General features: G+C 41.5%; 4 protein-coding genes across 12 annotated transcripts; 1 reads left to right on the top strand and 3 right to left on the bottom strand.

The window, feature by feature from the left end:
- Positions 1-7356: 7356 nt before the first annotated feature.
- MCCC1 (methylcrotonyl-CoA carboxylase subunit 1) lies at positions 7357-28506 on the bottom strand. Of its 5 annotated transcripts, XM_075761448.1 has the most exons (20): positions 28368-28506; positions 27050-27096; positions 26431-26570; positions 25898-25993; positions 25626-25747; positions 24468-24615; positions 23517-23638; positions 22249-22360; positions 21848-21929; positions 20904-21031; positions 18961-19144; positions 18375-18484; positions 17200-17416; positions 16023-16109; positions 15395-15444; positions 12969-13106; positions 11512-11619; positions 10404-10475; positions 8841-8972; positions 7357-8496 (listed from the first exon to the last, which is right to left on the bottom strand). In XM_075761448.1, the coding sequence occupies exons 1-19, from the start codon at positions 28424-28426 to the stop codon at positions 8853-8855; spliced, it is 2142 nt and encodes a 713-aa protein (XP_075617563.1). In that variant the 5' UTR covers positions 28427-28506; the 3' UTR covers positions 7357-8496; positions 8841-8852. The 5 variants fall into 5 exon arrangements, with proteins under 5 accessions (XP_075617563.1, XP_075617562.1, XP_075617566.1 ...); XM_075761447.1 differs by having other exon boundaries at positions 7357-8972; XM_075761449.1 differs by lacking the exons at positions 7357-8496; positions 8841-8972; positions 10404-10475; positions 11512-11619; positions 12969-13106 and adding exons at positions 13230-13619; positions 14971-15041.
- An 8565-nt stretch (positions 28507-37071) lies between these two features.
- LAMP3 (lysosomal associated membrane protein 3) lies at positions 37072-54630 on the bottom strand. The gene is made up of 7 exons (XM_010309762.2): positions 54485-54630; positions 53961-54179; positions 48805-49595; positions 47360-47482; positions 43884-43941; positions 42658-42825; positions 37072-39033 (listed from the first exon to the last, which is right to left on the bottom strand). The coding sequence occupies exons 2-7, from the start codon at positions 54004-54006 to the stop codon at positions 38894-38896; spliced, it is 1326 nt and encodes a 441-aa protein (XP_010308064.2). The 5' UTR covers positions 54007-54179; positions 54485-54630; the 3' UTR covers positions 37072-38893.
- Positions 54631-58857: 4227 nt separating this feature from the next.
- MCF2L2 (MCF.2 cell line derived transforming sequence-like 2) lies at positions 58858-233009 on the bottom strand. 2 transcript variants are annotated; one of them, XM_075761445.1, is made up of 34 exons: positions 193797-194056; positions 193550-193633; positions 183062-183176; positions 174006-174096; positions 172666-172785; positions 168726-168842; positions 165416-165565; positions 164266-164390; positions 162592-162706; positions 161796-161915; positions 160347-160538; positions 159340-159531; positions 158791-158968; positions 148731-148834; positions 146207-146295; positions 104524-104590; positions 102844-102959; positions 101479-101548; positions 96531-96623; positions 95930-96022; positions 92211-92336; positions 86700-86921; positions 85241-85333; positions 84749-84827; positions 81436-81508; positions 77595-77704; positions 73523-73618; positions 69543-69632; positions 67291-67362; positions 65448-65534; positions 63137-63255; positions 62454-62566; positions 61190-61293; positions 58858-60021 (listed from the first exon to the last, which is right to left on the bottom strand). In XM_075761445.1, exons 1-34 carry the CDS (start codon positions 193804-193806, stop codon positions 59921-59923), a joined length of 3726 nt encoding a protein of 1241 aa, XP_075617560.1. In that variant the 5' UTR covers positions 193807-194056; the 3' UTR covers positions 58858-59920. The 2 variants fall into 2 exon arrangements, with proteins under 2 accessions (XP_075617560.1, XP_075617561.1); XM_075761446.1 differs by lacking the exons at positions 65448-65534; positions 67291-67362; positions 69543-69632; positions 73523-73618; positions 193797-194056 and adding an exon at positions 232699-233009.
- On the top strand, positions 123557-145027 carry B3GNT5 (UDP-GlcNAc:betaGal beta-1,3-N-acetylglucosaminyltransferase 5). Of its 4 annotated transcripts, none has more exons than XM_075761453.1 (2): positions 123557-123699; positions 140543-145027. In XM_075761453.1, the coding sequence occupies exon 2, from the start codon at positions 140877-140879 to the stop codon at positions 142011-142013; it is 1137 nt and encodes a 378-aa protein (XP_075617568.1). In that variant the 5' UTR covers positions 123557-123699; positions 140543-140876; the 3' UTR covers positions 142014-145027. The 4 variants fall into 4 exon arrangements, with proteins under 4 accessions (XP_075617568.1, XP_075617569.1, XP_075617570.1 ...); XM_075761454.1 differs by having other exon boundaries at positions 123691-123820; XM_075761455.1 differs by lacking the exon at positions 123557-123699 and adding an exon at positions 131011-131161.
- Positions 233010-238390: the final 5381 nt, after the last annotated feature.

Below are 238390 nucleotides of genomic sequence, written 5' to 3'. Positions count from 1 at the left end.
AGGTATTTGCTGTGCAGCCACGGACACCTGGGGAACGTGAAGGCAGCAGCTTTACAGGCATTTTCTTACGGGACCACCTCCACCGCACCTGCGAGGTTTTCCTGGTAGAGGTTGTGATCCCCCTTGGGGAGCTGTTTCTTCCAAGTGGCTGTCAACAGATGCAGCCTTTCCTGCAGCAGCATAGGTGTAGCAAAGGAGGTTGTAAGGGTTAAATCGCAGTTTGTACTAGTATCCCAGGCAGTTGTTTTTTTCCCAGGAAAGCTTACTCCATCTACCGCAGACTTTTGGCAGCGAAAAAGTTTGGGGAAGCAGAGTATTTGCTGCTAAAACTCACAGCGGTGGCAAACAGCTAGTTGTGAAGGACAAAGGTTTGAGATCTGATTCGTGTTCTCTCATCTCCTGCTGAGCTGGGAGCTATTACAGCAAGCTTCTGTATTTATGTTACATGATTCGTGTGATTGCACATACCACAAAGAAATTAAGACTTCAGAAAGCCATCCTTTATGATGGATGTACAGGGGTTACGTATATGTTTTTATAGAAGGGAGTCTGAATCGCTTCTCACTTAGCTCTGATTTTCAAGGAAATAAGCTTAGATGGAGTGTGAGGAGTTAAAGTAGCATTTGGAGAGGAGAATCAGGCCTGTCCCGTGGATGGTCCAATTGCATTGGTGTTCTGAAACAAGAAAATTAAGGGTTGTCTTGACAGTAAGTATACGGAACTATGTGTGAATTCAGCTACCTGAAAGACACTAGTTGCCTGGATACCTTGACTCCTTCTGAAAAGCGTGGTTTTGAAATCAAGGGTGGCTGCAATGCAGCCATCAACATTGCACCCCAGCCCTGTCCATGTGAACCCCGTCAGGGGAGATGAAGCCAAACCTGAAAACCTATTTCATCGAGTTGGCTAATTGTCATCACAACAACATGCTGTGACAGCCCTCCTGCCATCTGGAGACACAAAAGAGACCTTGAGAATTACTGTGACATGAAACAATAATCTGAGAGATGAACTGTGATTGCAGTGGATTCCTCAGGACAGAGACGGGATTTTTAAGTGGCTTGTTTTTCCCTAACATCCATGACTTGCTCATTTTCTATATTGCAGGGTCTGTTGGGGGGGGGGGGTGTTGAGTGTGTGTTTGGGGGCACATTGTGTTTCTGCCTAGTTTTACCTAATCTTTTACCAAGTTGTACATAAGATTCTTTTAACTTTTAAAGAACATTGAAAAAGCATTTATCTTTTTCATTTTGCTTTTGTTCACTGAATAAAGTACTAAACATAAATTAGTTTTAACTTTTTCTTGTTTAGGTCCTAATTAAAAAGGTACTAAAATCACCATGGTCCTTTGCTTTTTCATATTTTTAGATTAAACACATAATAAATTAAGGTCTGATGTTACAAATACTTATGAGCACAAGGAACTTTACATGCAAGAGTGCTCATAAGCTTTAATAAGCTGCTACATATATCAGTAGACTCACCGGTGTTATGTAGAAGACCTGATTTTATGCATTCAAATCATGTTTACTTTAAAAACATTCCTTGAAAAATTCACCATTGCAACAACTTTTAGTTAATATATTATTTTCATCTTCTGTGTGGGTTACAAATTAGCAATTTTTAAATTAGCTGCAGGTCTGGTGGAAGTTTTTCTCTGTGTTTATTGTTTAGAAATTGTTCCTGCTGTACCATCTTTTTTATTTTTTTTTCCTCTGGGAGTCAGGACATTTGGACTCTGCTTCCACCTTTGACTTGTGATTTGATCTAACTTCCTAAATTATTCTACATTATGAATAAATGCATCTTATAAAGTATGGAAAATCAGGTATATACTTAACTACTTCGTAGGGCCTTCTTAGCAGGGCAGATGATAATGTATGATTCAGGTCAAATGCAAGTGAAATATAAAAAATATGTGAAATGCAGATTACTGCTATTCCCAGTGTGATGATACTGTTTTGCAGTCGGGTTTTTTTCAATTTAAGTTCAGTTATAAGGTACACGAGAAAAGGAGTGGTTTCCTACTGCCATTTAAGTGTTACTGATTTTAGTGGAAGCTACAAGACGCTCTTCTGTCTTGACTTTCAGAGTGCTTCCATGGGTCTATGTGAATTACAGACGCTAAGGTAAGTTAGCCTGCCCAGAGCTCTTGGCTACCTGATGCCTCAGCCTCAGGCAGTTTGATTAGACAGAGTTATCTTCCCCTTAGAGGGGACACTGCAGTAGGGATGTCCTGCACAGTGCACACCTCAAGACACAGCCAGATTGCCCCAATTCCACTCACGACCATATGCTTGCTGACTGGCTGTGCATCTGTAGATGTAGATCTGCACTTCAGTGATGTGTGTGCTGAGTCCCACCCTTAACGTTTCTGAGCAAAAACTGATGCTTTGTAAAGCAAGAGGCACCATGAGGCTGCCCAAAAGCCTGTTTGTACACATTCAGAATTAAGTTGTCTAAACTGGGCCTGTTACATGTCAACTTTCATACAATTTCGTCCAGGATGGCACAAGTCAGACCTGTGATAAACAGCTCTGCTATTTGTAAACATGACGCATGCACTCAGCAATACAGAAAGAAGGAAATATTATTCATTGTGCAATCTGCATGCAGTATATCACCGTGACCACAGTAACATAATGACTTCATTTATGGCTAAGGCTGACACGCTTACATTGTTTTGTTGTGTGATCCAATGATGTTTTATCATCTCATGTGAACCCTAGGAGAACCAGTCAGTGATTTTTTTTAAATCCCAGTGTGTCAAATGCATAGTTCTGAATAGAAGAGTGATCTGTGACGCTGACTTGAGCTCTCAAGCAGATAGACAAGCAAGTCTCATGTCAAGTGAATGCAGAATCCATTTAGTGTAATCCCCTCACTGAGAACTTCCACTTGGAGCACTTTCTGAGGAAGTAAGCCCACAGCTTCATGAAGGATAGCAGTAATCTGCCAGAACAGGAACAGCTTAGCCAGAAATGTCTTTCTAACCCCCACATCTTTTTGTCAGCTACTTTATGCTCTAGAAAGTGAGACCACCGATTTATCTTACACTGATGGAATAGCCATAAAGTGGTTACAAGTACAGCTGACCACGTGTTTCTCTAAGAGAACAAAGTCCCATGACCTATCCTGCACAAGGCGATTTAATGCCACTCTAAATGCACGAAGTTCTTGGCATCCAGAGGTACGGACAAAATGGGCTGCTCCTATCCTGCTCTTCAACTGATACAGCTGGAATGTCTCTATCTGCCTATGATTTTTTTCTGTATTGAAAGTAGCACAGAGGAAGTAAACAGTCCGAGTCCTCCTGTAGGTGTCTAAGCAATTTAACCTGCACACTGGCACATCACCAATATCTGAAGATTGTTGTTAACAGCTTGTAGGGAAGGGTGTTCACCTTCTATTAAGTTTTTCATCCTTCCTGCATTACGTAAGAGGTTAACAAGTTACTACACCCAGCTGAAGGCACTGTGAGGAGCTGGGTTCCACATGACAGTAGCTCTGGGAGGGAGCAGGACAGGTTTATGTGACAGAGGAAGAAAAGTCACGTCAGTGAGCCTAAGAGTCTGGAAATTTCTCATGGACCTAACTATACCCTGGCAGGCCTGAATAAACTGAGACTTTCCAGAACACCTAACAGGCAACAGACCTGCGTATTTATTTTGGAACTCATTAGAAGTACTGAGATACATATACTCAAATCAAGGCATTCATAAGTGCTAAGAATTAAGAAATGAGAGGGCAATGAGATGGCTAGTTGGTTTTTATGAGATATGGACATTTCCTTAGTTCAGAAACTTGTGTGAACACAGTATGATCTTTGTAAACAGAATGATTTGAAATTTCCCAAGCTATAAACCAGACAGTGCCATCATCCCTATGATTTCATGACTAAAACCTACACCTTTGAACTGTAAACAGCTTTCCATTCTCACTACAAAGAATTATGGGCGATTTCAAAAATGTAGGAGACTGAGACACAGTATTATTTCCTTATCGCAGGGATTTTCTGTATGTGCCATCTTTAATTGCTCAAGCCATCCAAATTCAGAGCACGCATTTTGCTATTAATATAAGAAACAGTAATTTAAGTTGTATGTATGGAAGGCAGAGCCTTTTGCCTTGAGGTAAGCAGTCTGCAGAGTAATGCAGACATACACAGCGAGGGGAACAAGATGACTCTTACTTCCTGCAATACATGTCACACACATTTAGCCTTTTCCACTCCTCATGCTGTCATAACAGCAGACTGGTTTTTGGGAACATGTCTACACAATCCAGCCAATATTAATTTTCTGATATGTAAGCGGCAGATTGTAACCTCCATGCACATGACTAGCTATCAACATCAATACAGCGGGCGAACTTCAAGGAAAACATGTAGTATCCACATCTGTATGCATCAGTTCCATTTTTAAATTGTTTCTTCTACTTTGTATTTTATCTTATCTTACATCTCTAGAGCAGGAGCTATGTCTTATGTTTCTGGGATTCTTAGCACAAGACACTGAACACGCGTGGGGTCTTTTGCTGTAGCTATCATAACCAGTATTTATCACTGAGTGCTTCTGTGTGTGCCAGTGCATGCTGATGAACGAGCAGAACACTAGAGCCCAGAATAAGATGTCTCCTTCCTTTTCAGAAAGGCAGAAGAGGGATGCAGTTTTCAGCAGCAGGCTTTTTCACCAGACACTACTTAGAGCTTTGCTGGCTTTAGTATGCTAACATCTCCCACTTTCCCTGCTTTTTAAGTGGGTAGATTGGTTGCCATTCACAGAGACCAATTATCTTTTCAAGAGCACCTTTTTGGCACTAGAAGTGTTTATACGGAAAGCAGATTAAAGCTAAAATCCAGCTACCATTATAATTTCAAAACCCAGTAAGACTCTAGACATGTGTTTTACTTGCTTATTACTGCTATAATAAAAAATACAGGGTATTCACCCAGAACATCCATGTTTATTTTAATGTGGATTCATTGTATAATCAACAGGTTTTAAGCTAACATCAAATGTGTCATAAAATACACTGCATTGCTTTTAGAACCCAGGCTCTTTCCTTTCAAGAAATACAATCAGTCCACATAAAAATAAATACCAAGGTTTCAATTATGAACTTCTGCAATATAGATATTTAATGCAATGCTCAGTATATTACTTTCCAAATGGAATTCTTATGCAGGTGGCTATGCCCCAGTATCATAAAGATACTAAGTGATATTTACCTGTGAATCATGTGTAAAGATCTGTCATTTTGAACATAACTGTACAAGCAGTTAAAGTATCCGTTGAGAACATACCTTGTGTAAAAACTTAAGTTCAGACCTTAATCTATTTCCACTGACTGTTCAGTAAACACATTCTACACAGCATTGTGGAGGTTTTTACAAACAGAATAGAGAGAACACAGTCAAATAATTCCTGACCTGACTGAACAGAATAATAATCAACAGAAATGAATATACCTGTGATAAGTGCACTGGTGATATGCCCTTTAAAATAGGCACAAGTTGTTTTCATAAAAGACTAGTGTGCTCAGATCAACTTCATTTTTTTTCCCCTACCATTGACTAAGTTTTAAAGGTCCTACCAATACACTTGAATATTGGGTTTTTAATCATCATGAAGACAGAAGCTAAGATTTTCTGGTAACTAGGTAGTTACAACCGTTACAACAAAGGATTCAATACACATTGGAAACTTCATTTTTACAATTCACTGGTATAGATATTTACTGTATAAGAGATAAAAAAATAACCTTACAAGTAAAAATAAAGTCTACATCTGAAATTACAATTTTACCAGCAAGCATGGAAAATAATTATTTATAAATCAGTGTCCACAAATTTTGAAGTGTTTTGATTACCATCATCCTCATTAAATAGGAGGAAACCCAGGCAAATATCTACTAACTGACTTGCCTGAAGTCACGGTGAGTCAGCGGCTGAAAAGAGAACAGAGTCCTGCTCTCCTGCTTTCCACTCCCTGTGTCCTAATCACTGATTCAGCATGAATTCAGGCTCCATGCCACAGATCTTCACTGGTCATAAGCTATAGTAATTGACAGAAGCTGAAGAGTGCAAGAGACACTGAGATCCCCATGGGTGGATAATAAAGTTGATGAAGGGCTGTCATTTTGGTACGGTAACGTTCACACTACCAAGCAGGATGTTACATACCTGATATAACAAGGTGAGCAGTTACCTTGCCGAGAGTGTCACCCTCTGATCCTGTCTCACAGAAGTCACAGTCTGGAACACTAGCAGCCTCGTTCTTTCCTGTAGACTATCAACTGTGGCTGAACTATATATCCCGTGACCCGGTCCCCTCTCTCCTCTGGCAGCAGAGTAGATCATTACAATTAGAATCAGTTCAGATTCATTGTTTCTATAATATCTATGACTCTTGTATCGGAACTACAGCACTATTAGATAAAGGTATATTGATAATGAGTAACTGGCAGAGATTATCCTTTTCACTCAAATGCTAAATACTGCATTTTAAACAATTACCATTTTTTTTCTTTCTTACTGTTCTACAGACAACAGTTTAGTTACAGCTATGTTACTATCATAAGACTTTTATCAATTCACAACATGAGGACTTATTTGTAATAAGCAGAAAAATTCTGAATATTTTGTAAATTCAAATTCTGGGTTACAGAAACAACCTACCTTTAATAATTCTTCATGCATCTCTAAGTTCAATTAAATCACATTGCAGTAAAACATTCTGAGCGTGCAAATTCTGGCAGTGACTTCTGCAAGAGATTTTATTTGGAAATAAACAAAACCATCACTACTTGAAAAATCAATCTCAGTGAAAACCTACAGAGAAAAACCTAACAGCTAATTTTCAGAAACAAGGGAAAATTAAAACTGGTAAAAATTATTTGTCTCCCTTGGTTCCCAAGGGAGACATTTTGTCAGCTTCAAAGGAACATGTTCTTGTTTCACTGGCTGGCTGAAGCAAGCACTGCAGACTTAGTGGACAGAGAAACTCATGCTGTGAGTCTTAATGTTTTGCTACAGATTCAGTGTTCCAAAGTAGGTCTAGAAACACAGCAATGTCACATAGAAAGGAAAAAATAAATGCCAAGCTGCAGTGTCTCTTCAGGACTGCATTCGTGTTTCTATGTGTAGATTCAATTTTTATAGATAAAGCAAGTCACTAAACTTACCTGCAGGGAAACCCATTATGACTGTTTGGATTACTGCCTCCTAATGTGATCTGCAGATTGTGGTCTGTCAGATATCAGATGATGATACATAAACAGCTGCTTAAAACCCTCTAATGCATAAACATAAGCAACCAAGGAAAGAACAAAATGGAGAAAAATGAAAACAAACAATCAAAGTTAAGCTTAATTTTTATTTGCTCGTACATAAAAATCACTGTGGCAATATTCTACAAGATGATCACTGAAGTGTAATTTTTTGTTATGTGGCTATTGGATTACGAGGAAAATGGAAAAGTATTACGGTAAGCTTGTAATATACAGACCATCCAGAGACATTACTTTTTGACAATTTTTGTCTGCATTGCAGGCAGGGCTGCACAGTTATAGAATCAGATCAGAGAATTCCCTGTGACATTTTACATCGATTCAGAAATAAGATTTCAGGTAAGTGTAAGGATCCATTTGCAGAGATGTAACTGCAAATTTGGGATCACTGCAGCATCTGTGTTTGTTCCTTTTTGCAGTATGAACCATGCTGAAATTTTAAAGTAGTATATCAAAAGTTTGTATGACAGGCAAAACTTCACCTGAACTAAAACAGGTGAAAAGATTTTGCAACTTTGCAACAATTAAAATGTAATTTTTCTTTCCCTTTTCCTGTTTCTCTGAGGCGCTTTTTTAACAAGCTAAAATAAATTTATGGCAAATGATCAGTATGTTTTCTTTGCATACCAAAAACCCTACCAATTTTCCCTTCTGCAACACTGCAGATATAAAAAAATCTGACTATTATTCTTACTCATATTTCATGTTGTTATAAAGACTTTGGTATACTTCATTCCAGCCAATAAGTAATATATCAAAACATGAACAATATGGGAAAAGTAAAGAGGATTTTGAAGTCAGTATTTTATTTTGGCACACTTTCTAAGTATTAAATAAGCTTTCTGTGCTACAACTTCATACTTAAAGATGAAATGATATTTTTGGAAAGCAATAACATTCCAGCTTTGATTAGTGTAGAAAATGCTAATATGTCTTTTAAAAATGCTTTGTATCAGATATTTCAAAGTATATTAAAATAATTTTTACAATGCAAATTTCCACTACTCATTGAGGTAAATGGGAAAAAAGATGCACCAACAATGACTGAGAGGGATCCTGGGCTAACGAACAATCCTGAATTCCCTATTCAGGCAAACGCATAAGCCACAAACAGGAATTTTGCCAGAGAAATTAATTCATAAAACAACTGTCACCTTTCAGATTTCCTTCATATCAATGTTCTCACATCTCAGGGAAAAAAGGCAGCTGTGAATGAAAAAGCAGGCATAAGAACCCTAGCTGTCTGTAACATACAGTCCTTATGAACCTCTCCCATCCAAAAGAGTTCCACATCTTTTTCCAGTCTAATGCCTTTCCCCAGGAAAATACAACCACTTAACAACAATCACAAAGGTCCGCGAGTTATATATATGATATTACAGTATAGTGATATCCATATTTCAGTAAAGTCAGCATAATTTACAGTCAAACTATGCAGGAAGTGCAGAGGAAACCAATTCCCCAATCTATTGTACAAAACAGTTTGCTGAAAATATGAAGAAATCTTCTCCTAAGAGAAAAATCAGCAAAGTAGAAAAAATAAAATGCACCTTCCTTGAATTTTATTTTGACTCGGCCTCTTCATCCACGAATTCAACTAGCGGAGCGTGTCTATTGGCCTGGGCTCCTTCTTGGAAATTAACCTTTTTTATCACTCCTGCCTTTGGAGCCCTTATGGTATGCTGCATACAAACAGATCAATAGTGAATCAGCAGAGTACTTCTTTTTTCTCCTCTCTCTCTCTCCATTAAATGCTAATATTAGTCTTTTGGTGCAATTAGAACAGAACACACTTAATTACTTCCTCTGACACATGTCTATTTATTTTAAGCCTTCTTTTAAAATTATATCCTAATCATTTTCACATTTTATTTTCTCATCAATATTTATTTTGATAAGTATACAGGGGACAAAAATGCTAGATAATGTTATATTTTTAAACTATGAACAGCTGACTTATTTTATTTCACTAATACTTCTTGGGTTTATAATAAATACCAGGCAGAAATAATATAGTTTTAGTCCAAAATGTTAATCATATGGCAGATTTGTTCCATTTAAGAGGAATCTGCAGATTACTAAAGATATTTCTGTTTCCTGGCCAGGAGGGGTCTTTATTGAACAGACATTTGGCAAATCCAGATGAAATACAAATACCATAGTGACCATAAAAGAATAGCATGTTTACCTACAATCCCTCAATTGGTCTACTTGTTACTGCACCAGGTTAATTCTCCAATGAAGTTTTGTTTCTTGGTAATTTTCTGAATAGGGTTAGTCTAATATCAAAACATTTAATATCAGATATTAAATCCTCACATGTAAGCAAGGATTCATTTAAATAATAATTTGCTTTTTAAATTCTACATTTTATATTTCAATAGCACTGGGGAAAAAAAAAGAACAACTCAGGTAATGTCAGTCTGAGCTATCAGCTGGAGAGGCACAAACATTTAGCATCAAATTGCAAATAATTTTGGGTGTAATTTTTTTAGTGCACAGATGTATTTCATGTAATTTTACTGTAATTTATAAAATAGTATGATAAGGGAAAGGCAAATTTTCTCAACAACGTTAATTCTGCTACCACGATCTGAAGTTTAAAATAAGCTAACAGCCAAACCAAACCAGTTCAGGCTACAAAAACTATAGTTCAAGCAATTTGAGCCATGGTCAAGCAATGTGACAAGACGTAATGGCCAAAATACTAGTCCACTGAATGCCACAGGGACAATTACAAAGAATCGTTAGTGTACTCTTGGTAGAACTTTATGTAAATAATAATAAAAATATTATAAAAAAAATCCTGGGCATATTTACAAAGTCACCATTAGCTAAATTTCTGCATGAAATAACTGCAGACATTACATATGCTTATATCACAGACAGCAAGCAAGAGATACACCTAGACAGTTTTCTAGAAAAATGAAAAAATTACTGGCTTCTTGGGAAACGAGAGGATTGTCAAAGCTAACCAAATGAATGTTAAAACATCTGCAGAATACCATGGATTATATCATCAGCAGCAAATATAATCCTCTCAAATTAGTCAGACACTTGTTTTACAGCATATAAAGCAATACTGACATTAAAACCTTTTATATGTCACTCACCTCCATTTTCATAGCTATCATAACCATTAGAGGGTCTCCAATCTGAACCTTATCCCCTGCTTTAACAAACACCTACAATTCAACAGAAAATTGGAAAAAAATCATGCATGTATGTACCATTGAAAATCATCAGCTGGATCTTAGCTAGCACAATCCACTGAGTGAGGCTGCAAAAACTGTTTTGCAAAAACAGCCTCATAGTATCTTTATTACTGTTGAATTGGGTATGTGAGTTCTTTAGATAATACTCAAGGGGAGTCGGAGGCTCTAGAAAGAGGTTCAGTAACAGCTAACAGGATGACCAGAAAGCCATTTATTTATCAAAGAAGAAACATTAGAAGAGACAATGTATGTTCTACCCTTTCTATGCTTAAGAGCTTGTATTTTGAGAGAGAAAGTCCAGAACCTCTTCCTGGAGCCAGTCACTAAAGTTGTTTTTTTAAACAAAATCCAGAAAGAAGATTGCAGGAGCCACTTAGTTTTTCCTGCAAGAACTCTGATTTAGTGTTCACTCAGTATGTGAGAGATCCACATTCAATGTACTCCACCCCGTGAAAGGGTTCATGCCTTTTTATTGCTAGCAGAATCCTTTAACTACTAAACTCTCCTGGAAATCTCTTTTCTGTTGAAACTTTTCCACTGTACAGAAAAATATACAAGACTTGCTCAGCTAAAGAAAAAGAAACAAAACGAGCGAAATAAACAGCTTCACAAAAAAAGGCATTTCTGAATATTTCTTTTTTTGCAAGTGCAACTAGCCTCTCATTCTTTTGGTTAGATGAAACAGATCACACAGCCTTTAACACTTCATGGAACTTTGACTTAGAAAGAAATTAAAAGATGAAGAAAAAAATTATTTAAGCAGTAGGATTAATTAAATAGTCAGATCTTCCAGAACTCTAGAAAAACAAGACCAGAAGCCTGAAAAACTCTTGGGTGGCTGCTGAAAAGTCAGCATAAACAGGGCTTTTTCCAACTGGGAGAAGCCACATAGCACTGACTTTTCTGGCTGATTCTTTCCTGTCAGTACAGAAGCAAGCACCATTTCTCAAAGAGTGGACTTGGATATATTGGAGAGATCATTTCCTACCCATATCATTATAATTACCTTTTCAACTGTGCCTGTCATGGGCGCTACAGCACCACTTTGCATTCCCACTGAGCTCACTGCAGATAAGTACTTGGGTACAGGAAGGCCAACCTGAGCACTACCTTCCTACAGAAATAAAATCAATAACATATGAGTTAACAACGTAAAATAATACCACTAGTACACATGCTGACATAGAGGAAAAGAACAGATCCAGCTTTAGGCAAATCAATCAACTGTTTAGGGTAGCAGACTACTGGGGCCAGGGCAGCAAAAGCACTCTCAGCATGCTCACTACTTTGCCAATGTCCAAGTCCTTAAAAGCCGCACTGGCTCCTGCTAAGGATCAGCAAGGAAGGAACTACCCCTGTGAAAAAAAGGCTCCGCACGGACCTTTGTACCAAACAGACCCCTTCCCAATTCATGCAGCAACAGCACAGAAGGTTTTAGAACAGGCATAAAGGCTGTTTGCACAAGGGGTAGGCAGGTTGCTGCAACAAGTAAGAAAGACATTGGCATCTTCGTTGTCAAGATTGTCAATGTAAGTGTTTCACAATTTACAAATGGATTCAGTGCTAAATTTAGTGAAAAATTCTCACCTAACCCCCTAATTTCTCTCAGACTTGCTATGCAGACTTTCCTGAAGACTCATTCTCCCTCACATCCTACCCACACCATAAAACTCCTGTAATTTCTTCTAGATCCCTGAACCCCAGACACCGCTCTGATACCACAGGGAAACTGAGCTTTGCCATTCCGGCATGAGTTATTTTGTCCTCATCATTGCAGCAGCAAAGTTCTCACTGCATTCTGCTCAAAGTCTTGAGGGGCTCAGAGCTGGAGGTTAATTATTCAAACTAATACACAATAATATACTTATTTAGATTACATTTTTGAGTTACTTTAAGGCCCCGCAATCTTTTTGGCTGCAAATAAAAAACTACCAGTCTAATCATGCAAATTAGGGTACCTCCTCTTTCAATTGTCATTATTCATGCAATGCAAATAATGCCATGGTAACTCATAATTTCAATCTTTTAATATTAGCTGAAGTTACCCCTCCTTAGATCAGTATCAATTATTATCATTTAATTTTAAAAATGAAATACATTAAAATAAAAATATCAGTTACAAGCATTTTCAAATAATTGTCAGTTTGAAGTAATTGCTACTGTTCTATGACAAACTTACTTAACCATTTTAATATTTTGTGCCCCCCCAAAACCATCATTTGCAACTCCTTTGATTCAACTAATTGCATTTTATCTTTCCAAAATTAATTTTCTCACTCACTGACCATAAGCTACTAACTTCAAATTATAGCTATAAATCCAACAAGTATCAAAACATTATGGACCAATGTAAGAACTTCAAATTATGATTCTCTTTCACATTCTCTTGCAATTTATATTGTTCATTTACGTGGATAAAACTCTGAAATTTTATACTTGTGATAATAAAGAAAGGAACTTTACCGGAAAGAAGAGATAAATGGTGTTGTCCAAAATGACCAACTTGGACTTACACACTGTTCCATTTACTGAAGACCTCAAGTAAAGGGAATCACCTTCATTGAAGACCTCTCCAGAAATGAGGAATGTTTTATCTTGAATCTGAAAGTTAAATGCTTTTATAAGGACAAAGCCTCACCCTTCATAACAATAAACCAAAACCCAGTGTTTGTAGTATACACGCATAACCTGTGATTCCTCCTGGATAATTCTGGAATCAAAAAAAAAAAAAAAAAAGTCTTTTTAAGTCTTATGTATCCTTTATTTTTCAGTTTGCAGACTGTATTCTGGATCCAATGCAATCAAGCTCAGAAGATCAGCTAATATGGTCTCCCAGACCAATTTTAATCATAAACTATGCAATAGCACTCAGCAAAATACAAAGGTATATTATTTCTCAGGAAAAACAAAAACAAAAAAAAATCAGAATATTCAGTTTAGTGATGGTACTAGAATACAATATTTTTAATTTGTCCTAGCATCTTGACTTTCTTCAAACTGAAAAATGCATACTGTTCAGCTGACATCATAAGATTCCACAATGCTTTCCAAAAGACAGGTAACATCCTCACTCTTGGAAGTTTATAACACAAAACTACAGTATATTCAGTAAACCTACAAAAGAGCGGAGGAGAGCAGTAATGGAGACAGCGGCAATTAGACACCAAAACTGCAGAAGAAAGACCAAATGGAAAGGTCATTTATTTGTAGGTAATCCTTTCATCTGCATCAATGGAAATTACGCCTCTGCCCCAACTTCAGAATACAAAGACAGCAAGAATATGAACATAAGTGCATTACATTTAACTGATATTTTTAGCTTTAAGTCCAACATCACTGAGCAAAGAATCAGAAACTTGCTGTCTTTCAGGATGTTACAAGTAGAGATAAATTTCAGTCTTCAATTATATAGCTGCATACTATTTTTCCACTGAATGAAGACCTTATAACATGCATCGGAAGGATACTGTTGATCTGATACCAATCCCTGAGAAAAAAATATCATTTGATTGATCAATAATCTGAGCAGGGGCACAAATTAGGGCAACACCCTGGGCAGTACTGAGTGCTTGCCAGTTCCATGGCCCAGCAACCTGCTCTAGTTCATTGGCCTCAGGACAGGTTTTGCAGCATTCCAGAGGCACTGTCTTTCTCAGGATCAGGTCCTGATTCTGTTTCTCCATCCCCTGTCTCCAGTTTCTCTCCATTTTCATCTCAACCCCCATTCTTCCTTCTTTCCCAGGAGTCTACATTTTCCTCAGCTGCACTTCTCCTCCCCAAAAGGCTCCACTCTATGTTCCTTCCAGTCTTTTTTTTTTTTCCTGACATTACTTACATGAGATAAGCTTAAAGTATAAAAGCTCTCCTGCATTACGCATGTAATCAATACACTCAAAATAACCCGGGTATTACTTGCGGGATGTGGGTTATCTCAATATTCCTATCAGTAGAAATAAGGGTTTGAGTTACCCAACGTGTGGTTATACACATGAAAGCACAGCAATTTTCTCACTGTTTTTCTAGTACGCTCATCTCTACACAGTCTACATAGTTCATAAATGCTGACTTATTCTCGTAGTTTTCCTTTTCTGAATATTGGAAACAGGAAGCTGAACTACAGAGAGACTGCATTCTCAAGCACACAATCATTCTGGGTGCCAGATTTGAAAGAAAACCCATTCGACTCCAGGGGATGCAAGAAAGATATTCAACACTTGGCAAAACACAACCCCCATAAGCCACACAATTAAAGACTATTACACGTGCACACACAAAAACATCTATGTTTAAAGCATCTTGAGTTGTATCCTCTAGGATCTCTATAGTGTAGACAGAGAAAGAAGCCAATTCTATGGGGCATCATTCAATTATTTAACCAGAAAATTTGCTACTCTCATCATTCCTCATCTTATTTGGTAATCACTTTCCATTTTCCATCTTCAAAATAAAAAAAGCGTTATCTTACAGATAATGCTTTAGAAAGCTTTTATTTATCCCACAGAAGATCCATCTCACGCACAGAATAAAGCAGGAGTTCTGTGGAAAAAAAGTCTTTTAAAATGCAGATTTAAATCTAAATTCCAATGGTTTAGAAAGACAAATTTAAGGAAGAGAAAAATAAAGAGCAAGATCTTTAAATACTGGCAAAAAAATGCTTTTCTTAGCCTTATTTTCAGAAGCATTTTAGTAGTTCTTCCATGCCAATCCAGCATCTAGCAAAGATAATTTCAGGCCAAATAATAGTCTACAATGGCTGCAAGCAAACCAAAAATAGAATCCTGTATCAGTAATTACCAAGCAACTTTAGTAACAGTTAATAGCAAGAGAAGTCTACAAGAAACTCATTCTTTTTTATCTAATAAAATATCTGAAAAAAAATTGACTTGTACCTGCATGTTGTATGACCCTTCTTGATTGTAACTTACAGCTACATCCACAACTGTTCAATAAAACAAAATATGTATGTGAGTAAATTTAATTATAGGAGCTAGAGAATAATGACATATAAACAATATTTAGTCTACCGATATTGATAAAAAAAAAAAAAGAGACCTACCAATACTACAAAAAGAACAAGTATTTTCAGATTAGCTTAGTACCCACTGCAGATTTCATACTGAATTCTAGACAATTTGTTTTTCAAAGATGAACACCTGATGTTATGCTCTGAAATCTATATTATCTGGACAGAAAACAGATTTTTGATGGGAGAAAGTGCTGAGAAATTCACACCAAAGTGATGTAAAGAAAAAAAGTCAACAGCATTCAGCTCTTTTAAAAATTTCACCTATGTTCATTTAAATCATGAAAACTAGTAGTGTCATTTGGATTTGGTTTGTATTTCCATAAGATCTAACAGTGTGGATTAATCATGCAATTCTGTGAATTCCCAGCTTAAATTGCATTAAACTCATACTGCTGCTATTTGCTGTTTCTTAGCCTGAATTTGCAAGCACCAGTTGAAGTAACTTTATCCATAAAGTATCTCCTCTCCCTCCACACACTTTTTTAACTTACTGTTTTCCCCATCCAGCAGAGACAATTTTCTAGTATAACATATATTTAGTCTTCTACCAGTGCTGGATGCAAATGGTGAGAATTTATCTAAAACAGAAAACGTAGAGATACATTACCTTCATTCTACTTTGGCAAAACACAATACTTAGAACTCACACGACACCTACTCTTACTACCATCATACTTAAATATTTATATTGCACATAAAAGACTGGGGAACCACTGTAATAGTGACAATCCCTCACTCAAGTTTCAACACTGAATAAGCTGAGGCTGAGTAACCTACAGAAAACGGGACACTAACAACAGCACTTACTAAGAAGGATATCGACTGTTCTCCGTGAACGCATCCTTGAACAGGACAAGAAAGCATGGGACTTCAGATGCAACATAGCAGATTCAGATTAAGCTTTAGGTGAAGGCTTCAACTGTAATAGTCGAATGTGGCAGCAGATTGCCTGGGAATATTGAGGGGGTTTCTACTTCTTGGTGGTTTTGAGAATGGATCAGATGTACAGCTATCGGGTATTGCCTGATTAGTTCATCATCTCTTGAAGCAAGGGAAGAGTGTATGGGCATCTTTCCAATGCCACTCTCCCATGTTTCCAGGATAGTTAAAGTGGAGGAGGAAGGAAAATTAACAAGGTTGTTGGCAGCACAGATCAGATTTAGATGGAGTTTTTGTTAATGGCAATCACATGACCCACTGGTATAGCCATTAACGGTGTCAGAACTCAAGAATGTTCAGCTCCCAGAGTCATGTTCATTCTATTAAACCCTCCTGTCTCTCCCAATCCTAGCAGAGTCAATTTTATCTCTGAAGACCTTGGGCCAACTGTAGGAATAATAGTGACAGACACTCATTGTTTATGCTTGTAAAGAGCAAAGAGTACACAGTGACACTGATTATGAATTCCAAGGTCTTTCAGATAATGCTTATCTGAAGTGCTGTGGGAAGTAGTCTGTACGTTACAGTGGTGATGTATTCACTATCTGTCCCTTAACAAAAGTTACAGTCTGCTCTGTGCATAAATATACAACAGATGCCAGAATGCAGAACCCTAAGCAGGTACAAAGTAAGGCAAAAAGGGAGCATGCAAATGAAATAATTGCACATGAACTCACAGCACCATCTCACCTGGTCACAAGTAAAGTAAAACGAAAGAATGATCCTTACCATCTGAGTGATCTCTAAAAGCATCTGTTAGCATTTTCTCTTTCAGTATGAGTCCTAGAGCTGCCTGACACATAACTTCAGGTGGGGTTGCCTTTTTGATTGGAAACAGTTCATCATGGTGTTGAGGAATGAAATTAGTATGCACATTTCCAGCCTCAAACTGTGGGTGTCCTGACAGGCTCAGTAAGAAATCAATATTAGTGCTTAATCCTACAATCTGTAAAAAAAAAAAAAAAAAAAAAAAAAAAAAAAAATTAAAAAAGCATATTGCCAAACTCAAATGAAGTTACGAATGAATATACAGCTTTCTGCTCAACTTATGCATAGATGATAAATTTACTAGATACTATCTGTACTGCAAAGTACCTAAGCAAACAACATGAAAATAGAACTGGTTTAGAGAAATCAGTGAAACTGGTAACTATATTGTGCTGGCAACATTAACAGAACTACTGAGAAAAATTCTGAAAAAACACAGGGGAATTCTTTTCTCTCCTTCCCTTGCAGTAATCTTCATTTTTAACTAAAACAATAGTGAGCCAAATACTTTCAGTACCTCAATCAGTTTATGTTGTTTATTTAAAAGTGTAAATTAATTCTGCACAAATAATATTCAGTCTCACCTCAAGTCAAACCTTCAAATTCCGTTTTTGAAAATCGATACAATACCTGTAGTTTTTATAGGCGCAAAAGGGACCACTTCTTAAAAAGAACTGACAGCATTAAAAATTCTCAGTATTTCTTTACCACACATATATTCTAAAAATTTAATTATCTTTATAAATTAGAAATTACAAGCAAACATTGTCTGACATAAATTCCAGCTACAAATTCCTTTAAGTTTGAGTAAGCTGAAAATGTTATTGTTTAGCCTTACTCTTCTACAAAGTCCCAGCTGCATCATCCAACTGAAGATATTGCAAACTTAAAAATCTGTGTGTAAAACTGGACTTCACACTTATCTGTACTCACTCCACCCATGAAAACAGTTTGCAAATTAGGGAAAAATACTGCCTCTGCAAAAAAATGATGAATCTGAAATGGCAGTGGCAATGCAGGCTGCTCCTTAGAAACCATTTTTGGTTTACTGTAGTATTTTATCCATATTTTGTTAGCTCAAGATGCTCACAAAGTTAGTTCAAGATCTGAAATCATACTGGGCTCCTTCTACTTACATTATATTGATGCAAACTGTATCGCAACTTTCTCAGTGCTGCTTGACGATCCTCAGCCCAAACAACCAGCTTTGCAATCATTGGATCATAATGAACAGAAACTTCATCACCTAAAATGTATTAAAAAATGCTGTAACACTAAACCAAGTATTTTCTGAAAGTTGGTAATGCATAGTACTGCACGCCATATGGCATTAAAGTCTGAAACAATTCATAGCCACATTTCTCTATGTCCTTAAAGAACTTGGAATTTCAATTCCAAGGACAACTGCAGTACAGACTTTTGTAGAGGTAACATTACTCAAATTCAGTTTTCTTTGTTGCAATCAAAAGGCAGGATTGATAAATTGCTAATAGAATATAATCAGCATGATCCAATGGACAATGATTTGGATAGAGGTAAATAAAATATTCAGTGATTGACCAAAAGTACATGGACAATCACAAGGAAAAGGAATTCTGCAGAGATTTGTCTTTATAACAACACCCTGCCAAACAAACTTATGTAGGCCAATGAGGGAAATGCTTACAAAGAAAAGCTTTTGATGTTAAATATTTCTGATTACACCACTGCCTTCAGTTTTACCTTGTCTGACTCCAGTTTCTATCCTGGTGAAACTATCAGGTGGTGGAGTGGATAAGTGCAACAATGGCCCAGCCCCTGGCATAAAGTTGTTATTCGGATCTTCAGCATATATTCTAGCTTCAAATGCGTGGCCTCGGAGCTGAATCTCTTCCTGCATTAGAGGAATCTTCTCTCCTGCTGCAACCTAAAAACAATAGGTTTTTTCTTTAAATGCAAGATCAATATTCTGGAGTGCCAATGTATGAAATATTAAATATCTTTCTTCTAAGCATGAACAACTAGAAAGCACATTAAAAAAAAGTGCAAGGAGAAAAAAGTGGTAGGTCATAAAAGGCTAATTCTGAAGTTGCTCCTTCCTTTTCTCTGGGAGTCACTGGTCAAAGGATTTTGTATTATTATAGTGTAAACTACTATTTCCATTATGTTTTAGCTGTGTGAAAAACAGTCTAATTTTTTTCTACTGCTTATGTAAAAAAATAATTAACTGTTTAAGTTAAAGCCTGCTCAACTAAGACAAGATTTTATTAGAGAAAAATTGGTCTAAAAGCAGATGGTAAAATTAATTACTGGCAGCCAGGGCTACTGGAATACTCTGTTGATACTTCTGTATACTATGGGACCTGTACATTTAAGGGAATGTTTCTCTAAAGGGATTTCTAACAATTTAAGAACCTTTAATGGGGAAGGAAATATCGTTTTATTTCTCAAAGGAATTCACATTACAAATATAGGAATACCAACAAACACCAAAACCACATCAGTTTGAGACTAAAAACCAGGGCGTTTAGGGACAAAATAATTAGCAAGAATCCTGCTGCAGTTAAAACACAAAGGAGACCCTTTACCAGGAAGCTACACAATTTCCATCCACATGGAAAAATACAAGTTCCTATTAAAAAAGTTGTAGCAACATTTCATGTTCTTTTGACGTGTCAGAGGTTTTCCGTACCCTGTCTTCTGCCACCATGGATTTCAGCAGAGACAGCAGAATATAACTTAGTCTTCAAAGAAAAAGCAGTACTATAGAGATTCACAAAAACAATCTCTCCAAGAACTGACAGACATTTTCTATCTATTGACTCATTGAGCCACATGCCAAGACCACTGAACCTTTCTACCTTATCTCTTTCCCTTTCTTCCAGTATTGTTTGCTCCTGCTCGAACTCAGCACTCAATGCTTGATTTCCTTTCCCAGATCAGGAAGCCAAAAGTTCCTCCTTCTTGCATCAGCATTTGCCGTTTTAGTTTTCTTTCTGGTTACACTAAACACTCCCCACCTTATCTACTTAAGCTCAATGCGTGCTGCTGTCCTCACTTTCAGATTTATCTAACTAGAATTGTTCTTCACTTCCAGTTCCCTAGGGTCCAAAATTTCCTGTTATCATTCGAATGCCTGAGTAATCTCTCTGCAAATTGGGTGTGTGAGGAAATAGCACATTTCCAGTCCACTCAACTATACCTTTATTTTAGAATGTAACTATACATACTCTATACACTATATGTATCTATACATATACTCTGCTATAACACCAGAGACATGCTTTTGTGAAGAGTTTTCTCCCTACAGCCTGATCCAAGAATGATTTTTGGACCAGAGCTACATTTGAACTAAAGTTTTAAAACATTTTCAGCATGGCAAGGGAAAGATCAGGACCCTACTCCTCCCACTTTCCACATTCTAAATAACCTCTCTAAATATACTTTAACAAAAATGTTTTTTCTCTACACAACTAGAAGATGACTTGGTTGGAATTCAGAGCCTCTACACAATGCTCTACAATCAAATAAAGTAATCTGATCTGTTCCTTTGGAGCAAAGGAAACTCCTATTAGCTGAATAGGAGATGAGCATCTGAAAACCTGTCTGGTCTCTCACAGGCAATATCAAAGAGCACTATTCACCAGACAAGAGGAACTCTACATGTAAAATCAATTAACACTTACCCTAAGTTGCCATTCCACCAAGTCTGTTCCAGTGATCATCTCTGTAACTGGGTGCTCTACTTGCAGTCTGGTATTCATCTCCATGAAGTAAAAATTATGTTGGGAGTCCATAATAAATTCCACTGTTCCTGAAGTATTAAATAAAAGGGCACTTCACCAAAACAAGACTTTTTCAGAAGGGACACCTAAGACACTTAATGGATTTATGTCATGACAAAACTATTATTTCTAAAACAGATACACCGAATTTCATTAAATTCTATACAAATTATCTTAAAGGGTCACACAATTGAGGTCTGAAAACAGAAGGGTTGTTTCCTTGCGCATTTACGTATCCTGTGCTGTTTAGTAGCCATTCTCCTCTACAGTAAGAGCTGCATTTGTTAGAGCTATGAAAAGTGCATCAAGACTCTTTAAAGTATTGTGTATATGTATATGGCATGCAATTATTTTTCAAAAATAAGTATCCAAAGAAAGCAGTCAGAAAAGAAAAGTCACAAATAAATTTAGCAGGTTATTTTTCAAATGGAAATAGCATAGACTTTACAGACAGGGAGCTGTGGTTTTTTTTAAAGGCTTTATTGTATGAATATAAATTTTTATTCTTTGTATGCTGAAAGCAAAATTATTTTACCCTTGCTCTACTCAAACTTACTAACATTCACAACACTCACCTTCCAACAACCATCTAGTTGATTGAATTATCTGTCTGAAATTTTTTCTTTCTATTCTTCAGCTGCGACTGGTCTTGAGCTCAGAAGAGGTATGCCAGTTTAAATTTGTAATTACATCAGAATTAACTAGGTGATTACTTGCTTAAAACTCACAAAAAATTGGGGGATTGTGTCATACTCTAAACCAATCAGATGCCATTTGCCTTGAGGCTTAAAGTCTTATTAAGCTAAAAGCATACCTCTGGAGCAGCCATACCTCCACAGACTTACCTGCTCCCACATAATTCACAGCTTTAGCTGCTTTGACAGCAGCTTCTCCAAGTCTCTGTCGAACTTCAGGATTAATTCCTGGCTGTAAACAATAATACAAATGACAAATTATTGTGAATTTTGGTGATATTAAACCTACTATGCATGAATATTTTGTGGTATTGAGCAACCATAGTGAAATCCTTATCAATGTTATACTTGAAATCTACATAATTTTTCCCTGAGAATAATTTTCTAAAGAAAGTAATTTTTTCAATTAGAACGTTATCTGCAGCAAAATTAAAACAGGTACTGAGAATTACAAATAAATTACTACCTGCTAAACAAATTTGATGGGAGCTAGCAATTACTTTAAAAAATATGTCAGTTCATAAAAAATATTGTAAGAACTTTCTGCTCACCCCTGGTGCCTCTTCAATGATCTTCTGATGTCTTCTCTGCACACTGCAGTCTCTTTCAAACAAATAGACTGCATTGCCATACTGGTCACCAAATACTTGGACTTCAACGTGCCTGTTCCATAATAAGAAATGTTTCAACATATTTCAATAAAGCCCAAATCCTGCGACTGACTTCACCCAAACAGACTTTGAACTTGCACACAGTCCTGTACACTTCAGTAGAACTTCTTATAAGTCGAAGTGTCTGCCCTCAAACAGCCAAAAATGTAGCAATGAGGCTGCTATTATGCAGGATTTCAACTATTTTAGACTTCCTCCATCTCCTAAATGAAATAGGATTCTAAATGCCAGCTATTGCAGTGAGACCTCATAGGCGATAGGATAAACAAGATAAGTATCTAAAGGCTGTTACCTCTTTATTAGTTATTATAATGAAAGTAAAGCCACTTCACTATTATTTGATAATGATGATTTCTCTCATAATATACTGTATAGGAATTCACGAAAGGCAGCAGCCCTGGCTCAGGAATAACTGTTTATTTCAACATGCCATTTCAGAAGACAACTATTAGGTGGCGGAACTTCATTCTACGTATAAAACTAACAAAAACCTGTCCCTTTCTGATAATGGTCTGATGCTGGCAAAAGAAATTCCCCAGGAATTTAATGAGATTTTTCTCATGCCCATCTGATGGCATAAGCAGACCCTCAGTTTCTTCAGAATAAATGCTTTCTTTATAGTGATGCTTCAAGAAAAACAGATGTAAAGTACAAGAGTATCAAATAGACCTCTGTGAGAAGTTCTTTAAAGAAAATAAATTAACTCTGTTTCACAGGTCAGGCATGAGCTAAAAAGTATCACTTCTGTTTTACCTATCAAAATAGAGGGAGGTTAACTAACTAGTTTAGGACACCTGAGGGCAGCACAAACAGCATGACAGCTTGACTCTGGTCTGTAGTTGAAGTATTATAAAGTGGAGGTTTTTTTCTAGATGTAAATTGAGTTTAAAAAGGTCACTCAAGGAGAAATATCAATGTCATTAAATGTCACTGCCACGTCTCTCAAACAATAGTATTTTAATTCTTATCATTCAAAACAAAGTCATTCGCTACAAGAAATTAAATACATTATAAACCATTTTGACTAAATTAACACCTACCATAGTGCAAATAAAACATACCAGACCAATTTTCATCCTACTACTAAAACAGTTACTTAACAGCAGAATGAACATTATACTATTTACATTAAAACATCAATTTCTCACCTTGGATTATCTACAAATTTCTCAATCAGCATTGCATCATCATTGAAAGACTTCTTTGCTTCTCTCCTAGCTGATTCTAGTTGGTCCAGAAACTCCTTTTCTGAGTGAGCAATTCTCATGCCCTAAAATATAGAAAAAAAGCATATCTAAATGTCTAAAAATACAGTACACAATAAAAATCCTTGTTGCACACAAATGGGTACATGACTAAAACAGCAAGAAATGAGCTTAATGATAACACTTTTCCCTTCTTTCTTAAGGTTTAGCAAAATTGTGTACCAACTTCCAGGAACGGAATCCTACCAAGTCGCACTCAACGTGCATAGGAAGTGTAAAAATTAGGTGTCATCATTCCATTGATATGGAAGAGCACAAAAATTATATTCTTAAATATCATAGAAATTTTCCAAGATTGGCAGAGAAAAACTGATTTCATTACAAAATAAATACAGCTATTTTGGAAGTAACTAGAATCCTCTATCACATCATTTTTTTATAGATATTTATTTCAGAGTAAAATCAGATTTAGACAGGGAATTCACCACACATTAAAAAGCATCTACACACCAAACACTTAAATGGTGTTTCTGATCACTTCTTTTGCAACATTTAAAACTGCTGGCAAAAAAGGTCACAGAAGCTATCACAAAGTAACAATTTAAAGTAATCTAATTTCACACAAACAAATCCATATGACTTTTCCACTTATGTGAATATCTGGAGATTCATTTGAATAAACAAAGCTCTTCCAGTTTATACCAGCTACTTATCTTGTGCCTGACTGTACAACAACTGGAAATGAGATTTCATAGTACTGGACATTAATAATAAATTTTAAGTAAAAGTACTTTTCAGTTTCTTTGTTTTCAAAGATTTCTTCTAGAATATTCCGTTACAGATATCAAGACATGACAACTTTACACCATGTGATAAACAGATTAATTCCTTTACCTTTCCTCCACCTCCGCGAACAGCTTTAATCATTACTGGATATCCTATTCTCTTGGCATGTTCCTTTAGACACTCATCTGACTGATCTTCTCCATGATAACCTTCAACAACAGGAACGCCAGCAGCAGACATTATAGCTTTGGAAGTGCTTTGACAGAATAGTTTTATGTTTAGAATGATAATAATATTTTTTCTTTCTTTAAGCTCCAAACCTCTCTATGTTCCCAGTGTTAAGTCTCCTCACAAAAGCAGTTCCACTAACCTCAACAGGATTACTTACATTAAGAGGGTTACATACAATCGTACTGTAATTAATCAAATGTTTGAAACAGGGATTTTTTTTCTCCAAGCCCTCCAGATAAAAGCAGCAGTCAGTATCAGGCTTACTCTTCTTCCCTATCTTTTGGCCCACATTATGGAGGCCAAAATCTAACGTTTTCAAATTACAACACTATATCCTGCCAAAACTATATTTAAAGTTGTACAAAGGCAAAACTCTTTTCATGATACGGGCTGGATTCACACCACACATAAAACACTCAAGTGTAACAACTATAACTTCAAATATGCATGCAAAACTAGTTAAATTACAGAGGCAATTTACTCTCACTGTAGGAAGTAATAAAAAATTAATTCTCTCACATTAATATTACACAGTTCATGTGTTAATAATAACCTTATTTCCATATTCTTGATTTATACCTCAAAGCCTGGAAACATTTCTTTGATCTAAGTAATGAAGAATAAGATCCTCTGTGATGAACAAAACTTATCACCCCATTTTACATGAGCCACAATAACCCCTGATGATACGGTGTTTCTTTTCCACCAATCTTTTGACCGATATACAAGACATCCAATCTGACTGCTGAACCCTTACATATATAACACTGCAATGCCCCAATTCTGAAAAACTAGAATCAGTTAGGTATTTAATTACCAAAATCCTAATAACCAAACAATCTCAATTGTTTCTATGCCTATAGGAATCCCACATCTATAAACCTTGAGCTTGTCCCTTTGAAGAAAGCCATAAAAACAAAAGACAATGAAAAATGTCAGAATAAAACAATTATGGAGCAACTGGTCACTTGTTAACAAAGTTAGCTTTGCCAAACTGTAAACTGCATAACCAAGTAACAAATCAGAAATAGATACCTCTTAATACCCATATCTCTGATAGCAGATGAAGGCGGACCTATGAAGATGATTCCCTCTTGCTTGCACAACTCTGCAAACTCTGTGTTTTCTGAGAGGAAACCATAACCTGGATGAATAGCCTAAAATAGAATAATGTTACCAGCCTATTTTTCTATCAGTTTAGCTTAGAAAACCCTGAAACTTCAGTAGGGTGCTAAGGAAACACGGGTAAAAATAAAGAACTAAAGAGCATGGAAGTAATGGAAGATTTAAGGTCATCATCTACTTACCTGTGCTGCTGAGACCTTGGCCACCTGCATTATTTTCTCCATGGCCAAGTAACTCTGCTGTGAGGGTGCTGGACCAATGCAATATGCTTCATCTGCCTGTTACAGAAAAAATACATACAACACAGACTGTTTATTAGATAATAAAGAGCAAATTTAACTGAATTTCTGAGCTAATTATATTGTTTATCAGACTACTAGCATCCAACAGTTTAAATCACTGCCTCTCTTCAAAGACAGACTCAACTGGGTGAAACAAATTCTGACCTTCTTCCCCAAATCAGAGTCCATTCTCTAACCCCCAGCGGCTACTCTGGAGTTAGAGCGCCAAACCTGAATGTACTTCCTGTAAAGTTGGCAGGTGCTGAGACAGAGACTTGGCAAACTTTTCACTGATTCAAGGAAAACTTGGAAATAACTCTACAGCAGTGAAAATCAACTGTATTTGCACACGCATCTACTTTCCCATTGAACTTATTAATGAGAACTACTGTTGTGAATGAACGTTAATCACAAATTTAATGAATATACTTCACCATTGCTACATGCATGGAATTTCTGTCTGCTTCACTATAAACTGCTACAGACTTCACACCCATTTTCTTTGCTGTTCGCATCACTCTGCATGCAATTTCTCCTCGGTTTGCGATAAGAATCTTCCCTATGTTGTGACCTCCTGTTTAAAAGGATGAAGCATAGTAAGCAATGTTTAAAAGAAATATATCCTTAAAAACATTCCTGGAAATAAAGCTATTTTAAAATTCAGATTTTTCATCATATATAGTGTTTGTGCATTTCTTCCAATAATGAAAAAAACATATGCTTCACCCAAAAGCATTTCCATGCTAGTCTTGGACTTTGCAATGTTTGTATCAGAAAAGGACTCAGAGGAAAACATCACAAAAATAAATAGCTTTCATTAAGTTGAGTATATCTACATATGACAGATAAAACTATTCAAAACTTTTTTACACATTAAAGATGATTTTTATTAAGTATGCTACAGACTGCTGTTTTCAAAAACTATACAAATATTGAATACTTATTTTAAAAAGCCTACAGTTTTTCAGCAACTAATGGTCTAAACCTAATTGTAAAACCATTCAGATTACACAAGCAATTAAACCTAGTAGCAAAAGAAGTTAAATTTCATACCTAGCGTTGAGGCCCATTTCACAAATCTTTGTACTTGGTTCCATTGCCTGTATAATTATAAATGCAAGTGTTACAAAAGCATATGAAGAAGTTGCAACTGAGCTACTTTTATTTTCAGGCGAGAGGAGGACAGCACTAACACAGCTCTGAAGCTTTTGATACAACTATTTATACAGAACATACAACAAGGAAGGTTGTACAAACTTCACCAGATGTCTCCTTAAGTGTTCTCATCTAAACACATCAGAAACAATTAATTGTCCCCTTGCTTTCTGAGCAGCATTCAAATTGAAATAGTCAACGTAGTTTACTATGTTTTAACTCTTTTTTAGTGGACAGAATGGCCAATGTCTGGCATTTATTATGGAAAAGGCAACTTGAAGTATTTGGGAAAGATGACACGAATAACCACAAACCAGAAAAGCTTAAAATGGAAATAGGAGTTGTTTATACACAGAAAAGGTGCAAGAGAGAAGAATGAGAAATACAGCAAGAAAGAATTTCCAAAATTCTTCATCGCTTTTAAGTTAAACCTCAAACTAATAAAAAGTACTAAGGAAGAAACTGTAAAAGTAAATTCTTGGAACTGTTTTAATTAACATATACATCAACTTTGGAATCTTGGATCAAGTCCAGCAATTCTTTAACAACATCACACAAAATGACACGAGAACTCCTTGGCACCACACCACCAAAAGCTCAGCTTCGATCACAGAGGGGAAATACGTGCATTTCCTAAACTTTTAGCAAACAGTTGTCATGGTCACTGATTCCTTCTGCACAGCGTTACAGCCAGCCGAGGGGTGGCTACACCGGGTAGTCAGCGATGGTTACCAAACCCCGAGCACCCGGGGCAGTTTCATGGACTCTGACCAACTGCTAAACCTACGCTCGGAACTCCAGGTGGGGTTTTTCGGCTCTTCCTTTCCGCAGAGGACCCGGGGTACCTGTGTCCCCACACACGCGCCTCCCTCGGCACCGAGCAGCAGGCCCGGGCGGCAGCCCAGCTCCCTCGCTCCTCCCGGGGCGCAGAGCCCCAGCCCCTTCCCCTTCTCCTTCCCTCCCTCGGACAGCCTGGCTCCAGGCTCGGTTTTAGGGTGCCTCCCCTCCGCGCCAGGCCCCCGATCAGCCGCCGCCGGTTCCCCCCCGGGCGCGGTCCCTGCCACCGCCTCTGTCAGCCGCCGTTAACGGGGAGAGGGCAAGGAGGCGAGGAGCGTGTCGGCCACCCCCGGGCAAAGCACAGAGGCAGCGCCTGCCGTCCCCGAGGGACCGCGGGGCCCGGGGCGCCGTGTACCGCCTCCCCCTGCCCCGCACTCACTGACGCCGCAGCGCCCAGAAGCTGCAGCGGCCCCGCTCGGCCGCCAGCACCAGCGCCATGTTCGCGAGCGCGGAGGCCGGCGGGACGGAGGGTGTGCGCGGCAGGGCGGCCGGCAGTGGCTGCCGCGGCAGGGGCGGGCTGAGGCGGGCTGCAGAGAGGAGGAGCCGCCAGGCGGTGAGCGGGGAGAGAAAGCGCCCGGGGAGCCGGGGGGTCTGAGGGGCAGTCCTGAGCGACCTGGGAGGGGGGTGAAATGGCTGTTTGGTGGGGCCAGAGCAGAAGGCGGCGGCGGGGGCCTGATGGCACCGAGGAGCTGGGCAATAAACCGGCAGATCAAATCAAATTCATATAAATGTGAAGTGATGCATGCTGCAGAAGGACTGCTGGCTAGATTTGTGGAAGCTTGGGCTCTGAGCCGACCATCCTTCTTCAGGAAGGAGCAGCAACACAAAGCGTGAGGGTGGTTGGGCAGGACCCGAGGAACCCCACGTACTGTAACATCCCTCTGCCCAGGCCCGGCTCCCCAGCTCAAAACTGTATCATGCCCATGGAAGGTGTTCAGTTCGTGGGGACCAGCACATCCCACTGCCTGGTGAACGGACAGCAGCCACCATGGGTGCCACTCCCTCAGGTTCTCCAGTCACCCTGGTGCGGGGCCTTGCTAAAACACCCTCACAGCTCCGGCTCAGTGCCCGCACTCCGGAGGGGACGGTGCAGGGCAGCTGGGCCTTTGATGAGGCCTTGTCTGGCCGTTCTTATTTTCCATGTTGAGTTGGGTCTCCTAACACAGCGAGAAAAGAAGTGTGAATTACCAAGGTCATCTTGTTTGTCTCACGATTTACTGAACCCAGGTTAACAATAATGTTCAGATAAACTGTGATACTGATAGACTGATACTGATAGACTGATAAAGTGTTTCCAACTTAGTATTTCACATGACCATGATTTTAATATTAATTATATAGAGAAATGAAAAAAAAAAATAGTAGCAGTTACTCAAACTAAGTATTCCAGTTGCTGTTTACAAATACCAAAGCAACCATTCTTCTTCACAAGAGGAATACACAAGCTATCAGTTGTAATAGTGGTAGTATTTAACATATCTTATCTGTACTCTGAAGAATTTACACAGTTTCTTATAAAAAGAGCGTTCTTGGTATGCAGGTAGTGTCTGCTTGTCCCGCTGTTGCTTTATTTAATTTGGCATGGTGACCATTCTCTAAACACAAGATGGCAGCATTTTATTTAGTTTACCGTTAAACACTGGGAAGAGCTACAGATATTTTACAATGCATAAATCAGAAGTGGTGGAGGAGTTTACACTTTGAACAGTAGAACTAATGGCAGTTGCAAACACATTTATATTGCAAATCTGCTCTTGGTGAAGGTATCCTGCAAGCATGGCTGTTGGAGCTTGCTAAGTCAAGTGGGATCACCAGATTGTGTACACAGATGTTTGAAAGTGCAATGTAATAGAACCAAAATGCAGAAAGTTTTTTCACTGACATCAGTAATATGCTTAATGTGTACGTACATAGATGGAGGCACTGTGATGAATCTAGTGACGTACTGGATACATCTAGTGATGTACTGGCAACATTTTAAATTTTATTGTGGCATATTTTGAAAGCTGCTTTAGATTAATAATTTGGATACTTTTCTTATCATTTTTTCCCATGAGCAGATTGTGAACATCATAATTTGTTTGAAATATGAATTCATTTTCCTTGAGGACATGGAAAAAAATGTCATTCCATGGCAAAATGAATGAGGTTAAACATTGGCTGGACTCAATGAATCATATCCATCATATCTTCATCCATCATATCAGTCTCTCCATCATATTTGAGAAGTCCTGGCAGTCTGGCGAAGTTCGCGCTGACTGGAAGAGGGGGAACATAACCCCCATTTTTAAGAAGGGTAAAAAGGAAGACCCCGGGAACTACAGGCCGGTTAGTCTCACCTCCGTGCCTGGCAAGATTATGGAGCAGACCCTCCTGGAGACTATGCTCAGGCACATGGAAAATAAGGAGGTGATTGGTGACAGCCAACACAGCTTCGCTAGTGACAAATTGTGCCTGACAAACTTGGTGGCCTTCTATGATGGGGTTACAGCGTTGGTGGATAAGGGAAGGGCAACTGACGTCATCTACCTGGACTTGTGCAAGGCATTTGACACTGTCCAGCACGCCATCCTTGTCTCTAAATTGGAGAGACATGGATTCGATGGATGGACCACTCAGCGGATAAGGAATTGGCTGGATGGTCGCACTCAAAGAGTTGTGGTCAACAGCTCAATGTCCAAGTGGAGAACGGTGACGAGTGGTGTTCCTCAGGGGTCAGTACTGAGACCGGCACTGTTCAACATCTTTGTTGGCGACATGGACAGTGGGATCGAGTGCATTCTCAGCAAGTTTGCCAACGACACCAAGCTGTGTGGTGTGGTCAACACGCTGGAGGGAAGGGATGCCATCCAGAGGGACCTTGACAGGCTTGAGAGGTGGGCTTGTACAAACCTCATGAAGTTCAACAAGGCCAAGTGCGAGGTCCTACACGTGGGTCGGCGCAATCCCAAGCACAGCTATAGGCTGGGTGAGGAATGGATTGAAAGCAGCCCTGAGAAGAAGGGCTTGGGGGTATTGATTGATGAGAAGCTCATCGTGAGCCGGCAGCGTGCGCTTGCAGCCCAGAAAGCCAACCGTGTCCTGGACTGCATCAAAAGAGGTGTGACCAGCAGGTCGAGGGAGGTGATCCTGCCCCTCTACTCTGCTCTTGTGAGACCCCACCTGGAGTACTGCGTCCAGCTCTGGGGGCCCCAGTACAGGAGAGACATTGAGCTGTTGGAGCAAGTCCAGAGGAGGGCCACGAAGCTGATTGGAGGGATGGAGCACCTCTCCTATGAGGACAGGCTGAGACAGTTGGGATTGTTCAGCCTGGAGAAAAGGCGGCTCCGGGGAGATCTAATTGCGGCTTACCAGTTTCTGAAGGGGCCTACAGGAAAGATGGTGAGGGACTGTTTATCAGGGAGTGTAGTGACAGGACAAGGGGTAATGGGTTTAAGCTGAAGGAGGGTCAATTTAGATTAGATGTTAGGAAGAAATTCTTTACTGTTAGAGTGGTGAGGCACTGGAAGAGGTTGTCCAGGGAGGTTGTGGATGCCCCATCCCTGGAAGTGTTCAAGGCCAGGTTGGATGGGGCTTTGGGCAGCCTGGTCTAGTGGAGGGTGTCCCTGCCTGTGGCAGGGGGGTTGGAACTAGATGATCTTTGAGGTCCCTTCCAACCCTAACCATTCTATGATTCTATGATATTCTTCAGAAATTTCTGGGGTATAAGAAAGTCCCAGCAAAGCTGAGGTTCAAAACCAAGATCTGTGTCTCTAATCTGCACAGATTTTCTGCCTCAGATTGAACACTTCCCTTTTTCCCAAAATCCATTTATTTTGTTTCTGCATGGGACAAATGCACCCTACTCCTTTTTAAAATTTTGAAGAAAGGGTTAAGTAAGAAACTGAGCTAATTAAATTATAATTTAATAAAATACTTGGGATCTACCAACTTCATAGGCAATAGGACTTGCAGAAAAAGGGAAGTGTAGGTTTTGTGACATTTTATGGCTAGCTGGGAAAGCCCAGATGCAGATGAAAGCCCAAGAGTGTGAGTGTTGCTGTGGCTGATAAACTTCAGACAGCATACCCCTGCGTTATCGGCATGCAATGGCCACAGCCACGGTTGTGAGAAAGAAAGTGTAGTCTCCAAGTATCTTGTCACTTTACTAGTGAAGAGTTAACTTCATATAAATCTTTCTCTCCTCACCCTTGTTATTTTCCTCAAATTGATGCTTTAAAAAAATACTCCTTTTTTCTTCTAGACACTGATGTAAAATAATTTCTTCAGTGAATTCCAAACCTTTGTGCTTCTGGAACAGTTCATGGTATGACTTATGGGTGAGGCGTTTTTGCCTTAAAAGGAAAAATAGTTGACTATTCCTCCATCTGCCTTGTCAAGAAAGAGAATTTTGAGACATCCAGCAGCCTTCGAGGGTCTACTTGGCAATGAACATGCAGAAGACCCCATCTAAATCCTAGTTCATCACCTGAAATGCACCTCCCAAGTGAGTATTTACCAGCCTAGCTTCTAAAACTAACATGAACAAGCCAGGAACCTTGTCCACCAAATAGATGTATCACTTAGGCGAACCCGGCACCAAATTTAACATTGTACCAGGCCAAGCAAGCGCAAAAGAGCAGAGCAAACCGACCCTGCTCTCCTGGCAGTCCTGCTTTTCTGCTGAAGGACAAATTAAGGGGCTTGCGCAGTTTTCACCTTATGACCTGTAGTTATTAAATTATCCATCATGCAGTGTCATGCACTGACACTACAAATGGTAACAGCAAGTGGAGCATAATTCTGGTATTTTATCACTGAGGGAAGTTACTTTCTCTCTGCTGCCCTCACTGGCACTTCTCTAACGGATACGTTCCTCAATCAGCTGCTAGCAGAAGAGAGGTTTTTCTCCCCATCTTTACCACGTCTTCTGCTTTCCTGCAATCCATCTAACAACCTTTGCTTCTTTACCCATGAAGAGCATGCCATGTGAGGCTCACCCAGCCATTTCAGAGCCTTATCTTGCTCACCACAGCAAAGGCAATGTCCTGTTCCCCCATCTGTCTGCCCACCCCTGTCTTTCCTAGCCAGCCCAGCTCTATCACACAACCTCCCAACAGCGGCCTTAGAGCCATTTCAGGAGGCTGCACCCAAAACAGGGTCTGGCTGCAGTTATTAGCCAAACATAGATCCAGACAGATTTGGTTTCAAGGGTCTCTGAAAAACCTTTAAAGATGAAGCTGAAGAATTTTTGATTGCCCCCTTTTATTGAGAAGTTCACCTCATGCAGTTCTCCCAGAGTTATGATATTTTGAGCTGGTTGTTGATGTGACAAACAGTAAATCACAGCAAAGTCACATAGAACCATAGACTGATTTGGGTTGGAAAGGACCTTTGAAGATCATCCAGTCCAGCCTTCATCCTTTGGGAAATTCCTTTGACCAACATAGAAGCTGTTAAATTCTCAAGTTTATGTGTAGTATTTTCCAAGCTGTTTATTTCCTCTCGTTTTCATAACTGCACACTGAAAGGATGCATTCTCCTCAAAAGACTCTTATCATAATTCCTAAGATTATTATCTGTGAAAGCAGTTTATGCATGAAGTAACAAGTATCCATCCCATCTGTTGTGAGTTATGGTCTGTGTTTAGTGGACCAATAGGAAACAAAGAGATCTAGTCATATAAAGAAACATAGTGAATTTGGATACTCTGGAAGTTGTGGGGAGATTAACAGAAAACCACACAATATTTTCAATACCTTTTTTTTGTAATGCTGATGAAACAAAGATAGACATGTCAGATGACCTGCCCAAGCCACAGAAGAAATAATCATCAAAGTTATGGTTAGGATATAAGCATATCTGTGTCTGTGGCTTGTGACAGGAGCCAATAGGACCCCGCCTGTTTGTTAGATCGTACTTGTATTTTAAACAGTTTAGGTGAAACAGCTCTCGAGAGAGAAAATAATTGCATGGCAATGCACACTTTAATGACTAAATACAACCTTTATTATAGAAACACCAATAATAGAAAAATAAAGAGCATATCTTCCTTCTCATAGCAAATTATTTTTCAGCAACCATTTATCACAGCAAGCTAGAAGTGATCATCCAAAACATCTTCTTACACCTAAGATGCTGATCTACATCTGTCCTCTTTCAGCCAGAATTAACAGCTATTTTTTTAATTTGGACTTTGTCCATCAGAGAGCAAAAAGGACTGAAAGAAATTAAATCTTGCTTTATAAATTCCTTGGTGATTTGGCTAAATATGATATCATCATGCGCAGGGGATGCCGTTGTGTCTACCCTGGGCGTGCAAGAGACTGTAGTGAATGGTCTGGGGTAAGAGCTACAGCAGAGCATCAAGGAGCTGCATGGACGTGCTCATCTAATTTCTGTGAGTGGCTCAACTATGTCCTGACCAGCACATGCTTGCAAGCAAGTTAAGCATAGCTTCCCTGATGGGATGTATCAGGTCATCATGATCAGTATCTTCTGGTTCAGGGATGGGTTGTTCTGAGTCCACAACTGAGGGAGAAAGTGAGCTGGGGCTGCTGAGACCAACATTGATGGTCGCTCTGAGAGCCAGCCGCAACCTTGCCCCCTCCCCTAGCAGATTGTGCTTGTCTCAGCTCTCTGGGTACATGGGCTCATGCTGACTGTATGAAGGGTTTTATCATGCAGATTTTTAGGGGAGGTTGGTTGGTAAACCTCTGTCCCAAGCAGCGAGCAGGTTGCTGAACAAGGGTCTGACTGTGGCAGAGAGCAGCCCTGGAAGGGAAGCATACTGCCAGGCTTAGAAAATACTGTTGTCATTTACATCCATAGCGACAGGAAGCAAAGAAACTGTGCACTGCTGCCTATGGTATAACTATTATGGCCCACCTAGTGTACAACTAGTTTATCATAAGAGCCTCTTCTTTGTATGGTACTCTTTTAGGGACTTTTTGTTCAAAATGTTTCCTCAGACAAGATGTTTAAAAAAGAAAGTCTGGCAACCAAGACCAATTGCACCTATAGAGTCTTCCCACTGGGAGGAGGACCTCAAAGCAACTCGGTTAGATAAAAAAGTGCCACCCAAATATCTATCTAAATTCTGACAGAAAATAAATACAGGCATCAACTTTAAAAGCTGCACATGGCAACTCAGGGAGCAGCTGAGCTGTCTAATTCTAATTCAGCATTAAACTCAGCGAGGTCACACTCCCTGCTACGCTGGCGTGCTACCATGCATCCCTGCTGCAGGCTGTTGGTGTGTTTTGTGGTCAGAGAAGGAGGGGACAGCATGCAGGCTGGGCTGCAGGTGGGAGAAGGGTTGCACTTAGGGGCTGGGATCTCCTGATTCAGTAAGGAATTCTCCAGTGGATCCTCTGCTACTGTAAAGCACTAAGTCCATTGGATTATTTTGCTGTATGTTGGCAGCATTTCATGGGAGCATCCAATTGTTTCATCAGTTTATACCACGTGCACTTCATCTCTGCCGTTCAGAGCAAGCCCAGAGTATTGTTCATCTAGAAAGGGCAGTATGCAGCTTCATAAAAATAGCAAACAAATAATAGCAATAGAAAGCACAAGAACAAATCAGGTAAACGTGAATTCAAACATTGTTCAATACCAACAGTTTGATTCACTGTAGAGATAAAAAAGTGTAGGGAAAAAAACATTAACCTTGCCAGAGGGTGTCACAAGATTAAACACAGAATTATCAGTCATTGAGAACAGTTTTCTCTCCTCTTGTTGATATCAAACATTAAAAGACTGAATATTAACATAAAGAGATTTTTTCAGTACAGAACATAACAAGAAAATGCTATATCCATATCAGTAGAAGTAACAAACTACAGATCATGCAACCCAACAACACAAAGAACATGTGAAATAGGGCTTAGTTTTGAATGGGAAAGATGTCTACTGATCACTGCCCAGAACACTTAGGGTCAGATCGTGTGCAGTGCTGAGCTTTCTAGGCCATGTTTGTTGTTAAAATGTCCACACGTAACGGTTTGGGACAGTAATATCTCTACTGCGTACATAGGCTCATTTTTGAATGGAAGCTCTTCCATATATTTACCTTTCCTGGTGGACATCTCATCAATTCTCTTGTTTTAAAAAAAGCAAATGCTTTAATTGACTATAAAAAATCTGCTTTCTAAACAGCAGATTAATAGTATTAACTAACCCTGAGAACTAGAGGGATCTTACTAAGCGAAGAGCCTGAACAATGCCCAAGTTCCGTAGGCTGCTTGTCCACTAACCAGGGGCAGAGGAAGAAGGGTGAAAATAAGCTGGATAAAGTTCACTAAGCAATCTTAACAGTGCTGGAGCCTTCTGCAAACCAATAATTGAAATACTCAAGTTTCAATTTGAGGATTCAATTGAATACAGTTCAAATCACTGTATCTGTATTAAAGGTTTGAAGGTTTGGTACTCTGTTTCTTGTGCTACTTTACGTTCTAATCACGTTCAACTGCCTCCCTTGCTCGCAGCTGGTTCTGACTTCTGTTTTATGTTTCTCCAAGTGCAAGAGTGCTTCAAAATTGTCTTTGTCTTTCTTATTTATTGGTTCATTCAGACTCAAAGGGAACATTTCTGGAGATCGTTAATTACTTTCACAGCTATGTATTATGCCAATTATGGAACAGTATGACCGTGTTTCCTGCTTGACACCAGCATCTTCTAGTAATTCAAGGAAAGGAAGGATTTCTTTTCTTTCTTAATTTAAATAAGTATACTCTCGATGGTTAAATAATAGTAAAATATCAGAACTATTTTAAAAATACTTAAGGGAAATTAAACTCACAAGATATTATCATCAGTTTTACCCAGTGAAAATCCAGTGAGGTTCCATCACCATTAATAATGGCTCAGGATTTGAGCCATTATGGCTCAAATTATTAGTGGAAATTAAGTTAGCTCCCAGCATTTCTGTTTTGTTTAGTTCCAGATTAAATGAACAACAAGGAATTTTTGCAGATGACTTCAGTTTTTCTTTTGTTTAATGGGTGCCATTCCTCAGTCCTTTTCCAGGCAAAACTTTTATTGGTAAAATTTAAGCCAGTACCCTAACTCCAAAGGGGGAAGTGTGCTCTTATTTAATATTATTTTCTCTTTTGTAAATGTTTGTATATATAATTTCTTATCATTTTGATGGCATTTGCTGCAGATGGTGTGGTGTGTGCACGTGTGTGTATGTTTGTGCACATTTGTACATATGTTTAGCTTTGTAAATCTTCTGTGACAAGGCGATTTTCCTTGTTACAATAAAGAACATGAGCTGAACTTAATTTCAAAAGCAATTACTACTTTCATGCCTTCATCATTGGCTTAGCAGGAAACAGACTACAGAGTGTATCAATTAGTGTGCTTTAAAGCAAGTCCAAATTATTTCCATATGAAAATCCAGCTGCTCAGCTGTAAACACACTGGATGGAATTCACTTTTGGGCAGAGAGTTTGTCCAAGGCCTGTGCAAGTTTTTATTTCCCACAGAAGCCTTGAGCGTAAAGCGTCAGTGGATTTCCATTCGCTCACGGACCTTGTGCAGGTCTGCCACAATTGTGGCCACTTAGTCCCTGGCATTGTCAGGGGATCTGAGTGTGGTATCTTCCTGGACTAAGAGAGATCACAGTGCTGCCATCTCAGTAGAGGGACAGTTACTGAGTTTGGCAGCAGTTGTGTAACAGATCCGTGTCTGAATAGGAAGTAGGTGATTCATGAACTCTCACAAGACCATGAAATATTAAGGTCCTTGAATTTATCAAGCAAACTCACCCCAGTCCCCATCTATCACACTGCCATCCTTTGCACCAGCCCGTGTGTCACGGTGCTTTCAGACCCTCGTGTTAGCTTTCTCCACGTTGTGTTACAAGCATGTGGCAAAGGGATGCTGTGCCTCAAGCGCCAATTGACAAGTGGGATGGCTTGGACTGGTGTGGCAGCTGCATGGAGTTACTGCCTCCAAACGCCTGCCCAGTTCTGCTGCATAGACAGCTCAGCTGCCTGTCAATCGGCTCCTGAATTGTGCAGTTTGCAGCATAACACTTCAGGATAAACTTACCAATGTAATATTGCTCTAATGTGCTGTGCTTTATGAGGCTGCATTTCAAGAATTATTGGCAAGAAGCTCAGACATCTTTGCAGCAGGGCTGAGACAAGCAATGACAAGTGATCATTTTGGCACATACTGGTCAGGCAGACCCTGTGTGACCTCAGCTGGGTAATCTTCTCTTATTTGCATATACCATCACTGGGAACTAGACAATTTTCTAAAAATACTGCCTCCAGAATGAGACACACATATTACCACTGTGTTCTTCTGAAGGGCCTAGTGGGAAAACCAAGAACTTATGAAATGTAAGCCTGATATTTACAGGACTGGTAAAAACTTGCTTATGAATGGAAGTCACGCTTACACTTCCCTGAGACTTCAGCATACACAGTGTTCCCACAAGGCTTCCACCGAGCTCTGATTTAACAGGGTTTTCTGTAGCTGTGGAACTCTGCTTTATTCACTTGAAAGTCATATCACTGGAATCACCTATTTTAATAGATCTAAATGCCATCTTTAAGAAACCTGTTGGATTTTCTGGCAGAAAGGGATACTGCCCGCTTTAAGCTATTTTTAGACATCTGACTTAGGTGGTCTCAATTGCCTCCTTTGTTGATAATATAAAGAATTTAGGCTCCTCACTTTGGTCCTGTGGACTACATTTAAATTAGATGCTAAGATAACCTAAAGTAGATGGTGTGAGTTCTCTCCTCCCTACCTTAAAGAAATCACTTCCAGAAATATTCATTAACTTTAAACACATGGTGTCATCCCACTTTTAAAAATATGGCTTCAGGGCAGTGAGATTGCCAGGTAGAGGCTAAAACTCCTGTGACTTCTCTACTTGCTATACACATTTGGAAGTTCAAGGGCACCTCAGATACGTTGGTATCCTCTATGCGGCTTTCTTCTGGAAATCAGGAATGTGACAAACACAATGACAAACAATCCCAGGATACTCAGGCCCACCGCGATGGGAGCTACTTTGCCGTTTTTATCAAGAAAACATTCTTCTTCTGAAAATAAAAGGAGATCAGAGAATGTGTTATAGCAGAACACCATACTCCTAGACTATACATCTGTATTGCAGAAAAGTTAGCAAATACAAGCCAGAAGTTCTCAAAACCTTGGGGTTTTGGGGTTTTTTTTCCCCCCTTCTTTTTCCTCAGCTATACTTAAAACATTTTTATCTGTGGTGAATCTTATATCATAAAAACAATACTTGCCCCTTTTGAAATAGCTACGTGCTTCACTGGAGAATGACTCTGCTCTTTCATGTCCACAGGAACTGTTTTACCATCAAGATAAGTACATGCACGGCAGGAGGCTTTCTTGCTGATAGCACGTGTGGAGCATCACACTACAAAGTGCAAGTCTATAAGAGCAATACACACCCTGCATGGACAAAAACTGCTCCTATGTGGTATCTAATTGATTCTGCCCAGTAAAAAGGATCAGGCCAGAGAAGGGAGCCCATAGTCCAGCAAATCATTAGTGCAGCAAGGATCCTAGTTAAGTCAGTGTTTCTTAAGAAAAATCAAATTCTAATTGTCCTCTGGGTTTAATTTGGAATATTTGTGGATATTTGTGGCTAACTCACAGCATCAAGAGATTAGGAAGGCAGATGCCTTGGACTTAGTCCAGGGCATTGCTTTAGCAGTACCATTGTAATTTTATTGTACATACGATGATTTCAGAAAAGGTTTTGACACAAATAATATCTTTTAAGAACCATTCAAAGATACATCATCCCAAACATATCTTTTAGCTACAGAGGGGGCAAATCCTGACTTCCTCAGCTAGTCCCTACCCAAATGAATACCCAAGTCATCCTCTGATTAAATGGAAACTCATTACTTAAAAATGAACTTCCAGACTGGGGTAAATTGGTGGCTTTTCTAAGGAGAGACTGCTCCATCTAGATCACTGACAGAAATGGAATGTTTACCCAAGTAACAATGGCAGGATCATTCTCAAATTCACAATGCAAGGGAGTGAAGGCAGGGTCTGGGAATGATCACTAATGTGTTATCCCAGAACCAGATCAGACCTACATCTTCCATCTGATCTGTAGGAATGGTGCTTCCGTGGGCTTCAGGGAAAGACTGACCTCTAGCACGATGCTTTGAGTGGCACCTGAGTAGCAGGGTATCCTCTAAGCAGGGCAGCTTGATCAGCTAAACCCCACAGTATATCCCAACTCAGCAGTGAATCAATCCAGTTTATACGCAGGGTGTGAGGAAGATCCAACACCCTCTGCCCCTGACTATTCCCAGGCAGATTTCAACAGTAAGACAAAAGCCTCTGTTGTTATTTTCTAATTCTGATGACTATGCTGGCACAGACTGTAGCTTAGCTTGGGCTTTTCCCAGTGGGAATCTTTATGGCAACAGTGGGCAGTTAGCCCAGGGAGCATGTGGAATTCATGACATCATGTCACAGCTCCAGAGCCTCCACATGGCTCTCCCCACAATCTGATCCTCTTCTCCTCTGATCCAGATGGTCATTTCACGTGATGCAATGCCACAAAGCCAAAGGCATCAGCATCCTACTAGATGCTGCCTTTTAAAAGCTTTGCTGGGTTAATGTAATTGCAGTGAGCTGAAAAGTATTTGCATTTGAGTATTGCAAAAGCCAGAGATGTTTGAATTAGCCATTTTGCTTTGACGAAGCCCTGGGTTATGAACTCTGAGAATTGTTTCTGATATACTGAAGTGCAGTTCAGAAGACGCTTTTACAGCTTTCCAGACTCAAACAGGCCAAGCTATTGATGTAGCACTGCTGCAGTCTGTACAAAATTGTAAGGAACTTGAAACCAATGATTATTAGCGTTTTCTTTTTCTTCCCCTTTTAAAGATAAGCAAATCAAGAGCAACAGAAGTGAAACTACCAGTCTCGAGAAACCCAAGGGGAGGAGGCTGGTGATGTGTGTAGAGTCACTCCGTCACTGGGGATTTTATCTTTCAAAATCTGCATACAGAGAGAGGTACGTAACAGTTTCATAACTATCTCATGGCCACTGGGGAATTATTTCAGAGGTGGTAGTTGCTTTCTCAGCCCTTTGATTAAGAGCAAAACTAATTTAATTTTCTATCTGATATTGATTAGCAGAGATAAGCCTGACCTTGACGAGAGACAGATTCTTTCTAAGCTCTGTCTCTGCTAGTGGTGAGGCCATACCAAAAGCCATAACTGAACTCACTCATTGTACAAATTCGAATGGGAATGTGGGGACCAGATGGGATCCCATGAGTTGTTCCAGCTCAGTTTTATCCCATGAAAAAAAAAAACCAAAAAAAAAAACCCCATAGATTGGATTCTCAGTGTGACTTTTAAGAATTTAAAGAAAAATATGCAAAAAAAATTCCATGTCTTAAAAAAGCCCCAAATGTTGTTTCCCATTATATTCCCTTTAGAATAAGAAAGGTAGCCAAAATGGTGAACTAACAAAAGAAGAATCAGTGCCAAACTGAGTCAAAAGACAGATCTAAAGTAAAAGGAAGAATACAGAGGCAATATTTTGTAAGCATGCAGAAAGTCAAATGTCTGAAGAAGGGAATGGTTTCTTAGCACATATGAAGGGCTGGAGAGCTGATGAGCCTATCTGTCCACCTGAGTTCTTGTATGGAAACACCCTGAGAGGAAGTCACAGAAACACACAATTTGAAAGAAACCACAGGGTACCATCTAGTCCACCTCTCTAGTCCACCTCTCTGCTTTTTGTAGGATCTTTCAAGAGGTTAGGCAATAGGCCATGAGGGTGTCCATACTGTGGGACATGAGAGTTTCCTGGTGCACCTAGCAGTCCTGGACCCCACACCCTGGCCAGGTCCTAGCTGCATCACTGGACAAGAAACAAGGATGGTGACATCTCATTTCCCTGTGGAAGGAACCCCAGGTGATGTCCCCAAATACATTCTGCCAGTGTGGGTAATCCAGGGACCAGGGGAGTCAGTACTGGTCTGTTTCTGTCTTTTCCTAAGCTACTTAGTTACCTCTTTGTGGCTGTACTCAAGACAAATTGCAGAGATGAGCATCACATTTAATTTTGAAACTAGGGAGCGTGCCAACTGTGCTCTTCCTCAGGAGTGCATTTCATCATGTCTAGACACAGCTGTTCTGAAAGTATCATCCTGCATTCACAAATATCCCTTATTAGTTGGCAGTTTTGCTGCTGCAGCTGTGGGACATCATGAGTGTCAAGAGCCTTTCAAAATAGTTAAAATCTGACTATATCGAGAACAGTGACCTTGAACTGAACTGTACATATTAGGGCTTTGGGCAATGCAATGGTGGTGAACACACCTCCGCTTGCTCTGGGAGAAAATGGGTGAAGAATAAAATGGTGGCTGCAGAGTTCAATGTTTTTAATGAGAAGGTGAAACAGAAGGTATTGAATGTAGAAGGGAGACATACTTTTCCATCTTCCATAGGTATTAGCGCTGTGTTGACAATGACTCAGAGAAGGGTGAGAATACAGCAGTGGGCAGGTTATGGTGTTTGGCAGCCGTTGCAAAGCTGTGATTGTGCTATGGGTGTAATAGGATCACCATGTGTATAATCTAGCAGAAGGAGATACCTCAGGCTACCAGAGTGCTGACATGTAGATCTCAGAAGGGTGGGAAAAGTATCCTACTTACCTTTTCCAAACTGGTTACCGACAATATCAAATGCCTGCAGCTGTGTATTAACAAAGAGTAGCTGGAAGTTCTTCTCCAAGCCAAAGGTTTGCTTGCTGGCACACTTAAAGGAATTCCCCAGCTTTGTTGTAAACAGCTTCTTATCTATGGCTGCATAGTAAAGCATGCCTGGAGGCCATAAAGAGAGAGACAAATGAGAATCCACACTAACTCTGTTGGCACCAACATCTTTCTGAGATAAAATGGAGGATCCCTGGTGCTCTGGCAGGGCAGCAGTCACAGATGTGACTAAAGCATGAATATTTTCACCATAATGTATCAGTTACATTTCTTCCTTGTTGAAATGAGTGCTTTAATTATCAATGGGCAACTCAGCTGAGCTGGAGTCTGAAAAAGTGGCTAAGATTTCAGATGCTTCTTCAAATCATATTTTAACAACTTGAGTCTGCAAGAGGGGGTTAGGACTCTCACAGGAGCCAGCATGGCTATTGCCAGACAAAACAGAGATACTATCTCTAGCATGGGAATTTCAAATATCTAGTCTGTATTGCTTTATGTATTAAATATGTTTTTAAACATATTTCAGTGTCACAATACTTTACTGGAAGTATGGCTCAAGCTCAAGCACTCCTAGCATCGGGGCAGCTCCTGACTGTTCAAATGGCGAGAAGCAGGGCTATGTAAGAAGAAGAAAATCCAATTGCCTGCGAAGAGCACAGACAAGGTCTAAAGAACCTCCGCCTGGGTCCAGTTCTTATTTTTGCCAAAGGAAAATATCAGACACACCTCCTTTCCGTATTGGTGTATTTGAAATCCAGATCCAGCTCTGCACTTCTGTGATCCAGATACTGTATTCATTTACTTTGCTTATTAGATTGGAAAGATGCATGCAACTGAACTGGAGTCACAGCATTTTTGTATGGTTGCAGATAAAAAACCTTGAGGACTGTTTTGTATCTTAATTTAGGTTTGAAGTGATCTCCTTTCTGAAAGAGTAGTGAAAGGCAGGGAAATATTTTGGGGACGAAATGAGAATTGAACAATTCTGATGAAACTGCAGCCCAGTCCCTTCTCTTCCATTTTCACACCATAAGATTTAGGTGAATGACACATTGAAAACCTGGTGAAATACATAATCTGCAAAATCCAGTGTTTTAAAGATATGAAAGCCTATCCCACCCCTAGAACAGTTTGATATGAAATTAAGACAGTGTAAAATTACTGACCTTCAGAAGATAACTGTAATCTAGCCTCAATTTTGCTGACATAGTACGTTGGAGCTTGCTGCAAAAGCAGATACAACTTTATTTGTAATACATCCTCATATTTGTAAAAAAAAAAAAAACCAGAACAGTTCACCACAGCAAAATGGTCACAAAGAATTCTCAAAAAAACCCCAACCAAACATTTTAAAGCATCACCTTCAAGACCCAAGTACCAACTTGCTTGGATGTATTGCTTTTTCTTTTCCAGATCACTCTTTCCAATAGCTGAGACGCTGGTGCAATGCGGCAATCTCAGCTACATCACAAATTCTACTCAGTTCAGTGAAACCGGACCATGCAGGTGTGATTTTTGCACACACTGCTCAAGCTAGACATTTCTGTGATACTTGTGGTAACCAAAAGTAGGAGGGAGTTAAGCAAATATTATACATTGCACAAATTAACAGGCATGTGATTAGGCGATGTTACTTTTATTCACCTCTTCTGCTTTCACTAAGAGTCCCTACAGTGCTCTCCTGAGTAATCCTGCACTCAATTAACCTGTGCTGACCTGCTGTCTGACTGCTTGCAGGACCTCAGCCGACACCTTTAGAAGTACTCAGGACTTTATGCACAGATGCCCTTTGCGTGAGCGAACTGCAGAAAGCAGCCGTGCTTCTGGGTTCATCATTTTGAACTGGAAGAGGTCAGCAACAAGCTGAGACCTGGGAGCTCATCTCATGCTAGTACCACTCATTTCCTATTTTGTTTGCCAACAGCAGCCACTACGAATGAGGAAACAGCAACCTGGATGTGTCTGCATAGGGGAGAAATAACGTTCTTTCCACCCTTCTGACACCATTGGTGCTGGCTGGCTTTTTTTCGTGTGCCTACAGACTGCTGACATGGATGGTACAACAGCAGAGAGCAAAATTTCCAGCCAAGTGTCCTGCCTCCATGTGCCCTAAACCCCTGGTGCAACCTGAATGCTGTCCTCCCCTGGACTGTCACACAGCGAGAGCCAGCCCTAGGACCTTCTCTGTGAGTCTTTATGTAGCAGCCCTACTATTCATTTTGATTCCAGCAGTGAGTACACAGGGACTGGTGGATAAACAGCAGCAGATGTGAATGTCTCCTGTGCATCCAGCATTAACGTTATGCAGTTTAAAAGCTGGTGGGATGGATTGGGAAAGTTTAATAAAGAAATAAACCAGCAGAGAGGTCTGAGGATTATTCTCACTTAAAGACATAAATAGGCCAAATATTACCATTGTTTTGGTGGCAGCGCTATGTTCTGTTTGGCCACAGTTAATAACTTTGCTTGGGGAAAACACCTGCTCCTACTTTACGTCTTGTGGGTTGGTTACAAAACTTCCTTTTTTCAAGCTCTTTGCAAAAAGCAGCTGGCAGTGGTGAGTACTGAGCCAGCCGCTCACCTCCTGCTACCCTGCACCAGCACTGCAGCCCTGGGGCCTGACCCAGCTCCTTTTTCACCGGTGAAAATCAGAAGTGCCACCGCTGGAGCACTCCTGGTTCGAAGCAGTTAGAGAGGCTGTGGAGGCCAACGATATAAAAAGCAGCGGCAAAATGATTTCTCATTAACTTGAATTTCAAAGAGGTCTAAGCCAAGCCCTGCTATTCTCTTGAGGCTTATCTTTAAGCGAAGGGCAGACTGTCTAATGCTCTGCCAATAACCACCTTTTTCAGTGCAAGATAGGTCAAGTACCTCCTAAAGGTTCACGTCACTCTCCTTAGCACTGCCACAAGCTGGGGCTTTCATGGGTACTTGAATCACCAGACTGTTTCTAAGGATCCTTGTAACACAGAAAAAGCTCCCCTTGTTGCAGGAAGCGTACAGTTAAAGCAAACACTCACGGTCTGAACTGATCCTTTGTTTTAAAACAGCTCCTTGATTTTTTAACTCACTTTTTCTCTATAGCTTTTAGAAAACTTTCTAAAATCAAGATGATTATTAATTGAAATCTTTTCTCTGCTCAAGCATTAATGACTCCAGTGGGGTATAATTTGCCATCCCCTCTTGGACATTCTATGGAAATGTATTGAACTTCCAAGGACCTGCCAGCCCCCAGCTGAATGGAAAATGACAACTGATTTGTACTTTTCTTAATTGTCGCTAATTTGAGCTTTGAACCAGGCTGCAACACTGACATTTTGGCTTGATTACTTGAAGGACACAGATCAGCAGTGATGGCCAGATACAGCTCTGAACTGCTGTGGAGCTCCAGGATATGGCCTTAATGCATCCTACAGCATTTGATGGGATCCAACCCATGCCGTATTCCTCCCTGCCCATTAATGACTTTGTGCACAGCCCTAACTTCTGTCTTTAGCCCTGCTGGCATCACCATCCAGCCCTTACTAGCTTTCAGTTAAATAGTACTGCCTGCTGCCTCCCAAAATGTGTGAATGGTGCAAATGCCTGAGGAAGCGAGAGGATGGCTGCACTCAGCAACTTTCTCCTGTGGTTATAATATCAGCAGCGTTCTTGGTAGCTTATGTTAAAGCCTCGTCCACGTATGATGCGATCCCAGCAGGGAGCATGGTATCAATAGACACAACGTCAAAAAGAAAACGCATTTTTCCACTATGTAAGCATGGGCCTCTCTCTTGCCCAATTTTTTGTGTGTATTTATAAATCTCCCTAGTCTGGTGCATTTTAAGGGCACTTATCTACAGTATTGTTGCAGTTCAGTTGTTTGGAATTTTCCACTCAAAAATTAGATGACATTAGGCACCTTCAGCTGTGGGTGGGCCATGGCTCCGTACAACTGCACAGGCTGCCCTTTGGATTTAACAACTACAGCTGGCTTTTGGCTGGGCAGTTGGGATACTTGGCGTTTACGGGAAACAAATGACTAACCTCACTTGCGTTCACATGGCCCCTGAGACACCATTTCATAAGAGTAACTTGATAGTGTGAGTCAGAGCTCCCGGCACGCACCCCTTGTTCCTGCGCAGGGACACCAGTCCCCAACCCCTTCCCTCTGCCTCATTCCAATGCAAACAGCAGACCCAGCCTTCCCTCCCACTGGATTTTTACCTATGGAAAAGTGAGAGGCAGATTTTGCTTGAGGCTGTTTCTAGACTTTGTGCTGCTAGATTGGCAGCTTTAACACTGTTCTCTAGCACTTTCTTTCAAAGGATGGCAAGGCACTGTACTTACCCTTCATTCTACATATGAACCTTTCCAAATTCAAAGTTCAGATAGACAAGATGTGATTTAACGTTGAAGTTAGCCCTGCTCTGAGCAGGGGATTGGACCAGGTGCCCTCCAAAGGTCTTTTCCAACCTGAATTAATCCATGGTTCTATGGTTCTTGCCTCTTGGGAAGGACAAGGGTAATAGTGCCTTATATACAGGTGGAAAACTAGCATAGAGATGGATGAAATGCCTTTTCTCACAGCACGAGCTGGATCAAAGGCAGCCTAAGTTCCAGCTCCCCAATCTTAAACACTCCTTCCCTCTGTGACAATTACCTTAACAAAGGTGAAGTTTATAAACCCTCCACTGAAAGTTATGTTCAGCTCAGACTGCACCGTCCCACAGCTTCCAGATGTCTCCGTCGCATTGGGGTTGACAGCCATGTACTCCATCTGCTTCTGTGGAGAGAAGAGACATTGCAGGCCTGCTGATGAAGATGAGGGGGGAAACTTGATAAGAAACACACAGAGATTTACGGCTGGTTTTTGGGTGGGGTTTTTTCCAGACAGCTGCTGTGTGGCCAAATGAATAGGCCAGCAGTGGCGGCAGCCTAATTGCTGACTGCCGGGGTCATTCCCTGCTTCTAAACCAGCACTAGCACTTGTCTGGCACAGAACCGAGCTGTTCCTCTGTGTTCAGCTCGCAGAAAATAATCCTTTTCTGCTCATTTGGTGAACTGATATGATTCAGAGCAGGGACAGATGAGCACCAGGGGTAATTTAAAAAGAGGGAGCAGTGGAAACTTGTGCCTGAAGGCAGAGGATCAATCAAGACGGAGGCAGGCAGTGGTTAGATTAGATTGGCTTTGACATGTGTTGCTCCTTGTATGACCCCAACCTCCTCATTCTGTCCTGCGCAGTTCACCCCTGGCATCAGCCAACCTACGCTGTAGTCTGAAAGGAGAGCTCTGCAGCGCAGAATACACAGTTCGGCTCCTTCGGCCTTAACTCAAACACACCTTACTTTTGTAATAAATACCTCACTGGGGTCTGGTGAGGTTGGGGATAACGGTCCCTGCCTGGCTTCTGCCAGGACGAGGGATGAAAATTACTTTCACCAACATGAGATACTCATCCCATGTTAGAAATATTCAGACCCCAGCAAGAATATTTGGATTTGTAATGGGAATGGCTCAAGGTGTATGAGCTCCACAGCCTGAGGATGACACCCCACATATTGTATTAATGGAGGCTACAAAACCTTAATTCTGAGGGATGTAATCACCACTTCAGGTTTTATGACAACAGTGGATCACTGCTAGGAGAGGGTACTAGCTCCCCAGGATCCGCTCTGATCCAGCCTGGCAGTTCCAGTGATCCTAAAATGTCCATGTGTCAGTACCCACCCACCTCTGAATCCAAGCCTGTGATTTGACAATTTCTTGCTTTCATTGCAACTGGCAGTGTTGAGCCCTTCACTGAAGTCAGTTCAGATTTTAACTAGTCTCCTGTTCTGGGAAACACAAACAGCACTGAAGCCTGACCTGCCCTCCCAGCATCACTGAAATAAGGAAGCACCCATACGTCTCACTGACATCATCATATAAGCCAAAATACAGCAGCTGAGATGCTGTGGCACAGAAAAGATCTTAGACTGGTAGCAAACCCCTTATTTTTGCCATACAACCTAACTTATGAAAATTGCTTTGAAAGAAGAATAAATTCCAGCTAATGAAGAAACAGTCATTACAAAGCTCAGCCTTGCAGTGCTTCCACCTCACCTTCTGTGTATTCTGAGCCATCAGCTGCAAGCCCATGACCGCTTTGATGCAGGTCCTGTTCCCATTGGAAACGGTGTATATGCCAGTGGGGATGGGAGACGGCCGCGGGGCAGGAGTGGGCCTCACTGTCATCGTGGTAGATGGGATGGTTGTTGGAGTCCCTGGATGAATGGTTGTTGTGTTGATCATGGCTGTGGTTGTTGGACTTTTAGGCGGTGTTGTTTGATTTCCCCACCCTGTGCTGGGCTTTACAGTTTGCATGGTGGTGGCTGTAGTGGTTATGGCAGTAGCTGTCATTTGTGTGCTTGGTGTCGTATGATTTATGGTTGTGTTTGTGGCTGCTGCTGTCATTTCTGTGCTTACATGTGTTGTGGCTTGCTTGGTTGAGGACATAGGATTTAGGGTTGTGTTCTTCACTGCAGGTGTAACCGTTTCCATTGCCTGGGTTGTAGCCTGACGGGTTGCAGTTGTGCTGTCTGCTGCTGTTGTGGGTACCACCGTGGGAGGTGTCTGGCCAGCCACTTGTGTGGTGGCTGCTCCTGCCTGTGCTGCTGTGTGCTGGCCTGGTGCTGTTGTTACCTGACGCTGGTCTGTTGTCTGCACGGTCGTTCTATGGCTTGTGGGTGTTGTTTTAAGAGAGCCTGTGCTGTTAGAAGGAACTGTGGTGCCTTGATGGGGTGAAGAATGATAAAGGGAAAGTGGCTGAGCAGAAGTAGCTGTATGGTGGAAGGATGTGGTTTCTGGAGACAGTTCGACCCCCAGGGCCACTTCGGCAAAGCAGGAGGAAAATGCTGCAAAAAACCAAGTCAGTCAGTAGTCTAGAAACCTTTATGTTTAACATTTCTGTTAATACCCATGACATAACTGCATTGATTTTGTCATCAAATGGGTGATATGATTTATTCCTCATTTGGCTCCAATCATGATAGGAGAGTGAAAGCAGACATGCTGTAGGACTATCCATAAATTTTTACCACTCCCCCAGTCTTCACACCTCTGGATATCCCCATCGCAGTGGAAGTGCACTGGCTGCTGGCTCCCCACACACTGCTTTTACTGCTGAAGAAGCCAGAGGATGACAGAGGCGTGAGCAGACCTTGCACAATCCCCAGGCAGCACAAGAATTCCCTTGCAGGCAGCAGCACAACAAGTTTTGCTAGAAGAAAACTCTCGAGATCTAAGAAAGATGCAGCGGATGCCGGAGTGTTACAGTGAAGGGGTGGTTGGTTACTTACCAACAAAGCATGGGGAAAGGGAACATTTTTTCTGTGTGAAGGAAGTGAGGCAGCGTAGTGGTCTTAGAGTGATTCAGAATAGTCTGGGAAACAAGTCTGGGAGACAGGGAAATTCCAGGTATTTATTTATAGTGATAATGTGTCCATGCCAGCTTGAACCCTCAAGTTCTTCCTCCTGGGAGGTACCCAAGGGAATGCCCCAAACAAGCCCTGTAGTGATGCCCTTTCAGCAATGAGAAACAAATTTCAGGATGCAGCATCCAGGGGCTTTTTGGACCACATCTAAAAATAGTCAAGCACCAAAATTATGTTTCTATCTTATAACATTTACAGAAACATGTCCCTTGCAGAACTGAAAAGAAAATATCTGGCTCCTAAATGTAAATAACGAAGTGAAGAAAATTGTAAATAATGAAGTGAATAAAAAGTGGAAAAAGTACATTGTAGAATAGGTGAAGGTCACAACTCTTCTGCTTGACTCTTTGATTTTAAGTATGCAACAAGACTCTGTAAAGACAAGGTCAAGATAAAAGAAATCATAAATTACTGACATATATGTGTTCCTTGATGTGCATGAAATTTCTCATTAATTGGTGTCAGAGGTTTGTGGCAGGCAGGTTGCTGAGACTCAGATTTTAGCATCAATTAAGGCGAGAGGTACATTCAGAGTGGAAATGGCTGAAATCTCACAAGCTCATCTTCCTTTCATTTATTTATTTTCACTTAGCATGAACGGCGATCTGCAACAATAGCTGCATTCACAAAATCTCACCATTTTAGGATAAATCATATACACTAAGTAAGAATAATAAAACCTACCGGGTTTTGAATCAAATTCAAGATCAAAACCAAAGAAATGAGAACAGAACTATAGATCTGAACCCACACCACAATTTTCCCTTAAAATTGGCTATGCTAGAGAAGAGCAGAAACGTAGATGTATACGCCCTGTTCCTAAAACCGCCTGGGTTTCACCTCTGTGCTGTGCAGAATACACTTGACTGCCAGCGTAGCTGTTATCATCAAAGAAGTGTACCTTGATACAGTTGAAAAGCCTCAAAAATGACAGCACAGATCCCTCTGTGAATATTATCAGAAGGACTGTAAAAATGTCATAATTAATATGATACTTTAGTTCATTTTCTCACTTTCCCCTAGACTTTACCACATCTCCTGGCGGAACTGAAAAGCAGATAAGTTATCTCCTTCTGCGTGCCAGTGGAAAATCAGAGCGGTTGCCATATATCAGCTATAGGTAATTGCATCTAAGTGTATTGGCATGATAAAAACAAAAAAGAAGAAGTTGCAATTTTCACTCTTTTTTCCCCTATAGGACTGCAAAACAACACATATTTAAATTTACACAAGTCTTAAATAGTCAGTAATTCTTAGTTTTTAGTTAACAGATTGGTCTCAATTAGTGACCAGATAACACTTACAGCTGTGGGAGAAACATGATTTCACTGACACTTGGATGCCACCCATAGCTTTTAAATGAAACTTCATTTCCCCCAAAAGGTCATTTCAATCTATTTTTCATTAGAGAAACATTCAGCCTGACAGGGTCACTGAGGGGTAAAGTCCAAAATGCCTTTGGGGTGGCCCATGGCTCCTGCTCACCAGGTGACCTGCTGGGCCACTCCTCCAGTCTCCCACGGCTCTCCCAAGGATTTTGGAGCCTCTGTCAGGGTATGGCCATGCTGCTAAACTTGTTGGCTTGGGTCGTCTTTTCAAAAGGCATTTGACCACCTGAGCTCCCTGGGATGGGTCAGGATTGCTCTCTGGTTGCACCTGATGATCTTGGCTCTTCTTGGGTGGCTGTTGGAGGTAGTTCAGTACCTCTGCTGTGCCAAAGGGCAGGTGGCCCACGAGATGCCTGACCTACCCTCCAACTAAGGCCTGGAAGGCTTCACCATGGCTCCCTCAGCGTTGCAGCATTGCCTCTCGGGGAGCCTGGCACAGCTCGGCAAAGGAGCCGCCTGCACAGCTCCCCCCGCCAGCCCTTTTCATGGCTCTGCCGGCAAAAGGCGCCACAGAAAAATGAAGAATTGCAGCTCTGCATCCCCCTGTTATCTTTCTTTTTTTATCCATGAGGCCAGCTCAAAACTTCACAGACCATTATGTTGCTTGAGGGATGTGTGCTCCCTGTGGTGTATCCTCCTGGAGCGAGCAGCTGCAATCCCCTCGTCTCACCTTGGCTTCAAAGTTGTGCGTTACAAATGCCGAGGGCTGCGTTTCTGCCCAGCAAGCCTCCATGCACGCAACGCTTCAGAACAAAACTCTCAGAAAAGGATCAGGGCAGCTCTCAGAAATTTGCTGTCCCCAATCTGAGCCCGGAGACCCCAATTTCATGCTTTGGTGATCAGGGAGGTTCAGTCAATGCCAGCAGCGGGACATCACTGCTCTGCTCCCAGGATTACAGCGGGAAGTGGAGCACTCAGTGCCATGATCTGGCTGTGACATTTCTCTGCCTGCCATCCTGTAATGGGGTGGGTGAAAAAAAACCCCCTCGCTGGGGATTTTTTTGCCGTCTCGTCTAACCACACACTCATGCTGCTCGGCCACCCAGCAGGTTTGTTCCGCTTTATGCTGCCCAGAAGAAAAACTCGTATTTAGCTGACTGATTTTGTGTGGACACAAAAACCTGACCCAACTCCTATAATCACTGAAAACACTCTCGCCAGCTCTGCCTGCTTTGGTTTGAGTCCTTGAGGAACTGGAAAAGCACCAAGATTTTCCAAGAGGTTTCGGTACTGTCGTAGTTTCCCTCCAATGCAGGAGCAGTTTCTTAAACCTCCAACCATTAAGACTTTATATCCCTTAAACTTTAATTATTTTTAATTCCCCATCTGCACAGATAGACTTGACTTTGTGCCATTAATAAAACATCACAACAAACTACTAAAGGAACAATCAAAAATGGATAAGGAGCTGAGGAGACAAGTTCTTCCTGGTCAAAAAGATCCGTGCTGACCACTGAGGAGTTAGTGTTACTTCTCTCAGTCTGATGTTGCTCTCCTTTCATGTGCACATTTTGGGGCTACTTCAGCAGCCTCTGGCCACGAAGCGGGAGTGGGACAGCAGAGCAGATACGGCAGGAGCTGCTTGGGGCCAACTCCCTGGGCTGTTTCCCGGCTCACCGCCCTGCCCCAGCAGAGCTGGGAGGGAGACGGGGGTTGTTACCTGTGCAATCCCTGTGTGCCGATGGCAAAACACACCAGAGAAACCCAGCGCCCCCACCAGCGAGCTCAAACCTTTAGCCATTACATGGATTAAATCACGCTCTGTCATTCTTCACCAGGCAGAATTTGTAGTGCTGCGGGTGTTGAGGGATGACTTAACACGCTGGGACTCGTCCTTGACCAGGGTAGCTCCCCAGATTGCCACAGAGCAGCATTAAGGATTGAACGGTGACTTTGATCTGGTTTCTCGTTGGGGCTAAGCCCCAGCCTGCCCCCATCTTCCCCAGGCCCTCCGCCTCACTTTTGCTTTCCTGATCGTGCCCTGCATCTCGCAATGCAGAAAAATGAGTGAGTCAAGCAAGGCTTCCTTGGTTTTTCTACTGCTTATCTCACTCAAGACCCTCAGTCAATTCTGCTGGTCTGGGAATTATTTTTAATTAAGAAAAGCAAGCCCAAAAAAGCCTGCTTCTAGTACTATTTTGAGCTTACTCCATCACACAGTCAGATTTTATGCAAGGGAAAATACACAGGAAAACATCAGACTAAGTCTATACCAGCTGCAATTAAACATAGTTATAGTTATTTCTTAGCAGTGGGACTTTACTAAAAGCACCCTTCATGTTAGCAACAAATCTTTTTAAAGTTTTCAGTCTGTTAGGTACTGTCCGGACTGCAAGGAAACAAAACTAGCATAGTCTATCTCCTTTTTCTGATAGAAATGATGGAGGACATTACTCACCACACGCGAAGGTTAGCAAGATGAACTGCTGTGCACTCCTCCCCATGGCCGGCACAGCTGCAGGTTTGAGAGATGCTGCTTCTCACCGTGGAGGGGGTGGAAAGGAATTCAAGGTTTCCTGGGGACTGAAAAGTTTCACTTGATGGAGGGAGTGCTCAGTCACATGGCTGGAAAGGAGGTGGAGAGACGGGGAGACTGATGCTTCTCGTCTGTGAACCACTACAGAAGGAAATAAGTGATGGTTAGGAAAGAAAGTGAAAACAGAACGGGCTGCTGGGCTAACTGGGGAGAGGACAGGCTCTCGCTCTGCAGCTGACCTGGGGCTCTGCAAGGTCACAGAGAGCTTCATGCATCTCTCTCCAGTTTTGATAACCTGGTGCAGACTGCAGCTGTACCCCAGTGGAGGGTCTCAACCTGTAAATCAGTACTTTCCCTGTGTTCTTTTAAAAAATACTTTCTTTAGGGCCAAACTCTTTCTTTTATGTTAAGGCACAGAAGGGAGAGGTGTGATCTTGAGCCATCACCTGCTAAAAGCGAAACAGGGCTGAGCAGAGCCCCAAACGGGCTCTGGTCCCTGTCTGCTGGCTGGTTCAGTCCCACTCCAAGGACTGAGCTTGTTGAAGGTGGATCAGCCGGGGTGGCTCACCATGAGTGCTGTGTCCTCAGCAAATGGCAACGACCCACCTCCGTCCCGTGAAGTGCCTCCTGCAGACCACGCCAAGCTGGGACAGGCGGTGCACAGGCAGGTCCCGGCACGCGTAGCTGCACGCTGGAGATCTGCAACAGGAGAGCGTTCTGCCCACTCGTGTGTGCGGCTGGATTTCCAGCCCTGGGCCTTTGCCATGGGGCCGGCTTGGGGCGGGGGGCGGGGGGGGGGGGCGGGGGGGGCGCGGAAACAAAGCAAGCCCTGCACTTGGGATCTGGTGTCATCCCAATCCTTCGTTTTCTCATACCAATATTGCATTGCAGTAACATGATACGGTCAATGACTTCAAAACTCAAGTGAGGTGAAGTTTACCCCCAGAAATTTGGATACCGGCTGAAATGACTTCCAATTTATTTTGCTCTCTGTATTTGCATTGTGTTTCTACATTCTCATTTTCAACTCCTTGCCCTTCCACATGATCCACAACATGCATTTTGGTCAATTATTGCTCCCTAATAAACCACTGGCAGCCAAAGGTATGTGGATGTCTTGGGGGTAACTATAATAAAGTTATCCCACAACTTCCTTGCCTTATGGCTGCAGCATTAGCACACGCAACTCTAGACTGTCTCTGTGAACCTGTGCACACTCCGACGAGTCCCAGGGATTCAGGAACATGTCTAAGGGAAATGGGTAAAAGAAAAACCCCCACTTTGTACCTTTTGTGACAAGTGTATTGGACAAATAAAGTTATATTGGACAGACCTGTGGAATTTTTTCAGCTGTGCTGATGTGCCTTTACTGATACTTATGTATTCTGAATAAAAAGAAAGCTCATTTGACTTGTTATTTTATATAGAGACATCAACCACAATGTTTTGTACTAGTTAGAATTTTTATAAATTTCAAATAAAGTGTGGTTCTACACAGGTCAGAATGGCCTAATTACAGAAAGTTCATTTGCACACTTTTTTCTTGTAATAAATTCATACATTCTGTCTCGACTGGAAAAAAAGGACAGGTAATCCTGTGCTCTTTTCCTGTCTGATTATCTCTCATCAGTCACAATATACAAATACATCATTATCAACACCATGGAAAATATGTAAGAAAAAACAAACTGTACCAATTCTCAGCTGGGGAAAGGAAATCTTAGCAGCTATTTCAGCTCCAGCTGCAAGAAGAAATACACAATTTGGCTCTTTTATTCTTATTATTCTTAAATATTTCTAATCAGATATATATATTTGAAGTCAGGCTTTGAGTATTTTTGGAAAGCAAGCCTTACTCATACCCAATCCTGTCTGAAATCTCAGAGTCTAAGAAATTATGGATAATAAAATGGCTTTTCATCACACACACAACCAGAATATAAGACACACGTACAGCTTTGTTGTCCCTGGCAAGAAAAGCCAGCCTTCGGACTTGGTTTGGCCACAGCCGTTTATGATCAAGACAACGACCATGGGTCTGATTCTCCACCCAGTGGGGTTAGATGTGAGAGAGGGAGAGGATCAGGCCTGATTACATTTTGGCCTGGTTTACTAGAAGAGCAAGACTTACGTATCACGGCAACTGCCTGTCTACCTGTTGTCATCGCCGCCAGTCAGGAAGGAGTCTGGTGCCCAGCTACACCCGACTGCGCAGAGGGCAGAGTCAAGGATGTGAAGTTTCGGCAAGTTTCACAGAAGATGGCAGCAGAGCCAGCAGAGGAGACACAAGTCAAAGCCTCACCCCAAGGGCAGGACTCGCTAGTCCCAACCGGAGAGAACGGCCAGGCAGCTGGCATGGACTCGCCGGGCAAGCAGCAAGGGCACAGCGCTCAACCACGAGTGCTGCTACAGCATAGGTTTACCTTGGACCTTGTCTGTTTACAACTGAAACTTAGTGGCAACCATTCATTTTAAATGACTTTCTGGTCACTAGATCATCTTCAAACAGTACTGAAATGAAATCCGTATTTGGAAAGGATGATTTTTGGGTCCATCTGCCTGAAAATGATGCTGTCAAAGACCGACATGCAGAATAAATTTACCTTAACGTACGCATTGGTCTTGCTGGACATTACCAAGTCATATTCTAGACTGTACATGGAGAGTCATGCCCTTAATTATCACCTTGCTTGAGAGAAATACAATAATGAAAAGACTATCCTGTCTACTATTAAAAAAAAAAAAAAAGGAAAGTCATCAAACCCCATTTTGTCTCGTCAGCAAAGCCAGAAGGTTACTTCTTGTCGGCTGCTCTCAGACTTGTCAGCAGCCTGATCTGTCATTGAACTTCATTCTTTAAAAAAGCAACCCCAGCCATGTGGCATCAGCCAGGCAGAGGCCCCGGTTCCTCCCCAGCAGCAGCTGCCTCAGGAGCAGCGTGGTCTGAGTTTGGAACGTGGAGACAGAAACAGGCAGCTGCCTTTGGCTCGCCAGCGCTGCAGGAAGGTTAAAGACACAATTAATGGCTGTAGGCTCCCTGCTCAGGTTCAGTAGCATCCGAGGATAGCTGTGATACAGCCAGCTCCCAAAGACTGCTGAAATCAGAGTGCTGTGCCGCTGCCGCACACAGCCACGGGACAGTGAGTTACGTGCCACACATGCATGGTGCAGGAGTGACTCAAACTTTGGTCAAACAGGATAAAACATGAGATTTTGCAAAATAAATAAATAAATATTGTTTTCAAAAGCAAAGTAGGGAGGAGAATTGTTATAATCCAGCCCATACCTTTGCAGTTGTCATGACGAGATGGTGAGCTGGGAGAGAGAAGACACTTCTGCAGCAATCCTCTTCCCTGCTCCAGCGCTGGACTGCCCCACAGGATGCCACCACTGACACTCATGGAGGGCACAGAGGGGCATGTGGGGTTGAATGCTTTGCTCTCCCCTGGAGGGTCCCCAATTTTTGCATAGATGCTAAAATTTAGCATCAGAATTCAACACATGGGAAATCCAATAGCTCCTATTTTACATGAAGATATCGAGGCACGAGGGGATATAGGATGAGCACACTGTCACCCTGCACACAGCAGAGGTAGGAAATGGACTGACAGCGCCTGATTTTCCATCTCCAGTTCAGACAGAGACTTCCCACTGCCATTTCACCATTAGAATGAGATTCCTCCAGAGAAGCTCCAAAGTGCAGGTTTACATCTTGCCATCCGTCAGCAATGTCACAAATCCTAGTTTTGGCAGTTTCATATACCCAGGGTAACCCTTCCCCATCTCTCTCTCTCTCACACACACAAGCTTACTATATTTATTAATGTGCAATCAAAGCTCCCTACCCCTTTCCTCTCCTATGCTTAGGGCAGGGGTAGACAGAAGCACTGTTATCAGGCCGTGCAAAAATTACTGAAAGTAATACAGAAATCAAAATTAAGTCATTTTAGAGAGAGGATAAAATAATTGCACTACAAGAAAACATCACTGCATATTCCCTTGAGGGACTGAAAGGAATCAATTCTTCCCTCAAGATGCTCATAACTACAGTAGACTAACAGGATTTGTGGTCCTGAGAGCCTACATGTCATTTTTAAGGTAAATGACAAGCACAAAACAGACAAGCTCTTATCTCTGTAGGACAAAACTAGCGTCCAAAAAGGTACAGAACTCTCAGGTCCTTTAGTCATGAACCGAAAACACCAGAAATCACACAGTTTAGATATTGAGGGTTAGAAGAACCATGGGAATTAACCACCACAATGCAACTCATAATTAACTGATACGCCTTCATAAGCAAACAAAATCTGAATAAGCCTTCACCTACTCCAAGGGTTTTCCTTGAATGGGACTATCTACCTGCTTCACAGCTATCCTGACTCACACACTAAGATATTTGCAATGCCAGCCTCCACTGAGACACAAAGAAAAACATTTGAGTCCCTGCAAAGATGATAGCAGAAATGATACAGACTCCTACTGTTTTGCTCAGAGGCTCAATTCCTGAAGGTTTTGGTTTTGCTTCATCTCCATTTTTAGTGCTTTCGTTCCCTTTGTTATTTACATAGAGCACCACTAGTCTCAAGGTTAAACAAAAAAATCCCTAATAGTGAAAGCAAATCACTCACTCTTGAGCTTCTAGGGTCATTTTTACCAGGGTGATCTTTGCCTGTTCGCAACCCTTAGTGAATACTTATCTTTACTAAAGTATTAGCAGCTTTTGTGGGACCTAAGACCCAATTACCATCAAAATGCCTTCATGCCTTAATAGCTGCTCTGAAGGAGCTAATGGCTTATATAGAAATAATAACATCTGCAATCACTTTATATTATACCTTACATCCTTATGTGGCAGAGATTTGGTACAGTCCTTTAATCAAATGTCCTGGAAAGAAGTATTTAACAACAACACTTTATCCACGCATTAATGCTCACTGCCTATTTGCAATGCTTAAGTATATTCCAAATGGGGGATGAAATGTATCTACTCCATAGCTCAGCACACAAAGAAAGCATGCAGTCTACTCAAACATATGACATTAAATGGCATTCAATTGAATTCTCGGCACCAAATGCAAAGGATTGTGATCCAGCAACCACAGACTGCAGAGGGGGCAGAGGAATGACTTATATTGTAAAAAGAGTTCAAAATGTTCTTTGTCACAGTAGCTGTCACACGTCTTTGCTTCCCTGCTAAGCCCTGCTCCTCCACCTCATAGCCAGGCGTTGCCATCTGCGTCGTTCCAACGTAATGCTGTATGCAGCAGGTCGTTCGCTGTGCCGTTGCAAAAGTAGTCACGCCATTGCTGTGCAAAGCCTCTCTGATGGTCCAAGTCAGAAATTGCCTTTCCACAGCCATCCTAAAATGGGATGGTTTTGGTGTTGACCATCAGCAAAAGGGCACGTTTGTGATGTATCAGCTGGAATTAAGGAGGGGGAAGGCACAGCCAGAGGCAAGCAAATGGAATAACCTCCAGGCGACCCCATGATAGAGCAAGAACTCGTAACCACGCATGTGTCCCTCACTGCAGTAACTCGGTGTTCGAGCAAAGTTGCCAAAAGGTGCGTGCATAGTAACTCTTCAGCTCTGCTGTCGACCTAATTTAGGCCACATCTTCTGAAACAGTTTGATAATCAATGCGAGAAGCATTTTTCTCCTCTAATACTGAAGGTGGGTTTTGATGCTTTCTGGATGTTTAATGCTCTTTTCAAGTTTGTTTTTCCCAGCTTGCCAGGTAGACAGCACAGTTTTCATCTGTTCATGCTGATAAAGTTTTAGTGAATTATGAACCTTAGAGCTTGTGAGAAAGGCAACTTTGATCCAGTGTCCACCCAAAATAAACAGAGATGGATGGGGTCCTGAGGAAGGCTGGTCCTGCTGTTCAGCTGCCAGCCCTCTGTTCCGCTGCAAAGCTTTTGGCCACCTCACTCTCCTTGGTGTCTGAATCTACTGAAGCCGTACTGCAGGAATCATTGTACATGTCTGAAAAGGAAGACAAGGGGCATTGTCACTACAATACGTCTAAAGGATTTCCCATCTACAGTCTTGACGTTCTTTGCTAAAAGCCTGAAATAAAATAAAAAATAAATAATCACAATTCTACTGCTCTTCTAATTCCTTCACTGAAGGCAAGACAGGCTCTTTTGGCATGTAACTAACCATAACGTGCATGTGGCTTTATTTTTCTTTTGAAGCGTTAGACATGCCAAAGAAATAGCTAGGCATGGAGGGTGAAGACAGAGCTGACCTCCTGTGGAGGTGAAGGAACAGCAGTTACCAAACTCCCTTTAAACCACAACAAAGAATCCTGGTTAACTTTCAAAAAGGTTTTTCTCCACTTTAACAAACTGACCAAAAAAAAGAGTCAAAAGAAACCAGTAACTCAGAATAAAATCCTGGTAGCTCTCTATCGCAGGTCCCCAGGGAATGACTGAGCCAGATTTCACTTCTGTTACCAGAAGAAAAGCAGGACACATTTTGGTAAATTATATTCAAGGATGGGCAAAAATTAATCTAAAATTGTAAACCTTTGATCTGCAGAGTTGCTGAGATTCAGCTTTTTCAGTGCAGCCTGTTTGGGTGTTAAGTCAGAACCAAAGCTGAAGAAAGGATGACTTTTAGTGCTGGTTTGGCTGAAATCTCGCCAGAGCAGCCCTTCCTCCAGCCTTTGGAGCCAGCAGTGAAATCTGATGAAAGCAGTAAAGGATCATGAGATTTTACTGTTTTCAAACCTAGACCAGAACGCCAGCCCTGATGCTGAACTAAATCCAAATGCTACCCGTGTCACGATGACAGCTACCCTGCAGCTACAACACACCCTGCCATATGACACACTTGGGCTAGCTGTAAAGTAGCCAGCCTGGGGACTGGTAGCCACAGGAGTTTGGTGGGAGATTCAAGTTCTGCCCAGGAAGGGGAAAAAAATTAAACCATGCCAAGGTAAGCTGCTGTGCCTAACTAGCTCTGACACCCACGGCACCAAGTTTCAGGCTAGCTCAGCTGCGTTACCAGAGACTGCAGCACAGACATACACTCAGGCCAAGTACTTTAATACAGAAAGTGCACTGTTTATCACATTTTTTTTTAATCACATCCTTTTGCGGGGAAGGGGGGCGGGAAAGAAACGTCAGTAACACATTTTCTCTATTACCTGCATTGCTGTTCTTTATAATGCTGTTACTGTCCCCCTCTGCTGGCTGCAATATACTGGAAGGAACCCATTCGCTTTTCTCAGAGACTAGTTTCTTCACTAACCTGAAATTCAGAGAAAAGTCAGTGAATTTCCCTACATTCCCTCTCCCTGGGTTGCGTTTCTCAGAGGTGCATGTTGAGCAGCTACTTCCTAAACTAAGGAAAAAGAGAAGTTGTGGATGCCCCCTCCCTGGAAGTGTTCAAGGCCAGGTTGGATGCGGCTTTCGGCAACCTGGGCTAGTGGAAGGTGTCCCTGCCCACAGCAGGGAGGTTGGAACTAGGTGGGCTTTCAGCTCCCTTCCAACCCAAACCATTCTGTGATTCTAAGGCAGAAGACCCAGGGCAGTCCTACAGGCAGCCAGTGACTAAGTTTCAGCAGTCCCAGATGGTGACCCAGTATCCCAAATCAAGCTCACTTGCAAGCGGACCATGTGACAAGGTACCAGTGGCCTTGGCCTGTGTTTGAAACCCTGGGCCAAACTCAGAGCCAAAGAAAACAAGTCTCTCATATTTTCCATGCTCCTTGCTGTAAATACCATCCAGGGTGGATGGGTTTAATTTACTTCCCACCTACTTCACCCTATGGGACTTGCTGCCATCTCAGCTGCATGACAGTTCTGAGTGAAGGGTCTGACTGCACAGACACTTCAAGGAGATCAGATCTTCCTCCTCCAAATTACCCATGGAAGGAGAATTCAGATGTCCAGCCAGGTCTGTTCCTAACACTCGCGTGTCAGCAAGAGAGAATAAATACACCAAAATGTATGCAAGCTCAAGGGGGGCAGATTCATTCCACTTTGTCAGTCATGTCTTATATCTAAGCCTTTGGGGCTAAAGATGCTCTCTGGTTCACTGCTGCAGCTTGGTGGAAGGCATGGGGATTTTACTGATGTATCCTATGGGAAGGTGCTGCCTTTGACAGTTGTCCTTCTGGCTAGAAGGTGTCAAAAGCCAAATATTCCTCTCCATTTCCTTTACACAAACTTCTGTCCTCTTAATCTTCATGTCACGAGACTTGTGGAATGAAAGCCAACCAAGTGGAATTAACCAAAGCTGCTTGTACGATTATGCCTCCCGCTACCTCTTTCACATTGATGGTCAATGGTGTGAGTGGATTTGGATTGATTTTGAAGAGGCTTTGACATTCTTCTGAATATTTTCCATCTTTTCCAGGAGGTTATGGCTGTTCTACCTGTTAAATTCTGTCTCTCTGTTGTACTCACCATTGACCGTTCTCTCCTTCCTGCACAAACTGCACTAAATCTCCATCCTCAAGCGTAAGAGAATCTGGGAAACAGCTGTCAAAACTGCCTTCTACCCGAAAAAGATTGGTCCCCTAAAAAAAATAAAACAATGCACCAGAAATACAGTTACTATGGATGAAAGAACACTGTACAAGAGAGAGTGAGTTTAGTTAAACACTGAATTAGGGATTTCAAGCTGGCAGAGATTTCTTCTGTAGGGAATTGTGTCGCTTTTGATTCCTTTTATCGTGCCCGGGTTAAATATTATTCAAACTTAGGACAGAACTGTGGTGTGCATTCAGGCTTTAGAATTAACCAGCCAGCCATTATTCTGATAAAGAAACTGAGTTTCTGACACCAGGTTAAGTTATCTGGAAAAGTCTGAAATTACTTTTTTAAAGGGTCAGAATTTTCCATCATTTTTGTAACTGGTAAAGCTACAGCTTACAAGTAAGGGTGACTTTTTATGGTCCTGATCCTGATCAACAAAATAGTACTGGAATAATCTCCCAACACGCCACATCAAATTCCCATCTTCTGTATTCCCCCACATCCATGAGTTTAAGGCTGGTATGAACCCAAACTTTGCAGGTTAAATCGTGATCTTCAGAGAAGAGGAGGTTGCACTGGGAAAGGGCAGCGTAGTTTGAAAAAGGAATTACATTGTTAGGGTTGGTCTCTTCCTCCAAGTCAGAAGAGTTGGAGAGTTCATCTGTGCTGGAAGGGATGGCTTCGAAATCTTCAAATGTGTCTAGAGATGGCATTTGCCTGCTGGGCCAACCTTTTCAAAGGAGATAAACCAAAAAGAGTTAGCTATCAGTCATTAGCCTCTTTCAGACTCAGTCTTTTAAAATTAAATGTCACAGGTTCACTTCCCAGTATTCCACTTACTGAATTGCTTGTACCTTTTTACAACTTGTTCCCTGATTTTGCCATAAAAATTACATTGCAGCCATTATCCCGTCTCTGAAAACCTGTACCACTTGCGAAAGCAAGATTGTGTGGCCACAGTATGCATGCCCATCAATACCTCGAGTGTTTAGCATTGCTAAATCTCTTTAGTTCAGGAGGTACAAAAAGCAAGGACCAGCAATATTTCTGCAGAGTGAGCGCTGTAGCAAATGATGATAACTTTTGCTGACGTGATTTTCAGAAGGCCATGCTCATTCAGTTTGCAGCTTACCTCAACAAGTTTATCTATAAATTGAAGTCCAAAGCCATTGAATTTTGGTTGACTTCTTATCTCCATCTCACCCCAAGGTGATATTACCACCTGAACAACTTACAAATCTATACCCTGGAGCAGGCTGGAAGTGCAGGGAAGGGATGGAGTAAACAACAAGGCACAAAGACGACCAGACCTTGGTGGTAGGTAGAGAAGATCTCATTAATATTTCTGCTGTTAGCAGAAAATTTATTGCATTTGTTGCATGATTTGCACTCAAAATCACCCCAGCCCAGTGAAAGACACCCAATGAGAGATTTCCAGCCCAAGCACAACAGCAGTCTTTACCTACAAAGGCATGCCCAGAGGATGTGTCCTGAGCGAAATCCAGGCTGAGCCTTATAAGACCTGCCTGCTTGAGGCTCCCATGATGGAAAAGTAACTCAGCCTCTTCTGTACAGATGCCAGTCATGGTCTAACCTTCCTTCACACTTGATGCCCGTCCCTTTTCTGACAGGGATGACTACAGTCCAGCTAGGAGGAAACAGACTTTGCATCTACCAAGGGATTCTGAAGCCCTGACAGATACAAGCTGAATGGAGCCAGTCAAATCACCATGTGCCTTCCTACTTAGTGTACCTGCTCTGCATTAGCTGATTCACAGGGACTTGGGCTGAGCAGATGCTGAATCAAGTGTTTTACAGCCGGTGGGCCATTGCTCTCAACAAGGCAAAGCAGTGCTTTGACAAAAGGCACGGAGACAGATGCTCGTGCAGTGGGATTTGCATAACCCAGCACTCACAACCCACAGCAAAGCCTGGCCCGAGACAATACGGTCAGGGAGTTCAGGCAGTAAACAGAAAAGCAATTTAGTCTGGCAGATATAGGTTTATTAATCGATTTATTTAATCCCTCCCCATTTGCATCCTCCCTGCTACAGACACTGGTTAGTTCAACATGGGGTCATGCAGCTCTGCACCCCTTCTCCTTCCTCCTGTTACACAGGGGCTGTGACCTTCTTCCACCAGAGCAGCATCCCCAGTTATAACCCTGCACGTATGGCTAGGTCATCCATGCTTTTCAATGTGTAAACTAGCCTCTGAAGTGGCAGTCGTGCTGGGTTGTGAGTGTCCCTGCCAAGGCCTATACCAACAGACTTTTGAGATGGAAGAGACAATTTCAATTACAGACCATGCACCATATAGAACTGGACCCCGTATTCTGTATCAGTTGAATCACACCAGCAAAATACTAGCAAAATACTGTCTAAATGTACAAGAATACATTGATGCTAATTAGCTTCAAACTGCTACAGCAATTTTAGTTCATGTTCACAGGGTGGGCTACAAAACCAAAAGAAAAAGATATCCCCCTTAGACAAATCTTGGGTAATCTCTTGCCGTTGTTATTTGTAGAAAACATCCCAGGCAGAAACCTAAACAGCAAAGATTCCTTACAAATACATGCATCAGCCTTCCTCTTCCATACAAATTGCTATTCTAATTTCAGAAAGAAATAGCCTAAGTTTTACATACTTAATTCAAGCTATAAAATAACACAGATCCAATTTTGAGCTCTCTGACGTCAATTAAAAGAATTATTTTCAGCTGTGCCTGACCTACAGAAAACCAGAATCCGGGACATTGTTTCTAAACCTGCTAGTGATCCAAGCTTGTTCTTTCATTGTTTTCACAGGAAATAACGTTCATTAAAAGAGAAAAATCTCTTCAAGTTAAAGAGAGTAAATATTATCATAAATTTATAGTACACTCTCAATTTGAGGTGATGAATGTTTTAATTTTGTTTACCTGTCTGTGAAGCAGATCTAGGTACGGGTCTCGTAGTGGAACCGGTATTACATTTAGTCTGGGCCAATATGGTGTTCTCAAAAGCATCTGTGACAGGAAGTACAATTTGTGTCTTCAAGGGAAAACAGTGACCAGACAACCACTACAAAGTGAATTCCTGTGTCACCTCTGCAACTGGTAGTTTCTTTAACAAGCAGGTGGACTGGGGTCCAACAGTTTAGAAGAGGAGACACGTGACCAGCACAAATGAGTGAAGAGATAACAGCATTCCACAGAAAAACTAAGGCTGAGGACAGAGAACAGCCAAATGAATCAAACAGAAATATTGATGTTAATTAAGGAAAATGATTGCTGGATGAACAGTGCAGTGTTCTATTTCACTACAGCTTCCTTACACATTTTTAACATATTTTCCTTGCAGCATTTCAAATCATTCTGTAGGTGATGGTATATGATTTTGATGCCCATCCATACAGCAATGAAAGGGGACCTGGGAGGCTCTTCTTCCCAGCCAGAAAGGAACGATTTCACTCTTGTTGAATGCAACGCAATTTCGTGGGGGAAGTTTTCATCTATGTACATCAAATCCTTTGTGTTATTAACTCTGTCACAGCCCTGGCAATAGCAGCAATACCTTCTGGTAAAGGGACGATAATGTTCATTAAAGGAACTCCATCTGGTGAGGGATGTTGTCCAGTAGGACCGTGTTTTTAACCAGTGAGGATCAACTGAGGTCTATCCTACAGACAGTACTCGCACCTTGAAATAGCCCCACCTCTGCAGCCACATGGTATGTCACAGATCAGAAGTATCTGTCAGGGAGGAAGGTGAGGTATAAACACCACAGTTAGGGAAACTCAGCTGCTGGGTGCCAGGATGACTCCAAACATAGTACCAGGGGTCACTGGCAAAAGGAAATATTCTGCAAACAGCAAAAGTATTTCCTCTGCCGTGTCTGAATTGTTCCTTCCAGCCTCTCTGTTCCAGTCTCCTCTTCTGCTGGGAGTGACGTAGGAGATAGCTCCGATATGTCCCCAATGCCATCACTCACTTGGCCACCTGCCCTTTCTACCAAGATTTTGTACAGAACAACACAGCCCTGAGACAGGATTCCTCAGCTTACATCTCTCTCCTCCCTGTCCTGCAGCAAGGGTACCCGACTGCTTGTGCCCCGCAAGGCAAATTTGCCAGTGCTCTGGCAAATCCTCTTGTGAAGGGAAAAGCTGACAATGGATCTGGTGATCTTCCAGTAGCTGAGGAATAACTTCCCAGTTTAACTCTTTGGTACTGTTTTAATAAACAGTAATTGATGAATCTGCTGCAACAAACAGGTGGAAATTCTGCTGGGCTGAAATGAAACACTGCACCTTAAATGGATATCAATGCACAGTCTAGCCTCTTCTGTAGTCTTCATGCACATGGCTCCTGCTCCTCTTATTAGGTAGAGACACTAACAAGGGAAGAGGGATGCAAGCGGCCAGACTGCAGGTGAAGGTGAGAAGTAGCCCCTTGGCTCCCTGCTGCTGCACTCTACGGAGTGAGGTAGAAGCCAGGCAGAAAATCCGCATCCAGATCACAGTCTAGAGCATTACTTCCCAAAACAGACAGAGAATCGGGGGTTTAATTTAGGCCCATCCCTAGGTAAAAGTTGGTAAATATAACATGAGTGCAGGGGACAGGCAAGGGGGTGACAAGCTGTGTTTATCACAGTTAAACAGATAAGCCAACACCAAACCCCTAACGGACTCCAATGTTGTCTGCCAGCAGTGATGACATGAGAATTCAGTGAAAAATATCAAAAGATTGCCAAACAGGTTTTCATGCAGGATGGAAATACTCATACCTTCAAACCCCAGAGGAGTTGGGTCACTCTTTATTTCATGTCTCTTGACTTTAACTGCAGGAACAAGGGGACCTGTGTGAAGTTGCAGAGTCACAAGGCTGTAAATATTGTTAAAGTAGAAGCTTGCTTTCCCATTACCTGGAAACACTACCTGCCTAATACTTTCCATTTCACCCAGAAAAATGACCAACCCCTAAATTCTAGGTGGTGAAAACAAACACTTCTGTGATGCGGATAGGAAACAGACCCCTTTTGCAAAAGACATTGTGTCTGCTTCCAGTCAGGTTTCATAGATGTTTTCTCTCACGCTTGTCCAGGAGATGGCACTACCGCAGGCAGACTCACCATCTCAGCTTCCTACCCATGAGGCTGCCAGGGAAGAGCCCACAAAAGCCAACAGTTATGCTCCACAGAAGTGGAGGATATCTGTCACAGGTCCCCATACAGTGCTTCTCCTGCATCCTGACTCCACACATGGTGGACGGGTGATGTGGCGCAGCTGAACTGTTAGCAGTGAGGATCAGCACACAGCAGCATGACATAGCCTTGAATGTGATGATCCAAACACCCTGGCTAGACCTGCATTTGGCTGATGCTAAGACAAGACTCATGCTTCAGTTCTTTTGTCATCTGACATATTTTCTTAAAGCAGATGCTGTAAATAAAACACTTAATTGAAAAGCACTGGTTTTGTTTTCTAGCTTTTAAAATCATTACAAAAGTAGTTCTCTCAGCATTCCAAGAAATTGCCAGCAGTCTTGTGGCAGGCAGGATCCTAGGACAGGATTTTTTGATATGAAATTGTAAAAAAGTTTGAATTTCATTGCAATTCACACATGCTATCTTCAATAAACCACACTAAAGAACAACCCTTGGTTGCCCATTCTCTTTCTATATACGTGCTTCTTTCTGTTTCCCAGCTTAGGAAATCAATATTAGGAAATAATTCAGTCTTCCCACAACCTAGTAACTGATCACGTATTTTGAAGCTGTTGCCAAGGACAGAAAGCTATGAGAACCTCCTCTTCTGTGCTATGCCCATCATTTCCATATAGTGATGTTGTAGTGTTATGGTCTAATGAGGTCGGCAAAAAACCATTGTCGGTAGCAGTAATACCACATCCTTCCTCTGCCGATAAATCCCACTGTGCTCTCATTTCATGACATCCTGGAAGTAGGTCATTTCAGATACCTATTGCTTCATTGCACAGTCGAGGATACGGTTCATATCCTTCACAACAATTTAGAATGCGCTACATCAAGTACTGTGCAACCTTGTTCCTGACAAATATTTAGCAAAGATTGTTATACAAATGAATTCAGCCATTTTTCCTTCTATTTTGGTTTGTGAATTGCCCCACAAATCTTAAACTCACAAATCAGTTCCTCCACTTCATTCCAGAGACTGCCAAAAGACAATATATTCAGAATTTGATGTAAGACCATATGTTCTGTTTTCAAAGTAACTCTGACATGTAGGCATAGGTGACTACAATCCTACTGATTTTCAACACAACCAGCTTGCCCAAATGCATGGGTTGCTTTGGAGTTTAAATGTACGCACTAATGCAATAACTTAAAGTAAATTTTGTAAAAGCACCTTTTCTCAAAATAATTACAGCTTAAAAATAAAACTTCCCTAAGTTCCCACATGAACTGCATAGATTTCAGTGCATTCTGGGCACCTAGCTCCCTTATACGCATCTGAAAATTTCCTTGCAATGACAATTTCTAATCAAAACTGTGATTATGCTAAATAATCTTAAAATTGGCATCTATTGCTACTCCATTTTTGGCTTGCTTTCAGGCTTTCTTACCATCTGATGTCTGTTACACAACGAGGAGATTCTCTCCTCCTTGAAAGCAAAAGTCCTAAACAGCTTTAAGGAAACGGAGAAAGAATTTCTATTTAATTTCAGTTATTCCAAACCAGAGAAAAATTGGAAACGTAACCCCACGTCAGCCAAAAATTGATCCAGTTTCCATGGAAACCAGCACTGCTCTTTGAAGCCTATTGTGGAGAAATTGAGGAGAGTCGCTATATATGCTGGCAGCACACCTTGGTATACGTTCAAAATGCCTTGGCCTGCCTCCCTGCAGGTGTTATACTGGTCCTGACTCTTCTTCTGCTGGAACCTCCTGCATTTATAAAAATTGAGCCTGATGTACTCACTCTGTGAAGAGCATTTGGCAGTAAATGGATCAGTCAGCAGGAAGGGAGAAGGGAAGCTAAGCAAGCAGCATGACGGTACCTTTGGTCACAGCAGAAGCATTAACTGTGGTGCTGATGGAGGAGGCTAGGGAAAAGCGACGGGTAACTTCTCTTTCCTTAGATTCTGGATCTGGGAGAACAGACAGATGCAATGCAGGGCAGGATTAGAGGTTAATAAGCACTGAGGGTAAAAGATGTCCAAAGCAAAGCAGCAGCTGGAAAAGGGTAAATAAAAGGTGGGTTGCTCCTCTAAAACAGCCAGGAAAAATACCCTCAACAAAGTGAATAGCACAGAAAAGAGTTTATATGAACATAGTTTTCCAAAGCAATTCCAATTGCACCAATTTTAATACTTCAGAAGGGAGACTTCTGCCAATTGATATTTGAGCAACCAACTAGTCTCAGTACGGCTACAAAACACAGAGAGATGAGCACGATGGTTAGAATGGGGAGTGTGCCTACAGATGAGGTTTGGATTATTTTAGACACTGAACTGCTTGTTCTGTGGTGACTGACCTGAAATACGCTGATAAACAAACATGAATGGTTTGGAGTTCACATTTGTCATTTCTAGAAGTTAATTGTGCCTATGCCTGAAAATGTTCTCTGAGCCTCCATCCTTACCAGTGCAAATCAGCTTGGAAAAGTGAAGGTGACAGAGCTTTTTTTTGTTTACTCCAGTTAGGATCCTGCCTTTTCTCAAAGTCCACTCGGGAATGAAGACACCACTTCCTCAGATTTCACTGTGAGAGTGAGTAGCATTTTTGACTCAAAATATTTCACAAACAGATCAGAGGTGTAAATGGACTAACTGTCGGCTAGTTTCAGAGAGCACATGACGTTTCAAAACACGTCGAGGTCATTACGCAGCTCTTGAGAGATTGTGTCTACACATCTACGAGCACATCAATACATTTCTTGCACCTACCAACTACAGCAGCACCACTTAGGAGAAAATGTTGCTTGCTTACAAATATTTCAGGATTAACTTTTTAGTCTCTTCTGCTGAAAACACTCTAAGCACATGTGCTGCATTACTCCAGTGAGTGGTTGCCATTGAGACATGAGTAAAGCTGTTCCTATGCTTCATATCTCAGTTTCATAAGACACTTGAACACTTAACTCTACCAGGTCACAACCTCCATTGGAAATGGTAGGAGAAATTGCTTTAAATATTCTGTTGAAAGTTTTCAGATTTGTCAAAAACTATTTGTTATTTTTGTGGTTTCATTTTTTAAATTATCAAAGAAACATTTATGTAAAAATTAAATAGTTGTTTCTATTTTCACTGAAAAACTTCCTGGGATAGGTGAGTTATTTCACATAAAACTCTTTGCAGCACATGCTTATATGCTTTGCTGAATCTTAGCCCAGATGTTCCCAGATGGTACCTGTGATTCAGAAAGACTTTTCTATTCCAATTGCCTCCTTTCTCTTATCATTTTATATTTTATATTTTAAATATCCTGTGCAGAACTATACTACTGTGAAGATTTCCTTGCCAGGGATCTTAAAATTCTCTTTCCCATTCCTCATCTTCACATTTCCTTATTTTAATGTTCAGTCACGCAACATTTCTCTTTACTTTGTTTTTTCCATATTTCTGCCTAGTAAATGTCACATTCACTATATGTTTCAGTGGAGCCGAAATTAGCGTGACTGGTTGAACTGCAATTTCTATAATGTTTTATTATGCCAAAACATCAGGAAACCACGTTACCTCCTTAAAAATCTCAGTGCAATTTTAACTGTAGATTGGCTACTGTAAAAAGACTGTAAATTCTGTATCTGCCAATGTACTTCCTTAACAATTTACTCATAAAAGCACATATATTCAACTACACCCTTATTCACACCTCCTAAAAGGCTGAAGAAAACCGAGAAGTTAAACTCTGCTCTCAGTGATAATTACAATGGAATGGCGCCCCATTGAGGCTGCTGCAACTGCCCTTATTAAAATACAAAGAAAATTTCACTTTATAATTATGATGTTGGGCTACATTTACACCACACAGCTCTTAGAGACCTTGTGCCAACTCCAAGGAATATGAGCTTGGCTCTGCAAATGCTGACCCAAGGGTGGGGGAGATGCAGAGTGCTACAAGTGTGGGCTTTCACACACTTTGGTGCTGGTTCTGGTACGGCTGCCTTGGGGTCTCTGCACTGATGGTGTGCAGGATGGTAAAGTTTCTCCTCTAGACTCCTCCTCCTCCTCCTCAGCATTTCTTTGATCAAAACACCAAGGTGCTTATATACAATGTTTTCTACCCCGTCATATCCAGCCTGGGCAGACAGTTCAGCAATGCTCTGAGCATGCATGCTCCACTGCCAGTTGATATCCATCAGGCAACTTTGTTTTCCCCCTAGTTAGTCTTGTTATTTTATTATTTAAACCTTCCCTTTCCTGTGTCCTGGACATGAAGAGACACAGTGGATCTGAACCAAAGTATGTTCAGCTCAGTATGTCATCTCCTGCCCCGGCCAGTAACAAATCCTTAGACAAAGGGGTCAAGAGCAGGACATGCTTATTGCAGTAACTTCCCTGTTACCTTCTCACTGCTTCCAATCTGCCTTAACGGCCCATCCATACAGTGCTAACACAGCTTTGCGTTGTCACTGCCTGCAGAAATGACCACGCTGCAAACCATCCAGCCTCTTTGCCAAGTGGTTTCCTCTAGGCCAAGACCAGATTAGTAACTGAACAGCACAACAAAGTGAAACGGGACGTTGCGTAAAGGTGTTTCACAGGAATCTCAAGTAACGAGACCCAGCAAGTCTTTGAGCTGAGAGTGCCTACAGCTTAGGAGGTATGAACTCCTCTGAACTCTGCTGTCTGGAACACTGAATACAATGCGAGACATTTCACATGACAAGAAGTCGTCACATAGAAGAACTAAAGAGGCCCAAACCAAAATTGCAGATCCAAACTCACCCGAATTACAGCATTATCCTGCATTTCTGAAATCTGTGTTTTGTAATTGATTTCCCCACGTCACAGGATCTGAAAACCACTCCCCTTTTTGTATTCAGAACATTGAACTGGTTTGTGCATCTTGGATCTTACCACCAAGTGCAGCTTTAACCTTGCAGCCAGAATCTTATGGCTGCACTGGCTCTTGGTGTATTCTCATCCTCTTTATAAAATTGTCATTTAATGCTTCTGTATTTCTCCTTTTACTCTTTCATCTTCCTGCTTTCTCCTTTGATGCTCACCCTCTCCACCATTGCACACTAACCCTCTGTCTCACAGAAGAAATATCATTTATCAGAACAGGAGAAAAGCCATATAATAACAATAAAAACAGTAATTACATTATCTTTTCAGAAAGTGATTGTAAACCATCATTCAGTGTAATTTCTATTCACATTTCTTTCTTTCCTCTAAAGTCTCTTCCTTGTACAGCCATCACAGGAACACGCAAAGACCTCTACTCAGGGATATTAAGCGTCTTCTAAACATTCATGCACAAATACTCAGAACACACCATTTCACAGTGTCATATAACATCATTAAGTAGAAATGACAATAAAGCCCAGATCTTCTGAATTCTGGTTCCCCAGTATAACCACTTGGCCATGGCTGAGCAACATTTGAAAAAACAAAGAGGTCCAACCAATGAACAATTTAACACATGAAAACCTCATGTGGCACAACACAGAGATGACACTCTTCCCTTCAAGCCAGTAAATTGCTGAAAGACATTAGGTTGGTGGTTTAAAACAAGTTCACACTTTGGCCCTTGAGAGAAACTGGAAATAAACAGTATTTGCACTGTGCACCAGTAAAAGACCCAACCAGGCAACTCAAAATTTGCCTTGTCAACACTGCCGTGGGAGCAATTTTTGGTAACAGCGTCTTTGCGAAGAGGAGCCATATGTGTGCATCAGACAGGAGCATTTTGGTGAGATGCGGCAGCACCTTAGGAAATAGTGATGGATGGCACTATGGGATGGAGAGAACATTGTGGGAGTGCGGGAGACAGATGGCCAGAGACCAAATGCTGCGTGGGGTGATTTTACCTTTGGGTGGAGCTCTGCGGTTGGAAAGACCTTGCAATGTGAATCGCTTTCTAGCAAGCGCTGTGCGCTCAAGGTTAAGGCTGGTAGAAGCATCAACTAGGAGAGAGAGGGAGAGGGAAGAGAAATAAGGAAGGAAGGGTCAGCTGTTCAGCTTATGGGAAAGGAAAGGTTAGCACTGGATGACAACTAAAAATAAACAGATAAATAGATTTTGATTCAGTTCAAGCCTGAGCAAGAGCTAATCAATTAGAAAGGTGACATGAGGTCAGGGTGATTAAACCAGCTGAGCCAAACAGAGCCCCTGGGTTGAGTTTGGGTCACTGAGTTTAAATGGAGAACAACAACAAAACAAAACCAGACAAAACCAGGTGAAGGGATGTAGCTCTCATCAAAGGAAAATACAGGTTAGCAGCAAGCTCATTAAAAAGGATCTAGTGCCTTTTACTATGAAAACACATCATTGTGGTTGGAACAGCAAGGTTGTAGAGAGAAGTAAGAGAAGCAGCCTTGCAGAGGCCATGTATGACAGAGTGTTGCAAGCAGTCCCACTTCTGCCACCCAGTACTAGCACTAGGAGTCTGCCATCATCAGCCCAGTGGCTGATACGCTCTCAGCCTTACCTGCTGAAGTCTTTCTAGCAGCCTCCAATGCTGGCATATAGTCATGCATTTGACCTCATGACTTGCTGGGATGTACGGAGTGCCATGCCAGCAAAGCTTACATGCCAGGCTCCTACATGAGTAAGCCACCCATGCCGCCTGACAGTCGCCTTTACAGAGATAAGTCACAGATGGCTCTAGGTCCTAAGACTCTGGGGTTGAAAGATACTCAGTTACTTGTATTGCAGGAAACAGATGGACCTAGATCAAAGCCCCAGATCCATGCACTTGTGCCAAATTCTGCATCTGTCCCTTTCTTTGTGTGGGCAGGTAACACAGAGAAGGTTTACAGCAAAGGAGCAGGAGAAAAGCCGTGTGTTGGCTGCCTGGTTCTGTGCCTTAGGATTTAACCACTAGCTTTTTCCTCCTCTTTATTTCATACACTGCCAAGCAAAAATCATTAGAGGGACAAATGAAGACCAGAAGGTACAAAGGGAACATGAAGAGACAGTGAATCCACGCTGACGGCAAGCAACAGACAGACAAGCTGTGCTTCCAAAGGAAAGCGCATCCCATCACTTCCTGATTTGCAGCCAAGATAATCCAGGATCCAAGGTGCCTGCATGCATAGGTGGGCGTGATGAACAGATTTCAACTACACATTAGTATTATGTCAGAGGGGTTCAGCTCCTCCTACTCAGTGGCCTGATGCCAGCGTTGGGCCAGGCATGTGCATCTGGTGAGGAACCGCTGCCGAGCGGCAGTTTCAGCTGTGGGGCTGCCCCACAGTGCACTGGGAAGCGTTTGGCTTTCAGACTGCCTGCGTTGGCCTAAGAGCCATTCCCTGCCACGGCTGCTCCCACTGCCAGGCAATCTTTTAAAGGTACTGTAGCTTATAAAGAATCCAGAAACTGGTATATAAAATGTACTTACTTTCTGTTTGCGTAGAGCAAGAAAATCCATAGTATTTCATTATCACAGAGTCATGTAGCAAGTATGACAGTGCATGTGTGTAGGGGGTGGGTTTGCATGTTAGTTCTTCAGCTATGCAATTACACCACTTCACAGAGGGACCCCGTAGGATTGCACAAGTCCCCACAGCTTCTCAGCACCAGCCAGTCATTAGACACTGGTCTCTAAAGTTGACTCCACCTGAGTTATTTCAAACCTTTTCCTTCATTCTGCAGGTATTCCAAATAATCCTGGAAACCATTTCCAAACATAATAAGGACTAGGTCCTGATGGGCAACAGGTTGAACATGAGCCTGCAATGCGCAATTGTGGCAAAGAAGGTCACCAGCATCCTGGGCTGCATGAGGCAGAGCCTTGCCAGCAGGTCCAGGGCAGTGATGCTTCCCCTCTACTCCGCACAAGTGAGCACAAGTGGAGTGCTGTGTCCTGTCCTGGGCTCCCCAGTGCCAGGGTGACATGGACATATTTGAGTGAATCCAGTGAAAGGCCATGAAGATGATTAAGGGATTGCAGGAGCTGACTTGAGGAGAGAGTGAGACAGCTGGGATTGTTCAGCCTGGAGAAGAAAAGGCTCAGGGGGATCTTACCAAGTAAAGAAGATGGAGCCAGATGCTTCTCAGTGGAGCCCAGTGACAGGATGAGCGAGACAATGGGCACAAATTGAGATACGAGAAATTCAATTTTTTACTGTGAAGGTGGTTAAAGCCCGGGACAGCGTCCCCAAGGCAGCTGTGGAGTCACCATCCTTGGAGCTGTTCAGAACCCAACTGGACATGGGCCTGAACAATTGCTCCAGCTGACCCTGTGTTGAGCAGGGCAGTTCGACTACGTGGTCTCCAGAGGTTCCTGCAGGACTCAGCTCCCATATGGCTTCAAGTCAGTGAACGTACCACTCAGGTCCACACAAAACACTGGTTTATATGAAGATAACTCAGTCACAGGCACTTGTGCATAAGAATAATGAAACCGAAATAGCTTGCCAATAGTGCCTTCCCCCTCTGTGGAAAAGAAGACTATTTTAAAATAATCTGTGTTCACATTAAGGCCACAGATACTGGGAGCAGTCCAGTCAGTAGGTGGCACAAGAGAGACAGTTTTGGCAGGGCACCAGCCCACGCTGCAGACGGGCACAGCCAGGATTCCTCTGCACCTTTGAAAGCAGGACCTAACCGTACATTTTTAAGACGAGCTCAGCCCTGCAGAGTCCCACCTAGAGGTGCCTCACAGGGACACAAATTACAGTTTCAAGGGGGACATCTAGAGCCGGATAGCTCTTCCACTGGCTCTCTGCAGCCCAGGATGCAGAGGCATGCCCTGAATCCCACAGAGAGGAGCGGCTGACCCACCGCTCAGCTCTGCAGGAGCTGCCTCCGACCCGAGGATGAGGAGGCTCCGGCTGGGCGAGCAGGAACTGCGGCCAGACCCTGAGGAACTGGTCAGGGAAAAGCAGGAGGAGGAAAATCAACATATAGGGTGATGGCAGTTCCCACACACTTGTGTAAGCTGGACCAGCTGAAAAACATCAGTAATTTTCCTGGATTTTTTTTTTTTTAAAGGGGTTTATGAATTTCAAATGAAAAACTGCTTTTCAACTTTTTTCAATTTAAAAAAGTTCATATTTTTTAAAAAGAAATTTTAACTGAAACAGGTTTTTAACATTGGATTTTAAAATGTAGGATCTATAACTTTCTCCCCAGAACAAAAATTTATTGCAATGAAAAATCTTTTGGTAAATAGCCTATTTTTCAAAGAAAAATTATTCCTTTTTTTTTTTTTTTAAACCATCTCTATTTATAAAGGGGTTGGCTGTCATTTTAAGCCTGATTTGGACATTAATCTCTTAAGACCTTGCCATTTTCTTTTTTATATTATTAGAACAGTCTGCTCTAACATTTCAAAATACTACCTAAAAGAGAAACTGCTGTTGAAAGATTTTCTGTTCCTGCTACTGCCAGATGAGATTCAGTTTCTTTTCAGTGTTCACTTTAACCTACATTGTATAGAATATATCTATTGTATTTATGCCCTCAAATAATGGAGGGACTTTCTGTGACCGTAGGTACATTTATTTACTATACACTAGAGGGGAACCTATACACAGAGGAGGCAAAAAAATCTCTTTGACATAAAGCAAGGAAATTAGTTAGCAAAGTCCATAGACAATCTTAAAATCAAATATAGCTAGAAACCAACTTAGCCAGGATACAGAAGGTTAAAATACGCATACTATTGCCCCCCAAATTCTATTTTTAAAAAACACAGGTTGTATAAAGAGCACTGTAATGCATCAAAACACAGACTTAAAAAATCCTAAACTGATGATGCTTTTTGGTGTTCAAGAAAGTTTCATGGTACAGTCACTCAGCTTTGTAGCACTGTTTTTTTGATGCTGGGTTTAAACAACATACGTTTAAAGTATCCTCATCAAACTCCAGAAATGAGTGTGCAAAAATAAAAATACTACCCTTTGGAAGGAAAAAGCTCTGTCTCAGAACTCCTACCTCTCTTTTGTCTGGAGCTGGGACTGGAATTCCTGTTTTTATTGTTAGATGCTTCCACATTTGATGTCTCGGATTTGTTTTCATATATACTTGATGACTTCCTGCTATACCTTTGGACAAAAGAAATACAAAAATAGTTACATTCCCGCTTGATACATATCGGAGCACTGAGCACTAAGCACTCTTTTTCACCCTCAGATATGGAAGCCTAAGGAATAAAGGGCAGGTATTAAAATTCTGCGTGCTATAAAAGTCTGCATCTGTGCAGGTACATATGGTGGAAAAAACCATTCTAGCCCCTGCCTCCTTTCCACACCACACAGCAAGGGACGTGCTTAGTGAGAGCTGAGAATGGAGGGACAAGCTGGTTGTCGGCACAAGCTCTTTTTGCAAGTCCAACAGATTTGGAAGGAAGGAGTGGGAAACCAGGTTAGAAAAGAGGACCCCAGTTTTCCATCCTTTGCAGCATAAGTATATTTGACTCCAGGAGAGAAATGGGTACTGGATGGTCATGTACAGGTCATACCATGCATAGAGGAACATACGGATTCCACTGGCTGCAGCATCCCCCAACTTCTGTTTCTTCTGCTCCTTGAAAACATGAATCCAAGTGGGATATTCCTGTCTACAGCTGAACCACAGATGAGGGGATCCATCTTGCCAGATTTACACAGGTACCCCCCTTGTCATCTGTAGTGGGAATGACCCCCCTGGCCCAGGTTTGTAGGGCATTGAGCTGCGAGGTTTTTTCACGGTTCTTATCCTCATTGTTTTGCAAACGTCTGGTGGTTTAGTTTGACTGTTATCTTTGGCAGACTGCTCCACACATTTCATTGTATCTACACACTTGAAATACTCTTTCCCAAAATGCTCGTTATTAACATGTATCAGCAATTACATTGCTGTTTGCAATTAGATATGAACTGTTATACTTAACGTTCATAGGGTTTGTCTTGCTGTAAGGGAACGTCCAAGATATCATTAAAAAGTTAAAAAAACTTGGAATACTAGAGATTTGTGAATACCTTTTATAACTACAAGGCAGCCTGGGACTCACTGCTTTGTATTTGAACCTCAGACCTGTTTCTGACAGAACCTTAACAGAGGTCTCTGTTACCTCCTGTACTAAATCAAAATGTGATTTTGCAGCCTGATGTCAGGTACAAAGTGAGGCTCAAAGTAAATATGGGAACAAATCCAAAGCACACTCACATTTCCTTATTCTTTTTTCTCTGTTCCTTCCCAGCTAGGCTGAAATAATGTGAAACATGCAGCTGACAGAGTTAAAGATTTACAGCTGTGAGAAAGACACCAAGAAAACACACAAGCTTCTCTGAAACAGCATCTGCAGTAAAACTCCAAGTGTTTGTGCATATCCATGTAAAAATACCCTGAGCACATAGATGTATGACTGAATCAGTCATTTCCAATAAAGCAGATAGTTAGAACAATAGCCTATTTAAGTTGCATATGTTTAAATAGCTTAGAAAACAATACAAATGGATCATTTCATTATCACTGACATGCAGCAGCCATCCCTTGAGAGAGATACAGCAGCAATAGATACCACAGGGCATCTCATTTTAGGATTAAAGAGTGAAACTTTGGGGAAAAATTTACAAGAGAGAATTTGAATAGACTGAACAGGACTTAGGGACATTCAATAACCGTCAGTATTAAGGGCACTGGCTCTAAGTGTCCCTTTTGCTGGCACCTCAGCTCCAAGCCTGAGTCAGAGCAGCCCTGCCTTATCTCATGGAATTGGAGTCCCAAGTGCTGCAGTGGCATATAAAGTGAAAGAGTGGCATATAAAGTGAAGAGGATAGTCTTTGTCATTGAACAGATATGGCTCAGGGAGGGGAGAGCATCCTGCAAACAGATCTCCCCAATGTCACAGTACAGGTTCGACAATTCCCCATAAACAGTAGAGTCGGTGGTACACATGGGCAACCAGGAGAGGGTGTCTATTGGTTAGATGAAAATCTTAATAATTAGCCTCTAACCACTGGCAGAGAACTCTTTGCTCTTTAGCTCTGACTTACGGCGCCTTTCACAACTGGGGCTGCTTAGTCACGTCAGTCATAAACAGACTGTGCCCATGTGGGTGGCTATCACAAAGCCTAGCTCCTTCCTTCCTCTCCTTGCTTCCAAAGTATCCCAAAACAGGCTGCAGAAGGGGCTCCACAGTCTGAGGAATTCTGGATCCACTATTTCACATCAGCTAGTGCAAAGCCACCTTGTGCTGCAAGTCTCCTGTCCTTGCTTCTCTCTAAGACATGTATTACAGAGGATCAAGGTGGCCTCTGCCTAAAACAGCCAACAGGACACTCTGAACTATGTTCATTCATGAAAGCCCAGAGTGTTGTTATTTCATGAAGACTTACCATATTCTTCCTGTCCCTATAATAGCCCAGCATTTGGAGCAGAAGGGTCTAACCTCTCCTCTGGCATAGCTGGCAGAGTGAGGATAACAAGCACTTCATTTTTCCTTTGATTTAATCTACTCTAGTACAAATAGCTAATCACATTGCCTTTCTTCCTGGAGTTAATTAATTTTCTATTGACATATTTTGTCTGTAATTTCTGCTCTGAAAATTCTCACTTTAAGAGCCTTATAAGAGGGACATACATCTGAATCGATTTGAAACATTTTTGTGATTGGATTTCACATTTTAATGGAATAATTTTCTCCTATCCCCAAGGTAATTTGCTGAAAGATTTTCATCCTTAAACCTTTTCAGCTTAAACATTAAAAAAAGCAAATGTAACCAAGCCTAGAGAAAATATGGTGCAGGATTAACACTACTGCATCTGTTTAAAATTTCTTGTATTGAGTTGTACAATGCTCAAAGGCTGGCTGTGTTACCTGGGATGTCTTGGTTTGGTTGATCTTGCTAAAATTTTACAGTGATATCTGTCCTTGTTTTGGCAGGGTAGAGTTAATTTTCTTCCCAGTAGCTGGTATAGTGTTGTGTTTTGGATTTAGTATGAAAATAAGGTTGATAACACACTAATGTTTAGCTGTTGCTAAGCAGTGTTTACAATTAAGTCAAGGACTTTTCAGCTTCCCAGGCCTGGCCAGTGAGGAGACATGACCCTTCCGCAGGAGGTGCACAAGAGGGGACACAGCCAGGACAGCTGACCCAGACTGGCCAGAGGGATATTCCATACCATATGACATACTCAGTATATAGGCTGGGGGGGAGTTGCCCTGGGAGGGTTGCAGCTCAGGAACTAGCTGGGCATCGGTCAGCAGTTGGTGAGCAGTTGTGCTGTGCATCATTTGTTTTGTATATTATTATTAGTAGTATTGTTTTTATTATTATCATCAACATCATCATCTTCCTTTTTGGTCCTATTAAACTGTTTTTATCTCAATCTACAAGTTTTACCTTTCCCCAATTCTCTCCTCCATCTCACTGGGCGGGGGGAGTGAGCAAATGGCTGTGTGGTTGTTTTAGCTGCCTGCCAGGCTAAACCACAACAATATCCTGTGCCAACTTACGTTAAACTTGCCCAGCAATTGGGTCATTACAAAAATTTGCTGACAGCTCCATTTAACGTCCTGGAAATGTTCCAATACATTTTGTCTAAACTTGAGTTAATCTGGAGCATATGGTTCTTTTGCAAAAGCAAATTATCATCTTTGAAATGAATTCTGCATTATGATTTTAGTTTCCCCGTGAGCAAAACCTTTATCTGCATTTACCTGTCTTTAAAGAATTTGAAGACTAAGTTTGTACCCAGGAAGCTAAGCACAGAAAACTAAGAATCTATGTACTGCAAAAGCACAAAGGCAAGACAAAACACAGCCCTGATATGGCATGATAGCTGTGGTTACCTGCTTGCATTGGAGGAATCCATTGGTGCATGGTATACGCTCTCGGTGATTCTTTGGTGCAGTTGACTTGCTTCTGTTAAAGAAAAAGTAAAAAGAAATTGCACCAAATTGTGTAAGTTGCTTCTTTGTTTGCACAGAAGGTGGGAGGGAGAGAAATAGGAAAGGAGAGATTTTGACTGCTGTTGCAATCAAAACAGAATACTCATACTCGAAGAGAAAGGCACAAGGTGATCTTAAAGGCTGAAAACTTAGCTTACCTAAACAGCTCTTCTACCCATACGTTTTCAGTGCAGAAGAGATTTCTTTCCCTACCACCTTCTCTTTTCTCTGTACCTCTTCCTAGCTCACTGCACAAGATGGATCTAGAGAATGGACATATTGGCACTTTTCCCAGAATACAAGTTTTGTGGGTCAGAGCTTGTTCTGGATGTAGCAACGCAGGTACATCAGTCCTTTTGCACACACAGCCATCTAGTAGATTATATCCCTATCCTCTGAAGAATGCTTTTGCTCAGCATCCTGGACAAACAGCAATAATAAAACATTATTCAGATGTCGCTTGTTCACTCTTTTTGCACAGCTGCAAGGCAGCAACAGACTTGTTTGTACCTATGTCCAGTAACTGATGAGTGGAGAAAGATGATAAGAAAGATGCTGGCAACCTGGTTTTGAGGGCCAGGAGAGTCACGCACTGAGAAGTGAGGAAGCAATGGAAGGAGCTGCTTTCAAACTCTCAGATTGCTGAGATCCTAGGGCTATTTCACTCTGGAAATAGATGAAGCTCCTGTCAATGAAAGGAGAACAGACAAAGGGACAGGGGGAGCATTGAAAGATTAAACTTAACAAAGTCTTTTGTGGTTGGGAATGCTGGGGGAAAGGGAGCACTCTGAGTGGAGAGTCAGAAGTAGCTCCATTCCTGGTTTTGGCAACTGATTCACAGCCTTGCACAAATCCCTTAAGCTGCATCTGTAATTCCTTTGCCTGCAAGAGATAATTATGCTCTTTGGGATCGACGGATCAAGGTGTTACCCAAAGCCTTGTTAGCATTCCATGCTCACTGCAGGGGGTGTATATACACAAGTGTTTGGACACTAATGACCCATATGTTAAACTATTTATCACATACCTTTGGCCACCTTCTTTGCCCTTTATTCACTCATTCATCTCAGCTGGTTCCTTCCAACATTCCAACCCTCTGTGCAACTCCTAACAACAGTCATTAAAACCAGCTCAGATAAACAAATGTATCCCTCTTCCTTCTCTCATTACAACGCACAGTTGGAGAAATATCCAGTCCTGGATTAAGCATGAGTTAAGGCTTCTTCTTTCGTGAGTCATTGGAAATAGAAACAACTGTTTAAAACCACAGCACAAAGCATTCGCTTCCTGCCATCAGTATTGTAATAAGGGCTTTGATTCATGTGATCATTTGGGAAAAGGCAATGGGAATAGTTGAAATAGCATACAAAGTACAATTTCTGCCCTCTGACTGCTGTTCTGCTCAATTCACAATGAAGAAAGCTTGAGTTTGCTCACAGAGTAGGATGAAAGTCATCCTTGGATGTTCTCAAGACCAGACTGGATAAAGTCTTGAATAACCTCGTTTGACCAATAACTGACTCTGCTTTAAGCAGGATGTTGGATTATGATGTCCTGAGGTCCCTTGAAACCTGGAATATCCTAGGATCCTATGATCTTAAGACAAAACAATGAAGAATATCCAAATAAAAATGTTTTCAAAATTTTTCAGTCTTGATTCCTGCATAGTCTTCTCTGGAAAATGCATAGTAACTCTAGCATATAGGTCGTGTTTGCAATAAAGATGTCACAAATGCTCATCTGGGTGACATACAAGCTTCATTTTCTTTCCTTAGAAACAGACATGGAGGATTAGCACTCTATCCTGTTAAAAACATATATTTTCTCTGTAAACTACTCTTCTCTTCTGTGGTAACCTACATAAAGCCAGCTTTTATACTTCAGAAGTAAATATTACAAACCATATCAGAGAATCCCTAGATCAAGTCTTGAAACTGCACTGATAAGAATCTTGAGTTCTTTCCTCAGCAGTTCCTGCTGAACTGACCACAGTGAAATTGAGAATAAAAAAGAGCAAGGATGAAGCCAAGAATAGTAACAAAAGACTTGAGTAGTAAGCATTATAAATAAGTATATTGTTATTGGTTGGATTAAATTGCTGAGGCTAATGTGCATAGTTGTTTTCCTCTAGGAGGAAAAGGAGGTTGTAAGAACTCATTGTCTTTGTGAAACAGACAATTAAAATAAAGGTCACCTCTTAAGTTAAAGCGCAGGTACAGGTTTCCACCTAGGACAAAGTCTGCTTAGGAATCTGAAGGATGTGGGTGGACAGGCTTTGCTGGCATTGCTTTAAAGAGAGGTGTGTGTATGAGAGAAGCAGGAAATCACAGGTCAAGGTGAGAAGCAATGCCAGGGCCCAGGAAAAATCTGTGTTGGACACACCTATGGTTTTTTTCGTCCTGAGAGCACCTGAAAAATAGCTTTTAGGACTCTGTATATTCTTGTTCATAAACAGAATAGTATCTCAGATATAGCTTTCATCACTATGTTCTCTTACTATCTGCAATAACCTAACTGAATTTTGTCTGTCTTTGGTTCAATATCCTACATAAAAAAGGATGTCATTATTTTAGGTACTTATGAGGCTTCAATCATTCATGTGTTGAGCATGGCACAAATCAACCCTCATAGTGACATCTCTGTGAGAGAGGGAAATGTCATTAATCATGTTTTACAGGGAGGTCACTAAGATAAAAAGATGGGATAACTAACTGACTGACATTTAAAACATAAGGAGGGCAACTAGATTTAAAATCAAAACCCTCAAAAACACAACAAAACAAACCAAACAGTAGGTGGGAGAGGAACAGTTGCTGTGTCTGGTCATGTATGTAGAAGATCTTTTGTGGCAGGTCTTGTGAGAAGGCACAGAATGAAGTCTGGGACCCCATCTCCTCACATGCTGATGTAAATGGGTGTTTGTAGGGTTGCAGCTTGAGAGGGAAAACAGAGGAAAATTGCGTTCCTTGGACTAACTGTAAATGGAATAATTATTCATGCCATTTCTAAAGTTCTAAGAAATTTTCTTTGATCAGGACAAGGGTTTATATCCCAGCAATGCTGCAACCAGCCAACCGATCCTCGCATAGAAGATCTGTTCTTGCTGATGTCACTGGTGGTACTGGACGGCAGTGTATCTCATCCCAGCTCCATGTGGTCACACACAGCTGCAGAAGGAAGGCCACATTATCAGATCTCGCTCTGTGCGTCCTACCTCTACATGCTTCCAGTTGTCCTGTCAGGACTTTGCGAATCTCTGAAATCCAGGTGTTTTTCAGCTCAACAGAAGATGCCTGAGAACACAAGAGGAAAAGGCAAAGCAGATTTAGCTAAAGCATGCTGCCAGTCGCTTGTCTGCCCTGACCTACATTTGCTCTCAATTTTCCCAAGGAATGGAACACTGTGGCCAGCTTTGAGCAAAGCAGACAACGGAAAAGTTACCATGAATCTAAGGTTCTGTCCTTGCTTTTCTGTTCAGTGTTCCAAGTAATTTTCCACTACTTTGTTTCCTCTTTTACCTAAAATCATGACCATTCTCACAATGATAAATTGGTAATTTCAGTGCCAACACAACAATGAAGCTTCCAATGGCTATTGTTTCGTGAGTGTACAGGACAGTGCAAGTCATAAAACTGAAAACTTTCTTAAAAACAATTCAATTGAAAGGTAGTCCTTGAAAAAAAAAAAAAAAAAAGATTGTTGTTACCTGAATGATATAGACCTCTTCTCTGCCATTGTACCAGATCTCAAACTTCTTGTTATCACCTTTTACATTTTCTGTAATGCCCACAGTGCTCATCTGTTTCAAAATACAAAAGAAGCAGCTGGAATCTGGAAAATGTCAATCATCTTTAAACTCTTTTTCCTCTGAGAAGCATTTTTAAAAGGCTGCATTCACTTCTGCATCTTAGGGAGTCATTAAAAGTAAAATTCAGAACATGTTATTTCTCAGCATCTAATTTTCCTATTGTTATAGGAAGAATAAACAAAACAAATTAAGTGCTCAGAAGTAACACAGGCTAATGCCTGATTGTGAGTTTATCCTTTTTGGGTTTTTTGCTTGAACTGTGGGACAGTTTTCAACCCTATCCTGGCTCTTATCCACCTATACAAATTTTCAGTGTGAGGAAGATGGTATTTTCAACTTGCCATCACTGACCTGTTGAGGTGGGAGAGAAAGAGGGATGGAACAGGACTGTGTGAGATTTAATGACTCATCTGCAAATCCAGACAACACCAAAAAATAGATATAGTTTCAGGAAAATTAAAAAAAGACATGAGCAAGGAGCTAAGTGCCTAACTAGGCAAGATGAACAAGGAACTGAAGAAAATAATTCTAGATTTCTTAAATGATAGATTCTTAACCACAATTTTGAACTCCAGCTGCTACTAGACTTACCAGCTTCCCATCTTCTTCCTGTATTTGTTCATCCCCCTTGTTCTGATTTGCCTCAGCATTAGATTTGAAGATTTAAACAGCTTTGATTATGTCATCATTCCTGCTATGTCCACAGGAAGAAACTTCAAATGAAACTTATATGAACTGGTTCACTTGAACCAGGTTCTATTACAATTCCTGTCTGGTTACCCTGTAATGAGTTTGCAGCATTAAACTTGGCGACCCATGTTAGTTGTCTGAAGTCACAAGTGTCACATCAATGTGCTTGAAGGGAAAATTTCACCTACTTGTGAATCTCATCTTAACAGAAAATGTCCTGATTCATATCTGGAAATGTCACTCTTGCAAATAAAAGGGCACTTCTACTGCACTATGATTCATTCGTAGCTATTACTGTCACAGAATATACCTGCTCTAACTGATGTCAATAGTAAAACTTGGAATAGAACTGAACTTGGAGGATGCTTATAGGCAGAACAATGAGAGATGCAAGTCCATTCAGGCTTGCTTCTCTTTATGGGATGCTAGGCAAGAATGCACAAGGTGCCCATTTATATCAAGTTGCAAAACCAAGGTTCACATCTGGAGTTGCAAGACATATGGCTGGGTCTGTCTCCAGATCAAAACTAAATGGGAGCTTTCATTTACTCAGGGGTGCAAGACAGCTCCAGATAGTGTACCTTCTTCAAGTGTCCCCATGGAAACATCCCCGTGTTGTGAGAACACCAGATTTATTTCTCTCCCTCACCATTACCACATTTATTACCTTTAATGAATTTTTAAAGCTGTATGAAGCTGACTTCTCATGGCCATCTGTGTTCTCCTCCCGTTTCTTGCAGAAAAGTAGCATCTTTGTATAGAGGAAGAGGTGTCTCTGCATCGGTTTGAATCTAGCCAAGTCCTTCACCTTGTTGTGTCCCTTCTTGTGGTCAGTCCACACATTGAAGGAACCTTGCATCAAAAGCTTGCCAAGCTCACTGACGTCCCCCTAGCAAGCAAGGAAAAAAAGAAAGCCTACATCAGGTTCAAACTAGGGTAATCCCAGGCACAGTTCTTTCCTCCAGTGGTGGTTAAGCTTCCAGACAGAGGCATATGCCTAGGCATCCCCTGTGTTGGAGAGCGGACATGTTATAGCTGGAATCCTGTCTGCACATGTCTCCTTGCTAAACTTGTGTGGTTTCTTCATATAACCATTAGCCTGTTGTTTTCCATGTCCATAATTCCCAGTTTGTATCCCCATTCATAGTAAGCATCTAAGGTCTGTCTTAGGACCTCTTTGGATCTGACAAACAGGCTGTTCCCTCTGATGACCTCAGAGGAAGCACCTTCTGACAAGAACTGGGTTTCAAGACTCCTGACTGCAAGGCAGCATGAAGGCCCACTGCAGTCCAGACACCCAAGCAAAGGTGGTGGTTCTAAAAGATCTACGTTCAGTTTCTGCTCTGCTACAAGCTTCTATCCCTGGGCAAAACCTTGAAAGACACTTAGATGTCTGAAGACACAGACTGGTGCCTAGAGGTATGTAGGTGTGTAATTCCCTTCCATTGCAAAATAGTCTTCAAAAGCTTTGTCAATGGTTTCTCAGCTCACCATCTGCAAACGATGCAACGCTGCACAGCCTTCGGCAAAGACGGAGTAAATGCACCAAGGAGCCATAAAAGTACCTGAGGGAGAGTGAAACTAAGACCTTTCTAAGTTAAAGCCCTTGTCTGAGGACCACTGATGGGTAAATACTTCAACTGATATAAATATTTGGCTCAGATGCCACCGGCACAAACATTTATAGCACAGTTCAGTACTAAAGAGTGTACCAATGTGTGGATAAAAGACATGGCAACATCTGTATACTAATGGGCTTCAGCAAATAATGATAAACATAATTATCCTAGCACCAAGTTTTTCTAGGAGTGCTTTGTATAATAAATTGAGAGAATAAGCTCAGGACATTATTAAAGTACTTATTTTCAGCATGTGTACATTCTGTTGATTATAAGGTGATGACGTTGGCTCCAAGTGGGAATGTCTGATTTCTTAACTACAGATTGCAACTTGTTCTCCCTCTCACTCCCAATCCTCTACCCTAGATCCAACTGCAAAACCAGGGTTTGATTAGGTACTTTTCCACTTCATATCAGGGTATTATTAGACACTTCAAAACATTCAAAAAACCTCCATAATTTCTGTAACAGTCTCTCATCTCTAATCTATAGAGTTGGATTTTTTTATTTGTGCATACAGGACTGTTTTTATTTGTATTTATATGTGTATGAAGGTGTAAACTGCCAGCCTGTGAAAAGCATATTGATGAGATGTAAAGCTAAATGAAAAAACCCAAACAGACATATTTTCTACATGGTTCTGACAATGGTGAGAGGCTCCTGTCACTCCAGGCACTGTTCAATACAGCACCGAGATCCAGAAGCTCATTTCAACTCTTGTGATAAGTCTGTCTCTTCAATCTTGGATCTAGGACTGGGATTATAACAAGCGAAAAGGGAGGCTATCACTGCAGAGAAAGAGGATGGACAGGGATGGCAGTCTGTAGCAATCCCACAAAAGACTGTGAATATTAGCCCACAAGCCCTGGACTCTCTCTTCAGTGTGGGCAGCAAATGGAGAGGCGGACGCTTTTTCTGGAAACTTGTGCTAGTAGACAGGAATATTTTGTCCTAAAGGAAGTTTATTTAAAATGGAGGATTTAATCATTATCTCAAACATAATTATTCCCTGTTTGACAATACACTGCGTGTCATGTTTATGGAAGATAAGAGACTTCTACGTATGAATGGCTTAAGCACTACATAACTCATGGACAAACTACCCAGGCCAGATTGTATACAAAGGATGACAGTAGGAAACATCTCTAAAACTTCTGCTTTCCAAGCTTTACTCTACTTTTTTGTGGCTTTGCCTAAAAATAAAAAAAATAAAAATCCTACAAACCCAAAAACCAACCCCAAACTTACACATTAGCAATTTCTTACACAAGAGTTCAGCTCCACAAGTCTCATGTGCACAGGTCCAAGAAGCAGAATATCCTATGCAATTAGGAGCATTCATCAGCTGCCACAAAACCTGCTTTTCTGCTGACATAATATCCTCTGAAAGGTGTTCTAGGCAAGTATTCCTATCATGCCTATGTGGGAAAGACTCCACAAGATGGGGTGCAGTTTCATGAGCTATGGGAGGTGTTCATTTGGCATCACAGCTGAGCACCTGGGACAGGTGGGACAGGGCGAAGAAATTATTGGGTTCATCCTCTTTCACACTTTCACGCCATTTAATAATCATGTAACAAACCATCTCAGGAATGCCGTCAGCATCAGGCTACACAGCAGCCTTGTGCCACTTTGTCATGTCTTTTGCTTCAGCTAACAAAGCTGAGGCAAAAATCTAGTCCTTGGAGCTACTATCTGGCAATTCAGGGAAGGCTGGCAAATTCAAAAGTAGAAGCTGAAAAGGAACAGGAATGCTCTGTTGAATTCCTGAGTACAAAACTACTCTGAGATTTGAAAGTACGGAATAGGCAAAAGGATGACCTCAATGTTTATATGGATAGGAATCTGGATGGATCCTCTCTACTCAGGATAATGTGTTACCTTTCTTGGAGAAGCTCTTCTGCCCATTCCTTACAGAACTGTTTAAAAACAATTTTTTGTAAAATTGCTGTAACTACATACATTTAAACTGGAAAACACAGGAGGAAAGCTACCTTTGTCTCTGAGGATGAATCAGAAACAGTGGAAACTGGGGAAGTAAAAGACAGGCTGTATCCATGAGCTTCTCATGCCCACGTTGACTGATCCAAGTCTACAATAATAACATCCAGGCTTTAAAGAGTCTTTTTAAAATGAAACTCTGAGACACTCATAATTAGCCGTAACCTGAATGGTTTAGAGAAGATTTCACAAGCTATTTCTCCTGACACCTAGAAGGCTGTAAAAGAATCAGTACTGAAACCAAACAGACTCAAACAAAAAAAAAAAAAAAAAAAACCACACAGGAAAAGTTCTGTCTTTCATGTAAATACAAATGAAGACTTGTTTGTTCTAAAAGAGAAACTGTGGAACAAGGTAACACTTTTGGCAATGTGCAGGTTCCAGTTTGTGCAGCAGTTGCTGGAAACCACAGGAGGAGCCAGCAGGTGACTGCAACAAGTGACTCAAAAGTCACATCAAGCAAAACTACTGCTGAGAACAGTGACACCAGGACAAAGACACCTGTCCCTAGGAAGTCCATAAAAGAAAGTTTGAGATACCTGAAAGCAGCAGAGATGTGTCTTGATGTTCATTTACACTGCTCCAGGAAAAACTTTTCACAAAACAAAAGTGCTACACGGGAAAGGTTGTCTACTGAGATGGAAAAGTGAACACAAGCTTTGCCACTGGCTTTGAATAAAACGAACCAGCTTCCCAAGAGTAGAAAACCTAAAAGGAAAACTGACTACTGAAGTGAACCCGGTGTGTTTTAATTTTCAGGAAATACAAATAGGAATAAACCATACAGAATTAAAATTATTTTACTATTCAGCTTTAGAGGTTTTATCAGTAGCAGTTTAAATACATTTGGACAAATCCTCACCTGTAGCGAGTCACTTTAATCTGTTGGCTTCTCTGTCTACATTTAAATAAAATATATAACTGACAATATCCAATTACACCAGTATAAAATATTTCATTTTAAGACCAGTGTTTTCTTTTGTGTTACTGAAATTAAGATTTGTTCAGTGAGGATTCAAAAACATATAGCATTTCTGCTCCATCAGAAGAGATATTTCTAAAGAATTGTGTAAGAACTTTCAATGGCAGAAACAGTCAGACGCTTGATTTGACCTTGTATGTTGGAGAAATTAAAAAGCTAATGAACTATTCCTGTTTAGCCAACAAATCTGAATATAGTAGGCTTCTCCTACCTTGAGAAAACTTGGAAAAAACTGAAAATTACATGGAAATTATATCAAAAAGATACTGGTAATCTAAACTAAGCAGGAAAACAATGCAATATTCTTAATCTAAACCAAACTCTTGGTGCAAAGACATACAGCGCAAGACCCCACTGATGAATTCATAACGGGTGTCACTCATAGCTGTGCAGAAGACTGGGGTAAAGTATACGCTTTACTTAAGTTTGTCAGGTTTGGGAGACCTAAGTTATCCTTAGGACCTGTGGCATTTCTCTGTTCCACAGGCACTACAGCTAGTCTATGTGTTCACTAATTTAACAAGGTGGCCACTGCTTTGCATTCAACCCAGTACAGCTACTGCAGGCTAAGACCTCATATTCTCACAGCAAATGTAATGCACAATCCACAGGAGCATCTCCAACTGTACAGATGTGGGTCTGTGACATACAGCCGAGCAAGCAGTTACATTCATTTATAAAATAATGCTGACAAAGGGCATGGTTTCCTCAGCTACCAGATGGATTTGCACAAGAGAAAGAACTATAGAAATTAAAACTCCTGAAGCCACTCCATCCTACAAAACACAAAATAACTCCTTCCACCCAAACACAGCCAGTATAGACCCCAGCACTTTCTCAGGAAGCCACATGCTGCACAAAATACTGTTTTTCTGGTGTCCAGACTAAACGCTGTTACTCTGATCTAATAATAACTTGAACCCAGCTTCTCAGTACTTTTTTTTTTTCTCTCTTCTCTTGACATTTTCACCCTGCAGCTATTTCAGAATGGACAACTACATCATCCTCAGGCCTCATTTCACCAGACGTGTTTCTCCTTTATGTGTTAACCACTTCTCACTTAAGGGCTCATTTTATGTAGGCAACACAAGTTCTTGAAAGTCATATAACTTCAATGGAGCTTCAGCAGAGAGATATATACATTTGTGGCCTTTCGATTTGTACTGTGGTTATTTTGCATTCCAGATAATGAGTTTGCCAGTCACTGGGATAGAGTCTATTACCTGCTTTAAATGGAAGCCAAATTTTCCTCCCTAAGTGCAAAAAAGATTTGGAAACACTTGAGTTGCACAGCAGTCACAAAGTTTTAGCAAATTTCTTAAGTTACATCTGTCATAGTTGCTACCTCTCATGGTGTGTGTGTTTTGGGTGTGATTACTCAGACCACATTTGTCCCACTTCCTCTCCACACTCACACCCCCGGCTCCAAACGACACGTATGTTGACATGTATTTTTGCCACTGAGTAGCATCCTTCAAGAACGTGGCACAGGCTCCCGGCATGGGCACAGCATACTCAGTGATGAGAGGAACATTGGATGGGTCAAGACCAGAGTAAGAGCAACAGCAAATAATACCTCATATCCTGTGATTGCTATCTGGTGCATGGAGTCATTTACTGATTTGATGATATCAAGCATCGTGGCCAGGGCTTCTTCCAATTCAGCAGTACCCTCTGAATTCTTGCTGCACTTCAGCATTTCCTGATTAAAAAAAAAAAAAAAAAAGAAAACTAGTTGAAAACTTCTTATAGTGGAAATCACCATTAAACAATCCTCCCTGAAATTTGTGCTGCATAGACAAAATAGCAGAACTATAGGAAAAAAAAAAAAAAAGAAAAAATCCAAACACAAAACCAAACAGGACATTCACCAGGATTGTCCTTGAGGATATACATTTTGATCTTTTGGACATTTTCAAATTTTATGGGTTAAGATGAGACAGGACCATTCTGAGATATTTACAACTAACTTTTTGCATGTCAAAGAATTACATCCAGGGTTTTTTTACTGCACATCTCCTAGAAAAGAAACTCAGTCTTAACATAATGATTTGAGGTGTTACAGAATTCACCATTACCATTTGCAATTTGTTCCACAAGGTACTTTTAACCACTGTTAAAAATAGAAATTAATTTCTACTCTGAATTTGGCAGGTGTGATGTTCTTCTCATCAGGTCTTAGCAAGCTCTTGTCAGATAAGAAATTCTGCACGAGAAGTAGCCACTTCCTGTGTAGATGCTTGTAGACCTATGTTGAAATCACCTCACAAATCTCTCTTCCTTAAATTAAATTAAGCTTCTTTAAGACAGGTTTTCAGCTGGCGGTTTTTTTGGGTTTGTTTTTTTCTGGGGGGGCGGGGGGGAGGAATAGGCCAGATTACTATAAATCTTCCCCACCTGTTATTCTCTATGTCTGCATTACAATCTACATTTGCAAATTTGAAAACCTTTTTTTGAGAGATAGTAATTTTGAAGAACAATGCTGACCTCTAGCAAAAATTCATCAAACATTATATTATGCTTGAAATATTCTGCTTCTGCAGAAGTTAAGAAGAATGTGCCCAAAGCAAAGAAACAAACAAACAAAACCTTCTGAGGGCACAATTTCTGTAATCGCTTCACATACTGAGATCCTATTTAGAGTTCCAAATATTTAGGGCCAACTACTTACATAGACCAGTATAGTTCCTTACAGGGATGGCTTTTCTTATTTCTATTGTGTCTTTTCCTTGAAAAGTTCTAGTCATAGCTCAGGAATTAATTCTCTTCTTGTAACCAGCGGTTATAACCCATGCAAATCCTGGAAGACACTAAACTCTTAATTTTAAATGAAATTAACTGCCTTGCCTCTTGCTCTTCTGCCTACAGAGGAGCCCTGAACCTGATTCAGACGCACAGATTGTTTTTTCCCCACCGTATTGTAGAGAAGGAGTTACTGCCAACAAGTACCCACCTGAGATCAGAATCAGACTGTATCTTTGCTAAAAGCATCTAGGGAAGAAAAGATTAACAGATACAAACCCACATATAGTTGGTACAGTCTTGAGAAGACATGAATCTCTGAGCAGCTGGAAGATCCCAAGACTACCCCATAGAATTTGAAACAAAAGCCAATCAGGATTCCTACCATTAAACAGAAAAAGTAAGATGACTGTAACCAAAAGTAGTAAGATAACTGATTATTGTGATTTTGATGCTAGGAATCTACATCCATTAATCAGCTGACAGAACAAGATTATTGGTTGTTAATGAGACAATAGTTCCAGTGACAGAATTCATAACCCAATAACCCTTTAAGTGGTCATTATTGACTTGTCCCTGCCTTATATATCTACCAGTGGAAGGAAAGAAGTGTTTGGTTGGATGCAATTTTCACTTCAGAAATGCAAGCTATGAAGAAACTAAGAAATAAATTCATGTAATAACAGCACCTCACTAAGAATGATACAGTAAGTGACTTTAGTTTTATTTCCTTATGCTGACTACAATGTCAACAGAAACTACACTCCAGAAATACACCTAGGAATGAATCAAGACTCTACAAACTTTAGTAATCTTTATTATAGTAAGAATTAGGTCCCTTCAACAGGGGTGGCCCTTGACATGGTTTTCATTCAGGCATATAATTTTCAGCCACATTTTGAGGTTGGAAATCATTTAATCCAAAAGCTGAGGCACTTGTGTTCCTGTAAAACCGGGCCGCAAAAAGGTAGTTCTTGCAAACCCCAAACAGCAGCAATAGCTCCTCAACTGCTTGGGTGACCAGGGCTTAGAAGGTAAAAGCAGGATGCATTCCTACAGCGCCTGTTGCACAATTTCTAGGACGAGGATGGATCCCTGCTATCTATATAGTGGGCATGGTGCTTTATAATATTAACTAAACTGACTGAAACCAAAGGCTTGCAATAATTGTGACCCAGAATTTAAAACTAGTCTGCCAATTGCTCAAGGCACACAGCTTCTTAGGCACTTGTTTGTTACCAATTTTTCACTGACTCCCATTTTCCTACACTCTTAAATGCTTCTGCTGCCAGGGAAAGAGTGCACCATCTTCACAGATCTCATTCACCCTGACAAAGTAAATGCCAGTGCCAATGTGTTGCTGCTGAGTACAAAACTGGTCTGACCAGCTTCAACCCCAACTGCTGCAACCTGTTTTTCCTGAGAATTTTACTCCTTGATCTAATCTTGGTTTTATTTACAGTCATATTTTAAATTAAAAGTAGAATCTGATTTACTTCTTCTGAACATCTTGACATTTTCTTCACTGTCACAGAATAGTTTCAAGAAATAGAGCCAAATTGACGTCTGGATTACGTTGATGTAAATCTACTGGAATTAGTGGTTGCATCCTCATTAATATCCCCCTTCAATATTTGGATTCTACAGTTTTGTGTAAAGTCATTAAATAGGTCACAGAAATACTGCACAAGTGAATGGCCAGCCACATCCTCACATGGCTTAAACTGGCACAATTTGATCAGTGCCACGGTAGCTATTAGCAAATAAAATTGCAGCCTAAAATCTTCATTGGAAATTTCATGCTAGGTTTCATGACAGTACACAACACTACACTAAGTCCAGAGGCTTGAGAACAGCACATGATTCACCTTCATGACCTTCCCATAAGAAAAGTCAGTAAATGTTAATTTTAAGAAGTGGGGAGATGAAGACAGAAATCTAAGCCACCATCTTCAAAAAATGTCATTAGTTTGAGAGCGTATATTTCCTGTTGCCCAGTTCAGACCAGAATTTCAAGCATGGACCACTCACTGTCCAACCAAATCAAGAGGGAAGTTCACACATTCATCCTGTGGAAAAGTTACAATTTCTTCCTAGCTGGGTCTTTAAAACAGAAGCACCAAAAGGGAGTGGCTCCTTTTGAAAGGTTTAAGTCACAACCATGGGAAAATATTAAGTTCAGAGAGCTGAAGGAGTTTTGTTAAACAGGGACAGATGTCAGAGACAGGATTTAAAGCGTCAGTTCCCATTTTCAAACTGTATGACCGTACAATAAATACTTACTACGTAAAATATTACTTTATGTATAAATAAAATAATATACTGCGATTGCTTAGTATATAAGGACTACTAAGTAATAGCAGTACTTATTCTGAAATAGAAGTCCTTTCTTTGACTGTTTATTACCATTTTACAACTTCGCATTACAAAGTATTTGTTGAAGAAGAAAGGATTTATTTCCAGGTAATCCTTCAGAAAATAATGCTGATATGCAATTCTGTCAGTAAAGCAAGCTATGCATTACAATTCTTCACACTGTCATGGAAAACTTGCCTTTAATAGCAACTGGTACTTGGTGATTCTCTGGACTGGCTTTAAGAGATAAGCATCAAGCGAGAGCTTATGATCCAATTTACGCTGACATTCCTGTAAGAGACAACAAGGAAGAAAAATACTATTCTTTCTTGAAGCTCAGGCAAGACACCAACGTCATTATCATTTGGTAATCTGAAGATTATAAATCTGTGAATTAATTGAGAAAGAAATTTGTTCAATCTGCATAGGAGTTTCCAGGCTACTTATGCCACAGTGAAAATATATCTAAACAAGAGCAAATGTTTAGGTTCAAATTAGTGTCAAAATCTGGCATGCCTTGCTCATAAGATTGCAGTCATCTGGGGTTTGCAAAGAAGCCAGAACTTCTTTGGTTTGGGTATAGCCTGAAGAGTCAGGCTCCCATCCAGGAAAGCTACTTGCTACTCTACCTACTTAGTCTCCTGCAGAGAGCACCTCGACACATCCTGAGCACATGCCATCACTATGAGAAGCATGCAGAAAAGTCTGTATACTTCTCTAAGTTTTTTAAGAGAGAAGAGATACAGAAGGAAAACAAGCTTTGATGGTCTTGCACTGCTAGTCTGCAATAAAATTCCACCTGAAAAAAGATGCTGTCTCCACACTGTCTCCAGAGAGCTTCAGACCTTGGCTTGTTCTGACAGTATTTTTCATATATTTGGAGGTCCTCTTTCTGCAAGAAAAAGAGAGTTTAAGTAAGATGAAAAAAAAGAATCCACAGAGCATCTGCCTTGAGTCATACTTTTTCTTACCTTCCATCCTAACACAGGAACTAACTAACTTATGGTGATAACTCTGTAAAAAATATACTGAAGCTACCAAATTTTACTTCTGTAAAGTTAAATACACCTGAAAGTACTTTTTTTTTTCTCTCACTTTTTGAACAAAGCAAGGAGACTGGAAGGCACATAATCTAATTGCAAAATTGTTATCTTCTAGAGAGGGGAATCCATGGTTTCAAAACAAAACATTAGAAAGGTAAATGTTGTTAACAGTGCTGGCACAGACTAGTAATTGCTAACAATGTTCACTGCTCAGCCAAGGCTTACACATTCAAAACACTTTGACAATAGTGTTGGTTTTCAATAGTAAAAGGATGAATTAAAAAGGAGCAAGTTTGTCTTGTTAGTGTCCTGGGCCAGGCAGAGGGAAGCACTTAAACTCTGTCCTATCCGAATTAGAAGTGGGTGGATTCACCCAACCTCTATTTACCTCTGACTACAGGCCAGGTGTTCTTACTGAAGTCCACAGCTAAATATCTCACTGACTTCAGTGAAAAAAAAGGCAATCTCTATAAAAGCCCAGAGAGATATATTTTAAGCTCCCTAGAATATATGGGTGGGTACAGACAGATGGGTGTTCCTCTGCTATGTTCTGGGCTCACTAACTGCACCAATCAGCACAGAAGCCCTGCACCCATGGGACCATGGAGCAGAGCCGTACCGATTCCTAAGCAGGATTTCCTGGCTGTGTCTGACCAGCTGGGAGCTTCCCATCTGTGTCTGCGCCTATCCTGGGGGACATGACCTCGGCGAATCAAAGACAGCACCAAAAATAAATCTTGGGAATTCCTGGCTCTTGCCTCTGTGCTCTCAGCACACTAGGCAGTGCCTATAGCCTCTTGGTGCAGGGGAAGCATTTCCTTCTGTACAGAGTTACTAGAAGAAATCAGTACTGCTGCTGTCTTCCTTTATAGACCTATACTGGCATCACCTCGATGAATCAGATGTGAAAGCAGAGCTATGCCAGGCAACACCTTACTGTGTTAAGGATTATGCAATATAAAAAGCTCCACTGTGACTCAATATGGCATTAATCGTGCTGTTTCAAAATAAGCTCAGCATTTTCTTCACACAAATAGAATTGTTTGTACGTGTTGCCTTGGAGGAAAGTTAGCAGGGGGTAAAACCCACAAAATTAAAAGTAGTAACAAAGTGTAATCAAGCATTACAATTTGTTCCTGGCCTAGAGGAACCTAATCGGACTGGGCAAGGAAATAGGGACAGCGACAGTCAAGAGCACTATTAGGAGTAAGAGAAAAATACCAATTTAAATTTAAAGCAAATGTAAATTAATTTACAAATTACCAGTAATGTGTCATAGTGGAACCACCCTATGCCAATGCAATCTACTACTGCCTAAATCAGTGACACCTGCTCAGGCAGATACTTAAATCTTTAAACACAGCTTTAAGTTTTATAATAGTGTAAGGAATAAGAAATACCTGATGAAATTACTAGGATCAGACTCTAAAATGCCAAGAAATAATTAACTGCCTAATGACTCAAATCCCAGTCTTAAAATATCCAGAGGTTCTGATTTCTTGCTGGTACTTTTACACCACGCTCATCTCTCCTGTAATGCTTTTCCTTTCCTCGGTGATTTGCATCCCAAGATCTTTTTAAGCTTTCATGCACATGGCATATATACACAGTTCCAATTATCTTTTTGACTGCTGACTTATGAATAAATTTTGTTTCAGATTAGAATTTAGCCCTTTGAATCCAACTCACAGGTTTCTGGTCAGCTGCTACGGTCCTTTCACAGATAACTTCCTTTTCCTAAATGCTGAATAACCAAATGTCCCAAACTTCTGGCTCCTATTAAATGATTCTCTTTTGTCCAAGGTTAGCAATATGAATAAGAAAACAGTAGTAATCCACAGTGAGTCACTCCTGCCAGGCACCTCACCTGGCACATGTTGGTAAGCAGTCTGACTCACCTTTTTTTTCTTCCTAGGCATTCTTGCCTTGGTTTGGTAAGCTTTCCTTCTTCCCAGCCCTGCGGTTAGCAGATCAGCCCAGAGGGTCCCTCTTGTTGCAGATAAAGCACTAGAAGACCCATCCCGCCAGGCATTCAGTACACATCCCTCCCCTCTTTGAGCATCTGCGCAGTCCTTGCCATGCAGAGCTTTAAGCAAGGTCAAGCATCCTGGTATAATAGCTGCAACGTGGGCAAAGTTGAGCTGGCTTACTTGTAATTTAGCTCATACAAAGCTGGTGCCCTAAGAAGGTCAGGCAAAGTGGGAGGGAGAAGAAGAGGGACATTTCTGGCTCATCGTTCACCTGATTCTGCTAACATGTTCCAGGAGAGAAACCAGAGAGGAGAAATAGGCTGGGACTCCACAGACTGTTTCTGCCATCACCTGAGAAGAAGGGTTCACATCCATGGTGACAGCTGATCAGGTGGCACTGGTGGAGGTGGGAGAATGTGTGGGGACATGGCAGAAGAATGACTGTCAGGGGATGGAGGGACTCAGGTACCGGGATGTCCCACCACAGCTCTCGGGACACTTTCAAGCATCTCTGGAATCACGGCTGACAAGTCCCAGTGTGATCAGACAGGGTAATGTTCCTCAAGTATGACTCCAAAAATCAGTCTGTTTCTAATCACAGGCCCAAAACAATGTTGTGGCAGGATGGTAACACCCATATAAAGAAAGAGAAATGGAGAAATGAATCTGCAACAATGTGAGTTTCCTCCCAGAACTCAGCATCACGTTGAACAGCAGCCATTTCAGTTTTCCCATGCCAAAGCAAGCTCGGTCATAACTCACAGGGCAAGCCAGAAGCCTCTGCTCCGCAGGAAGACATTAAAAGCTGCCAGATCATGGAGAACACAAACACACAACCAGACTTTTGTTTGTGCCTCCTAAAGGCAGTCCAACAGAAACAACAAATTTCTGGACTTAATGTGGCTTCTTCTAAAAACAGAACACAAGGGCAAGTTCTTGAATCAAAGGTGCTACTGTGTGAGCAGAGACATCTCAGGAGAGACGCTTTTGCTTTCTTAGCGCGAAATTTGAAGCAGAAACCAAATGCATGATTTAATCTCTTATTCAATAGATTTACTGTTATTTGACTAGGGCATAAAAACTGATATGCAAAGGTGACAGAAAGGCTCATTTTTTTTCACTTCATCATACCCGAACCATAGCTTTAGTGCTGCTGATTTCATATTGGTAGAATAGTGAGCAGAGCTGGGCTCAACAGCTGTTTTTACAGACAGACATAAGCTATAAAATTTAAACATGGAATTTGAACTTTCTGCAGAATTATAGGATCAATTCTGTATCAAGAATTTCTCTTTGTCTTCAAATCCAGGGATATTTGCAACATACAGACTATTTTATGCTTTTTGGATTTCAAAGGTTTTCATTCTTCAAAGACCGTTTATCCTATTTTGCATATTGATTTCGCCACAATATTTTCCTGCTCAGCATCTGAATCTTAGGATAACAACATATTCCTCAGTAGTGTAATTTACTGAAGTTCTAAATATTTCGCTGCTAAACAGAAAATAATACAGCAGATTTATAATCACATTTATACCCGTATGATGCTCTTCAGCCTGACCTTTTTGTAAACTGGGGGCCTACCCTTTGGAAGTATCACATGTTCATAATTCCCATTGAAATCTTAGAGATGTGGCAGTGCTTGACACCTCTGGCAACTGGGGTACCTATGTTTCATCCCAATCTGTCTGTATTTCATACAGCACCTTGTTGAAAAAAGATTCAAAACGTACCCTGGAAAAGCAGATGTAGTACACAGTGGAAGCAGCAGGTACCTCTGACTACAGAGATGAAGACAGATTTTCCCATTTCTCATGCCTCTTCCATTTCCCATGCAAAACACAGGATCTTATGCAAACAGTTTTGTCAGACTATGAAAACGGCAGCAACCCACCCAAACAGGTTTTTTCTGAATGAGCACTATATAAACAAGCACCTTTTGTTAAGTGATAGGAAACAGAACTAACAGCCATGGTAACTGGGGGGGATGGTGGGGGAGCGACATGACTGGGAGATGTCGGAGGAAAGAGTTGCAGATTTTAGGCACCAAAAGTCACAGAAAACAAAGACACATGCATCTGACCAAAGCCACCCACCAGCTTTGGGCTTTCTCACAAACTGAGCTCTCTCAACTTTTAAACAAACAGCTAACCCTCACCACTTCGTACAAGTGGGGAGAATCCCGCTTGGTTGATTAAGTGAGCAAGTACAGGAATCGACTTTACAGAGTCTTATGGAGCTGGTGGGGTTTCACCACGCAAGGAAGGTGGTAGACTCTGCTGGACCAGTTCTAGGGGAGTAAGTCTCCTGAATGGTTCAGAGAAAAGAGATAAGATAAGGCAGGAACAGGATGTACTGTCTGCCCTCAGAACAATCTGCTGTGATACTGTTCTCTGCTTATTTACAGTAAGGTGGTGTCTGGGATACATCGGATTGTTGGTATAGATTTGTCTGATATGAAAAGCATTTAGTCACTGATTTCACTGATTTTTTATTTTTTTTCAACCAAGGCTTAAAATACACTAGTAACAGATCTCTTCCTGTCAGTAAACCAGGTAAAGGTTCAGATTTCAGAATACACACTTGTTAACTGTGGCTTAATTTTGGAATATCTGCTTATGTGAGTTTCCCTCATTCACAAAAGCAATCAGAGTGAAAGGACAGGAGTAAATCTGTAAGTACTGTAGGATAAGACCATAGATATTCTTACAAACCTGCAAAAGGATTTACTCACTCTTTTCAAAAAGCATCGGGCAAGAAGCTCAGGGTTTTCAATGCAATTTTCTATCTCCTTAAGGAAAATCCTGAAAGGGAAAAAGGAAAGCAAACAGTAATGTAACATCACACTCAGACTGTGCTAGCCTCTGTGTAAATCCAGCTTAAAGCCTATGTTTTTGTAGTACGAGGATTCAATGGGGAAGGTAACAATTCTGACACACAAAGAAAAATATATATATTTTAGAAAAATGAGATGTGGTTCATAGCTGATTGCCTGAATCACTAATATTATCATGTTTTCATCTGCTCACAAGCATCTGATACATCTGCTTCCTCTGGCTGTTGAGATTTGTTGCCAATATGAAGCCCAAACACCTCCTTCCTATTTGGTTATGAGGATTTTTTCAGAACAGCTAGAAAAGACAGAAGAGCTCTGTCAGATGCAGTTGCCTAATCAGCAAGCAGTGAAAATATGGGATGTAGTCCAAAGGCTTCAGCAGTGGCAGTCAATGCACTAAGCTTTTAAGGAAAGTAAGGCCAGGCTTGCACCCGGAGGGGAACCTCATCCTCCAAATGGAAGATACATTCTTTCAAAAAAATATGTAAACTGGAAAAGAATTTTTCTACTATGTATCAACTACCCTGGCATATTATTTACACTTGTAAAAGAGTGATTTAGTTAGTTAGTTAGTTAGTTGAATTGTTTGTTACATCTTAGGAGCAATTAGTATCCAAAAGAATTCCTAAATTCTCACTTTGCCTACAGCCAGTTTTACTTAATCAAGGCTAGGAAAAGCAGGACATTTACAGAAGTAGCCCTAAGCTTTGTGTTTTGAAAGAGGATCAAAAAGAGGCTAATCTTGTTCATAATTAGTAGTCTGTAGTTACGGGGAGTAGATCACAAGGCTTCTGGTAAAGTTTATGATCATGTAAAGGATAAAATTCCTTAAGAAAAATGCTATCAAATATATTATGTCTTCTGATGTGATAACAGAAATATATGACAAATAAGCTGAACATTAAGGAAATTTCCTCTTAGAGGAGTTTTGCTGGAGAATGAGCATCAGCATTTAGCCCTGTGACATCTACCAGTGTACCAAGAGAGGTGGTAAAATATTCACCATGAGGGACATTCAAAATGGATAATGCCGGGGAAATCCTAGTAAATGCACAAAAGGGTATAATCTTTCACGAAAAAAGATGAAATAGATGATCTCGGAGGTGTTCTCCACACATGGGTTTTACAGGACACACACAGATGCAAAGTGAGGATGACTTTTCCTGCCTGCATATGTGTGAGTGAGACAAAGCGCCCCACATAAAGGGAGTAGAAATAACAGCAGCACCCGAGGGTGCAGGACAACCACCGGTTCCCACGTGCCTGTTGTGGAATTCATAGATTTCTGGGAGGTTTCCAAAAAGAATTTCCTTCTTGTTCTGGAGTGCAGATGGAATCAGATGTACTAAATTGGGATTGTCCATTTCTGAGGCATACCCCTGCAGAGAAGAGTAGAAAATAAAACCACAGCCTGCTTTTACCAGGGAAGAAGTACTGTGTCTGAGACATGGAAAAGCCCCAAAATCTATGTCCTTTTTGTTCTCAGCAGCACATACAAAGGCTTCTCCTATGCCAGCTTCTTTGTTGTTCCCATGAATTTCAGATGCTTCTAATTTTCCACAGAGCTTTTACCCCTGATAGCTGTGTGAACACATTTTAAACCACAAACGGACAGATCACTGGATCAACACAAAAAGTTAAATTATGTCCCTAGCATTCAAAAGCCATTTTAGTCACATAGGGATGAAAACTGCTAAATTTGATAGAAACATAACTTCATGCTACACTGCTTCATTGCAAAAGGGTTAGTCTGGATTTATGTGTTGAACTGTGGTATTTGGCTTGATTATTTAGTTGTTTCTTATAGAAACTGGATTGCATATCTTCAATAAAAACTTTGAGAGAAGAACATTCTGAGCGCAGATTTTAAACTCAAGAGGAATATATCAATTATCAGACCTGTCAGCTCCCACAGATCAAATCCAATAAAAAAGCAACCACGTGGGTGTAAAAAGAAACTACTCAGTCCTTCAAGTCCCACACAAATACAAGCGTGACTGAGCCCTCCTCAGCCTCCATCCTCCCACAGACTAGGGACCTCAGACTCCACACACACGGAGTGTGCTGGTATCCTACGAGTTTCAAAAGCTCAAGAGTTATATTTGCAGTGTGAGCTGCTCTTTCTGTGTTCAGACACTGCATGGCACAATAAACAAGAGGGAGATGAGGGCCTTCCTTTTCCTCAATCGTTTTCCACACGTAGTTTCACAGAAATTCAGTGCCTGGCCCCATGGAAACCAAGGGTGCTGTTTCTGAGGCCTGTTGGTGATATTTTGAAAAGGTACATTATGAACTATTCCTCTGTGCCTAACTTTGAGAACCATGCAACTTCTATCATTCTGTGGGCTGGGGTCAGAAAAGATGTCTCTTCCTTTAAGCCCTGAGGAAAGATCGTAGAATCATAGAATCATAGAATGGTTTGGGTTGTAAGGGACCTCAAAGCCCATCTAGTTCCAACCCCCTGTCATGGGCAGGGACACCCTCCACTAGACCACATTGCCCAAAGCCCCATCCAGCCTGGTCTTAAACACTTCCAGGGATGCGGCATCCACAACCTCCCTGGACAATCTCTTCCAGTGCCTCACCACTCTAACAGTAAAGAATTTCTTCCTAACATCTAATCTAAATTGACCCTCCTTCAGCTTAAACCCATTACCCCTTGTCCTGTCACTACACTCCCTGACAAACAGTCCCTCACCATCTTTCCTGTAGGCCCCTTCAGGTACCGGAAGGCCACAACTAGATCTTCCTGGAGCCTTCTTTTCTCCAGGCTGAAAAACATCTTCTGGTTTTCCACCTCCAAGGCTGAGCTATCTTGCTAACAGAGGCTGTGTACTTTAAACACGAGGTGGGAGGTGAGAGAGCTCAGCCCACAAAGGATGTGGTCCCGCAGCGATAACTTAGAGGTCAAGCACCAGAAGTCATTTCAAAAGAGTTTCTTACCTCTATTATACTTTGGAGTTCTTCTACATAAACCCGTTCTGTTTCTATCAGCTCATTGATTATGTGGCTGAAAGACAAGAAAGGTGGAGAGTTATAATGTTTACCAACAGTTCAAAAAAGCAAACATGAAAGAAAAAATTGTATACTTGCATATTCCTGTTTATGCCTCTGACAATACAAAAAAAAACCCCAAACCTCTGAAGGTCATTTCTCCATACTTCAATATTGTGCCTTGTTGATAAGCTTAAAAGTCCTAAACATCTCTTGGACTATTATTATTTCAGCACATTTTAAACTTCATCTTGGTTGCTTCTGTCAATTTTATAACTAAAATCTGAATAAAAAGATTAAAAATGCCCCAGAAGGCAAACAAAAAAGGTTTCCTCTTCTAATAATAACTAACAATACACAATAAAAGGAGATTATATTTTCCAAGGCTGTGTTACATTTCTGTTTTGCTTTCTTTTATAAAATAAACAAAATTGCTGATTAAGCTTCCTTTCTTCAATATATTGCAAAAACAGGCAACAGGATTATGTCAGAAGTCTGAAAACATGGAAGTAAATGAGAGTAAAATATTTATACTGTATTTTGGATTTTTCATTTCTGATATTAGTTTAATGCTCCTAGGTAACTGGAACACATATCTTTTGAAGATGCCTGATTTATTTCACAGAAACATGAACATAACCAATTCATTTTTTGACAAATAACTAATTATATTTTGAAATAAAATTGCATTAAATCCCTCAACTTTTTTTATGCATCAGTTGTCCCATATTCTCAAGAAAATATTGTCTTTAATACTCTTATGGACAAAGTTTTCAGGGTGGGTCTTCCAGAGTTTTGAGTAGTTTCTCCAAGTAAAAAAGGACTAATGCCTCAGATATTGAAATATTTATGCACAGGAAAGCTGCATCTAGCAGTAGCGGAAAACTGATATCACCCTTCATAACTAAGCAATACTATTGAAAAACACAGGTGCAAAGAGATTCTACAGTACTATGCATGATCTCATTAGACCAAGCCATGTTGGACTCTAACCCATCTAAGAGCTCTGTCCATGTTTCCCTGAATTTGCACACCTTTGAGCTGGAAAATATGTTTGGTGTATGCTCAGTGCACTAGATTATTCTTCATGAGATAGATATATCTGCCACTTTAAAGTGCCTTCATGAGAATTGCACAGTAAATGGCTTAAGGGGCCACTTGTCCAAAAAATTATTTTACAAACATTAGCACTTGCTTTTACAGCTGACTGAAACAAATAAAACTTTTACAGTTAAATATGCCTTTCCTTTTAACAGCTATTGAAGTTACTGCACAGACCAGATGCAAAGGAGGACAAGCAGATAGCTACTCTTCTAGCATCACTACCACTTGCAGCACTGAAAAGAAATCATAAAGACGGTGCACAATTTGTTTCTGGAGTCAAAAACTCAGGTTGGCTACCAAACTGAACTAACAAACCTCATCAAGCTAAAGCCACTAATGGTTATCAAGCTACAACACAAACTCTAGTTGCAGAAACTTGTTGAATCAGACAGACGTTTGGTGGTCACTAGCTACTTCAAACTAAGTAGTTCAAACTACATTTGTCACTCTGGCTATCAGCTTCAGTAGAGAAAATTGGAGATTCAGTTGTCCAGGTAGGCAGTGAATAGTAGGTACAATAAAACAGACACACACAAGTATAATTTCCTATGCAATCTTCATATTTGCATTGGCAAAACAGTGTGGCCATAGAAACTGTGCATACATCCTACCCGTGCACACAGCTATGGTCTTTGCAATGAGACACTGAAATATTTTAACTTTTAGCACTCTTCAGAGCCAAAGGATGGTTATATTCTTGGTTTCCTTGGTAGACCTAAGAACTACTGCTCCACACTTATTTCATGAATTGGAGAACAGGTTTGACATTGCTTGAAAAGGTTGATCCATCACTTATAAGTTTGGAAATATCATCTTTATTTTCAGCTCTAACCTAAATTTATTTTAAGAACACCTCAAATTCTGTTTATTACTTCTGTTCTCCAGATCCAGAAGACCTAAAATTTCATGTTGCAGCTATTGGAATTTCATGAGGTTTATGCTCATGATTCACACTTCCGAAGAGCTGCTACATTGTTTGAAAAAAAATAACAGAGCAGGTGTGACAAAGTCATCAGAGAAACTTAATGTTTTTAAGTTTTAAATTAATCTTTAAGTTCATCTTACTGTTGAAAGATGCTTATTTACCTGCAAACAAGACATAGATCTTCTAGATGTTACTTAGTCTGTTACCTAGCAGATTATACCAGGACTGACTCTGAAGCAAACTCTTCATTTAGCTGACAATTATACCTAAAAAGCAAATTATTAGTCCATAGGTTTCCTAGTAACTGTCATAAACAACAGTGTGGTGCCTGTCGAAAGCACAATTCAAAGTAATCCAATAAACAGAACAGAGGCCTTTAGGGTAGTTTACTATCCAGCTTTCTATGAAAGATGAAATTAATTATTTTAATCTTTTCTGAATCCTAGTTTAACATAGAGTACCAGCTCTTGAATCTTTTTAAGTGTTATGAAAAACTTGTCTAACTAACCCTTTCACTCCTTGTAAAGGTGGTGTCAGCCATTTTATCATCTTGGTTTCAATGACAATGAAACAGAAACAAAATCATGATGGTATTCCTCCAGCTCCTGGTTAGAGTTCAAGAGCTTCATATCTCTATACCATGAGTCTGTACATAAAGGGTAATAATTTTCCACAGTGAGATAGCAGGATTTGCTGCCTAAATAAGACTTTCACTGCTCAGTTTTTTGATGGCTCTTCCATTGTTGTTGTTGTTGGTTGTTTTTAACGGTGGTCTTTTTCTAACCATAAATTATGTACGTGAAAAAAAAGGAATTTGACCAAACATCCAGCATTCTGTCAGACTCAGCACACATGCTTTAGAGCTGTTTTTACACTTCTCTCTCAGTACCCATGGCCAAGTACATCCCTGGGATTTCCTACTTCATAGAATCATAGAATGGTTTGGGTTGTAAGGGACCTCAAAGCCCATCTAGTTCCAACCCCCTGCCATGGGCAGGGACACCCTCCAGGTTGCCCAAAGCCCCATCCAACCTGGCCTTGAACCCTTCCAGGGATGGGCCATGCACAACTTCTCTGGGCAATCTGTTCCAATGCCTCACCACTCTAACAGTAAAGAATTTCTTCCTTATGCCCAATCTAAATCGACCCTCCTTCAGCTTAAACCCATTACCCCTTGTCCTGTCGCTCCATGCCCTTGGAAACAGTCCCTCTCCAGCTTTCTTTTCAGCCCCTTTAGGTACCGGCAGGTGCTATAAGGTGTCCTTGGAGCCTTCTCTTCTCCAGGCTGAGAACACAGGAGCTGTAGGCTTAAGTCTCTCACTGTCCCCAAAGCAGAACAACTCTTATACTTCTGCAAAGAGCTGGTGGGTGCAAATTCTATTCCCAAGGCTGCCACTGGTTGAAAGTGTTGTATGGTATAATCCATCCATCTATCTGTGCCTACCCCACTGTCTCCAGATATAATTTTACATGATTACAACACTATTGTTCTGAAAGTGTAATTCTGTATTTCTTTTCTGTAACAGGGTCAGCACTACAGCAACCAGCAGGAACACTCAGCACAAGCACCATCAGAAAAGAGCCTTCCCTAGCTCCGGTGCTCCCAGAGTAACTCACCTGAATTGCTCTCCAAATAATATCCACAGCAGCAAAATCTCAAACATTAAAGGTTGTCACACATGAATCACTCTCTTGTCAAACTGTTAACAATATAAAGCTGCACACTTGTTCAAGGGCCTTCCACAGACCTTAGAATCGCCCTGACACAGATGCCATTTAAGAACAGTAAATTAAAGAGCTACGTAAATGTGTCTTGCTGCTGCAGGGAAAGAGTTGAGAGGGTATAAAGGAGATACTTTTACACTCAATGTGTGAGCATGCTAGGTTGGTAAGTGATGTAGTATAGAGCTCACTGCATGGCACAGGGGATTTAATGGCCTTTGAGACAGTCAGCCGAGAAAACCGGTAGCGACATCATCTGATTTACAGCAAGCCCTGAGGGGTGACATATGAAATGTTCATCTCTTCCAGGCTATCATGGGGCAGTGAGGGTAACTCAGCATGCAGCTGCTGCGAGTATCATGTTTAAGGAAAATATGATGCAGCAATTGACAGGACTATTGTCACGGGCAGTTCTTCCAACTCCCTTTCTCCCTTGTATGGTCTCAACAAGCATGACTAGGTTATCTACATGGTAGGTCCTCTTTACATTGTCCAGCATTTCAACTAAGCTAATATTGCAAATGCAAACATACATTGTTTCTAAAGAGAAAGGACATTGGGCCATAGATAGATAAGAAATTAAGACAAATGCAGCTAATCTATTGTCTTTCTAACTGCTAAGAAGAAAGTGCAGGCACCAGGGTTCACCCTAATGTTTCTGTCAATAATATCAGAAATTAAACAAAAAGCAAAAGAGTGAAAGAATGAAAAAGCATATCAGAAAAATGAAAAATGTAAGCTAATCAATGGCAGACCAGAGATACAGGCCCTCACTGTATTTAAAGTTTTAAACTCAGCTCACAGTTCATTCTGTCTCTCTTTTTTCTGTGTCCACATCCAAACTACATAGCAAAGTTTCATGCAGATTTCTACCAGCTTCCGAGAGCTTTTCTCTAGCCTCCAGTGCTGCCCCACACGGTGGTCACCAGCCTAAATCGGCAGACTGCTCCCTTGGAGGTAGCAGCAGATGCAGCACTGAGGTATCTGCCATCCCACCTGCCGCTGTATTTGCCTTCCCCTTCACAGAGGAGCATGAAAACAGGAGATGGGGCCGGGAGGGACCAGTTGAAATCTTGCCCTTGGTGCTAAGGGACTGTTCACAGTTTGGCCAGTAAGTATGAGAACTTGGGTGCTATGAACAGGCTCCTTGCAGTTGGCTGTGTCTGAGAGGATTCGAAGGTGATTTCAGCATAGAAGCAGCTTGCAGTCTCGACTTTGGACTCAGTGTTGTGATTACAGGAAAGACCCAAACACTGCCCTTGGTGACTGGAAAGTGGAGAAAAAAACAAGCGTAACTGGGAGGTGTAAGGTAAAGGCAGGGGGAGATCTTCTGCACTCCATTGTTCCTTCATTTCACAGATATTTTACAAGAATATGAGGTTTGGATGGCAGCAGTCCAAAGTCAACAAAACCCTTGAGCTGGCTGAAGTTTATGGGCAGCTCTCACATGGGTAGTTCCTCATCAGGATCATTCCCAAGTAAGCAGGCTATCTCAGCGCAGATGGTGAAGGATTAGGCATTTGACCTGAAGGTCTAAGGTTTCCATGGAGTCTGAGAAACCCCTAAGATCCTATCTGCAGGCATCCTTGTTGTCAGGAAACCTTCATTCCACTGGAGTATACTCGCTCCTTCCCCAAAGAAACAAAGAGACTCACCGAGTTAGAAGAGTTCCAAAGGTGGAATATTCTGGTCCCAATAGTACCTGACCCACTAACTTTCCTGATGTGGAAATAATGACATGAAACGCTGCTCAGGAGAACAAACCAACTTTCCATCTGTGGAGGGAGTTTACTACGTGTTGTAGCAGAGAGAGCTCAGCCACCACAAACGTGGCAAAGCACTCTGTATGGCAGGGCCTTTGCTGCTACCATAACTCGGCAGAATTAGGATGTGGCTGTGGCAGGGAGATGTCACACATGGACCTGCTGATGTGATCTTGTCAGATGTTCCTCCAGCAAAGGAAACTTCTTGTTATGGAAAACAGTTAAAATGCACAAAGCAGCTCACATTTCTTTGAATTATTGATCTGTGTTTCTAAGGAAAAATCGTGGCCTTGGTTACGCTAAGCCCACATCTCTCAATGGTGTGATTTTACATCAGTTTGCTTTGGGCGGATTATTCTTGCTATGGCAACCACGACATCCCATGGCCCTGCACTACTAAGATCTCACATATTAAGCCAGTTTCCACCTGAAATGACTCCTAGCTTTGAGAGACACTGCAGTGCCAGCACTGTAAGGACAGTAAGAAAGGAGAAAGTAAAAGAAAAAATATTTTTACTTTGTCATTAGTGGTCTCTCTGACCTCTGACAAGTTACTTGTGCCATATCGAAGTGAAGAAAAAAATGATTGTGTAAAGGATTCTCTCTAAAAGGGGTGAGCATGCAGGAGCTGCCAGGACAGCAAAGCATCAAGAAGAGCCTTGGAGAAGGAGAGGGAAACAAGTACGACACAAGCTGAGCAGGAAAGGGTGGTGGCAGAGCCTTACTTCAATTGTTTCTAGCCAAGGTCGTAAGTGAAACCTTGAAACCGAGGTAAATGCTGGTATGAATTAGCACCCTTCACTTGTTGCGGTGCATTTCTCTATCTGTCACTGCCTGTGCTGACATTTAGACCAAACGTAGCTATTTATATTGCTTTGGACTGTGCAGATAGCAACTAGCAATGCTGTTAACCAAGTATAAACTAATCTGCACTGCATTGCCTTGTTACAACAAAACTTTGTCAATAGGTATTTGTTTGTGTTGGCTTCTTCTGGAAACTGAGAGCCCACTACTAGGGAAGGTCCTCACCACAGTGACCATAAAGAAGACATGTACAAGCCCATTATATATTAACAACTCTTCCTCCTTCCTTCTTCCTTAATAACAGAAGAAAAAGGAAACATAATTGAATGGCTGGCCAAGGTCCCCAGGTGTGTCAAGTCATTGTGCAGTTCTGTATCACAATAATTCTGGTAGGAGCAGTATCAGATGGTTTCTCTGCTGTCGTATGTGCTACCTTAAAAAACCCTATCAAATATAATGAAACGCTTAGCAGAAATAATATCTAGAGACTACCACAACCTCTTAATATCTCCTCTGGCTAAATCTCTATGGCTTTTTGTTCATACAGTTACTATTTGTGCATCCTGCTCAGATGGCAGCATAAAACTAATTCAGGATTTTTGTTTCCATAACTGTGCTTTTCTAACAAACCCATATGCTCGCTTCCATTCACAGATCTTGTTTCCATGCCAGGATTTGCTATCACAAGTGCCTGTCCTAATAAGGAGTCTTATCCCAGAAGAGGAATTGGAGCCATCAAATAGAATTAAACCAGTAAGATTTCTGACACACAACACCCTCAATAAATTGGGTGCTCCAGAATTATTATGCTGCAGAAAACCCGTCTGCATGACTGATGTGGAGCCAGCAAAAGTGGCACTCATGCATGTGTACCCCATATCTGTTTTGCAAAAATGCACAGTGTCTGGAAGATGAAAATTCATATTTTCAACAACTGAAACAGTAGAATATCAGTGTGCAAGAGCAAAATACTCAGTGGAATTTATTAAATTAATAAAAATAAAATAAACATCACTTTTATAAATATATCTAATTTAGATAGAGATCTACTTAAATTGAAAATACTGGCTCTTTTAATACCTGAGGCTTGAAAAACAAGAGAAAGGACTGAAAGGAACTGTGTGCAGTGCAACAGATACATATACTTAGAATAAACATCAACATTGGATAGAGTTGGACACAAGAGAAGTGAGAATAAAAAATTTACTGGTTTGGAAAAATGAGCACAGTAGTAAAGACCACCTTGGCCCAGCACTCTGGCTAGCCCTAAGTGTTGTCAAATTTCTATTTCTAAATATAAATAAAATATAGCGAAATTATATTTCTTGCAATGGTATCTCCTTTGTAGGTAATAAATGGTAAAAATCTCACTGTCCCAGTGGAAATAGAATTAGCAATAAATAGCACATCCAGTTTTGAATTAGAAATTGCTACAAGAAATTCTAAGACTGGTCTAATCTTAAAATCTCAGCATTATCTCTGTGCTATGGAGTCAAAAGAAATGACAGCATGTCAACCTCTGCATAGAGGAAACTTCCATTCCACCTACATAATTGCTTTTAAGAGGATTTATTTTTCATTTCTCGCAGCACTAAAAGCACCTTTCCCAGTTGAAAAGTATTCTCAGCTGAGATTGTGCAACAGCTCAAGTGAAATTTAAGTGATGAGTCAGTTGCTGTACTTTACCTCCTAAAGTGGAATAAGAGATCATTCTGGACATAAGAACATTTATTTGAATGGAACTTTGTTAGTTGATACAGAAAACATTTCTGATTTCTCTGATACATATTCTTTTTTTTTTTTTTTTTTTCCAAATGAAAGAGAGCAATACCTTGAAAGAACAATGATTGTTTTTAAAGTACATTTCATGGCTGCAAATGAACCCCAACTAACTAACTTTGAGAAACATAATGGATTTAGGTAGTACGCTCCATCTCATCTGAAAATTAATGCTCCTTAGTGAAGACATTGCAATTGCCTGCCTAGGTGATCCTATTCTGCTGCAATGTCAAGTGGATTTGCTCAAGTTATTATGGAAATTCTTCTGAGCAGAAGGACTGTATCTTTGTTAGAAACGTATTTCACCACCTAAGTCACCATTTATTTTGCTGCTTCTGAAATGATCTGATCTCTTCACATATAAAGAATTGTCCCACATTCATTGTTCCCAAAACAAATGACCTTAGGGAAATATTTTTATATATCTTAATTAGCTGACCTAGATTATAGGAACCAGAACATAGTTGTTAATGGAGAGGCAAATTAATTAAATCACCTACAGAGAGGAATGATATGAATAGAGGACTAAAAGTCAAGCAAGAGTTGTTTCTCATCTCAGCTGTGCATCTACACTGAAATGATGCAGCTCTGTACACAAATTTGAGTGAGCTTTAGACAGCGGGGATGCTGCAGACTCGTTCTCACTGTAGGCCAAAATAACATGCCGAGTAGCTGTGCAAATACCTGTCAGCTACCCATACTTGTGAACTACCCATCAGGCCCACCTTGTGGTTTTGGTCTTTTAACCTTGCAGCTCCACCATTTCTATTTGATGACAAAGATATATTTAGCTCTGTGATATCTCAGCATTGCTGTGGTGGGTTGACCCTGGCTGGACACTGGGTCCCACCAAAGCTGCTCTATCACTGCCCTCCTCAGCTGGGCAGGGGAGAGAAAATATAACAAAAGACTCATGGGTTGAGATAAGGACAGGAAGAGATCACTCATCAACTACTGTCACGGGGAAAACAGATTTGACTTGGGGAAATTAGTTTAATTTATTCAATTTATTAAAGATCATGATCTTTAAATTATTAAATTTATTAAAGACCATGGTCTTCTCCACGGGCTGCAGGGGAATCTCTGCTCCGGCGCCCGGAGCACCTCCTCTCCCTCCTTCCCTGACCTTGGTGTCTGCAAAGTTTCTCTCACATATTCTGTGAGAGAAGCTGCGCAACAGTTTTTCCCCCTTGTTAACTCTGTTACCCCAGAGGCACTATCACCATCACTGATGGACTCGGTCTTGGCCAGCGGTGGGTCCGTCTTGGAGCCGGCTGTCATTGGCTCTGTCGGACATGGGGGAAGCTTCTGGCAGCTTCTCACAGAAGCCACCCCTGCAGCCTCCTTGCTACCAAAACCTGGCCACACAAACCCAATACAATTGAGTAACCCATTAGCTAAAAGCAGGTGAATAATTTATAGATCAAATTCGCTACTAACGTAAGTGCTAAGTGCTATTAGTATTAGGCCATATTTCAGCAGATTGTAGTAGATGCTTGTAGATTGTTATCCATTCAAGCTATTGCACACACATGCTTGTAAAATATCTGCATGTAACTGAGACATTGCAGCTTAACAGGCTGCTCCCATACCCTGGAGACTTCCATGTCATTTCTTAGCATTGCTTGCTTGCTTGAGATTATGAGTATTTACATATAGGCCACAGAATTAATGACTCAAAATTCACTATTCTTCCTTAGAAATATTATCCAATGAAAAGCAGACTACTGATTTCTTAGGGCTGGGCAGATCTAGTACAACTGGATCTTTCATTGACTACAGCAAAGGATATTGCATAAAGGACTTGAGGTGAGGACAGGGGAGAAAGAAAGAATTCTTTGCTATATTTGCCTAAGTACGGATTTGATCTGCTGAACTGAAGTCAACATGGGCACTCAAGTTTAGAAGCCAACAAAAGAAGCTCACTGCTTTTTAAAATATAAAAATATAAATATACACATATATGTATAAAAATTAACTGAAAGGTATTAATATACTCATGTTGAGATTTACCCTTTTACTTGCTTCTAGCTAGAAAGGACTAGAATATACAGTCACAGATTATATCCAAAAGATAAGACCACTAAAATACAGCACTCTAGATTTTGCATGTCCTATTGCTGTGGGAAATTCACAGGCTTCCTGTGACCTGGAAGACATTTCCTTCCTCGATGCTTTTTTCTTAGAAGTTGGAAATGGAGTAGGTAAAAGATTGCTAGATATGTAATAGTTTCTGACTTTTGCAAAAACTATTTAACAGCTTTTTTCTATATTCAACCTGACCTTTAAGACAGAAACTACTTTCGGTTTACATACTATATATTTTTTTCCATTCCTTTGTGGAAACGATATAATGAAATCCAAATACCAGTTCACCTCATTGAGCAAGAAATCTGATAAAGTGTCGTGGATTTTCCCACAGAGAGTGGTAAAGCATGGTATTTGAAAAAGGAGGTTTTTTAATAAAAGCAGAAGTTACAGTGGTAAAACCCCAAAACTTTCAAACAGACAAGACAAAAAAAAATAAAGGCCAAATGTAGGTTAAAGGAAGCTCAATGGGAGCTGTGTATACTGAGAATTCATGTTGACTACTAGAGCTCAGGCTCTGAGTAAACCTGAAATATGCCCACAGCGTCCCTCCAAAGTCAAATGTACTCTCAGGTGGGTATCCTTGCTGAGCTGGGGTGACAGAGAAGGATTTAGGCACATGTGACTGCTCCATACAGAGTCCTACACCACCCTAATCTCTTACTCCAGAGCACCTCTGCTAGGCAGTGCGACTAACATCTCCTACGCCTGTGGTACTCACTTGTCCCCATCCTGACCCTGCAAGGACCTGTTGTGCCGTGCAGAGCCATTTTGGATTGGGATAGAACGCTGAACACAATTCTATCCTTCACTGCATGCAAATGGCAACACGAATACTATCCTCCACTGCCGGAGGAAGAGAAGAGCTCCAGTGGTTTTGATTCTTGTAGCAGGTCTGCTCTTGATAGCTTTGTTCTGCGAGCCTTTGGAAGGCCATTTGGGTAGAATGAGGAATTAGTTTTATTATTAAAATGAATAATTGATTTTACAGACAGCCTTGAGTTTATGTCGGAGAGGGCAGACCAGAGGAGTGCATGTTGCACTTGGAAGGGAGGGGATGGGTTTGATGGAGATTGTTAGTTCCTGTGTGAGTTTGTCTTTCAGTCTGAGATATGACCCTAAGGAAACTCCATTCTGCAAAATCCACTTCTCCCTCTACTAGGACGCAGCATTGTGCCAGACTTAAACCTACGGTCGTCCTGCTCGAGCCTTGGAAGATCTCTTGGATATACCCTGCTTTTAAATGTCCTTGAGAAATCAGTATTCTGCAGGGCTTGGGGAAATAAAACCAGGTGTTAGTTTACAGGACAATAGGAATGGAACAGGAAAGAAAATCCTGGCAAGCTAAAACAGAGTTTATGGGAGCAGCTGGAACACATATTCTGCTTCAGTTAATCTCTTCTTGACACATTAAATCAGTAAGTTTGTGAATTGCCATGGCTGAGGAGCAAACACATCCTTTTTTTGTGTCAGGCTTTCTCTGCAGCAGTCATCTGGGGCAGAGGCTCAGGCAAGGATCAGACCATCTGCAGCTACCACACTCCTCCCAGCAGTGACTGGGAATCACAGCTCTTAGCAACATCCATACCCATTTACTAAGCTATACTTTGGACAACCCTCTCTACCACACGTCTGGAATGCAGCTTGCAGAATTTAAAGATAAACTTAGACAAGGAGGGAGAGACACTGTCTTTTGGAAGGTATTCCAAACTTAGAAAGAAGCTTTAGAGAATTGTAGGATGGATTCCAGCTGGGGAATGAGTTCAAAGGGCCACTTTACAGAAAACTCTCACAATTGCAGATTGCAAGAAACCGGGAGGATGTTACCCAGTATTTGGATAACAGTGTTAGTTTCTTGCTTTTTTCTCTAAGCAGCTGCTAATGGCCAATGTCTGAGATAATACAAGGGGGCAGATGGATTTCTGGGCTCATCCAGGACTGCCGTTCCTCCACTTTTTTCCCTGAAAGAATAGGAAGCTTAGTTTATTAATCTTAGTGGCTGTTACAGGTCTTACACAAGCCTTGCCTAGGTGGGAAATGCCTAGTTTGCCATTTCAGTGTCTGTGGTTAGAACTGGGGCTGGTTGCAGTTGCAATGGTGACTGGAAGAGGAAAGAGCACACCGCACCAGGCAGAGCTATTACAGAGGTTGAAGCTCTTGGTGTCCTCTACCCACGCAGTAAGTCTGGCCTGAGAGTACTAGTGGGAAGCCAGCACAGACAGACAGAACCTAGGCATTTTTACCAACAATAGCATCCTCACTGTCGTGTTATTTAGGTCTAATTCAGGTCAAATGCCATAAAGGCAAGATTGTCCATAGGAGTTTGTCCAACATGGCTATTAACCAGGGAACAGCATATGAACACAGGTTTGCAATAAATAGGAATACAAATAAAGCATCAGTGCCTTCAAACCAGAGGTTACAGAGAAAGATCAGCAACAGTGTACTGAATAATCTGGATATGCACGTGACCTTTGCAGAGTCTGCAGAAGATCTGTTTGATGGACACATGATACTACATAGTATCCTGTTTAGGCCCATGTGGGGAAAGAAGGTTCCTGCTGGATGAAAAAACGTAAGTGAATTTTCAGAAGTAAATATAGCATTCTAAACATGAATATGTCACAAATCTTCCAAACTCAGTTACTATATTCCTGATTAACAAGCAGCTTGTTAAATGCAGGAAGTAAAGTCAGCACTGATTTACTGAACAGTGCAATTGATAAATCACTGCTCCATTGCATCACTAGCTACGCAGGACTGAGCGATCTCCCATCTGCTAAGGCCTGTCTGCTAGTATCCTGCAAACCACGCAATTATTCAGATCAGCCCAGCGTGGGTGCAAGTCATTCACATCCTGATTAGGCAACATGATGTGCTGTTTGTGTAAATGACCATGTGAAGTGCTCAGCACTCCTTCATGAGCTAATTGACAGGAGCTGTGTGGTTTGAACTTTAGTTTAAAAAGATTTCATTGGAACTGGTGTGAACACGTATGGGGAAGACAGGTATGCTTTGGCAGCTCTGTCTGGAGAATTTTACACCCTGAGAGGCCTGATTGCTCCTAGTTTGTTTCAGTAGTCTCTTAGCCTTGTCGCTGTCCTGCCCTTTAAAGAGAACGCAGCACCGTCTGAACTGCGGTGGTATATAATCCTACCAGTGCCTCTCCTTCTCTTTCCCCATCCATCAGCTTGGCAGTGATAACGGGGCTGAGTAACATCCTCTGCTCCTTGGTTTGTGCCTGTGCTACCTGGGATATCCAGGTGTCCTTCATACAAATACAGAAAGGCCAAGGATGGTCAATCCCCTACATCAGAGTAAAGCGAGGTTTTTGTGGAGATGTGATATAGCTACAGTTAGGGGAGAAACCAACATAGAAGCCTTCAGGCCCACATGTGCTTCTTCAGACAAGATGCATCCAGTCTTAGGCCAACACAAGGCAGCCTTTATTTGCATATGCTCTATAAACCGTGAGATGGACCAGGGGGTGGGAGAGTGCAGAACTCCACCAAAGGCCTGGATAGGTGTAGGAAGTAGCCATCCAATAGATGATGCAGATTGCTCCCTGTGGACTACGTGCATACTGAAGTTCCCAATGCTTTTCAAGTGGAGCAAACACTTTCCTGTGACACCGGGCAAGACAGAAGATACCTCTGATCCTAATCTCCCCATATGCCTAAAACAAACCAACCATCCAGTATGTGCTTGTGGCCAGCTCCATTTCCAGGAGCCTGCCCAGATCCAGCAGGCAGCAGAACAACTGCACAGAAAACAAGTTGAGGAATTCCTGGAATTTCTGAAGAGTATTAAAATAACCTTAGTATCCAATAGCAAGCAGGTATGAGAGATAATAGTAGAAGTGGCTGCATATCCCTCTTTGATACCTGATTAAGTGCAAATTTTGTAAGAAAGCATGTGAATATTGAGAGGGTTTATTTCAGCTTCTCCATACCTCCCAGATTCTTTGGGAACAAGGACGCAAGGATGGAAGGACTTCAGAAAGCTTCCAGAAAACTCAGTAAACCACTGTATTGCAACAATAACTTTTTTTTTTTTCCCTGTTCATAATAATTTTCCCATTTCCCAGAACTATTTGGGTCTATAGTAGGAATACATCTCCTCATGCTATTCTACACACATTTCTATCAGCAGCAAGATCTCCCTACATGGCAGCGTACATTTCACTTCAAATATCTTCCCAACCCTTTAGGCTGTAATTACAGTTGTAAGTGCTGGAGCCAATCTGCCCAACAAGGAAACTTCTCTGAAAACAGATTTTGTAAGGGTTGAAAGAGATGATGGCAAACAAGAAATGGCTAGTGGTTTCTTGAAATTTCTCCTGCTGACTGCTCTTTCATGCAGTCTGGTGAAAGAAAACAGTTCTCTGCCTAACAATAAAGCCAAGAACACGTTTCTCTATTAAAATGTAGGCCCCAAGCTCCTCCCTTCTACCAGCTGAAAGTTTTCATGAGTCTGGAAATTAGATTGGAAAGACAACGCTGTTGGTGTTCTACTGTACACTTATGTCTCAACCACTCCCCAAAATCACCTTATCTCAATTGTAATACAAGTCTATATTATATTACATTATATTATAGGGTGAAATTTGTTACATCTTGCATTTGCACACCTTTGCAATGGATCTTATTTATGCCGTATAAAAGGGGAAACTCATTCCCCCCTTTGGGGTTGTTCAGTCTGGAAAAGAGAAGGCTCTGGGGAGACCTTCTTACAGCTTCTCGAAATATAAAGGGGGCTTATAAGAAAGAGACATTTACCAAGGCCTGTAGTGACAGGACAATGGGCAATGGTTTTAAACTGAAAGAGGGTAGATTTAGATTGGATGTAAGGAAGAAATTCTTTACTGTTAGAGTGGTGAGGCACTGGAACAGGTTGCCCAGAGAAGCTGTGGATGCCCCCTCCCTGGAAGTGTTCAAGGCCAGGTTGGATGGGGCTTTGGACAATCTGGTCTAGTGGAGGGTATCCCTGCCTGATCTTTGGGTCCATTCCAACCCAAACCATTCTATGATTTACCTCTGCCTCCTGTAGAAGCTCTGCATCTTTGGCCAACAGCTAATGAAATCAGGGATCTTAGTTTCTCTCCTGTCATATTCAGCTCTGATGATTACAACAAGCACTTGGACACTGAAGCTTTTAGCAGTACTCCCTGAGCTACTAGTATTTTTGACACCAGTCCACACCTAAATTTAGCAATTCCCAGACCTAACGTCAGTGCAACTTTACTATCGCTGATTTAGAATAGGGCTCTGGGACAACATTCTCATTCTGAAAATAGCTTCTAATTCTTCACCCAGGGCAGAAGCACTGTCCTCTTCTACCCACATAATCTGATGATTCAATCATATCTTAGTTATTCTCATGTTCAGAGTGATGCACAGACTGATTTATGAAGCTCCCCAGTTCTTGTTATATCAGTAACACTGAGGGTAGGCCTGACCCAGACTTTAAGATACACTGAATTTAAAGGACTCTTAAGTTTAAATCATATCCAAATCTGCAGTTGGAACCTGTCATTTAAGGGTACAAACACCTTCAGGCATAGATCTGCAAGTAGCACTCTCCAGGATGTGAGTTTGCAAAGTGACATCTGGCTGCTGGTGTGCAGAAGAAGTGATGCCAAATGCTCCACAGATGTCCTCAGCATGTAAAGCAAACTTAATGTGCACGTTCAGAGTCTGGACTGTGTACATGCTTGGAGACTATTTTGTGTGCATACAGAAGTGCCCCATGCATACATGATAGCTAGGGCCGTCCCATATTTTTAAACCTGAATCTTTCATTTAAGTCCCATAAATGATACTTCAGGCTCCAAATGCTAGAGGTGGTCACTCATGAAGTTAATTCTATCTGAATATAAACTCTAGGAGAGCTTACAGTCTGATGAGAATTTAATTCGGAAAGCAGAGATTATGCTGCTTACGTGACATGCCACATCTGAGCAAAAAACCACCAATGTCTTGCAGTTTTCCAGCTTATTATTCAGTAGTAATAGACATGAATGAAAATCAGACACAAGTAACACTACTGTAACTCCTGTCACTGCCGCTGCACACCTATTGCTTCAATATACATTTTGCCATCTTATTGCTGTCAAGGCCATGCTGACGACCTGTTGATAACACCAATGCCATGTGCAAGATCTGGGAGGTCATCTCATGAAAAGGGTTAAGTTGTGGTCAGAAACTCCAGGAACAGATATCATACTGCTGTGTTTTCAACAGGAAGCACTAACACTGACTAACAAGGTCTGCAAGCCCTTGCTGGAAGATGGACTAGAAAAAATGATGGGTGAATCTGATCCAAAGTCAATCAACAAGAAAATATTCCAAATTTACAGGGAAATCAGTGTCATATCTGAGAGGGATCAATATCAACTCTTTGGATGCATTTTCTTGATCAGTTTATCCACTCCATAACTGTGAGGGAATAAATAAGCACCTTTGCATTCTCCCAGTCACTCCATCCTGCCCCTTCCCTTGCATTTGACAGTAATTGTACACCAGCATGGACACTCAGACAAACTGGTGAGCAAGATGAGCTGACGCAACTCAAAATTAACCTCACAAAAAGAAAAAAAAGTCATACCAGCTGCACAGTTGCAGCTCTATAAGGGATATAAATGGACTACATGGAGTGGATATGGGGAGAGAAAGAGGAAGAAAGGACAGCAGTACCAGCCCTGAATGAGCTTAGACTGATTGTGAAACCATCATCAGAACAGAGCTATGAATCATATTTTCTTTCATAAAATGATATCACAGAACATTTGACCAAATAAGGTCCCCATAATAACCCTTGAAAATAAATTGCACAATATCACAGTAATGTAGATAAACACATATAAGATACTAAGGAGTGCAGTAGTTAAGACTCCATGAACTTTAGTCAGCTTGCTACAATAACATCTACACAGCCTGCCTACAGCCACCTGTGTAAATGAACTAGAAAGGGTTGCCCTCCTTGTGATCCTATCAAAAATGCCCAACTATTTCATACTTAGAGTCTAAGCCTAGAGTCATGTGATTATGAAAGACAATCAGATTTCTCATACAAGAAACATCTCATGGATATACAGAAAGATTTGAAAATGCAAACCAAAAAGCTCTTAGAATATGATATAACAAGAGTTTTTTTTTTACAGTTAGTTGTGGAAGGAAGAATGCAGCTGCTAATATTTTCTTCTCTCTGGTTTACCAATTTAAACTGAAAATGAAAAGAGGAAAAACTGGTATCACCAGCCAAATCAGTGCTCTCGTTTTTTAAATATGTCATTGAGAATTTCTCATTCTGAAAGGGACCATTTTATCACTGATAAAATGCTTGAATGGGATGACACCTAAAAGGAAGAAAGAAGAATAAACTGAAAAAACCCAACATTAGTGAACTGGGGAAGGAATCAGCAATTATTGTTTCAATAAGAAAAATGAATGATGCTTTGTTTATAACGTTATTTCTACTCTTATTTAAACACTGCTTAAATACCATGCCAAATTTACACACTGATCTACAAACTTTTCTTGCTAGGGTGAACTGCCAATTATAAAGAATGATATTTTGTCTTACTGCAGAATCAAACAGACAAAGAGAAACCTGGGAAGCCTGCTATGAAGTGTTTAGTCGTATATAAGACATACAACAGGAGAAAGGAGAGATCAAGTGAGAAACTCTTTAGGCCTTTAAGTTTTCTCAGACAAAACCTGTATTACAAAAGCAACACATCCTTCCAAGGGATTGTTAACTGCTCAGGTTTTACCGTTGCTCTACTTTTGCTGGGTGCCCTTGACAACAGTATTCCTATCTCTGATTTTCTCTCTTCTGTGTAAAAAGAAAACAATTCCTCACCTCACAAAGATGTTGTCAGATTTAGGGTTGTAAAGTGACAAGCAGACACTAATTGTCATGATATGCAATAGTTAAATTTCTGTGAAGTCAATGATGAGGTCAGGAGTGATTCAGATCAATCACAGTCGTGTAAAAATGGAAGATACACAATGGGCTTGTGTTTGATATTTATTATGTTCAGTGATTTTCAATAAACCATACAAGGCACAGTGCTATAGTGGCTTTTCAACTTAATTTGGATGAGCTTTTTTTTTAAACCTAGCTTTTCTCTTTACAAAAGTTTTGCAGAAGGGTATTTAAAGAAGGCGTGTTTGCAGTGCTGACCTTGGTTTGGTTTTGAAATACCTCCATCTCAGTGTACCAACCACGGAGACTGGCTTATTTTTGATGTGCCTCAAGGAATCAGGCATTCCCCTCAAGATGATGCAAATAAGTCACCAAGGTTGGTGGGGAAGGTAGAAGAGGAAAAAAAACCCTAAAACCATGTCTTCTTTCCTTCTTTGAAGATTTCCAACAAGAAAGTGAGTAAGTTTTCACTGTCACCTACAAACTAACCACCCAACAATAAGATGTTATGTAGCACCTCGGAGACTTAGAGCTGCAATTAGCTAAACTTTTATCGCGTCCCCTGAAATATTTTTAATATATAAGTCACTTTGAACTTCTAAGAAACATTACTCAGCATTTTGAGCGTCATTGCAGGACGCTGTTTCCCCACATAGCGCACTGCACCCTCACCACCTCCTCGGGAAAGAGGAAGAGGGGAAAAAAAAAAAAAAAGCATAAATCTGGCACACCGGGAGTATGGTTAATCCCAAAGGCACACGGTGTTTATAAACAGTGGGACACCCGAGAGCAGCGGGGGAACCCGGGGCCGAGCCCGGGGAGCGGCAGGGCTGGCGGCGGGGGCGGGCGGGGCGGGGCGGCGCCGATTGGCTCCTCGGCCCGCGGGATCCTTTATGCGGCGAGTCAGGCAGCCGGCCTGGGCGGCCGGGCCGGGCCGGGCCGGGGAGACTCCTCTTCCCTGAGGAAGGCAGGAAGCGGTGGAGGAAAGCAGCTCCCTGTCCAGGCTCGTTGGTGAGATACGCGAAGTTGTGCGGGGTGTCGTCCCATTTCCCCCTCCTGCTTTTTCAGTTTGTTCGCTTGGAAGGAGCAGCCGCGTTGTTCGTTCTTGAGTTATGTGTAAAGCAGGAGCTGGGTAATTAGCGAAAATATTCTGTTTTCCTGAGTGCTTTTTTTCTCTTCTCTGGCTTCAGGGATTGTAAGAGCTGGTCTGTTTGGGGGAGGGGGGTGTCTCGCTTCTCCGCGTTTCTGGAATTGCGGGTCCATGCTTTGGACAAACTTAAGTTTTCCAGGTGCTTTGTTTAAGAGGTTTCGGCCACAGACTGCATCCATTAGCTCTGTACGCGATTGCCTTGCTCCTGCCTTAAAGAAGGGTTTTGTCGGGGGTTTGGCGTTTCAAATTTCTCTGATAAACGAGTCCCAAACTTCAGGGCAGTTTTAATGTCTGTTTTAATCTGCCTTCTAGCAGATTCCTCCCCTCCACCCAATCTCTGGTCACTGCCTGGCAGTCTTTTTATGTTCAAAGCAGATAAACTTCAGAAAGTTTTTGTGGCCCTTTCAGAGTCTTTCTCATCCCCTGAGCCGTGAAGGGAGAACTCGTAGCCACCCGAGCATTACAGTGAAATAACCCATTCAAAGAAGTGCTTTTTCTTCCCGCCCCTTGTTCCGGCAGCCCCTCCCGGGCTCCCATTTCTTCAAACTATTATTTTTTTTCTACATGAAAAGTGTGGGTTTGTTTTTTTGTTGGGTTTTTTTTTCTTCTTCCTCTACTGTTCCCACCCAACTCGCAAATCCGGCTCGGAGTTTCTCTGCTCAGCCCTGAGTTGCAACACGGGGACGCACCCCCGAAAGCGCTGGGACAACCTTTCGCCCTGGCCTCCTTAGCGCCCGGAGTTCCTCCCTCTCCCCGGTGGAAGCAGGCACGGTGCTGGGCGGGTGCAGCCCTTTCCCAAACTATTTTTGGGGACTCTGTAGGAAAAATCAGCTTGAGAAAAACGCATTAGGTGAAAGGGGGAGATACTGAACGCGTTCAGAAAGCGAGTTTGCACTAAGCCTGCTTGTAAAGCTAAAAAAAGACTTTTTTTTTTTTAATGACTGTGCTCTTGGGCGGGCTCCGGACTTTGAAAGTGTGTAGGCTGGAGGCGGCGGACGTACCCGGCTGCTGGCGCGGAGGTGCAAGGGGAAGGGCCGGCGCCTGCCTTTGTTCCCCGAAGGGGCGCCCGCATGGCTGAGAGCTCTTCCCTCTGCTCCTCCATCCCTGCCCTTTTCCCCCTCCCAGGCTGCTCCCGGGGCTCCGCGGATGCCCCGGCGGCTGGGAAAGGGGGGAAGGCGAGGTGGTGTGAAAGCTAACGATCGATTTGCGGTAACTTCGGGGTTCGCGGGGGTGCCGGGAAGCCGCTCCGCAGCCGCTGGGCGAGGCGCGGCGGCAACAATAATCGGCGGAAACCCCGCGGAGGCGGTGGGGGGGGACCTCCAGCCCGAGCCACTGCCAGCTCCCGAGTACTTTCGAGCCTCCCGAGCTTCAAAGGTTTTTGGGAGAGCTGGGATGCTCTGAGCGTGAGGAGGCGAGTGTGGGGTGTGCGGGGCAGAGCCCTGGGGCGGGGGGGGGCGGCCTGGAGCTCCGGCTGGAGAACAGGGCGGCGGGAGCCCGAGCAAAGGGGTGGGTCGTGTTGGCTCACCTCGCTGTAGGGAGCATAAGAAACACCTGAAGTTTTTAGAAGTAGCTTTAACTGCTTCTGAGCAAGGTCTTGGAGTATCTAGCGATGGGAGACTGGCTTTACTCCAATGTAAGCAACTAAATTAAGTGCAAGGAAATGATAAAAAAGCGCCAATAATTCTCTTCTGGCCACACAAAGCAGTGGAGAACTCGATACGTGCTGCTTTCTTGTGCTGCAGCATCCTTGTCTAGTGACTGCCGAGATTATGGATGAGGATCTCTTAGCAGTAGTGATGAAACTACTAGTGCAACTGTTGAAATCTATTTTATATGATGCTGTTTGTTCTCACTTCTCCCCAATTCTTGCTTGTCCCCTAGCTGTTGGAAAGGGAGAAGGACGGGGTTAGTGAAGGGATAGATTATTTTCAAAAAGGGAGAATAATTGTCTTCCAAGAGAGGATAAATGCTAGCGCTTTTTTTTCTCTTTGAGCAGGGTGAGAGACATTGAATCGCTGTTGAGAACAACAGCCATGGAATATTCTAGCAGTATTCCAGAAGGCTGAACCATCCCATAGAGCTAGTTGTAGCTCTGGTATTATGAGAGGTACTAGTTCTACACAGAACTAGTTTTGTAGAAGCCCATGATCTGTTATATACAGAAATGTGGTATCTCAGTGAAAATGCGAGCTTTTTCACTGGTAAGGTTTTGGGGTTTTTTTCTGCTTGCAAATGTAATAGCAGTACCTGCTTCCTAGTTCTCTTCCATTAAGTGAATCAAAATGGTATCACTTTCTGCTTTCTCTAAGAGCCTAAATTATTGAGAAGCAAACTGGTTGCTCGTGCTACCCAAAACAGTAGTTGGGACAGTCTCTCTGATATCTCATCAAACTGGAGTAGTGAGTACTGAAGCTAGGAATGGTAATTTACCTATAGATTAGGAAGAAGCATGTGGAAACCCCTGCAAGTCATTGATAATTTGAAATGCCACTGGCTTATGTGTTCGATGTTATTCTACACCTACCGTGTTATGGCATCTAGGGTGTACTAAGCATTGCCCCATCTACCATGGTTATTGGTCTGTGCCTGAAGAATTGTTTAGGTAATCCTTTAACTTGAAGATGTCACTTACTAAAAGTACAGAAGGACTGAGAGGGTTTTGTTGGGAAAAGTTGCTGTGGTTTTGCTGTTACTGCAGTAGGTCTGCTGGGCCTTGGAACTGGCAGAAAGTGGTGGAGGGAACCAGAAAGTGATGGATTAGCATTGCAACTACTAGCTCTTCCTTTCATATGGTCCCTTGCAGTTTAGTAAAGTACCTTCCTTAGCTTCCTAGGATATGCCACATCTCAGCAGACCTTAGTAATAACTAATCTTTAAATTCCAGCAGACAGCAGCATGGTCCTGCTTCTGTCAGGTTTGGCTGAAAGTGACAGTAGGATTTTCCATACAGGAGACATTGTGTATTTTGGGATCTATTTCACATTTGGAAAAACTGTGATCCAGATCCTGAAATAAGATCTGTACATTCCTGAGTCTTCAAAGACTGAAATAAGTCGTGGACACTTGAGAGGTTTCCCCTCTTTCATAAGTTTTGTGAGTAGGACATTTGCCCTTGGCAGCAAAGGGGTGGGGGGAAGTACTATGAAAGGATCTTTGAAAGATTACACTTAAATTCTATAGTCAATGGAAAAAACCACCACAATGTATGGAAATAGGATGATGAAAGAACTCCTTTGCTTTGGAATTGCAACTTTTTAGCATGAACCTGTACCAATCTTGAAGTTTACCTGTTGCTTGGGTGGTTGCATAGTCTGATCTTCAACTTAAGACCAACTTGTGGCTTGGAGATGCTGCTGCTACATGCCCAGTAACTCAAAATCTAACATCCCAAGACTGCTAAAACAACCTGTGGACAGCTGACCTCAAAAGAAGGGAATGTGTTGTAAGCAAAAGCGACTTTGTTTTGAAGGACTGTTGAAGAGGAACATATGTCTACATATTGCTAAGACCACAAGCTCTAAGAGTTCCTGCCTTGTAGCAAGTTTACTGCAAATCAGTTTTGTGAGGCCAAGCTTGACTGTCTGGTACAGTCTCCAGATTGCTGGATGTAGTTTTAACCTTGAATAAAAAGTGTTTGGTCACTCAGAACTCCCAGGAATGCTGCCATGCTCTGAAGGTACACTGCCACCTTTCAGGTGCAGCAACTCAACCTCACCAACTCGGGTGCAGCAACTGTGAAATAAAGAACTCCTTTTGTCAACACAGATCAGATTGTCGGAGGTGCTTTGGGATGTATTGGCAGAGGAAGAGATTTTAGCTAGTCCTCTGCATTTAGAGCTGAGGAAAGTTGCTTCAAATTGAACTTACTGTTGGCCCAGTAAGTCACTTTCTGCTCACATTTCTTCTGCTGTATCCTGTGACTTTTGTTTCTTCCAGTTTCACTTCTGCTAGGACCTGAAGAGACTTCTACTGATTGATTTTTAAGCTGGTGTTTTGTCTTAGGGCAGGAAACTTACAGCTTTTCTTGTTCTTTAAACTGCTACTCATTGTACACCACTGCAGCCCCCCTGCCCTCAATTAGTTGTGTTTTTCCATGGAATATGAAACAAAGGTGGTAGGATTTTCTTCTACTTGACTTGGTTAACTAAAGGAAGATTAGTCTCACTTTGCACTATATATTGGGGGGTGTAATCCATGTCTTTTATTGTTAAGACTAGACAAAGTGCTTTCACAACTCTTCCTTGCAACTTTCCTGACTTTCCAATAAAATATTTATTCACTGCATTTAGTAGGAAACCCTTATAGTGAGTAATAGGGGTGGCAAAGGCACCGTACTTATGGTATTTCTGAGGTTCTGGCTGCTCTGCAAAGACCCGAAGGAAGTCCTGTGGTAATTACAAGTACTGACTTTCTATTGCAGTGTTCTCAAAGCTCAACTTTCTAGAATGATCAGGCTTCTTTAATGGATGTCTTTGGTTTTGCTTCTACTCCCATCTTTGTAGCTTCCTTCTGGAGTCCACAGACTGGTATTTGTGGTCTGTCTCCCACTGAATTCCATTTGTAGTTTCTACTTGACCCTGTTTCCTTAAACTCTCCTCACAGCAGTTCTTAATCTGGTGCTGTGTGTATGCTGGTGCTGTATGTAGTTCAGTAGGTTCTTGGGCTTATGTTAGTTGTACATAGAAGTGTGGGTATATATACACACATATATACAACAGACACATTTGTATATACATCAAAATATTATTTTTACTGGCTCTTGATAGTGTTAAATAGTGTGACCTACTATCCATTTCTCCTAAGCAGAGACAAGTACTTCAGGTTAAATGCAAATGCACAAGTTCCTTCATTTAATTTACAAAGACTGAAGTCTTAGAGAAATCTCACTGCTTATTAAACATGTTAGGAGTGTTTTGCAGCTCCTTTGTTTAACTTATCTGATTTGACTCTTGAAGCTAGGCCTGAGAATTCTTTTAGTTGTCTGTTCTGTGGCTTGTTATGGCCAGTGAGCAGCTCTTGGTGAGGGTACTACAACTGCAGTAAGGTAGAAACTACAGGATGCTGCTCTCAAGTTGCTCCAGCTCACCGTACTGTCATGGTACGGTACCCCCCACAAGCTGCTTGTGGGGGGTTTTGGTTCTCTTTGCTTTTCTGCCATGAACCTGTGCTGTGCCTGTTCCCCATGTTTTATAACAACAAAGAGCAGCAGTATCTCCTGTTTGATCCCTGGCCTTGCTGCATTGCAGAAAAGGCTGTATAAAAGGCCAAAATTCTCCTTGGTTCCCACAGAAGTAGGAGAGGATTAATGGAATTCATCCCACCCAGCTTGCAGACAGGCTTAAACAAAACCTTGCACCGCTATTATTCCAGCCAATCTGCAGCTCCTTTGTGCATGCTGAGGTGGTTCTTGATCCACTTTATCATAAAATCAGAGATGTTTGTGTCTCTTTCTAACTTGCTTGAAACAAACATGGAGACCGCCAACATGTATGTAGGAGCCTTCTATGTTGAATCTGTTTTTAAATTTACATAGAGCCAACAGCTTTTGATGTGAAATATTTGACTGTCTCAAATTATTTAAAATGTGAAAACTACATTGAAGCCTAGAAACTTGTGTAGTCTTACAAAGCAATTGAAATAGACCTTAGCTTAACATTTCACTACTGACCTAAAGGGAAGGATTAGGTAGCCATATGGATCCAGAAGTGCTAACGGTGGTGACTTCTGTCAGCAGCTGTTGCAAATGTAGAAAACAAGCTCCTCTTTTGTCCTTTTTGGTGCCCAGCTCTTCCAGGACACTTAGTTTTAGCAAAACTCTTTGCTGTTTTCTTTAACCCTCTCCCCAAACTGACAATCACTCGCCATGAAGTGGTGTCTTTTGATATAGATAGCCAGTGGACTGGAGAGCACAAACCTGACAGGTTTGGATGGTATCTGTGTGATGGGAGTTTGACTTTACTTAAACTAGATGTACCTCTTAACACAATGCTTCTAGCATGTTTATTCAGTTTCAGCTTTAAAAGTATTTGGGGCTTGCTTATGCCAGTGGAGACTGTGAATGCTTTCAGAATCAAAGTCTGGAAGTTAGGATTTAGGAGAAGTGGACAGTCTGATGTGTTTGTTCTTTCTAGGTAGTGATTAGCCTAAAGTTAGAGTGACTCTTTAATTGAATTCAAGCTGCTGTTTATGTAACTTTAAATTCATTAAAAATATAAGTTCTTTAACTTCTGTTGGTATATCTTGAATGACTAGTGCTTCATGCTTCTGTGGAAAGTGTGTATATATATATAGACTTCATTTTTACACTGCATTTGCATGTGTTGAAACAGTTTTAGCAAATTAGTGCTGAACTACCCCCAATGGGAATTAGTATCTCAAGAAAATAACTGAACTACAAATGCCAAACAAGAAGTGAACATGTGGTCAGATAGGCTGCTTGCTTGAGTCAGACTAATTTCCTATCAATAAAGGCAACCCACTTGATGAGATTATCCAAGAAGCAGACAGGGTCATTAATAGCTCTCTTATTCTCTCAACCTCGAGTAGAATACATTTCTCTTTCAGCTTAAGAGTTGCTTGCAGCTATGCACATCAGTGAACAGGAGGGGGTGAGAATGAACAAGGATTCTGTTAAGGGCCAAGGGAACAGTGTACGCAGTGACTATCCGTTCTTAAGCACTTGGAGATCTGTGGGTGTAAGGAAAGCTAAAGTAGCTTAAGCAATGTTTGCTCTTGGTGATCTCAAGAGGAGGGCTTTGAAGTATTGTGGCAATGGCAGCTCCTCTACAAACATAGGGGTGATGAGCTGTTATGTGCTCATCTTAAAGAGGTTCTCTTCCTTATGATTTTTCACTTAGCAGAAAGCTCATCTCTTAATTATATATGCAGATGCTTTCTTAGAGATGATAGAAGTATTGTTTTTCTCCATAGAGCTGCTTCTGTTCTAGGCTGATCCTGTAGTTGCTTTAAAAGGACTGCCTTAAATTACTAGGAGGCCTTTGTATATAGGTATATGCTTTGCTTGAGGTGCATCTCTGTGCATGGTGGATTCAGTCTAGTGTTAGACCTTGTGCTTGCTGGCTGTGTTATGTGGAAGGGAAAGCATGGCCTTGAAACTGAAGACCTGGATACTTCCACTGGCAACAGAGAAAATTTGTCTGTACTGTTTAATATCCTTATGCATAGGATTGGGACCTGATCTGCTCCTTGATTCCTGTAACGTGTCTGAGGAACTGAACAGCAGGCTATATTCCTGACTGCATGACTTGGGTTGTCTAACTGCAAGAGTTTCTAACAAAAGTGATGTTGGTTCTTACTGACCAGGTACCATTAAGATGGGAACCAGCACTAGTGTTCTGCTGCAGCCTGGCTTCCTTGAACTCTTGTGTATGTGGTTTGCAGGTAGACAAGTAAACCTGCAGACTTGTCTCCCAGAGCTCTGTGTGTAGGTTTGGGAACATAATCACAGGAGGAAAAGCTTTGATAAAGCGGTGATCTAGGGCTGCTGTCATGCTCAGTTGTGTATAGAGTATAAATGGTGTCTGAATGGTAAGTCAGCATGATGACTAAGTCAGCTAAGATTAATGAGCCATGCTTGAGAAAGAGAGGCAGGTTTATGCAGCAGAACTGATTTGGGAAGTCTAGATGGGATGATACTCTGCTATGTGGACTCATGAGTTAAATCTGGAAAGGAGAGAATTAGTCTAATAGAACACTAAAAAAACCCACCAGTTCCTATACCCTGTAAGTTAACCAGTATTTGACTTTTTAAATTCCAACATGTTTTATCATCACTGATCTAACTGAAAGAAAAAAAAAACACAATGCTTTGGCACAACCTCCCCCCCTGCATTCTAATTTATAGATTAGAACTTCTGATTTGTCTGTCTTCCTGCCTTAGTGCCCACATGCTACTGACGCATGTAACATCCAAATTTTGACTGTAAACTCTTGCTGCAATATGGGAGATCCATCTGGAGTTAGATACTGAATTGGGATTGTACGCTAGAGTAGTGTCTGAGGAAGAGGGAGGGATAGGCTGGAGAGCAGATGAGAGAATATTTACTCTGGAATGAAAAACTTAAAACATGGAATGAGGATAGCAAAATCTAGCATGGTTTAGAAATGGCCATGGTACAACAGTGTTAGCCTTCCGTTTAAATGAGTCCTTCATACACTTTCTAACTGAAACTTTCTTTTGCCTAGTTAAGAATGCTTTCCAAAAAAATGAAAGTGAGGCGCCATAGAAAGGCAGCTTAAATTTGTTTTCTTGCAATTAGTTGTATCAGTCTTAAATTTGACTTCCTCTTTCAGTTTGGCAGCTAGCATGGAAAAAGTCTGCTTCAGATAGTTGTTCAGCTTGATCTTCAGGTATGGCCTCTAGACTGCAACAGAAATTGCTTAAATTTGTGGGGAAATAGGCGGGAAATAACATCTCTAGATCTAGCTGCAAATAAACTTTGAATGGGCTTAGTTAAAGCAGGCAGCAGAAAGATTTACTGATTAGGTGGGGCTGTGGTGTTGTAGGTCTTCAATTTTAATGTGCTCTGAAGCAGGGATTCAGCATTAATGTAAGTAAGAGAATTTGCATTCTCTTGTCTTCCAGTGTTGAGTTTTGGACTGGATCCTTAACTGCTCAGTACTTCACAATTGCTTTCTCTAATATGGGGTTTTCTTCAACTTTTTGTTTCAGCCAACCTTCAGTTCAAAGCTTGCCATGTGTAATGGGTTGTCTGAAACACACTTTTGTAAAGAGGTGAATCCACAAATATGGGGTAGAAAGCAGTGGCGAGCTAGCCCGTTTTCTAATGCCTGTTGTGGTCCTTGCCCACTTTTGCAGGCAAGGTGTATTTATAATATTCTGAGATGAAGTGATATGTAGTCACTAGAAAAGTCTTTACACCACTCATAGAGAAGCTTCCAGGTAAGGTTCCAAATATGAACAGAAATGATCTACTCAAACTGTCGGGGGAGCTTTCTAGAGGCTGTAAAAGTACTGACTGAAGTGTCACTCTGAAGCAGAAAGACTGGTGCTGTGCAAATGGTTTTGATACTTTAAGCTCTGCTCTCTGCATCTGATGGGGTAATGTTAACAGCAGCAGTTGATGTCCTCTCCCCCTTTGCTGCATATTTTTGCCTTGGTACATGGGAGTTGAAAGAAGTGTGTACTGGTCTTGCACTGTAAAAGTGAACTTACATAAATGCAGACTGCTGTTCAGTATAGCATTAGAGCTCATAACTGGCATCTGCCAAAACAGATGTGATGGATTGTACAATAGGTATCACTACGGCCTTTGTAGCTGTGTCTTAGAGCTCTGACTTGCCAGCGTGGAAGTGAAGTACTTAACTTAGGCCCTCATTTTCTGAGAAGAGGGACTAGGGCCTCAGTGTCACTGCCAGACTCCGAAACTTCTGCATATTATTCTTACTGTCCGTACAAAGAACGGGCTCTCTTCACCCAATCTGCTGCATGTGAAGCAAAGAATATCATGTTGGTGCTTGTGTGTTTTGTGCAAAATATCTTGAACTAAATGACTTACGTTTTGGAGGCTTTCATTCTGGAAAATGCGGTTCTCCCTTCTAGCTTGTATGGGGAAGAGTGCAGTAGATACAGCAGGTTAAAATAACTGAAAAGTGCGGTCTAAATGTAGACTGGTGCTTGAAAGATGTGATTCTGCGCTTCCCCTGCTGTCTGCACAGTAGCTGTTTCAGGGAACTGATCGTGATGACAGCAACTTAAGAAGGCAAGTCTTCTGTGCATTCTGGCAGATGTCTCCATTTAGATTTGCTTGTAGGAGCTGGGAAGCTTGCTGCTCCATTTTTAGGGGAAACTGAAGAAATCACTCTCTTCCTTTCCACCCAATAGTTACAGCAAGTGCAAAACCTCTGTAGAAACTAAATCTCTGTTGGCAGTTAGCTGTTTCCTGACAGTGTTAGCACTTACAACCTGTTTCTGCTTCTAGCCCTGAAGGAGTTGAAATGCTTTGCTTCAGTTGCCATCTCATGCTTTGACATCCTTTGAATCTTACTGCCAATGAACACTTCAGAGATTGCCCCAGAACTTCTAAGTGATGTCAGTAAGAAGTAGGAAGGGGTCACAGCTTTCAATGTCTCATTTTGATATGCGCTGCTGTAGTTATTTCTGATACAAAGCTCCCTTGGAGGAAGTGCTGCATTTCAGTGCCCATCTTTTAAAACAAGGGGATTGCTCTTGACTAAGCAACTTCAGAATCATTTAAGGAGTTCATGTTTTGGAAGGTGTTGGATGTTGACCTTCTGAAAATCAAGTGTCTGTTCAATCTGCAAAGTCCTCAGTGCATGCACAAAAAAGCATGAAAGAATGCTGATACTTCCATCCCTGGGAGCTGTACCCTGACTGCAAGTTGCAGGCAAACTGAAGAACTTGTAGGCAAAGCCTGTGTATGAGATTGGAAGTTTTGTTTCAAGAACATTTAACCCATTGTCTGCAAAGCTACTGTCAGTCATCCATGCATTAATGTTCCTTATTGATGCAACATATATGACATAACTCTAAATTTTTCATAGATAACAGTAGACTGGTGTTTTTTTTGTTAATCCCACTGTCATCGTGACCCTATCTTCCTACAGGATACCTGTCCGAATTGGCCAGTTTGGTACAGAACAAGGTGTAACAGTAGAAGTTTTGACATTACTTGAAATTATTTTCTTTGCAGGCTGTGTGCTTGTGCTTTCTTTCCATCTTGGTGCTTGCAAACTACATAGGAAGGCGGGCTGAGCCAAGTACCTTACTGTGTCTTTTTTCCATGAAGTGACCTTCTGTCACTATGGCAGGAAATCCCGAAGTGTCAGGTGTATAACTTGCTCAGTGTTTCTGTTCAGTTCTCTTTTGTGATACAGCTCATATGTAAGAGGAATTTGAAGATTAGTTTCAAAGCTATTTCTTATATTGGGGAGTGAAGAAAGAGGATATAGGCTAGGGTAGAGATGACAGCATGACTTGTGAAGACGTGTCAGCAGTCATAAAAGGGTAAGAGGAACCTGGATTACATAATCTTGTAGCTAAAGCTGTAAGCAGCCATTTCCCTTCAATGTCTGTTCAGGCTTTGCTCTTATTAACTTAGGGACATACTTTGTTATATTAAATTGGTCAGTCAGATGGGAAAGTGTTGATAAACATGTGATTTTGTGTTTTGATGGCTTATCTGATGTGCTAACTTGACTAGATTTCCTTTGGTCTTTACATAAATCAGTACTGCTGGAGATGGAAGAGTTCAATTTCATAGGAGTTATAACTGTTTAAATTGCCCAGAAATCAAACATTGCAAAAAAAGTTTTAAATTCTCCTTAGCAAACAAAACTCTCAAACATGCTAAAACATTGGCTGGACCACCTCTCCTATGAGGACAGGCTGAGAGAGTTGGGGTTCAGCCTGGAGAAAAGAAGGCTCCAGGGAAGATCTAATTGCAGCTTTCCAGTAGCTGAAGGGGCCTACAGGAAAGATGGTGAGGGACTGTTTATCAGGGAGTGTAGTGACAGGACAAGGGGTAATGGGTTTAAGCTGAAGGAGGGTCAATTTAGATTAGATGTTAGGAAGAAATTCTTTACTGTTAGAGTGGTGAGGCACTGGAAGAGGTTGTCCAGAGAAGCTGTGGATGCCCCATCCCTGGAAGTGTTCAAGGCCAGGTTGGATGGGGCTTTGGGCAGCCTGGTCTAGTGGAGGGTGTCCCCCCCCATGGCAGGGGGCTGGGAACTAGATGATCTTTGAGGTCCCTTACAACCCAAACCATTCTATGATTCTATGTGTTCTTTGAACCCTGTAGCTCCTTTCTAAACAGATTGTGAAAGCTTCAAGAAAATCCAACCCACTTTTTTTGGTATTGTCTTATTACACTAGCTTACAAATCTGTCTGAATTTATATCTAGGCAGTGCTAATCTTCATCCCTGTAGCTTTAACTGCAGTGTGTCTGCTTCTTTTGCCTCCGGCTGGGCATGTTCCTTTGGTGCTGTAAAAATGGTGTTGCAGCTTAGGTCCATGTGACATCTGAAGTTTTCCAGCAGGATGGAGCATTTCTGCAATGTGCCTTCTAACCTGGACATCCCATTCCACTATCAAACAAGCTGATCTGGAATAGCTCATGTGACAGGACTATCCTGACTTTAGACCAAAAGCCTGTCCTAGGGTTTCAAGTTTTCAGAGCCCAGTGGTAGCCTTAGAATTGGAAAGACTGAAAGATTTAGAAAAACAGTATGTTACATCTGGTTCTACAAAGGAAGCACCTGAGTCTTCTTGTGCACTTAGGTTAGGCTGTAGATACAACTTGACCTTACCTAGCCACTTACTGAAACACTGAAGGCAGTATCAGAAGGTTGCTTTTTGAGGGGAAGAGGTTGGGAGGAACTGAATTTGGCCTGTTGAGCAACTATATAAGTTCCAGAGCTGTTGCAAGCTGTGGAAGGTCCGTGTGGTGAGGATGAGAGCGCAGGGTCAAGGGAAGAGTGGGTATAAGGCTGTATTCAACTGGCAGCAGTAAGCTCTTGGTTGAGCTCAACCATCACATGGAACTGCACCCTTAAACTAAGTGACTTTTCGGCATAGCCAAGGACAAGACATAGACATAGAGATCAGCAGCTCTTCAGATTACTTCTGTTTGAAACTAGGTAATGTTTTTTGAGGTGTTCTTTCTGTAGATCTTCTGAACTTTCTTTATCCAAGAGTTGTTAAAATGTGAAAGGGACAGTTGCTACAAGCTGATAGTAAAAAATGGTTCTATTAAAATAGTGTCTCCTGGAGTATCCTGTATTGCCTGGGAAAGCCACTTGTGATATAAACTTATCTTCTGTCCTAGACAGAAGGAGCAGAAAATAACTATAGATTATGATCTTTGTCCTAAAATATGTTATGGAGGAATGTGGTATATCAACTCTATTACGAACTAATTGAAGCCTAGCCTGTGCATTGTACCAACATGACAAAATTTGTAGCTGGGAGCTGTGGGATGTTCTCTCTGGGCGGTCTTAGTTGGTCTTTCTTGGGTTTAGGTTTTTATCAGGGTGGTGGTAGTTGGAAAAAAATCTCCATGTTGGAGTGTCTTTTGTGTGAATGTTGTCTTTTCATGGCTCTTCCCATGAGATCTGTCTTCTGTGTTTCTTTAGGATCTCTCTTGTCTGTCTCTCCTCAGTGGACTTCCCAAAACTGTTCTATCCTGAAATTAACTTCATACTGACTTTTTTCAAATATTGACTTCTGTGGACATTTTAAAGTAGCTTCCTAAAGGATCTGCTTTTCCACAGTAGTCACTCTAAAAACTGTCAAGTTTGCATAACAAACTATGCTAGATCCACTTTCATCCCAGAATATATACTGAATGTAAAATACAGAACTATAAACAGTTGCTACATTCAAATGACAGTCATGCTTGTGGTAATACTGAAAGGATAAATAACAAACCCATTTAGGAAAGGTAGGATTGCTACAGGATGAAAACAGCTTGCAGTACTTGCAACTGGGGGAAGACCACATGCAATTATGAATCTTAAATCTACTGGAAAAGGCAGCTACAGGAACTGTGTATGGGTGCTTGGTTCTCCCAGTGTCTCCAATCTCAGAGTGGATCTAAAAGCTTCCAAGCCACAAATAAGAAAATGCACACCAAGAGGCAAAACACCTTAATTATGGTCAGAAAAATAACTGTCAAGCATGGTTTTATCTCTGTTCCACAATGTTTCCTCTTGCTAGGGAGAAAGGTACTGGTGTGTTGTCATCTTTCTTTTCTCAGAATTATGAGAATCGGTTGGCAGTAAATAGCTCCTGTGGTGACACAACCCCTTCTGTTAAGGAAAGGAGGGCATGACTAATCCCAAAGGATGGCTGTTGCAAATGGGCTATAAAAAGTTCTGAAAATGAAAGAGACTTTGCTTGTGGATTGGCACCTTCAATACAAGTCTCCAGGCTTTTTTTTTTTTGGGGGGGGGGGTGTAGGTATAGGCCTCCTTAAATTTCATCAGTATTGCTCCTTATAATTGCATTTTTAAGCTTTATCCAAGAAGTATGTTTCTGAGGAGGGCTCTGAATGCTTTCTGTCTACTAAAGGCTGATCTAATTCTCCTGAACTAGATCAAGGAAATAACAGACTGTTCCAGCTTTTAGTCAATTGATTTTTATGGCTTTTTTCTTCAAGGAAAAGCTTAAGTTTTCTTTCCAGCATCCCTGAACTTCAAGGAAGAGGGGTGCTTGGGAGAAGAAAACTTAGTCTATGGGCATCTCTTGTCCCCTGCTACTTGCTCATATTTAAAGCTGTTTCCATGGTGAATTTTGTGGTGCTTTCTGGTTTTTCTTTCTTTTTCTGGAGGCTTTTAGTTATTGCCACTAGGGAAGAATGTCACATAGGTTAGTTTCACTACTAGTCTTCAGTGACCTCTGTCACTTTGTGGTGTTGACTCTTGTCTCCTTTTACAAGATGACATGAGCAATTGCAGACTGTTGCCAAAACATGTTATCCAAGTGTAATCTAAAAAAAAAAGTTGTATTTGGTGACTAGAATTCCTGTATTTTACCAAGGTAAACTGTTCTTCAAGTAGTTAAATAGATTGCCTTGTGTTCCTTTTACTTTCAGAAAAGTGAGCTGCTTTTAAGATATTGTGATGGCAGTGGGCAACCTGACCACCTAGGCTGAGCCTCTGGGGCTTTTTGTTGTGGGTGCTTTTTTTTTTTCTGACATTGTAAATTTAATTGGGGGAGGTGATGCTGCAGCATTTGTGCTAACTGGCCAGCTTCATGCAGAATACAGATTTTTGGAAAAGAGCATAAATAAGTGCCTAGTTTAGAGAGGAAAACCAGAACTTATCCTCACTCTCAGGAAGTAGTGGGTATCTTCAGACTCATTCCTCCAAAAGGAGCTATCAAATGTCTGGATTTCTGTAACACTCCAGCTTGTCTGCACCTCTGTGCTTCATCTGAAATGAGTAAGCTTTGCAATAGTGTTCTATTGTAAAGTTGCTGAGTTAATAACTGAGGTGCATTGTTTAACGTCATGTTTCCAAAATAAAGAGGGTTTAAACTGATACTATAAAAAGCGCTGACTGACTTTTATTCACCAAACTGCCCATACAGCTTTTCTGTTATGCACTACAGTCTGCAAGCCTGAACTGCACCAATGCAGAGTTTCCATTTTGAACAGCCAGTCTTCTTCCTGCAGCAGATAACTACACCACAAAATTGCTCCAAATTTTCTTATCTCTGTATAGTCTTGTGTGTTCTTATCATGCTATCTAGCTGCAAGACCTTGCATGGGTAAAATAATCTCAAAACATTGGTGTTGCACATAACTTCTAATGTAATAGCGATAGCCTGTGTTCTCTTCTTCAGGGGTTGCATTTCTGCGCAAGAAGTGCTTAGCTTGTGGGGTCCCATTCCTCCTGGCGCTAGTCCTACACTTCTTGCTTGACAGAGAGCTCGTCCTATTCTTGGGTTTTTACAGGATGAACCAAATAGCTGCTACTTCAGGCTGTTCTTGCTTATTAGGTAGAAGAGACAACTCCGGCTAAAACAACTGAATTTTACAAACTGCAGGATGAGAAGGCTGTACTTAGGTGGCTTTTTGTGCTTTGGATTCTTTTCTTCACTGAACTCCTAGTTGGTAGCAGAGCTGGTAGTACTGCAGTGTTAGCTGTCTGGTCTTGATAGGTGTATCTGTGACAGGGGTGCCTGACTGAGGAGTCTGTCTGTGGTCCTGCCTGTGGCTTGTTGCACAACCTGCCTCTAAACTGTAGCTTGGGTTACAAACAATCTCTCTCTGCACTGTTGGCTGAAAAGTAGAGGTCCTAGGCTGATACATGGGATGTTTGGTAATGGGTGCTGCTGGAGCACGGTTGTGCTAATGGTACTTTTCAGCCAACCTCAGGCTGGCTGTGGCAGTCATACAGCTGCTTCCCTCCAACAAGCCTGCCTGTGTGGTCGAGACAGGAGAGCAGCATGGCTGGGGAAAGTGCTGGAAGGGGAAGGTGCTGGGTGAGGCCATTGGTGCCACCAGGGCTGGGGAGTAAGGACCAGTACACCACAGGGAGGTGGTGCCTTCCCTCAGGGCTGAGACCATGGCCCTGTGAGGAGCTGTGGGACTGTGCTGAGGCATGGGGGCCCTGTCTAACCTGCACCTCAGGGCCTTGGGCCGGACTGGAGCGAGGGCTGCCTTGCCTGCTTTCCAGTCAGCTCTGGGCCCTTCTCGCACAGAGCCCGGTTGAGGGGAGGTGGCAGTGCAGGGACCTGTGGTGGCTGTGAGGGAGGCCTGGCTGTCAGGGGGCTGAGGTGGCCCAGAGCCCCCATGTCTGGGATGGTTATTGGTCTAGGCTGCCCAAAGACAACTTGTAAACTTGGTCATTTGTAGAGTGTGGCTTGCCTCCTAGCTTAAAAGAATTTACTCAAGAATATTGTCATCTGTTGGTGAGCGGCAGTGGGTTTTTCTAAGAAAGCTGCTTGTGTCAGAACTGAAGCCTCTGTGTCAGGTTCCCCTTCTCTTTCACTAGACTCCTGCAAGCTTGCTCTGGGCCCCTGATGTTCTCTAATTTGCTCGTGGGGTTTTTTTGGGGGGGTGGGGGTGGGGGGTGTAGGTGGGTGGTGGTGGTGAGTGTCTGAGTAGTCAGCTCACTTCCATGACCAGACCTAAAACCAGCTGTGTTAATGACAGCTCACTGAAACTTTTCTCTTCTCCCTCCCTTACAATTGGTAGGTATTCATCTTCATGAAGGAAAGAAACACGTGAGAAGATCCAGTTAGAACTATAGCGTTCACTTCAAAATGCCCCAAAGGGAAAATACTCATCTGCACGTCTCATCTTTCAAAACTGTCTGCATTCTTTCAATCAAAGAAAAATCTTTTTTGAGAAAGATGACTTGTGAAATCTGTGAACAAAGCTGGCTTTACAAGGATACTGAATGAAAGAAAACATGCCTTACAATGGATGCTTATCTTGAAAGGCTGACAGTGTGCTCTTGAACTAAAACACAGGCACTGTCAAAACACGGATCCTGAACAAGAATAAGGATTATAGAAACTGCATCAGAATGTTTGTTAGTCCCAGAAGAGTCAGAAAATGCCATTTTTTGCAGATATTTGCCACTTGCTTCATACTGTGTCTCATGATTTTTTGGGGACCATTTGATAATCACATTGTGAGTCATATGAAGTCCTATTCATACAGATACCTCATAAATAGCTACCATTTTGTGAATGACAGCCTGTCTATCAACAGGGATAATTTGGACAGAGTATCAAGCTATCAGTACTTGATCAACCACAGAGAAAAATGTTGGCAGCAGGATGTTCTTCTCCTGTTGTTTGTGAAGACTTCTCCTGAAAACCGTCATCGGAGGGATGCAATTAGACAAACTTGGGGTAACGAGAAGTATGTTCGTTCTCACCTTAATGCCAACATTAAAACTCTCTTTGCTTTAGGACAACCAACAGATCATCTGCAGCAATCACAGCTGCAAAGAGAACTTCAGCTGGAAGACCAGAAATACAATGATTTGATTCAGCAAGACTTCTTGGATACTTTTCACAATCTTACTCTTAAATTGCTTTTGCAGTTTAGCTGGGTGAATGCCTACTGTCCTCATGCCAGGTTCATTATGTCTGCAGATGATGATATATTTATCCATATGCCAAATCTTGTTGCTTATCTCCAAAGTCTAGCACAAATGGGTGTTCAAGATCTCTGGATTGGTCGTGTCCATCGCGGGTCCCCTCCCATAAGAGACAAGAGTAGTAAATACTATGTTCCGTATGAAATGTACCAGTGGCCCTCTTATCCTGACTACACAGCAGGAGCTGCATATGTAATATCAAACGATGTAGCAGCTAAAGTCTATGAGGCTTCATTGACTCTCAATACAAGTCTTTATATAGATGATGTTTTCATGGGTCTCTGTGCCAATAAAATGGGAATTGTACCACAATATCATGTATTTTTTTCTGGGGAAGGAAAGGCTCCATATCATCCCTGCATTTATAACAAAATGATGACATCTCATGGACATGTAGATGATCTTCACCAGCTCTGGAAGCAGGCTACAGATCCCAAAGTTAAAAAGTATTCTTCAGGGATTTGGGGTAGAATATACTGCAGACTAGTCAATATTGTGCTCCTCTGTAAACTATACTATGAGGACACATATCCTTGTTCAGCTGCATTTTCTTAATACTTGAATATATCTGTATTGAAGATCCACTGAGCCAAAACAGAGCAACAACTTTTTAGCTGTTTATTCAAAATACATGTAAACATGGAAAGAGGTAAAACTTAAATGTGAATAGCTGGGGGTGGGGGGAAGGAAAGATGTTCCCAAACTCTGTTCAGAAACTCTCATTGGAATGGCTCTCCTATTGTACTGCAACTTTTTATATGTAGCCTGGTTTGTTTATGCTCCTCAAGGGATGCAAGTCTGGATTAAATGAATTACAATGGACTTGACTTCTAGACTCAATGCTTGGTGAAAATGTCTGTTACTTTGAACTTGTCAGGAAGTCTTAAGCTTTTTTTAAAAAGCTATGTGAGCTAAGGACCATGATTTAAAAAAAAAGAAAATCTTCTATATCATAATGGAATAGACCTTTCAAAACATGAGGAAAATAGAACTTCTGACTTGATGAATGAGACTACTGCAGTAGTTTAAGGCAACGTAAGTTGGTTACAAATATTCATAATTTCTCAATGCTTCATAGAAAGTGAGTCTGGACCTGCACAATTGACAAACAGTGAGTACTATAGAAGTGAAGATCTGTTGTGAGCTTTTTCTCAAAGCTCCCTAAATCTTTGTAATAGGAAAACAGTGTCTGAGTGCCCTCTGACTTGGTTGTTTTAAGTAATAAAGGAGCTCCCTTTAGATCAGGACTGAACTTGAAAGGATAAAAATCAATTACTCGTGGAACTGGTTTTGCTAATCTTTCTCTACCTTCTGAAAATTGAAGCAGTATATTTAAACAGTCTAGTCTTTAATAAGCAAATATGCTAAATGAGTTTTCTTTCAACAATGCTTCTGCTTTCTAAAATTCATTGTTCTAAAAGTGAAAAGCAAGCGAAAGTCCCTAAGAGTGTTATTTATAGCTAATTTGAAGCTGTGAAAGACTTTAAAAAGCAAAATGTCATGCTTGTACTAACAGAGAGGGAGGATATTTTCTGCGCAAAGTTTGACTTCACAGTGAAGGGACAGGGAGATGGTGATCCACAGAAACGTGGTACAGAAAATCACTAAAATATTTCCCCTGAAGATCTAAGCACAAGTCTTTAAAATTTCAGGATAGTTTTTGTCCACAAACCCCTGTATCTTGAATATATGTCAATATTAACATCACCTGCAGGAGGAACAAAACACCTGTGCATTGCAAATCAGGATAGAATTAAGCGATGCTCAAACTCCAGCCATTGAGTTGTACTGTGGTGCAATATAAATATCACAGAGAACCAAAGTTCTAGGACATCTGCAGTCTTTTTTTGTTACAGTTCACTAATAGTGTTTTCATAGACTTTCAGGACTGATATTTTAGTTGCCAATTGCCACACTTGTGGTAGCTCTTCCTGGAGTGTGACACACAGCCTGCACAAGGTACAGTCAGATAGTGCTTGTGAACTGATTTGATGGAACAAGTTCTGGTGGGGATGGTGTCAGAAAACTACTTCTGAAAACTTGAATGCATCAAGCTTATCAGCTGAGCAATAACAATGCTTACAAATTATCAAGCATCTGTTGGTGATGTGCTAATTATAGGAATAATGCTACTTGCTTTCTGTCTCAAGACTAGCTTTTTCCTTCTGTGTGGAGCAAGGAGGTACTTTATCTGTGTCTTCTGACTTTACTATAGAACAGCTATACAGGACTTAGAAGTTTTAAGCTGCAAGTAGTAAACTTTGTTTACTTGCTACTGCTCTTGGAGCTGTGCTGCAGGTTGTCATGGTTTGAATGGCTAATGGTATATGTCAGCATAGACAGAATCCAGGAGTGAGCTTGCTGACCTCTAAGCTGCCATTTCAGATGGATGATAGGTAGCTATTGGAATTAAGTGAAATGTGTAACTTTCTATAATTGGTTTTCCAGAATGAAAAGAATAAGAATCCTAACTGGACCCAAATGTTGGGTATATAGAGAGCCCACAAATAAATCACTTATCAGTGTCTGAATGATTGAATAATGTAATGGCTATACTTCAGAAAACCCAGTTGCTGTTCTGCCTAAACAGATTGGTTACAGTACTGAGCATGTGTGTTTTAAAAGAGGAAAAAAAACCAAAAACAAAACATGAGACAACTCTAGATCTATATAACCTGTTGGCTTATAGAAAAATAAATGCATGTATAGAGAAAGTAGCATTCTGTACTGCAGGAAAGCTGTTTCATCAGATCTCTGACCTCTTGTGAGCCATTTAAATCAACAAACTGCACAGCAAAACTGCACTTCTAGAACAAGCCACTATGTTCACTGTAGGGAAAGAGGGTCTTCATACGCAGTATGCAACCAGAATGTACTATTAAGATGACAATTTTCCCAGCATAACTGTTGGGATTTATTTTTTTCACTCATACAAGCAAAGATAAAGTAAGTTTTAAGTAGCTTAAACTTCTATAGGGTAATGACCTAGCTAACATCTAAAGCACTGCTTAAATGTAGTTTACCATTATCTGAAAGTCACTTTTGACCATTGAAATTGTTTTGCAGCTGGTTTGAGTTTTGTTTGGATTGTTTCTTAAAAGGGCTTTAATGGTTGTAGTATGCATTTTCTTTTGCTGCAGTGAAAAGAAGTTGCTTGTTGAATAAAAAGGAAAGCATGAAAGCACTCCATTCAAAAAATGGAGAAGCTAGAAAGCTTCTTATTTTCTGGTTCTAAACACTGACTTAAGATTTGTACACTTTACCTGGAACCTTTTTAACAATAGTCTTGGTGCTCCAATGCAGGGCTGTCAGCTTTTACTTCTGCAAATAAAACTGTATCAGCCTGAATGGTCACTCCTTATTAAGAGTTCGACATTGTTGCACAGCATATTTAATGCTAAAATTGTTTTTACCTGTTTGTTTGGTTTGCATCAGTTTCCCTTTGGTATTACTGATTTTTATACAAAGTATTCAATATTTATTCTTAAACTTTGCTCTGTACCACAAAAAGAAAATTGTTTTGTAAAAATTGTTTTGAATAAACAGACTTATTTCTTTTAAAAAAAAAACCAACACAACAAAAGTGGTAAATACTCTTCTTGCTTTCTTTGTGACTGACAGGCTCAGCTCTGATGCTTTTAAATGCTGTTCTGAGTGCCCTCTTGGAGGAATTCAGACTGCCTCCCCCACTTCCCCTCCTTCCTTTCTATTCTACCTTGAACCTTGTAGAACAACAGGAAAAATCAGTGTTCTCAAGAAAGGGGACAGTTCAGAAATTCATTTACCAAGCTTCTAGGTCTACAGTTGTATTAAACTGCCAAATATTAGAAGCTTAACTTGTTGTTAATATTAACTCTTATATTCTCTTTAGGTGATTATTTCCCCAAGAGATGTGTATCTAAGCAAGTTCTATTTCAGATCACACTTTGCACCTTTTGAAAACTAGCTGATTATGAGAACAGTGACAGTATTTTCATTGAGTATAATTAAAATGAGATATTAATAAGTTGCATTTTTGTATGTTACCAATTTGTCTAGCATAATGTATCAAGCTAGTGTTTTTAGAAATACACTTTTGTATCAAGTAACTTCAGTGTATACCTGCATGACAGCTATAACACAAGTATAAATTGTTTAAGTCCTACTGAAGAACAATGGAAATAAAGTCTGAGGATGGGGGGGGTTGGTTTGTGGGTTTGGTGCAGGGTGGTATATATTGGGTTTTTGTGGTGGTCTTGTTTTTAATTGCTCCCTTAGGCCTAGAAACAGTGCAGTTCAACTAAATTAAATTGGGTTTGCTTGGTATTTTTTGTTAAATTAAGTATTTTATGTTTTAGAATATGTCATTAATAATCTCTTTCTCAAGACTTTGCAGAATAGGAGAAAAGATTATTGCTTGCATTTGAAAAACCAGAAGCTTCTTAGAGGCATATAGTCAAATATGAATTTCCTGAACACAAGCAGATGATCTTTAATACTATTTTTTGTAAACACATGCAAGGCTTATTCTAATGACTTACTTTCTCATGTGATGTAGTTATTGGTTCTAATGCAAAAGAAACTGCCCCCAACCCAAAATAAAAGGTAATCTTACTTTTCCAGTTGATAGGCTGTAAGCATTTCAGTGACTTGATTAGATATTTGAAGTTTAAGATTAATAAATTATAAGTTGTAGAGAATGTACTAAAAATGAATTATCTGTATTCTAAGAACAGAAAAATGATACTGGCTGGTGTGTGCAGCCTTACCTCCTCCTTGTTGACAAGTTCTCATCACTTTCACTCATGACCAGGACTCTGCTAGATCCTCCTTGGCTAGCTTCATGCATCACTTCAATCTGAATAAAAAGGACACATTAAAAGTGGAAACACTTCATTGCTGATGCTTTTATTTGGAGAACTTTAACTTATTAAAAGAATAAAACCCAGATCCAACTTAGTCTAATAAGTCACTAGAGAAGTTAAAATAATCGAATTCTAGCTCTTCAGGTTGTAAATCAAGAATATCTCCTATTTTTCTACTTCCTTGGCTAGTAGTGGCATAGGAGGTATTCTTGACTCCAGGTAAAATCTTCATGTTCTGCCACCATAGAAGGTAAATCATCTCCTTATGTAGATAATTACAGGCATAACAGTCTGTTCCTTAGACTCTCATAGTTTTTTGTTTCTGGCCTGAAGCCAACTCAAAGACTTCACACTCTGAGTTCTTTGTACAGTGCCATATGGGGAAGTCTAGGGAATTTGTCTTGTGCCTCTGAGAAGTGTCTTTGTACTAGTAGCAGTATTACGTATAACAGTGCGTACTTGCAAATACAAGTACCCTTGTGCAAGGACTATCCCCATGTTGAAATGGAGTGGAGCTTTTTACATAATATTTTGATAAGCATTAACCTACTTCCTTGTCCAGTTGTGCAGAGTTGAATCATTTTGAGTGTGCTCCAGGCAAGTTTTAAGCAGGCTTTTCCCCCCTTTTGCCTGCAGCTTTAAAAGTTCCAAGGACTACTTGGGCTTACTCAAAGGCAATCTCTTCAAATTCAGGAAAACAACTCAGCTACTGAGTTTGCAGTTAATCCAAGCCAATATCTAAACTCCAGTAGAGTCTGTAAGTTCTTGAGCACTTTCATTTTTAAGGGCTGATTCTGGGGAGAAAAGCAGTGGCCTGTCTTACACTATATAGATAAATTGTTTAGCTGGTTGGTGATGATGATAGAATCCATTAATAAACTATTTGCACCTGAACTATTATCAGAACAAATAAAATACAAACAAATTTTATAGCAACAATGGGAGGGAAGGAGAGGGGGCATAACTTGCACTGTAGTCTTGGAAAGTAGATTTTAAGAATGAATGAATTTTTTTTTATAAAGCCTCTACCATGTTGTTGCATATACCTAACCTATGTGTGGGGAATGCAACTAATTACATTCATTACTGATGAGAATACCTCTCTTCCCACACTTAACAATTTCTTTTGATATTCTCTTCTGAATAGTGGTTGTATTATTTCTATCAATACAGTCAGGGCCCTCTTTTTTTATTTTCTTTCTCAAAACATACCTTAAATTACATTTTTTACCATTCTAATAATATGGTGCCCTAGAGAGTTGTTAATATGGATCTTAATGCAGGGAAGATTTTATTTAAAAGGTTGTGAGTGAACAGCACTATGTATGTTTTGATTTTTTTTCTTATTTTTGGTAAAATTGTAACTAAAGAGGATATTGGCAAAGTTACAAAACATTTATGCACAGACCATTCTGAGTATAACTTCAGTGGTGCTCCTATCTCTTTCACAGGTATACACGTGGTCTGAACACAAACATTGTAAATAAGACAAATGAGGCATTATTTAAATTTGACAGGAAAAAAGTCTAGTCTCTGAAAGTGGCTATTTCAGCTAGCTTGAGCAAATGAAAAGTTTCAGGATGCAGCCACGCTTCATCTTAGTTGAAAGAATTGCAGATGAATGAAATTTCTAGAGCCTTTTGTTCCCAGTCCTAAAGTACTCCAGGAGGGCCAAAGGGCTGTCTTGATAGCTCTACAGCTCAAGCAGAAGACTGTTTGCTGTAAGGGCAGGGCTCTTAAATGCTGCAAGGCTTGGGAATAGGGCAGAAAGGGCAAGAGCATCCAAAGAACCCTAAACAGAATCTTGCTGCAGAAACAATAATGCAACAAGTCTCATCTTAAAAGACACAAAAGCAAAATACACTTCCCTGAACCTTACTTGCCCATGCAGCAACTGGTGACAGTGGAATTTTTCTTGTTGTTTTTGTTTGTTAGTTTATTTTTAAGTATTAAATGTCTAGTTTTTCTTCCTTTGTGTAGAAACTATCCTTAGAAAATATTTACATGAGGAAAATGTAACTTTGTAAAACTCTGAACATAGTACATTTTAACTTCAGAGGAGCTGGAATAAGATTGTAGTTTTAGAAAAAAAAACACCAGTCTATATGCAGTAAGAAAGGATGGGCACTTTGGATGCAATTTAATGTATTATTGTTAGACATTCCCTCCATGTTTCTTCTGTCCGTTGAAAGTGATTTCTACTTTAATGTAACTTGTTTTTCCATGAACATAACTTTTTTTAACACTGTCATCTGAGTAACTTTCAAACTGCAACATGAAGTGTAAAAAAAAATGCAAACAATTTAGCAGAGAATGAACTTGTAAATGTTTAGTTTTTAATTCCAAGTATAAATATGTAAACCTATATTTATATTGGTTTTGAGTTCTCTCACAATTTGGGATGTCCCCAGAACACAGGCACTCCTACCTTAATTCCACCTTTAGTCTTCTTAATGTTTTTCTTTTTTGATAACTCTACTTCAGAAATGGACTTCGGAGGGCAGGGGATTTCTGTGGACCTCCTGTTGGTAGCTGAAGAATCAAAAAGAAAGTAACATTAGAAAATGTATGCTAAAAGTTGAAATCCTACTTCCTAATAAAGGCAACAAGCAAAGATCCTGTTACAGCAGTGGTAACCAAGACCTGAATTGTGGCTGGAGTGGTGAAGGACCAGCTGGGACAAGGGGTGGGCCACATTGTTCTGTGCTCCACTGCCTCAAATTGGCACCTAGAGCTCCAGGCTGTAATGACTACTTTGGTTTGGTTTCCTCCCTGGCAACCACCTTTAGAGTAGCTGAGGTAAATGTTAGCCAGCTGTATCAACACTTGGGTAATCTTCATTTGCATAGGTGTTGAGCTCAGGTGCTGTTCCTTTTGTGGGTTCCCAAAGAAAAGAAATTTTGGTTCTGGTAGTGCTTTGCTAATGTTGGATAATAAAGGATTGTTGCCTGTAAGGTTTTACCATGTGATTTACTCTTTTGAGACTTGTTCATATGGGTGTTCAATAAGTCACTGTGACCATGTAATGACAGTGAAGCTGAGGAAATGATTTCAGAATGCTCTGTGTCAGGTTTGTTGGGCCTGGCAGGCTCTGTAAACTACAGTTAACTGTGAGCTGTTCAATGCTACTAGAAAATCATCCTTAACAACTTAACGGCTTACCCTGAGACTACTATCCAGAGAAAGAGTTTAGAATGAACTGAGAAGGGGAATCATACATTTGGCTTGAATACAAAATCCCCTCTCCATTACAGTTTGTATCTGTTTTAAATGATAATGAGTTCATAGTGCATGTTATATAAGTACAGGGCAAACAGTGATCTCCTTTTTCTTAGTTGCTGAATTGATACAGCAGCCATCCATGTTATGGTAAAATCAAATATGAATACCAGATGAAATGATGAAAGAATCTGGGTCAGGCAACAAAGAATAAAATTGTTGCAATTCTGAGATTATTAGGTCCTTTTCAGTTTTATTCTGGGGAAACTTTCTAATTGAACAAGAACTTTTATTTTTTTGAAAAGTTGCTGTTTTCCAATGCATCCACTAATGTTCTGTTTAAGATGGTTTCACCAAGGTTAATGTTGGTTGTCACAAATAACTTTCTTCTGTAGGAGAAGTTGAGGGATGTGATAAGGTGCAGACATTGAAGAAGGAGGACATTAACAAATTTTCAAATGCCCTTGTTAACTCCTTTTAATGTAGTAAAAAAAAAGGCAGCATAGAAACAACCCAAATTATATGCAGTTAAAAAAAACAACGTATCTGTCATAGACAATAATAACTAGCTGACATTTCTCCTACCCTGTGTCTTTTCAACTGCTTTATCATGCAGCTGGAAAGAGAATTAATTAAAGCAGCTTCTCTCTAACTCAAGTATTCCTGTTTTTATCCCCTGGGGACTGACATGAAGACTTGGCAGTATCCATTTCACATCTATTATTCCTCCCAATGAGTCCATATTGCATTGAAGAAACTCTAACAGCACAGTCTGGCACCCACCAGCAGCTACAACTGGCCATTAGAAAAGTCTTACAGTTCCCAGAAATGAGCTGAAATGCAAGTGTTGACTCCATTTAGTTCTTCCATCACTCCCTTTCAGATGATACAGCAGGCAATTTGTTTTGATTTTGAGCAGTACTTTCAACAGCTGCATTTTTCCCTGTCCCCAAGAAAGCTTTCCATGAAGTAGTAATTGTTCTCTTAGAGGTATTGTTATTTCACCCAAGAAGTGGTGTACTAACATTTTGAAACCAAGGGAAAAAACAAAGCAAATATAAGGTGGTTGTACTTATGGTCAAGGTTGTTCATACCTATCTAACCTTCAGGGAGGGTGATTTCTAGAATACCAACCTTCATCAACTATTTGATAAATTTCCAAATTAGCCCTTGTATGTTTTTTCCCATGGATCCCTGAGTAAAGTGGTTATAAGCATCAGCAAATTCACTCTTTTCCATATTAATGCATCCTGAAGATTCTGTTGAGCCTTAGATTCTCACCTACTGTGATCTTGTCAAGATACATGCTGTGATTGTACCTATCATACTGAACAGTATCATCTCCTAGAGCTTCTCCCAACTATATCCTATTTGTACCTTTAAAAATCAGCATTAAGACTTGATCACAAAATTTGTGATTAAACCAAGACATTGTTTCATACCCTTCCCTACATACCAGGCACTCCTGAATACCCCAGCTATGCTGCCAATGTCCAGTTACCCTAGCTAAATCTCAGTTCAGCCCACTGGATTGCTCTACAAAGCTAATTCCCAAGTTTTATATATACTGGATGTGTTATTAACAGGAATGGAAGCAAAGGAAATAACTTTAGGAACCATGAGACCTTTTGCTTAGAGCAGCAGTCAGCAATACAAAGTTGTTTGACCTCTTCATTAAACAGAACACTTTCTAGCTGGAAGGGAGGGTTGATACTAGTGTGAAAATCCTGGCTGAAAGCAGTCAGTCAGCAGAAAACAGGAAACTCAGTTATGACTTTGATGTCTGGATCACAACTTGCAAACGCAGACAGGTCCAGGCAATCCAGGAAAAGGAGCACTGGACAGTTGTAGTGAAAGATGAGGCATTTACAGAACACCCAAGTGCAGATGCTCCTTCATCCAGCAGCAAATTACTCAGGTTGCTTTATGAGCTTAGTCTTGGCTTCATCAGTATGACACATTTCAGAAAGGAGGCAGCAGATTCAGGAATCCAACTGTATGTATTCCAAGGGTGAATTTGATTCAGATTGACACAGCAAACTTTCCCCTTCCCATTTGACCCAGAAATTAATTGAAAATGGGAAGCAATCTGTTTTCAGTTATGCTCCAGAGTATTGAGTGAGTTATTGACTGGCCCATATTCAGAGACTGCTGCATGTCACTACATTTAAGTAGTTTCTGGAGTCAATTAGAAACAACCCAAATACCTGTCTATTACTGCACTAATTACTCTGGAACTGGAAATATTTTATAAGGGAAACTCCCTTAAATTCAGTACAGTTGGCCATTTGAAGGTCATTACCATACTGCTGAGGAAGTGTTCAGCTGCCTACTGAAAGAACAAAGGCAGAGGAACAAAGGAAAACTGTAACTATAAACAATCTAAGGTCTGCATGGTTTCAAGGTGATTGAAACAATAAGATGACACAGTACTCCCCTGGATAATAAGTAAGGAAGATTTCATTTTAAACCCCATAATATTATAAATTGCTTGATGCTGCTTTTTAACAATATTTGCTTTAAGGGCAGTGTATGCAGAGGTAAAACTTTTTATTGCAAGCATATTTACCGTAAAGCAGGGTTTGTTACTATCATTTGCATTCATCTGGAGCACCACTGTGCTTCTCCTATGGGGCATGGGCACTGCTTAGTGTTTTATGAACAAGTTCCGTGATAAACATGGAATTACTGTTTTATTACCTAGCCTACAGCAAGTAGGAACGTGGGCTGTACTGTCCCTAAAGCTGTACATAGATTTTGCAGTCTCTCTACTAGCTCTGTGACTGAAATAAATTCAGTGAGGACAACTTGCTGTGCTGCGTGCGAGGAAAGGCTGAGGTTTCATCCATTGCTCCTGCATGACAGGGTACAGGCACCTGCTCTCAGGAGTTCAGCTACAGCACACAAGGAGGTACAAAGGGGACTGTGTGCCACTCCCAGGTGCTCAGGGACAGCTGGATTAGTTTATCTGGGTAACTGGCCTCAAATTTACTCCTGCTACAGTAAGTGTAACTCATTAGCTAGTAAGAGAGACTGACACTGTAGTCAAGGGTTATGATACATACTCAGTGCTTGCAAGACATTCAAAGTCCCCCCTCAAATAAGTACCATGCTTTACATTCAAGTCTTATGTGAATTTCCCAATCACATGCTTCCACATCTGTTTTCTGGGGGACAGTTTGTGCATTCTCACTAATCACCTACAACAGAATCAAAGTCCTTTGATTCTGTTCTTGCCAAAGGACTTTGGCAAGAACAGGCATGGAAACAACTAGTCTGCTAAACTGTTTATTGGGGCTTACAGCTCATGCTGTCCCACAGGAACATGAATTTGAAGATAATTAACAACTTAATAGCATTTTTGAATGCTGGTGATAACAAAACAGCATGCTAAGGCAGCTAAAGAAACACCAGAGCATCTAAGGTTTATCATTTAATGACTTAATACCATCATTTCCATTCTTAGGAAATATAATCTATACTGCTTTGCTCTTGCACAATTGCTGTCAAGCCTCCTGAAAATCTGCCCATATAAGCAGCATAGAGTGAGGCCCCTCTATGTCAAATATTATTCTACAAGGAGACACATTACTGTTTCCTCAGACTCGGGCAAGTACAATAGCAGCCCTACAGCTGCAAAACTGAAAGCATCTTCTTCTCTACTTCATTTATAGAAATATCTTCAACTATAGAAACTACTGATTTCCAAAAACCATTAATGAAAATCACATGCACCATCTTTTCTGAGTCAGCTAATCTCTCTACAGCCTCACTCCTCCTGCACACATCCTCAGACTCTGGCAAGACATTCTTCTTTTATCCTTTCTCCAGATGTTACTAGTTATGACTGTTACACATTAGTTATTGCAAGGAACCCTGGAATGGATCCAACAACCAGTCACACACATTTAACTGAGATGGAACCAGTTTAAATTTTATTAAAGAACTGAAAAGGCTCCAGCTGTGTTCCCCCATATGAATTTCACCTTCCAAGTTGGCTTTCTAAGATGCTTATAGGGCAAGTAATGGATTTTGTATGTATGTGCACTGTGCTGGTAAACATGTTTATCTGCTTAATGAGCTCACAGAAACTGACATTTCTACTCCTGTATTTCACATTTATGTTGCACACAAAGAAATCCCTAGGTCAATATTTTATACCATTTAGAAGACAGGAGATGCCAGAAGCAAAGCTACATGTGCAACCCAAGTTTTGCCCCTTTGCTGCTAAGGACCTTGGTGCACCCCCCTCTAAGAATCCTTGCCTCGTTCAGTGCATGGAATCAAACCCACTTAATACATAAGCAGCTATTCACTATTTTGATTCATCTGTATTTCTCGGGGGGGCGGGGGGGGGAGAGCCTTACTATCCATGTGTTATTTCAATCCCTGCTTTGATAATTATCTTTTTTTCTAATAGTCATTTTTACAATTCAAGTGCTGTTTTCACAACACTTCTCGGAGGTAACAGGCTGTTACCAACCATACTAAGATCTCCAAGTTCCATAGATAAAGATCAAGAGAGAATACACTACTTTGGGAGACCAACTTGACATTTTTAGAACTGAATTTTCAGGTTACTGAGTATTATATGCCACTTCACATGTTCCAGAGCACGTACCTTGCCCACTAATTCTGATTTCAGTCTTTTCACTGCTCTTTCAAGGTAGATTTCTTTAAGTAGTTCACAAGTTATTAAAAAAATAAACTACCAAAATTGCACTAAGTTGAATCACATTAACACCCACATGGATTTTTAACAGGGTCGATGCCTTTAACCTACAGCGCCTGCTTCTCTTATTCCACATCAGCAGGAGTGAAAAACAGCAGTAAGCAGTCACAGTTTCAGGGGTGTCTCCAGAACAATCAAAATCCATCTGATCTGGGTCTGGTACAGTTCTCCCTTTCCTCCCAGCCTCTGGCCCCACACTTCTGTCTCCTTTTTTGTCAGCACTGCTGATCATGGAACTGGATGATGAGGAGCTGAACCAGACAAAACAAAACCACCCTCACACACACTGACAGTTTTCAGTTCCCTCCTTTATTCCCAGTAGTTACGTGGCCATACGTACCAAGGGAATGCAGAGTCACAAACACATTGCTGTGCTGGGCAAAAAGGAGAGGGAAAAGGGAGGCTGTGACAGCCTGGCATTAAGGAGGACTTAAGCTGCTGCAAGATCATACTGTCAGGAAACAAACAGTGCAGGAGATAAGAAACATTTTGTCTCTGGGTTCCAAAGATTTTTGCTGACAGCAAAGGAAATTAGACTATAAGAGCCAAGCTGTAGCAAGTTCATACATAATGAATGCATATGAGATTCCCCCTTCCTTACAAGTGCTTATAATTCTGCCAAATCTGGACACTTTAGGAAGGGACAAAACTATTTTGCACTGCCACATTCCAACTCTTGCCACAAAGGTAACTAAAACAAGACAATTTTCTTAGCCTTGTTCACTGAGATGGCCAAACTATTTTTTTACTGAAGTTTTCCAAGAAAGTGTCAGGCTGAAGAAGATAGCCTTTGGGAAAGTTTTATTTCAAAGAGTTAGAGTTTGGGAGAATTCAAAGCAAATGAAAATAGAGAAATGCTAACTACAATCATCCCTAATAGCTTATATTACCCTTTACGGCTCTGTGGCTTATCCTGCTGTGCCAGACAAGCCTGCAGGCAATGCTAGCCTGTATGGTTTAACTCTATGGACCTATCCCAATTCATTCCAGCTAAGGAGTTTTGTACAGAAACACAGTCCACAAATATGTAGTCAAATCATCAAAATTATGCCCTCAGAAGTAAACTAGAGCAAAAGAATTTCCCCATCAAGTGTCACCTCTTTCCTCCCAACACATACAGGGACAAGTTTAGCCATCAGCAATATTCAAGCAGCTTCCATTGGGAGTAAAGAGTTCTCCTTGAAATAAGGTGTCATATATACTACTTAAAGATTTTCAAGGTATTTATTATAAAAGGGTCAGCAAAGAGTTTTCTGCCTTTTCTGGGTTAATCTGCAAATAATATTTTAGCAGATTCCCACAGCTAAAATATGCACCAAGTCCAGCTGGCATAGACTTTTGAGCATCATGATAATTCTAGTACTAGTTTTTCCAATGTTGAACAGGCCTGTCCCTGCAAAATTTACAAGTTCATTTGTGAAACCAAAAGCTTCAAGCAAAAATGGGATTAATTTAAAATTTTGCTCCAGAATTTCCAGACCCATAGAAAAGCATTGGGTGAGGGAGAGTTTACAGTGCAGCTCTGAGCTGCCTTTCTGGATCTTCACTAAGCTAAGTCTTTGCCAAGACTCACCAGAGACCACAAGGGCGGAGACATAAAAAACCATCACAGTCATTTCCCTGATAGAAATCTGCCCGTTCTCTCATATGTGCATACAGGCAGAACTGATGCGTCCATGTAAATGACAAGAGCCTCACTGTTACAATAATGGAGTATTTAATGCCTGAGCCTTCATATCTATTAAGATTTTTTCCATTAGCACCCTGAATTGGATTGAGTGTTCCCTGCTACTCCTTGTTAGGAAAATGGAGAGTCAGCAAGTAAAAACAAAACAAAACCTATTCTGGAACAAATGCAACTTTTTTCCCTTTCACAGACAACCATTGCAATGCTGCTATGGTATTGTTACATACGCTGCCGGGGACAAAAGCCTGCCTTTCTGGTCTTCTATTTCTGTTTACCACATTTTCTTGCCTTTCCCTAGCTTTGTATTTGCACAGCCTAGGAACATGGTATTTTCCTGTTGTCATATTCTATTTTGTAAGCTTTTAGAAATATTCTGCTATGTCCTGGGCAGCAAGTTACAATGAATTACAATATCTGTTACAAGAAGGTGCTCTTAGCCTCTTTCATTTTTCCAAGATGGTGCTCAATAAATTCTCCCCATAAATAAACGCTGATTCTGCATTGACCCTGTGAGTGTGAAGAAAGGGCACAGAGGAAAGTCCAAAAGAGGGTAGCTTCAAGAACAGAATTTCACAGCCTCATTTTCAAGGCTTGGAATAGGACTGAGTGGCCCTGTTTCTATTCTCAGCCACATTTCAGACTCAGACTGTGAAACCTCTGGATGAATCAGTTTATCTGTGTTTCAGTTTTCTTTCTGAAGTTAAAATACTTACCAGTACTTGCCAAGTGCTTTGGCATTCTGAGGGAAAAGGCACCCAGGAAATTCAAAGTGTAACTCTGGGTATTATCCAATTGTCCACTACAAAAAAGGAGGCCATTACACAGTATACATAAATATAAGTGTACTGTTCATGGCAGTTAAAGTAACTGGGTTTGAGCCTGAGGGTAAGCTGTAGATAGTCAGGGACCTCTGTGTCTTTGTACAGAGGTACTCTAAGTCAATCATCTTCAGGCACAAAGAATCTGAATGAGATACTATAGTCTACTTATCAATGTCTGAACAGGACTGGGTTGCTCTTCGCATCTCCTCAGAGAAAACCAGAGTAACATTTTAAAATAAGTTTCATCTACCTATTAATTTGCAACAGAACATCGGAGGCTAATCCTTGTCATGCAGTTATCCTGTACTGTGTTGTATAGCACTGAACTGACACGCAAGGGTCAGAGCAAGGGACTATCTCATGATTTTCTGTGAAAGAGCTGATAACATTGGATTGGCCGTATGAACAAGAATCAAAACTTAAAGAATTGTCATTTACATACTAATGACTATTTTTTAAGGTTCTATCTATACCAAAAGTTTAATTAAAAAAATCTGCAAGTGCTCCAAAATTACAAGAAAGAAGTTCAAGAAGCACAAACACGGAGACTGCATGCATGATCAAAACACAAGACTAGCTTTTAGCCTGAAGATGCAGTTTCACAATAAGTGGAAGCCATTCTAAAACTGTACTACCGCTATGAAGGACTAAGTAGCTCTGACCTACTGACCCCATAGCTCCATTTTTTTTTAATTTCCTTTGCTTCAGCACTAGTGGCCACGTAGTTAATCTGATCCACTTTAAAGTTAGGGTTGCTTGGAGCAGACCTCCAGAGCTGCCTACATTGTTCTAACTCATGCAATGGAAAACCAACTACTACATTTTTGTAGTCAGTTCATAGAGTTTTCAAGGTAAACCACAACTCATACAGCTTATTGACTGCTAACAACAGTGCAAGAGGGGAACATATTGCTGCCTCCAGCAGCAGTGCGTGGCAGAGAAGAGCCTCAAAGGCATTGGGGTCTCAGCTTGTCTTAAGCCAATAGCAAAGCTGAAACTTGAGGTAGCAACTGAATGTTAAGAACACAGCTAGCATGGCTTGGCAAGGGAAAAGTACAGATGTCAAACCGACACAGTGACTGGAAGAAGGTGATGATCTTCCTTGGGGAGAAAGGAAGAGTGTTGGGGAGCAGAGGAGAGCAGGGACACTTGTGTGACCTTGTGATAGTATGCCTAGAAAGCCAAATAGTCAGGCTGCCAGCCATCCTAATCTACCTGTTGAGAAAGCAAAATTTATTGCATGCTCTTCATGCAGATTAGGGTTTAAGGCTTTTTGCTAAAGGTTCCCCTTTTAAAAAGCCCTAAGGTTCCAGTTTTTAATTTAACCATCTCTGCTAAAAAGAGACAACCTCTTCCTGCCACCAAGTGCAGGGTAGTTGGTTTCCAAGTTAGACTGTTTCAAATTAGCTTAAATCATGTTCTTTTTTGCAGAAAAAAGCTATCTTGGTTAAAGGCACATGCTAACCTCAAATTAGGAAATTTTAGTAAATTCCAAACACAAGCAATGTTCAACTGTTACAGTTAGTAGAGGATGACCCTAGAAAGTGAATAAACAGTTACATAGAGGAGAAAAAGCAAAAATTGCACAAATGAGTCAGTGTTACTAAGGAACCTTTAACCTTTGCAAGTATCTGACTGAAACTTGAGGGATTGTGACCCTTTAAAGCCAAATATTCACTTTATAGCACATGCAATGTAAAAGAGGCTCTCACACTTACCTTGTATGCTTCCACAGTGATTAGCCTGGTTTAGGTTTTCAAGAATTAACAACGTAAGACATACTGAGAAACAGTATAGAAATGTACCCTATAGATTAGACATAGGAAGAGAAGCCCAATTTTTTTTTTTTTTATTCACCCTTGTTTGTATGTTTGCAGTGACAGATATTTCATGTTCTTTTTTAATAGCTGGGCCTACAAGGCTGACACTGAAAACTTGTATTTGATGTTCATTCTGATAACCAAAATTAAATGTGACTATGTGGGACAAAACATTGGTGTATATCTGAAAGCAGTTGTTCACGGCCTACCTACACCTGCTGGTCTGGTAATCTTTGGTGATGCTCGCTTTGGAGAAGATTCAGGATGTGGGGCAACAGGTTGTACTGGCCGGGTCTGTTTCGCTGCCAGCTTCTTCAGACTTACTTGCCTCTTGTCAAACATTTCCTGTACATCTTCTAGTTTTTGTAGAATTCTTTGGGCATTGGCCTAGGCAAAGAAAATGTAAACAACAGATGGTTGCTAGTGCTGGACAACAAGTTAAGGAAGGACTTCTATTACCCAGACTCAGACTAGAGCTGAAGATCATATGGCAGTTTAATGCAACCCAGTCCACACATGTCGTCTTTCACCAAGAAGAATGTGGTGACTCATGGAGTCTTTCTAGCACTACTCTGAAGAAAATCACATGTTCCATGGCTACTTGTCCGAGTAAGATTTATTGCCCCAAGTGCTCATCTCTGTCCTTTTGGAGTAGGGAGAGGGGTGTATCTGAGCAGACTCAAATATATAGCCCAGTACACTTTAATGTACAAGGCAATTGGTAATTTTGAAATTCATGCACATCTGAGGGGTTTTACCTTTATTTCAAGGGTGAGGATCATGTCAAACTGATTGTAGAATTCCTTTGGGTTGGAGAGCTGGTGTTCCTTAGCTGTTACCAGGAACTTCTCAATTTCAACGAGTGCAGTTTCAGCTCCCTCTTGTGACTGGCACTTGTCCACAGCTTGGGAAGCTAAGAGGTAGATTCCAGCTTCACACCATCGGCTTGCCTTTAAAGAAAAATGGGGCAAGAAGGGCTCCACCATCACTGACAGTCCGTGCTGTGAAGTGTTGCTTCTACTCCATGAAATATAGATTTGCCCTAATGTGTCACTAAAGGGAATGAATATTACTTCACCCAACAGTTCCTGGCCACAAGTCACCCCACCTAGATACGTAGAACAGCAGCAAGTTCAGTTCGGCTCTCATGGGCTAGACTGTCCAGTAACATCTAAAATCATAATATTCTGAGCAAAAAGGAGAAAAGTTACTGTAGTTGCTGCAAATTGAATGTCAGCTGTACTACCTCATTTCGGTGTTGTCACAATTATCCAAGAACCGAAACAAGTATTTGGATCGCATCAAAACTCCCCAAAACTTCTTAGGCCTACAAAACTCAGTTAAAAATACTCCAAAGCAGGTTTGCGCCACAAAATTTTGGTAATTCCTGTTTCAGATGAGGCTGGAATAGCATGCAGACATTCTCAAAGCATTTAGCTTGCTATTCTAGCTAGCTCAGAGAAAGTGAAAACAACTGAACAAGTCAGTCAACTGTTCTTTTTTTTTTAAGCACTGAAATACATTTGGTTCTCATTTCAAATTTATGCCTAGCTCAATTTTTTTAGTTTTATTTCCTACTTTTCATCATTTAAAGACCATAATTATGGGAAGCTACTATTCTGTTTTTTATAGTAACTGTTTCTGAATGAAACAGAGAAAAAAAGGAATAAATACTTTTTCTCTTAATCCAAATTACCTGAGCTTATAAAACCATTCATTTTCAGTGGAACCTTACCAGGGCTGTTTCCTGAGAAGGTTCACTCACCTTATCTAACTGCTTATGCAGCTCCAGAGACTTTCCCAAAATATCATACTTTTTCTTGGTCTCATTGGTAAAGTCATCGCAAATACGCCTGAGTTCAACACACTTTGGTCTAATGGAGTCAACTGCATAATGGTTGTTTTGGATGAGCTGTTCTCCATGGAGAGCTAGAGACTGGGCCTTCTCCAAAGGTTCCTGTGAAATTAATGAGAAAAAAAATCTAAAAGATGCATAAAGATAATCCATCTCCATAATCCCTGCCGTAGCCTGGAGGTAAAGGTTTGGGATCTAGCTGATGTGTCTTGTCTTTATATTTACAATGAAGATCAACTTTCTTGTCAGTGAGTACACTGAAACACAAGAGGTTCCCCATATGAACATCAGGAAACACTTTTACTGTGTGGGTGACCGAGCATTGGACCAGGTTGCCCAGAGAGGTTGTGGAGTCTCCATCCTTGAAGATATTAAAAAGTCATCTGGACAACCTGCCCCAGGTGGCCCTGCTTGAGAAGGGGCATTGAACAAGATGATCTCCAAAGGTCCCTTCCGCCCTTAATTATTCTGTGATAACTGATTCTGTGAGCATATGTCACCTTCTTTCTCACATACTGAGGTCATTCACTATAGAAGGTTTCTTCCCCCCTACAAAGTTCCCAATAATAATAAAAATTTTCCTCACTACTTGCCAGGTTTATAATGCTTTAGTTTATTTTTGATTCCAAGATTTATTTTGGAAAACTTCAGATCCTACTAACTGAGTACAATTCATAAGCTTAGTCCAATAGGACGAAATTAGAAGTGGCTGCTGGGAATAGAGCACACATCAATACGTCATGGGATGCAGACAATAGAAGAATGTATGTTACCATAACTTCTATCCCTTTAGTCTTCTGCAGAAGAGCTATGCAAAGATGACAATATTTCTAAATCTTAATCCTACTCTTAAAAAAAAGACAATCATCAGCTTTTCCACATTTGTTCATGTGCATCCTCCTCCAATTCCACTTACTCATTTGTTCAATGCTTTCTAATAATACTGTGATGTATATCACAGCTGACCAACTGATGGAATTACAAAGTCCAAGTGTCTGGAAAAGAAAAGTGTTTATTAGAAGACATGGGTGTTCCTGTAACTGCTATGAGTCTAAATAGAATGGTCTTAAAAGTTTTCTGGCTGAGGTAACCTGTTAAGGATTTTGAGCTTTTCAGATTCCAAAGATGGACCTAACCTTTCCCAGTCTGAAATACCAATTTTTGAACTGGATTCTAGCTTTCCAAATAAGAAACTGGAATTACTGGGTCTGAACAACCCTGGCTTCTGGAAATTAGGATTTGAGTTTTGCAATTTAAAATGACTCATAAGAAGAGAGCAAGTGTGATGTAAGGACAGTGACAGAGAAGTGTCCAGAAGATCATGTCAGTAGCAGCTAGAATCCCATATTGAGTGCACACCTGTCCTTTCTCTTCCAGTTGTTTCTGTTCTCTTAGGAGGTGCTCCACTCGAGTCACACTGTCTCCAATGTCAGCAAAACCTGCTTGTGCTTCCATGAGATTATCCAACACCAGTTTTACCTAAAAAACAACAACAACAAAATATAGATGTATATAAAAATCCCAACAAAATCCTGACCCAAAATCCCATCATGAGACACTTACAAAATTATAACAAACCTATGGCTTCTAAACATTCACCTACATCTTTTAGAAGAATCTGCATCTCAAGTTCAGTCTTTCAGCTCATTCCAAAACAGAAAAGCCAAGGAATAAAGCAACAATCAACTGTTCTTCAAAGAGTTGCCCTGCTTCTCACTATTTATTTAGGCAAACACAGTTTTGAAGACCTGTACTCTGGAATCTATACTACTCCAACATCTGTATTGCTCCAGCCTCTGGGCTGACAGTTGGGCTTTCTGAACTGTATTCCATTGACTCTGGTGGGATTGGCAACTTACCATCACAGAGATGATATTTAATAACATCACATATAAATACAAAATTATTTAATCAAGAAGTTGATGTTTCACATTTTGGCATAGCAGGCTGGCACTTTCTTCACTGTGCCTTATTCAAATGTTGTAAGACGTGATAACTGTCAATAATTTGTCAATAATTGAATAGCCATTTCCTATTTCATAAGGAAGGGCTTCTCTCCCAACCTCCTTTTTAGGTTCCCAGTATACTCTTAAGTATGGGTAAAATTTGACCTTATTTACCAGAAAAGGCTAGACAGAATGAACAAATGAAATACCTCTCTAAAATCATGTTCAAAGTGTCGAAGCTGCAGGCATTGCTCTAGTTTTAGGTGATGCTTGGTCCAAAATTGATCAAAAGCCTTTTCTGTTTCATCCAACTGGGCCAACAACCTGTTAAGAAAGTAGAATGAAAAGAATTTATTTCCTATAGTTCATTTATTTTAAGTTACACCAACTGACGGCAGAAAGCAGAGTAGGGAGATGGTGGGGAGCCTACTCCTACATAAGAAGGTTCTGTGCAAACCTTCCCTTAAGCAAAAGGGAATTAAATTTGCAGTGGGACAGGCAGGAATGTGACTGATGAGTGACAACTGCATGGATCCACTGTGGCAGTTGCAGTCCTGCCTCCTGACCCGCAACAGGAACGCAGAGCTCTTCCATGCGTTGGCAAGCCAAGGGCAACTGTCTCTCCTGAGCTTCCACCCAATTCTTCAAAGATAATTCACCCCAGGCTAATGCAGATTGAATATGATGCAATTATTATTTTAAGGAATGCTTAAAGCAGAACTCTACAACTTGTTCATTTTCTTCACCCATCAGAAATAGACAAGGACTGAATCATTTTTCCCAGTCCATTAAAAACAATAGATTAGAAGCTCATAATGCCTCCCATGGACATTGTTTCACTTTGTGTAAATGATGAAACATTTATTCACAAAGAAATTAGTATCAAGGTGCCATACATCGTGACTAAAATGTCTGACACCAGACTAGTGAGTCATCCTCACAGTCTCTCAATGATCTATTAATTATATTACAAAGCAGGACAGTTTAAACAGGAAAAACCCCAGAAGTCTTCTCTGAAGACCCTATATTTCAATAGAACGGCACTCTTTGGGCAGGGAGGGGACCAGACATGACCTCCTACAAGCCCAGTGAGTGCTGGAATCATCAAGTTATTGGGGCAAACACCAATAGCTCCCTCCTCTTCCTCTCCAATACAAAGTTTTGTTTGCAGTCTATCCCTGAAAAACATGTTTTTAGTCAAAGCTAGTTGTTGAATTCAAGATGAATTCACAAATTCCTTTGGGATGACTGTTTAAAGGATTTTAAAGTATTCAGTGAAAAATATCAGCTCAGCTTTACTTTTGGCAGCTTTGTTCCCAGTGAATGCGGACTCGCTGAAACACTAGCATGACATTTCTCTTTCCACTGCATCACATGTCACAGCAGAAACTTCTACATGGTGACTAAAAGCTTTATGGTAATAACTAGCACTGTAGGAAGAAATAGAGGTTTCTCTCTACGCAGCTGTGAAGGGGTATGTTTCAGAGTATCATCTTCATCTGTTCTTCCCCCTGTGTTTCCACAGGCACACAAACACATACCCTCATCTCACATGGATTCAGATGCCACTTTCTAAGCAGGCATAAAAGTTTGGAGGATGCATACGTTATGAGGAAAATAAGTCCCACATTAAATCTTCAGCCAGGTAGTTAGTTGTCCAACCAAAAATTACCAAGAAATTCAGGACTTGTTTGAATTTGCCTTGAGAGTTTAATTAAGTACCTTCCTCAAAGCTATTCCCTTCTCCACATTACCTGTCCAATAAATCCTGAAGAGCTGAACCAGTGGGAATTTATAAACCACATATTTAAATCATTTAAATTACACTTGCATTTCTTAGGAATAAATTAGCAACTTGCACAAGGTAATCTAGCTTCACTGACCTTTCTACTGTTGCTACATTTTCCAGTTCATCTGGACTGAGTTTGCTGTTGGCGCTTCGGGTGACTGGCTCCCTAATGCATGTCAGGAGGGTGGCCCCCTGCTTCACAGCTAGTTTCAGTTCATCCTGAGGGAAAAGAACCAAGCCAAATAAATCATATGTACTTATTCTAACAATGCTCATCTCTTAGATGGACAAGATCATAATGCTAAAGGAGGATTCTTTTGTAGTATTAGATACTTGGGACAAAATATAACTGCTTACCAAAGATGGTATGTTTATCTAGAAATGCAGAGACTACATTTATTCATTTTGAATAGTAGATATATTTCGGAGAAAAGGAATAGTATAACACTTATGAGCAGATTGCATTTCTGACCAGGCAACTTGCAGAATAAATTATTCTAACACCACCTGAATGCATGCCATAGGTCATTCAGTGAACTGAGAGACCATGCCAAGACATTGCATGCTTAATGAAATCTCCTGAAACATTGTGACACACTGAGCCATAGTACATCAGCTATCAAGGAGTCATCCACAGAAGAAGGTGTCTTCCCAGCATGAAAAATGAGCAATGGAAAGGACAGTAAGGCTCAAACATTAACATGTTGGCTGAGGCATCCCCAAATCACTGTACACTTCTTGCATAAAGCTGTTCTTGTCCTAATAAAGCTTAAGTATTTTTTTGTCTGTTGCGTTTAACCTAAGGTGTTCGACAGCAGTAACATTTTCTTCTGAGTCTTACTCTGCAAAGCTAAACTTGCCCCAACTTTTTTTTTTTTTTTTTAGAGTGAAAGGGCAGTCATCATCTAGTTAGATCATTCTGTCTGGTCCTGGATTATCCTCACAGATGTTCTCTACATCTGCTCCCATGAGTTCATCCTTTCTGATGAACTTCATCAGGAGCCCATGCTATCCCAGATGTGATCCCCTCACACCCTTTCATACCCTAGGAGTCACATCTCCCTGTTCTATCATTCCTGCAGCTGGAAACAATTTTTTTCCATAGTTGAATGGAACTGATCTCCTGGAACCAGGTTTCTCTCCTCTCCAGTAGTTTGCAGACAATGGACTCCCAAGTGATGGCATAAAATTGTGTTAAATCAAAAAAAATCATGCTGATGGAGCTGTCATGAGACAGCATTCACCTTCAGCTTGCTGTGGTGGTCAGTGTGTGCGGAAAGGAGCTCCTCTGTGCACTGCACATCGTTGGGTAGTTCAGTCTCTGCTAGGTCTGTTCCAAAGGTCTGTAGCATCTGTGCTGTTGTTTTCACTGTCATTGCAAAGTTTTCAATAGCCTGGAAAAGCAAGAGCATGAAGTCACAGACAGGTAATTTACCCTCACAGCCCTTTAACAATGCTTAATCCTTCAGGCACACTGCCACAAGTATTGCATGCCTGTAAAGCTGGCAATGTTGCCCTTTTTGGGGTGGATATGCTAGAAGTTACAAATTAAACCCTGTGTCACAAACAATCTTTTCACAGACCTACAAGTATTATCATCTCCATGAACCAGCCGGGGAACTCCCAGATCTTAACAGACAATGAAACCACAGAGGACATCAGCTTCAAGGCCAGGACTGGAACTTCAGATCCTCTGCCTGTGCTTGCTGGGAAATTCTGCTGTGTTTAAAATTTTAATTAAGGCTTTATTTAAGTTGAAGACATTCCAAAAGTACAAGAGCAAAGCCTTTTTACATTTACATTTATACAGCCATTGTTCACTCAGCAGCAATTTGTCTTCCCGACTCCCGAAAACATGCATCTCCATCCCGTCTGTCTATACCAGTCACATGCCAGTCACTCCCTCTCACCTGTTCGGATTAGTACACAGATACAAAAACAACTTACTGCAAGTACAGTTAAAATGCATAAGTTTGTTGGAGCATTGCTGTTTCCTTATCACTTGGGTGCATCAGCACAAAACTAGTCAGAAATCTGTGGGTTTAGTAAAGGGGAAGTGAGGAAGGCTTAAAAAGAATGCTGCCTTTTCAAAGTAGGACTGCTCAGACTTGTGAGATGTGATGGAAGCCTTTGTATCTAGTAGCAAGTAACCACATGGGATGTTTTTTTTTCCATGATCATGCCTCAGTTTCTTTAGGGACTATGTTGTCCTGCATAGCTCTCTATTCTTTAGACTTTTTGATCTAAAGCACCCAATGGTTTGAGTCAGTCAACAGCACTAGGGGTGGGCTTACACCCGCTCAAACACCACATAGTTGTTGCATCTTGCATTCTCTTCTCCAGCAATGATGGGAATTCCTCATTTGCAACTATGACAGCTAAAATTATGCTGTGCGCTCTGTGAAAAACAAACTGGAGGTAGATCATCATTCCAAAGGTGCAGAGAGAATTTACATTCCATATACGTGACCTGAAACACACCCCAGATGAGGCAATGATAGCAGGGTTCATAGCTTTCTTCCCTTTTTTCTGATAAATTCATGCCTGCTTTCAAGATAAGCAGTACAGACCCACATATGCTCTGGCTTAGTGCTTAGCAGCTGTAGCCTGCTGCTCTCAGCACTGAAACTACTGGATTAAAGTTGGCTGAAATATCCCACTTCTGACTGCACCACAGGTAGAGCTATCCACCACCAAAAAGGTACTCTGTGGGCAAGAAATCTCATAGGCTCCAAGCCATTCAAGAAAGCAGAAACAAAGAACAATGCAGTGAGATTGCTGCGTCTCTACCATTTAGCAACAGATTAAAGTTGTTTCAGAAAAAAAAACAACTGACCACTGGCAGGACAAGATATGAGAACACTAAGAGAAGTGGCAAAGCAGAAGACGACAGGAGCTCTGACTGGAAGTCAGGCAGTTTCAAGGTGCCGTGGAGGCTGACACTTCCCTGATGACAACCTCTTCTACAGCAGAGGTTCCTTCCGCACACCATTGAGCTTATCAGTGTTTCACTGAATAGCATGTTTGCCCCAACCCCCTCCTGTGTGTATGAGCAATACATTGTTTCATATACCCAAGTTATGTTTGTGGGGTTTGGGGTTTTTTTTCCAAGTCTCTGTGCTTGGTAAGAGTTTTTCAAACAAATTTAACTGAAAGATCTCAATTACAGCCACACACACTTCAAATCTTGACTCACTTCTATTTGCATATTTTACCAAATTATATATTCATGCTTTATGTAAACCTCTGTCATTAAATAAACAATACAGCCTTTCTTATGCCTCTTTTTACTTCCCTTCCTCATTTTTTCAAGCCTTTAGCTGTTTGAAAGCTCATATAGATGATTCATTCCTTTAGACTTACCTCTCCTGCAAGCACAGTTTCCTATTTTTAACACATAAGTGTGTTCACCTACCTCAATACTAACCTCACTGTAGTCAACACAGCTATAAACATGGCAAATCAGTGTTAGAGAAAATTCACATTCTGTATATGCATATTTAGAAGCCTGAGATATTTGGAGGTTCTCAAGAAGAGTAAAATTTAATTTTATACGGACAGTAAAGCACAGAAAATCATAGAGAGAAAGCAACAAGAGTGATTTAGCTTAGCAAAACTGCCTCAGAAAAGCTTTTCCCGAGCATTAGACCTAACCTGCAGGTTAGCAACACCAGACTCAAACCCCAGGCTGCTCAGAGCACTGCAAAACATTGGGACTACTTAGATGTCAGCTGTAACATATCAATCTTGCAAGTAGACTCAAAGAGATGCAAACCTTGCACACAGTGTCTGGGAAATGAATTAATAATCCAGGATCAGGACCCAGCTTTGCCTGGTTTTGCTTAGATAGGATGAGACAATATTTTGCTGATGTGCCAGAGTTTGGGGTCCATTTTTTGTAAATGGTCACCTTTTCTAGGCACCATAACAAACTGTTTACATTGTTTTGAAACATCCACTGAGACATGTTAACCAACCCAAAAAGGGAACAAGCAAACCCGTAACAAGTTTCCTCAAAGGCAACAGAATAAAAAGTCTTTCTGCCTGCCTACAATTATTAACTGTCCTTTGGTTATTCAAAATAAGACCCAGCTGGAGTGCATGTTTACATAGCACAGGAATGAAAACAAAGGAAAATGAAATCTAGTGTCTTGAATATTTTTCTTCTCTTAAAAAAATGGACATAATTTATCATTAAAGCGAGAATCTTGACCTTTAATTCAGTAAAGTGCTAAAGCATATGTTCAGCTTCAACCACGAGTTGAAGGCCTATGAATCTCAATTATTCAAAAGCTAAGAATGTGCTAAAGGGTTTCACTGAGTAAGAATACTATGACACTGTCAGGCTTCAGTCCAAGTCAAGAGTGAGATACAGATTACTACTTCTGTTACAAACTTTTGGGGACTTTACCTTTCTCTATTTGAGTCAGATTTCTTCTTTCCATGAACCCCTAGCAGATTCTGTAGGCTGACATACAGCTGAAGAGTTGCTCTACATGTGTCATCTGGACAATTCTGGATGTAGACATGTGTAAGAACAATACCACCACTCACAGTTCGGTGATGTATCCACTGACTGTGGCCATACTCCAGGGTTCCTCCCAGCTCCCGGGTCAACTGGCTTTTGTCAATATAGCCATGCAGATCAGAGACAGAATTTAACATGATGATCTGAAACAAATCCAAACACAATGGACCGAGAGAAATAATGAGCTCTTTCAATCATTGTTCCTAGGGTGTGGATTTGCCCTAAACATATATGACCAAACTGCAGTTCCACCATAGGCAGTAAGTTCTCATTATGTATTTGTTCGTGCAATGGCTGCAGGTTATCTCCACTAGATTTTGCCTTCTCAACATGTACATGGCCGTTCTTGAACTAACCATAATTTGACATCACCTTGCTCTTTACTAGACTGAGGATGCAGTCATTTTGCATACGCATCGAGAGTAGAAGTATGGTATTTATAATGTTCACACAAACTTCCATCATATAATTTCTATATTTTCTAGATAACTGTTATTTACAGAGAAATGGAGGGATAAGCAGGTTAAACAGCTTCCGCAACACCAACCACTTGATCCAGGGAAGCGCTGAAATAATACCACTGAGAAGGTTTTCCTTTCAGTTACATCATTTTTCTGACACTGTATGGCTACTGAGTTCACTAGCATTATTCAATTTTAAACCATGATGAAAGAGAAAGAAGATACAAACCTAAATCCATTTTCTTAAAGAGTCTCCTTACCACTAGACCTGCTTAATGAAAACCAAAGATTTGCATTCAGCTTTAGGTAAGCAGTATTACCTTTTGGCTACCACTGTAAATCTGGCAACACAAGTGGTTACACAACTAACATACACATATTCAATTATGCCTTGTTGTTTTAAGAGCTAGAAAATACACCATGATTTCAGCAACAGAAAAACAAGATGTTGAGCATAAATGACTAGAAATTTTAAGCCTTAGACTTTAATATATGTCAAATGTATTACTTCACTCTGCTGTTTAAAGAAAGCATAACTGGCTATGCCTGTTAGCAGGCTCCAAGGGAGCATGGTAAGTACACTTGCAAGCACTGTGGACAATGAGATGAGCACAGATGTATGGAGGCAAGGACTGTATATTCTAGGCTGACAGTGCTCTAAGAAAAGCCTTGAGAATAAACCTGAACAGGTTTTTAGCTGATCTTTGTTACAGAATCATTCTAGAATAATTCAGGTTGGCAGGAGCCTCAAGTCTCTAGTCCAACTTCTTTCTCAAAGCTGGGTCAGCTGTGAGATCAAACCAGGTTGCTCAGGGTTTTATCCACCTGGGTCTTCGAAACCTCCAAGGATTGAGACTGTACAACCTCTTTAGGCAGTCTAGTCCACTGCCTGATTATCACTGTGGTGAAAAAGTTTTTCCTTATATTAAGTCAGAACTGCCCTTGTTTCCCTTTATGTCAGTTATCTCTTGTCCTACAGAGCATGCACAACGTGGCTGCATGCTCTCAGTAACCTGCTTGGAGGGACTGGATAGCTGCTGTTGTGTCATATTAACCCTCCCAAGCCTTCCCTTCTCCAGGCTAGACAAGCCCAGTTCCGCCAGCATATCCTTATAGAGCACATGTTCCAAGCCCTGACCTTCTTGATGGCTCTGTTGTACTTGTATTGGGGGAACAAAACCTGGACAGGGTATTTTCAATATGATCTAGTGAGAGCCAAGTAAAGGGGGATAATCGCTTGCCTCAATCTGCTGCCTATGCTCCTATTAACACTGTAATGATATCTAACCAAACAACTATCCCAATAGGAGCTTTTATTAACCACACTCGTAAGTCAGTATAAATCCTGCATTTCCTTATTGTGTCTGGTTTATTATTTCAGCCTCTATTTCCTGCTCCTGTTTGATCTTCTGGCTTCTACTCAATCCCATGTTGATTTAACCCAGCAAATCTATTTTATGAACATATTTGCAGTCTGATAGCTCAGATAAAGAATTGTTTGTTAAAGATTTTAACAAATGCACACCATATTCCTGAAGTCCTTTTTGAACACTCCTGTCCTGGCCCTGACTCACAGTTGTGACAGGATATGCAAGCCATCCATGGCCCAGTTATGACATTAACATTGTCGTAGTGCCAAATGTGCAACATGAACAAGAAACCTGCAAACAATTTAAAGGCTGACATTGGTATTAAAGATAGGTACTGATAGCTAATTCCTTGAGTAAAGATATCTCCCATGGGACAAGAACTGTCTGGCTCTGTTCTCATGCTTGGCATGTAGGATGCTATTTTCAATGGGGACTAATAGAAGTTGCTCTCAGTAGCCTACTCATTCTGAAATTGGGCTATACAGGTGCATGCCCAGATGATCTTTTTAGGATGGGCTGCAAACATAGCTGAAAGACCACTCCAGAGAGCATAGGACACCTTTAGCACAACCCTAACCAACTTACAATAGCATCTGTAGACAGCCTATATATAAATCTGACAGGCTGTCTACTATCTGGGCAGGAGGCAGGCAGATGTAGCAGCAAGCATATCATGCTCTTAGTTTTTGCAGAACTGCTCTCTCAAAATTCTGTGGACATACCAGAGATGGCTCAAAATTTGAATGTCCAAGACTACCCCAAACTAAACTCATATCTTGATTTTCTTGCCTGTAAGAAAGGTAAGTTACTATTTAATACTTCATGCAGCGCTTGACCCCTGCCTAGAATTAACCTCCCTTCCAACTTTGATAGTTTCATGTTGGATTTGAAATGCAACTCTGGTACCAAATAAATTCCTAAAAGAAGATGCTGAATTGCTAGAAAATGGTAGTCCTTTATGAAGGTGTCTTCCCAGGCTGCAGTTGCTGGTTCAACAGTTGCTATGGTAGCAGATTGTGGCTTATTACATACAGGAACATCCATTTTTCAATGTAAAATAAAATTAAGAGATTTTGGTTTGTAATCAAACATACATTTTTAGATGAATTTTGCATTTTAATTACCAAAAAGCCACCCTTGCCAAACTACAAAGTTACAATTTAATCTAATCTACAATAACCACATGAATATTCATGGTTCCTTTTCTGTATGCATTGCAATAACTGAGCTGCTGTCTCTTACTTCAGCAGAAGCATAAAGGGTCTTAAACACCTGAACTTCAAACTTAGGTATTGACAGAGCTAGAATTCATTGGAGGAGAGCCATGGGTCTTTTGCAAAACAATAAAAAACCACAAGCAAAATCCAAAACAATCGTATGAAATCACTCCAGTAAAGTCATTGTGGAACACTGTATAAGTCTGTTCCACAATGAAACGCCATTAATAACCATCATTCAACTTTATTTATAAAACACTTTGAAATCACATGCAAACATGCAGCTAGGAACAACTCCCAAAAGAGGTCTCAGAATAATCTAAAACTTAAACTCTTTCAGGATTGGTAACCTGCTTCAAGTCACATTCTCATCAACCCACAGCACATGTCAAGTGTGTACAAAAAGAAGTGAAAAACAAATTTTGAATCTTAAGGGCATGGAGGTCACAAAAGGCATTAAGAATAGGCAGTGCTACGCAAGCACTTAACAGGGGCACTGTCGGGTTGTCAGCAGTCCCATGGATAATTCATAAAAGAGTGCAGAATTCAGCCCTAGCCTTTCACTGGTCTGTAGTCCTAAATAATTATGTTAGTCACTGGAGTGAGAAGATCTACCTCTGCCTACATCAGGGGAACAGCTCCACTGAGTTAAGATGTCAATACTTAAAAACCAAGTCACATCTTATAGCTACACTGACCTTCCACATGGGAACATGTCCATTAAATACTGTGACGCATCCACTGGTGATTAACTCTTTGGCATTATTATCATACACACCATACGGATCCAGATCAGAGTCCCCAGTTGCCACTTGCAATCAAATTTCAGTTAGTGGGTTATGAGAAATTGCTGACACTTAAGAACTGCAGACAGAGAGATAAAGAAAACACAGGGACAAAGAAAAAAAGCATGCTTACCGGTACCTTCATTTTAAAGTCATCTCGATAGAGTTTAATGCCAATGTCAGCGATTGTCCTTTGGATAAAGCGGGAGGGTCGCAGGACAAACACCAGCTGCAGGTTTCCTGGAAAAGCTCCCTGCAAGAATTACAGAACTATTAGAAGACAACAGCTCTGCCTTACAGGAAGGGGATTTTCAGCCAAGTGTTTCCTAAAGGGGACAAATCAGGTAGGACTTATTGCACCTTGCTCCATCCAGCTGCTAATAATATCTGCTGGTCCATTCAGCACATGCCCACTGTCACAATCTCCAAAGCCAACAGAAAGACTGACCTATGGATTTCAGTGCCCAGCCATACATTGCTTTCTGACATGGATTTAGCACAGAGCTCTAAAGTTTCTGCATTAGTGCCTCCTCCCCCAGACCTGGACCACACCAAACCCCCTCTACACTACCACACCACAGATTTTCCCATTTTGTTAGGCTGCAGCCACTAGACAACAAAACTGGCTACCCATGTTGGACTTGGTGATAGAAGCTGGTGGCACAGATGACTTCCCCAGGCTGACCTACTTTCTGACTCTGGAAAGGGTTTTTAATCTTTTTAACCTCACATATTTCCCCCCTCCACAGGCACTCACATTCATCAGATACAGCCCTGTCTGCAACACCCAGGCTACATCTCTCATGCACTCCTCTGAGCTCAGGAAGCATAAAAAAGAACAATTTCTAGAAGACAGCAGCTGAAAAGAACTGAGAATGAAAAGCAATTCTGTCTAAATAACTTGAAAGAACTTAAAGTTGCCTTGGTCATCCCTCCATCCTACACCGCTGTGTATAAGCGCTTGCTCCTCACACAACACACGTTCCTGGTAATAGATGTATAAAACCAGCTGCTTTTATTAGCACTTGAAAATCAATGCTTAGCTCTGACTTTTGCAAATGAGATATGAGCTATTAAGAGTTTGTGACAGAGATCACTTACTACCATGCAAACACAAGTCCCTTGGGATCTGTTTCTTTCATAAGCAGGCCACGTCATTGCTCCTCAGCACACAGAAGGGTGCCGCTGTCATACTCTTCTAGGAATCAACCTCAAATTACTGAAATTTATATTGCAGTCAACCCAGCAAATAAGGAATTTGTTCTAATTCAACAGTAAACAAGGCTGTGTAATTTGTTACTGCAGCTTCCTCCCTCTCTTATTGAACACTCATGAGCTTCAGGGCAGGGGAGAATCTGCATCCACAGCCAGAAAATAGGAGCACAACATGAGCACGTGATACTGTACCCTGTGCTGAAGATTCAGCAGAGAATTTTAATTTCTAGAAAATACATAACAAAAGGAAGCACTTACTGCTATCCGTGTCAGGGATGCCTTGACTGCGCTCCATTTGTCCCGTCGTCTGTCTATGATGATGATGAATCCAATGCTGGCAGCCTCCAGACTGCAAAACGGATGAAATAAGTGTGCTGGGTTACACAGAGATACTCCCATTTGAAAGAAATGTACCACAGCAAAACACAGCCTCCGTCAGATCACCCTCTAAGCCGATTATGAAAATGCAGAGTACAGTGGAAAGAATGAATATTTGGCAGAAATTCACATGAAAATGAAAGCTGGCAAATTTTCTCTTTCCAGCGCAAGGCTAGCAGCTTACACAAAACATGAATATTTTATCTGTTAAATCTCTCAGCTACTTTGCCACTCTGCTGCCAAATTTAGGTGATATGACTAGTTCAGGATCACAAATTACACTGTGCTGTAGTGAAGGCAAAAATTTCAGATCTCGTTTTCTCTGCAAAATAATTCCAGTTATTAGACACCCAGCTTCAGTCTTCATTCTCCAAGCACGCTGACATCTGACGGGGCACTTAGCACCAGGGAGTCAGTATGTCCCTACTGTCACCACACCTTGCTGTGTGCACAACGCCCCAGGAACTCTGGTAGACAAAGCAGGAATTGAAGAGTTACATCTTGCCAAATACAAACTGCTTCTAGGGTTACAAGTCATTCAAAAGTGTCCTTTTAACAGTTACTGTTCCTTCTCAGTACTTTTCAAGGAAGATCTACGAGGCACTGACTTAATGCTCCATCCCAGCTAAGTAGACCTCATAAATACCCCATCCTCTTTCTCCCTCAAAAATCCCACTTTGATGTGCAGGGCTTCAGTGGGACTGCCCTACTCTCTGCCTTCCAAGAGCATTCAGAGTTGGAGACAAGTCCTCAGAAGCTAATAAGCACACACTGAGAAAAACTTCCAGAAACTTCATTATAGCAGGATGGCTCAGCCATCTCTGGACAAACCAGAGGCAGGCAGAAAGCATATAAATGCTGTTATAATCAAAGGACATATTACAGTCAAGCATCTAATTACAGATAAAGACCAAAAGAAATTGTATAAAACATTTCCTTGATCCCTTTTCCATTGTTCATACAAGAAGCATCCCAGGAACACCATTTTCCTCGGTCATTTTGTGCAAACTCCTGTCAATAATCCACTGAAGAGCACCAACAATACCAACTCTGAGGTTCTGCTGCAGCTCTGCAGGATCAAGAACAGCAACCTGGAAGCCGAAGTGTTGTGCAAATCAGACACCATGCAAGTGTTCCTAATAGTTCATGCTGGTACTAGGAAAACCACTGAATTTCCCACTTCAATATTTTTTACGACGTTACTCTGAGAATTACAAAAGTCAATGACAATAGATGACCTTTCCTCTTAAGGAGTGCAACATGCAGCTCTATGCAGAGGCCAGAAAGCGTGTTTGCAGCAGTGCCTCCCAAACACAGGGAAGATAATTCACCAGTTTCTCCTTTTACATATATATACAAATATTTGCATATCATTCAATAGCCCAACAAGTATTTCAAGGAAAAAAATTCCCAGCATCGTATCTATGTGTTTGCTCTAGATGTTAGGAAAAAAGGTTCAGAGAAAGGCAACAAAGAAATGGTGTGTATTACAGGTTGTTACAAGAAGGGTGTGAGAAACTAGACACAAAAGTCTCAACCTTGGGGGGCTTCCTAACCTACCCAAAAATCTGCATTGATAAAACTGCTACTGCTGATTGGGACCAAAAATTGCTTTGAAAGTCTGGTAGGCGTGAAAGGCCTGGGCAAATCAGCCTCAGCCTCCAGACCACGAGGCAGCATCTCTATGAACGGGACACCTGTCCTGCCTAATGGAAACATTATGGGTGAGGTGCCAGGAGTTCTGCTTGCATCTCAGAGAAGGTTGGGGTCAACTTGCTGATAGTTCAGGAAATCAAAATGAGCAAAGTGCCACATATCATTTTCCTCCTTTGCTTGCACGATACACATCCCAAAATAGTTTTTTTGTTTGGTAATTTGCCCAGAAAAATTTAGGTCACTGCAAAAAGAAATTGTAGGGTACAAGTGCATTCAGGAGTCACAATGGAAAGGAAAGGAAGGGTGGTTTTTTGCTTCTATATTCCTATTTAAATATCCCCAGCACAGCATCTCATTTCAGGCAAAAGGGTAGGGTGAGATGGTGTCACCCACCAACTCCTCAGCATCATAGCTGCAGCCACCCTGAGCACAGTGGTATGCCCATCCCTGTGCCAACAGCAGCTCCAGTTACTCTGTGTACTGCAGATGAACCCGGAAACTACAAGCCCCCAATCATCCAGTTAATACAACCACCACCCCAAAGGCAAAAAAGCCACTGAGAAGCTGTCAAATAAAAACAGGCTCTAAAAACCAGACTGATGTGGGTTGCACCCAGTTCCCTAACCCAGAACAGGAGACCATCCAGTCAACACTGCTGTCTGCAGACAGGATCCTACTCATTAACAAATACTTGAAAACTCTCCTACATACTATCCACCAGTTCAGACTAATCCAGCATAAAGTTTTTAAACATTTGATACAGATAATACACTAACAGTTGTCACAATCCAGTGCTCCTAAAAAACAATCCCAGCACCTTTGCTGGCCTCTTGTTAAAGCATAGACTCAAGCACACTCTGGCCCCATGCAGGTGGAGGTTAGCTCTTCTATTTGCAGTTCTTCAAATGACCAGAGAAATGAGCAATCACAAGATGCACATCCCACTTAGGTTTCTTTGCTCTTGCAAGGAACAAGTATCTGGTTAGCCAGAACCAATACAAAAAATTGCTTGTTGTGACTAATTATTCCAAGAGAACAACATTACGATTCAACATCCGTGTTGCTTACATTGTGTTATTGAAACTGGTCTATTGTTTACAACAAAGTTATTAGTAATATAGAGAGATATGAAGGGGGAATCAAGTCAATGCAATTCTCCTTTCAAGGGTTACATGTTTAGATGACCTTGGAAAAGGCTGTCTCTAATATGCATTATATATTTTTGATAGCCATGATAATTTGAGAACTATGTTAAAGCAGCAGGAAGATAGGAATAAGAGGACATTATTTGAATCAAACGGATCACCAAAATATGGCTTCTACTCCAAAGAAATAGAGAATATGTATTGTAATCCACATCTAATTGTGTTTTCAGCTCAGACTTGCACAACTAATTTGTAGCTGCTTAATATCTCTCAGACAATAGTTGGACACACAGAATCAGGTTCAAATCTGATGCAGTTTCACTGAAACCGGCTATTTATAACAAAATGACCAAAGTAGGTGTGTCAGCTGAAGTTAACAAAATGCTGATGTTGGTCTAAAATATATCATTCAACTAACATCAGGTTAATAAAAATGAGAAAAATTTGCTCTTTGCAGAATTTATGACATAGCTAAACCACAAGTAACTGTATCCATAAGCACCATATTCACACAAGCTGGCTGCACATAGAAATTGCCTTGTTTTGCCCATCTGCCTGGTGAGAGACTAACTAAAGGGTTTTGAAAGTGAGTGTACACAGAGAATTGGAGGACTAAAAGAATTCAGAATCAGACCCTTTTAATCACACCTTGGTGAGCAAACTGCAATGGAAGTAACTGACAAGACCGCATCTGCCAAAAGCAACAAGTACAACTGATTTAAACAAACAAAAAAGTATTTGTGCCAAGTAAAACTGGCCACTGTGCTCAGACTAACTCTTAAGTCCCATTTTTAGAAGTCCCTCAAACATGTAGAGAAGTCACTTAAAGATACCTTTGCTGTTTTTTCAAGTACATGCCCATGATCGAGCAGTTTTTTCAGATGTTGTTCTGCATGGGGATTTGTAACAGCAGAAAATCATCCAGGCATCAGATGCAACAAGAAAAATTGAATTCATTGATAATAGGAACAAAATCTTATGAAATAAAGATAGAGACAAGAAAATGCAAGAGAAGCAGCAAAGGAATTTTCTTATGAAATTAGACTTGGCAAGAACAGTCATGGGGGTGGGGAGAGCTGGGAATAGCAAACATATGGGAATAAGACATTGCTTATCATTCACCACTGCAAGTCACAGTGTGGCAGACCACTTAAAGAGACAGCCTGAGGAAATTAAAGAAAATATATACTTATTTAGATTGAAGTCATTATATGAGAAAAGAGCAAAGGAGAGCAAAAACACCGAGTGTGCAGTCTAGCTGTGGTGGTGCTACTGGCAGCTCTCTCCCTCCAAGACCAAGTGTAGTAACTGCAGCTGGCTAGCAAAGAGAAAACCTGCCAGTCAGCCATGCCTGGCACACGGGGCTGAGGGGGACGGCACAGCCAGGACACTTCATTACACAAACAGTGCAGGTACAATCCTAGCTGCAGAACAGCATGAACAACAAGCTGAGGCACGAAATTTGAGAGAGATTTGTCAGGGTAAAATAAGGATCAGGCCACTAAGCAAACAATTCTGTTATATATTGCAGTATATCTCTTACAACATTGAAATTATTACATTGCCTGAGATTAAATGGGTAAAAAAAAGAAAATAGAATTATTTTAAATAAAAATTACACTTTCTGAAGAAGGAGGATGAGTGGGGAGAGAAGATGAGAAAGCCACATGCTGCTAAAAAGCAAAGCAGCTGATCAGAGCACAGAATAAAATATGGGAGAATACCTACATTACTCAAAACCACTCCGGCAGACTGCGGAAAGGCAAGCAGCAGAGACGCCATCAGAGATACACCTCTGTAAACCTCGGCTGCTACAGGTTGCTGGATACAACACGACAAGGGTCTAGACAAGAGAGGTACCTTCAGGCAACACAAAACTGTTGTCAAAATGGGCCTGTACCCTGACACAAGGCTAGATGTCAGCCTTCTGCAGTGTTATTCCCTGCTTTTCACCTTGATGTTCAGGACAGCATCAATTGTCTTCAGTGAGATAAGCCAATGAGATTTGTATGTCTTTTTAGTTTTTTTTTCTTTAACTAGATAGGGCTGATTTAAGACCTAAATTTAGCCAGGAAAACAGAGAGTGTCAGCAAACGATCCTATTTCAGTCAGCAACCTGAAAGGAAAGGCCATACCAAGGTCCGAATATCACTTGGCACTAAGAGATGCATGCTGGCAACAGCTGTGGGAAGAGGCCAAGATGGCAGTGTCAGCACAAGTGGACGTACAGCTGAGATACTCCACACATGCAGGCATCCAGAAGAAGGGAGCTTGTTTAAAAACACACACACTCTCACACTCTCTATGTTTTCTCAGTGTTGATACTGTAATATCTCTACCCTCATGATGGAAATGCATTGGGGTTTCTCCAGTTCTCTGAAAAGAGGGATTTGAAGTCAATCCTGCAGAGCAGGTAAACATCAAGCTTACCTCCAAATCAAATTCTGGCATATTTGCCTAGATCTATAGATGTCTGGCAGAGAGGTTCCCTTTCCCTGAGTAAAATCTGTGCAATTAGCAGATCTGTTCCATCCTCAGCTCTGAATTCAGGTTAGCCCTCAAGCAATGATTTGAGGAGGCCAGATGTACAATTTCCTGACCTTTTTGGAGGGAGACAAGGGCACCTGTTTATCAGAGTAGTTGATCTATGTCAATTGGAAGAGAAGGGAATTCCAGCCATGGAATAAAGTGAGTATAAAAGGGCTCTCTGGCCCTATCTATTGTAAGTGTGAATGCATAGAGATCGTGTGTGCATACATCATGTTACTCAATCTTTATGGATGTGTATGTATCTAGACCCCTTTGGTGGGCCATTCTCATGAACAGATGTTGAACTAGAGGGAAAATTAATAAGATTACAAAGGTCTCACTGGGATGATCTTCCATCCTGGAGAGCAGTTAACGTTTTAAAGCCCAAAAATGCAAGGTTACTTACAGCCTACCCCAAAATACTGTGGGTATGCCACAGCTGGTAAAGCAAATTTGCTCAATGTCAAAAGACAAGTGCATGCCTGTGCATCTGAATAACAACATTTGTTATCTTTATCTCATCAATGTTTTGTCATATGGGCACAGAAGAGCAATCATTCTAGAGGAACTCAGAAAGTTATCAACTCACTGAATTATGTCATATGCAATCATAGATCCTATCTCCAAAACTAGCATGAACCTTTCTCTACAGGATATGCAGAAGCAGACACTACAAGAGACAGATATTCACTCTACATTTGCCTCAGAAATGATGCTGATTTCTTTGGTTCACAAAGTGTGCTGGTTTTGGCTGGGCTAGAGTTAATTTTCTTCATAGTAGCTGGTACAGGGCTCTGTTTTGGATTTGTGCTAGAAACAGTGTTGATAAGAGATGTTTTTGTTAGTGCTGAGCAGTGCTTACTCAGAATTGAGGCCTTTTTTGCTTCTCACCCCACCAGGAGCAGGCTGGGGGTGCACAAGGAGTTGGGAGGGGACACAGCTGGGATAGCTGACCAAAGGGATATTCCATACCATATGACATCATGCTCAGCATATAAGGGGCTGGGGGAAGAGGGAGGAAGGAAGGGGAGGGACATTCGGAGTGATGGCATTTATCTTCGAAAGTAACTGTTTACACATGATGGACCCCTGCTGTCCTGGGGATGGCTGAACACCTGCCTGCTGATGGGAAGTGGGGAATGAATTCCTTGTTTCACTTTGCTCGTGTGCACAGCTTTGCTTTACTTATTAAACTGTCTTTATCTCAACCCACAAGTTTTCTCTTTCACTCTTCCAATTCACTCCCCCATCCCACTAGGGGTGGAGGGAGTGAGCAAGTGGCTGCATGGGGCTTCACAGCCAGATAAGGCTAAACCACAACACCAAGCTATGAACAAGGAAGTATTTTCTACGATAAACAGGGTGAACTGCTTTTCAAACTATATTTCATCTTGCCTGATTCATGGCCATAACTCCACAAGAGTTAGAGACTATTGTCTTAGTCACTTTGATACCTGAACATCTTCCTTGAGAATTAAAATAAAAGGTGAGCTAGTAGCAGTGAAATAACACGTACAGGGGTGCTGTTTAATACACACAGTAGTATGCAGTACTGTAGTGCTGATGAAAGTAACAATCCACTCCCTTTATTGCTTGCTGAGCTGTATGACAGACAGTCTCTGTGCACAGAGACTGTCTGTCACAGCCAACTACAAATTAACAAGGCTCTGTTGCACCCAAACTGGTCCACTACTTATGCCACACTAAGAGTGTACTTCATATAATTATGTTATAAATCACACAACCAAAGCTTGTTGCTCAGGTTCTTCCTCTTCTAAATGAATACCTTTGTCCCACACCATCTACATAAAAGGTGGCAAGTTTCAAATAGTGACTCAAATGTGCTTAATCTTTCTAAAAGCACTGCAACAGACTAGCAAACTTCCTGGAAAACTCACATCCCTACAGTGTGATCTATGATGGAACCTAAGAGTCAAACCAATGTGCTGGTATGCAGGAAATGTGAGGCCAAATCCCAGCCTGTCTCTGACCTTGAACAGGTCAGTTAAACTAAAAAGTCACGTACTCATGTTTTGGTGAGCCTGTCTTTAGTGTAAGATACTACTTACACATACCTCATCGTCTCTAAAATAGGCATATTGCAGCTCTCCTGACCTATGAAGTTTTGAAACTTAATTCATCATTCTTTGTGCATTGCTCTGGGATTTCTCAGAAGAGAAAACACCAAACTGATAAACTGAATCAAAGCAAAGGTCCATTTAGCCCAATATGCTTTCTCCAGTGTTGATTGGTAGTGGATACTCAGGCAAAAGCAGAAGGAAAGTGAGAAGGACATTCTTTCTTTTGGTCTATTCTCCCAAGTCCCAGTATTAAGGAATATAGGATTTCTTCAGCCAGAGTTTGTATCTGAGACATTGTGTTTAGCTGCCACTGATGGAGCTATCCTTCATGAATTTGGCTAATTTCTTTTCAATTCATGTGTATTTTCAGCTTTCACACAGGCTGAAGAATCATAAAGCATTTCTGGCTATCGTGTTGACAATGTAAAGTGCTAGTTCCCCAACATGTGACAACATTACTGGGACTCAACTGCCAGCATACAAAATACAAAGAACTGGCAAACTAGTTTTGTGTTTCTCAGCTACTATTGCTGTTTTATTAACCCTGAAGCTGGTCATCCTCCCAGCCCTAAAGCTAGTGAAGAAATACATAAGACAGAGTTTCTCCTGGCAGAACAAAAGCCCTACAGAGCAGAGCGAAACAATGAAGCTGTTAAGTTCACAGTGCGTAGTTTCTCTAAGCTTGCTTTGGCAACTGGGTATAGGGAATACGTGTAGGAGGAGCTGGAAAACTTCTTACTCAGACTTGAAGGAGGCACGTTTTCCCCTCATCATCCTCTAAGCACCTTTATACACAAGACCACAGGAAATAATAAATCGCTGCTGTACTTCTAGCTAGCTCAAGCAGCCATGGTCCAGAGACAGGATCCAGGACTGAAAAAATATTAAGCTCTCTTTCTGGATAAACAAAAAGTAATTCAGCAGCCATGCCTTAGCACATTTCCTCAGAGCAGTGGAAGTGAGTTTGTTTCACTATCCTTGCACAGCTGCAGGCAAACACCAAGGAAAACATCCTAGCTGTGGAGCAATATCCCAAAAAAATGAAGCATCAGAAAGCACATGGTGCTTGCCAGAATCCTGTCAACAGGGCACCTAGCTTGCTTTCTCAGAAAAGAGAAAGCTTACACAGAAAGATGCACTCTGAGAATAAACAGTAATAGGACTTATATAAGTTTGATGGCTTCTAGGTGCAACCTTTTCCTCATTACATCCAGCACCCCTGAAAGTTTTCACAAATGGCCCCTCCTAGCTCCCTTTTGATCTGCTATCTTTCCTGCTGCTCTTCAGATCTACACCCCCTCCCACCCAGTTCAAGCCCTTAACAGCAAACCTGTCCTCGACGAAGCTTTCTTTCCCATGCAAATGATGGAAGTGGTTCCTAGGGTGTCCTATACATAGAAAATTTTTATTCTGACTGGATAGATGTGGAGTCATTGGTACATCCTGGTAGCACCGCTAAAAGCTGTGAGCCACTGAGGAAGCAAAGTGCCCTAATATATCATCAGACATTTGTGCTAAGCCTCACCTGGGAATGCTCGTTAGATACGTGACCACATTCAGAAAATCTTCATCGGGTATGTCACTGAATCCTGCAAATTCTGGAAAGGTAATAATGGGTGCCCCATCCTTCCCTCTTCCTCCTGCAAAAGAGAGGTTAAAAAGATTAGAGGATGATTTTACACCTTTGGACAGACTGGTCAGTCCTGAAATGGGAAACACCAGCACATCCCTCACAGAAAAGCACACAGATCCAGTATGCATGTGATCAGCTTCCCATTTGATATTATGACTCTCTGTCGTTTCGTTACCTCAATTTATTCCAGCTGAGATTCTAGCCTCTGTTTATTCTGCATAACTCTGATTAAGCATTTTCTTTGGTTCTTTGTTTCCTATTTCCAAATAATGGGATATTACTACATTTCCTATGTATAGGTGCAGCACACTGACTCATTCTAGGCATTAAAGGAAATGAAACAATGGAGCATACAAGCTTTGAATGTATACACATAGCCTATGACACAAGCCTAGGACCAATCCAGTCTTAGGTCATTCCTCAACAAAAAAATGCTCAAAGTACATGGAGTATTTAATCAATGAGTTTTGCTCTTGGCTTGTTTATTTGCCTCAAATCTCCATTAAATTGGACAGGAAGGTCATAAGCAGCAAGGTCAAGGAGAGTCCCTGAGGGACTCGCTGATCCAAACAGCGGCATTCAAACTCCAGTAGAGCTATGGGAAGCATGGAGCAGAGTCCCTTATAACCCAGCAGTCTTTACCATTCTCCTGAGACACGGCTCTGCTCTGGATGTTGTAATACACAGCACAAACCCTGTTTACTTGCAGGACCAATCCTAACTTGGTTCTGCTACTAAATCTGGGCATCACTCAAACCACGCAAGTTAACAGGATTTTTCTCACCAACCTGGACTCAGAGCCAAGAGCAGACTAATGAGGCAGTAGCACATAAAGGAATATGATGAAATAAAGCTTTTGTTACAGATACCTTACTGCTTAGTGCTGCTTAGGGTGTTAAGGACATGCTTTTCCCTGAGTCTTTCTCCTTCCTCTGCAATCTCTATGTAAGCCTATTTTTTGCACCAGGCTGAGGAATTCTTTACAAACCCAATATTGAGCCTAGTCCTGCAGCACACAGTTTTTCTAGTCATTAATCACCCACAGAGGATTTTTGTCCAAGGAATAGCCATGCTCTAGGTTCCCCTACAGCAGGGGGAAAGCTGTGAGAGGAAGACAGAAAATCACCTTCAAGGAAAATATCCAATAAACAATCCCATTAGGAGAATAGGAGGAAACAGAGACTCAGGGGAAAAAAATGTGAGTCCTGATTCCTCAAAATTACCCTCTAAATCCCCACAAGTGAACCCTGTTTCCAGGCTGCTCCTACAGACCATTGCCTTTCCCTGCTGATAACCACAGCTGATGCCACAAACCAATTGCTCCTGCTCCTGTTTTCGTAGTCATTGCAAAGAGGTGTTCCAGTAATACCTAGCTATTTCTGTGTAGTGGTCAGTCCCTAGCTAGTCCTGATCCTGCTTCTGCCTAGCCCTCCTCAGCTGGATTATTTAAGGTCCCTTCTGTGCCATCCAGTGACAGAGAGCTGGGATGCTGAGGAACACAATGTTTGCATAAAATAAGAGCGAGAACTCTAGAAAATAGGAATGTTTGAACAAGGAAACCCTTTTCCTTCTTGACATCTGGTGACATGGTGGCTTTGTCAGGACACTACTTTTTAGCCCTTGTTTTCCTTTCTGAAGGTTGATTATTGCTTTAATTACATCTGAAAATAACTCAGTCATGTTAGATTATCCACTAAACTCACACTGCTAAGGAGAAATGAGACCTACAGAGATTCAAAAGGCTTCCAGCCAAAAGCAAAGGCAGCACGCTATCATTCACACTGCACTGAGTGGGATTTCAAATGCTAAGCAGAGCCACGGCTTCCACATTTGACCTCAGGATAAGGCCAAACGCTGATGCATGGAAGTTTGATCTCACAGCACTCTAGCTGCAGTCAGCAGTGACACAGAATATGCTGTCATGCAACGTCAGTCAGACTTTCCCCAGAAAAGTGTTTGCTGCACTCTAGAGACCAGGAACTCCATCCAGCAGGTACCCTGTGAGGATGGTTTGTTACCGATTCCTGCTGACATCTTCTGGACACAAACAGTAATGGCCAGGAAAATGAAATAGGAGGCTTGTCTGCTCTGTCTCTCCTTGCAGAGTTCAATGCATGCCTAGGTGTTTCATAGATAGTACCTGGTACACATTCACATGGAATATTTTAGTTTAAAGCAGCAATATTTGCCCCTGGAGGATAAGAAAAAGATTCCCCTGGATCTTCTTCTTCAACACCCAATAGTTGACCTGCACTTATACTCAAGATCTGTTTAAACCACAAGTTTCACATGGCATATCTAAAGCTCCTGCTGACCAGGGTCTCTCCATGTCCCCTTTATCTTTTCTTTCTCTTGCATCCACATTCATATATATGCTGCTCTTCCTCTGGCCTCTTTTCCCTGAGCTAGATGAGGCAGGCCAATGATGCACTGTATGTGTGTGGGTGTCTATTTTTGTCTCAGGATCTTCTCCTACAAAAAGCCATCCAAGGAATGAATATAAGCAGCCTGAACACTACCTTCTTCCCTTCACCGCTGGCAACAAGTCTAGAAGGATGCTTACAAGGAGCCTCAGACTAAGCATTCAACTAGGAGCAAGGAGCTCATTGCCTCTGACAGGCCACACACCCTTAACAGCTCTGGGGCTCCATCTCATTCTCCAAGGTGAAGGTAGCACTTACTGCTGCAACCAAAACAGAAGAACACTCAGAAGGTTCTTGAATACAGCTGTATTTGAGACAAGGAAATAAACAAGGAAAACCCCAGTTCCTGCCATACAGTGAAATTACAGTGAAGTTTGAGGGAGTTTTGTGATCAGAAATTGTTAAGTATTACAACAAGGAGAAAGCAGGAATGTCTGAAGCATTGAGCAACAAGTAGTAACACAAATGTTAGGAATGGGTTGCTCCTGCCTATATCTGAACCTTGAGCAGTAGTTGGGTTACAACGTAAAACAATCCATATCTGTTTATCCATATATCTAGCAAGGTAACAAGAGTGGATGTTAAGGGATATAAGGGAAGATCCTTATATACCAAAGCTGTCTGGAAAACTCTCTCCTCTGGATGAGAGGGCAGTCCCATACATCTAAATGTTAATGCTGAGGGTTTTTTCCCCTGACACTAAACCAAGATTTGCTGCAGTATGCAAATTTCTGCAGAATGTGAATTGACAAGCTGCAGCCCTTTTTTTCTGGGCCATCAACCTTGCTAGGGAGTTGCCACTAGATTCCTTCCAGTCCTTGAAACACTTTAACTGGCTATTCAATGCCTTAGAAGGGCAGAGAGCACAAACTAAAGCCAACAGGGACATTCTTCAGTCAGTTCCACAGCCATAAGGACTAAGTGCATGGAATTTGGCCCCAAGGATGCACTGTCTACCATCCTTGGACTTGCTGAGACTGTGCATAACCCCCACGCTCCTGGGCATCACTTGTAAAAAAGTAATTGCTAAACAGAAAATTTTACAATCCATCATAAGGTGGACAGGGACAGAACAAGCTCCAGCAGCTGCACGGCCAAAAGAAAAAAAATTGTTCAAGAAAAAAATAAGTCAGAAGAGAGAGAGAGAGAGAGAAAGGAAGTGCTGACCATAGTGAGCCACATGAACAGAGCACAAAGCTGAGAGGGTGACATTATAGCTAGCTGAGGCACATCTGCTGCAGTCAGCAGTGCCTGTGCAGCCAGATAAGGGGGCCCAAGGACTGCCAGGAGCAAAGGAGCTTGAGGAAGAGCCAGAGCAACGTAAGGCACCAGATGAGCTGAAGAGCCCCCCCATGGGAGAAGCAAGCAATGACTTGAGTTTAGTGCAGTCAGGATGAGAAACAGACACTGAAAAACAGCTATCAGGAGCAGCTACGCCTGGCAGCTGTCTTCATGCAATGCACAGCCTTCTGTCTCGCTGAATTGCAGCTCCTTCAGGCACCATTAGATGCCACTCTGCAGTGTGTTTCGAGCCACCCAGCCACATCCAACACCTTCTGGCAGCTCCAAATGGTGGTGCCAGGCCAGGGAAAGAACAGCTGGTGGCAGTGGTGGTCGAAAGCAGCAGCCACAAGCATTGGAGGTTGAGCTGGCAGGAGGGGAGGCTGAGGGCTATCCTCTGGCTGAACTAACGTGGGGCTCACTCCTGACCTGCCTCAGAGGAGCCAGGCCATCTCTGGCAGTCTCCTGGGGGTCACTGCTGCTCAGTCAGACCCCAGGCTGCTCTGTCACAGCTAGCCCCAGAGTTTTGCCTGCAGGGGTAACTCAACCAGATTTTGTCTACCATCTCCTGATGCAGACCTGACCTCCCCTCCCAGATAGCACCCACACACATAACACATGCTGCCACCCTGAAACAGCTCCATCAAGAGGTCCATCTCTTTTCCATCTCTGCAGAGAGCAACCTGCCTTGCATCCAACAAAAACTCATTGCATCAAAGGTGTGGACTCACTGCTGCTTGGGGAAGGGCATTCTGATTAAAGATCTTGATGCATGATCAGAGGTAGATTATCAGCAAGCAGTTAAATTATTTGCATTCAGGGTGACACACAGAGGTGTGGCAAACTCAACAACTTGAAGGACAAATGAGACAGACAGTATCAGCAGGAGTTGGAAGAGGACAAGGCTGGAAAGACATAAGAGGAAAAGATCACAGTCAGCTTGACCTCCTGCCTGGTTTGTCACTCAATGACGGTATCCCTTTCCTTCTCTTCCTGGGCACTTTCCTTATTTTCCACCCCAGCTTCTTGCTGAGCTTCTCCTCCTCTCTTGTGGCCCGAAGGCAAAGGGACAGGAAGAACCTGAGTGACAGGACATAAGTTACAGCATGAATGTGGAAGGGAAAGAAAATTAGGAGAGATGGCAGACAAGCTGTCTCAAGGTAGTACAAGGGATGGTAACGGACCATCACTCACTCACATGTGTGCCAATTCCCCCAGTCCCAGGACACAAAGCAGCATTCATAGTTGCTCCTGTTAGGTAGATTTTCCAGCTGCCAGCACAGCCTGGCTAGCTGTTGCAGTGAAGATGGGGCCAGAATTCAGCTATGGCAAACAAAACAGCTGAAGGATTCTGGGGAGGAATATGCATGGGGGAGAATGGGACATGGCAGCAGAGAAAATTTAGTTTTGCTTTGCAGTGTAAAGGGTGTGCTTGACAAATGAGGTATGAGTGCTGAATTCTGAGAGCTCTCACAGCTGGAGTTGCACGTTGCTGTGACTGATGTAAAAGCAGTAAGACCAAGATTCCTGGACACAACGGGGATCCTAGGAAATCTCCCACTCCCCAGTTCTAGCCCACCTATGACCTCCTGTCGAGGGACCAAAAATATCTGTGGTTCAGACAATCAGGAGCTACACTGAAGTCCTATTCCATAGTCAGCAGCTCTTCTGCTAAGACCAATAGCTAGATTTGTAAAGTAATATCTAATTAGAGGTTACGAAACAGGCTGAATCCCTTGGGAAAAAAAACAACCCAAAAAACCAAACCAGAGTATGGGCAGAAGTTCCAAAAGTTTGTCTGCAAGTTTACAGTGCACACCTCCCCAGCCTGCCAGACACCAACTGATCAGTTAATATTGGAAAGTTTTCTTTCAAATTTTGCTGGCACGTGCAGACTAACCGCCTGGGTCTGCCCACATGCACAGAGCTCCCTTAGTCATGGCAGACCTGAGCACAATTCATCTCCTGGGTCAGACAGCTGAAGTTTCACTGCCTTGGTCAGGTTTTGCTTTTTCCTGCTCTCTCATTTTGCTTTTGCATGTTGATTAAGGGTTGTGAATGTTGAATTTCTCATTGAAGTTAAATCATGCTTCCTGGGTCTAGGTTTTTACACAAACTCCAAACTGTCTTTTCAGCAAGGTCAGGCCAGGTTTTCCAAAAGGCTCAGTTTAAACAGGAAGCAGATGGCCAAATACCCTCCAGGCTTTGGAAATTAAATAAACTGGCTTCAGAGTCAGTTACCATTTTCAGATACAGTCTCCCATCCACTGAACTCCATTGACTTAAGAGCAGAACACAAAGAAAATTAATTCTGCTAATACACTTCATGACAGTTTGTCTAACAAATTTGTGATTTAGTAACAGGATCCATTATTGCTGCAAATGGCAGATTGGGCTCTTTGAGAGAGTAATTACAGACAAGAACAGGTTGTGAAGCTGAAGATAAAAGGGAAGGGGTAGTGGTAGTTCCAAGAGCAGATTGGTACAGCAGGTTACGACAGGAACAGCATTTTACCAGTGCTTCTCCATTCTGCAGTATAACTGGTGTGTGTAGGAGCAGCCAGGTTTTCAGTCCTACCCAACTGTGTGATTTAATTCTCTTTAGAGCTACAGGAAACACAAACATAGCTGTGCACTCCTATGTTGTCACAGCTGTAGTCCCATAATTGGGAGTTCAGTTTTCAGGGAAAGGAAAGAGGCAGTATTGGTTTCAGAACTAGAATTTAACCACAAGAACCAGTACTCCCACCAGATCTCACAAGCTAAGCAGGGCTAGATCAGCACATGGAAAAAGAGATGACCAAAGTAGAACTACATGATTAAGGACATTGTCACGTTACACCACAGCCTTTTCCATGACCACAGCAGGAAAGGCTTTGGAGAGTTTCCCTGTTCTTAGCACAGACAGTACAGTCTTGGTTAGTCTGGCACCTAGAGGGCCCGGACAAACAGGAGGCTGTCAGTATCCAATACATTCATTACAACTAGACCCTGACACAATCAAACACCAAACTCATTAGGCCTGTTACATAATTCCTACTACCTGCTCAGAGACTGCAAGACAGTCAGATCCTCCAAGAATTTTGTACACAGCAGTAGTAGAGTGTTTTAATGAGTCATGTCCAGAGCAAACAAAGAGCCTTTGACTTCAATCATTCTACTCTTTCTGCTTTACTGCAAAGGAATATTGTGGGTTTACTACATCTGCCTCAGCAGCCAGCTGTTAATAAAAAGCTGACATTAACCAAGTAAATATTTATAACAAACTCTGCAACAGTCAACCAGTTACTTTCATTATCACTAGAGAAATGGATTTGGGGTCCATGGGACTGAGCAGGAGAGGTTGATAAAGCTGCAGGCTCTGGAGTAGCACAGAAGAGTCACTGCTAACATCCTCTGAGCTCTGCAAGTGCATGTGTGGAAGAGGTGGCTGCAGCCTACAGAGTGAAAGAAATATCCCCAGCTAGTATAAATCAGCATATAATTTTTTATGAAGTTGTTCAGAAAAAACATATTATATGCTCAAAACACTCTACAAGTTGTGAGTGTCTTTTACTGCCGACCATGATGGGACCAAAGAGCAGAGGGTTTTTTTCCTCAGACAGCAGCTACTGAGCTGGAATGTATCAGCATGGAAAGCCAGGAAACAGGGTAAGTGTCAGGAGGTTTTCAGTCTCCATGCAGGCAAGCACTGAAGCACCAAAATATTTGTGGTAGCTTGTGCCTAATGAAAAGCAGCATGCTTTAAGGAAAAGCTGCAGAGCTGCCTGAGAAAAAAAATAATCAAAATCTAATTGAAATAATTCACACATAGATGACTTCATAAGTGAAATGAGGCAGAAGAGTGCCCAGATCTCCTTTCATTGGATAAAAAACCCCAATCTTTTGCTAGAGGAAAAAGTTACACTTTGAGAAACAAATTTTTGAGAAGTATAGTCATTTCTGGCTTGTACCTAAACCTCAGTTTGCAGGAGGCAATAAAGGGACATTAAGGAAGACTCTTGTTATATTTTACCTATGCCCACCAGTGGTCACTTAAAAGAGTAAAATACTGGGCTAAAGGAACCTCTGAGCAGACGTTTTATATTCCTGATCTTCTTCCCAGGCTGCCATAGGGGATTTTGGAGTAGAGGCACACAGGTTTCCCAAATTTAGCTGTAAACTTCAGACCAGAATCAACTTAGAAAATATGAACTATACTGCCCTGTTTCTTACTAGGATATTATTCCTGGACTGTACCTAGGAGATTTTAGATAAGCCTGAAATAACAAATCCTATTTGAAGAATTTTATGTAGATGGGGTTATGAAAGACACCTTTTTACTCACTTTTGATATTTGTTATTAGTACTTATATGCTACTGTACCATGTTATTTGCCGATTCCTAACAAGCAAGCTCCTCAGCCCTGCTTTCTATAAAGAGTTATTTCCAAAGTTTTTAAGCACCTTAGGTTTAAATAGTCTTATTTAAACATCTTTCTCATCACTCCCAAAAAATAAAGAATTAGATCAAATGCGAAGAGTGAATTTGCTAAAATAGCAGGTGGAAATACCAGTACTGCAAAATTATGAGTCCATAAAGAAATATGAAAATGCTTTTTATACTTAGCATTGACATTCCCGTGCTGTGTTTGATGTTCTAGCTGGAACTGGAAATGGTGTTTTCTTCCTGTTTAGTAAGCCACTTTTCACAAGTTGCTCATTACATGCCATATTTTTATTAATGATCTCAAATACAGCAAGGCAATAAGGTTTAAGAAAAGCAGTTCTACCCGTTTTACTGGATAGGCATTGCACATGAGGCACTGAACATACATGATGTTCTTTACACTGATGTGTTCTTTACACTGCCTGTGCTTTCAGGCACTCGTATCAGTCAAATCAAAGGCCTTGAAAAAATAGTGGTCTCAGCAGCTCTGCATGCCTGGTGAGCAGAAAAAAGCAAGCAGAGCATTTCAGAGAGACCAACTGATAAGTGTTTTCTTGCTTAAAAAGAGCAGCCAAGCATCCTAGTTGTGATCTGACTGAAGTTAAAATCAAGACCCAGGAGCTGAACAGTGATTAGATTCCCTGTTCTCTTCTTTGTATTTAGAATATTTTAAAATCAGTTAGCACTAGGATCTGAGTAACATTCCTGAAGCAGTTCCTTAAGTGTCAAACTTGACAACAGCCCCCAGATTAAGATAGTCATCTCCTACCCATCAGTCATGATTTCTTCTGTTAAGCATCTAACACAAGGGGAAAGGGGTGCCCAGCTTTCCCTGACCACCTAATGCTTCTGAGACATTGCTGTGGCATCTGTGCATTGAAATCCTTGGGAGTTGAGTGTGGAGCACTTAACAATACTAACAAGTTACTCATTATCCTCTCCAGTTTGGCATGGCAGAGCTATAGTAAGCACATGGTATGCAGGCAAACCCCTGGACAGCCAAGAAAGATGACTGCAATATTATTGTCTTAGGATAGATGCTACACAAGCATATCCTAGTTACCCTGCACTGAGCACAATGGTGGAATGCAAAAAGGTTTGAGCAATCTTACGCAGTTGCTGACACTATTCTGTATGGAGGTGTATGGTTATTAGGAATTGTAAGATGTGACCCTGAGATTGCTTTACTGCAGATAAGGCAGCTGGTTCCACCTCTGCTCAGTCAAGACCCTCTGTCAAATGCAAAACAGGTAGTTATTGAGGTTATGAAAGTGCCACAAGATGCTACCTAGAAACCTCCAAAATCAAGTTTTAATACTCAGAGCCCTGTGAAGAATTCTGAGTAACTTAAGATTTGGATTTCATGTGGCAGCTTGGAGCATACTTAAAGTGAAGATGCAGCAAGGATTGGGCCTGCTGAGTTGATCACCTGCAGAGCTGGGTCCATGTACTCCCTGCACTGTGTACCCAGAGTTCCTCCGTGCCAGAGATGGACAGGCTGTCCAAGAGTACCTTAATATGACCATCTCAGCATTTTGTGCTATTTCATGACACTTCGTTATGTGTCTATGAGGAAGAATGAAAGCCAAAGTTCTTTGTTTGCAGAACAGGCAGAAACAGAAAAAAAATGGATTTGTCAGAGGCCATACAGTCAATAGCAGAGGCCATTTTAGGACCCAGATAAGGATTTCTCTTCTACAGTATCCAATATAAGTGTATGTAATAGTTTGGCAAATATTTCAGTATCAGCTACTTATTCAGGGCAGGAACTGCGTCACTTTGTGTGATTGCAAACTTCAGGCAAACAAAGGAATATGTAATAATCAAATCTTTAAAAGATTAGACCCCTGCACTTTAGAAATTAATCATTTCTAAAACAAAGGCAAATGAGGAAGAGAGGGAAGGTCATGAATAGCTCCCGGATAGACCAAAATCTTTTCCCACAAACAAGAAGCTTGGACACTGTGCAAAGATATGTATTTGTTTAATTTCTTACCCTCTAAATCTGTTCCCCCCACCCCAGTGTAGAGAACATGGAAAATTAACTCACCTTAAGAAAAACAAGCACAGCAAGTTGGCATTTATCAGTTCCATACATTGTGAATGTCTGATTGTAGCAGCACTTTTCATTAGCAATATAAGAATACTATGGCAACTGCTGTACGGAGCCCAAGGGTGACAGTCAGCATGACAGATTCTAATACATTTCCAAGAGAATCCCCGAGTGTGATTACCAGCAACTTCTTACCTGACAAGATAGCAAATTGCCTGTGGAGCTGCTCTATTATATCCACTGCAACCAGCGGCCGTATCTCCTGCTGCATGATTTCATCTGTGCAAGTGAAAACAGAAACCTTCAATGAGTTAATAAAACCTTAATGACAATTTCTCCATCCTCTCAGTACCCAGCAAAACGAAGGTGACACTCAAAGAGCCTGGCTTGACTGTCAGCTCAGATGTTGTATGATTGTCACAGAGAAGTTTATGATACTTACCGAGTCTCATCTTCAGCTTACTTTATCACCTTGTGATTTCAGAGCAAGCTTCTCGTAAACCAGCTCCAGTAGATTTGCCAGAGCATGTCACAGGTTTGCTCAAGCTGACAGCCTGCTCCTTATTACTTCGTGTTCTGTATTAAGCCACTGCATTTGGCCTCCCACGTAAAGCAGCTTTTCAGCTTTTGAAACAGTAAAGTCTATTTCAGAGTGCCATGTTCCACCCTGAACTCCCTGGTCTCTGCTTGAGGACTTTGTGTAACCAGCCAATCCAGAACAGTTTCCTTTGCTGATGCTTTTTCCGCTACAAGCAAATACATAGTAAGAGGAGGAAATAATGGGCTGTGAGGCTTTCTTCTCATGAAAACAAAGCCTGTTCTTTTGAAGTAAACACTGAAAAGTTAAGAAGTAATTTAGCAAGCAGCTGGGGAGACATGACCACAATTTTTGCATGATCTATTCAGTCACCAGCAACTAAAATCTCACTTGAGCTACTTTGATCTCTTTCTGTAACAGGTGCACCCAATTGTTCTCCCCACTCTTGACCACAGTTTAGACCAGCAACATTTACTTGGAAATACCTGCCAGTTGAGCTGGCAGGGTCAAGGTTTATGTTACAATAGCACCTATTGTAATTAAGCCTTTAGCCACTGTACAGCCACAGAACAGCCACCAGTCCTGGCTTCGTACAGCTCACCTCTAACTGCCTGGAGGTGAAAGGGAGGGAGCTGGGTCCAGACAGACTACAGATCAGTGTAAAGGCAGGGAGTTGCCCTATTCAAGCACCAAGATCTTCACCAACATCAAGATAATGCAGGCACTGAAATACTTTGGTGCACCCAGTTTTAAACAAATTGTCCAGAGAGAGAGGTTAGAAATTAGCTTTTCTGCTGTCCAAAATAACATCTCTGTCTTGCTTTCAGACATCCACTGTGATCCTTGCCATAACTAGGGATTCTAGTTTTAAATGACACAATGTCACTTGAAAAACTCTTCTGTTCATTTTCAAACATTTCACTAATGCCTTGACAAAGTAACTGAAGAGCTTGTGTCATTGCCCTCTCCTAGAGAGATGGTGACACATAATATGGAAAGAAGTTGCATAGATTTTTGGCTGATGCACAAAACACAGCAGTTATTCCAAGTAACCAAGCTGGGTGTTTGCAGAGCAGTGACCCACACAGTTATAGCCCAAGCCCTGCATGTCAGTGTGTGAGCTATGCTCACTTATTTGAGTGTGTGATTCATAGTCACCAGATGTATTTTATACCACCTTTTCCGTCACCTGAATGAAGCCCAAGAGTTGTCCAAGATCTGAGTCTGTGTCAGGTACAGCATATCTATATAAGAGACCAGTGAGACTCAACCTGGTGAGGGCTACAGGTAGGGAAAAGAGCAATTTGTTTCAAAAAACCATAGTGGGAAAACTTATATTCAGGTGACAAATCTACAGTAGACATCACAACAGACCAGAAGGTAGATACAGCCTTTTTGTAGGAAGCCACCATATTTTCTCCCCACTCCAAGGCATCAAAGCTGCAACAATGAAAACTACATCCCAACACAGCTTTGCATCAGCATCTTACAGACTCATGACTTAACCTCCAGTGATGATCCTCTCAAAACCAAGACAGTTTGCCTTTGCTTGGAATGGCAAGGAACCTTACGAAGCCCTCTTGCTCTCATCTTAATTATTAATTAATAATAACTAAAACAGGGCTTGGACTCCCAGAACTGAGAAACCTTGGAGCATCCATTGAAGAAAATACTATTGATTTCAGCATCCAGAAGATGCAAAGATACTGTGACAACTGTGTGGTCCTACAGATAGGTGCACTCAGGTTTGGATGACCAGGACCAAGCTTATGCCAAACATTTGCAAAACTGGAGCAATGGTTTCTACAATGGATGGGACAATCACCAGGAGGCTTGACAGAAATGGAAAATGAACTGCAAAGTGTGCCACCATCTCAAGCCTCTCAGACTTGCTCGTCCCTCCAGTGTAACAAACCTGTCAGTACAACAGCTTGCTTTTGATGTTTGCCAATATGAAGGCATCATTAATGGCAACCAGTCTTGAGCAAAACAGAAATTCCCCCCTCCCTCTCTCCCACATAGCTGCTTTATATTAGCTTGCTCTAAAAATAGCTTGGTTTCTGGTTTCTAAAGATCTTTTTTCTACCAAAGAGAATTTTGTGGTGTAAGAATAAGATGAAGTAATAGAAATAAGAACCGCAGAGTGCCAGTTAGGTCTCATCAAATCCCCTGCCTGGGCAAGACTTTCTCCAGTTAGCCACATGGAATTTGCTGTAAAACCCACACTCAGCAGGGGACATCCAGAGTATGAGAAAGGTGGTAGAAAATACATTTGATGACTAGGAATACTCACTCACTTGAATGTGCAATAGCTCACGGAAATGCATGGAAAAAACTGTAACAGAAGAAACTAGCAGGAGACTGAGAAAGTCTGAGGGAACAAGGGAAGGTGCCTTGTGACCCCAAATGACAAATTACATCACATGGCTACAAAACATCAACAGCGATAGCCAACAGCACACAAGGTCACATTTGCCCTCTTATACCTTCCTCTAGGACAGTGCTTAAAGGTAGTTACTCTCCAATATTGATGAATTTGTAACACCATCACAGCACAGAGCTTGCAATAGAAGTCTCAGTCCTTGGAAACATATGGTTACCTGGGCTGCTGAAGGAAGTTTGTAATCTTTCACTAAAAGAAAAGCTTGAAAAAAGTTCTTAAAAGCAAATCAAAAGACACAGGTCTGGGTTTGTTTTAAAGCCATGACATTTTGCCTACCATTAGCGAGCATTAATCTGTTCCTATCTTCCACCAACTTTGTACCAGGAGGGTCCGTAGCCTTCCTGGTCTCTGTACTGCAAGCCACAAGCCTGCACAAAGTGGTGTTCAGCCTTTTGGGCAAAAGCAACCTACCATTTGAATCTTTACACGTACCACACAGCTCTTCATTACGTGAGCTAATTGAATTTGCTGGGACAATGACAATGTGAATAGGCATGTGATACTAGGGGGAAAAAATGAAACAAGTCAGTTCATCTACTCTTGGTTCTCCTCTTAAATGGTCAGAGATTCAATTCCTAGCAGAGACTGTTCAAATTTTTACATGCAAGACCAGTTTTCACTGCAGAAGAATTAGGCCTTAGAGTTTTGCTTCCCAAAGCTTTTCTACCAAGAAAAAGAAAAGCAATTACTATAGCCATCTTTCTGACACATCTTCTCCTCCCTCCCAGATCTCTAGGGAGGCTAGCTACAGCCATGCCATCTAATCTTTAAGGGGAAAGCTGTTCAGTTACACTTCATAATTCCTCACTTAAAAATTAAACGTGCTTGGGCTTCCACACACACACTTGCCTATTTTATTCCTCACCGCAGCTGTATGTATTCCTGCAGCAGGTCTGGAGCACAGCCCACAGAGAGCCACCTTTCAGGGCTACACCAACAACAGCCAATTAAAAGCTACAATGAGTAGAATCTTGTTCCCTCTTCTCTTCAGACAGAGAAACTAGTTTACATGCTAATGGCACCTCATGGTTTCCAGCAGTGTTGGGAAGCTGACCTGCTGGAGTGAAAGATTGGACTGCGCCAAGCAAATTGACACAGCAGTACCAATTGCTCCATGAAAGAGAACCAAAGGCAACCAGTCATAACAGGACACTGGGATTTCTTTGTTTTTTAGTGACTGAATGCTACAGCTGCCTGGCCTTCTGTTGACTAGAGGAGGGGGTTGCTTCAATCCCCCATCTGAAGTCACTCATCTTGGAATAAAGGGTTACAAATTTCCAGAGCAAAGTTCATCTCTTCTTAACAGCCTAATATGTAATTCACAGGGAACGAAGACAGCTGGGAGTGAAAAAAAATCTTTGCTAAACTCAGAGTACAGCAGCCTACTTCTACTCTGTAGACGCTCAGTCAAAAATGACCCTCCCAACATTCAAATCAAAATTGTGGACTTGGGAAAAAACAGATTGCTGAGGTGATGGAAAAGAATCAGATAGCATTAGGTATATGGCCAGAGATTTCATTTGAAGAGCATGAAAGGACACCTAATGTTTGTGTTCTCATTCATCTTAGAAAGTAGCAAAAGACAATACACAAATCCAGAGTTCAAACGTTGCAAGTACCTACAGTTCAAGTGTTCTCCCAAGTCCTGGGTCTTCTGGACATAAACAGCCACCCATACAGTTAGCTAAGAGTCTAGCAGAGTTAACACTTCAAGAATTAAACACATTAGGGAGACAAATGTGCATGTCTTCCCTGACAAGGTTTAAGCAGGCTAAAGGATTTGAAAATATTCTGTCCCCCCAGCATTCCCAGTGCAAACCTATAAGCAACACGTTTCCCTTCCTGAAGGCCAAAAAGAACTTCAAAGTTACTACACCAGAGAAAGAAGCTTTTGGTTTGGGTTCCTTTTTAAAATTCTGTTTATTTCCCTTCCTCACCATTTGTGCCCTTTGTTTACTTTTTGAAAAGGTTTGTTTATTCTTCCAGCCCAGAGAAGCAGCAAGATCAGTTGCATACAAGCAGGCTGTGCTACAGATTGTTCCTTTAAAGAGGAACTAAAAATCCAGCTATAAACAGAAAGGAAATCCCATCCTCTTATTCTTCTGCACATTCCCACCACCTCTTTCTTTGCTAAGCCCTGTTGAGTCAACTGAAAAGTACGCCAGGAAAAGAGTTATTGTAAATAAATTGAAGCAATCTTTTTCTTAGTGAATTGTTTCTTATCTTGGTTAGTTCTCTGCAAAGGCACGGGGTGGGAAACGGCAAGGCCAGGGCTACCTCTTCCAGCACAGAATCACACTTAGATCAGCTTAGCACAAAAGCCAAAATGCAACATAGGTAGGTGACTGGTGGTGTCTTTTCCTCACATCGTTTGCTAACCAAGCATAACTGTAAAACCTATAAAGTGTACTTGTTTAAATGCAATTTCTATCCTCATTAAAACCAAGTTTCCTAGCAAAGTTTGCTAACTAACTTCCAAAGACAGAAGAGTGTTCTAAAATATTTAAGTAATTCTGGTTCTTGTTTAGAGGTATCCCTTAAAGTTTTCTTTTTTTGACTGTAATAGAAAATCCAACTTTATGTGCACACATGTAGTAGAAATCTGGACAAGCAATGTTAGGAGCAAGACTCCAACTGTCTTGAGTGATGCACTGCTGATACGCTCTGATCCCTTGAGAAGGGGACAGATCCAAGCCACGGTGTGGATGGAATTGCCTTACAAGCTTTCCCAAACAATGTCCATGAAAGAGGGAAAGGTTAGCAATGCAGCCCTTTCTTTGAAGAGCTCAAAAAACCTGTGACCATCAGTGTCTACCTGGGCAGAAGCTGAACTGGTGCCTGATGGGATCTTCTACTGCACAGTAGATCTGCTCTGAAGTTTTCTCCTTTCATTACGCTGTCACTATCAGTATTTCCAAAGTATTCTGCACAGCCTAATGATGGACATACAGCTTCACCTGAGCTTTGCTCTGCAGGCACATTAAACACTTCTGATTTTAAGTCTTTCAGCAAGATTTCTTAAATTACTTTGGATTACCGCATTTTCAGTTCATCTCATTGGCTTAATTTGATGTTCATTTTTGACATAAAATTAGAGAATTGGAGAGGTCACAGAGTAAAAAGACCTGTTTAGTGGCTGCATTTTCCCACACTCCAGGAGTGGTTACAGACTTAGTTAAACAAGTTGTTTTTACAGGCAGACATAGTACACATTAGGAGTCTACTGTGACTGACTTGGAAAGGGGTGAAAGGGGAGCTGTTTATAGCAGAGAACTGAAATCACATCCTCCCAACTGGAAATCCCCTCACTTTCAGTTTCTTGCATTAGGTACATTGGGCTACTGTGGTAACTGGAGAGTCTTACTGCCCTAAAGATGCAAACCCATTAACACACACTTGTACTTGAAGTTTACTGAATGAAAGATTCAGGAGAGGCTCAAAGCAGTCATTAGTGGCAACCTCCAAAGGAGACATCTGAATGCTGTCCAAGTAAGAAGGTGAGGACTACAGACAGTCAAGCATCAAGGAGGCAGGGACATTGGGGAAAATTAGAATTCCTGGTTATTTGCAGGTCAAGTTGCCACTACATAAAAATGGAAGTCTCTAGCTTACCCTCAAAGTCACACCAGCCATTAGCTAACTGCAAGGACTTTCAAGTCACAAAGAGTCCAGCATGCTCCATCTTTACATTGGAAATGCAAGTGCACCAGTTATTTTGGATCCAAACTTGAACTTCCCCCAGGCTTTAGAACCAGGCTTTCAGGCAGTTGCTAATTCAGCAGATACCTCAGGCATGTGCTTAAGGCAAAGTTAAGTCCATGTGCACTTGCACTGAAACTAGAGGAAATATATGTTTGGATGTCCTTTTGTTAAACATTTAAATATCTGTTAATCTAAAATGATAGCAGATGGCCAGGAAGTTCATATACAAAGTTAAAATCTGAGCCTAGGAAACCCCAAGACTGAGTAGTGAAGTTGATGGTTCTCAATCAGGGCTTATCTCTAGCTTAAAATCAGTCATTCACTCAGTGTCAAACTCACAAGCAGGCTGTTACCAACCCAGGCAGGATGGGTCCCTGCTACTTGTATATGCAGTGCTACTGCTACTACTAACATGCACACTCTAGGGTTTATTTCAGCTTTCTAAGCCAACATCAAAGATTTTGCTATGGACTTCCTTTGAAGAAATAGATTTTGCTACTTCTTCCATTTAACTACTTCTTGAAAAACATTTTTCTTGTTTGGCTAGGATTTTTTTTTGCTTATTTTTAAAGAAATGATCTTAAAATAGATTTTGATTCACCAAACATTCTCCTACATAAGTAAACTGGAAAGAAAGTGAAAATAAGCCAGTATTTTGGTTTACTGTTGGTACATTCCACAAAAAGATATCAGTGTGTAGAAATTCATATCTTTAGTCACACTTCAAGGATTTCAACAACTATTTGTTGTCAGAACACACCAGACATTTATGCACACATCTAAATCCTTGATTAATAATCCCCAGAAGTTGTATAAACTAATATAAAATTCTTTAAGCATATACTCTCACTGTTCAGTTCAGGTGACTTCCTAACCCATCCTTTTATGAAGACACTACTTAATAATATTTCTGTAAAATCATAAGAGATAGATAAGAAATTTTTATCAAATCTACGTTATGAGCTATCCCTAATCAGCAAAGAGGTTTTGGAGGTTTTTTTGTTTGTGGCTTTTTTTGAGACAGACATTGCCTGATTTCACAGAGCACACACTGGCTTATTATAGGGGGGGATGTTGTATCCTGCCCTCCACACAATAGAAACTTCCCTAATAAAAAGGCATTAAAGACCAAGGTCTAATCTCAGCAGCATCTTCGAGAAATTAATCCACGTTTTCAGCAGCACAGCACAACCCCTTGCCTAGTCCCTCAGTAGTAAAAGCTTCTTGATGGTTTCTAATTTTTGCCATAGAAAAGTTAATTCATCATCTTCCCAGAATCTGTGCTCCACAACAATGCTGGATTTCTAGAACACAAATTCCTGCCCAGAGAACAGAATGCAATGAACAAAGGTTTCATTCCCACACTGTCATGTTAAAATCCATCATGAATAACAAAAACCACATGTGGCAAACTGCAAAACTAGAATACATTCACTACAATACTTGGACACTAAGCTAATCAAGATATACAGCAGACTGTATGGCAGACTCATTCCTTCCTCCCCAGAGCTTGCCAGCAGACAGCTTCATAGCTCCAACAGTATCTTAGAAAAATTCCAGCCACTGGCTCTGAACTATCACATCCAGCAAAATAATTTCAGAGCCTATTCACGTAATTTTTGAGGGACCACTCAGCTCAGTAACTGAAGGACTGTTTTCTTACTCACTCTTGAACAGAGGCCAGTTAAATCAAAAATTATTTCCCTGGTTACTGCCATTGGAGACAAACAGTGAGCCACAGCAGCCAGCACTGCTGCCAGCAGCGTTCTGAGTATCTTTCTCAGCAACAGGACAAACACTGCTCACAGCCCACCTCTCTGCCCGAGGAGACCCAGCCACCCCTCCAGCAGCCTTCTCCAAGCTGTCACCACCACCTCAGTTCAGATACCTGCTAGAAAAAGCAACAGAAATACACTGCAAAGAATGTTGCCAACCCTTTAGACCCTCACACACTCACAAGCACGTGTCCTCCCTTGTGTCACAGGCTGGCTTCTCCGCAGTCCGGCTGTAGTAACACAGGGAGGGATGGAGAGAGGCAGCCTTCTGTGGAAGCAGTCCTGGATCTAACCAACAGTGCACCAAAGAGCTGACGTTCTCCTGGAGGAGACTGCACAAATTGCTTAGTAACTGCTTCAACACAAACCACAACGGAGACCTCTGACAGGCACCATACCCAGGCTTTAACCCTCCCCGAGGTACAGCTGGCTTCTTCCCTCCCAGGCAGCTCTTCAGACACCCTTAGACACTTTGGAGGCATTCGTAGCTTAGCACAAAGGTACATCCCAACAAGAGACAAAACAGATTCACTTGCTCGGATTAAGGCATGGGAAGGGCTCTCATTAAAATAACTTCAAATAGTAGAGTATTCAGGGCCAAGGGAAACCAAGAGCACTGCTGTGAATAGCAGTCTTGGAGTACTATCCTAAGGGCACACCCACACACCAAGGCATAGTATTGTCATTTAAAGCCAAAGGAGGAGACTGCACAAGACCTATGAATTTGGTTGGAAACATGACACCAGCTCTTGGGCAGGGGAGGTAATCAGTTCTACACATCTAGTTCAATAAATTCTTCAGAACATAGGTTTGCATGGTGCACGAAGAAAGTACACTGTGCTGTCATGGTGGTGTGACAATGGTAACACAGCATCTATAGCTGTCTGAAGACTACTGGGTCATCACTTTAGCATTAGGTTTGTTGATAAAAATTGTCCCTTTCCTACCACAAACCCCAGCAGCTCAGTAGCTTTAGGTACAGGTCACTCTTTGCCTAGAGTACAGTGGAGCAGCTGTCCCCTAGGACACACAACACAGTAGTAACACCTTGTTTCTTCTACATGTCCTGCCATCAAGTCAGGCTAAAGACAGGCAAGTGACATTCATTTTATAGATAGGGAAACTGAGGCACAGGGAGAGGAATTCAGGTCACCAGCCAACCTCAGTTTCCCTACCTGTAAAACAAAAAGGCAGACCAGAATTGTCTATACAGATAGGCTATTGGAGTGGATCTGTCTTAAGGATAACACACCCAGTGTTGCCATCTTTCCCCCATCAACCAAACAACACAAATTATCACAATGTTTACAATATAGCATGAGAAAACTATCAGGATTTTATATGGAGTTACAGATAAATGCCAAATCAAAGTACAGCATCACCATGCTAGGTATGAGATACATATGAGAGCTTAAGACACCTGTAGTGTTACAGACAGATGCTACTAGGTAAATAAAGGTAGACTAGGCAAGCAGCAAGCTGCATAGTATGTTTTTACATTGCAGTTTCTTTCCCCAGCCTCTCCTAAACTGCACACTGCAGCTGGTTAATTCATTGTGTAGTGAGTGTGTAATGTTACTCTCTGCTGCCTATGTTGATATAAATGTTCACCTGTAAGCAAGTTACAGTCAAAAATCTGTTCTCCCATTTCTCACAGGTTTTGCTCACTGGAGGGGAGGCTGTGGGTAGGAGATTCAGCTCCAGCTCTGCTTGCACACAGTGAATGCACCTCAGCACAGTTACACACCAAGACCCAGCTCGTCCCCAGGGGACCCCCGAAACAGGGAGCAGAGTCAGTGCCCAGCAGCTCTCCAGCCGAGGTCCGGGTGTTATGCACTGCCCTCTCCTGGGCAGCATTCCCAGCCTTCCTGCAGAGACTCGTCCTCTCTGGTAGCAGAGGTGGGAGAAGCTCCAAAGAATTATGGACAAGTTTCACATCAATGTAAGTGGCTGATAAATGTGCCAGATGACTACACTCTAAAAATCATTTTAACCCTGTGTATAGAGATGCTGCAGAAGTAGCAGATCCAGCTGTGGAGTTAGAAGACTAAGTACAACTCCACAAGCGAACAAAATAGCTAACCTGGCAGCCTGTGGAGGACCCCATGCCAGAGCAGGTGGATGCCTTAAGGAAGCTGTGATCCTGTAGGAAGCCCACACTGGAGCAGGCTCCTGGAAGGACCTGTGGCCCTGTGGAGAGAGGAGCCCACACCAGAACAGGGTTGCTGGCAGGACTTGACACCCCATGGGGGACCCAGGCTGGAGCAATTTTGTGAAGAACTGCAGCCCATGGGAAGAACTCACATTGCAGAAGTTGGTGGAGGACTGTCTCCCATGGGACAGACCCCACACTGGAGCCGGGGAAGAGTGTGAGGAGTTCTCCCCCTGAGGAGGAAGGAGTAGCAGAGGCAACATGTGATGAACTGACCACAACCCCCATTCCCTGTCCCCCTGCGCCACTGGGGCAGGGAGAGAGGGAGAATCAGGAGTGAAGTTAAGGCCAGGAAGAAGGCATTTTAAGATTTAGTTTTATTTCTCATTACTTGACTCTGATTTGGTTGGTAATAAGTTGAATGAATTTCCCCAAGTTGAGTCTGTTTTGCCCCTGACAGTAATTGGTGAGTGATCTCTCCCTGCCCTTATCTCAACCCACGAGTCTTTTGTTGTATTTTCTCTCCCCTGCCCAGCTGAGGGCAGTGATAGAGCAGCCTTGGTGGGACCCAGTGCCCAGCCAGGGTCAACCCACCACACATGCTCAAAGGATAGCTCAGACAGCACTTTCAGTTTCGTAAACCAGATGTACAAGTGTCAGACATTTTTTCATTTGCATAATTAGTAAAGGTAATTTCAGTGTGCATCTGTAAAATGTCCTTTGCCAAGCTCAAAGACTTAGTTGTGCCTCTCAGTAGATCAATATTTTGTACTATCAAATATTGTCCCACCAGCATACAGAATAGAGTAATACCAAGGTTTCAGGTTTTGTTACTGGTAAGCATCTGCAGTACATTTGGAAGTTTGCATTTAAAAAAATATTTGGGGACCTGATCCTCAGTTGCTATAATACACCCTAGTTTCACTGAAATAACTTACACCATCCAAGCATCCTGACCCCACATGTTCATGTGTTCATACCTGCGGGTATGGCTCTCCAAAAGCATGAGAAGGAATGGCTCATATCCAAGTGTCTCTGAGTTAGAGATCATCATCCTATCTTCTTTCACTGCAGGACCAGGGGGGACCACTAGGTTCATTGTGTTTGACTTGTTGAACACACAAGAAGTTCATAGAAATTGGATTAAACTAGTATTTTAGAAAGCTCTTTAATCTTATGTTAAATACTCTAGGCAACTGCAAATCCACTGCTTTTCCCTGGAGCTGGCCGAACACAAAGAAATTGGCTTGTGTTTCAAAGCCCTCACTTTAATTTCCAGCCTGTTGACTCTTATTATGGATTTGATTTAAAAATTTGATAGTTGCCCTCAATTTCATCCTTCCTCTGGCAGACTTCCCTTCTTGAGTCTAGTGGTAAAGTCAAGAGAAAAATGTAGCAGAGTGGTCCCATTCCTTTACCTCTTTCCATCTCACCTCAGCTTTTCCCAATGGTAGCAGAGGATGACTTTACTAATTAACCGTATCCCAATTTCATAATCAGATCTTCAGCCATGTAGACCCTTGTTCCTTAGAGACCTGCCACAGCAGCACAAAGCATCAAGGTGTTGACTCAAGAGTTTAGACAAATAGCCTGAACTCAGCAATCCCCAATTTAATGACTCAGAAGAACAGGTTCTGGACATGAATAAAGAGCTGTCTCTGTGCAGAACAAAGTTGCTGAGACATCCTGGCTTAAAGAGGTGAAAAAAAAGACATGTTTGATCAATAACTCTCATCTGTTGTAAACCCTGGAGGATTTTCCCTCCCTTGATAAATGGAATGAACTAATAGGATCAGAATTTTGTGCAACAAGACACCTGACATAGTTCAAATATTCATATATAGGAAGCTGGGCTGCTAGAACTGAGCTTTATTCATCATTCTTTTATACTTGAGCACCAGTAATTCTACTAGATAAGGTCCAGGTCATAAGGAGAAGAGTCTATGACTTAGAAACATCGCTGGACAGGCTAATCCACAACAAGATTCAAATAAAGCAGCAGCACAATTTGTACACAAGGTCAAATATATTAGCACCACAGGAGTGGGTCTTGAAGCAGCAGAACTGGCTGAAATCAGAGACTAAGCTGCATGGCATAACCAGGGTGAGAGGTCTGTGCAGATGTTCTCCAACCTCCCAGTACATTCAGCACCATTTTCCCCAAAAATCTTTTCCCCAGACAGTTTACACTACAGTTTAGGAGATACAAAAAAGCAAACTGAGCTATTATCTTCTGGTAATAAGTCCCACAAGTTAACAAAACATTACCAATTACAGCAATCTGTCTATCCATGTTTAATGCTTTTCCATTTCCCCAAGTTGTTTCTTGTTCTGGTATTGTCAGAGGAAGGGGAAAACATAAACACCCAGAAGGCCTCTGCTATAACTTTCCTTATGAGAATTTGTTCTTTTGATCTTCTCAGTACTACTATCTCTCAAAACTCTTTTTAAATTGAAATCAAGCTATGCCTTCCCTATTTTCATCACCATTCTCTAGACTTTTCTGAGTAGGTAAACAGGGTACTGCTCAATAGCAGCAGAGCAGGCTGCATATCAATGGGAACAGGTGGAAAGAGACACAAACATCTAAGATAAGGATCTTTTCTTAGAAAAACTGCTGTGGAAGACAGAATATTTTATTGTAGCTATTTTCTTGCAGTGAGTCAGCTGGGAAAAAAAGTATCCCGGGTTTCCCTAGGTAGCATTTTACATTAAAGAGGAGAATAGATACTGAATGCAAATAAAACAAGAAAAATTCTGAGCAACACACAAGGAGGCACTGTGGGTCTCAAGGGGTTTAGAAATACCTTCCACTTACACTGCAGATTTAGAAATACCTTCCACTTACACTGCAGATTTCAGTCTTCACATGAAACAGTCACTTTCCCAGTAACCAGCACCTTTGTGGGAAGGCCAGCCAGGAGGGAAAGGAAAACATTTCTCCTTCATTTCACTATTGAAAGTGGAGAAGCTCTAAAGAGTCCAAGAAATTTCAGCCTAACTCATTCAAATGGGATTTCCTTCCAGAGATAGTACCATAAAAGCAATTTTCTATCTTTAAATCCTTAATTGCTCTAAAACCATTTCCAATATTTTCAGTCCCTTTTTCCTCCCTGAACAGATAGATCTGAAGAACTGCTTTTCATTTCTAGCAGTAATAAACACACAGCAGTAGGGTAAAGAACAAGTGCCGGTGATTGCTGGATAGACAGACCTGTCCTACAGAAGGACAAAACCAGAATACTCTTAGTGCAGCAGACAGGTCCCCCATCCTACTGGCAAGGAGGATCTTGCCTAGTTTTGCAGCAACAGCAAAATCCTGAATAGTCTCAGTAATGAGCTGCGTACTCCTTAGCATCTGCAGATTCATTACCCTGTTTTACACAACCACCAGCCTTGAGCACAGATAAAAACCCCACACATTTATTCACTTAAAAATATATAATCTGCATGCGGCCTCAGGCCTCACAGCATGCAGAAACAGTCTAACCAGCCAATGCTCATTCATCCATGCTAAGCCCCAGTAGTTGTGTGGTCCCGTTGGAGGACTCGAGCATCACAACAAGGCAGGCTGATTAAGAGCATCTGGGGACAGAGGGGGGCATTTTGGCAGAAGGTAATCCTCAAGGATAAGATATGTTAACCAGCAGCTGGGTGACATGAACAGTCATGTCAGTGCTGAAAAGGCACATACACACCATCCAATAACGCTGTATTTCATGACAAGGCTATGCTTTGCTTTCAGCTTCAGTATCTCTTGTGAGGAACTAAGACCACTATAAGGAGGATCAGCTCTGGACTGGAGTCCCTGCCACATTCTTGCCTGGGCTTTTTGGGGGCTACTTCCCCATGGTTGTCTGTTATAGCACCTTGGAGCAGCAGCTCCCAGGGAGTCTCAAGGTCACATCCTAGTACCCAAAATAGCACCATGTGTACAACAGACCCCAAAGGGGACTTCAGCACCCATAGGTCAGCTCATACAGCAGGGTCTTTCCTCTGCCTGTTGCAGGGAGCCAGGGCTGTGGAGCTCTGAGCTGTCATCACATGGTCATAGAGAAACTGCCCTTCAACTGGCCCCTCACAGCAGCACCTTCTTTTTGTAAGCATTCACTGTTTTCATCTTTTTACATGAACAGGAGACTACAAACACACTTTTAAGCACTCAGATCACGTTGATTCAATGGAAACCTTAAACTAGCATGATGCAGAACTGGATGCAGAACAACCCTGCTTGTTGTGGGTGCTGCTGCTGCAAGGCGGGGTACCTGCACACCTGACTGCAGCCACATGGCCTGTTTCTGCTGTAGTTACCTGCATGCCTTCCATCTCTTCTCATTACAATATTCAGTACAAGAGATAGAATAGCCACGGAATATTCACATGACTCCACAGATGTGGTCTGTATGAGAAAATGCTTCACACTTTGAAGTGCTGAGTAAGAACTAGCCAATTAGTCCTCAACAACACTCCAGCTGGATCTTTACATTGCAGAAAGGGTACCCTAGGTGAAAGTCAAGTCAGAACACAGAGATCCATGATCCTGCATTGCCACTGTGTTCAGACAGAGTCAGACTGACAAAGAGGCACACGTCCACCCCTACAGTTTGTCAACAAGTCTTTGCCGGTAGCAAAGGAGTAGCAGGATGGGGTGTGCAGAGCGCAAGTTCTCTGGGACAGATTATCTTTCTTCCCCTGTGTTTATGCAGTACCTACTGCAAAGGGAAACTGTTTTAATCTTCAAAGGATAGTCATAGCTACATCGTCAGGATCCACTATTTATGGAGGCAGGTAATTCCCACGACTACTACCTTACCGTTAAGAAAACTGGGGCCAAAACAAGACAGAAATGAGTACAGGGTCAGAGTCAGTTCAGAGCAGGAGAAAAGAATCCAGGCAGTGTTGCTGTTATGAATTCCTGTGCCACCTTGCCAGCTCCTTCACTCCCTTTAACATGACCAGCACACAGAGTTGTCACTGGTGTGTTCTCACAGCTCACACGGCTCTAATGCGTGCACCTGAAGGCACCTTGCCCCTAGCAGTAACCTAACTTCTGCCCCTCCTGTGGGCTCAGTGCTAGAATTCAAACCAAAAGCAGCAAAGATGCTTTCTGCCTCACAAAATGGCAACAGGCTCAGACTTGTTAACATGCTATCTGTTCTCTAGCAGAAAATTATTTTCCAAGGGATTTCTGCCCATAATACTATGCCAGGTCATGTCTCAACATGAGAGGCAGGGAAGGTGTTTCCCTGGGAACAGTAACCATGGCAAAGCTCTTACCAGTGTCTTCCCCTCTCTACCTACAGGAAGAAAAAGAACAGCAGATGCCTGAGCTCTGCCTCCAGCAGGCCCACGGGCCCCTAAAGCCGTGAGTAACCTGGAAGCACCTGATCAAAGATTCAGGAAGGAACTTCAATTAATTCTGTTCTGTCCTTTACTCAGATACCAGACATTTCTGCCATGCTACACTGAACTCTGAATGCCTCATTACAAAAAGTGCAACTAGAAACATCAGTGTTACCGAAAGGTCAGCCAAATACAACAACACATAGGTAGGCACTGAGCCCAAAAATCAGCCTGGGTAGATGGTCAACAGAAGCAGAGGTACAATGGACTGGCTTTGCAGTTTTCAAACCCCAGCATTGTGCGTTACAGCCCTATTTAAAGAAAGCATCTGCAAACCCCAATTTGTAAGCAGTGGCTGCCAGCAGATGACCTGCTTCTGGTCCACCTCTTTCTGCAGAATATTCTCGATAAACCAGATTGAATGCAACTCTTTGCTGAAGAGCTAATTAAATAATAAACAATTCAACTTGGAAGTACACTCATATTACATGCTTTTGGGGATCTTTTTGTCACATACTAGTGAACACGTTATAAGTTTCTGGATTTGAGGTTTGCTGAACTAACAAAAGGTTAACAAATGAAACCAAAGGGCTCCTGGACTACATTTCTCTCAAATGACAGAGGTGTTCTATGATTCAGCAATCTTGATTTATGACTAAACAGTCAACAACATAGATTTCAGCTACCATCAACTCCACTTCAGAGTTAACATGCAATTAACACAAATTGCCGGGACACTGGCATCTTATGCTGGTAACCCAGAGTAGAATATTACTCTGTACCCAGACTGACACACACAGAGCACAAAAATCTCAACAGTCCGTTTCTGTTATGAATACAGTGAAACCAGAATCTTTACAGTGAGAAAGATATTGACCTTCTACATAGTAATTTAGGAGCACAGGGTGACAGGGTCAACTGAGTCATGAAGCCCACTCCCCCCCATCTCCTTACATTCATCTCAAAAAGGTATTTTACATATGCAGCAAATACCTGCTTCAGATATATACAGAAACCATAGTGTCTAACACCGAGTGAAGTAAACATTTATTTAGAATGAGTCTGGCATTAATTTTAACCTCCTCTAGGTCAAATCACTGCAAATATCCCAGCAGAGTCAAATGATGCACTCATACCTGAGTTAACAACAACTGGCTGGATTTGGATATTATTTACCACTGACTCCTCAGAAAAAAGCATTAGAAAAATAATCTTTTTGTAAATCTCCTAGGAATGCAATGCAGCTACCACTAAGAGAATATGCTATTTCTTTTAAAATGCTGCACATACCTTTCTTGCCATGCGTTCCAGTCTAATGCATCCTCCTATAAAATCATGATAAGATTTCATTTCTCCTTCTGTTATCCGGACAGCAGTGAAAGGTGGATTCCTGGGCACCTGTTGTCCACATTTCCGACACCGAGAAGCCATTGCCACAGCTCAGGAGACTCTTGTCAGGAATCTGCGCTCTCAGTTTGCTGGAATCCAGCCTGATTCTTCAGCCGTCAGTCCAGGCTGGTGACTTTATCCCACTTAGTTCATTCAAGGTCACCCTTGCCAGCAGGATGTTCACCATTGCAATTGGCTAAGACTTTTATAGGCTTACTGACCATGTTTGTTTCTCCCTCCTTGCTTTCAATATCAGTTTACTTTATTCTCTCATTCAGAATGAAAGCTGTGAACCTCAGCACAGCCCATGCCCTGAATGGCTTCCTTATCATTAATTTAAAGCTATCTTATAAGCAACAATGAAGAGAGAAGATCCCAGAAGCACATTGCAAGATCGCAAGATGCCTCTTAAAGAGCATGCCAGATATGTTCAAAGAATTTTTCTTTAAGAAAAGGTTTTTCTTCATGATTTTTGGTCCCTTTCAGGCTTATGATTTTATGATTCTTCATCACCGAGAATGGGGTTTTTTTTTACTTCTGCATTTCAGCTTGGACGGTGCAAGGAGACTGCTCTGCAGAGCTGCTCAACAAATTACTCATATGTCTGGCAGTGGTACTGGGAGGCTGCAACTGTACAGAAAAGCCCTCTGCTGCTGTGCATGGTCCCTGCTTGTAAGATCTGATAATCAACATGAACGGAAGTAGCAAATGGAGGACAGAAGGGAAATATTGCTGGCAGACATGCCCTGCTACCTGTGTACACACACCCCACCCCACCCCAATTTTATTAAAAAGAAGTTGGATCCATCAGTTTGACATGAAGGTGAGAGATTTGAAACATACATTAGAAATCTCTTTGGAAGTGCTGGATATTTAAGTTGCCATTTTTCCTTTTTAACAATTACTATAATACAAATCACATATCAAGGGAGCCTTGTGAAGAAACTAGTACTTGGGGAAGTGAGTGCAGAGAGCACTCAATCCTGATGCAGTGAAATAAAAAGGAGCCTTCCCCAGGTTCGCAGGGACTGCACAGGAGAGGTGTGAACAGGCATAAGGCCAGCACTGGTGACAGTGCAAAGAATACAATGAGAACCCAATGACTCAGGGCTGAGCTGCAACCCAGAGCTCAACTGCAGGGACCTGAGCACAGACGCTTCTGACAGAATCTTATAGACAGGCCAGGAGGGTCTTTTGCTTTCCTCTGCCTCAGTCGCTACTACCTGTTGGCACTTTTACATAGTTGCATCCAGTGCTGTTCAGCTCACAGCCTTCTCCAATCACAGATGGTCCCCTAAACATGGAGTGGGAAAGGAGAAGCCTAATTAGTACAAATCAGAGGTTGAGCCAGAGGGGACAAAGATGCCCAGGAGGAAAAAGGTTCACACGATGCCATTACTAAAATGGTGAATAACTAGATGGACAGGCATGAATGCCAGTAAGCTGAAGCATACAGAAGTCAGCTCAGCCCTACTTCTTCCGCATCCCACACGCTTATGCAGCTTCTCCTCTGCCAGCTCTGCTGCTGCCCAACCACACAGTGAGCTGGTTCAGCTCGCTAACCCAGCACACACAAACTGACTATATAGTAAAACAGCTACCAGACCTGCGAAGTAGTGAGTCTCAGGACCTCTCCTTTTGTCAAAGGGAAGCTATAAAGGGGATCCCCACTCAAAGTAAAATATTTGTGTTGGCTTGCCCCCTCTCCCCTCAAATTTGCTGCATGACATGAAAGCTGGTTACCCTGCTGCTCTTTGCCTTTGCCAAAACCCTGCCTGCAAAGTGAGGACCATGACTACTGAGCTGTTGGGTGACCTGATTCATTATCATTTGTAAAATATTTATTAGAGCTTCCATAGAGAAATCCCCAGAGGACTGCAATGTTTTACAGATAGGTAGAGCAGTGGCACAGAAGGCAGAATTAATTTGTAGAAAACTGTCATCATGAGATAAGAAAGCTAGAAACATAACCCAACAGCTTTATCTTAAAGCCTTTCTTCCATCCCCTTTTCTTTCATTACAGGGGCTGAAGGTGTCATTCCACACAGACAAACCTGATGTACCTTGGAAAATAAGCTTTCTGACAATATGTGCATATCTGACATGTAGAATAATTGCACTTCAACCTTGCACGTATATAGATATACAATGGAGGAGAAACCAGCATTTGCGACAATACACTTCTGTCTGCCATCCTCTAGTACCTCCCTTGCATACACTGTTCCCACCAGTACCCACGTGGCTTAGCAACAGGAGGATTTGTGAGACACTCCATTCCAAGGGGGAAAATTGATGCTGGGAGTGGGATGCAAGAAGAAACCTGCCCTAGGTGCGAGCTTCTGAAGCACAGGTAGCCACAGGCACACACCAGGGAAACTATCTAAAAATCATCTAAGTCTCAGTCTTTCCTTAGGAAACACTGATCCATTACAATGCTAAATACACATCTCTGATGTCTGGGGTACCACTGCCATAACCTGGCTCCAGACCAGAAATAAGCTATCTGTAGATGCTCCTCATTTAGCAACAGGGCACATAAAGTTTACCTCAGGGACTGAGTACTGGGCTGCAAGGACTAGGATGGAGGGACAAAAGAATCTGTTTATTCTCCAATTTTCCTCTGTCAGCTAAAAGGCATCAGTCTGAAAGCAAGTTACTGTTCTTTGCATGCAGAACAGTATAGTGGAGGGAGCAGGTATGGAAAGTGACAAGTGTGCTTCCTTAGGTCTCCTCCATACATAACACAGAATGGAGGGGAGTTACTTTCCCGCTGCTCCAGACAACCATAGCAAAATGTTGGAAAAGCTAAGGAAGAGGACATTTTCTGCTCATGAATTGCCAGCATTGCCTAGCAAACATCATCTGGGTTGGTCAATGAATAAGCAAATAAATAGATGTAAGAGTGTCAGAAGTGACAAAAACAACAACAAAACCCAACCACCCAGATATCCTCAGATACCATTAACCAAAACTGCCTGAGGAACTGCACTAGTTCCTAGTTTCACTAGGAATTCCAATTGACCTTGAATTGGAGCTTGCTGGAAGGTACTTGCTGTCATTACTGTATGGCCAGAAGATTGCCACAAATTTAAAGTCAAGCCAGTTAAATCAGTTTAAACCTCATATCTCTTCTCATGAAGTAGCATGCTTTGCCCCAAAAAAGCAGTGCTCCAATAGTTGGTATCACTGTGAAGCAGGAAACATGCAAACACATTGGGTCTCAATGATGCTGGGCACAATGTTCCCAAACTCAATTCTTGACTCTTCACAAAAAAATTATGTGCCAGAAGGAGGCAGAGAAGTCTGCTTCTGCTGCAGGTGTAAATGAGGCAGCAAAAAATCCTGTAAAACACTCCCTGTTTGCAGTTTTACCTTGCAGTCATAAAAACAATTGAAAGGAAACAAACATCCCTTTTTCCAACAGAGGCTTGTAAGACCCATCAAGAAGGTTTACTAGACAAGACTCAAAAATTGCTTTTACTATCCACCAATGATTTAAAACAAATAAAAAAACCCCAGTGAGATCAGCAAGAGACATCTTATTTATTTATGAAGACCAGCAACTCCCCCCATCTGTGTATAGTATTCTACAAGGCTGAGAAATAAGAAATCTAAATCCGGTGCTGCTATTAAGACTGATATACATAGAAGCTAAGGAAAAAAAATCCATATTTCGTTTCTGAAACCCCAGCTTCACATTTCCCTATTTTTTAGGTGGTTTTATCTGAAGTTTGAACTGTACTTTGATAGCTATGCTGAAACACACCATTCCTTTTGCATATACCCTCCCTGACCTTCTTTCTGCCTTCCCCACCATCTAGATCATGAATCTGATAAGCCACAAGGCATTTCAGCAGTTTGACATGAAGGTTATTTTCAGAGCACTTAGTGCTGTTACAGGTAACATCCATTCCACTGTTCAGCCAAGAAACGTAAACTGGTCTTTTCTATTAACTTCCATTTTATTTTCTTCCAACTAATAAAAAAGCAAGCCAGGATTCCCTCCCCCTCCTTTTTTATAAACAGCTACATCTCAGGCATTGTTTAAGCCCTGAGGAGTTAAAGGAATGAGCAGAGGAAAAAAACATCTTTGCTCTTGAAATTACTTTTAGCATACAGCACTGTTACAATTACAACATGCAGTTACTGCACTAGAAGGCACTAATTCCAGTGCCATATGGCTTCAGAATCCCATTACGCTGATCTGCTTAAAGTGATGTCCTAACTGACAAGCAAAACATTTTTGGTCACCTTCAGTAGTGGACAACAAGAACTTGCCAGTGTTGGCACACATTGACTCCCACATGAGCTACCAGAAGCAGGAGTATAGCAAAGACCAGAAGACAACCTAGTCAGACAACCTTTGCCAGCTCAAAGCTGTGTAGACATCCTGGGCTAATCAAGGACCCTTACCACCATTATTATTAAAAGAAAAGAAAAAGCCAGTGCCATCACTGCTGGATTAGAGAGGCTGTCCAAGAGATCAGGACATGAGTGGAATCTTCATAGGCCAAGTAGTGGGCAGGACTTGCTGCTGCACCTGCAGCTCTCTTGACCTCTGCAGCTAAGTGCATGTCAGCAAGAACAGAAGGCATTTCTGTCCTGCTAGGCATCTGCTTGGCAAGATCAACAAACAGATTCCCAAAGTTACCAGTCTGTAACTGGCATAGGGTAAGGAGCAGCTAGATCCAGGGTTTAGGCTTGAGATGCAAAGTGATTTCAGTCTTGATCATGAAAATGCCTAAGACCTACATGAGGCTAAGAGCCCTTCTGTGCAACACATGCCCAAAACACAGCTCTTGGCTTAGAGTCAGGGGAATAAAATGAGAGGCAAGTAAACTCAAAAGGAACAGATGAGAGAGATACTGGTTAACCCATAGAACATTGTAATCCATAAGGACTAGCACATTAGGTCACCATTCTCCCACACTCCTAAACACCACCATCAACTTATCACCAATGCAGCACACGCTACAAGAGATGGAATGCACAGGCTGTGTCATTGCCCCTCTAGTAGCAGTGTGATGTCCAGAGGCTTTCTTCTCCAGCACTCAATAAGGGAGCATGTTTTCCTCCTCTGTACTCTGCTACTGACACACTGAGCCACCTCCGGTGTGATGGCAACCCCTATTCTTGCCAGTATCCAGAGCATTGCACCATTCCTCTTTTTCTCCCTGCAACCAGCCACCGGAGCATTGGCAGTGGAGAACAGCTGCTGGATACATGCAGCCAAGACCACCAGCGCAGCTTCTTTCCCTGAGGAGCAGCTGCGCACATTTCCTGACAGAAGCAGCATTTTTTTTGTTGTTGTTGCAATTCATAACTTAAAGCAGATAAAGGAGAACCAGAAAGACACAGGGATAAAAATAGGATCTGTAAGAATCACAAGGGCTGTTGATACTCAAGGCTTTTGGGCACATGCCAAGTGTTAGCTGAACAGGTAGAAACAGCTTCTCATGTTACATAGTACAGTAAAGGCATTTCCAATGTTTTATTGCCATCTCTCAAACACTCAGAATCAGTTACTACATAGGGTGGGATACTGGGCTTTAGGGACTATTGATTTTTTTTCCTGTTTGCATGTCTGTGCACTGAGGTTTACTCAGTTACTCTAAGCAGTTCACAAGGAAAAAGGAGCTCCTATCTAGACTTTTCTGAACACCAAGGCTTCAACTGGCTGGGTTCTCAGCTGGCAGATACACATCAGACAATCCTTTCACATCCCCTAGGGTAAGGCTCACATCCTTCTAGGGAACTGAAGATAAAAATCAGTCAAAGAGGAGTTACTCCCTCTGGCCAGGCAACACTGAAGCACATGTTATCTATTTTTTCTCAGGACAAGGCTGCTCTTAAACCAGATGTCTGTTCTGAAGGACCTGCCCACAAGGTGGTTCCTCAGTGCTGGGCACCTGCAAATGAGAAACTGCAGCATTCTCCTCTGCATGCACCCATGTGTGCAATCGTACAGGGCAGCTGGGCACTTGCACACATCTGCACCCAGGCAGTAGGAATTTGTCCTGCTCAATGCCTGGTGCTGCAGAGCTGTTCCTTCCTTCACATCCACCCACAGCCTGAACCCCTGAGTTGTTCCCAGTTTATTCTCCCCAGCTTTGTCTCTAAGCCATCAGCTGTAATGGATTTAAGGTTCTAGAAAGACACAGTCTACAGGGCAATTTCCCAAGTTACACCAAAGCCTGGTGTGTAGCAGAGAAATAAAAGGAATTAATAACCTGCTAACATATGCCTCAGTGTACATCATGTGTACACTTCATTTACCTCTCCCCACCCAGAGCACTGCATCAAGCACCAGGGCACATCAGGGCCCAGACCTTGCCTCACCGCACAGAACCACATTCCCAGCCCTCTTCTTGTCCTTCCCAACCAGCACAATTACTGGTTTTCATCACCATACTCTGTCTCCATTCTGTAGCATCTAATAGGAGGGTAAATTAGTGATTGTCTCTCTAGCAACCTATTTTTACAAGAATTACAGGAAACCAAGAGTTTCAATACTTTGTCAAAACCAGGCAAGAGCCACTAAAATTATATGGAAAAGGGCCAGCTGCAATAGACAGACAAAGCATCAGCATAAAAGCCTCATCGTCTTTCATAGCAAGCTTAAAATTATCCAGGGACCATATATACTAACAGGCAAATAGGTCCACACAGTAAAAGCGATGTCAGCTTCAGGTGCAGAAACAGTATAGAGCTGCACCCAAGATAGCTTGTCCTACAAGAGGCAGTACAAGGGTTTCTCTGCAACATGACACTAACACACAAAGATCTTTCCTGTTAACTCAAGCGTCCCGCTATTGGGACATGCGGCGTTCGTACATTGGGATGTGCTAAACACTGTCTGCACGAGGCTAGACCTTCAGCCAACATGACTGCCAACTGAAGCTTTGACTTCAACAGCACTGTGGACTTCAATTACCTAAAGCCAAGTGATACAGTGTTCTGATGAGATAAGAAATTGCTCTTTAGTCTGCCAGGAAACCCCACTGCAAATGCTTTCTGCTGACCAGCACAGATTAACTCAATAAAATATATCTAAATCCCACATCTGTTTATGGACCTTATTCCCAATAGGTATAAGTTCACTTCATGGAATATAACATTAAATAATGCTTTATACTTCTTCAGAGATTCTCCACTGAGCACTTTGGCACCACAGAGAAATTGTTACTCCCATGAAATAGACAACTTCTCATTTAATTGCCAATGAAAGGATACAGTTTAAGAATAACTTTTTGTGCTTGAGTACACATCTGAGAACCATTTTAGGAAGGCCTGGGGGGAAGCAGGAATAATTTCACCTAAAGTTTTGCCCCACAGAAGCCAAAATTTGGGGAGGAATGGACTAAAAAGCAGATATCCATACAACTCCCACTGACTCAAGAGCCCTTCAGAGTGGTTTATACTGAGAGGAATATTTAAATGCAAGTGTTCTGCTTAAAGAAGCCACAGCAAAACAGTTTGAAAGCAGCTAAAAGCAGTAGGTTCACAATTAGGATTATTCTGTTGTCAAGAATGAAACCACATCACACTTAACATATGAGACTGTTAACATGACCTCAAAGTGGAGGGGTTTGTGCCATCTGCCCCACACCCCAGCAGAGAGCAATGCCAGAGGCAGACTTCAAGCACAACCCTGCTCACCTAGCCAGCGCTTCTCAATAGCATTGAAAGCCAGCTGTAGTACCCAGGAACACATATCAGAGCCAGCCTCCATCCAGCCTACCACCCTGATTAATTCTTAAGTGATATAAAGATACTCAGAGTAAATAGCCTCTTCCTTCTCAAATGCTGCTTGCTCTTAATATGCTATAAGATCTGAACAGCCTCTACTTTTTCTTCCACCTCCTGTAGCCTTGAAGGCTCTGAGAGTTCTAAGTTAACAATTGACTCCACTAAATTACTATCTACAGCCAGCCTGACTGAAAGATGATCTAACTGTTTAATGTGCCAACAAATAAACCATAATTGTTGCTTGCCTCCCTGGACTCTAGAATATCCATGAGATCCCTTAGAAATAATTACACTTTTTTCTGAAGTCTCTAAGCCACATGAGCTAGTACCATTGGACTCAGATCAGGCTTCTGGCCTGCCCATACAACACATGAATTTCCAGCCCCCCACCTGGCCTTCAGGTCTCCCACTCAGCCTTTAGGTCCCCACTCAGCATACCAACTTCAACACTCAACCTTTATGTCAACCACATATAGCCTTCCAGCCTCTCTTTTATATTTCCTTCTACATCTAAAAACCTTCTTGTTTCATTTCTTTCAGCTGGTATGTCTTTCAGAGCTCCTTTGGGATAGGCCCTGTAGCCATTCTCCACATCACTATTAGTGATAACACCTGCTCCTAACGGCTACCTGCTTTTCAGGTGGGGAAATAATAGTTTCACCCCCTCTTTAACCCTTTCTTTGCTGCTCCTTTGTAGCATAAATTCACATAACTCTACAGAATATTTTCCTGTCTCTTGTATTAAGTATACTTGCTTCAAGAATAGCAATCAACTATGCAAAAAATAAAACAGTATTTTTAATTGTGTCAGAAGCATTATAAGAACCCACCAATGAACTTTAAAATGTCAATACAAATAATAAAGATAAGGAAAAAAATCTCCAGCTAGGAACCAAATCCCAAGGTATTCATACAATTTGTCTAAGATAAATTGCAATTACTGCAGTACGCTGGAAGATAAATGGGGACAGACCAAGAAATATCCCTTTCTTGGTTGCAGCCTTGAACATGGCACACAGAGTGTTTCTCAAGTTAATTTTATATCATTTGTAAATACTCCCATCTTTTCAATGCTACATTTTAAAATAGTGTCTTGCTCATTAAGGTTTTGCAGTGTTGTTTGTGTCAGGCTAATGACTACTATATATGCTTTCATAGGCAGCAGGTCTGATAGTGAAGGCAGCTGAACTGAAACTGCTAAGAATGAGCTAATTGATTGAAATAAAAGCAAAACACTAACAAGGAGTTTTAAAATCAGGCTCAGTGATCCCAAATACCAGTGCTGGTACTGGAAATGGCGGGTATTTTAGAGCATGTGGGCTGTACTGAGAAAATATTTTGCATTTGGCAGCAGCATGTAGGGTAGATTTAGATTAGATACAAGGAAGAAATTCTTCACTATGAGGGTGGTGAGGCACTGAAACAGGTTGCCAAGAGAAGTTGTGGATGCCCCATTGTAGGAAGTGTTCAAGGCCAGGTTAGATGGGGCTTTGGGCAACCGGGTCTAGTGGAGGGTGTCCCTGCCCATGGCAGGGGGGTTGGAACTAGAGGATCTTTAAGGTCCCTTCCAACCCAAACTATTCTATGGTTCCATGATTCTGTGTAGTCAGGGCTCTGAGTGCACTAATCGGCCTTCACTGCCAGAGCATTCCACCAGGCTCCCACCAACACACCCTGCACCCAGGGCTCCAGCTGTCCATTTAAGAGAGCCTCCAGCCCCTCTTTCCTTTATGCCATGGGTAATGCTGTTTTCAGCTGCTTTCTCTGCTCTTCCTGACCTGCAGTTTAGACTTGCTAGATTAACTTAGATGTGGTATGTCATTTGAATCTGTCACCATCTCTGCTCAGGTATTGTGGGACTGCTTTCTGGGGTGGTGAGGACGATCACACTAATGCTAGCCTTATTTTCCTATAAGGTATAGTTCCAGTCTTTGTATCTCCTGGCAGTTGTTTAAGACTTCTAATAACTTTTGTAGTGTTCAATTAAGTTACCAAAATCATGACAGATTCTCACATGTGCTGAAAGAGAAGCCACCATAAGATTAGTCTTCTGCTTATATTTTCTAGAGATTAAAATGAAGGGATGTTCTTACTCCTAAATAGGAGAATAGCTTTTATGTGAAAGTTAGACTATGGATCCTATCTATAGTCCATCCTGGTTTGGATGAAAAGTTTAAATAGAAAACTTGTGTTCCCCAATTTTCAAAGGTTCAGCACCATCTGACAGGCTTTTTGTCTCTGGAGACCATGCCTTTCTTTGAATTAGTGCTGTCCATGTATTTTGCACTTGGATGCTATTGTAGCATGAACAGGGCTCGTGCAGAGACATGGTTACACCTTTGTTGTGGTTTAACCTGGCAGGCAGCTAAAAGAACCACACAGCTGTTCACTCACTCCCCCCTCCCAGTGAGATAGGGGAGAGAATTGAAAATGGAAAAAACCCCAAACAACTTGTGGGTTTAGATAAAGACAGTTTAATAGGGCAGAAAAGGAAAATAATAATAATAATAGAATATATAAAACAAGTGATGAACAGCACAATTTCTCACCACCCGAAGTTGATGCTCTGCAAGACCCTGAGCTGCACTGCCTCCCAGCCCACCCCCCAGTTACATACAGAGCATGACATCATATGGTATGGAATATCCATTTGGCCAGTTTGGGTCAGCTGTCCTGGCTATGTCCCCTCCCAGCTTCTTGGGTACCCCCGTCTTCTCTTTGGCAGGCCAGTAGGAGAAGCTGAAAAGTCCTCAACTGCTTGGCAACAACTAAAACATCAGTGTGTTATCAATGTTATTCTCATCCTAAATCCAAAACACAGCACTCAGAAGAAAATTAATTCTATCCCAGCCGAAACCAGGACAACCCTCCTGTGACCTCTAGTGGCTCCTCAGCAAAAGAGGCAGCGGTGAGGACCATCTGAGTCTCGCCGGCTGGTGCTCTGTATCAACAGAAAGTAACTCCTGGGTACCAAACCCTGCAGTGCCATAAAATCTCTTAGAGAAGGGGCTTCAGGGACTGAGGCTCCTCTGTGCAGCTCAGTAACACCCTGCCTTCCAGCTGATCTGAGAAAGAAAGATAAAATGGTTTGACCCTATCCCTGAGGAGCTTTGACAGTAGAAACTGTAGTGCAAAATGGCACTGACACGCCTTCTGCTCACCTGCGGTGGATGAGGCTGCTGCAGCATCGCTGCCTTCCTGAGACCAACAGACACCCCTCCTTCCGCAGGCAGCAGCCCAGCACTGGTATCCTGCTGGGCAGGGGAGCATGCAGGGGATGATGGCAGCTCTTGTTCCATCTTGCCTCCTTCCTACGGCTGGACTGGGGAAACCTTGCATGGTGGTGGCACCCCAGCTCTGAAGGGGAGAGTGGGACAGGCAGAGTGTGGCCTGTACAGAGCTGCTGTTGCAGATACTGGGATGGAATGGGCACAGAATATCACTGACAAACTCCTCTCTGCTTCTGCCCAAACAGTACTGCTCCTCAAAGGGCACTTAGCTGCTAGCTTTCTTTTCCCATTCAAGATACACATACACACAAGGCTCTGCTGTATAGCCAGAGTGTAAATCAACAGGATTCAAAATGACAATTGCATATTGATGAAACTGAATTCTCTCCTAGCTGAAAACAAACCTAGAAAGTAGGATTTTATGAGCTACAAAAAAAGGACAAAAAGTTAACCTCAAACTGAACTGTGACTTCAAAGTCCGCTGTGAAGCCTCTACTGGCTTCCCCAGTGTGGGAGAGGAAAAGATACCAGACATTGATAACAGTGCAAATATCTGAGACAAGTGAAATGGTGAGAGTAACTTTGAATCTCTCTTTTAAAAAATTAGGAGTTTTGTTTTCACAAAATAAGCTGATCACCACAACAAGGATTAAGCAGATTTTCCCAGCAACCTTCCTGCACCAAATATTGGCATGTAATTGCTAGGACCTTTCTGATTAGTTATGCACCTGATTACAGCTCAGGGTCATAATAAGGCCATAGCTATTTCTGTTTGAAAGAACCTTTTCTCTGAATATTGCAAGATCAATAGTATGGCTTCTATGTATGTCATCAGCTCTGGCTTTTATGCTGCAAACACCAATATTGATCACTTCAGAAATTAACCCTTGGCTTCAGAGACCTTTGAACCAAAGTGTAAAGGGTAACAGTGAAGTCCAGACTCAAAAGGGGAAATATTTATAGTAATCCTTTGTTAGGCAAAGGATTACTGATTGATAACAAGAGGCAAACTTTTCTGATAGTAATTCTAGTCACAGCAATTCTATTAGAGTATGAACTCCATACCAGAAAAAATGCATTTGAAGTGTTAAGGTTGTAACATATATAATCAACAGACAACATATCCATCTTCACACATCCAAATCATCTTGTTTCTCTTTATCATTGTTACTAGAGCTGCATGTGTTCGCTGCAGTTCTTTCCCCCATTACCTGTCTGTCAGCACTTGCACAAAGTCCTAACTAAACAATAGATATTGCAATAATAATAACTGGAGATGCCAGTAACTGTGGACTAATCCTCTACATATGTATAATCAAATATGGCTGCTACCTTGAAGGTCTCAGAATCTAAAGGCAACATTCACTATCCTCAAATACTGCAAGGTACCATCTCTGGTTTTAGATTTTCTTCACCTCTTCACATTCCAGGTATCTTGAAGTGGTTCTCCAGTGTTAACTAGGAGTAACTCCTGTAAAATCTCCGAGGCTCATGGCATGTATTGAATGAGGACAGTCAGATCCTATCAGTCTCTGTTGCCAGGCAGACCAAAATGCTGTACATTAGCATTGTTTGGCTTGTATTTATGTCTTGGAACTGCAGATAACTGCTCTTGTGTATCCAGGGCCAGCTGTAGACAATTCATTGCCCAAGGGAAACTGGAAATCATACAGCTCACAGTCATGCAGAGAAAGCAATAGCTAAATGGTTTGCAGCCCCTCATATCTCGTTGCCCTAGGCAACAGCCTGCACTGCGGAAGTGGCAGATCCAGCCTTTCTCATATGAAGTCTGTAACATATGGTGTTAATATATGGATTGATACTATGAAAGCCCTACTGTAGTACCATTGGGGTGCTCACGTATTAGGTGATACGGGTGGGTACATAAACAGTCTCAGGAGAAAAGCTGCAGGTTTCCATCCAAGATCTTTGAGACGCAGATGGAGATAACTGGAAGCACAGAGATTATAGCCTGCGCACGTGGATGTGGGGCATCTGACTTGGATCCTCTCAGCTTGGCTTTCCTTGAGCTCTTACAGGAACTGACCCAAGATCCCCAAATGAACTCAGGGCAATTCTGACAGTAGGTCATAAGTCCCAGCTCCCAAGGCAGTGCCTGCACTGTGCTGCCTCTTAAACCTGTTTGCAGCAGGGGCTATAGCTGGGTCAGCTACAGCTGAGTACACTCAGACAAAAATATCTGGTCCTGCAGAGTGCTGAGTGCCAGCAGTTCCCAATTTATTCACACAGAAATAAAGAGCTCTTTGCACCTTTCTGGATCAAAGCCACACTGTTGTAATATTGATGAGAGCTTATTTCCCATCACCTCTTTGCAATGTTTCAAAGGATTTTGCCTTCTGCAGCAATTTAACCTTTACTCCCATGCTTGAGTAATCCAGGTCAGGAATCAGTGACTTTTAAAATCAAAAGCTGGACTAACATCCCAAAAAGGACCTTTGTATCTCTGTTTAAGCTTCCAGAGAGTCAGCTTTGCATTGACTGTAATAGTCCTGCACTTACTGCAATGGACTCCTCAGAGAACTCCATCTCTGTTCTGTTCCTGTAGCTCTGGAATCAGGGAAGCTCTGCCCATGTGAGGGATGGCTGGGCTCACTGCCTTGAGGTGCCAAAAAAGCCCCTGTGTCCTCAAATCACGAGAGCACTCGATGGTAGTACCTTATACCAGAGCCAAACCATGGGTGCAATCCATCTTTGAGGCAGGCAGGGTAATGATAATGAAATGAGTGGCAGTGCATCTCTATGAAGGCATGGAGAATCAGTGCTTTGGCTGTGCACCAACGATTCAGGACTCAAATTTCATGACAGCAGTGATTTTGGAACAATGCATTTTCAAGAACACTCCAAATACAATGCACAGCAGGTGCAAAGCTGTTTTTGAGCTATTGTATGCATGTTGTTCTAATAAACAAAATAGACAATAATTCCATAACTGCGTGGATTTTTGATCCTGGCAGCCTGTCTTTCCTTTGGCCATATTGTCTGGCATATTGTACTGTACTGTCAGGTCCCCTCAATGGCTGGAAAAGATGGGGACAGAACACAGCAGCTTTGTAAACTAAATACTAGGGTCCACTGCAGCTGGGGATTGTCTGTCTCAGTTCGGTGCTTCATTCCCTACTACATTGCAAAGAATATTTTAATAGAAAACAGGAGAAAGGACTATTCATTAATGATGAATTATTTGCAGGCCTCTGCTGGAAAGGCTTCAGCCTTCTGTAATGCTGCACTGCAAATGACAAGAAGTGGGTGGGTACAAACGTAATGTACGTTACCCTTGAATAAATGTTGTTGCTTCAGACTTAAATCAGCCTGACTTCACATGCTGGACATGGCTCTCTTCCAGTCCATGAGCTCAGTCATCCTTCCGAGGCAGTTACGTCTTTGGACTCACAGATGTTATCTATGTTGTGCTTACATGACAACGGAGCTTGAAGATACTGTGATCTCAACCCGATTCTCCCCTACACTTCTGTCCCTCTGCCATAGTGGAGCCTGCTGTCCTTTCCTCCACTAAACTCACAAGCTTTGCTTTGCAGTGTTTCTGCTCTCAAAGCAGTACCTCCCTCCATGCCATGATTTACAGATCACTTAAGGTATTTACAAGCGATGTTTTTCCATCCATGCATGTAAGAGTTGGCTGTTTCTTCACCCTGTCTCCCTCCTGTTCCTCAGTTTCAATCCTGGCCATGTCTGCTGCACTGGTTAGTGTGAGTCACCAAGCCTGACTGACTAATAATGAACCATGTGCTGTGTTATCTCTTTCACATCATTCTCCAGGATTTTCTCATGTGAGTAGGAGCAGGCAGTTTTGTAGAGAACTCAGATTTCTCCCAGTCACTGACCCACTGGGGAAATTCAGATGTTATTGTGTTGAACTCTAAAGTAAGGTACAAGAGGTCAGTGGGCTACAACACATCAGCATTAACACAAAACATTTACGGTTTTTCTTCTCCCAAATGCTTGAACAGAAGCCCAGCACTGAAAAACAGGAGAAAATATACAGAGGGGACTAGTACCAGGTACCAGACACTGTGCTGTCAAAATTATTTTAGCAGTCATCCAAGCCTCATCCAGAAAGGTTCATCCTACATTGAATGCTGAGTCATTTCTCAGGGGCTGAGAGAGGCCTCAAACATGGTGCAAAAGAAGGGAGAAAGGAATAAGAGCAATGAAATTGCTCAGCTTATTCTCTATGCATTGAGACAGTCTGGTGCTGTAAGTACCTTCCCAAGTGCTGAACCTGTTTCCCCTAGGGAGATGTCCTCTCAGGGAATCTCTTGAATTCAGGCACCATATGGAAGGCGAGAAAAGGAATTAAATAAAAAATGAAGCAAAAGGAGGAAAAAGGCCCTTGTATTTAACAAGCTGCCAGGAATTGTGATAGATGTCGTCACAGTTTAATTTCCAGCAAGGCCACCTGAGCTTCCCTCTGCCACAGAGATGGGAATAGACAGGGGTTCCTCTCTACCTCCTTTTGCTTTTTAATCTTGGGACTTTTAGTGCAGAATGGTTACAACTGCCTATCCTGTTAGCAAGTGATGACTTCTGTCAGCACCAGCGGTTTTCATAGTGCCTGACCCAGAGACTTCACACAGGAGAAAAACTCCTATACTTGTTTTCCCCTGGGGAGTCCCTCTGCCTCCTCCTTCCAGGTAGCCCTGGGCTTGCTCTGGAGTGTTTAAGACAAGAGGGGGAAGTGCCACAGTCTGACTAACTCATTGAATGATGCTGCAATAAGTAATTTTTCCCCTGCTTGTGACATAAGCTACCTCATTCTTCTTTTTAAAAATTATTATTCAATAACCAACCTTCCCTCCTCCCTCTCTCCAAAAAACGCCAACAGAAAATCACCAAGCAGTGTTTCAAATGCCTGCTCTACAAGTGGGAAGTTCATGCTTTCTGCTGTATGAAAACTGCCTTACAGGACTAACACTGTCTGAAATCCAGTTCTGAGACAGAGGTGGGTTCAGGAAAGCCATGGGAAGAGCTTACCCAAACAGCAGACATATAGACTTCCTTGCAACTGAAACATGCATCTTAGAATAATTTGAGTCCCAACTACTTTCTAGGCACCAACAGACAAATTACAGACCCCAGTAAAGCTTTTAAAGGATGCACAGGACCCGATGCCCAGCATGCATAGCTGTGGAAGGGACTGTGGGCACTACCAGTACTAACAGCAAAACTCAGATTCTGCCACCTGACTTTCCTTCAATAATTTCCTCACGTGTTAAACACTCTCCATGCATTCACTCCAAGAAACAAACACCTAGAAGCCATTACTGAGGTAGGCTGGAAAATAAAGGACAGAGGGAGACTGCTGTAGCATTAGATTTAACAGAAGCAATGTGGAGGCTTTCAAAACCAACAGTGACCTACAGATTGACAGATTGGATCACACCTCAGTTCCATCCAGCCTAGCACCCTGTCTCCAACAGTTGCCATCACATAATGCATAAGGAGAAAGTGTGAAAACCCTGCAGCAAGCAGATGGTGGATGGTAGCTACTCCTATTCCTTTTCCCCAACATCCTGGACTCTTACTGGCTTGAGAATGAAAGCTCAGGGTTAACAGCCAGTTTTGGGGAGAATATCAATAAATGAGAAAACAGCTAGGGCTGTAAGCAGCCTTTCAGTTCTGTGGGGCTCTGCATGGGTCTGCTTACTGCATGCTGCTGTAAGAGAAATTATTAATAGCACCTGGATATTGCAGGGTTTTTCCTAACTTGTTCTTGAATTCTGTTAAGGATGGTAGAGTAAGAGTCACATCCCATATGAAAAAGTATTTAGCTAAAGTAAAAGATGGAATGTAGAAGAGAAACACCTCTGACCTGTTCTTTCCTGAAACAGAAGCAGCCTTAGTGCAGACTGCTGTTTCTACTGGTTGTGGGAAGCTCTTCAGTAACCTCTATCTCCCTAAACACAAGGCCAAACTATCACGTAGATATTTAGCCTTGAGATAAAGACAAACTAGTGTTCCAGATCCCCAACTCATAACAATTTCTTATGGTCTTTATTTCTGATCATGCCTCGACAAACCAGGTTAGAATGTGGGCTTTAACTTGTAATATTCTAGATTTTGGAGAATGCACTAGGCACATCTGCACATTTTTCATTGATTTCTGTGAAAGCTTGATTTCCTCTTTTTATAGGCACAAACTTTGCAGCATTAGCAAAACACTTTCAAATAGTTCCTTATTAAACAGTTCCCAGTGAAACAGCTGCGCAGAATAAGCCATATAGAATGGAGTAAAATTAATAACCACAATCTAGGAAGAAAAATGTAAACAAGTAGCTTTTTTAAGCTGCTAAACTGAAAAAGATAAATTGTTATTACCTCTCCTTTCCTCCGTTCCACTTTCCCATGTGGATTCTCTGAGGTCTAATAGAATGAGCTCATTAGCCTTCAGTAATTGCATCTTTCTCTTCTCTTCAGTCACTATTTTCATATTTTGCATGAACTTTTATTCTATGACCTTTGTCACTTCACAAAATTTGGTAAAAATTGGCCAAGAGTTCAAAAGCTTTATTGGGGGACAGAGAGAAAGATGCAGGTAACATGATCACAGAAGGCCAATTTTCAAATAGAAGTAGGTTAATGGGGAAAGGAACTCCAAACTATCCCTTCTCGTTAGCATGAGATCCCAAGCAAATTCAGCAAACACATTTCTTCGGTTTTCTATTGTCCTGTTTCATTGGGAATGCAGTGATAGATGCACATCCCATGCCTGTATCTTACTTTGGGTAAGAAAACTTCGTGTGCTGTGGTCAGTGAAAAAGACCAGTCACCCCTAACTGCTCACCAGAAAACTGTAAGTAGGACAGAGCCATAGAATCAGTGGTTCGAAAAGAGTTCCTGAAATGCATGAATGCTCTAAAACAAAGGGAAGAATTTTCTGTTGCAGGCAGGGCAATTTCCATTGCCTTGGTTTAAGCCTTTGTCTAGAAATAGCAGAAGGCTTATTTGATATGGTACCTTGAAAGCTAATTTCTTTAAAAAATCTCTTTTGAGTGTCCTTGCTGTACACAGACACAGATCAGAAACATTGCAATCATCTATCCAGCTGTGACATATTAGATTATTTGTGGCTTTGCAGCTTGAAACAGATTCTGTGATTTGTGATGCTAAGCCATTGGCCTTGGACAAGTGCCAGCTTGGGTTATTCCATTCTGCTGACCTGAATTCCTCTCACACAGTCAAGTGGATACAGTATCATCCTTTACTTCCTGTCTCAAATTGTAGCACAGCTTCTCTTCACATACACAGATAGCTCCTCAGAGCTGGTGGTTAAGCCAAAAGTAGTAGGAATTGACCCAGCGTGGTTAGCTGGAATTTTAAGTGATTGTGTAAGTCCTGAGATGTCCATCTTAAACCAAGTTCTGCTACTGACTTTCCTTTTGATCTCCATCAAGTTGCTTAAATTCCTTTTTCTACTCATGAAATGGGAAATTGGGCAAATAATAGTGCATAAAACCAGATGAATGCTGAAATGAACATATGGGGTTTTTTTCTTGTATATATCATTTGTGCAATGTACTGCTTTCTGCAGTGTCACATCAGGCCTCCCTACCAGCGACGCTGATGGACAGCTCATTTGGATCCAGGTGTCATTTGAAGATAGAAGGAGCGCTTACAACTTAATTGGAAGTTAAGGGGAGCCTCTAAGAAAACCCTGCCCCAATGTGCTGCGGAATTCTTCACTGGTAACAGAGAGGAGCCAAGCTCTGCCGTTTCCTTTTGCAACAGCTCACGTCGGTTCTGGCAGCTCCATCTTATTATAAAATCATTTCAAGAATAAAAATCTGTGGAAAATGGGGCACTGGGTGGAGGTGCTTGTGTGTGTAACTGTGCCCGGAACACTGCCCACACATAGCAAAGCTGGCATCAGGCTTCTGGGAACCAACTGCCAAGTGTGTGTGGGTAGCGAGTGCACAAAAGCATATTCTGGTGGGCTTTGCAAGCTGGAAGAGTGGTACCACTCCCACATGCAAACAATCCTGCTGTCAGCACCAGGCATGTCACCCAGCAAAGCTTCTTCCCTCCTCATCACAGAAGAGCTGCCACTTGCCCACCTACCCAAAGGACACGCTTTTTTTCAAAAGAGATGAGTGTTTCCCCAACACCTCCCAACAGTCAAGTTTAATGAAAGTAGGTTAAATTAAAAAAAGAATCTTGACGCACTTTTGGTAACAACATTGGGTAACATTTTGTGCTAAATCTTGGATACCAAGCAGAAAGCCTGGTAGCATTCACAAACTACTTCTGTCCTAGACACCTGTGGTGGCCCCATTACCTCACCCACACCACAGCAATCAGAAATAATCCCAGAGAGGCTGAGAGAGCACAGGGCTATTTAAGAGATCTAATTTGGTCCTCTATTGTTTGACACTGTGTAAAGATGTGCTACAGGGCAGGGTGCATGGTACTAGGAAAGTACCAAGTTAAGATAGCTACTGTGGAGTAAGTAAATAACTTCAATGCTTTGATTTTAACCTGGGTGAAGCAGATAGCTGTCTGTATGAAGTCTGTAGCAAGATAAGAGGCTTTTTTTACAAGCATGTGCACTACCTAACACAATATGACTCAGCTAATGAGGGATCAAAGCTTCTACCCAGGACAGACAAGTTGCGCTCCAGGCAATTAACTATATTGGTGACACTCTTATTGACACATTAAAAATAAACTGGTGTGTCATCTACTTTGCACAGACCAAAATGTTACCATAAAGATTTTATTGCAAATATAAAGGTCTTTCTTTTTAATGCTCCCATAAAGTTCTTGTTTGTCTTTTTGCAGATTTTGTGAATAAGTTTATTCCCTTCTGCTATTGGGTGAGCTGGGAGCTTTGCTCTCAAGCAAGAGTTGGCTACATTCTAGACAGGTCGAATGCCATCAGTCCAAGTGGTAATATGAGGGCAATAGAGGCTGTAAAAATAGTAAACACTATAAAGTATGTTCATGGCAAAGGCTCCCCTCAGTTTGCTAAGGATGGCAGCCCTTTCATTTGTTTGAGCTGTAGAGATTCCCACGGAACTTTCAAGAGACCCCTGCAGTTGCCCAGGAATTACTGTTTCAATAAGCTACTGCTGATTCAGCTAAGGCAACTCATGTTACAAGGTGTGATTCATAAACATGGAGCATCATCAGCAGGTTTGGGTAAAATGTTCTTCCTTCAGCTGATAACAGGGTTTTTTTAACATGACTTGCTTCCGGTTTTTTATAGCTGTTTTTTCTAGTTACATGATTTGATAAAAAATGAGCACTGTCTACAAAAAGGCAGACTCCACAAGCAGGGTCTGATTTCTAGGTCTTCCATGGCTGCGAAAATAGCGGGATTATCCTTCCCTGTTGGGAGGTGGGGAACTAGGCTCTTGCCTCAGTGTGAAATGAAAAAAAACCCAAGATCTATAAGCGTCATTCCTCTCCCTAGGACTGACCTGCTGGTTGACCAGGAATTACTCTATTTGTCAGGAAATAGGAGAAAGGCTCATTAACATCTTACTAGTGTCCAGAATGATTTACTACATTGCTAAATAATGTTATGTTACCTCTAACAAATTCCTCCTGACATCAAAGAGGGTCCTCAACAGGGATGACAAGGACCTGTATTGAGCCGAACAGGAAATCCAGGAGATGAACAAATCTCTTTGGCTCCACTGAAATACTCTTCTAAAAAAATTTAAATGTGCCTCATATTGAATCCCAAATCCTCATAATAAAATGTGAATTCATGTGACTTTGTGTCAAGTAGAATTTGTACAATTGCAAAGCAACTCATGTTGGCATCACTGGGTCAAAGAGGCTGACGTTGCAAGCTCTCCTGGCAACATACTCTCTCTCCCATATCAAGCCACTGCTGAGGTTACCAGGAGCAGCAAGACTGACCCCAGGAGAAGAGCTGGAGAGATGGGACCTGGCGTAAGTATTTTCTTCAGTTTAAATCTGCTTTTGTGCTATTTGTTTAGGCAAGCTACAAATTGCTTTTGTTTTCTTAAACTTAATTCAGCTGGTACAGCTGATATCAAACCCAAGAATAATTTTGGTCTAAAATCTTAATTGTGTATTCTCCAAAAGCCACACTTTGGTCACACTCTGTTTCATATACAGATTGAGTGAAGTCAATGGCAAAGGCATTTCAGGAACCTGTACAACATCTTTGGCGTTCACAACACACAATCTGTTACAAACACTGACAAGTATAAAATTTGCTCCCATGCAATTAAATTAAAAATGTTCTCTTTACATGGTGCAACACAGCCACAATCTGCTTCAACTCAAATATATGTAACAAAAAAAAGGGTCCCAAAAGCTTTTCTCAGTTGATATTTTAATCACCAGCATCTCCTACTGTCTTGCTAGTTTCAGGTTATTTGGTTCCTTGTAATTTGGTCACCAATGCCAGCAAGTGGGTAGCCAGCTTAGACTTATAAGGATGCCAGTGCATAGTACAGGGCCTTACCTGTATTCACTACCATTTGAAGGTTAGTAAACAGTAAAACCAAGCCTGACATGGAGCAAAGCTGTTTGGATCCTGTCCTTTTTTGGGATCCTAGCACCTTCCAGAACCCTTGAAACAGCAATGGCAATAAAAAAGACTCTCTGAGAATGGGCTGCTATTCCAGTATCACAAACAAATGCAAAACACATTAGCACTGCTGTTGCTCCAGCATCCTTCCACCATCCCCTTTTCTCTACCACCTCCCTGCACGGAGGACTGTGCTTGGGTATTTTACACAGATCAGTTCACAGGTAGGACACTCTCTGCTCCTATTGTTTCTGCTTTTGAACTGCATGCTTGAAAAACAAACCAAACCATCAATAAAAGGCTGTCTAATTGCCCAAAGCCATGGCTTTGCAATCTGATGATGGCTCCTATTTCACGCACAGGTGTGATATTGTCACACAAAGGCTTCCTGCATGCACAGAGCATCAGCACCTCCTGGGGGAACAGGGCCCTCAAATCTACACAAATGTAGTGAGAAGAAAAATAAAGATGTCTTACCCACATGGGTGATAACCGTAGTCAGTCGCTGGGTGAGCTCCTGATGTGACATCTCTTCTTCTTTCAACCAAAAAAGCATTTCACAGAGGGAACTGCACAGCATCCAAAAAAAGATGCACCCAGAGTGGGAGGCTGCACACTCACTGCCTCGCTTGCACACAAAGCGAGGACCACTCCCACGGCACGGCCCTTCCAGCTCTCACATCTTCTGCCGGCTGCTCACCTCTTCCAATTTGCCGCTGTCCATGCATGGACCTAGAAAAGCTCCCTCCTAAAGGGGATTTTACCCCGTTTGACAACAGGAAGGGAGCAGGGGGGGATGGGGGATGGGGGGGGGGGGGGGATAAAAAAGGAAAAAGAAGCAGGCGAGTTGATTGCTTATGGCTTTTTTTCTCCCTTCTCCCGCGGATGAGGCAAAGGATAAAGAGACAAACCAGCAAGCAGATACCTTCCTCCAGGGAGACTTTTGGATGGTGATGCTGTGAGTCAGGGAAAAATCCTGGAGGTAGGAATGGCATCGGGAGGAGTGGAGCTGGCAGGAGAGCTGTAACAGCAGCAGCTGCTCTGCAACGCTCTCTTCACCAGCGTGCCTGAGAGTCAGGAACAACCCGCCGGCAGGCTCCGGTGCTCCCCCTTGGCCCCTGGCACCCAAATGCCTTGCAAATTGTCCCCAAGTGGAACCCCACAATGTCCCCAGAGACCCTTCTCCCACCCCCTCTAAAAGCCCTTGCCTGACAAATGGGGCTGATGCATACATGGAGGGGAGGGCGGTCAGGGGGATTTTTAGGGGTGTTGTGGCCAGAGGCTTTGTTGCCCTCCTGCATGGATGGGATCACTGGGATCCTGGCGTGACTGAGCCCACAGGACCCTCTCTGGCTGCACGTGTACAAGAAGGTGGAGTTAATTAGCCCTGGGTGCTTGGCAGGTCTCTCCTGCGATCATGGCTCAGGTGTGCCTGTGGGCAGGCAGGCGCTGGTGGACATCAGTGGGCCAGAGCAGGTCTGCAGGGATGCCTCTGGGTGCCAGGGACACAGCTGAGCCTCGCACAGATGTGTGGCTGCCACGGGGCAGCTGGCTGCTGAGCTACAGAAAAGTGTCATCAACCCTCCCAGCTACAGACCTCAGCTGGGATCTGAGAAGAGGAAAAGTGAGGCAGGCAAGAAAGTGAGAAAAGGCAGGGCATGCCATGTCTCCATCCTCTCTTTGCACCTCCTCCTTGGAAGCCTACCTGAAGCTCCGTGCGAGATACTTCTGGAAACAGGGAAAATTTATCACACATCTAAAAATGAAGAAATAAAATAGAGAAGGGTGCAGCTGCCAGCAAGATCTGCTCTATTCCCTCAGAACGGATTCAGCTCTAATTCCAGATTTCCCTACCCATTCATAGGATTTTCTTGGGTCCACCTTTCCAGACATGCCAAAGAACATGACACCATGTATACACAAAGCTGTAAAATAGCCCTGTGGGCTCATCGGATCTTACAGCACAATTAGTGCGTCAGTTCTGGTGTCGCAAAAGGTTTTATCTACCTCTGTGATGGGAAAATCCTATAATGAGCTGGCTGACTTACAAGCCAGTCTGAGTATCTGTGTTGTTGTCCTCATTTTTGGATGATTGACCAACTGTGCTGAGCAGCTTCTTGCGTACTTCTGTTGAGTTAGTTTAACAGCAAGTCTGCCTGAAAACAAGTGAGGAGAATGACTGGAGAGCCACCCACCTGCCAACATTTTGGGATTAAAGCAAAAGCCATTTTTTTCCTGAGATCCTCCTTTTACTGCCCATCTGGGCAGTAAAGTTCAAACTGTGAAGACCTTGACTAAAATTAAAAGGATTCCCTCAACCAGGGAAGAGCCATCATCAGGAAAAAAAAAAGCATATGGGAAGCAGACTGCCATGTAGACATAATGTTTGGAGGGGTCTGAAAGATCTGGGATGCTATATTTTGTTCTCAGAAGATCACAGATTGCAGGTAGGAACATGGGACTAGAAAAGTCATCGTGTTTCCAGACAACAGATTTTTTTCTTTTTTCTTTTTTTCTGCAGGCAGAGACATTGTATAATCCCATTCATAAATGAATTGAACTCCACTGAAAAGCAGTGTAGATGGTTTGCTCTCACTACTCCTACAGCAAGGCTGTTCAAGAACATCAAGGATAGCTAAGAGCCTTTGTCTTATTCCTAGCTAAATTTATTCTCTGTTATTTTAAGACCATATGCTCCTATACCAACATTGTTATTCAGCATCATTAACTGCAGACACATGTACATTTGCTATTTTAAGATCGTTTTTCTCTTATTATTTGTTCTTGCTGTGTTAGTCTGCTTTCCAGTTTTCCACTATATCTTCAATAACTTTTGAACCTGTTGGTCAATTGCAATCCAATGCAGGAGACAGAAATTAGTTCTTACAGGTTCACTGAAAAGTAACAAGGTGTAAAAAGCCTGAAAGGGGAAAGGATGCAGTAGGGACTGAGTATTTATTTTGTGGCTGCTCCCTGCTCAGCTCATACTGTGAGGTGGGTTACATAGGATTCAGTCAGAGTTGAGGGAGCTGTCCTGTGATGTCAGTTATAATGAACAAAAGGAGGAAACTGGGGTTGTTTTGGTGTGATGCAGCCATGGGATGGCAAACTCCACTAGTGTTACCAGTCACAGGATGATTTTTTTTACACTGCCAAGATGCCAAGTGGTGTCTGCATTAACAAAGGCTGCTGTTCATAGTGTGTATTGCTATTACAAATTCCCAGATGGAAGAGCCACAGGGATTCAACCAAGTCAGAAATACTGCAAAAGCACTGGTGATCCACAGTTCAAGACCCAAGTTGAGAGTGGGAAAAGCAGGAGCCTGGACTATAGGGATCTCTTGGAGACAGAGAGAAGTGAAAGTCCTGTGCCTGTCACTTGAGGAGTGGCTCAAAGATGCTGAAGCAACTTAGTCCATCACTGTGATGGTAACAATTTCCACTGCTGTGACTATTTGTGACATTGAGACAGTGCTTTTACTACAAATACAGTCTTCCCCTCTGAAGTATAAAAGCCCTTGCTGATATGCATGTGTTAGAGGTACAGAAGACGATAATTGACATTTCAGGCATGAGCCAGGGTCTCACCAGAAAGCAGGGCCAGGGCTGTACAAACACCATGATTCCGCTATTAAAATGATGGCCAACAGGCAAAATAATTTGATTTCTCCATAGAGTGACAGCCTGACAAATCACCAGCCATTTATTAGATCCTGAATCAAACAGCTGAGGCCAAAGCATTGTAAGCAATTTTAATAAAAAGTAAATTGCACACTGCAAACAAAAAATGTTTACAAGATCCTATGGCCTGGCCAGATGGAAGGGGAAACTCTCACAGCAAAAAATACATATAGATTAATCTAATCTTTCCTTCTTTTTCACCTTATGTAGCTATATATCTCTTTCTTGTGTCACAAGCAATCATTCATCCAACTGAGACTGAAGTGCTATTAAAGACCAAAATGAGATCCATCCATGAAACTAGCCTATCTTCTTCACTATATAGATTATCTCCATTTTCCTAGTCCTACATAACCTTTATAAGCTCACCCATCTCTTAGCTTTTCAGGAAAATCTCCTTCCAGAACACCATCACAACCTTCTGGTGTACAGAGTACGTCTGAAGACACTTTCATACCAGAAAAAATGGATGGAATAACAGAAAAGTTTAGAATCCCTTTCCCAATTTTTTTCTTTTGCAAACTACTTTGGTATCACACCTCTTCCTCCCTTAACTTTTCTCTACAGACTGTCTGGTCCCCATGTCAAAGGCTGGGGCTCTATTACTGGCTGGGAAGAACTGTAACACTGTTGGCACGATCAGGAAAGGTAATTACACTGTCACCACTTCTGACTGGTTACGGCAGTATTTCAGCTCTGCAGTACATTTCCATTAGTAGAAAAAACTGGTAAATGAGTCAGATACTTCTTTGATGCATACCTACAAAGAAGGCACACAGAGTACTGTTTCCTTTCTGTAACATCAATCACATAGTAAAGGAAAATACCACTCCCTATTTCAAGTTTTCTTACTTTTGTTCTTTTTGGAACATTTCAGTCAACAGCGCTCTTACTTAGTGTTTAAGAGGGTCACAGTGCTAGTGCTTCTCTGGCTGTTCTTGGCTTTCCACTGTCCTCTCAGTCAGCTCCTGTGACAAATCTGGGCTTCTCTGCCGAAATGCGCATGTACACTCTTTCACCCCCACACAGCTCCCCTAGCAATGCCTAGGTCTCTGCCTTCACACTTAGCCTCTTGGCTGAGCTTTGCAAAGCCTGAACTGCTTTGCCTCAGATGCTGTTTCAGCTACTTTACTTGAAAAGGAGCACAGCTGCTTCTAACATCCATTCTGAAGGAAACGAGGCCGCTGAAGACACTGGTTTCAGCAAAGCTCTCTGCTCCACTCCCTTTCTTCCTTCCCCCATCATAAACCTTTTTGTCACCATAATTTACATCAATCATTCACTGTCTGTGCTCCAGAACAGCTGTCCTGACACAGACTGGGGCAGTAGCCCATCTGTGAGCAGGATCATTAATATACCCTTAGGAAATAGTGTACAAAACAGGGCATTCACAGAGAGACTCCTTCTCCAGTACTCCCCTCTCAGATTGCAGTGGTCTGTAGTTCATGGACTTCCAGAGCTTAAGTTTGCATTTTCCTGATCATATTTAATATTCCATTTCTTCATGAATATGTCTAGTTATTTTTTTGAATCTAGTTATAATTTTGACAGCCATAAAGTTTGGTAGCAACAACGTTTGCAATTTAAATGTGCATTGTGTGAAAAAAACACAACTTCGTTTGGTTTTAAATCTGAAGCCTGAGAGTTCAATTTCAGGCCTCTGGTTCTGCATCTTGAGAAGTCATCTTAGCCATGACTTTATGTAGAGCAATCATATCCCTCAGTCACTTTCGTGAGCTGAGCCGAATGCTGTCCTAGTTATTATCTTTTCATTAAAAAAAATGCCAATTCATACCTTTGAACATTCTTGCCAACTTGCTTTGAACTTTCTCTTGTTTACGCAGCTTGGACAGTGAAAACTGACAGTTTCAGTCTGCTCTGTGTTGCTTACATAATTCTGACAGAAGCCTTCCCATGCTAAAAGTTATTAGATAAATGTTTGCTGTTTTAAACTTGTAAGAAAATCAATATATACTTATTTCTATTGCATTCATTTCTTTCAACACTTTGAAGCATCTTTCCTCTTTTAAAACAAAGCCTGAATTTTGGACAAAGCTGTCGGACAGTGATCCTGTAACTTCTAGGATCAGCTTACTTCCTAAACTCTATGTAGTTTATTTTAAGGAAGCCATTTGTCCACTTTCAGTGTCAGAAAAAAACCAGGCTCATCTCCCAGAAGCGTTAATGTCAACTGGCTGAAGGTCTAGATTGATGGATGCACAGGCAGTTCTCCAGGGCAGAAGGCAGAGTGACTTATAAAGACAGATGTTCTCCCCGTAATCAATTCTTCTGCCCTGCCACTGTCCCTAACCCCTGACATATTGGTTTTCTGCCAGATGAGCTCTTGAACCCTCATTCCATCGTTGTACACCTGCAAATGCCAGTGGAAGGCTGGGAAAGAGAGGGACCAGGCTTCCCGTTTGTATCAGCTCAAGCTGCCAAAAAACTGCATTGCCACCAAAAGATGCAGTCTTCACCTCCACACACG

This window comes from Balearica regulorum, chromosome 9 (assembly GCF_011004875.1).
Source record: "Balearica regulorum gibbericeps isolate bBalReg1 chromosome 9, bBalReg1.pri, whole genome shotgun sequence".
Taxonomy (NCBI): Eukaryota; Metazoa; Chordata; class Aves; order Gruiformes; family Gruidae; genus Balearica; species Balearica regulorum.
The sequence above is the reverse complement of the archived record's forward strand: the minus strand, read 5'-3'. Positions and strand labels throughout refer to the sequence as shown.

Coding starts and splice junctions, on each gene's coding strand:
- MCCC1 (XM_075761447.1), bottom strand. CDS start 28,426: ATGGCGCTGGTGCTGGCGGCCGAGCGGGGCCGCTGCAGCTTCTGGGCG. Junction 21,930..22,248: donor TCATTGAAGAGGCACCAGGG/GTGAGCAGAAAG, acceptor TATTGTTTACAG/CCAGGAATTAATCCTGAAGT. Junction 10,476..11,511: donor TGACAGGCACAGTTGAAAAG/GTAATTATAATG, acceptor GTTGAATTGTAG/GTGTTTGTTAAAGCAGGGGA.
- B3GNT5 (XM_075761453.1), top strand. CDS start 140,877: ATGTTTGTTAGTCCCAGAAGAGTCAGAAAATGCCATTTTTTGCAGATA.
- LAMP3 (XM_010309762.2), bottom strand. CDS start 54,006: ATGGGGAGGAGTGCACAGCAGTTCATCTTGCTAACCTTCGCGTGTG. Junction 43,942..47,359: donor TAAACTTCACCTTTGTTAAG/GTAATTGTCACA, acceptor CTGCTTTTGCAG/CAAGCTCCAACGTACTATGT. Junction 39,034..42,657: donor CGGTAACCAGTTTGGAAAAG/GTAAGTAGGATA, acceptor TTTTATTTTCAG/AAGAAGAATGTTTTCTTGAT.
- MCF2L2 (XM_075761445.1), bottom strand. Junction 164,391..165,415: donor ACCACCACAGCAAGCTGAAG/GTGAATGCTGTC, acceptor CTTTTCCCTCAG/GATGAACTGAAACTAGCTGT. Junction 101,549..102,843: donor ATCTATGAATTCCACAACAG/GCACGTGGGAAC, acceptor TTTCCCTTTCAG/GATTTTCCTTAAGGAGATAG.